The 285,261-nt window shown below is 44.3% G+C and overlaps 2 protein-coding genes across 2 annotated transcripts; one reads left to right on the forward strand and one right to left on the reverse strand.

Moving 5' to 3' along the window:
• Window positions 1-105,137: 105,137 nt before the first annotated feature.
• Window positions 105,138-224,200, reverse strand: LOC115136205 (gamma-aminobutyric acid receptor subunit beta-2-like). The gene is made up of 10 exons (XM_029671768.2): window positions 224,118-224,200; window positions 223,906-223,997; window positions 223,093-223,160; window positions 155,340-155,560; window positions 138,839-138,921; window positions 117,500-117,637; window positions 112,178-112,330; window positions 110,744-110,988; window positions 109,296-109,436; window positions 105,138-105,488 (listed from the first exon to the last, which is right to left on the reverse strand). Exons 1-10 carry the CDS (start codon window positions 224,198-224,200, stop codon window positions 105,138-105,140), a joined length of 1,575 nt encoding a protein of 524 aa, XP_029527628.1.
• Window positions 224,201-237,095: 12,895 nt separating this feature from the next.
• LOC115136207 (gamma-aminobutyric acid receptor subunit alpha-6-like) lies at window positions 237,096-266,845 on the forward strand. Its single transcript, XM_029671771.2, has 10 exons — window positions 237,096-237,337; window positions 237,479-237,606; window positions 238,071-238,138; window positions 238,950-239,170; window positions 239,642-239,724; window positions 239,822-239,965; window positions 240,328-240,480; window positions 245,810-246,063; window positions 259,424-259,677; window positions 263,179-266,845. The coding sequence occupies exons 1-10, from the start codon at window positions 237,249-237,251 to the stop codon at window positions 263,189-263,191; spliced, it is 1,407 nt and encodes a 468-aa protein (XP_029527631.1). The 5' UTR covers window positions 237,096-237,248; the 3' UTR covers window positions 263,192-266,845.
• Window positions 266,846-285,261: the final 18,416 nt, after the last annotated feature.

The raw sequence follows: 285,261 nt of genomic DNA on the forward strand, positions 1-285,261 counted from the left end.
CAAGTCTTCCACAATACTGTTCTGAATGTGTATATTCTCAGCATGTCAATCACATGTTATAGTGTTGGGGTGAAATAATCACGTGACACAATATCGTATGATTTCAATTAGCATGAGATTGGGGATTCCTGACAGAGCTGACAGTCATTGCTAGAGAAAAAAAAGACAATTGGACGAAGCAGAGTTTTCTTTGGCCAGCGCGCAGGTATCTGTTTCGTTGGCTGTGTTTCGCACTGCAGGCCTTGCACTGTGATTCAAGAGAGTGGGAAATTGAGGGGAATTGTTAGGGATGCGGAAAGAGTTTCACAGCGCCTCTCTCCAGCTAGATAAGTGACCTAGAGCTAGGCAAATCAGTCTTAGGGAGGATTTACCCTCTCTGACTGGCTCGTACCACCACAATCTGCTGCCTGTTACCACAACTTACTGCCTGTTACTACCTCTCTGGCTGCGTGTTACCATTACTGGCTGACTGTTACCACTACTGGCTGCTACTTACCACCACTGGCTGCCTGTTACCACTACTGGCTGACTGTTACCACTACTGGCTGCCTGTGACCACCACTGGCTGCCTGTTACTACCTCTCTGGCTGCGTGTTACCATTACTGGCTGACTGTTACCACTACTGGCTGCTAGTTACCACTACTGGCTGCCAGTTACCACCACTGGCTGCCTGTTACCACTACTGGCTGCCTGTTACCAATACTGGCTGCCTAGTCCCACCACTGGCTGCCTGCCACTACTTCTCTCTCTAGCTGTTACCACTACTGGCTGCATGTTACCACTACTGTCTGACTGTTGCCACTACTGGCTGCTTGTTATCACCTATCTGGCTGCCTGTTACCACCTCTCTGGCTGCCTATTACCACCACTGGCTGCCTATTACCACTACTGGCTGCCTGTTACCACCACTGGCTGCCTGTTACCACCACTGGCTGCCTGTTACCACCACTGGCTGCCTGTCACCACTACTAGCTGCTAGTTACCACCACTGGCTGCCTGGTACCACCACTGGCTGCCTATTGCCACCGCTGGCTGCATGTTTCTACCAATCTGGCTGCCTGTTACCACAACTGTCTGCCCTTCACCACCACTGAATGCATGTTTCTACCAATCTGGCTGCCTGTTACCACAACTGTCTGCCCTTCACCACCACTGAATGCCTGCTACTACCTCTCTGGTTGCCTGTTACCACTACTGGCTGCCTGTTACCACCACTGGATGCCTGCCACTACCTCTCTGTCTGCCTGTTACCACTACTGGCTGCATGTTACCACTACTGACTGCCTGTTGCCACTACTGGCTGCTTGTTATCACCTCTCTGGCTGCCTGTTACCACTACTGGCTGCCTGTTACCACCTCTCTGGCTGCCTGTTACCACTACTGGCTGCCTGTCACCACCTCTCCGGCTGCCTGTTATCACTACTGGCTGCCTGTTGCCACAATTGTCTTCCTGTTATCACCTCTCTGGCTGCCTGTTACCACAACTGGCTGTCTGTTACCACGACTGACTGCCTGTTACCACCACTGTGGCTGCCTGTTACCACTACTGGCTGCCTGTCACCACCTCTCCGGCTGCCTGTTATCACTACTGGCTGCCTGTTGCCACAACTGTCTTCCTGTTATCACCACTGGCTGCCTGTTATCACCACTGGCTGATCTGTTACCACGACTGACTGCCTGTTACCACCACTGTCTGCCTGTTACCACTACTGGCTGCCTGTTACAACTACTGGCTGCCTGTTACCACTAATGGCAGCCTGTTACCACTACTGGCTGCCTGTTACCACCACTGGCTGCTTGTTACCACTACTGACTGCCTGTTACCACCACTGGCTGCCTGTTACCACCACTGGCTGCCTGTTACCACCACTGACTGATTGTTACAACCACTACTGGCTGCCTGTTACCACCACTGGCTGCCTTTAACCACCACTGGCTGCCTTTTACAACCACTGGCTGACTGTTTCTACCACCACTGGCTGCCTTTTACCACCACTGGTTGCCTGTTACAACCACTGGCTGCCTGTTACCACCACTGGCTGCCTGTTACCACCACTGGCTGCCTGTTACCACTACTGGCTGCCTGTTACAACCACTACTGGCTGCCTGTTACCACCACTGGCTGCCTTTAACCACCACTGGCTGCCTTTTACAACCACTGGCTGACTGTTTCTACCACCACTGGCTGCCTTTTACCACCACTGGTTGCCTGTTACAACCACTGGCTGCCTGTTTCTAACACCACTGGCTGCATGTTACCACTACTGACTGCCTGTTGCCACTACTGGCTGCTTGTTACCACCTCTCTGGCTGCCTGTTACCACTACTGGCTGCCTGTCACCACCTCTCCGGCTGCCTGTTACCACTACTGGCTGCCTGTTGCCACAATTGTCTTCCTGTTATCACCTCTCTGGCTGCCTGTTACCACAACTGGCTGTCTGTTACCATGACTGACTGCCTGTTACCACTACTGGCAGCCTGTTACCACTACTGACTGCCTGTTACCACCACTGGCTGCCTGTTACCACCACTGGCTGCCTGTTACCACCACTGTCTGCCTGTTACCACCACTGGCTGCCTTTTACAACCACTGGCTGCCTGTTTCTACCACCACTGGCTGCCTTTTACCACCACTGGCTGCCTGTTACAACCACTGGCTGCCTGTTTCTAACACCACTGGCTGCATTTTACCACCACTGGCTGCCTGTTACCACTACTGGCTGCCTGTTACAACCACTACTGGCTGCCTGTTACCACCACTGGCTGCCTTTAACCACCACTGGCTGCCTGTTACCACCACTGGCTGCCTTTTACAAACACTGGTTGCCTGTTACAACCACTGGCTGCCTGTTTCTAACACCACTGGCTGCCTGTTACCACTACTGGCTGCCTGTTACAACCACTACTGGCTGCCTGTTACAACCACTGACTGCCTGTTACCACCACTGGCTGCTTGTTACTACTTCTGGCTGCCTGTTATCACCTATCTGGCTGCCTCTTACCAATGCTGGCTGCCTGTCACCACTACTGGCTGATAGTTACCACTACTGGCTGCCAGCTACCACCACTGGCTGCCTGTTACCACCTCTCTGGCTGCCTGTTACAAATGCTGGCTGCCTGTCACCACTACTGGCTGCTAGTTACCACTACTGGCGGCTAGTTACCACCACTGGCTGCCTGTTATCACTACTGGCTGCCTGTTACCACCACTGGCTGCCTGTTATCACCTCTCTGGCTGCCTGTTACCAGTACTGGTTGACTGTTATCAATGCTGGCTGCCTGTCACCACTACTGGCTGCCAGTTATCACCACTGGCTACCTGTTACCACCACTGGCTGCCTGTTACCACCACTGGCTGCCTTTTACAACCACTGGCTGCCTGTTTCTACCACCACTGGCTGCCTTTTACCACCACTGGCTGCCTGTTACCACTACTGGCTGCCTGTTACAACCACTACTGGCTGCCTGTTACAACCACTGGCTGCCTATTACAACCACTGGCTCCCGGTTTCTACCACCACTAGCTCCCTGTTTCTACCACCACTGGCTGCCTGTTACCACCACTGGCTGCATGTTACCACCTCCCTGGCTGCCTGTTACAAATGCTGGCTGCCTGTCACCACTACTGGCTGCTAGTTACCACTACTGGCTGCCTGTTACCACCACTGGCTGCCTGTTACCACCACTGGCTGCCTGTTACCACCTCTCTGGGTGCCTGTTACAAATGATGGCTGCCAGTTACCACCATTGGCTGCCTGTTACCACTACTGGCTGCCTGTCACCACCACTGGCTGCCTGCTACTACCTCTCTGGTTGCCTGTTACCACTACTGGCTGCCTGTTACCACCTCTCTGGCTGCCTGTTACCACCACTGACTGCCTGTCATCTTTACTGGCTGCCTGTTACCCCCACTGGCTGCCTGTTACCACCACTGGCTGTCTGTTACCCCCACTGGCTGCCTGTTACCACCACTGGCTGCCTGTTACAACCACTGGCTGCCTGTTTCTACCACCACTGGCTGCCTTTTACCACCACTGGCTGCCTGTTACCACTACTGGCTGCCTGTTACAACAACTACTGGCTGCCTGTTACAACCACTGGTTCCCTCTTTCTACCACGACCTGCTGCCTGTTACCACCACTGGCTGCCTGTTACCACTGCTGGCTGCCTGTTACAACCACTGGCTGTCTGTTACAACCACTGGCTGCCTGTTACCACCACTGGCTGTCTGTTACCACCACTGGCTGTCTGTTACCCCCACTGGCTGTCTGTTACCACTACTGGCTGCCTGTTACCACCACTGGCTGTCTGTTACCCCCACTGGCTGCCTGTTACCACCACTGGCTGTCTGTTACCCCCACTGGCTGTCTGTTACCACCACTGGCTGTCTGTTACCCCCACTGGCTGACTGTTACCACCACTGGCTGTCTGTTACCCCCACTGGCTGTCTGTTACCACCACTGGCTGCCTGTTACCACTACTGGCTGCCTGTTACAACCACTGATTGCCTGTTTCTACCACCACTGGCTGCCTGTTACCACCACTGGCTGCCTGTTACCACCACTGGCTGTCTGTTACCACCACTGGCTGTCTGTTACCACCACTGGCTGTCTGTTACAGCTGCTGGCTGTCTGTTACCCCCACTGGCTGCCTGTTACCACCACTGGCTGTCTGTTACCCCCACTGGCTGCCTGTTACCACCACTGGCTGCAGCAGAGTGGATATGGACCCAGTGAGTGAAGCCATGGTTTGTGGTATAGGCGGAGAGCAGATGCTCACAGATATTACATCAAAAGCCAGAAGCATGTATTATTTCACATCAGATATTCTCACATCTCACTACTTCACATATGGACTTGTATCCTTACATGTTTATAAATAGCCTTCTGTTGCTGTTTTTTTGTTCAGCTGTGAAAGTGGTCAGAGCAATCTGTGTAATTGTTGTATATCTGTCATCTAGTGTTTGACATAGAGGATAATTATTTACTGTGGGAGGATGCAATGAAAATGAACAGAAAAACATCTCACTAAAACATGGAGACGACATGCTGTGAGCTGGGACAGGAGATAAACATACTGAATAGTAATACTCTGGTCTATCCTTTATAACACCAGACTAACATTTCATTGTCTACAAAATGACCACAACCTTACTCTGACATAAGTACATAAAACCCTTCTTGTCAGTTGAATTTAAATGGGGGGAAAATGGCGCATGTCCGAATGCAAAAGTGCACTTTTTGTCCATGTTCCAAATGCATGTTTCGGGGAAGCGTTCTGGGACATCATGCAATCTCAGTCTCCCCAGGCATCGAGGTGACAGACATAATCACACACCTGAAACCCATTGTGGCAGAAAGCCAGCTCTAGAGAAATGTGTTTTCACTATGATTAAGGCCATAAAGCAAGTGCAGCGTATTCCAAGTCGGTATGGATATCCAGTCAGTGAGGCCACTAAATCCAAATCAAATCAAATCAAATATATTACTACATACAGGAAGCGCTAGAGTGCTTGTTCGTGATACATTGGTCTGAGCAGATGTTGCTGCGGCGTAGAGGAAACAGAACTTTACCCGACTGACAGGGCACTGTGTAGCACGGGGCATACATACACATCACTGTCAGTTGAGGCTGCTGAGGGGAGGACGGATCATAATAATGGCTGGAACCGAGCGAATGGAATCATCAAACATATGAAAACCATGAGTTTGATACCTTTCCACTTATTCCGCTCCAGACATTACCATGAGCCAGTTCTCCTCAATTAAGGTGCCACCAAACTCCTATGATCACTGTGCTGTATGGGGTATATATACATCACTGTGCAGTATGGGGTATCTATACATCACTGTGCAGTATGGGGTATCTATACATCACTGTGCAGTATGGGGTATATATACATCACTGTGCAGTATGGGGTATCAATACATCACTGTATATATATATCACTGTGCAGTATGGGGTATCTATACATCACTGTGCAGTATGGGGTATCTATACATCACTGTGCAGTATGGGGTATCTATACATCACTGTATATACATCACTGTGCAGTATGGGGTATCTATACATCACTGTGCAGTATGGGGTATATATACATCACTGTGCAGTATGGGGTATATATACATCACTGTGCAGTATGGGGTATCTATACATCACTGTGCAGTATGGGGTATATATACATCACTGTGCAGTATGGGGTATCTATACATCACTGTGCAGTATGGGGTATATATACATCACTGTGCAGTATGGGGTATATATACATCACTGTGCAGTATGGGGTATATATACATCACTGTGCAGTATGGGGTATCTATACATCACTGTGCAGTATGGGGTATCTATACATCACTGTGCAGTATGGGGTATATATACATCACTGTGCAGTATGGGGTATATATACATCACTGTGCAGTATGGGGTATGGGGTATATATACATCACTGTGCAGTATGGGGTGCATATATATACATCACTGTGCAGTATGGGGTATCTATACATCACTGTGCAGTATGGGGTATATATACATCACTGTGCAGTATGGGGTATATACATCACTGTGCAGTATATCTATACATCACTGTGCAGTATGGGGTATATATACATCACTGTGCAGTATGGGGTATATATACATCACTGTGCAGTATGGGGTATCTATACATCACTGTGCAGTATGGGGTATATATACATCACTGTGCAGTATGGGGTATATATACATCACTGTGCAGTATGGGGTATATATACATCACTGTGCAGTATGGGGTATCTATACATCACTGTGCAGTATGGGGTATATATACATCACTGTGCAGTATGGGGTGTATATACATCACTGTAGTATGGGGTATCTATACATCACTGTGCAGTATGGGTGTATATACATCACTGTGCAGTATGGGGTATCTATACATCACTGTGCACATCACTGTGCAGTATGGGGTATATATACATCACTGTGCAGTATGGGGTATATATACATCACTGTGCAGTATGGGGTGTATATACATCACTGTGCAGTATGGGGTATATACATCACTGTGCAGTCACTGTGCAGTATGGGGTATATATACATCACTGTGCAGTATGGGGTATATATACATCACTGTGCAGTATGGAGTATATATACATCACTGTGCAGTATGGGGTATATATACATCGCTGTGCAGTATGGGGTATCTATACATCACTATGCAGTACGGAGTATATATACATCACTGTGCAGTATGGGGTATCTATACATCACTGTGCAGGATGGGGTATCTATACATCACTGTGCAGTATGGGGTATCTATACATCACTGTGCAGAATGGGGTGTATATACATCACTGTGCAGTATGGGGTATATATACATCACTGTGCAGTATGGGGTGTATATACATCACTGTGCAGTATGGAGTATATATACATCACTGTGCAGTATGGGGTATATATACATCACTGTGCAGTATGGGGTATATACATCACTGTGCAGTATGGGGTATCTATACATCACTGTGCAGTACGGAGTATATATACATCACTGTGCAGTATGGGGTATATATACATCACTGTGCAGTATGGGGTATCTATACATCACTGTGCAGTATGGGGTATCTATACATCACTGTGCAGTATGGGGTATATATACATCACTGTGCAGTATGGGGTATATATACATCACTGTGCAGTATGGGGTATATATACATCACTGTGCAGTATGGGGTGTATATACATCACTGTGCAGTATGGGGTATCTATACATCACTGTGCAGTATGGGGTGTATATACATCACTGTGCAGTATGGGGTATCTATACATCACTGTGCAGTACGGAGTATATATACATCACTGTGCAGTATGGGGTATATATACATCACTGTGCAGTATGGGGTATCTATACATCACTGTGCAGTATGGGGTATCTATACATCACTGTACAGTACATCACTGTGCAGTATGGGGCATATACATCACTGTGCAGTATATATACATCACTGGCAGTATGGGGTATCTATACATCACTGTGCAGTGGGGTGTATATACATCACTGTGCAGTATGGGGTGTATATACATCACTGTGCAGTATGGGGTATATATACATCACTGTGCAGTATGGGTATATATACATCACTGTGCAGTATGGGGTATATATACATCACTGTGCAGTACGGGGTATCTATATACATCACTGTGCAGTATGGGGTGTATAACATCACTGTGCAGTATGGGGTATATATACATCACTGTGCAGTATGGGGTATATATACATCACTGTGCAGTACGGAGTATATATACATCACTGTGCAGTACGGAGTATATATACATCACTGTGCAGTATGGGGTATATATACATCACTGTGCAGTACGGAGTATATATACATCACTGTGCAGTACGGAGTATATATACATCACTGTGCAGTATGGGGTATATATACATTACTGTGCAGTATGGGGTGTATATACATCACTGTGCAGTATGGGGTATATATACATCACTGTGCAGTATGGGGTATATATACATCACTGTGCAGTATGGGGTGTATATACATCACTGTGCAGTATGGGGTATCTATACATCACTGTGCAGTACGGAGTATATATATATCACTGTGCAGTATGGAGTATATATACATCACTGTGCAGTATGGGGTATCTATACATCACTGTGCAGTATGGGGTATATATACATCACTGTGCAGTATGGGGTATATATACAGCACTGTGCAGTATGGGGTATATATACATCACTGTGCAGTATGGGGTATATATACATCACTGTGCAGTATGGGGTATATATACAGCACTGTGCAGTATGGGGTATATATACATCACTGTGGTATGTATATATACATCACTGTGCAGTATGGGGTATATATACATCACTGTGCAGTATGGGGTATATATACATCACTGTGCAGTATGTGCAGTATGGGGTATATATACATCACTGTGCAGTATGGGGTATATATACAGCACTGTGCAGTATGGGGTATATATACAGCACTGTGCAGTATGGGGTATATATACATCACTGTGCAGTATGGGGTATATATACATCACTGTGCAGTATGGGGTATATATACAGTACTGTGCAGTACGTTGCATGCAGTATATACATCCCTCTGCACATCACTGTGCAGTATATATATACATCACTGTGCATACTGCATCACTGTGCATATATATACATCACTGTGCATACTGCACAGTGCTGTATATATACCCCATCACTGTGCAGTATGGGGTATATATACAGCACTGTGCAGTATGGGGTATATATACATCACTGTGCAGTACGAAGTATATATACATCACTGTGCAGTACGGAGTATATATATATATCACTGTGCAGTATAGGTGTATATATACAGTACTGTGCAGTACTTTGCATGCAGTATATACATCACTGTGTAGTATGGCAGATATATACACCACTGTCCAGTATGGAGTATGTATACATCACTGTACAGTATGGAGTATATATACATCACTGTGCAGTACGGAGTATATATATATCACTGTGCAGTATAGGTGTATATATACATCACTGTGCAGTACGTTGCATGCTGTATATACATCACTGTACAGTATGGGGTATATGTACATCACTGTGCAGTATGGGGTGTATATACATCACAGTGCAGTATGGAGTATATATAGAGCACTGTGCAGTATGGGGTATATACATCACTGTGCAATATGTGGCATGCTGTATATACATCACTGTACAGTACAGGTATATATACAGCTCTGTACAGTATGGGTATATATACATCACTGTGCAGTACGGAGTATATATACATCACTGTGCAGTATGGAGTATATATACATCACTGTGCAGTATGGGGTATATATACATCACTGTGCAGTATGGGGTATATATACATCACTGTGCAGTATTGGGTATAAATACATCACTGTACAGTATGGGTATATATACATGTCACTGTACAGTATGTGGTATATGTACATCACAGTGCAGTTTGTGGAAATGTGAATTGAATGTAGGAGAATGTAACACAATAGATCTGATAGAAGAAAATACAAAGAAAGAACCAACCGTTTTGCTTTTCTTTTTTCTACCATCATCTTTGATGTGCAACAGAAAGGTCCCAAATCTAGCCATCACTCTGGTTGTAATTCCCATGGTGTGCACAAGAGCAGCACTGTATGTACAAAGTTTCAGACGATTAACTTGAAGTATGACATTTAGTGTGAAGGCACCCAGGTACATTTGGGCAAATTGTGAAGGAGAAATTTACATTCACATGGCATTTTTCTGCAAGAATATCGTCAAATCTGTATACTTGGACTTATTTAGCTTTTCCAGTATTAGTAGCCATATATTAAGTTCAACATTTGCAAAACACCCAGTTTTCATAACTTCATAACTCTCCACATTCTTATAATTGTTGTTCAAAAGGAAAAGGCTTGATGTTGCACAAGGTTAAAATGGCGCCGGAAGAAATGGCAGCAGTTTTATGGGCGCCCAACCAATTGTGCTACTATGTGCTTTTTTCGCGTTATTTGTAACTTATTTTGTACATAATGTTTCTGCAACCAAAAAAGAGCTTCTGGACATCAGGACAGTGATCACTAAACTCGGATTAGACAAATATTTTTTCCACAACAAAGACGACGCACAAGACATTCTCCAAACACCCCAGAGGACCGACATCCCCGTTATTTGCAAGAGGAAGCGACGCAGGTACAGAGGACAAAGAGCCGGATGCCTGGTCAGGTCCCTGCGAAGGCGACTGGGAAAGCTGCCGTTACTGTCAATACAACTCGCCAACGTGCAATTATTGGACAATAAATTAGACAAGGTGAATACTTGTAAACAACAGCTGGTGCACAAAATCTAAGGAAGTTTCTAGATTTTGCTCGCCTGAAGTAGAGTATGTTGTGATAAATTGCAGGCCACACAACTTGCCTAGAGAGTTTCAGGCTGTACTGTTCGTGGCTGTTTACATACCACCACAGACAGATGCTGGCACTAAGACCGCACTCAGGCAGCTGTATAAGGAAATAATCAAACAGGAAACCACTCACCCAGAGGCGGCGCTCCTAGTGGCCGGAGACTTTAATGCAGGGAAACTTAAATCAGTTCTACCAAATTTCTATCAACATGTTAAATGTGCAACCAGAGGGAACAAAATTCTAGATCACCTGTACTCCACACACAGAGACGCGTACAAAGCTCTCCCTCGCCCTCCATTTGGTAAATCCGACCACAACTCTATCCTCCTGATTCCTGCTTACAAGCAAAAATTAAAGCAGGAAGCACCAGTGACTCGGCCTATAAAAAAGTTGTCAGATGAAGCAGATTCTAAACTACAGGACTGTTTTGTTATCACAGACTGGAACATGTTCCGGGATTCTTACGATGGCATTGAGGAGTACACCACATCAGTCACTGGCTTTATCAATAAGTGCATCGAGGACTTCGTCCCCAGACTGTACGAGTCTGTAATATCAACATGTTTCAAGCAGACCACCATAGACCCTGTGCCCAAGAACACAAAGGCAACCTGCCTAAATGACTACAGACGCGTAGCACTCAGGTCCGTAGCCATGAAGTACTTTGAAAGGTTGGTAATGGCTCACATCAACATCATTATCCAAGAAACCCTAGACTCACTCCAATTCGCATACCACCCTAACAGATCCACAGATGATGCAATCTCTATTGCACTCCACACTGCCCTTTCCCACCTGGAAAAAAGGAAAACTTATGTGAGAATGCTATTCATTGACTACAGCTCAGCGTTCAACACCATAGTGCCCTCAAAGCTCATCACTAAGCTGAGGATCCTGGGACTAAACACCTCCCTCTGCAACTGGATCCTGGACTTCCTGACTGGCCACCCCCAGGTGGTGAGGGTAGGTAGCAACACATCTGCCACGCTTATCCTCAACACTGGAGCTCCATAGGAGTGCGTGCTCAGTCCCCTCCTGTACTCCCTGTTCACCCACGACTGCATGCACAGGCACGACTCCACCACCATCATTAAGTTTGCAGACGACACAACAGTGGCAGGGCTGATCACAGACAACGACGAGACAGTCTATAGGGAGGAGGTTAGAGACCTGTCTGGGTGGTGCCAGAATAACAACCTATCCCCAACGTAGCCAAGAATAAGGAGATGATTTTGAACTACAGGAAAAGGAGGACCGAGCACGCCCCCAGTCTCATCGACGGGGCAGTAGTGGAGCAGGTTGAGAGCTTCAAGTTCCTCGGTGTCCACATCAACAACAAACTAGAATGGTCCAAACACACCGAGACAGTCGTGAAGAGGGCATGACAAAGTCTATTCCCCATCAGGACACTAAAAAGTTTTGTCATTGGTCCTGAGATCCTCAAAAGGTTCTACAGTTGCAACATCGTGAGCATCCTGGCTGGTTGCATCACTGCCTGGTACGGCAATTGCTCGGCCTGCGACCGCAAGGCACTACAGAGGGTGGTGCGTACTGCCCAGTACATCACTGGGGCTAAGGATCCCTACACCAGGTGGTGTCAGAGGAAGGCACTAAAATTTGTCAAAGACCCCAGCCACCCCAGCCATAGACTCCAGCGGTACCGGAGTGTCAAGTCTAGGAGAAAAAGGCTTCACAACAGTTTTTACCCCAAAGCCATAAGACTCCTGAACGGGTAATCAAATGGCTAAATTGCATTTGTTTTGGCCCTGATTGGTGCTTATTCAAGTCAATCAAGTGAAGACTGCCCGCGTCATCGGTGTGCCATGAAGGCGTCGCTCTCTGAACAAATATGGTATCCTATAGGATATACTACACTCCTAATGATATAGTGAAGTCTGGTTACATTCTAGGATCTCTGAGGAATAAATACGAATGTGATTTTACCGGTTGAAACAATGTTGAGGGTGAGATTTTCACAGATTCCTTTCTTGCAAATTGAATGATTGGAAATACAAAATCGATCGTGCATGCTATATGGACCTTTTTAGGATATGAAAAAGGATTTTATCTAACAAAACAACACTTCATGTTATCTCTGGGACCCTTTGGATGATAAATAGAGCAATATTTCCGAATGTAAGTACACATTTCACCTTCAGAGGTGAATTTATCAAACCTAATAACAAGAATTTAAGCTTTCAGCCGATATAAGACACTTATATGTACCGACATTAGTTGTTTCTCTAAAATCTGCATTGTGACACACGGCGCAGCATGAATTACAACTGTCCCATTGACGGGATGCCTATCCCTAAGAAGTTGTCTAGTTAAATAAAGGTTCAAATAATCAAATACATTGATATCAATTTGGAGTCATCAGGTAGGTGATATTTATTAGTCTCAGTTTTCACAAACAAAGAGAGGCAATGAGCCTGTGTATTAGTGATTGATCTGTTTTATGTGCTAAGTAAACATGGTCTACTGAACTAGCTTTCATCTGGTTTCATGGCTGGTTTCTTCACCTACACGCTAAAATACTAACATGTACATATTCACTCACTCTTTCTGCTCATATTGACATCCAAAAATGTGTAACAGGCATAAACCAAACATGGCTATTCAAACAGTAGGCCTACCCCATTTGGAATGTTCCTGTTTAATGGCTTTTGGAAAAACTTCAAAATGGAATCTCTGTATCAAAAGGCCTTTTCAGTCATTTCAAGCTATTATTCTTTTTACTGAATGCAATTTCTCTTGGACTTACTACACTTGACATTACTCTGCTCAGTAATAGCGCTTTCCAGCCAACTACACACGTTACATTTCCCTTTAACAATAGGAACTCTCTTCAAAAGCAATGAGAACCCAGTGTTTTTTATGTATTTAATTTTTGTACATTTCCCTTGATTTAGAGTTAAAAACTCCATGTTCACTACTACACCTCTCTGTGACACATACAATTACTTTCTAAACCAAGCAAGGGGAGTGGATGCACTTATACAGTATCACACACTGCACTACATTACATGGTGTTGAAACAAGATCCCTGCTTTTTAAACTGTAAAGATATTAGACATCCACCATCACCATCCTCTCGAATACTAATGCATCTGCCTAATAGCAGGTGAAATGGCTTCTGGCATGGATGCCAGTTCCTGTACCCATTGCAAGCAGTGGGGGAAAAGCAATAATTCACACTACTGATTGGTTCATGTAAACAGGTCGACCTCAGGGAGACCACTCACTGCAGACTTCCTGGAAACCTGATAGCCAATGTGAGGGCAACAATGGAACATTAAAACAATAAAGAATAACTCAGAGTTGTCTGCAGCAGTGTGCCATGCATATTGCATCTGCCCAGAAAACTGGCCATGACATTTCATGTGTCACATCCAATCTAATTCAAAGTTGAAACTCTACGGCTTCACTTCTTGGAACGACTGGCCACGGTGAAGCCGTATCTCACTCGTTTTGACACAAATGAATTGCTTTCAGTTCTACCATAGCAGTTGAAAAATAGGATTGGTATTTTGGTTACTCACCAGCCAATGACAATGAATAAGTATATTTTACAGAACAATATGAAATAGATTGGTACAGTATTTCACATTAGACCCGTCGGTGTACGCACAAGAGGAGAAGAAAGCTTAATATCTAACGAAGATAGAACTGTTATCCCCACTTCATATAAAGGTATTGGAATAGCATTCATCCTTTGAAAGTGCTGGTTCATTCATCTCCATCTATGAAAGCGGACAGCTGATGGCATTGACACCTCCATTTACCGTGTGGCCTGAGCCGACAAGTTGGAGGACGATGACCTCAATGGTAAAATGGAGGTGTAGCGTGGATGCTGTTTGATGGTCAGTAGATTACTCATGTAAGCACACATACTTCTCTCTCTCTCTCACACACGTGCTCTGTTTCTCTCTCTCTCTCTCTCACTCACTCACTCACTCACTCACTCACTCACTCACTCACTCACTCACTCACTCACTCACTCACTCACTCACTCACTCACTCACTCAACTCACTCTCTCACTCACACTCTCTGTTTCTCTCTCACTCACACTCTCTGTTTCTCTCTCTTCCTCTCACTCTGTCTAACTCACTCAAAAACACTTCTAAGCATACTAGCAGGAATCATATATAAAGCTTTTCATGTGATAGAACCCTCAATCCCTCATTGCCTTAAAAGACATGTAACTGTCCCAATAAATAGCCATTTCTCTGAGGCGGGATAAAACTCTGCATGAAAGTATTTTAAAAACAAAATCTATAAATTGACTCTAGACAGACAGAAATAAATAATTTAATTTTAAAAAAAAATGACAGAGACACAGTAACAACAAAATATTGCTGAACACACACATGTACCTGAGTGTGTTGGTGCTAGAGATCATGGGGACAACCTGTCAATAGATCATGAGGCCAACCTGTGTCAATAGATTATGGGGCCAACCTGTCAAGAGACCATGAGCCCAACCTGTGTCAATAGATCATGGGGCCACCCTGTCAAGAGATCAATGGGCCAACCTGTCATGAGATCATGGTGCCCACCAGTCAAGAGATCATGGGGCCAAACTGTCAAGAGACCATGAGCCCAACCTGTGTCAATAGATCATGGGGCCATCCTGTCAAGAGATCAAGGGGCCAACCTGTCATGAGATCATGGGGCCAAACTGTCAAAAGAAAAAAGGGGCCGACATGTCAAGAGATCATGACGTCAACCTGTCAAGAGATCATGGGGCCAACCTGCCAATAGATCAAGAGGCCAACCTGTCAAGAGATCATGGCGCCAACCTGTCAAGAGATAAAGGGGCCAACCTGTCAAGAGATAAAGGGGCCAACCTGTCAAGAGATAATGAGGTCAACCTGTCAAGAGATCATGGGGCCAACCTGTCAATAGATAATGAGGTCAACATGTCAATAGATCAAGGTGCCAACCTGTCAAGAGATCAAGGGGCCAACTTGTCAAGAGATCAAGGGGCCAACCTGTCAAGAGATAAAGGGGCCAACCTGTCAAGAGATCAAGGGGCCAACTTGTCAAGAGATCAAGGGGCCAACATGTCAAGAGATCAAGGGGCCAACTTGTCAAGAGATCATGGGGCCAAACTGTCAAGAGATAAAGGGGCCAACCTGCCAATCGATCAAGGGGCCAACCTGTCAAGAGATCAAGGGGCCATCCTGTCAAAAGATCATGGGGCCAAACTGTCAAGAGATAAAGGGATCAACCTATCAAGAGATCATGGGGCCAACCTGTCAAGAGATCAAGGGGGCAACTTGCCAAGAGATAAAGGGGCCAACCTGACAAGAGAGCATGAGATCAACCTGTCAAGCGATCATGGGGCCAACCTGTCAATAGATCATGGGGCCAACCTGTCAAGCGATCATGGGGCCAACCTGTCAAGCGATCATGGGGCCAACCTGTCAATAGATCATGGGGCCAACCTGTCAAGAGAACAAGGTGCCAACCTGTCAAGAGATCATGGGGCCAACTTGTGTCAATGGATCATGAGGCCAACCTGTGTCACAAGATCATGAGGACAACCTAGGTCAATAGATCATGATGCCAACCTGTGTTAATAGATCATTGTGCCAACCTGTGTCAATGGATAATGAGGCCAACCTGTCAATAGATTATGGGACAAACCTGTGTCAATGAATAATGAGGCCAACCTGTGTCAATAGATCATGGGGCCAACCTGTGTCAATAGATCATAATGGCAACCTGTGTCAGTTGATCAAGGGGCCAACTTGTGTCACAAGATCATGGGGCCAACCTGTGGCAATAGATCATAATGGCGACCTATGTCAATAGATCATGGGGCCAACCTGTGTCAATAGATCATAATGGCAACCTGTGTCAATAGATCATGAGGCCAACCTGTCAATACATCTGGCCAACCAGTGTCAACAGATCATGGGGCCAACCTGTCAATACATCTGGCCAACCAGTGTCAACAGATCATGGGGCCAACCTGTGGCAATAGATCATAATGGCAACCTATGTCAATAGATCATGGGGCCAACCTGTGTCAATAGATCATAATGGCAACCTGTGTCAATAGATCATGAGGCCAACCTGTGTCAAGAGATCAAGAGGCCAACTTGTGTCAACAGATCATGAGGCCAACCTGTGTCAAGAGATCAAGAGGCCAACCTGTGTCAACAGATCAATGGGCCAACCTGTATCAATAGATAATGAGGCCAACCTGTGTCAAGAGAGGTGCGCATAATTTATCAGCTCATCAACTCCTCCAGCCTTTAGGCAAAGCAGGCATGATGAATACTGTACATCGGTTTCTCTCATCTTTGAGCCGGTAATTATAACTGTATAATGTGTCCCCTGAGACCCTTTGAAATGACTGTCCAGGACACTGAGTGTCAGGAAAACAATCATCCACAATAGATCACTTCTGCAACTTCAGGCTGAGTAAAACCTGACGCAGCATCCCAAAGTCACAAGGAACCTACTGGACTGTACGGCCCAGTGTGAAGCCATCTACTGGAGGAGACCCTTCTCTTCTGTTTTAGCCGTGGGTGGTTGATACATGTGCTGGGATATGGACATATTAAAGGTGAACAAGGCCAGGCCCTCCCCCACACATCCTGTGCTAAATGTATTCATTTAATACGTTTACAGTACATATATAATATGCCATATAGAATGTATTGCACAGCATTCCTTACTTGCAGCACTGTCACTGTAAGAATCCATTAACAAAGTTCAAGAAAAAGTTCAGAGGTCAGGGTTGCACAGAATGTTCGATACTGATGCCTGCGTGCTTGCAAGAATGCACGTGTGTGTGTGTGTGTGTTGTTGAACCTGCCGAGGGGAGGGTGTTTTTGTACAGCAACCAGATAGAGGAATGACCCAGGATATAGTGTGATCGTGGTTTAATCAATCTCCATATAAAGATCCAGCTCTTAATTCAAATAAAATCACATTTTATTTGTCACATACACATGCAGTATTTAGCAATGAACTCTACATTTGACAATGTGAGCGAGCGTTGCGCCTTTCCTTTCCAGTGAACTCTACAATTAGCACCCGTTGAATATTAGGTGGTGTTACTTTTCAGAATTTCAGATTGTGATGATATCGCTAATGCCATATTCCCTTACAAAACACTTTGGTAGCCTAATACAGAGGACGTGTAATGAATTGACTTAGTTATATTGGTGAAATTGCCATAAGGCTTGAACAGAGTGTGTCCCTCATTTAACCAGGAAATCAGATGGTGAAGACAAAACTCAGTGGAGAGTGTAGGCTAACATTAACAGGTGTCACGGTGGCTCTCCAGAATACCCCACGTTCTCTCCTCTACTCTATTTTCCCATCTCTCTTTCTCAGTGTAGAATATAACCTACCCCCTCACCATCTCTCTTTCTCAGTGTAGAATATAGCCTACCTCTCTCCCCATCTTTCTTTCTCAGTGTAGAATATAGCCTACCCCTCTCCCCATCTATCTTTCTCAGTGTAGAATATAACCTACCCCTCTCCCCATCTCTCTTTCTCAGTGTAGAATATTGCCTACCCCTCTCCCCATCTCTCTTTCTCAGTGTAGAATATAACCTACCCCTCTCCCCATCTCTCTTTCTCAGTGTAGAATATAGCTTACCCCTCTCCCCATCTCTCTTTCTCAGTGTAGAATATAGCCTACCCCTCTCCCCATCTCTCTTTCTCAGTGTAGAATATAGCCTACCCCTCTCCCCATCTCTCTTTCTCAGTGTAGAATATAGCTTACCCCTCTCCCCATCTCTCTTTCTCAGTGTAGAATATAGCTTACCACTCTCCCCATCTCTCTTTCTCAGTGTAGAATATAGCTTACCCCTCTCCCCATCTCTCTTTCTCAGTGTAGAATATAGCTTACCCCTCTCCCCATCTCTCTTTCTCAGTGTAGAATATAGCCTACCCCTCTCCCCATCTCTCTTCTCAGTGTAGAATATAGCCTACCACTCTCCCCATCTCTCTTTCTCAGTGTAGAATATAGCTTACCACTCTCCCCATCTCTCTTTCTCAGTGTAGAATATAGCTTACCCCTATCCCCATCTCTCTTTCTCAGTGTAGAATATAGCTTACCCCTCTCCCCATCTCTCTTTCTCAGTGTAGAATATAGCCTACCCCTCTCCCCATCTCTCTTTCTCAGTGTAGAATATAGCTTACCCCTCTCCCCATCTCTCTTTCTCAGTGTAGAATATAGCTTACCCCTCTCCCCATCTCTCTTTCTCAGTGTAGAATATAGCTTACCCCTCTCCCCATCTCTCTTTCTCAGTGTAGAATATAGCTTACCCCTCTCCCCATCTCTCTTTCTCAGTGTAGAATATAGCTTACCCCTCTCCACACTCCTCCTTTCACGTATTTCCCTCCATTTTTCTCTTCCTCCTCTTTCCTCTCCCACAGTGGGATGTGCTTCTCTTGGATGAGTCCAGAAACAGATGGTGTTCAAGGCTTATAGGTTCTGACTGGCGCTGCTTCTGAGGGCTTATCGCACTGTGACCTGATCAGCGTGGTTCTGGAAACATTGGGCCAATGGTTCATGCCTGTTTATATAGAGCAGGCGAACCTCGGGCTTCCAGCCCATCACACAGAGACTGGGCGACCATTGCCTTGGTCCACATGGGAGGTTCCAATATCGCCCACACAATCCCGAGTCCCGACTCAACCCCATCAAGGGACCACTGAAATGTGCAATTTAATACTGTATGATGCTCTGTAACTCTTAACATTGGTCTCTCATATCTATCTGCTCATGCAAGGAGCTGTAGGTGTGCTGAACGGTATGGAGATAACAAGAGAGGCTGGATGGAAGAACTGGAAAGAGAACATCATGTCATAGAGATAGTCTCCCAAGGATGGTTGGCTAATTCTGAACACTTTTTAGGGTATAAGAGAGACAGAAGTCACTCAAAGCAATGTTGATATAACTCTGAAGAAAACGCACTGCCTAGTTTGAAACTGGTTGAAGCGTTACCATAGTGACTGTGTTTGACTTGGAACCAGCCACCTGTTTCATCCAACTTGGGCTGCCACGGACTCTTAAAGACGGGTAGTGCTGTATAAACTCAATGTGATTGTGATACCATCTTTCCACCAGTCAGACCAAGGCCAGGATTCAGTGCACCATTAAAAGGTCATTTCCGATAGAGCTGACATATGCATAGTTTACGTGAATACCAGTCTTCTTGTATTTTCAGAGCAGTGAGGTGAATGTCTCTCCTTCTCTCTCTCATCAGATGCCACAGGGCACTGCTCAACCACAGCTGGTCTGTTTTCAAGACAAATGCACCGTGGAGAAATAGTTGGGATCTATCATCATCCAAACAGGTTGAGAAAATAGATTCATTATTTGTACAAAGATTTGTACCCATTTTATACATATTTAATCAAACATTCAATTATACTGTCTATTTATGATTCATCTGAATATTTTAATGTATGCCTGAAAAATGTGTAAAAAACACGAACATCATTACAATTGAGCTGTTAAGTTCTTTTCACTAGTTTTTCCTTGAGAATTTGTACCATGAGGTGTTTTTTGGCAGTTGATATTCATTAGCTATTGAAACCTCTTAATTAGCTAAATTGATAATGCATTAACTTTAAACCGGAATTTAAGTTGGTTGCCCAGTTGCTCTGACAACAAGTTTGATCATTTTCGAGAGGTAGCTTTATGCCTGTGGCTTAAGTGGATTGTTTGGGCATCAGAGTCCGCATCATCCTGGAATCCAAGGTGTTTCAAAGTAGACCAGTAGGTGACACTGTTCCCATTAGACAACAGAGAACCTCACTGACTTTCAAATGTGATTGTCTTCAATGATTTTCCATAAAGAATAAACCGGAGAAGGGACCCGGGGCAGATGTTTTCGAAGGTACTTAATTAATAGTCAGTTAACATGATTGATTTCTGCTTAAGAAACTTAACTCTCATCCAACGGCAAATAATGCTGGCCTATCAACTCTTAATAACTGTGTTCCAACGCAGGGGTTACCTACATTTCATTCTGCCCTGGTAACCTCCAGTGCTTGTGTTTCTACGGCCATACGTCACAGCACATTTCATCCAGGCTCTTTTAGCATAGGTACAATGGACTACCCCTTCTATTACAATAAAATACCTCTTTGCCAGAGACCGGGCCGAGGGACAGATGAGGGGAGAGGAGGTGGAGGTGAGGAACTGGTTAACTTGGAGCAGGCAGGAGACGGGTTCCACATCACCCCTGTCTTCACAGTCTGGTTGGCCCCTCTCTCTCTCTCTCCAGGCTTCCCCCTCTCCCCAGGCTTCCCCCTCTCTCCCTCTCTCCAAGCTTCCCCTCTCTCCCTTTCTCCAGGCTTCCCCCTCTCCCCCTCTTTCCCCCTCTCCCAGGCCTCTGGACATGTAAAAGTTGCCCGTGTCCAATTCCATTCTGTTTTGAAGGTCAGGTCATCCCATTGTGGTCACTCACCGATGAAATGTCAATGGCACACTTTCTGAACATTCTCACCCACACTTTCTGAACATTCTCACTCACTCTTTCTGAACATTCTCATTCTATGTGGTTCATGAGCAGCATGTCATCACAAACTCTGTCACTTTGGAAAGAATCAGCAACAAAAAGGGGAAATATTGTGTTTAACAATAATACATTGCTCTTCTGTGGAGTGGAGCCACATACAACTGTATTTCACTTTATTACCATTGAGGTGTATTGGCAGTCATTCTGTCACACCCTGATCTGTTTCACCTGTCTTTGTGATTGTCTCCACCCACCTCCAGGTATTTATTTCTGTTTCCTGTCTCTCTGTGCCAGTTTGTCTTGTTTTGCCAAGTCAACCGGTGTTTCTCCTGGCTCCTATTTTTCCCAGTCTCTGTTTTTTCCTAGCCCTCCTGGTTTTGATCCACTCTGCCTGTCCTGACCTCAAGCCTGCCTATCCTCTGGTATTGTTTGGACTCTGACCTGTTCACTGAACCCCTGCCTGTCCTGACCTCAAGCCTGCCTATCCTCTGGTATTGTTTGGACTCTGACCTGTTCACTGAACCCCTGCCAGTCCTGACCTCAAGCCTGCCTATCCTCTGGTACTGTTTGGACTCTGACCTGGTATATGAACTCTAGCCTGTCCTGACCTCGAGCCTGCCTATCCTCTGGTATTGTTTGGACTCCAACCTGTTCACTGAACCCCTGCCTGTCCTGACCTCGAGCCTGCCTATCCTCTGGTATTGTTTGGACTCTGACCTGTTCACTGAACCCCTGCCTGTCCTGACCTCAAGCCTGCCTATCCTCTGGTACTGTTTGGACTCTGACCTGGTATATGAACTCTAGCCTGTCCTGACCTCAAGCCTGCCTATCCTCTGGTACTGTTTGGACTCTGACCTGTTCACTGAACCCCTGCCTGTCCTGACCTCAAGCCTGCCTATCCTCTGGTACTGTTTGGACTCTGACCTGTTCACTGAACCCCTGCCTGTCCTGACCTCGAGCCTGCCTACCCTCTGGTACTGTTTGGACTCTGACCTGGTATATGAACTCTAGCCTGTCCTGACCTCGAGCCTGTCTATCCTCTGGTACTGTTTGGACTCTGACCTGGTATATGAACTCTAGCCTGTCCTGACCTCGAGCCTGTCTATCCTTTGGTACTGTTTGGAATCTGACCTGGTATATGAACTCTCGCCTGTCCTGACCTCGAGCCTGTCTACCCTCTGGTACTGTTTGGACTCTGACCTGGTATATGAACTCTCGCCTGTCCTGACCTCGAGCCTGCCTATCCTCTGGTACTGTTTGGACCCTGACCTGGTATATGAACTCTCGCCTGTCCTGACCTCGAGCCTGCCTACCCTCTGGTACTGTTTGGACTCTGACCTGGTATATGAACTCTCGCCTCTCCTGACCTCGAGCCTGTCTATCCTCTGGTACTGTTTGGACTCTGACCTGGTATATGAACTCTCGCCTGTCCTGACCTCGAGCCTGCCTACCCTCTGGTACTGTTTGGACTCTGACCTGGTATATGAACTCTCGCCTGTCCTGACCTCGAGCCTGCCTATCCTCTGGTACTGTTTGGACCCTGACCTGGTATATGAACTCTCGCCTGTCCTGACCTTGAGCCTGCCTACCCTCTGGTACTGTTTGGACTCTGACCTGGTATATGAACTCTCGCCTGTCCCGACCTTCCTTTTGCCTACCCCTTTTTGGTATAATAAATATCGGAGCTCAACCATCTGCCTCCTGTGTCTGCATTTGGATCTCACCTTTTGCTCTTATACAGTCAGTATATTCCTCAAAGCTTTTTCATGTAATTGAGTCCAGCCAATGGATATAGCCTCTATGTGTAAGATTTGAATGAATACTTATATACGGGTAGTGTTTGGTTATCTGTTTGGTAATATGCGGAATGAAAACTGTGATTTTCGTTGATACGTTCCACAGGGCAGTTAACATCACAATACAATTGTTAACTTGCTAATTTCCATTGTAGAACAAAAATATTTTAGTGAATGCGTACACAAGTAACAAGACTGTAGCATAGCACAAAGTACATACATAACTAAATGCAAAGTAAGAACCTGAGACACAAGTCAACTACATTAGTTAATGTTTTGCTTTTAGTCACCTCATGCTTTATTCAAAACACACACCATGGCAATGCAAGCCCCCCTAAGCAAACGGCACAATTCCAATGTTTTTAAGGTCAAATGCAGCCTCATCCTAAGTAGTTTGTATCTCCACTGATGGGGAAGGGGAGACCTGTGCATAGATTACAGTGGTCCCATTTGGGAGGTAAACTCCGCAGGGTAACACTCATCTTGGAATTGGAGTAGCAGGCAATTATGTGTCTCCGGAAGCTCCATCCCACTCCAACACGGATGCTTGGAATGCTTTCACACGGAGCAAGGTGTCGAGGGAGTGCCAGGGACTGGCACTTACACAGCCAGCTGATGAATAGTTTAGAGACTATCATTCCGTCTCATTTAAAGGCGTAACATGTCTCCCCTAGATCCGGCTTCCTTATCTCATTAGGCTGTCGGAAATGCTTCATAAGAATCATCAAGGAGAGACGCCATTGAGAAGTTACATCCATCCGTCACAGGAGAGGATAACCAGCCAGTGGGTTTTGTTTTTGTCATTATGGTTGGGTTTTGTGTGTGTGTCTGTGTGTGTGTGTTTGTTTGTTTGCAACATTAACTGTAGATGTGGATCTCTTTTAGTGTCGTAACCCTAACCTGTCACAAATCTGAGATTGAATAAGCTGCCCATAGGTACGTCTTTCATCAGTGACTCATTTTCATCAGTGACTCATTTTCATGCACTCCATTTGAAAAACCACCTAATGATGGTGAATCATTGTCAAATTTCACATTCTACTCCAGCAAGAAAGAAAATGGAGGAAGAGAAGAGTAATTTATCGTCTGCTATCAACCACCAAGTGCTAACAGTCAGTATCTGGATAATATGTGTGAAATGCTTGATAATGCATGTGATATCAACAGAGAAGTATATTTTCTGGGTGATTTAAATATTGACTGGCTATCATCAAGCTGCCCACTCAGGAAAAAAACGTCAAACTGTAACCAGTGCCTGCAACCTGGATCAGGTTGTCAGTCAGCCTACCAGGGTAGTTGCAAACAGCACAATAATTAAATCATCAACATGTATTGATCACATTTTTACTAACACTGCAGATATTTGCTTTAAAGCGGTATCCAAATCCATAGGTTATAGTGATCACAATATAATAGCGATATCTAGGAAAACCAAAGTTCCAAAGGCTGGACCTAATATAGTGTATAAGAGGTCATACAAGAAGTTTTGTAGTAATTCATATGTTGATGATGTAAAGAATATTTGCTGGTCTGTGGTATGTAATGAGGAGCAACCAGACGCTGCACTTGACACATTTATGAAACTACGTATTCCAGTTACTAATAAGCACGAACCCATTAAGAAAATGACTGTAAAAACTGATCAATCCAAGGGGATTTAAGAGGAATTGAAAAGGTATGAGGCAAAAGGTATGACAATTAAGTTTTGCAGCCCAACTGATTGGCAAACGTTTTGCCAATTAAGAAATCATGTGACTAAACTAAATAAAAAGAAACTGCACTATGAAACAAAGATAAATTATGTAAAGAATGATAGTAAAAAGCTTTGGGGCACCTTAAATGACGACCAATAGCCGACCAATCAGCCTGTTACCATCCCTTAGTAAACTTCTGGAAAAAAATGTTTTTGAACAGATACAATGCTATTTTACAGTAAACAAATTGACAACATAATTTCAGCATGCTTATAGGGAAGGACACTAAACAAGCACAGCACTTACACAAATGACTGATGATTGGCTGAGAGAAATTGATGATAAAATGATTGTGGGGCTGTCTTGTTAGACTTCAGTGCAGCTTTTGACATTATTGATCATAGTCTACTGCTGGAAAAACATATGTGTTATGGCTTTACACTCCCTGCTATAATGTGGATAAAGAGTTACATGTCTAACAGAACACAGAGGGTGTTTTTTAATGGAAGACTATCAAATATAATCCAGTTAGAATCAGGAATTCCCCAGGGTAGCTGTTTAGGCCCCTTGCTTTTTCCAATTTTTACTAATGACATGCCATTGACTTTGAGTAAAGCCAAAGTTTCTATGTATGGGGATGACTCAACACTATACACGTCAGCTACTACAGTGACTGAAATAACTGCAGCACTCAACAAAGAGCTGCAGTTAGTTTCAGAGCGAGTGGCAAGGAATAAGTTAGCCTTAAATATTTATAAAACTAAAAGCATTGTATTTGGAAAAAAACACTCACTAAACCCTAAACATCAACTAAATCTTGTAATAAATAACGTGGAAATTGAGCAGGTTGAGATGACTAAACTGCTTGGAGTAACACTAGATTGTAAACTGTCATGGTCAAAACATATTGCTGCAAAGTAGCTAAGATGGGGAGAAGTCTGTCCATAACAAAGCGATGCTCTGCCTTCTTAACAACACTATCAACAAGGCAAGTCCTACAGGCCCTAGTTTTGTCACACCTTGACTACTGTGCAGTCATGTGCCACAAAAAAAGGACTTTGAATTGCAATTGAAAATTGCAATTGGCTCAGAACAGGGAAGCATGGCTGGCCATTGGATGTACATTTACATTTACATTTAAGTCATTTAGCAGACACTCTTATCCAGAGCGACTTACAAATACACAGAGAGCTAATATTAATAATATGCATGTCAATCTCTCCTGGCTGAAAGTGGAGGAGAGATTGACTTCATCACTGCTTTTATTTATGAGAGGTATTGACATGTTGAATGCACCAAGCTGTCTGTCTAAACTACTGGCACACAGCTCGGACACACATGCATACCCCACAAGACATGCCACAAGAGGTCTCCTCACAGTCCCCAAGTCCAGAACAGACTATGGGAGGCACATGACTACATGGAACTCTATTCCACATCAAGTGACTGACGCAGGCAGTAGAATCAGATTTTAAAAACAGATAAAAAAAACACCTTATGGAACAGTGGGGACTGTGAAGCAACACAAACATTGGCACAGACACACACGCGCAGTATACATACACATGGATTTAGTAATTTAGATATGTGGTAGTGGTGGAGTAGGGGCCTGAGGGCCCTCAGTGTGTTGTGAAATCTGTGAATGTATTGTAATGTTTAAAAATTGTATAAACTGCTTTAATTGTGCTGGACCCCAGGAAGAGTAGCTGCTGCTTTGGGAGCAATGGGGATCCATAATAAATACAAATACAAGCTTGACCAGTTGAAAACCGATAGATAATGTACCTCCCTAAAGGTTGAAGTTACTACAGCATTCTTTACCACACCAATTTTTAAAGAACATAATTGATTAAATGTCTATCCTGCATGACTTAATTTCTGAGTGAAGCGAGTATGGGTCTGCATTTTATGCTAATTCGAAGAAATGCCTTAGGCTGAATACCAACTTTGTGATCTGTGTGCATTACCTCCGAGTTCTTATTTGGATCATGCATTGATATCAAATGGAGATTTCTGCCGAAATGCACATCAGGGCCTCTCGGGTGGCGCAATGCATCGCAGTGCTAGCTGTGCCACCAGAGGTTTTGGGTTCGAGTCCAGGCTCTGTCACAGCCGGCTGCGACTAGGAGGCCCATGGGGTGGGGCACAATTGGCCCAGCGTCGTCCGGTTTAGGGAGGGTTTGGCCGGCAGGGATAGTGTGCACTAGCAACTCCTGTGGGAGGCGCAGTGCACGGTGACCAGGTCGCCAGGAGTTTGGTGTTTCCTCCGACACATTGGTGTGGCTGGCTTCCGGGTTGGATGAGCATTGTGTCAAGAAGAAGTGCGGCTTGGTTGGTTTGTGTTTCAGAGGACGCATGTTTCTCGACCTTCGCCTCTCCCGAGTCCGTACGGGAGTTGCAGCGATGAGACAAGACTGTAACTACTACCAATTGGATACCACGAAATTGGGGAGAAAAAATAAAGAAATGCACATCAGGATGTCTGCCCTTATTAATTGCCGATTCTACGCCACCCCAGAGCGTGAGGAGCTCTGCCTAACCATACGACACAGTTTCTGGTGGGAGCTCACACTGTTCACCCATTACTCACTATAAAAACATGTAGTATGCTGTTGAATACTATACATTTAGTTTGACATTTTTCCCTCCAATTTCGTGATATCCAATTGGTAGTTACAGTCTTTTCCCATTGCTGCCATTCCCGTATGGACTCGGAAGAGGCGAAGGTCGAGAGTCATGCGTCATCCAAAACACGACCCTGTCAAGCCGCGCTGTTTCTTGATACAATGCTCGTTTTAACCCGGAAGCAGGCCGTACCAATGTGTCGGAGGAAACAGTGTCCAACTGGCGACTGTGTCAGCGTGCATGTGCCCGGCCCGCCACAGGAATTGCTAGAGCGCAGTGGGTCAAGGACATCCCGGCCGGCCAAACCCTCCCCTAATGACACTGGGCCAATTGTGTGCCGCCTTATTGGTCTCCCGATCACGGCCGGCTGCCACACAACCCGGGATCGAACCCAGATCTGTATCAATAGCATGAAATTGACACAGTATCTCTCTTTTGCAACATATGGCATTTTGATTCAAACATTTTCATGTATCTCTATCCGTGTCTAATGACATGTATAGTATCTTCATCCATACTTTCAGTTGAGATCTTCATTAACTCCGTATGATAACTGAGCCTGGCTATATATTGTATAATGAGCAATGAATTACCCATATATGCCAGCATATGTGGAGCAGGCTGGGCCAAGGCACCGGAGCAAAAATCAATGGTGTTGTTTTTCACTCTGCAAGCCCATCAGGTCCTGCCACACAGTAATGGCTTTCATTTCGTTCTTGGCTCATGGAAGGGAATTAGTTGTGAATTAGACAGCTGTAGAATGGGGTCTGATCACAGTGAGGAACTCTGCTTGAGGGAACAAACAGATGCTTTCCATTCCCATGATCAGGAATCACACTTGTTGTAAATCGATGTCCAGCAATTGTAATCACTCACTATTTATCAGGGTCACTGTGAACAGACCTGGGACACCACAGAATCCCCTTTGTCTGCGGGGTTTTGGTTAACATACAAGTCTCTATAGGATGTGTACCTATACTTCTCTTGTTTTGCAGCAATGTATTGCATCTTGTTGACTGACAACAGGTTAGAGTCATACGTCATCTGTACTTCCAAGAGATCGAAGCTACTATATATATTAAACAGTAATATTAGATTTACCTCACACACTCGGTGTTGAGAAGCTGAAATAATTTCTGTACGGTCACATGACATGTTTATGGTTCACAAAGTGATACGAGTTCAGAGTTAAATGTTACCATGGTGATGCAAAACGACCTCAGCAAAATGACATGTTATCTTTAGATCTGCTGTGACAGTGAGTCTGACTATATGTTACAGTGTTTATTTTCAATCTCTCTTTGTTGTCATTCCTCATCTATTCACATCTTTTCCTCCTTCCGTCTGTTTTTCTCTGACTTCTTTTGAAAGGTGAGAAGTTTTGTCATTTGAGCAGAACCCATGGATAAATATGTCTGTCTCTCTCGCTTTGTGCATAACCTACAGGTAAATTACCTCCCCGGTCACTGTCTACCTCTTCATACACAAACATGCATCTTTGTAGCATATATTTTATGGTGATGCCTTTCCTGGATGACAGTAAATCGATACGTCCATACAATTGCGTGCTACTCCACATTAACTTCCACCAATGCGTATATATCGAAACAATGGGAATAGGAAAATTAACACACTTCAATTATGCTCTAATTCAAAGATGCCATATAATGTAAATGACCTCACTTTAATCACAGCTGGAACATGTTTTTACCCATTTAAACAGCTGTTGGAACAGCGTCGGCATACAATGCACAAGTGCCAGGCTTTTCAAATCAAATCAAATTATATTTAACACGCAACGAATACAACAGGTGTTCCATTACTGTGAAATGCTTACTTAAAAACCCTTAATCAACAAAACAGTTAAGAAAATAAGAGTTAAGAAAATATTTACTAAATAAAGTTTTAAAAAATAACACAATAAAACAACAATAACAAGGCTATATACAGGGGGTACCTGTACCGAGTCAATGTGCGGGGGTTTGGGAACATTTCAGGGTAATTTAAATACACAAGGTTACTGAGAATAGTGATCTCTCAACACTCTGCTGGAGTCTCAAGAACGTATGGTTCTATTCTAGAATCGAGGGGCAAACGTCATGGCAACCCAAGAATGAGAGAATGGGAATAAGGCCAGTTGACTTAAGGTTTACGAGAACTTCTGCAATGATGAAGACTGAGAGAAATCAATATCATTTTGTTAGAGTTGTTACTTGTTTCGAACAAGTTCAACAATTACAAGCTATTAATAAGCAGCTGCTCTGTGATCACGCACTGTTTTCACAATGCACAATTCACCCAAAGACTACTTGGAATTACTGTTACAGTTGAGTTAGAGTCCACCGCTCACGGTGTATAAGGGCTCAGGGCCAGACCCAGATGCAGACACAGGAGGCAGATGGTTTAGGTGTTTGATATGTATTAGTTCCAAAAGGGGTAGGCATTAGAATAGTCGTGGACAGGCAAAAGGCCAAAACCAGATCAGAGTCCAGGAGGTACAGAGAGGCAGGCAGGCTCGAGGTCAGGGCAGGCAGACTGGTCCGGCAGGCGGGTACAGAGTCCAGAAAACAGGCAAGGGTCAAAACCGGGAGGACTAGCAAAAGAGAGAATAGCAAAAGCAGGAGCACGGGAAAAACAAGCTGGTTGACTTGAAAAGGACAAGACGAACTGGCACAGAGAGACAGGAAACACAGGGATAAATACACTGGGGAAAATAAGCAACACCTGGAGGGGGTGGAGACAATCACAAGGACAGGTGAAACAGATCAGGGCGTGACAGTGTACACATTGCCTCTGGAAGAAATGAAAGCAAAGCAGGAATGTGCTAAATATTAGGCATAGAGCTGATAACCCAACCTGAAAAGTCCAATTTGCAATTTTACCCCAAGTGTTATCTGATTTGACTGCTCATAATAAATGTCAATCATGTTCACAATGGTAAATAGAGTTGCTTTTCCTATTCACCATAGACACACTATTAACTATGGAGGAGAAATAAAGTGAGAGAGAGACAGATAGAGAGAGAGAGAGAGACTAGTGTACAGCTGCACAGTACACTACTCTCACTCAATAAATCAACTGCAATATCAGAGGCAAAATGTATGGGTTGCAGGTGGATGAAGTCCTTCGGGGGCCCAGCGTAACGCTTTTTTCCCCCTAAATGACTGACGTTTTCTCAGTCGTGTAGCCTGCAAACTGTGTGATGGCATCATGTGCCTCGACTTGAGAGGAACAGATTGAAGACAGATGAAGAATAATTACTCCCACAGAATACTTCAGTGCTTTAATGTTTACAGAACCCATCAAGCTCAAATAGTAAAAATGACTATTCTCACCACCCAGGACACCTATAAATTACTTTTGTACCTTTTTATAGCAGCAAAGCCAGTGGTTCTTCCCTGTTGTATTGGTCAGGGAAATTGAATTTACACCGTGAGTCCCAGGCTTCATGGGCAACAGTAATGTGTTTTCAGGTCCTGCTATGCAAGTGACGAAAACAGGAGTGATTTTCCAGGTCTTCCGTCTGTTTGTCAGTTGTGATTGTATTAGCATCTCTGGCCCAGCTTTTAGATGAGAATCAACCCACTGGTTGATTCAATGTCTATTCCAAGTTGGTTCAACGTCATTTCATTGAAATGACGTCGAAACAACGTTGATTTAACCAGTGTGTGGCCAGGGGAAAGGCTTGATTTTGATGTTTAAACTATACAATTCTGCTTTTCTGAAAAATTCAGTGATGCTATGGCAACCTGTTGTAAGAATCAGACTCAGAATATAGATCATGTGCATTGGACTTAAACCAGGGAATTGTTCACATTTACAGGCAGTATGTTTCCACAGTGCCCACATAGACCTACAGTTGAAGTCGGAAGTTAACATACACCTTAGAAATACAAAATACATTTAAACTCAGTTTTTCACAATTCCTGATATTTAATCCTCGTAAACATTCCCTGTTTTAGGTCAGTTAGGATCACCACTTTATTTTAAGAATATGAAATGTCAGAATAATAGTAGAGAGAATGATTTATTTCAGCTTTTATTTATTTCATCACATTTCCAGTGGGTCAGAAGTTTACATACACTCAATTAGTATTTGGTAGCTTTGCCTTTAAATTGTTTAACTTGGGTCAAACGTTTCAGATAGCCTTCCACAAGCTTCCCACAATAGGTTGGGTGCATTTTGGCCCATTCCTCCTGACAGAGCTGGTGTAACTGAGTCAGGTTTGTGAGCCTCCTTGCTCGCACACGCTTTTTCAGTTCTGCCCACAAATTGTCTATGGGATTGAGGTCAGGGCTTTGTGATGGCCACTCCAATACCTTGACTCTATTGTCCTTGTGCCATTTTGCCACAACTTTGAAAGTATGCTTGGGGTCATTGTCCATTTGGAAGACCCATTTGCAACCAAGTTTTAACTTCCTGACTGATGTCTTGAGATGTTGCTTCAATATATCCACATAATTTTCCCGCCTCATGATGCCATCTATTTTGTGAAGTGCACCAGTCTCTCCTGCAGCAAAGCACCCCCACAACATGATTCTGCCACACCCGTGCTTCAAAGCTGGGGTGGTGTTCTTCGGCTTGCAAGCGTCCCCCTTTTTCCTCCAAACATAACGATGGTCATTATGGCCAAACAGTTCTATTTTTGTTTCATCAAACCAAAGGACATTTCTCCAAAAAGTATAATCTTTGTCCCCGTGTGCAGTTGCAAACTGTAGTCTGGCTTAATTATGGCCGTTTTGGAGCAGTGGCTTCTTCCTTGCAGAGCGGTCTTTCAGGTTATGTCGATATAGGACTCGTTTTACTGTGGATATAGCTACTTTTGTACCTGTTTCCTCCAGCATCTTCACAGGGTCCTTTGCTGATGTTCTGGGATTGATTTGCACTTTTCGCACCAAAGTATGTTCATCTCTAGGAGACAGACCGCATCTCCTTCCTGAGCGGTATGACGGCTGCGTGGTCCCATGGTGTTTATACTTGCTTACTATTGTTCATACAGATGAACGTGGTACCTTCATGTGAAAAAAAGTATTTCTGTCATGCACAAAGTAGATGTCCTAATCAACTTGCCAAAACTATAGTTTGTTAACAAGAAATGTGTGGAGTGGTTGAAAAATGAGTTTAAACTTCCGACTTGAACTGTACATTTACTAAGATGTAAGATTTACTAAGTTCAAATGTAACACATGCCTGTCCAATATTTATCATCATTGCCCATGAGCATGTTTTTGTAAGCATTCTAGAGTCATGGGGGTGCAATTATACAAGAGACCCCACTTAAAAAAAATATGCATTTGAAATAGAAAGTTATACATATCAAAAGCTACTTTATATGCTCCCGAGTTGCGCAGCGGCTTAAGGCACTGCATCTCAGTGCAAGAGACGTCACTATAGTACCTGGTTCGAATCCAGGCTGTATCACATCTGGCTGTAATTGGGAGTCCCATAGGGCACCGCACAATTGGCCCAGCGTCGTCCGGGTTTAGCCGTCATTGTAAATAAGAATTTGTTCTTAATTGACTTGCCTAGTTAAATAAAAAATATGGTTCAGATAAAAAAAAATTTTTATCAAGGGAGGTGAGGCAGATGCTTACACACACACAAGTTAAGCAATGCAAATTCTAGCTCCGTGGACGTCTGAGGAAAAACAAATCAAAATTAACGTTACAATCCACTCACAGAACGTCCTGTTTCCACAGTAACAATTATCATCTTCATCATCATCGTCACCACCCTTGTTACACCCCCCCCCCCCCCCCCCCGCTTCTCATCATCTTCCTCATCCCTATCATCGTGTCCAGAGTGATGTTTGCTGCAGTAGGACAGAGAGGAAAAATACCAGAACAAGCAGAGAGACCTTCAGAGCACAGCAGCTGCCAGGTTTGTAGCAGCAATAAAGGGAACCCACTAGTCATCTATCTCAATGCAGGTCAGATGTGAGATAAAAAGTACCTCTGCCAGGAATCACTGTCCTGTTCAACCAACAGACATGCAGTCCTGAAGCTTGAGGTTACTCAACATGGACAGCTCTCTCTTTCTGTAGAAAGAACTGTGTAGAAGACAGTTGGGCATGTACAGCACAAGACATTTAGGGGATGAAAGACTCTGTGTCTGTGATATGTGTTTGTGATGATTAGAGGATAACAATATACTAACCCACAGACACATTAGATGGGAAATAATGCAATAACTTTTTACCAAAATGACCCCTCCTTTATGAGCTTACTTTAGTATTCTTTATGGCCTTTGAGGTGGTTATTACTATTCACTATGAGACTGTGGTCATAAAAAGATCTATCATGACAAATTTATGGGATGCTCTGAAGATCTGCCAGTGCTAGTCTCAGTTCTTCATGCTGTTCTACATTCTTTGAATTGTCTTTTCATTGTTTTTATTCTGATTGTTGTGGGTCTCTGTCGCTTTCTGAGTCTTCAGAGAGTTGTAATTGGTTTGGTTTCTCCAACGCCTGACTGACTATGATTGACGTCTGACAAACTTCACTTCTGATGAATTATGCGGTGTAGAGTATGAAGTTAAATAGGCCTGTCTATCTCTCAAAAAGTTTGGTAAAACTGCAAAAGTGCATTGTGCAGAAAGCGATTGGTGATAGATACGTACATGCAGTTCACATAGCACATAAGTGCTACAGTGAATCCAATACTTTTCTAGGCTAAATCTTCCAACACCAGAACTTTGAAACTGCAGGAGCTGTCTGTGTCTTTTGAGGTCACTCCAAGAGAAATGTAACCAAACAACATAAATTCTACCAATGTGCTTGCCCTAACAGCTTCACGATTAGTGATAATCAGGGGGCCCATTTATCAAACAGCATGGTGGGGCCGGTGGGAGAGACGCTGGGTCTTATTGATTTGCCCCTACTTTGAATGGAACTGGGTTTCTTTTTTTTTTTATAAATGTTTTTCTAAAACTCCACTCTAATCACATTATTCAATCATTTCACCATAACTCCTTGCAAATACAGATAAATATACCTACAGTAGCTCCAAGGTTTGCGTTTTCAGTTTGCCCTTGTTCTAAACATGATGCTTTTGCAGCCTTGAATTTATAACAATTGTCTCTCCAGTTTCCCATTATCCCTTCTTATTGAATTTGTGCAATACACTTGGTATTTAATGCTGGTGCTCCATAAATTGGAATGCCAATAGGGTCTCTAATATACCTTGACCTGCTCTTCATGCATATAAAGGGCTTGTTGGATGGTCAGGATCATCCTGTGGTGTAGGGGAGGGTAAACGCAAGTAAATGCTTTTTACCAAACTATTTTTTTACCACTTCATCACTGGGAGCATCCCATTGCATGGCAGCACAGAGACCCTCAGACAAGCATGTATGTTTGGCAGGCAGGGGAGCTGGCCTCTGGAGCTCTGAGTCACAGCATACAAATGAAGAGCTGTCAGAAGGACTGGAGGTCTGGCCTCTCCAAGCAGTGGTGCTGGCAACATCATACACTCACACGCACACACATATATTCACATACACACACACATGCGCGCACACAAACACAAACATACACACACACACACAAACATACACGCACACGTGCGCACACACACTCGCACTCAAACGTACGCACACACTCACACACACACTCACACACACTCACATACACGCAAGCAGATCAGACGCACCTGGCTAGTGGCATCCATGGTATAATTGTAGGTCTCACTCTACCAAAAAAAATGTCTTTAGATGCCAACAATTTTGTATGATTTTGAAAATGGTGAAGACAATAAATATGCGAGAGCAACCAGACACTGACCAAAATGTCACCTTTCATTTGGCTGCGAACAGAGACTTTCCTTTTCAACAGTCAGGTATGAGAGCAAGTCAGAGGATAATTGGATCTCATGCCCAGCTGTCGCCTTTCAACACACGAGTCACGACCACAAGTCCCAGAGGAACGGCATGCCTGAAATAGAAACATGCTTCATCTCCATGGCTATTTACTGCACATTATATCCACATAGTTGGTGTCCCTCTCTTAAATAATTTCATTGACTATACATGTGAAGAATCATATATGCACCCACATAGAATGTGCTATAAATTTATGGAAGTGAATTACATGTGATGATTTCCCCAGCTGTATTGCAGTTGGTGCAGAGCCTGAACATTTTGTTTTAATTATGGTCATAACAACTGAGTTGACAGTGACAGCACATATTTAAAAGCATGTCAGAACATTGCATTCCATTTAAAATACACGTAGATTCAAATGAACCTGCGCATCACACAGAAACACCTGAATAGAATATTTGAGTGCACTTAACCTTTTGTTTAAAAGTTTAAATGTTTGAAGAGGGACCTCCTTTATAGTTCTTGTTGAAATAGTACTTGTGATTTGATTTCTGTCACTTTGATGATATTATTGGTGGTATTAGAACAGAGTTTTGAACACCACCTGCAACATTTTCCCAGTACTTTGTCAGGGTAGACATTCTATATTTTGATATATTACATCAATACTGGCCCCCAGACTAATTCGCATAATGTATGACACTGAATGGCAAAATCCCACATGTTCTAAAACGGTTTGCTCGTATGTGAATAATTGTATGTAGTGTAGCATACATTCTGACATTGGCCATTCAGGATTAAAGGTATGGGTTGCTAATTAGTCAAAGATCGCTACTTGATTATTGATGAATTTCCACCACATTTATCTTAATTAAAAATAGCATCTAAGGCATATTTTTTTACCAACGTTTCCTTGTCTCTGTTGACCGTCTCCGGCCTACTAGGTTATATGTTATAATTACCTTGTAGATTGGCTTTTATTTTTCATGGGTAATGTAGTTTTGCTAAAACCCTCATGTTGTGCCTTACTGTAGACACACATTCAAATATTATGATGCATTTCAAATGCTATTTTGAACACTGTACATATCCAGCAAATTTGCATTGATTCAATTATTACAGTTTTTCATTTTTGCTTATTTAAACACAAAAACTGGTACCTGTAGCACAAAAACCCACACACATTCCCCTTAACCGTAAACACTATTCACCTGTTTCCACACATGTTTCAATATTCAAAACTCTTTCTGAAAAACCTAACACAAAAGTGGCCAAATATATCATTCATTTCACTATATATTCATTCAGCAAACACATGCTCTCAATATAAATAACTCAAGTCATCACAACCTAAACTCAAAGAGCACACCTTTCTCCAGGTGCAATCACTAAGCCTCAAAATTGTTAACACACCAATCAGAATTCCAGGATCAATAAATAGGGCCTAGAGGCGGGCCTAGAGGCATACCCATGTGCTTTGGAACAATGGATCCTAACAATGCCCAAGTTGCAAGACAACAGAAGAGGGACGAGGACAAAGACGACAACGACAACAACAAAGAGAAGTAATCTCAGATGAAATCGGTGTCACCCTAGTTTATCATGTGCTCATACATGGGAGGATTATGAGAGAAGCTGGATAGCTAGTACAACCAAACCTAAGCCATTACACGGTTGCATCCATTGTCCGTACTTTCAGAAGGGAAAACAGGTAATTTGCCGTGTTGTTACTGTGATACATGTAATGTTGCAGTGCATATAGACTGAATCTCTACTTTGTTCTCAGTGTAGTTTTTACCACAGTAATGGATGACCATAGGTCAGTAATGGTCAAATTTATTTTTTGCAGAACTGAGAGGCGGCCGTCTATTGGAGGTAGGCGGAGACTTCTCACAGCTGAGCAGGAGACTGCCCTGGTGAATATGGTGATTGACAGTAATGCCAACTGTTTGAGGGACATTCAAACCCAGAACGTTGAAAACCAGGTAGTCTTCCAAGGAATTGACAGCATCAGTATTTCCACCATTGACCGGATCGTTCAGAAGAACCACATAAGAACAGAGTTAAGGAGCAACGATTCCAATATGTGCAGGTAATTGCTATATTGTACAGAATTTTTTTGTGTGTAGAGTATGGCCCATCTCTCCAGCATATCAATACAGTACTGTATAGTAATGTGTTACAGTAACTGCAGGACACAATCTTTCATTCCAGTACAGTAGTACACTACAGTACTATATTTGTAGTACAGTAAAATTGATGTTTTTGGACTTCTGTAGAGAATCTTTTAGCTGGATGCCATGGCTGACCCACAGGAGTACATCTTCATCGACGAGGCAGGTTCAACCTAACAAAAAGGTGCAAAAGGGGACGCAACCTCATTGGTCACCGTGCCATAATACAAGTTCCTGGCCGTTGGGTAGACAACGTCACCCTATGCTGATGCTGAGTAACATGCTGACCAGACCGGACACGTCGCGTGCGCGAGCGCCACAAAATACATTTAGAAATCCATGTTATTCAATTATTGTGCCAACGATCGTCTGCGTTGCCAAGGGCTAAAATAGAAGTCCGTTCTACTTCTGATGCAGATCGCGCTGAAAGTCCTGCCTCTCCCATCTCCTCATTGGTTTATAGAAGCAGGTACCCAGGTTCCTTCTCCTCATTGGTTATAACCACGTGGGTGATTGAAAGACAAATGTTTTGCCGGCTGTCGTGGTAATACTATAACAGTGTAGATGCCAATCACCATATAAGTTCAAAGATGAAAAAGCCTGGAAGGAGGAGAGATGACTAGAATCGATTTGGTTGGTCGTTTTATGTGTGGATTAATTGTCGGAGTAGAGGACTTTGTGCATTTCAGGTAAATTAACAACTCAATGTTTATATTCCAGGACAAATTAGCTATTAACAGCAAGCTAGCTAAATATAACAAATTAGCTAGCACGTGCAATCTAACTAGCTAAATTGCAATACATGTTTAATGCTTTTTGAGCTGTCGCCAAATTAATGTCATTGGTTCAGAGTTTGATTTGATATTTTAACCTGCGTGTCCTGATTGCGTTTGGTGTAGGGGGACACAATACATTTATGCACTATGGCGCACGCGTGCAGCCGGTTTGGGTTCTGTGTAACCTGTGCATTTGGAAATAAAGCTTTTGGAAATTGGGTATTTTATTGTGCATGGACTCTTCCTTACATGTTTTGTCAGTGTGATGTTTCAAAGGTCAGGTTTTTGACAAAAACAGCATATACAGTAGTATTCCCTTATCCACTAATGTAAGAGATATTTATTAGTACTGTTTTGAGTTTCTCTCTCCAGGGTGTTCCTGAAAGGGTTTTCTGTATAGTCAGTGCTGTGATTTTACAAAGTTCCAAATATTATCTGAAAAGCTATTCTAAACATTTTGGAAGCCAGTGTTTTGAATGAACCCCTCCAGTGTGTAACAAACAGTCATGTAGTCTGTGCTTTTGACAGCTTGTATGTGTTGTCTGAGGGAAACGTTTGAAAAGGGACCCAGAAGTTAGATGTTTGTACCGTTGGGTGTGGGTTTTTAAAATTGTGTGATTTGAGAATGTTGAGTTGTTCCAGGAATTGTGTCGAAGCAATTGAGAGAAACTGTAATGTAGTATTTTCCCCTCTTAAACCAATGTTAAATGTGCAACCAGAGGGGGAAAAACTCTAGATCACCTGTACTCCACACACAGAGACATGTACAAAGCTCTCTCTCGCCGTCCATTTGGTAAATCCGACCACAACTCTATCCTCCTGATTCCTGCTGACAAGGAAAAATTAAAGCAGGAAGCACCAGTGACTCGGGCTATATAAAAGTGGTCAGATAAAGCAGATGCTAAACTACCGGACTGTTTTGCTATCACAGACTGGAACATGTTCTGGGATTCTTCTGATGTCATTGAGGAGTACACCACATCAGTCACTGGCTTTGTCAATAAGTGCATCGAGGACGTCGTCCCCACAGTGACTGTACGTACATACCCCAACCAGAAGCCATGGATTACAGGCAACATTCGCACTGAGCTAAAGGGAAGGGCCTCCGCTTTCAAGGTGCGGGACTCTAACCCGGAAGCTTACAAGAAATCCTGCTATGCCCTGCAACGAACCATCAAACAGGCAAAGCGTCAATACTGTGCAACGATTGAATCATACCTCACCGGCTCCGACGCTCGTCTTATGTGGCAGGGCTTGCAAACTATTACAGACTACAAAGGGCCTTGAGCTGCTGTGAGCTGCCCAGTGACACGAGCCTACCAGATGAGCTAAATCACTTCTATGCTCACTTCGAGGAAAGCAACACTGAGGCATGCATGAGAGCATCAGCTGTTCCGGACGACTGTGTGATCACGCTCTCCGTAGCCGACGTGAGTAAGACCTTTAAACAGGTCAACGTACACAAGGCTGCGGGGCCAGACGGATTACTAGGACGTGTGCTCCGGGCATGTGCTGACCAACTGACAGGTGTCTTCACTGACATTTTCAAAATGTCCCTGATTGAGTCTGTGATACCAACATGTTTCAAGCAGACCACCATAGTCCCTGTGCCCAAGAACACGAAGGCGACCTGCCTAAATGACTACCGACCCGTAGCACTCACATCCGTAGCCATGAAGTGCTTTGAAAGGTTGGTAATGGCTCACATCAACACCATTATCCCAGAAACCCTAGACCCACTCCAATTTGCATACCGCCCTAACAGATCCACAGATGATGCAATCTCTATTGCACGCCACACTGCCCTTTCCCACCTGGAAAAAAGGAACACTTATGTGAGAATGCTATTCATTGACTACAGCTCAGCATTCAACACCATAGTGCCCTCAAAGCTCATCACTAAGCTAAGGATCCTTGGACTAAACACCTCCCTCTGCAATTGGATCCTGGACTTCCTGACGGGCCGCCCCAAGGTGGTGAGGGTAGGTAGCAAAACATCTTCCACGCTGATCCTCAACACTGGAGCCCCCAGGGTGTGTGCTCAGTCCCCTCCTGTACTCCCTGTTCACCCACGACTGCATGTCCAGGCACAACTCCAACACCATCATTAAGATTGCAGATAACACAACAGTGGCAGGCCTGATCACCGACAACAACGAGACAGCCTATAGGGGGGAGGTCAGAGACCTGGCCCGGGTGGTGCCAGAATAACAACCTATCCCTCAACATAACCAAGACTAAGGAGATGATTGTGAACTACAGGAAAAGGAGGACTGAGTACGCCCCCAGTCTCATCGATGTGGCTGTAGTGGAGCAGGTTGAGAGCTTCAAGTTCCTTGGTGTTTTTCATTCTTGCAAAACAGTTTGCTGATGAGTGTGACATGCATCGTATTTTTCTGCAGAAACCAACTTCCATGTGACCAGAAGGAATTAGTCTAGTCACAAAAGGCTGTGGTTCTCTCTCGGCACAGATGCTAGTTTTTTTCCCAATTGCTAACAAGCATCGGTCAATAGTGAAGCCACTTTTTCAAAACTCTTCACACAGTCTGCATTACCAACATGCATCCTGGCCAAACAGTTAAACTCATCTCCAAAACTCACTCAAACCACTTCATACATGTCTCAAAATAAGCTTTTTCGACCGTATTACTGGCAACAATTCTCAATCAAAAAGCATACATTGTCACTCATAACACACTGACCTAAAAAACACTAACAAGGAGCATTATATAAACACCTTTTCACTTTATTGATTGTACTAAGGTATATGTAACAAGAATGAATCAGAAAAGCAGCAATTTGCTTCAATAGCCTTTATTTTTCTATATCTTTGCATATAGTAATTTACTTGTGAAAAATAAAAAGTTGAAACAAAAACAAAAATTCCTAGGCTGCAATAATAATTATCGGAAAAAAACATGCATAGTATAATCACTCATACTGTACAGTACTGTGAGGGTTCTAGTTCTCCCTGTCTTGCATTTGGCCACAAGTTCTCATCAACATCACATCTTAGGTCTTCTCTGGTGGTGCATCTTGGAAAGTTTCTCCTGGAATGTCTAATCCAACCCTGGCAGTCTTCAGAATAAGTGTCTCCACACCCCGGCAGTCTTCAGGAGAAGTGTCTCCACACCCTGGCAGTCTTCAGGAGAAGTGACTCCACACACTGGCAATTTTCAGGAGAAGTGTCTCCACACCCTGGCAGTCTTCAGGAGAAGTGTCTCCACACCCCACATTCATGGCATCCAGTAAGGACATCTGGTCATGATGGTGGTCATTAACCTTCCACCTCCAGGCAGAGAAAAACTCCTCTATGGGGTTTAGGAAGGGGAGTACTGACATCCTGGGATGTGCAGCAAACCAGTCTGACTGCAGCATCCCACACATCAACGAAGGTTGATGCCCCTCTTTCCTCCGCTGGCACAAGTCGATTATGCAGGTCATCCAGAAAAGAAATGAGCCTCTGCATTGCAGGGGCCAATGAATGTTTTGTGTAACAGCAAATCATCATTGGACAGTGCTACACACATTGATGTTAGCTCCTCTCTGGCCTGGGGCATCCACAGTTGCGCTCTGTCCAATCACATTTCTTCCCCTGCGGTGTGTTTTTGCCAGGTTGAATCTAGCTTCATCCATAAAGATGAATGTATGTGCAGTTTGCCTGGCTTCCTTCTCCATTACTCTAAAATACAGTAAATCCACAGTTGTACAGTATTTTACATTATGCATAGCTGTGTATGTACCCTGTTTGGTTATTGAACAGACATCTTACCTGGACATGTTGATTACGGAGTACTTTCACACGTTCACCGTTTCTCTCAAAGGGTACAGTGTACAACTGCTTCATCCTTATTTTATGTTTCTCTAGGACTCTGGCAACTGTCGTTGTTCTGACCGTATTCACATTCCCAACAGTGATATTGTCTGCCAGCACTCTGTCCTGAATTTCCCGCAGTTTTATTGCATTGGTGCCAATTACCATGTCAACAATGGCAATTTCTGGCGCATCTGATAATATTCTGCCTCTCCCTCCTGTGGGAGCCAACCTTTGGACCCTACTGAAAAACACAAAACAATCAATATATTTCAAAATGTCAGTACATGTAAAAACGTGAACATACTGTATTGTACTGTAATATGTAGTTAAATTATCATTGAAGGATGCACATCTCCCCTGTTGTTTCTCTGGAAAATTCGTACTATTGATGCAACTGTTGAACGCTGCAGATTTGGTTGCACCCTTAAACTGGCCTCTCAGAGAGAGACCATGGTTTACAACATGGTCAATAATTGGGGCCCTTATCTCATCAGAGACCACCGCTCTTGGGCTTCCACTCCTTTGTCCTCCACACGTTCTCCCTCTCCCTGCCACTCTTCTTTCCCCACCAACCTGTCTTCCTTGATTCATGTTTCCAAACTAAATCATTCCGAAGCCTTCCTCTTTTGTCTGTTTCGTAATGAGACTAAAAACAGGACACTTGGGCAGGGTTTCAGCTGAAATTGCAATCAGCTGTGTTTGGAATGATAAATATTCTGCTGAGATTTTCTATATGTTTCCATCTGGTTACTGCAGAAATGCACAACATTTGCCATTATTCTGTTTTGAATGTGTTTTTAACAGTTTTGGAAACAGTGTGTTAGCATTTGAAAACATGTGGTGCAAATCTATAGTTTTGCAGGTGATGAAGTATGAATGAAAAGAGTTCATGGATTTTGGAGAATGTGGTCACTGAATGTGGTCATTGTGTAAAAGCAATGAAAAATTATTCACAGTTTGGTCCACTTACACTTCTGTTTCCCTGACTATGTGAAGAGTTTGACAATGTGACTTCAGTTTTAACCAACGCATGTTAGCAATTGAAAAAAACTGTAAGAGCACTGAGGCTGCGATTACACAGGCAGCACAATTCTGATTTTTTGATCAATTATGGGAAAAAGATCTAATCTGATTGGTCAAAAGACTAATTGGTGGCAAAAAAATCAGTATTGGGCTGACTGTGTAAACACAGCCAATGAGAGCCCTTAGTGGAACGCTGAAGGTCACCATTGTCTCATAAAGGATTGTGACAAGAGGAAAATAGGTTTGGCCTGATCTATTCAAAAGTAATGTTCATTCCATTAGTGCTAGTCAGAAAAAATCTGAAAAGGCGCCACATCAAATGATGAGATGTACTTTTCAATAAATTAAGGATTTCTCCACACCATCAATCATTGATTTGAACATTTGTTCATGCTCTCTTTTATACAGTTTGCTTTCAGAGGCCAAATAATTATATAATAATTTTATACAATCCTCCGCTAGTACAATCATTGTAACTTAATTGTTGAAATTATGCTGGCTATTAACTGTTCTCTGTGTTATTGATAAGGATAACTATAATACACACTACTGTTCAAAAGTTTGGGGTCACTTAGAGATGTCTTTGTTTTTGAAAGAAAAGCATTTTTTTTGTCCATTAAAACAACATCAAATTGATCAGAAATACAGTGTAGACATTAATGTTGCAAATGACTATTATAGCTGGAAACGGATAATTTTTTATGGAATATCTACATAGGCATACAGAGGCCCATTATCAGCAACCATCACTCCTATGTTCCAATGGCACGTTGTGTTAGCTAATCCAAGTTTATAATTTTAAAAGGCTAATTGATCATCTTTGTTTCTGGCCATTTTGAGCCTGTAATCGAAACCACAAATGCTGATGCTCCAAATAGTCAATTAGTCTAAAGGAGGCCAGTTTTATTGCTTCTTTAATCAATTAAATATTGGACAGGCATGTGAGTTACATTTGAACTTAGTAAATCTTACATCTTAGTAAATGTACAGTTGAAGTCCGAAGTTTACATACACTTAGGTTTTAGTCATTAAAACTCATTTTTCTACCACTCCACACATTTCTTGTTAACAAACTATAGTTTTGGCAAGTCGGTTTGGACATCTACTTTGTGCATGACACAAGTCATTTTTGCAACAATTGTTTAAAGACAGATTATCTCACTTATCATTCACTGTATCACAATTCCAGTGGGTCAGAAGTTTACATACATTTAGTTGACTGTGCCAGAAAATATATCATGGCTTTTGAAGCTTCTTTAATTTACATGATTTGAGTCAATTAGAGGTGTACCTGTGGATGTATTTCAAGACCTACCTTCAAACTCAGTGCCTCTTTGCTTGACATCATGGAAAATCAAAAGAAATCAGCCAAGACCTTCGAAAATAATTGTAGACCTCCACAAGTCTGGTTCATCCTTGGGAGAAATTTCCAAATGCCTGAAGGTACCACATTCATCTGTACAAACAATAGTATGCAAGTATAAACACAATGGGACCACGCAGCCGTCGTACTGCTCAGGAAGGAGACGTGGTCTGTCTCCTAGAGATTAACGTACTTTGGTGCAAAAAGTGAAAATCAATCCCAGAACAACAGCAAAGGACCTTTTGAAGATGCTGGAGGAAACGGGTACAAAAGTATCTATATCCACAGTAAAACGAGTCCTATATCGACATAACCTGAAAGGCCGCTCAGCAAGGAAGAAGCCACTGCTCCAAAACCACCATAAAATAAGCCAGACTACAGTTTGCAACTACACATGGGGACAAAGATTGTACTTTTTGGAGAAATGTCCTCTGGTCTGATGAAACAAAAATAGAACTGTTTGGCCATAATGATCATCAATATGTTTGGAGGAAGAAGGTGGAGGCTTGCAAGCCGAAGAACACCATCCAAACCGTGAAGCACGCTGGTGGCAGCATCATGTTGTGGGGTGCTTTGTTGCAGGAGGGCCTGGTGCACTTCTCAAACTAGATGGCATCATGAGGGAAGAAAAATATGTGGATATATTGAAGCAACATCTCAAGACATCAGTCAGAAAGTTAAAGCTTGGGCGCAAATGGACAATGACCCCAAGCATACTTCCCAAGTTGTGGCAAAATGGCTTAAGGACAACAAAGTCAAGGTACTGGATTGGCCATCACAAAGCCCTGACCTCAATCCTATAGATTTTTGGGCAGAACTGAAAAAGTGTGTGCGAGCAAGTAGGCCTGCAATCCCGAGTCAGTTACACCAGATCTGTCAGGAGGAATGGGCCAAAATTCACCCAAATTATTGTGGGAAGCTTAGGGAAGGCTACCCAAAACCTTTGACCAAAGGTAAACAATTTAAAGGCAATGCTATCAAATACTAATTGAGTGTATGTAAACTTCTGACCCACTGGGAATGTGATGAAAGAAAGAAAAGCTAAATAACTATTATTCTGACATTTCACATTCTTAAAATAAGGTGATGATCCTAACTGACCTAAGACAGGGAATTTTTACTAGGATTAAATGTCATGAATTGTGAAAAACTGAGTTTAAATGTATTTGGCTAAGGTGTATGTAAACTTCTGACTTCAACTGTATATACATACACAACACACAAGAGGCTAGGCAAAATAAAACAAACAGGGATTGATTTGACAGATCAAAAGAAATATGTAGACTCTAAAAGCCTCTCCATCTCTTCCCTATGACTGTGTTCCAGCTCAGTATAATTACTCTTAGAACAAATGTTGAGAAACATTTCAATAAAGTCATCCCATAAAAGCGTGCTTCAATAAAATAAATTGACAATCCCGAGAGGGACTTGCTCTGTGCCAGACGTCTTAGTGAAAACCTTTGCTCCAGACTTCCATTTCCAATCCCACAACACCCTAAGCGTATTACTGAAAACATTATTTCACTTTCAGACTTAGACTAAAATTGGGATGGGAGAGGGACTGTTGTGTTTTGACAAGCTTCTCTGGGTCTATCCGGACTGCCTTGCCAGTTATCTAAGGTCAAGGAATGGCACAGTGCAGTGTTATATGCGGTATATTGCAACCATGGCAGACTGATTCCCCAAAGTGACAGGCTAATTAGGTATAACGTGTCTAAAAGCATTCTGAACACTCTTGGCTCCGTGGAGAGTAAAGGCCAGGTTTAAAAGAGGATCTCCCGATCACAGACCTCCAGAGGGAACACAATCTTTAAATAGGACTTCAGATACTTTTCTCAGAGTATAGCTTGGCTGCTGCAGATTTTCAGAGACATTGTTATAGTCAGGTCGTACCAGGTCATGGAAACTCCTTTAGCCCTAGTAGCTCAAATGCTTTAGCTACAGTGTGGCCCTGGTAGTGAACATTGTCGTTTAAGCCATGCCCTGAAACCACATTCTACACAGGCCTAATTGTTTCCTCTATAATCTATCGGGATAGCAAGTCATGGAGAGCGTTATCAGATCAACCCCAATGCCATGCCATTCTCCTACATACAGATCTATACAGCGGGTCAATGTCTAGAGCACTTGCTATTTGCTACTCTCAAACAGAGAGAAGATGGAATGTACTGTATTGTGCTGTACATGGCATATCCAGTTATCCCGGAGTCATCTCTTCACTGTTGACGTTGAGACGTGTTTTACGTGTTTTATTTAATGAAGCTGTCAGTTGAGGACCTGCGAGGCATCTGTTTCTTCAACTAGATACGCTAATGTACTTGTCCTCTTGCTCAGTTGTGCACCGGGGCCTCCCACTCCTCTTTCTATTCTGGTTAGGGCCAGTTTGCTCTGTTCTGTGAAGGGAGTAGTACACAGCGTTGTATGAGATCTTCAGTTTCTTGGCCATTTCTCACATGGAATATCCTTAATTTCTCAAAACAAGAAGAGACTGACGAGTTTCAGAAGAAAGGTATTTGATTCTGGCCATTTTGAGGCTGTAATCGAACCCACAAATGGTGATGCTCCAGATACTCAACTAGTCTAAAAAAGGTCAGTTTTATTGCTTCCTTAGCAGGACAACAGCTTCCAGCTGTGCTAACATACAGTAATTCCAAAACGGTTTTCTAATGATCAATTAGCCTTTTAAAATGATAAACTTGGATTAGCTAACACAACGTGCCATTGGAAGGAGTGATGGTTGCTGATAATGGGCCTCTGGATGCCAATGTATAGTTGAAGTCAGAAGTTTACATACACCTCAGACAAATTTAAACTCAGTTTTTCACAATTCCTGACATTTAATCCTAGTAAAAATTCCCTGTCTTCACCACCTTATTTTAAGAATGTGAAGTGTCAGAATAAAATGTGCTTTTCTTTCAAAAACAAGAACATTTCTAAGTGACCCCAAACTTTTGAACGGTATTGTGTATACATATATATATTATTTTGGGGGGGTTTGTATTTTAGAGATAGTTGTTCAACTTACTGGCACCCCTAACAATTCTTATATATAAAATCAAACAAAATTACATCTGCATTAACATTGTACTTTTTAACGTTAATGTAATGGGTTTGTGTTGGTGGCAGGGAAGTCAGGTGCAGGAGAACAAACTTGGTAAAAACTGAGTTGTTTAATAAATGCTGATAAAACTTTTTTTTTTAAAGTACAAAATAACAAAAGTGGGTTCAAAGCCTGTCGCACACCAACATAGTATATACACAACCACATAAAATCAAACAATCTCCGACAAGGACATGAGGGGAAACAGAGGGTTAAATACACCAGATGTAATTGATGGGATTGGAACCAGTTTTGAAGGAAGACAAGACAAAACCAATGGAAAATGAAAAATGGATCAGTGATGGCTAGAAGGCCGGTGACGTCGACCGCCGAACACCGCATGAACAAGGAAAGGGACCGACTTTGGAGGAAGTCGTGACAGTTAATCGCTGCTTTATAAGGAACTATGTTGTGAATTTCCATGGTTACCTGTTTCATTGGGGTATTGAAATTAGGTAGCACACCTGTAAAATCCCTTTGTAATCAATCACCATGGGAAAAGCCAAAGAGCTCAAAAAACAAAAAGAGATAAATGGTTGTTGACCTTCATAAATCAGGCAATGGGTACAAAAAAAATTGCACAAAAAAGGAAATATGTATACAACTTACCACTGTTAAGGCATTAAATAAGAAGTAAAACAAAATAAGAAAAACCAAGAAGAAGAAGTTTAAAACCACTGGAACAGTGGTAAACTTGCCTGGTAATGGACGCAAGTCTATGTTTTCCCTACGTACAGTGAGAAAGATGGTTCGGGAGGCAAAGAAAAATCCAAGGGCCAAATCTATTCTGAGAAACATGGTTCCATAAAAGTTCTGTCCCAATAGAATAACCATTTTTGGTTCCATGTAGAACCCTTTTTGGTTCCAGGTATAACCTTTTTGGGTTCCATGTAGAACATGGGGTTATAGCTAGATAGCTAACGTTAGCTTGCTGGCTCGCTAGCTAATGCTATGTTTACGATCTGTGTAGTAGTATTATTCGTATCTCAGAGCAATTTTCATTGCTAGTTATAGCCTTCTTGGGGATCGGCATCTTGGGACAGTTGTAAATCATGCAGCGCCTTGTGTCACCATCGTAGATTTTAGAGAAACAACAAATGTTGTTACATATAAGTGTCTTATACCGGCTGAAAGCTTAAATTCTTGTTAATATAACTGCACTCTCCAATTTACAGTAGCTATTACTCCGAAAAAAGATACCATGCATTTGAGGACAGCGCCTAACAACAAAAAACGTTTTCACCGTTATAGGTTTGATAAATTCCCTCTGAAGGTGACATGTGTACTTACATTCTGAAATCTTGCTCTGATTTATCATCCAAAGGGTCCCAGAGATAACATGAAGTGTCGTTTTCTTAGATAAAATTCTTGTTCAAATCTTAAAAAGGTCCCTATAGCATGCACGATCGATTTTGTATTTCCACTCGTTCAATTTCAAAGAAAGGAATCTGTGACAATCTCACCCTAAACGTTGCTTCAACCAGTCAAATCACATTCATATATATTCCTCAGAGATCCTAGAACGTAATGAGACTTCACTATATCATTAGGGGTGTAGTATATCCTATAGGACACCCTATTTGATCAGAGAGCGATGCCTTCATGGCGCGGGCAGTCTTCACTTGAACGACTCTTAACTTTGTCAAATAAGCACCAATTGCGGTCAATCAAAGCTAGCTAGATAGCCAATGATCTGGGCTTTACGGGAGTATCTGTATCTGTCGTAAAATGTAGCTACTTTGTAGCTTTACATTTTGGACAAAAATTATAAGAATATTCAGTCATGAAGTTATGAAAACTGGTTGTTTTGCAAATATTGACCTTATAATATGGCTACTAATACTGGAAAAGCTCAATCAAAGTCCAAGTATACAGATTTGACGATATTCTTGCAGGAAAAGTATAGCCTAATGTTAGTTAGCTAGCTAACATTGAACCTACCTACAGGGTAGTAACAGTATGAGTTCGGACTATGATTAATTGTTTAGCTACATGTCTAAACAAAATACTCCATAATGCAAGTAACCATTTTACTGTACTGTACACCTTCTGTATCCTCTGCATGTGACAAATACACTTAGATTTTATTTGACGTTGTGTGTGTTTACCAGAGACGGTAATGTGAAGGACAACATGATCTGCAGCATAGTCAAATTAGGATATAATTTAGAATGGGATCAGAGTAGAATGGGATCAGAGTCTATGGTGATCTCCTTATCAGAAGAGACTGTGGTAATGGTTTCATCCTTGTTTCTCTTTGAAGATGAGGACTGGTCTTCTGCCTCCAGAAGATATATACAGAGTCCAAGTTCTAATATTCTCCGGTAGAATTCATCACACTCACAACCATATTTTCTGTAATTAGCTCGCCATTAACTTGTAAATAATTATCTAATGACAACTGTATACAGACATGTCGATTAAAGAGATGGGTGGGGGTTAAGGCTTAAGAGGGTGTGAACGATGATGAATGGGTGTATACAAAGAAGAGCTCTCCAGTAAGTGTACCAAAACATTCAAGGACCATTTTCTCAAAAGGAGACGTAGTATGAACCAGCCTTTAGTCTTGAACTATTTGGTGCTTTAGTACATGAGCATACTCACTGTTTGGTGCTTTAGTACACAAGCATACTCACTATTTGGTGCTTTAGTACACGAGCATACTCGCTGTTTGGCACTTTGCCTCACATAGGAATCCTTAAAGAGATGGGTGGGGTTAAGGCTTAAGAGGGTGTGAACGATGATGAATGGGTGTATACAAAGAAGAGCTCTCCAGTAAGTGTACCAAAACATTCAAGGACCATTTTCTCAAAAGTGGAGTTACAAGTTTATCAACATTCAAAGTAGGATCACTTTCCCATTGTTCCTTAACTGTAGTCTATGATATACCATTTTCTAGCAGTGAGTCTCTACTTTTATCCAACATAAAAAAACGCTTTCACATTTTCCTACAACCTCCGTCCCAGTCTCAAAACTCTGGAAGACTGAAACAGGTTTCCCTCAAGAATTTCCCTGTATTTAGCGCCATTTGTCATTCCTTCAATTACATTTACATTACATTTAAGAGAAGAGAAGGGACTTACAAATTGAGGAGGGAGCATCCAGTGGATTGTCATTCCTTCAATTCTGACCAGTTTCCCAATCCCTGCTGATGAAAAACATCCACAGCATGATGCTGCCACCACCATGCTTCACTGTGGGGATGTTGTTCTCGGGGTGATGAAAGGTGTTGGATTATGGATAATGTTTTCCTTGATGGCCAAAAAGCTCAATTTTAGTCTCATCTGAGCAGAGTGCCTTCTTCGATATGTTTGGGGAGTCTCCCACATGCCTTTTGGCGAACACCAAACGTGTTTACTGATTTTTTTATTTAAGCAATGGCTTTTTTTCTGGACACTCTTGTTGTGGTGCCATGTTCTTTCCATTTTTTAATAATGGATTAAATGGTGCTCCGTGGGATATTCAAAGTTTCTGATATTTTTTATAACTCGACCCTGATCTTTACTTCTCCACAACTTTGTCCCTGATCTGTTTGGAGAACTCCTTGGTATTCATGGACCCGCTTGCTTGGGGGTGCCCCTTGCTTAGTGGTGTTGCAGACTGGGGCCTTTCAGAAAATATGTATATATACTGAGATCATGTGACAGATCATGTGACACTTAGATTGCACAAAGGTGGACTTTATTTAACTAATTCTGTGACTTCTGAAGGTAATTGGTTGCACCAGATCTTATTTAGGGGCTTCATAACAAAGGCGGTGAATATATACACACGACACCACTTTTCCATTTGACATTTTTTAAATAATTTTTTTAAACAAGTAATTTTTTTCATTTCACTTCAACAATTTGGACTATTTTGTGTATGTCCATTACATTAAATCCAAATTAAAATCATTTTAAATTACAGGTTGTGATGCAACAAAATATGAGAAACGCCAAGGGGGATGAATAGTTTTGCAGGGCACTGTATACTGTAGATATGATTGGTTATGGTGCACCGGTCTGCGTAGACTCCGATCCTGGACCAGACAGATGTATTCGGTTTTAATTTCTTGCAGTGTCTATTAATTGTCCAAATGCGCGGCAGCTTTCCCACTCTATATTGCTAAAGATTTTTCCCAAATGCCTTTGTGTACCTGATTCCCAAACATGCTAAGAATTTATGAAGATAAGACCATTTCTTAGTGCTCGATTGTCAGATTTAAAAAATGTAAGTGTCATATTCTTCCTGGGGGTATATATGAACATATTTCAATAAGATTTCATGTTGCTAAAATGCTGTCAGTTCCACTTTAAAGACATGGAAGCAACCATTCCTTTTATGGATGTAGATTGCGTGGGTCTCTCTTTCTCTGGTGTCTTTGGTAAGCCTGGAGGTCTGGGAGGTCCAGGAGGTCTGGGAGATCTGGGAGTCTGACCAATACCGTCGCCCACCGAGCAGAGGGTCTAGCCACCCAGCTTGCAGCACACGCTCAACGGGAACAGAGGGATGAGTACTACTTGAAAAAAGTTACATTTGGCATCCCACTCACTCAGAAATAGGACTCGGAATCGACCGTTCCTTTTACAAATGGTGGAAAGCTTAGAACTTCCCTGGCTCCAATTACGTCCTGCGTAGCCCCAATGAGATCAGCAGCAGCTTCTGAGTGGTACTTCGACACGATCAACCTCGATCTTCAGTTACGGACCCTGTACAACTGAACTTGGATGCTTTTTATCCAAGCCATAGTCCAGCCCCGACTACCGGCTGGAACCTCGCCTTGTCCATGGAGGCCGACAGACGGGTGTGGCTCCTAATCAACACGAAGCTTAACTACAACACTGCTAGCTATGCTCCTGCCGGTACACTCTTACACTGAACAAAAATATAAATGCAACATGCAACAATTTTATTGACTGAAATAAATTAGTAATACATTTAATCTATGGATTTCACATGACTGGGCAGGGGCACTCCCACTGGGGAGCCAGGCCCAGGGAATCAGAATCAGTTTTTCCACACAAAATTGCTTTATTACAGGCAGAAATACTCAGTTTCATCACCTGTCTTGGTGGCTGGTCTCTGATGACCCCGCAGGTGAAGAAGCTGGATGTGGAGGTCCTGGGCCAGCGTGGTTACATTGGTCTGAGGCTTGTTGAACGTACTGCCAAATTCTCTGGTGGATATTCCTGCAGTCCCCATGCCAATTGCACGCTCCCTCAAAACATGAGACATCTACGGCATTGTGTTGTGTGAAAAGACAGCATATTTTAGAGTGGCCTTTTATTGTCCCCAGCACAAGGTGCACCTGTCTAATGATCATGCTGTTCAATCAGCTTCTTGATATGCCACACCTGTTAGGTGGATGGATTATCTTGGCGAAGGAGACATGCTCACTAACAGGGATGTAAACATATTTGTGCACAGAATTATAGAGAAATAAGCTTTTTGTGGATGTGAACCATTTCTGGGATATTTTATTTCAGCTCATGAACCATGGGACCAACACTTTACATGCTGCAATTTTTTTTTGTCTGTCCCCATAGGAACCCAATAGGGTTTTATCTGGATCTAAAAAGGGTTCTTCAAAGGGTTCTCCTATGGGGACAGCCGAAGAACCCTTTTAGGTTCTTGAGAGGACCTTTTTTTCTAAGAGTGCAGGTCCATCGAAGTCTTTGGGGAAGTGAGCTCTGAGTCTCTGGGGAACAGTTATCAATGACATTTCAATAAGATTCCATTACATTGTCCAGGCTCCACGTGAATGTGTACAAGTCTATTTAATGTTTGTTCGTGTGACATAGTGTCATAAATCATAAATTAATCAGCATGTGGAGAGTGAACAACATAGGGGTCATGATGTGTGGAGAGAGAGCCTGCTGCTGCTAAGAGCACATGCTCCATGGGAAGCATCCAACATGGTCAGGCCCCACCACCAATATGGCCTTTAGTAAGAGCCAACAGGGTCTGACTCATCGCTAAAGGTTTAATCAGAGGAGACAAATATGGGTAGAAAACATGTCCGATTAACATTTACATCAGTCAAAGTCCCCATGCATGGAATGGACACATCACCACAGTAACATGAATAATGTCATAGGTCTGGTATCAGCAGAGGATCACTGATATAATCCACTGATGTGATCCACTGATGTGATCCACTGATGTGATTCACTGATGTGATCCACTAATGTGATCCTCTGATGTAATCCAAGAGGTAAACGATTATTTTAGGGCCTGTAGTAAAGCAATGTAATCTGTTTTAACAATTAGAAAGAAAACAGATATAGAAGAGCCTAAGATTGTAAGGGCTCAATAAGTATAGTTATTAACATGTGGTAACATCTGAGGCTTTCAGACAGGTCCAACCCGGATTGTAAAATGTAACAGTAACTGTTTACATGCACCTCTGTGCTAATAGCACACATGGGTTGTATCAACAATCAGTCTGTGCATGGAACTCTGCATTGTTGTGCATTATCCTCGCTTCTCATTCTCCCAATGCTCAAACTATGAATAGTTGTTTAAATTCAATCTACATGATTGCTCCATGATTGGCTGGAGGAGACAGTGCAAACCAAATCAAACAGTGCAATGATTTGCAGGAATTCAATGTGTGTGTTTTATGCTGCAACGCAACATCAGTCATTTTCTAGACACTATTTTCATACATGTCAACCCTATCAAAAAACAGCTAGCTTGTTCCTGTTTTGAATAATTGCTTAAATCTGTCAAGAAAACAATGGTAAAATATAGTATCTTAATATTGAATGACTTGCAAAGTGCAGTAGGAAGCATGTGCATGCTTAAGCTTGTGCATGTGCACATGCATGTGTGTGTGCGTGCATGTGGATACCCTGGTAAAGCAAAGAGATTGCAGAGATTTCCTCCCACTCACTTCTGTTATAATGGATCTGTTCTCTTCTCCTCTCTTGAAAATGAAAATAGGCTAACCATATAAATCAAATCAAATCAAATTATATTGGTCACATACTGTACACGTGACTAGCAGATGTTATTGCGGGTGCAGTGAAATGCTTGTGCTTCTAGCTTTGACAGTGCATAAAAGGAAGCTTCCTTTCAAAACATCCTTCAATCGGTTTTGATTCATTATAGAAAGACCCAATCAGGCCACATCCATATCATTCTGTATGTGATGGGACTTTAGGAGGGTGAATATGTCACTTGTCAAGATTTTTATTGTGTTTACTGTAAATGAACATGGTCGGACACCCAGCATCTCCCAGCAAAACCAGCCACATGGAACAATTCCATGCATGACATCAGTTTTGTAAACATGAGTAACTGCTGCCGTATTAAGAAGGGCAGATGGCTATTCTTAGTCATTTTCACATATCAGGAGTCGTGGTATATTGCCCCCCCCAAGATGTTCCCACCTGTTCCCATCAGTTGTTCCCACCTGTAAATGCTGTCCATACAGGGTCTGTGTGGTACCCACCTGATAAATGCTGTCCATACAGGGGCTGTGTGGTACCCACCTGATAAATGCTGTCCATACAGGAGCTTCACAGCATCCCTCTTCCTTCCACATGCTCACGACAGGATATGGACTCCACGTCTCAGAGTGACCTCATCCTCCCCCCAGTGCACCATGGGAGTTTAAAGCTCTGGGATGAGGTCACACTTGGCTGCTTTTACACTGTAAAACTTTTCACAGGCAGTTTGAACTCTGTAACATCATGACTTGGAGTTGATGATGATGATAATACTAATTTTGGGGGTGCTTGTATTTGTCCTGTTCCACAAAAGTGTCTAATGGAAATTTGTTTTTGTTTTTTTTGTTTTTTTGCATCCCAACTCCCCCTGAGACACACGGCAGGGAGTGGCAAGATTATTGCGTGTTCACATGTTTACGACAGAATGTTCTGTAAAATGTACAGTGTGTACATAGAGCATTCCAGGGATAGAGAGCATAACCAACATCAAACACTACCAACAATTCATTAAGAATCTATCCTTGGGACATCTTTGTCTTTATATCTTGTTTTATGAGCTGAAAGAGGCCCTATCATCCATCTTGTTCCTCCTCATGGGGAAGTTCTTATGGTAACTAGACAAAATAATTTTCCTCAAGGACATGTGCTCAGAGAGGAATACTTTCTTACCACTGTCTTTACATTGTCGTCCAATCTCCTCTTTGATTCATACTCTTCACAACTTAATAGTACAATTTCCAACAATTGCTGCATGCAATTGAAACCTCTTTCCGTATGTTCTCTATATTTTGTTACCATCTCAAATTCAGCTGGAGAGAACTGCTATAGAAATAGTATTTCATAAGACTGGAGCTGTTCAATTATCCCAGTAGCTACCAGTGCCTCCACTCCTCAAGCCTCAGTGACCCAGCACCTGGCGGAGTTGGCGAGGAAAAGGGTGCAGTGATCCTGTAGGAGTGAGGCGGACTTGCCCGCATATGGTGAGGGATCACAGTGTGAGAAATAATGGATTGACAGCCATGCCTGGGGAATAAAACACACAGGGGAGAGGTGTGAGTGTGTCGGCCCATGACACGCTCACAGTCCTTTAGCCCTGGTGGCCATGGAGAAATATCTCTGTTGGCTTTGTGCTCGCTTCCTCTATTAAAGCACCATGACTCATTTTCATAAACCGTGTGTGTGTGTGTGTGTGTGTGTGTGTGTGTGTGTGCGCTACCATCCACCATCGCTGCCATGGATGGAAGCACATACGTAAAGTACACCGACACACATTAGTGTGCATAGACATTCACATTTAACATAAAAGGACACATGGTTCACATGCATGATGTTGACCAGAAAGAGGCCGAAGATTTGCGCACAGGAGGTATTTGCAAAGATACCATGCTGCTGCCACACGGCCTCCTGGTCTTTCTAGTCCTCTGTGGAGATTTTAGAGTATTTTGCATCAACTATAGCCCTGTATCCCATAAATGGATTTGGCAAAAATGGCTATTAGTCAATCTAAGAAGTAATTTAGTATGATCAACACATTAAATGTCCTCTTGGCCTTTGGTGATATCAAGATTAAAGTATCAGTGGCCTACAGTACGAACCCCTAGTAAAATAAAACCTACTTGAGGTTTATGAGGTTTCTTCTGTGCCATACACACATGGCAGGAAAGATGGAGACCTGTGGGGTGGAGAAGAAGACATGGTATGTGAGCTCACATCAAAAGCATGCGGCTGCTTAATGACAGCAAGACGTTCTGCATCAGCCCCTGTCTCTAGAGTGGAAGGAACAATTGTCTGATATGTGGGGAGAATTCTGGGAGGTGATTATGATGAGAGAAGATCCAGCAGGGGATCCCTACCTCCCCAGGTCCCCTGAGGAACAAGCCCACAGGCAGGGTAGGATCAGTGTCCTCACAGTCTCTCTCTCCCACACCAAGTCCTGACTTTCATGGCTTTGAGGTGGATCCCATTTAACTTCAAACGTACAGACGAAAGGCTCTATTTCCATATTGGGTGTAATGTTTTAGTGACTAAAATGTCTGGTTGTTAGAAATGTTCTGTACATGCATTGAAGTGTGCTGTAAATGCAAATATACAGGTTGTTTAAATAAACCTGTTTTTCTCTTGTGTTCATCATTCTTCATAATCAATGCTGTTACCGATGGTTAATGATGTCAGATGTATAGTAATATGCTCTTAGAAAAAATGTGCTATCTAGAACCTTAAGGGTTCTTCGGCTATCCCCATAGGATAACCCTTTGAAGAAGCCTTTTTGGATCCAGGTGGATTCCTTTTGAGTTCCATGTAGAATCCGTTACACAGAGGGTTCTACATGGAACCAAAACGAGTTCTACCTGGAACCAAAAAGGGTTCTCCTTTAGGGACAGCCAAAAGAACCCTTCTGGAACCCTTTTTTTTAAGGGTGTAGAAATACCAATTGAGATCTGAATTGACACTTTGTTCACAGGTGAGTCAAGTGCTGTATGTGCAGAGGAGGACAACACATCTCCTTTCCTATCCACCAGAACAAGCCCATACCTCAGACAACAATCATTTACAGAATCACTAATTCAAAGCACCACTATCTATCCTGGGTTTCCAACGGGATGTGAAGCTCCATTGGTTCTCTTGTTCTTCAGTCATAAGGAGTATTCCCTGGGTTTGCAGTGGTTTACAAAGTCCCCTCAGCCTTGGAAGGAAGAGAAATTAACATTAAATTATCTGGCAACAGCTCTGGTGGACATTCCTGTAGTCAGCATGTCAATTCCACACTCCCTCAAAACTTGAGACATCTGTGGCATTGTGTTGTGTGACAAAACCACAATAGTGAAGACATTCAAACTATGAAATAACACATATGGAATCATGTAGTAACCAAAAAAGTATAAAACAATTCAAAATATATTTTATATTTGAGATTCTTCAAAGTAGCCACAGCTTTGCACACTCTTGGCATTTTCTCAACCAGCTTCATGAAGTTTAAAGTTAAGTGACCGTTAAATGTCCCCAGCACAAGGTGCACCTGTGTAATGATCATGATGTTTAATCAGCTTCTTGATATGCTACATCTGTCAGGTGGATAGATTATCTTGGTAAATGATAAATCCTCACTAACAGGGATGTAAACAAATTAGTGCATACAATTATAGAGAAATAAGCTTTTTGTGCATTTGGAATATTTTTGGGATCTTTTATTTCATGAAAACAGAAAGCAAAATGCAGCACACTGCTGCTCAGGTGATATTTATTTACAACAACATTTTGATCCTTAGGTCTTCATCAGGCATCCAGATCCTAGGTATATCCCATATCTCCAGGGTTCGAAGGTCCTATATATAGGGACAGTACTCAGTGACATCACTTTCTGAAACAGGAGGTAAAAAATATATAACATAGGTTCACAATATTAACATTCAATATTAACCTTCAATGTATCCAAATATATGATCATACACAAGGAATGTGATCAATATTGACAGTAATATATATATATATATATATATATCAGTACAAAGTATGGACACACCTATTCATTCAAGGTTTTTTTTATTCACTTTACTATTTTCTACAATGTAGAATAATAGTGAAGACATTCAAACTATGAAATAACACATATGGAATCATGTAGTAACCAAAAAAGTGTAAAACAATTCAAAATATATTTTATATTTGAGATTCTTCAAAGTAGCCACAGCTTTGCACACTCTTGGCATTTTCTCAACCAGCTTCATGAAGTTTAAAGTTCATTTGTGGAATTTCTTACCTTCTTAATGCATTTGAGCCAATCAGTTGTGTTTGAGCCAATCAGTTGTGTTGTGACAAGGTAGAGGTGGTACACAGAAGATATCCATATTTGGTAAAAGACCAAGTCTATATTATGGCAAGAACAGCTCAAATAAGCAAAGAGAAATAACAGTCCATCATTGCTTTAAGACATGAAGGTCAGTCAATACGGAACATTTCAAGAACATTGAACATTTCTTCAAGTGCAGTTGCAAAAACCATCAAGGCTATGATGAAACTGACTCTTCTGAAGACCACCACAGGAAAGGAAGAACCAGAGCTACCTCTGCTCTAGTGGATAAGTTCATTAGAGTTACCAGCCTCAGAAATTGCTGCCCAAATAAAGTAAAGTAACAGACAAATCTCAACATCAACTGTTCAGAGGAGACTGCATGAATCAGACCTTCATGGTCAAATTGCGGCAAAGAAACCACTACTAAAAGGACACCAATAAGAAGAATACTTGCTTGGGCCAAGAAACACGAGCAATGGACATTAGACCGGTGGAAATCTATTCTTTGGTCTGATGAGTGCAGATTTGAGATTTGAACGGATGATCTCGGCATGTGTGGTTCCCACCGTGAAGCATGGAGGAGGATGTGTGATGGTGTGGGGGTGCTTGTTGGTGACTGTCTGTGATTTATTTAGAATTCAAGGCACACTTAACCAGCATGGCAACCACAGCATTCTGCAGTGGTATGCAATCCATCTGGTTTACACTTCTTGGGAGTATAATTTGTTTTTTAAAAGGACAATGACACAACACAACTCCAGACTGTGTAAGGGCTATTTGACCAAGAAGGCGAGTGATGGAGTACTGCAGCAGATGACCTGGCCTACACAATCACCCAACCTCATCCCAATTAAGATGGTTGGGGATGAGTTGGACTGCAAAGTGAAGGAAAAGCAGCCAACAAGAGCTCAGCATATATGGGAACTCCTTCAAGACTGTTGGAAAAGCATTCCAGGTGAACCTGGTTGAGAGAATGCCAAGACAGCGCAAGGCTGTCATCAAGGCAAATGGTGGCTACTTTGAAGAATCTAAAATGTAAAATATATTTTGGATTTATTTAAAACTTTTTGGGTTACTACATGATTCCATGTGTGTTATTTCATAGCTTTGATGTCTTCACTATAATTCCACGATTTAGAAAATAGTACAAATGAATAAAAACCCTTGAATGAGTAGGTGTGTCCAAACCTTTGACTGGTACTGTACATATGCACATACAATATTCAATTAGTATAAAAAAAACTATAATTTTGAAACTATAAAAACGGTTTCAAATCGAACTCCTCGTTAAGGCCAAGAGGAGGCAGTGTGTTTAGCCTTCGGATCCAGAACGAATCCCTTTGAACAAGTTTCCTGGTAATGTACCCTTCCCTGCATGACATCTGGACCATTTTTATTCCAATGTATCTCAGAGAACTAATTTGTATTTATTTTTTCACCTTTATTTAACCAGGTAGGCAAGTTGAGAACACGTTCTCATTTACAATTGCGACCTGGCCAAGATAAAGCAAAGCAGTTCGACACATACGACAGCACAGAGTTACACATGGAGTAAAACTAACATACAGTCAATAATACAGTAGAAAAATAAGTCTATATACAATGTGAGCAAATGAGGTGAGATAAGGGAGGTGGCGAAGTAAATACAATATAGTAAGTAAAACACTGGAATGGTAGATTTGCAGTGGAAGAATGTGCAAAGTAGAGATAGAAATAATGGGGTGCAAAGGAGCAAAATAAATAAATAAATACAGTAGGGGGAGAGGAAGTTGTTTGGGCTAAATTATAGATGGGCTATGTACAGGTGCAGTAATCTGTGAGCTGCTCTGACAGCTGGTGCTTAAAGTTAGTGAGGGAGATAAGTGTTTCCAGTTTCAGAGATTGTTGTAGTTCGTTCCAGTCATTGGCAGCAGAGAACTGGAAGGAGAGGCGGTCAAAGGAAGAATTGGTTTTGGAGGTGACCAGAGAAACATACCTGCTGGAGCACGTGCTACAGGTGGGTGCTGCTATGGTGACCAGCGAGCTGAGATAAGGGGGACTTTACCTAGCAGGGTCTTGTAGATGACCTGGAGCCAGTGGGTTTGGTGACGAGTATGAAGCGAGGGCCAGCCAACGAGAGCGTACAGGTCGCAGTGGTGGGTAGTACTGTATATGGGGCTTTGGTGACAAAATAGATGGCACTGTGATAGACTGCATCCAATTTATTGAGTAGGGTATTGGAGGCTATTTTGTAAATGACATCGCCGAAGTCAAGGATCGGTAGGATGGTCAGTTTTACAAGGGTATGTTTGGCAGCATGAGTGAAGGATGCTTTGTTGCGAAATAGAAATCCAATTCTAGATGTAACTTTGGATTGGAGATGTTTGATGTGAGTCTGGAAGGAGAGTTTACAGTCTAACCAGAGACCTAGGTATTTGTAGTTGTCCACATATTCTAAGTCAGAACCGTCCAGAGTAGTGATGTTGGACGGGCGGGCAGGTGCAGGCAGCGATCGGTTGAAGAGCATGCATTTAGTTTTACTTGTATTTAAGAGCAATTGGAGGCCACGGAAGGAGAGTTGTATGGCATTGAAGCTCATCTGGAGGGTTGTTAACACAGTGTCCAAAGAAGGGCCAGAATTATACAGAATGGTGTCGTCTGGAGGGTTGTTAACACAGTGTCCAAAGAAGGGCCAGAAGTATACAGAGTGGTGTAATTGGATGTCCAGCTTGTACAAAATGAATGCAACCAAATTTTTTTGTCTCACCTGTCCATCTTTTATTTCATCTCATGAAACATTGGACCAACACTTTACATTTTGCATTAAACATTTTGTTCAGTATAATAAATATATTCTATTTGCATAGTGGCATAGAGCAGTAGAGTATAGGAACTTACAGAAGTTGCACACATGGGGATCATTTTTTGAATCCTAGGGTCTGTGAAAATGTTTTCCTTTTATAAATGCATTTCATGCAATTCTGTTTCATTTTACATGTCTGTAGACTTAGGTGAATCTTTTTTAATACTGCACAAATAATCAAAATGACAGGCTACTTTGACAATGATAAACTGAGAATATGAGATCAATACAAACAAACTTGTCTTATATCCATCAATAGCCCAGGCCTAGGTGTGTGGAGACACACATATTGTAGACTAGAATATAAATTATATTCCTAAAAATGCTTTCCAGTTCACTGATTCAGTTCACTCGCTGCTGATGGTTGTTAAACAACATTTGGAAGTTGATCAAATATTTTGGTGGCCTACAGCAGACAGATTAGACTATTCTCTTTACAGCAGGAGTCACTTGCTTTCCAACCTGTGTTTTCCCATGACTGTATTTGAAATATTGCGAAAGGCCTGTTTGTCTGCATGCTGTTCACTGACATTTGCTGCGCGTTCCAGACTGTTGGCTATGTCTTATCATTATATTTTTTTAAAAAGAAGTTATCTCACCTCTGTGGCTAAATTGTAGGCCTTCTCATGGTATGCTATTCTGAATTATTCCATTTATTTCTGAACAGACAGCAGTAATTTCATAACTTTGGCAAATGTATTTCAGTGTATCAGGGGTGCTGAAGCACCTCCAGAACCCGCCGTGCAGCTATGATTCTATAAAGAAATAAATGATGAAGGTGCAACACTGGAGAGCAGAGAGAGGGAGAGAAATGATAGAAAGTGAATCTCATTCTTCTTCTCTTAGATAGACAGATGTGCGTCTCGCACAGCCACTGCCACATGTTGGACTCAAACATAGTTTGCCATGTTGTGCAAACTATCATTCCGGGCCGGCCCAACCGCAGTGGTGGAAAAAGTCAACTAAAAGTAAGTTACGCAGTCAAATTCTACTTGAGTAAAAGTATAAAAGTAGTTGGTTTAAAATATACTTAAGTATCAAAAGTAAAAGTATAAATCATTTTGAATTCCTTATATTAAGCAAACCAGATTGCACCATTTTATAGTTTTTTTTATTTATGGAAAGCCACGGGCACACTCCAACATTCAGACATCATTACAAATGAAGCATGTGTGTGTAGTGAGTCCGGCAGATCAGAGTAGGGATGACCAGAGATGTTCGGTTAATAAGTGTGTGAATTTGACCATTTTCCTGTCCTACTAAGCATTCAAAATGTAATGAGTACTTTTGGGTGTCAAGGAAAATGTATGGGAGAAAAAGTACAATATTTTCTTTTAAGGAATGTAGTGAAAAGTAAAAGTAGTGAAAAATATAAATAGTAAAGGTAAGTACAGATACCAAAAAATAACTGCTTAAGTAGTACTTTAAAGTATTTTTACTTAAGTACTTTACACCAGTGCCACACCCAAATCAACTCTTAGAATATCAGTCCCGGGCTGACAATCTACTCTTTCACATAACTTTTTTGGAGAAGAATTAACAAATGGTGAACTAGAATGAACTTTTAAAAACGGTTAAAACGGAGAGGTGCCGGATCCTCAAATTAAGAACTGGTAATACTACTGTACATACAGTGCCTTCGGAAAGTATTCAGACCCTTTCACTTATTCCACATTTTATTACGGTACAGCTTTATTCTAAAATTGATTAAATCGTTTTTTCCCCCTCACAAATCTACACACAATATCCTGTAACGTTAAAAAAACTGAAATTTCACATTTACTTAAGTATTCCTTTACTCGGTACTTTGTTGAAGCACCTTTGGCAGCGATTACAGCCTCAAGTATTCTTGGGTATGATGCTACAAGCTTCACACACCTGTATTTGGGGAGTTTCTCCCATTTTTCTCTGCAGATCCTCTCAAGTTCTGTCTGGTTTGATGAGGAGCGTCGCTGCACAGCTATTTTCAGGTCTCTCCAGAGATGTTTGATCGGGTTCAAGTCCAGGCCATGGCTGGGCCACTCAAGGAAATTCAGTGACTTGTCCCGAAGCCACTCCTGCGTTGTCTTGGCTGTGTGCTTAGGGTCGTTGTCCTGTTGGAAGGTGAACCGTCGCCCCAGTCTGAGGTCCTGAGCGTTCTGGAGCAGGATTTGATCAAGGATCTCTCTGTACTTTGCTCCGTTCATCTTTCCCTCGATCCTGACTAGTCTCCCAGTCCCTGCCACTGAAAAACATCCCCACAGCATGATGCTGCCACCACCATGCTTCACACTAGGGATGGTGCTAGGTGTCCTCCAGACATGACTCTTGGCATTTAGGCCGATGAGTTCAATCTTGGTTTTTATCAGATCAGAGAATCTTGTTTCTCATGGTCTGAGAGTTCTTCCTTTCGACAAACTCCAAGCGGGCCTTTTGGCAAACTCCAAGGTGCCTTTTACTGAGGAGTGGCTTCCATCTGGCCACTCTACCTTAAAGGCCTAACTGGTGGAGTTCTGCAGAGATGGTTGTCCTTCTGGAATGTTCTCCCATCTCTACAGAGGAACTCTGGAGCTATGTCAGTGTGACCATCAGGTTCTTGATCACCTCCCTGACCAATGCCCTTCTCCCCTGATTGCTGGGCAGATTTTTTTTTAAATTATGACAAATTACATGGTAGCCTACTCTTCTCACACTGACTAACATATCATTAAAAACAACATTGTCCATATAGTTGGCCTACGAGAAGGGGAAACACAAATAGATGACTTTTAAGTGGCACTGACCCAATGATGATAAGGAGTGAATATGGCGCAGTGTGCACTCACTGGGGATATGGCCGATGTTCTCCGCTTTTGCCAATAAGATAGGCTATATGTCTACTTTTGTTCGCTCAAATAAGTTAAAGAAATTTGATAGCTAAAAGACAGATGACTGAATTCTACAGGGACTTCAGGTTACACTATGAAGTGGATATGAACACACACGTACTCAACTCTTCTCTTCTCTCCCACTCTCTCTGTTGTTGAGAACTGTTTTATAATTTAATATGTTTATTGTTTGTCTATCTTTTTTATGTATTTGTCTACAAGTTTATATATGTTTACAACAAGCAAGGGGAAGATATCAGAATAGGGGCATTGGGGAATAATAACATATTGTACGGAATACATTTGTACTGTAGCGAAGCCGTCTCTAGAGTAATGCAAGGTCTCTTTCATGATCATGTGAAACGTCAATTGCTATGGAAATGCTGGGATGTGTTTTTCAATGATATTAAAGGTAATTATGATGCAACTATGACGGTAATACGATATGGATTACAATTATCATCATGAATATTAAGGCTATACCCACAACATGTCTACCTTTGACTCATTCCTCTCTGCCTCCTTCTTTCCACTCCTCTCCTCTTTTGACCTCACCCTCTCACCTTCCCCCTCTACTCACAAGGCAGGCAATACGCTCGACCTCATCTTTACTAGATGCTGTTCTTCCACTAACCTCACTGCAACTCCCCTCCAAGTCTCCGACCACTACCTTGTATCCTTTTCCCTCTTGCTCTCATCCAACACTTCCCACACTGCCCCTACTCGGATGGTATCGCGCCGTCCCAATCTTCGCTCTCTCTCCCCCGCTACTCTCTCCTCTTCCATCCTATCATCTCTTCCCTCTGCTCAAACCTTCTCCAACCTATCTCCTGATTCTGCCTCCTCAACCCTCCTCTCCTCCCTTTCTGCATCCCTTGATTCTCTATGTCCCCTATCCTCCAGGCCGGCTCGGTCCTCCCCTCCTGCTCCGTGGCTCGACGACTCATTGCGAGCTCACAGAACAGGGCTCCGGGCAGCCGAGCGGAAATGGAGGAAAACTCGCCTCCCTGCGGACCTGGCATCCTTTCACTCCCTCCTCTCTACATTTTCCTCTTCTGTCTCTGCTGCTAAAGCCACTTTCTACCACTCTAAAGTCCAAGCATCTGCCTCTAACCCTAGGAAGCTCTTTGCCACCTTCTCCTCCCTCCTGAATCCTCCTCCCCCTCCCCCCTCCCTCTCTGCAGATGACTTCGTCAACCATTTTGAAAAGAAGGTCGACGACACCCGATCCTCGTTTGCTAAGTCAAATGACACCGCTGGTTCTGCTCACACTGCCCTACCCTGTGCTCTGACCTCTTTCTCCCCTCTCTCTCCAGATGAAATCTCGTGTCTTGTGACGGCCGGCCGCCCAACAACCTGCCCGCTTGACCCTATTCCCTCCTCTCTTCTCCAGACCATTTCCGGAGACCTTCTCCCTTACCTCACCTCGCTCATCAACTCATCCCTGACCGCTGGCTACGTCCCTTCTGTCTTCAAGAGAGCGAGAGTTGCACCCCTTCTGAAAAAACCTACACTCGATCCCTCCGATGTCAACAACTACAGACCAGTATCCCTTCTTTCTTTTCTCTCCAAAACTCTTGAACGTGCCGTCCTTGGCCAGCTCTCCCGCTATCTCTCTCAGAATGACCTTCTTGATCCAAATCAGTCAGGTTTCAAGACTAGTCATTCAACTGAGACTGCTCTTCTCTGTATCACGGAGGCCCTCCGCACTGCCTTCGATACTGTGAACCATCAGATCCTCCTCTCCACCCTCTCCGAGTTGGGCATCTCCGGCGCGGCCCACGCTTGGATTGCGTCCTACCTGACAGGTCGCTCCTACCAGGTGGCGTGGCGAGAATCTGTCTCCTCACCACGCGCTCTCACCACTGGCGTCCCCCAGGGCTCTGTTCTAGGCCCTCTCCTATTCTCGCTATACACCAAGTCACTTGGCTCTGTCATAACCTCACATGGTCTCTCCTATCATTGCTATGCAGACGACACACAATTAATCTTCTCCTTTCCCCCTTCTGATGACCAGGTGGCGAATCGCATCTCTGCATGTCTGGCAGACATATCAGTGTGGATGACGGATCACCACCTCAAGCTGAACCTCGGCAAGACGGAGCTGCTCTTCCTCCCGGGGAAGGACTGCCCGTTCCATGATCTCGCCATCACGGTTGACAACTCCATTGTGTCCTCCTCCCAGAGCGCTAAGAACCTTGGCGTGATCCTGGACAACACCCTGTCGTTCTCAACTAACATCAAGGCGGTGGCCCGTTCTTGTAGGTTCATGCTCTACAACATCCGCAGAGTACGACCCTGCCTCACACATGAAGCAGCGCAGGTCCTAATCCAGGAACTTGTCATCTCCCGTCTGGATTACTGCAACTCGCTGTTGGCTGGGCTCCCTGCCTGTGCCATTAAACCCCTACAACTCATCCAGAACGCCGCAGCCCGTCTGGTGTTCAACCTTCCCAAGTTCTCTCACGTCACCCCGCTCCTCCGCTCTCTCCACTGGCTTCCAGTTGAAGCTCGCATCCGCTACAAGACCATGGTGCTTGCCTACGGAGCTGTGAGGGGAACGGCACCTCAGTACCTCCAGGCTCTGATCAGGCCCTACACCCAAACAAGGGCACTGCGTTCATCCACCTCTGGCCTGCTCGCCTCCCTACCACTGAGGAAGTACAGTTCCCGCGCAGCCCAGTCAAAACTGTTCGCTGCTCTGGCCCCCCAATGGTGGAACAAACTCCCTCACGACGTCAGGACAGCGGAGTCAATCACCACCTTCCGGAGACACCTGAAACCCCACCTCTTTCAGGAATACCTAGGATAGGATAAAGTAATCCTTCTCACCCCCTCCCCCCTTAAAAGATTTAGATGCACTATTGTAAAGTGGCTGTTCCACTGGATGTCTTAAGGTGAACGCACCAATTTGTAAGTCGCTCTGGATAAGAGCGTCTGCTAAATGACTTAAATGTAAATGTAATGTTACACACGTAGACATTCAAACATGCAAATTGGCGGAGTTATTATTTATTTGGACATCAACATTATAGTCTTACTCTTATACAGACATCGTACACACTCTTACTAAATCACATCCAATATCAAACACATCAACCTACTCAGATTTACTACACACATAATATCTTGTCTCAATTGTCTAACAATACAGGCAAACAGGCAAACAGGCAAACAGGCAAGGGTATAAAACAAATATTGCTAGAACCTATTTCTTGAATTCAAAATATCTGATATTTGAAAGGTCCTTTTTAAGACTGTCATAATAACTCTGATGGCAGTAACCTTACAATCACTAATTATGGTCCATTTAGACGGAATAGTATCTAGTTATGGTACGGGGTGAAATAAGTATAATCAGTTATAATTGTAACGGTTTAGCAGATTATAAAAAAAGAAGATCAGTCTTTACATGGCTATAAGAAAAGGAATATAACATGTACTGTTTACAGGAAACTCACTCGACATCCTTAGATGAAGTTGCATGGAAAAGGAATGGGGTAGGGAAATAATTTGATGTCATGGACAAAGGAACTCAGAAGTTGTGATGATATTAATGAACAAAAACATTGATCTGAATGTGCAAATAGTCAGGAATGATTCGCAAAGAAGGTTGATGTTTTGAATATGAAAGTGGATGAAAAATACATTTGGCTCATTAATCTATACGTCCAAATCAGGATGATCCATACTTCTTCGAAAACATTTATACTATAACTATAGACTATAACACAGTGTTAAGTACCTCAATGGACAACAAAGGTAATCACTCTACAAACTATCATCACCGTGCACTTAAGGAAATCACAAATATTATGGACCCATTAGAAATAGTGGATATTTGGATGCAGAGGAATTTGAAGCTTTTCACCTTCTCCACTGCAGCCCCGTTGATGTGGATGGGGCCGTGACCACTCTGCTGTCTCCTGAAGTCCACGAAGAGCTCCTTCATTTGTTGACATTGAGGGATTGGTTATTTTCCTGGCACCACTCCACCAGGACCCTCAACTCCCTGTAGGCTGTCTCGTCGTCTTTGGTAATGAGGCTTACCATTGTTGTGTTGTCTGCAAACATAGAAAGGGAGGAGCAGGATGGATCTGGATCTGATTTGCCAAAGGGTGGGGAGGGCCTTGCAGCTGTCCCGGAAGGGAGAGTAGCAATGGTCGAGAGTTTTTGATGCGCGAGTGGCGCAGGCAATGTTTTGATATACCTTCAGTAGAGTTTTCCTAGGATTTGCTTTATTAAAGTCCCCAGCTAAAACAAATGTGGACTCAGGATATGCAGTTTCCAGTTTGTACAAAGGCCAGTGTAGTTCCTTAAGAGCCATTGTGGTATCGGCTGAGGGGAACCATACACGGCTGTGACGATGACCAATGATAATTCTCTCGGGATGTAATGCGGTCGGCTTTTGATTGTGAGGTATTCTAGGTCAGACGAACAAAGGAGTTGAGTTCCTGTATGTTACCACAATCACACCATGAATCAGGAAACATATACCTCCACCTTTATTTTTCTCAGAGAGTTCTTTATTCCTGTCTTCGCGATGTACTGAGAACCCAGCTGGCTGTATGGACGGGGACAGCACATACGGAGAGAGCCATGATTCTGTGAAGCAGAGAATGTTAACGAGTAATATACTCGGAAGCAATGGATGATATGCACGGCTCCTGAGTTGGACTAAAAGTCCACTCCGAATACCTCTTCTCCGCCGGTGGCGCCTTGGAGCAGTCTCTGGAATAACCGAATCTGCCTTGGGGGGAACGAACAAAGCGACCGATTCAGGAAAATTGTATTTCTGGTCAAAATGCTGGTGAGTTCTAATATAAAAAATATATTAAAAAATACTTCAAAGTTGCTTAGGAGCCATGAATAGGGCCACCAGGTCTATGTAACAGCTGACATCTACGTAGCAGTTGATGTTGTTACTTCCTACAAGCCTCTCGGGCTGGTGTTTACAGAACATTAGGTGCTGTGGGATTAATATATAAGTGCCTTCTCAAAGAAGGACAAGGAGTCATTTGCTCTGCTTCTCTCTGCTTCTCTCTGCTTCTCTCTGCTTCTCTCTTGGATCTAGTCTCCCTGTTGCAACATGTATTAAACCAGACACATTTTTATTGACTCTTTAATTATCCTGTCTCTTTAATTCACCTGAAAAATGACATATGCCCAACATTCGCTACTTTACATCCTCTACCTTGCAACGCAGGCTCATACATCAAGGCACAATGGCCATTCAAGCATAAATAAGATTTATTTGAATGATTATAGAGGCAGAGATTGAACCCTGCCTCTTAGTGCATCTCTGTAGCATTGTTCTGGATCTTCAGTGTGCAGATGAGAAGCTTAAGGGGGAGGAGTGGCTGCCGCTGTAGACCACTGAAGACTAACTCCAAGCAGCACAGACACGTGTCACTACTTGTTGCAACTTTATTGTTGGATTTAAGATTGGTGTGACTGTTCTTGTCTATCAGTGTATCAATGTTTTGTTACTTGTCGTGTTTTATGTTTTTGTGTGGACCCCAGGAAGAAAAGCTGCTGCTTTGGCAAGAGCTAATGGGGATCCAAATAAACCAATACTTCTGCTGCTGAATTTCCACGGAAGGTAGGAAATAGGAGAAGTCCGTCAGACTGTGAAAAACATGATGAAACAAACTAAACCTGAAGGCGCAAAGAGAGAGAGAGAGAGAGAGAGAGAGAGAGAGAATCTGAGACAGCAGCTTTTTTTTCTACTGTTGCTATGCTGGCTTTATCAGGGAGAATTCTTTGAATTTCTCATTAGTGGGAGGAAACGTGGTCTGCCTGCACATTGCAGCCTTCTCTACCCAATGTGACACCCTCCCTCCACAGCAATGTGACTAAGGTAGCTCCACATCTCATTAGGAAGCAGTACAGGGCTACTGTTTCCAAGATGCACTGATGATCACTTAAATAATATCATCTGGTTGTTTGAACAAGCTTTACCCAGGGTGCCACACACACACTCACTCATAATCACTTCGATACTGATCAATTCCATTTCCCCTGTTCTCACAAATTACATACAGTATATTTATGTATATATCATCTCAATCTAACTAATTAATTCACCAGCTAATGTATTATGTAAGTCAGACTTGAATGCAATTGAGAATTGAGCAAACTGCAATTCACAGAGAAATGTGGAAGAGCCTATGCAGTTGCTGAGTGCATGGACTTTCAATATTGTTGAATCAGAAAGGATGATATACAGTCATATTTTACAATGGCACTTTCTACTGTAAAGGATAACATTACATTTCCACCTACATTTCACCACCAGGTTTGAAACACCTGCTTTTCTATTACATTTAAAATTGTTGATACAACACATGACGGACAAACGATGTGAATCATGTCTCATCTTTTCCCTTTAGTAGAAGCTCTGCCTGTAAGCATCCAGTTGACGTCATGTTTCTGCTGTAAATGTCAGTGTCTGGATGATTACCCCAGCACCAGACATGTTCTGGCAGACAGTATCTGTGCTCTAATCACAATCTGAATTATTCCGCTGGAGGCAGCCCATTAACATGTTTTCTTCTTAATTAGAGAGGTACAGAGGAATTATAAGAAGCTGCTTGATGTTCTTAGTGAAAAATAAGGACATAAATAAACAAGAGCAGGGAAAAAGACAGAACATTTACATTGTTGCCAAAAAACACCCCTTTTTCGGTGCAGTTGCCGTACCAGGCGGTGATACAGCCCGACAGGATGCTCTCGATTGTGCATCTGTAAAAGTTTGTGAGTGTTTTAGGTGACAAGCCACATTTCTTCAGCCTCCTGAGGTTGAAAAGGCGCTGTTGTGTGTTCTTCATCACCCTGTCTGTGTGGGTGGACCATTTCAGTTTGTCCGTGATGTGTACGCCGAGGAACTTGAAACTTTCCACTTTCTCCGCTACTGTCCCGTCGATGTGGATGGGGAGGGTGCTCCCTCTGCTGTTTCCTGGAGTCCACAATAATCTCCTTTGTTTTGTTTGCCATTGCGTGAGAGGTTATTTTCCTGACACCACACTCCCAGGGCCCTCACCTCCTCCCTGTAGGCAGTCTCGCACGCCATCACTCTCCTTGATCAAATAGCCCTTACACAGTCTGGAGGTGTGTTTTGGGTCGTTGTCCCACTAAGTGCAAACCAGATGGGACGGCATATCACTGCAGAATGCTGTGGTAGCCATGCTGGTTAAGTGTGCCTTGAATTCTAAATAAATCACTGACAGTGTCCCCAGCAAAGTACACCCACACCATCACACCACATCCTCCGTGCTTCACGGTGGGAACCACACATGAGGAGATCATCCGTTCACATACTCTGCATCTTACAAAGACATGGCGGTTGGAACCAAAAATGTTTTTTGCGACTGCACTTGAAGAAACATTGACTGAACTTCATGTATTAACTTGGCACCCTGTGTTTTTTGGGTTGTCACGTTGTTGTCCGCACCCTGTATTGTTGGGCTTATCATTTTGTGTGCCGAAGTAAAGAGCACTTTTCCCCAGTGGAACTCTCTGCGTCTGATTCCTTCACCCACCTAGTCCCGCGTGACAAAAACAAATCAAAATATATTTCATATTTGAGATTCTTCAGTAGCCACCCTTTGCCTTCATAACAGCTTTGCACACTCTTGGCATTGTCTTAACCAGCTTCATGATGTAGTCACCTGGAATGCATTTCAATTAACAGGTGTGTCTTATTTATTTATTTTCTTCTTAATGTGTTTGTGCCAATCAGCTGTGTTGTGACAAGGTAGGGGTGGTATACAGAAGATAGCACTATTTGGTCAAAGAAAAAGTCTATATTATTGCAGGAACAGCTAAAATAAGCAAAGAGAAACGACAGTCCATCATTACTTAATAACCTCTTGATTCTAGCCATCCCGGATCCGGGATCGTGAATACAGCCTCAAGCTCATTACCATAACGCAACGTTAACTATTCATGAAAATCGCAAATGAAATGAAATAAATATGCTAGTTCTCAAGCTTAGCCTTTTGTTAACAACACTGTCATCTCAGATTTTCAAAATATGCTTTTCAACCATAGCAAAACAAGCATTTGTGTAAGATTATTGATAGCTAGCGTAGAATTTAGCGTAGCATTTAACGTTTTCACAAAAACAAGAAAAACATTCAAATAAAATAATTTACCTTTGAAGAACTTCAGATGTTTTCAATGAGGAGACTCTCAGTTAGATAGCAAATGTTCAGTTTTTACAAAAATATTATTTGTGTAGGACAAATTGCTCCGTTTTGTTCATCACATTTGGCTACAAAAAAACCTGTATCTAGGAATGTAATTCTCTAGGCAAGCTCATTAGCATAACGCAATGTTAACTATTCATGAAAATCGCAAATGAAATGAAATGAAATAAATATATTTGCTCTCAAGTTTAGCCTTTTGTTAACAACACTGTCATCTACAGATTTTCAAAATATGCTTTTGAACCATAGCTAAACAAGCATTTGTGTAAGAGTATTGATAGCCTAGCATAGCATTTAGCCTAGCATTCAGCATGCAACATTTTCACAAAATTTACCTTTGAAGAACTTCAGATGTTTTCAATGAGGAGACTCTCAGTTAGATAGCAAATGTTCTGTTTTTACAAAAAGATTATTTGTGTAGACAAATCGCTCCGTTTTCTTCATCACGTTTGGGTAAGAAAAAAAACGAAAATTAAGTCATTAAAAAACTTTTTTCTAACTTTTTTGTTTAGAATCAATCCTCAAGGTGTTTTTCACCAAATTAACTCCATAATATTGACTGGCAAACGCTGTTTAGAATCAATCCTCAAGGTGTTTTTCATTGACAGAAACATGGCAAAATGCGTTGTTTAGAATCAAAACTCAAAAGTTCATTAAAATACAAGGTGTTTTTTGTGAATCCAGGCAACAAGTAATTTTTAAAATGCTTTTCGGCGAAAGCCGATTTCTGATGATATTTAACCAGTCATGTTTTCTATCCACACAGACTAAGCAAATGCATATACTATATTCCTGTTAATCCTCAGAATGTTCAAAAAAGAAATGAGAATCCTCTGAAGAAATGGAACGCACATGGACCTGGAGATTACGCAATAATTTCGACGCAGGACACCGGGCGGACACCTGGTAAGTGTAGTCTCTTATGGTCAATCTTCCAATGATATGCCTACAAATACGTCACAATGCTGCAGACACCTTGGGGAAACGACAGAAAGGGCAGGCTCATTCCTGGCGCATTCACAGCCATATAAGGAGACATTGGAACACAGCGCCTTCAGAATCTGGGGCATTTCCTGTATGAAACTTCATCTTGGTTTCGCCTGTAGCATTAGTTCTGGGGCACTCACAGATAATATCTTTGCAGTTTTGGAAACGTCAGAGTTTTTTCTTTCCAAAGCTGTCAATTACATGCATAGTCGAGCATCTTTTCGTGACAAAATATCTTGTTTAAAACGGAACGTTTTTATCCAAAAATTAAAAGAGCGCCCCCTATCTCGAAGAAGTTATTAAGAAAATAAATCCACCTCTACCTAAAACGCACACACGTAACATAAAGACAATCCCGCACAAAACAAGGGCGGGTCCACCTACTAAAAATAGGGAAGCTCATTAAACCAAACAACAGAAACACAGGTGAAAATAATAAGACAAAACAAACAGACAAACGAAAAAGGGATCGGTGGCGGCTAGTAGGATGTTGACAACGACCGCCGAGCACCGCCCAAACAGGCAGGGGAGCCAACTTCGGCGGAAGTCGTGACAGTTTTACACTTTTTTGTTTACAACATGATTGTTATTTCATGGTTTTGATGTCTTCACCATTATTCTACAATGTAGGAAATAGTCAAATAAAGAAAAACTTTTGAATGAGTAGGTGTGTACAAACTTTGATTGGTACTGTATGTGTCATGGGGTGGCATTAGTTAAAACTTAATTGTATCTAGTACTAACAGAGAAGCACTGCTAAAGTGAATTAATCATTCATGTTTTTATCAGTGCAAACTGCCCATATTGTGGAATATTGCAGGAAATGACACACTATATAGTGTACATTTCACATTAACATCTGTGACTCGTTTCAGGAAACGTAGGAGCATGTCGCACATCACTACTTCACAAGAGAGGCATTTGAACTTGACTCTGTTATTTTTTTATCGAAATACATTTTTTGGCAGAAATGCCTTCTGGAGCATGTGAACTTTCATGTGCCTTAATAACAAACTTGTATTCCATCCGATTGGCTGAGATAATGGATGGACATGCCGGGAGATGAGTTTGGATTGGTTTGCCATGTAGCATGCTTCTGTCTATAATGTGAGCTGATTGACAGATCAGTTGGAAAAAGTGATGGGCTACTTTCTGCACACACCACGGTCAGTGTGAACCAAAATGACTTGACACAATGCTGACCAGACAAGATGATGCTACAAACAAAACTGAGTTAAATGGTTCCAGTCTGCCGTGAAGCGTTTATCCACGTATACAGGTAAGAGTCTAGCTACATTTTCACATATTATACATTTAGTCAGAAAGTCGTTTTCATTGCAATTTAAAGTGTACTGTTAGCTAGCTAGCTAACATTACTTATATGATCTGTGTCGTAATATTATTCAAATCAGAACACCATTTGCATTGTTAGTTAACATTGATCCTAGTTGGTTAGCTTTCATTACCTGCAGATTCATACTACAGCTATGACAATGTTTGTATTGGTAGAAGTATGAGTTGGGATTATCCAGGTTCATTGTTTATCAAGCTAGCTAGCTAAATGTCTAAACAAAAGTTAGCCAGGTGTGTCTGGGGGTGGTTACGGCCATCTGTTGTATTTCATGATCATGTGTACATGTCTAGACAATAGTGACACATCCACTTAGCTAGATGTGGATGTGGGATGGTTCTACCATTTTCTTAACACGAGCCATCAATTTAGACAAGTGTGTTGGGTAAATATCATCTAATAATGATCAAATATGAATAATATTTTTTTCTCTGGACACTTTCTGTTTTTGATATTGCTACTATGGAAGTAACCATTTCACTGTACCAATTACACCTTCTGTATCCTGTGCATGTGACAAATAAACTTAGATTTTCTTTGATATAGTGTGTATTTACCAGAGACTGTAAGTGTAGAACAACATGACCTGCACTAAAGTTAGATTAGGATATGGGCCAAGGACGAGATAAAGTGCATTTTTACCTGGAGATTTTCCTTATTGTAGGCTACTACTTTTACCAATTTTAGTCTTGAAATCTTTGGTTATTTACTAAACTGCTCACTCTGTTTAGCACATGGCCTCACATGTGAATCCGGGTGTGAACGATGCTGAATGGGTGTAGACAAAGAAGAGCTCTCCAGTAGTGTACTAAAACATCCAAGGGCCATTTTCTCAAAAGTGGGGTTGCCAGTTTATCAACTTTCAAAGCAGAATTACTTTCCCACTGTTCCTAAACTGTAGTGAATGATATACTGTACCATTTTCTACCTCTGAGTCTATACCTTTATAAAATCTAAAATACACCATTTCAAATTTGACTACATTGAGGTGATCCGTCACATTTGAGTGATTTAGCAGATGCTCGGATCCAGAGCGATTTACATTAGTGCACAACTTTTTACCAGGGCCCATAGGGAATAGACACAGCCATTTCAGATACAGCAACTGTTCCTATTGATAAGCTGTAAGTCCTGGAGGGAGTTTTTATTAAACTTTTTCTGCAGTGGGCTAAATCAGGATCACACAGTGTTTCTTGGTAGTCTTTAACAAATCTACTTTGAAACAAAAGTATACACCTCACACACAAAGTTATGGGCTTACAAAAAATAAGACAGCTGTACAATGTCATATACGTATAGAGTTGAAATTGATACAATTTTGAGTTTGCATCCCAATATTACACTTTATATACATCACAGAATACTGAAATCAAACAAAACCGTTTGACAAAGAAACACTGGATTTTCAAAAGCTTTTTGTTATTTATACATATATGAAAAATATGAATAACATTTCACCCATGAGGTCATTAATTCATTTGACTGCAGGAAAGGGCTACAGTACTAAAGCAGGTTTTGCCCTTGGGTCAGTTGTGGCTACGCAGATCCCCAACCAGACACACTACTAAACAGATGTTTCTTAATTATTTAAAATGTTCATCTAAAATTACATCCTGCTTGACTCGGTCTTTTGTAGCAAAATGTGAAACAGTGTTTTTTACATTGGATAAAAGTAGAGACTCAGAAATATAAAATGTTATATTATACACTACAGTTGAGGAACAGTGGGATAGTTTGATAAACTTGTAACCTCACTTTTGAGAAAATGGCCTTTGAATGTTTTGCTACACCCACTGGAGAGCTCTTCTTTGTCTACACCCATTCAGCATCGTTCACACCTTCTGAAACTATAGCCCCGCCTGTAAATTTCAGAGCTTTGTCAGATTGTCCATTCGTAAATTCAGAGCGTTTCACTCTCGGAGCGTTTCACACTCTTCATGCTCAGGCCGAGGAGTAAGTTTGATCTGAGCGTTCTGTCCTAACAGCAGTCAAGCACCCAAGCTAACTGGCTAATGTTGGCTAGGGTGGTAGCTACTTCCAGATGCAAATGAGAGAACAGCTCACTCTGACAATTTCACTCATCCTAGCAGAGCTGGTTAGGCTGTTTTTATGTTATCCAGAGCGTTGGTGACTTCAAATGTGCTGCTTCCAATTATTTATTAATAAGCTTTTTTACTGACACCGGCCATATTCTACAGGTTGACCGTTCGTAATTTCGTCAGTTATTTTGCGCTCTGGCACACTCAGACGAGAGTGCTCTGAAATCAGAATAGATAGCCAGGGCGACTTTACCAGCTACTTCTATCAACAATTGTCAATTGACATCATTAACATTCTATTGAAATGGTTACTTGCATAGTGGAGTCTTTTGTTAAGACATGTAGCTAGCTAGCTATCTAAACAATGAAGCATAATCCCAAATCATGACGTTACTACCCTGCATGAATCTGCAGGTAGCTAACCAACCAGGTTAGCTAGCTAACATTAGACTATAAGTATCAAAGCAAATGGCTCTGAGATAAAACAAAATAATATTAATACACAGATCATACAAGTAACGTTAGCCAGCGAGCCAGCATGTAGCTAGCTATGAGAGGTAAAATGATTCCTTAAATAATGATATAATAAATCATTTATAAATAGGTAACAACCAGCGAATTGGCGAGTCCATAAGACAGCTATGGGAGCTAGCTAGGCTACTTTTCCTTTGCTAGCTAGCCAACTAAAGCTAACACACAATCATATCAAGCAGCTGAAAAGATAGCAAACTATGTGCATTTTTGTTTGTTTACCTTTGTTTCTATATCCATTATAAACATCCTGATATATGAATTTACCTGTCTCAGTGAAGCTTTCAGTCTCGAAACGTTCATCATATGCATAGCACAGGGAGATCACAAAAAAAGCTGGGCTACTAGCATGGGGAAATATTGTTTTCCAGAGGAGACTAAGTTTATAACATGCCTGGTGGGGTTGTGGGACAGTGGATGCTCAATGATAAAGCAAATGGAACTGTTAGAAGGAATTACCCGTCGATTGTGGTGAATAACTCCCTGCTATCAACCAATCAGCAGCCGGGATCCAAACAACCTGTTTTATAATACAGCATGCCACACACACACACACACACACACACACACACACACACACACACACACACACACACACACACACACACACAACACACACACAAATAATAATAGTTGTCACATGCGCAGAAAACAACAGCTGTTGACTTTACAGTGAAGTGCTTTCTTTTGAGCCTTTTTCCAACTATGCAGAGTTAAAAAGTTTTGAAAAAGTAGCAAATAAAAAGAGAGAGTTTCATATTTCCTTATTAAAACCTGTTGTCTTTTCTCCCCTTGTCCCAGCAGACAGACCTCCCCATCCGCCTCGTGTCATTGGAGGCCAGCCGGCTTATACCGTCCATCGGATACTGGATTCCCGCCGGGTGCAGCGGTCCTGGCAGTATCTGGTGGACTGGGAAGGCTACGGTCCCGAGGAGCGCTCCTGGGTTCCTGCCAAAGACATACTGGACCCTGACCTCATTCGTCAGTTCAGGGCCCTCCACCCCGAGAGAGCTGGTAGGAACGTCAGGAGCCGTTCCTAGGGGGGGGATTCTGTCAGGATTTGGCCAGGGTTGTTCCGGTTTTTGGTCACTAGATGCCCCCATTGTGCTTTTTGACCTTTTGTTTTCCCTTGATCCCCATTATTATTTGCACCTGTGCCTCATTTCCCCTGATTGTATTTAAACCCTTAGTATTCCTCAGTTCTTTGCTCTGTGTTTGTATGTTAGCACCCAGTCCTAGTATTCTGTGAACTCTTGTTGATCCCGGTGGACTCTCTTGTGGAATTCTGTTTTTGTTCTTGTTTATTTATTTTTGAGTATCTTTTGAGGCTTTTTATGCTATACCTACCACCTTGTGGATTTACCTTTTTGTCTTGGAGGATTACCTTTGTTCTTGTGGAATTCCTTTTGAGGTTGTGGAGTTACATGTTTTCCTGAAGGACTTCACTTTTTGCTTCATTAAATACACCGTCTCAAGTACTGCTGTGTCTGCCTCATCTTCTGGGATCTGCCGACTATTCGTGGCTCAGTTGGTTAAGTGACTGTTTCTCACTCCGGAGACCCGGGTTCGTAACCGGGTCCTGACAGAAACACAGAGCCAAAAATGAACCCAGAGGCAGCCAGTTCCCAGGACCTTGTTGCCATACTGTCCCACCACCAGGAGACTGTCCAACGCCACGAAGCCGCCCTGGTTCAGCAAGAGGCCTTAATGGCTAGACATTCTCATCTTCTGTCGGAGATGCTGACTTCCATAAAGCAGATATCTGATCGACTTACCTCGGCAACAGTTCCCGTCCCAGTACCTCAGATTCACGTACCCATGGCAGTTAACCCCCTGGCTGAACCTCGTCTTCCACCTCCCCAACGGTTCACAGGTGATCCAAGTGCTTGTAAAGGGTTTCTCACCCAATGTTCTCTCTCCTTCGAGCCGCAACCCTCGTCGTTCCCCACCGACCGGTCTAAGATCGCATATATCATCACCCTGCTGTCGGAAAAAGCCCTGGCCTGGGCTACTGCTGTGTGGGATGCCCATAGTTCCTGCTGTGCCAGCTACTCTGCCTTTGCTGAGGAATTCAAATGAGTTTTTCAAGGCCCAAGCAGTGGTCCTGACTCAGCCAAACAGCTCCTGACTCTCCACCAAGGTCGGCGCAGCGTGACGGACTATGCCATCCAGTTCCGCACGGTGGCAGCAGCGAGTGGCTGGAACAACGAGGCGCTCACGGTGTGCCTTCTGAAAGGCCTTTCCGACACTATCCAAGATGAACTGGCCACTCGGAAACCACCGGACAATCTCGAGTCCCCGATCAAGTTGGCCTCACGCATTGACCAGCGTCTGAGAGAGAGAGAACTCAACCGTAGACCTCTAGCCCCTATCAGTCCCAGCTCCGAGTCCCCACCTTTATCCTCGCTGGCTCCACCGGAACCCATGCAGATTGGACGCATCTCCCAGGCTGAGAGAGACCGCCGGATGAGGGAGCGACGCTGTCTATATTGCGGCAAACCGGGCCATTTCCGTTCCACGTGTCCCGGGCTCCAGGAAACGCTCTGTCCCGTACAGACCGGGGGAACTGTAACGGGAAACATAACCTCCTCCCATCCGTCCAACTCCCGTCTGCTCATTCCAGTCACCCTTTCCTGGGACAACCACAAGCTTCACCTTCAAGCCTTGGTAGACTCTGGAGCCGCAGGTAACTTCATGGATGGTGTCTGGGCGAAGGAGAATGGCGTTCCTCTGAACCTCTAAGTGACCCCATGAGGGTTACTACATTGGATGGAAGCCCTTTGGGATCTGGACTTGTCACTCATGTCACTACCTCCTTGCGACTTTCAGTTTCACAACACAAGGAATTGATGAACTTTCATTTGATCTCCTGTTCCGAGTTCCCTCTCGTCCTTGGATACCCCTGGCTTCACAGCCATAACCCTCACATCGACTGGTCTGTGGGCACTATCAAGCAGTGGGGTCCTACGTGCCAAGCTACTTGTATTTTCCCGAATTCCCCGAGTTCTACTCCCAAGTCTTTAGAATCCATCGACCTGACCAGAGTTCCCGAGTGTTACCATGACCTCAAACTGGTATTTAGCAAACAGAGGGCCACCATGCTACCACCCCATAGACCTTATGATTGCCCCATCGAACTGTTTCCGGGCACTTGCCCCCCCAGGGGTCGGATCTTTTCCCTATCTCCACCCGAACGAGCTGCTATGGATACCTACATCAAGGACGCTCTGGAAGCAGGCCTCATGCGTCCATCCACCTCCCCCGGCGGGAGCAGGGTTTTTCTTTGTGGCCAAGAAAGACGGTGGATTACGTCCTGCATCGACTACCGGGGACTCAATGCCATAACCGTCCGTAACCGTTACCCGCTACCCCTTATGGCCACAGCCTTCGAGCTGCTCCAGGAAGCAGTTGTTTTCACTAAGCTTGACCTGCATACCATCTTGTGCGGATCAGACCTGGTGACGAGTGGAAGACCGCTTTCAACACGCCTACTGGTCACTATGAATACTTGGTGATGCCCTTCGGCCTGACCAACGCCCCAGCGGTGTTCCAAGCGCTCATAAACGATGTGCTTAGGGATATGCTTGACATATTTGTGTTTGTTTACTTGGATGACATCCTCATCTTTTCGAGCTCTCTTCAATAACACACAAAGCATGTCAGACAAGTACTCAAACGCCTCCTAGACAGCCATCTGTACGTTAAGCCGGAAAAATGTGAATTCCATTCATCCCGAGTACAATTCCTGGGATTTGTAGTGGAACCCCGTCGAGTCCAAATGGACCCCAGGAAGGTAGGGGCGGTAGCAGATTGGCCCACCCCCAAATCCGTTAAGGAAGTTCAGCGTTTCCTGGGCTTCACAAACTTTTACCGCAAGTTCATCAAGAACTTCAGCTTGGTGGCAGCCCCTCTCTCAGCTTTAACCAAGGGTGGCAATGCAAGGTTTTTGTGGGGAAGAGAAGCTGAGACGGCCTTCCAAGGACTCAAGCAGCGCGTCCTCTCTGCTCCCATCCTGATACTACAGACTACGGATGAACCGTTTGTGGTGGAGGTAGACGCCTCAGAGGTTGGTGTTGGAGCTGTCCTGTCTCAGAGGGGTGAAGACAAGAAGCTTCATCCGTGCGCTTTCTTCTCACACCGGCTTACCCCGGCTGAGAGGAACTACGATGTGGGGGATCGTGAACTCCTAGCGGTTAAGATGGCATTGAAGGAATGGAGACACTGGCTCGAGGGGGCTTCTCACCCGTTTCAAGTGCTTACGGACCACAAAAATCTGGAGTATATCCAGCAGGCGAAGCGGTTGAACTCTAGACAAGCTAGATGGTGTCTTTTCTTCAATCGATTCCAGTTTATCCTCACCTATCGGCCCAGGTCGAAGAATCTCAAACCGGATGCCCTGTCCCGAGTCTACGCTCCTGCCATTCGAGATGACACGGACATGCCTGTCCTTCCTGCTGCTAAGATCGTGGCTCCGATCTCGTGGCAAGTTGAGGATACCGTGAGACGAGCTCAAGCTATCGAACCGGACCCGAAAGGGGGTCCTGCCAATCGGTTGTTTGTCCCCAAGGCAGTGAGGACTCAGGTCCTTCTGTGGGGGCACTCCTCTCGCCTCACCTGTCACCCGGGCGTAGGTCGCACCTTGGAGTTCATCCAGCGTAAGTTCTGGTGGCCTACCATAAGAGACGACGTTGCCACTTTTGGCCTGCCCCGTGTGCTGCCAGGGCAAATCTTCTCACCTCCGCCCTCAAGGACTCCTTCACCCTTTACCTATTCCCCACAGACCCTGGTCCCATATCTCGTTGGACTTTATTACTGACCTTCCTCCATCCCATGGCAATACTACTATCCTAGTCATAATCGACAGGTTTTCAAAGGCGGCCAGGTTCGTCCCTCTGACTAAGTTACCTTCTGCCAAGGAAACGGCTGAGTTGGTAATTAATCATGTGTTCGAGTCTTCGGTATTCCTCAAGATATGGTTTCTGACAGAGGTCCCCAGTTCGCCTCAAGGTTTTGGAAGGCCTTCTGCCAACTCATGGGGGCTTCTGCCAGTCTATCTTCAGGGTACCATCCGGAGTCCAACGGCCAAACAGAGAGGATGAATCAAGAGCTGGAAGCCACCCTCCGATGTATGACTCGTAACAACCCGTCCACATGGTCGTCCTTCATTGTTTGGGCCGATTGCGCTCCTCCTCCACTGGTATGTCCCCGCACGAGTGTCAGTTTGGCTATGCCCCTCCATTGTTCCCGGACCAGGAGGCAGAAGTCAGAGTGCCTTCAGCCTTGAAGTTCGTCAGACGCTGTCGGCTTATGTGGAGGAAGACCCGTCTTAATCTTATGCATTCCTCACAGAGGTACCAACAACAAGCCAACAGACGTGTCCCGGGCCTACCCTGCGCCCGGCCAGAGAGTCTGGCTCTCCACAAGAGACTTACCACTACGGGTGGAGTCTCGCAAGCTGTCCTAAAGATACATCGGTCCTTTAAGGTTGCCAGGAGAGTTAACCCAGTTTCTTATCGCCTACACTTACCCAGATCCCTTAAGATTAATCCCACGTTTCACATTTCCTTATTAAAACCTGTTGTCTTTTCTCCCCTTGTCCCGGCAGACAGACTTCCCCATCCGCCTTGTGTCATTGGAGGCCAGCCGGCTTATACCGTCCATCGGATACTGGATTCCCGCCGGGTGCAGCGGTCCTGGCAGTATCTGGTGGACTGGGAAGGCTACGATCCCGAGGAGCGCTCCTGGGTTCCTGCCAAAGACATACTGGACCCTGACCTCATTCATCAGTTCAGGGCCCTCCACCCCGAGAGAGCTGGTAGGAACGCCAGAGCCGTTCCTAGGGGGGATTCTGTCAGGATTTGGCCAGGGTTGTTCCGGTTTTGGTCACTAGATGCCCCCATTGTGCTTTTTGACCTTTTTTTTCCCTTGATCCCCATTATTATTTGCACCTGTGCCTCGTTTCCCCTGATTGTATTTAAACCCTTAGTTTTCCTCAGTTCTTTGCTCTGTGTTTGTATGTTAGCACCCAGCCCTAGTATTCTGTGAACTCTTGTTGATCCCGGTGGACTCTCTTGTGGAATTCTGTTTTTGTTCTTGTTTATTTATTTTTGAGTATCTTTTGAGGCTTTTTATGCTATACCTACCACCTTGTGGATTTACCTTTTTGTCTTGGAGGATTACCTTTGTTCTTGTGGAATTCCTTTTGAGGTTGTGGAGTTACATGTTTTCCTGAAGGACTTCACTTTTTACTTCATTAAATACACCGTCTCAAGTACTGCTGTGTCTGCCTCATCTTCTGGGTTCTGCCGACTATTCGTGGCTCAGTTGGTTAAGTGACTGTTTCTCACTCCGGAGACCCGGGTTCGTAACCGGGTCCTGACAGAGTGTGTGTCAATATATTTGTGTGTGTGTGTCTGTGTGTGGTGGAGTGTCAGTGTATGTATGTGTGAGTGTGTGGGTAGAGTTCAGTGAGTGTGCATAAAGTCAGTGTAAGACAGTCAGTGCAAAAAAAGGGTCAATGTAATAGTCCAGGTAGCTGTTCAGCACTCTTATAGTGTGGGGGTAGAAGCTGTTCAGGTGCCTTTTGGTCCCAGACTTGGCACTCCGATACAGCTTGCCATGCGGTAGCAGAGTATACAGTCTATGGCTTGGGTGGCTGGGGCTGTCCTCTGACACCGTCTGGTATAGAGGTCCTGGATAACAGGGAGCTCGGCCCCAGTGATGTACTGGGCTGTCCAAACCACCCTCTGTAATGCCTTGCGATCGAGGGCGGTGCAGTTGCCATACCAAGCAGCAATGCAGCAAGACAAAATGCTCTCAATAATGCAGCTATAGACATTTTTGAGGATCAGAGAGAGATCCTCGGGGGAAGAGGCGCTGTTGCGCCTTCTTCACCACTGTGCTGGTGTGAAACCCGCTCCAATACAGCCCTGTCAATGTTGATGGGGGCGTGCTCACCACTTTGTTTCCTGTAGTCCATGAACAGCTCCTTTGACTTGCTGATGTTGTCCTGGCACCACGCTGCCAGGTCTCTTATCATTGTCGGTGATCAAGCCTACCACCGTCATGTCGTCAGTAAACTTGATGATGGTGTTGGAGTTTTTCTTTGCCACAGTCATGGGTGAACAGGGAGTACAGGAGGGAACTAATCACAGATCCCTGAAGGGCCTTGTAAGGGCCTTGAAGGGCCTTGTTGTAAGCAAATTGTAGTTGGTCCAGAGTGTCTGTGTTGATGGTGTTGATGTGTGCCATGACCAGTCTTTCAAAGCATTTTAGGGGCGAGCAAAAAATGCAAGCGAGCATAGAAGGCATTCAGCTAATCTGTGAGGTTTCCGTCACTGGGCAACTCACGGATGGGTTTACCTTTGTAATCTGTATTAGTCTGCAAACCCTACGACATCCGACGAGCGTAGGAGCCGGTGTAGTAGGATTCTATCTTAATGCTATATATGGTTGACGGCTCGTCAGATGTCGTAGCAGGCTTTTTTGTAAGTGTACATTTCCATGTCCCATTCCTTGAAAGCGGTAGCTCCAGGATTTAGCCAGGCGTGAATGTTGCCTGTAATCCATGGCTCTTGGTTAGGGTAAGTACGTACAGTCACTGTGGGGACGATGACTCCTCAATGTTATCGGATGAATCCCTGAACATTCTGTATTCCAGCCTGTGATAGTTTAGTTCAGTTTAGTTCATTTTATTTTTACAGGGACAGTGCACATTAATCAACGTTTCAGTAAAAGTGCCGGTTTTAGCCAGCCGGCTAATTTTCAACCGCAGTCCCTGGGCAGGTTATTAAAAACAATTACAATATAGACAATAGCACCATAGACAAGCAAGACATAGCAACATAGGACAAGCAAGACATAGCATACAGACAGAGCAACATAGAACAAAAAGCAGCAAGACAAAATTCATAAAAGCAACAAAGTGTTTCCACACCTCACAAGCTACAGACAACAGACAACATGGAAAGCGGCAACACACAGCTAGGGACCATGTTCACAAATCTGATTGACCTTCAGCCAGGTCTTCAAGCATTTTGTGAAAGTGTGATATGTGGTGCAGTTATGTGTGTCTGATGGCAGTGTATTCCAGACATGGGAAGCTCTCACAGAGAATGCAGATTTACTAAAGGTGCTTTTCCTTAGGGGAACTATACAGTCACCTCTCATGGCAGACCTTGTGGATCTGCTGCCATATGTCTGGGTTTTCTGTTTAACAAAAATATTGAGTGGAGGGGGAGCCAGGCCATTAAGGATCTTGAATACAAGACATGCGTCGGTGTATTGCACAAGATTTTCCCAACTCAAGAGCTCATGCTTTCTAAGGATGTGACAATGATGATGGCTATTGGGCTTCCTATCAAGCACTTTGAGAGCCTGTTTGTAGACAGACTGAATAGGTTTTAATGTTGTACAGCAAGCTTGGGCCCAACTAGTCAAGCAGTATGTTAAGTGGGGGAGTATCATAGATTTGAAGTACAGTTTTGCTACCTCTGTAGTCAAACAATTTCGTATAAATCGGAAATTAGCTAGATTGAATTTAGTTATTTGAATTACCTTTTTCACATGCTTTTTAAAAGAGAGGTTGGAATCAAGTATGATGCCAAGGTACTTAAAATCTGATACCACCTGGAGCTTCTCCCCTGACACATAGACATCTGGCTCAGTAGCATCTGTTGCCCTCTTTGTGAAGAACATGCAAACAGTTTTTTCACATTGAGATGCAAACACGAGTCACTGAGCCACTTTGTAACCTGGACCATTACAGTAGTGAGTTCTTGTGCAGCTTGTTGTTTGCTCTTTGCATGCACATATATCACTGTATCATCTGCATACATTTGAACTTCAGACCCAGTACAGACAGAAGGCAGATCATTAATGTACAGGCTGAACAGGAGGGGCCCCAGTATTGACCCTTGGGGCACGCCCACATCATAGCTACGAGTGGGCGACAGCTCATTGCTCACTCTGACACACTGAGTTCTGCCTTCAAGGTATGATTTCATCCATCTCAAGGCATCAGGGGAAAAGTTGAACTTGGACAATTTTGTGACGAGAATCTCATGGTTAACAGTATCAAAAGCCTTCCTTAGGTCCAGAAACACAGCCCCAACAGCACCCCTTTGTCCATCTTGGACTTCACATTTTCCAGAAGAAAGCAGTTGGCCGTTTCTGTGGAGTGTTTCGCTCTGAAGCCAAACTGCATGGAGTGTAATGTGAAGGGGCTGTTGTTGAGGTGGGCAATCAGTTGTTCTGCTACACACTTTTCAACAACCTTTGACACCACAGGTAGTATACTAATGGGCCTGTAGTTACTCACGTCAGCAGGGTCGCCTGATTTAAAGATGGCCGTTATTATGGCCATAATATAGCATATCAGTCTTGTGGCTTAGTGTCCACTTCGTCGGACCACTTCTGTACTGAGTGCATCACTGGTACTTCCTGTTTGAGTTTTTCTTCCTCAATAGGAAGCAGGAGCATGGAGTCATGGTCTTGTTTTCCAAAGGGAGGGCAAGACAGGGCCTTGTATTCGTTTCTGTGGGTAGAGTAAAAATGGTTCAGAGTGTTAGCACCTCTTTTGGTGCAGGAGATGTGTTGGTAAAAGTGGGGCAAACTACCTGCCCTCCAGGACACCTACAACACTCGATGTCACAGGAAGGCAAAAAAGATCATCAAGGACAATAACCACCTGAGCCACTGCCTGTTCACCCCGCTTCCATCCAGAAGACGAGGTTAGTACAGGTGCATCAAAGCTGGGACAGAGAGATTGAAAGACAGTTTCTATCTCAAGGCCATCAGACTGTTAAACCGCCATCACTAGCACAGAGAGGAGGCTGCCTACCTATAAACTTGATATCATTGGCAACTTTAATAATGCCACTTTAAGAATGTTTACATATCTTGCATTACTTATTTCATATGTACTGTATATACTGTATACTGTATTATACGCTATCTATTATATACTATCTATTGTATCTTAGCCACTCTGTCACTGCTCATCCATATATTTTATATTTATATATTCTTATCCCATTCCTTTACTAGATTGTGTGTATTAGGTTTTGTTGTGGAATTTGTTAGATATTAAGTTTTGTTGTGGAGTTGTTAGATGTTACCTGTTAGATACTGCTTAGAAGCATAAGCATTTCGCTACACTCACAATAACATCTACTAACCATATGTACTGTATGTGACCAATACAATTTGATTTGATCTCCCGCTTTGGTTTTGTAAAGTCTGCTGTCTGGTTGCGATGAAACATTCAATTTTAATGTACATATTGCTTGGTCAGGCTCCAGCTGGTCAGTCTCGAGCTCTAGTCAGCCCTCAGTCCACCACTCCGCTAAGCTATAGGTTCTCTGCCCCACTAGGTCTGATGCATCTGTCTGCAAGCGGTCAGCTACATGCTAAACCTTCTGCCCTAGTTCTAGGCCCTGGGTCTACTGTCCCGCTAGACTCTGAGTTATCTGCTCCTCTATGTGTGCAGTCCCTGCCACTAACCAGTTTGCAGCCCCCAGCCTCAGTCGGTGCCCAATCACCTCTACTAGCATTAGGCTACACGTTTTCTGCTCAGCTAGTTTCGCAGCCTGCCCCCATACCTGGTTTACAGTCTTCAATCTTAGTAGTAGGTTCCAAGTCCCCTACCCTATCAGTCTCTGAGTTTCCTGCCATGCTAGGCCCTCAGTCCCTTAACTGGGGGGACCCACCGTTCCATGACCTGGTGGGCCTGTTGTCTCCAGTTCTGGGGGTCCGCCCGCCTGCTGCACTGGAAGGTCCGTGCACTTGGGGAATCACCTGAACTCGTCTTTGGGGCCCAGCCGGCCCCTGCCTCTGAATCACTGATGAGCCTCGTCTAGGGGTCACCATCCCACTCCACCGTGGAAGCCATCGCTTTTTAGCAGTGGTGAGGGAGTCTTCAAACCTCAGCCGAAGCAGCCGGTAAGGTGCCAATGACAGTTTGTGGCCGGCGTGGGCCCTGCCCTGCTCTGCTCCTCTGCTTTGCATATTGTGTATAGTTCATTGCCTAAGTGCCATTATTGCATTGGTTGCACAACTGCTTACGCGGAATTTGTTATTTGCTCATATTAGTAAATAGTCTGTTGTATGAGCACGTCTACTGCAATGCTTTTCATGGTGTCCTTTGCTAGTGTCTTATTGCGCTGCCATGGCCAAGCTTATGGAATTCTTGGAGCTCAGGCATGCGCAGAGTAATTTCTGACCCTTTGGCGCCAGGCAGATCCAATAAGACCTTCAGCCAGCCATAAATCTTGCCCCCTTGTCAATCTCAGTAATTAGTTTATCTGACTAGATTTATGTTGATGCTGTGTTTATAGTCTTTTATAGACGTGTTATATATGCCATATGCCATTTATGCATGTACATATATGTACATTGTATACTAATACTGTTTACAGATGTGCATATTTTTGCCTTATAGAACCTCAACAATTCCAAGTCATTACAATCAAGATCCATTGTAAAGAACTGAAGTGTGTGTGTGTGTGTGTGTGTGTGTGTGTGTGTGTGTGTGTGTGCCTAATTTGTGGTGTTGTTGAAGAAAAGCAATAAAAACATCAGAAGCATCCGCCTTCTTACCGGACATCCTGTAGAGCACATATGTCAGAGTCAAGGCCCGCGGGCCACATCCGGCCCGCAAGAAGGTTTTTTACGGCCCCTGGGATGATCTTGATTTATTATTAGAACCGGCCCGCAGCAAGCCGGCAGCCCGCAGATCTTTTACACGCACCAATACTACATTTCCCACAATGCAAAGGTGACGCACCGAGCAGTAGGCTGCTTCATTTCAATATTTATTGGCACAGCAGTCGTCAGCATCACAGTAAAATTAACTTTCAGATACCCATCAAAAATGGCAAAACGGAAGGTGGATACTGAGAACCGGGGGTTTCAAACAAGGTGGGAGTCGGAGTATATGTTCACGAAGGTAGCTGGAAAACCTGTGTGTCTTCTGTGTGGAGAAAGTGTGGCGGTACTGAAAGAGTATAATCTGAGACGACATTATGAAACGAAACACACGGACAAAAACAAGAATATGGACATGGAACAAAGGCTACAAAAGGCAGAGGAATTAAAACGAGGCCTCAAATCTCGACAGGCTCTGTTCAAAAAGCCAAATCACAAGGCCAGGCTGCTGTCAAGGCCAGTTTTATTTTGGCAGAAGAGATCGCTAAATCAGCCCGGCCATTTACGGAGGGGGATTTCATCAAAACTGCATGATTAAAGTTTGTGACGAAGTTTGCCCAGAAAAAGGCAACTCTTTTTAAATGTGAGTCTGAGCAGAAACACCATTGCCGAGAGAGTAGACCAGTTGTCCATCAATCTAAAAGAGCAGCTTGTGAAAAAGGGAAAAGATTTTATTGCATATTCCTTGGCTGTGGATGAGAGCACCGACATTTCTGACATTGCCCAGTTGTCAATTTTCATCCGCGGAGTGGACTCCAACCTAAGCGTGACAGAGGAGTTTTTGGCTTTACGTCCTATGCATGGCACAACTACGGGGCATGATTTGTATGAAGAGGTGTCAAGATGTGTAAATGAGATGGAGCTGCCTTGGGAAAACTCGTGGGTTTGACAACCGACGGAGCACCTGCGATGTGGACACAGGAGCGGACTGGTGGCGAAGATACGGGAAAAGATGCAAGAGGAAAACGCGACAGGTGAGCTGACAGCTTATCATTGTATCATACACCAGGAAGCGTTGTGCGGTAAAGCCTTGAAAATGGAGCATGTAATGAGCATCATCACGCGCACAGTTAACTTTATCAGAGCCAAAGGTTTGAATCACCGCCAGTTCAAGGCATTTCTGACGGAGTTAGAAACGGAGCATGGTGATTTGCCTTATCACACAGAGGTGCGATGGCTAAGCCAGGGAAAGGTGCTTCAAAGATGTTTCGAGCTTCGTGAGGAGATTTGTCTGTTCTTGGACAGCAAAGGGAAAGACACAACACAACTCCGAGACGAAATGTTTCTGTGTGAAATGGCTTTTCTGTGTGACATTACGAGTCATCTGAATGCAATAAACTTGCAGCTGCAGGGTCGGGATCGTGTCATCTCTGATATGTACAGTACAGTGAAGGCATTTAAAACCAAACTGACTCTGTGGGAGACGCAGATGCGGAAAGAAAATTTGAGCCACTTTCCCAGCTGCCAGACCATGAAAGAGAAGCTCTCTACCAGTGCGTTCCCGAGCACACAGTTGGCTGATAAAATAGGTATGCTTGCCGCTGACTTTCGACGCCGATTTGCTGACTTTGAAGCACAAAAAAGCAGGTTGGAACTGCTCGGTAACCCATTTGCTGTTGACGTGGAAAGCTCACCACCAAACCTCCAAATGGAGTTGATTGACCTCCAATGCAATGATGCACTGAGGGCAAAATATGCGGCAGTGGGTGCTGCGAGTTCGCCCGTTTCCTCCCCGGCACAATGCCCCAGCTGCGCATCCAGGCTGCTCAAACGTTGTCTATGTTTGGCAGCACATACCTGTGTGAACAACTGTTTTCTTTGATGAACCTGAACAAAACATCACACAGAAGTCGACTTACTGCTGAACACCTCCACTCAATTCTGAGGATTTCTTCAGCTCAGAGCCTTACCCCGAACATTGATGAACTTGTGGAAAAGATGGGACACCACCAAGTATCACCCTCAACCTCAAACAAGTGAACATTACTGTGCAATCACATATTTAGAGTTTTTACTCAGTTCAAGTTTAAAAGTTAAAATTTAATATTTGTTTTCACTGCATGTTACTTCTCCTTAAACAAAGTGTTGTTTTTGATTAATAGATTTTTGCACTTTATTTTTTGTATTTCAATCCAATTATATTTTAAAAATATTTCAGTTGAGTGGATGATAGAAAATTGCTATTATTGTTTTTTCTTTGAAGTAAATTTAGCCCACTTTTGCTAAAATAGAAAATATAGTCTACTGATGGTGCCTTGAATACCGGTTTCTTTCATTTAATGTTCATGTTATGGGGATATTTATATAAAGGAAATTTGTCTTTTGTGTCTGTTGAAAATTAAAGATTACTGACAGAGCCATAAGAAAATATTGCTTTATTTATCTGATCATATTGTAATATATTTGTTAGGTTTTCAGTAGGTTCAATTAGGTTCACTAGACTATATGCGTCATTTAAAAAATTTTCAATGAACATTCGAACAGTCCGGCCCTCGTCTTGTAGCTGATTTTTTTATTTGGCCCTCCGTCCATTTGACTTTGACACCCCTGCTGTAGAGGGTCAGAGCCGAAGTCAGAATCAGCATTAAATTAGCTTTAAGTAGATAGGCTCAAAAGCTAACTGCTCAGAAGAGCTCCAGCTAGCTGTTTTTTCAATTATACTTATTCCATTTACTTTATGTTCGTATTCTTATCTTGTATTATTTCTTATTGTTGTTGCATTGCCGAGAAGGAACCTGCAAGTCAGCATTTCGTTGGACGGTGTATATCATTTGTATCCCGTACATACTGTATGACTAATAAATCTTGAAAAACACACAAACACAGGGGGTGAAGTTGCCTCCTGTTACCAAGCACAGGGGTGTGAAGCTGCCTCCTCATCCGAAACACACGGGGGTGAAGCTCCCTCCTGTTTCTAAAACACAGGGGGGGGTGGCTGCCTCCTCTTCCCAAACACAGGGGGTGAAGTGGCCTCCTCTTTCCAGTGTGGGTCCGTCCTCCAGATAATAAGAAATCTCCATCTGCCTTAGATGAAAATATGAAGTGTTCTTGTTGTGAGTGATTCACCCTGCAACAATATCTTCTCTATGTTATCTGGGCTCAGCAACCCTTCTATGTGTAATCTGAAATGCTCGGTACTGTAATCCAGGACCAGGGGCTGTGGGTGAAGAGCAGCACAGGGAAGAGAGTTCTCTTCATGCCCACATACGGGTGTCATGAGTCATGCCGTTCTTCTTCCAACTCTTTGAGCTGTCTGACAGGAGAGAGCACTACTCTCAGGCATCAGTAGAGCTTCCGTGAGCTTCAGTTTTAATGTAGACTTCACTGGAAAACATAAAGAAACATGAGCCAACAACATCCAAGCTGTCAGTAACCTCTCCTGACATAGCAAGTGATTTTTCTTCGTTTATGGCCTTCATATGAATTGATGAGACAGGATACTATGATTGAAAAAATGCTACACAAGCCATGATTAGATAGAACAAAGTCCTTGATCTGAGCATGTCAAACATTTAATAGAAAATCTCCAAACAAACACTATTTGTATGCACTCCCACATTGGATGCAGGTGTATTTATGCAATCTAAGTCAACAGGAGTTTACTGCCATTTTACAGCAGAATGCTACAGAGTAATGCTCAATTATGAGTGCTGTGCTGAATGCTGCTAACTATGTTGCCTGGGCCTCAGAAGTGGAAGAACACACATGGGTCTCCCCTCACCCGGGAATTGTCTCTACCGTCAGGACCAAAAAGCACTCTTCCAGCAGATCTCCACATCCCCACTCCCCGCTCTTCCTCTCCGGGTCTCCCCTGGGCCACCCCACACTATTATTATGCACTCATCATGTCTTTCCCAGAGACCAAGCTAAAAAATAAAATAAAAAAAATACACAAATCTGTGTATTTTTTTGGGGTGTGAAAACTACTCCAGCTGCAAAGTTTGGATTATCAAATCAAATCACATTTATGAAGTATGTATTATGATTGTGGTGTATTTGTGAATATAAAAGGGCAGGGAGAAGTTATTTGCATAAGGACAAGGGTCTCGGTGTCACGAATATTACCGAAGGTGACTCCCCTTCTTGTTCGGGTGGCGCTCGGCGGTCGTCGTCGCCGGTCTACTAGCTATCGCCGATCCGTTGTTCTGTGTTTGTTTAGTTCTGTCTAATTGGTAGCACCTGTTTCTTGTTTGGTTGTTAGGATAGGGTTATATATAGTCTGTTCAGCCCGCTTCTGTTTCGTGCGGGCTTGTTCTCCTGTTTCTTTGTTTGAGTGTATTTTGGTTGGCATTTGGGTTTCACGCTGTCCGTTTATATTTCTGTTCATTTGTGTTTCCACTTTTGTACATGTTATGTTTCCAGGACATTAAAGCGTGTTGTTTTTCCCACATCCTTTGCTCTCTGCGCCTGACTCCACACCTCTTCACTCATTTACACGTAACACTCGGAGGGTTCTCACACCTCACTGATTGAACCGCTACATTTTTTAGAGTGCCCATTTTACATATTTTACCAAAACCAAATTGCAAATGTTTTGTTGAGTTACATCCCTCAGGACTCTCTCCCATTACATCCAACTGCAGGCAGACAGAATAACTTTAAAACCAATGTCAATTTATCCTCTTTAAAAAAAATGTGACTTGTTTCAGGAAATTAGGCATATGCTGCGCATCACTACTTCAGAGGAGAGGCATTTGAAAGTACACAGCATTTTAGGGGGCTGAAATGCCTTCTGTAACGTGAACTTCCATGTGCCTTAATAACAAATGTGGATGCCATCTGTAAATACGAATCAAATTGTTGAATTACAAGCCTAGTTGGTTTAGCCACAGAAAAAGACTGGAACCTTCCCGCTAGCCATGATTGGCTGAGATAATGGATGGGCTGGACATGCCGAGAGATGAGTTCGGAATGGTTTGCTTTGAAACACGCTTCTGTCTATAACATGAGCTGGTCAGTATGTGTAGGTAATCCTTTCTAAAGGGGCTTTTTTGAAAGATATCACGTGGTAGAACTGCACAATGTTGCTCTCCACCGCCAGGTATGATAGCTAATGAGATGGAGAACAATCTGGTGTTTGATTGCATGTATGCAGAGGGAGTCAAAAAGAGAACACACAGAAGGCAATTGTATGTAATACCTGTCTCCCGATTACATCTTCAAATTAAGGGCAACCATGGCATCTGTGACAGAGAAGGAGAAGCATTCATCCATGTATACAGGTAAGAGTCTAGCTACCTACATTTTGTCAGAAAGTAATTTTCATTGCAAGTTAAAGCGTACTGTTAGCTAGCTAGCTAACGTAAAATGACTGGCTCGCTAGCTAACGTTATATGTATGATGTGTGTAGTAATTTTATTTATATCTCAGAGCCATTTGCATTGCTAGTTATAGCCTAAAGTTAGCTAATTTGCTAACATTGAATCTGGTTGGTTTGCTACCTGCAGATTCATGCAGGGTAGTAACGTTATAAGTTTGGATTCTGGTTCATTGTTTAGCTAGCTAGCTACATGTTTATTTATTTATTTTACCTTTATTTAACCAGGCAAGTCAGTTAAGAACACATTCTTATTTTCAATGACGGCCTGGGAACAGTGCCTGTTCAGGGGCAGAACGACAGATTTGTACCTTGTCAGCTCGGGGGTTTGAACTCGCAACCTTCCAATTACTAGTCCAACGCTCTAACCACTAGGCTACGCTGCCGCCCCAATGTCTAAACAAAAGACTCCACTATGCAAGTAACCATTTCATTGTACCGTGTACACCTTGTGACAAATAAACTGTTCTTCACATCACCGTCTCTGGTAAACACACACTACATCAACTAAAATATAAATGTATTTGTCACATGCACAGGATACAGAAGGTGTAAACGGTACAGTGAAATGGTTTCTTGCATAGTTGCAATATCAAAAACAGAAAGTGTCCAGATAAAAATATTTTATAATTATTAGATGCCACTTACCCGACGCACTAAATTGATGGGTGATGTGAAGGAAATGCTGTAATCACCCCCCAGCCACATCTAGCTAAGTGGATGGGTCACTATTGTCTAGACATGTACACATTGTCATAGCTGTAGTATGAATCTGCAGGTAGCTAAAGACCTAACCAACTAGGTTCAATGTTAGCTAACTAACTAACATTAGGCTTTATCTAGCAATGCGAATGGATTTCTGATTCAAATAATATTATATTATATATATTTAGATGCATTATTGTAAAGTGGCTGTTCCACTGGATGTCATAAGGTGAACGCACCAATTTGTAAGTCGCTCTGGATAAGAGCGTCTGCTAAATGACTTAAATGTAAATGATATTACTACACAGATCATAACGTACACGCAATGTTAGCTAGCCAAGCAAGCTAATGTTCGCTAGCTAACGAACAGTACGCTTTAACTTGCAATGAAAACGACTGTCTGACCAAATTGAAAACGTATAATATCTGAAAATGTATCTCTTACCTGTATACATGGATGAACACATGGATGAACACTTCATGGCAGACTGGAACCATTGAACTCCTGTGCAGAAAGTAGCCCATCACTTTTTCCAACTGATCTGTTGATAGCGCCTGCTAAATTCAGGGCATCAATGTTGTTGAGAAAAGTAGCAAAACTTTTGTAGTTCTTGATGGCTATATATTTTTCAAAAACGGTGCAGTAGGACGGACTATCAACACATACTGAGCAGCTCACGTTATAGACAGAAGCATGCTACAAGGCAGACCAATCCAAACTCATCTCCCGGCATCATGGCTAGCTGGAAGGTCCCTGGCTTTTTCCGTGGCTAAACAAACTAGACTCGTAATTCAACAATTTTACTTGTATTTATGGATGGAATACAAGTTTGTTATTAAAGCACATGAAAGTTCACCTTCCAGAATACTTTTTTGCCCAAAAACACAAAATAGATACTTTTTTTTCAAATGCCTCTCCTGTGAAGTAGTTACATGCGACATACTCCTAGTTTCCTGAAAAGAGTCACATACTGTATGTGTATAAACATGTTAAATCTACATGTGGGGGTGTGGTCATCACCTCTCCAAATGATTCTAACGGTGTTCTATACCACTGATGAGAATGTGACATGGTGGCTGTTGCATCACATGTATAGTTACTTCACCCATTAGAAAGGAGGCTGAATGATCCTCGAAGAAAGGAATAGGTTTTGAGGTTTTTCATGTCGAAGGTTACCCTTCAGTTAGGTTTAAATGTACTGCCAGCACCGGTCTAGCCTTTTCATCACATTCTAACAAAATACTACCAAGTTCCCTTAGGCTTCCGGACCACTGCACCTTCTAGTTCTTCCTGAAAAGTACATACACTCTGTGACTACATCATTTTTTCCATCAGACTGAAATGCTTTCCCCCATTTTCATTAGACATGAATGGGCTCTGTGAGGGATTTCTGGTTCACAAGCTGGGATAGAGCATGTGGATGTAATAATGTAGTTCCCCTGATCAAGCCCTGGAAAAAACAAACAGTGTTACTTTTCCATGTCTGTGTCTGCTTGTCAATCACTTTCATCAAGATCGGTTTGAGATGTATCAAATATGTGTTTCTATTGGGAGGTAATTTGGAATTCAAGCAATAACATGATTGGTTTATTGGTTCTGTATGTTTCCAGTCATTGGGGAACATGTGCAGGTTTTGATCCGTTAAGTGTTTTCAGATAAACATAAATCACACACATCATCAAACTGCTTCTATCGCTCCAATGAATAGGAAGTAACACAAGGTGTCTATACAATATGGCTTCAAACCGTTCGCTTGGGGACACCAAACAAAGCTCTACTGGCTCTGATGCACATCTGGTTTTACAGATGCATCCAAATATAGCTGGCATGTATATTTCTATACTTAAAGCAAATTGTGCATACTTTTCTTTCACAGTACAGAGTCAACCAATACTCAATTACATAAACGAACATTATCATGGCAGCGGACAAGTACTGTAATTCGTACTATGCTCTATCCAGTTTATCTTGAATGGCCTATGTATTGTCATTAGATGTGAGTTAAGAGTAAGGTTAGTGACCTGGACAGGCTGGTACTACTACTGATAGGACTAAAGTCAGAGTTTTATTTAGTTACATCTGAAAACACGAATAAGTGCTGAATTGTAACAAAACCACATTCAGTAATTATATTGTTTATTCATAATGGCATTATTTCAAATTCAAGAACCACACATTAGTCAACAGTTGTTCATATTTACACACAGAGATTGGCTGCAATATATTTATAAATGTGTATACATATATATCATTTCTTTATAAGATTGTATTTGTTTTTTATAGAAAATGTCTTTCATCACACAAATTGTTCACTGTCAACATGTTGCCATGACGCTTTTCTTCAACTCTTATGAATTTAGCCAGTGAGGTGGTTTGTATAGAAGTCATCCACTCCACCCAGTTCGTAAGGGAAAACAGAGAAAAGGTAACAAGGTACCACTCATATTGGATTTTAAACGATCCATTCTTAAATAAGAAAGTTACAAAAACAATTAAAGTTCACAAGAAGACAAAAAAACACTATTCATATTTCTACAGGTAGGAATGTGAGGTGAAAACACTACACTTTGAATACTGATATTAAGCTTTGATTCCAAACTATCCACATGTCTACAGCTGCATCTATACAGAGGCTGAGTATGTTTCGACGTAACATACATTTATCTGTTAAAGGGTGCACTGTTAGAAAACAAAGTGCTATCCAGAACCTTAAAGAGTTATTTGGCTGTCTCCATAGGAGAACCCTTTGAAGAATCCTTTATGGTTGCAGGTAGATCCTTTTTGGTTCCAGGTAGAAACCTTTTGCGTTCCATGTAGAACCTTTAGGGGCTCTATATAAAACCCTTTCTACAGGGGGTTCTACCTGGAACCCAAAAGGGTTATCCAATGGGGACAATCATAGAACCCATTTGGAACCCTTTTTCCTAAGAGTGTGTGTGTGGTGGAGGCAGGTAAAGAACAAAAGGTAGGAATCTCACAGACAGTAAAATGATAAAGGTATGGATAGTGGTTTTACAGGGTTTCAAATAAAGCTTTTCCATCAAACAATCAAGTGGAAAAGCTGAACATCTATGCAGGCCTATGTAATGGAGTGAGAACACTGTGCATTTACCCTCATTTCTCTTTATGCATGTATGCATGACTAAATTGTGCTATACCATATAACATAACTTCATACAGAATGTAACAAAATAGGAAACTAAATAATGATGCAGCAGATTGATAGACTGATGGACAGAAGCTGAATTCTATATTAATGGATGAATAACAGGAAAATGATCAGAAGCCTACAGAGAAGACAAATAAACATCATAGATTAGTCCCAACAGCAGCGGCAATAAACATGTGAATTCATAGATTCTGAACTATATACAATATTTATTGACATTTTTTTTCTCCACAGGTTTTCTTGTAATAAAAACACATTATTCATAGCTTCATAGATTTCAGTATAGATCGTGTTCTGGAGGTGCTCTTTGTGAAGAAGAGGGAGGGGTTGCTGCTCTCTGATGTGACACTAGAGGGACTGCCCAGGGCAGGGCAGGATGCTAAGGCTTCATCTGTGAGTGTGTGCCAACATACACTGTCACCAAGATGGTTCATTCAAAGGAATCTTTTTATAGGACTATAGAAATATAAAAATATATGAAAGAAAAACTGCTGTGAGGTACAAACACATTTTTCAAAGTGAAGCCATTTTATGAAGCCAATATTTTGCCAGTTACAGATGTGCTTTTAAAACATCCCACTGGCTAACATACGTACACGCTCTCACACGCAAACACACACATACATATAATACACTGCAAATATAGAAATCAACAAACAGTTGTATTGTAGCATCACTGGGTAGATGAATACGTCTCTGTAACATTTCAGTAGCGAACTGGTTAGTTGTGCGAACCTGAGATGGGTGACTTAACGCTAGCTATTAGAGTCCCATTAAGCTCCTTTATATTTGACCTGTGTGTGTGTATGTGTGTGTGCATGCATGCAGGTTTATGTGTGTGAGGGTGTGTGTGTGCATGCAGGTTTATGTGTGTGTATGTGCATGCAGGTTTATGTGTGTGTGTGTGCATGCAGGTTTGTATGTGTGTGCGGGTGTGTGTGTGCATGCAGGTTTATGTGTGTGTGTGCATGCAGGTTTATGTGTGTGTGTGTGTGTGTGAATGCAGGTTTATGTGTGTGCGTGTGTGTGCATGCAGGTTTATGTGTGTGTGTGTGTGTGTGTGTGTGTGTGTGTGTGTGTGTGTGTGTGTGAATGCAGGTTTATGTGTGTGTGTGTGTGTGTGTGTGAATGCAGGTTTATGTGTGTGTGTGTGTGTGTGTGTGTGTGCATGCAGGTTTATGTGTGTGTGTGTGTGCATGCAGGTTTATGTGTGTGTGTGTGTGTGCATGCAGGTTTATGTGTGTGTGTGTGTGCATGCAGGTTTATGTGTGTGTGTGTGTGTGCATGCAGGTTTATGTGTGTGTGTGTGTGTGTGCATGCAGGTTTATGTGTGTGTGTGTGTGTGCATGCAGGTTTATGTGTGTGTGTGTGTGCATGCAGGTTTATGTGTGTGTGTGTGTGTGCATGCAGGTTTATGTGTGTGTGTGTGCGTGCACATGTATGTGTATCTTTCCAATCAGTGGAACTAGAAATGCTTATACTCCTGATTACATGTCTCAGCTACCTCAGGCATGTGCTGCAAAATTACATCAACTACATTCTTGCCTTTGATAATACTTGACAATTTGGCAAAAACTGAAGACATTCTGAGTTGAGTCATTAAAACACAATGTTTTACTAAGTGATCGAGTGGTACTCTTCAAAATATTTACATTATCGTTGTCATATCAGCTGAAACCATGAAATTGCTTTGCATTCGTCTTACAGTAAAGTACAAATAAGTAAGTTGAAAATTGATTTTAGTCTTCTATTTACAGGAATATCAGGCTCCAATTGATGTTTACTAACAATATATTATATGCACACCTAGAAACAGGTTTTTGAACACAGCCCAACCCCAAACCCTGTGAAAAATCGTACAACACCGATATCAAGACATTTCTGTAGATCAATGTATGTATTAATCATATTCAAGCTTCTACAAATGTACATGTAGATGATCTGGTAACATCTTAAAATAGAGTGAGTGAACATTAAACAAAATGTAATATAGGGCCATATGAGTATATGTAAATAAATTACACAAACACAATATTGTAATGATACATTAAACATGAGTCAATAGTAAAAAATAGCCCATATAACCAAATCATTATATAGATATAGATTAGGTTAAATAGCCATATTTAGTATGCATGGTTAATAAGGGTGTATTCAATCAAACCTTTACCGCAGAAAACCACATGGGTGGTAAAATCACTTAGGTCATGTCTTGTAAAAATGCACCCTATCCTTACTTTTTCTGCCAGAAAATGTATGTTAAAAAAATGTATCATGTTTTTCTGCTGTGCGGGTTTGACTGAATTCCAGCCGTAGTCTCATGTTTATCCTGTATCACTCATCAACTTTATAATCATTCTCTTAATAATAAGTAGCTAAATTTCTATCACCACTTCAAACCATAATAGAATGTTAACACACACACACACACACACACACACACACACACACACACACACACACACACACACACACACACACACACACACACACAAAATCCTAAACGAACCCTTTACTTTCAACCATTACGTGTTCATCCTTATACTGTACATTTAAATGATGTTCATCACGTCACAACAAGAGTGCGATGGCTACCTTTGTTTGGATTGTGTAAAAGTAAGTGTCAGAAGACTTCATCAAAAGCCCAAAAAAAGAGAAGGAAGTGGACTTTTGTCCATTGATATTATTGAGAAAAGAACATGCAGATGTAAAGAAGTGAGAAGAAAACATGCAATACGAATTGTTTTGGGGTGAATACCACGTATGTTGAAAACATGCAATACGAATTGTTTTGGGGTGAATACCATGTATGTTGAAAACATGCAATACGAATTGTTTTGGGGTGAATACCACGTATGTTGAAAACATATGTTGAAAACATGCAAAACATGCGAATTGTTTTGGGGTGAATACCATGTATGTTGAAAACATGCAATGTTGAAAACATTGTTTGTTTGGGGTGAATACCATGTATGTTGAAAACATGCAATACGAATTGTTTTGGGGTGAATACCACGTATGTTGAAAACATGCAATACGAATTGTTTTGGGGTGAATACCACGTATGTTGAAAACATGCAATACGAATTGTTTTGGGGTGAATACCACGTATGTTGAAAACATGCAATATGAATTGTTTTGGGGTGAATACCACGTATGTTGAAAACATGCAATTGCACTTGAGGTGATGTCACAACATCTGCATGTAATGATAATTCATATGTTCATGGGGTTGTTTTCTATATTTAATTGTTACCGATCATCTAAGGGAGTCACCAAACACTAAAATGATCAGAAATAATCACTAATAAATCATTTATAATATTTGTGCAGTTATCGCTGTGTGTGTTTCCATACATTTTCAAGAAACATAGGAGATGTTGTAATGTTCTAGTCTCTCTCTTCTAACTATATCTCTGTTTTGAGGGAGCAGTCTCAAGAGCACCAAGAAGTGTTGCACCACCTACTATACAGACACTATGGCTTTTGGATCTGTTTGTATGCAAAATGTTGTTTTACAAAGTCAGTGGTCAAACATGGTACACGCAACAGTTGTACGATGTACTACTGTGTGTTTCGGTTTCCAAAATGTTTGACGTTTCTTCATTTCCATTGAATGCTAACTCTACTATTGGCAGTGTTGCCATAAGGTGATCCTTCATGGAGTATTACTAATAAGGTAAACAACCAGACAGGAAAGGAGTCCTTCATTTGGAGTATTGGAATGCATTGAATAATTATTACAGTATACTTATAGTAATCATTTGGCAAAATTAGTATTATTACAGTATACAGAATCAGGAAAGTAGAGTATTATTACAGTATTACTTATAGTACTCATTTGGCAGGAAAGTAGAGTAATGGAATGCATTGACAGGAAATTAGTATTATTACAGTATACTTATAGTAATCATTTGGCAGGAAATTAGTATTATTACAGTATACTTATAGTAATCATTTGGCAGGAAATTAGTATTATTACAGTATACTTATAGTAATCATTTGGCAGGAAAGTAGAGTAATGGAATGCATTGACAGGAAAGGAGTATTATTACAGTATACTTATAGTACTCATTTGGCAGGAAAGTAGAGTAATGGAATGCATTGACAGGAAATTAGTATTATTACAGTATACTTATAGTAATCATTTGGCAGGAAATTAGTATTATTACAGTATACTTATAGTAATCATTTGGCAGGAAAGTAGAGTAATGGAATGCATTGACAGGAAATTAGTATTATTTCAGTATACTTATAGTAATCATTTGGCAGGAATGAGTATTATTACAGTATAAGTATAGTAATCATTTGGCAGGAAAGGAGTATTATTACAGTATACTTATTGTAATCATTTGGCAGGGAAGTAGAGTAATGGAATGCATTGACAGGAAATTAGTATTATTACAGTATACTTATAGTAATCATTTGGCAGGAAAGGAGTATTATTACAGTATACTTATAGTAATCATTTGGCAGGAAAGTAGAGTAAAAATGCATTATCAGGAAATTAGTATTATTACAGTATACGTATAGTAATCATTTGGCAGGAAAGTAGAGTAATGGAATGCATTGACAGGAAATGAGTATTATTACAGTATACTTATAGTAATCATTTGGCAGGAAAGAAGTATTATTACAGTATACTTATAGCAATCATTTGGAAGGAAGGAAGTATTATTACAGTATACTTATAGCAATCATTTGGCAGGAAAGAAGTATTATTACAGTATACTTATAGTAATCATTTGGCAGGAAAGAAGTATTATTACAGTACACTTATAGTAATCATTTGGCAGGAAAGTAGAGTAATGGAATGCATTGACAGGAAATGAGTATTATTACAGTATACTTATAGTAATCATTTGGAAGGAAATACATATTATTAAAGTATACTTATAGTAATCATTTGGCAGGAAATTAGTATTATTACAGTATACTTATAGTAATCATTTGGAAGGAAAGTAGAGAAACTTAATGAACTGATTATCAGAAATAAACATATTATCTTAAGACGACAGTCCATTTTCAATTGAGATTTGGAGCAGCATTGTGCTTTCGTGCATTGTGGTTTCTCTTGCCAGCTTGCAGAGCAGCCTTTTCTCTCTATCATACTCTTTGTTTTGTATAGTTACTGTCAACACCTGGATATTTGATAAAGAAATGGCAGTAATAACAGTGTATCATTTAAGAAGGTGGAGCTGCTCAAAACCTTTGTTTTCAAAACCTTCCAACTTCCTGAAGATAATTATATCATGGACAAATTCTGGATGGATCTTCGCTGGAACTGTGATAGATATCATTACTTTTTAAATAATCATATACAAGAGATATTTACACATCATGGTGATAGGAAAGATTGTCTTTTGATGCATCATGAAATGCCTATCATAGAATCCTTAACTGCTGGCTCAATTCATTAGGAATAGGAATTACAAGATGCCATCTGATGTTTCTTAACAAACTAGAGCCAATGTTTGTTTCTGTATATCCATGTGAAGAACAATTATGAGCAAATACATCATATTATCCTGTAATCTTCCGGATATGTGAACAAAGGACCGAAATGGACAAAGGACAATTTTTCAGAGACACGTTTGTGTATTTTTCTTCAATTGATCTTCTACATGATCTATCACTGTATCACTGACTCTTAAACTGCTTTGAAGACTAATGCAACATTCTCTTTCTCCATTTCTTTCTCAGTTTCTTCTAATTTTTTGCAATATATTCAACTTCTACATTTCAAGTTAATATTCTGTACCTTTTCTGAATGAATATTTTAAGAAAACTAAATCAAATCATGAATCAAAGGCTTTGTGATGCATTTATCTGTTAGCTATGCTAGAGCATTCAATGTCAACGGCCGATAAACTTTACTTTCTAGTTTCTTCTGTCAAGGTTAGGAATGATGTTTGTTTCTGTTGTCTAAAATAGTATCTACTACACTATCAAACACTTTCATAGAATTGAAATAATGCTTCAAAATAAATAATATGATTTATCAACTATATCAAGGTAGAAAAGGTTGGTTAATCGTAAAACCCTTTTACTATGACTTAATATATTAATACTATGAAAACGTGAAACTTCACAATATAAAGACAAAATAAATTCTAGGATAAATAATATTACATCTTTGAAGTAATGAGTCTTAGAAAATATTGACCTGAACATGCTTGTAACTGTTTTAAGGAGTGTCTTTGTGGTCTGAGATATTTAAAAATCAATATATCATTAATATTTCTAACTATGTTTTGGCAACAAATTAGACAGATAGATATATATAAAGATTTTAAAATGTAAAAACATACAAATATATGCAAACAAACGTTTAAAAATGATAAAATACTAAATTCACTAAATATTGTACTTGTAAAATTATAAACAAAAACTCTGGTACAGGCACCATACAGTATATGTTCTGAATTTCTCTCTCTCTCCTCTAAGGTTTTCATGTGTTAGCCAGCAATTAAGGTGTTCCAAGGTAAAATGGAGTCAGTCCTGATTTTGTTTTAGTAATTCAGTCTTGTGTTGCAAGAACAAACAGCAAAATGATAACTATTCAGAGAAAAACTAGCTTTGTTGTTTGTTTAGTTCTGCCCTTGCTGAAGTCCATTTAGTTGACGTAGTAGAGCCAATAGATTATGTTGAACAAAGAAAAGACAGTGGGGAAGATCATTCTCGACCACTTGTCGATAGAGTTTACATCAGTCAAATCGGGAATGTTGATCTTCAGCTGTGAAGCATGCCTCCGTAGCCGGTTCTTCTTCTGAGGCATGTGGCGCTCCAGGGTGTTGCGTCCAAAGTTGTGCCTGGCCTGCAGCCCTGCTTTGCGGTACTGCAGGGTGGAGCTGTCATAAGTCAACATGGTGCTCCTGGGGTCACTGAGACCAAGGGTCAGCTCCGATGCTCCCATCTCATTCTTAATTTCTATGGTGCCCAGTAGAATATTTTCATGCGGGTCCATCTACAAGGTGAGAAGTTAAATGCATTATTAGTTATGCTACATGTAATGGATGGACAAACTTAACGCTTAATGTCTCCACTATCCATACCAAGACATCACTCTTAAAGAGATTATTCTGTACTTTTGTATACTTTTTTAGCCAGTAGTTCTGAAAGGTGCACAATGTCATAGCTCTCTCTCTCTATCATGTGCCTTTTACTAGCTTTCACTCATATGGCAAGGAGATGAAGCTCATTGGTTGAACTCGAATTGCTAGGGGGCTGGCCCACGTGGGGGAACTGTAGGGAAAATGGTGCAAAAAAACAGTCGTTTTCAAACTAGGGATTTCATGGCTAATTGAGGTAAGACAGTAATTCTGTTCATAGATTATACATGTATGAACTACTCATTGACACATCTAGCCCAAAGCGGGCGGTTAAAAAAATACTTAGTATCCGCCAAAGTTGTCTTTTTGTAAGAGCCCCTGAACTCAATTCATGTTAAATCTGGATGACTTACTGTATTTGTTCTAGAAAACAACTAATTTAGTTTTACTCACCCTGTCCTAACCATTACCCCATACATCTTAAAATGACAAATGAATATCAATGGAATATGTCTTAAGTTTATACCCCAGAATGGAATTCATTGACTTTGCAAAAATATTGATAAAATAACCATCATATGGGAGAAAACTGATGGGGAAAACACCATATCATATTTATATTGTAGTGTTAACAGTTTATAATTCAAATACTAATTGTCTTTTAACATAAATATTTTCATAATGTGGGATGGCATGCAAACAAAACTTGAAAAAACAGGTAAACCCATGTTTATGTGGGTAAAAGGGAGCTGTGGGTCCCTAGAATGTGAAAGGCATACTATACTTACTGATTTGCAGTGAGTTATACTCACTGACAATGTCGAGTTGAATGAACAAAATAGCAGGCACAATTGTTAAATCTAGAATTGGATGACTAAAAAAACGGATATAACACAAAGTGTAAACAAAGATGGCGATAACAGATGATAACAACACCAGTGTTGGTCTAAAGGATAATGTATGGTAGAGAGGGGAGGATAGAGAGGGTAAGGTGACTTCATAATCATTCTCAGTGTGAACACAGAACCAACAATAGGGTGACCTTACAGATGTAGGATCTTCATTTGTGCCAGTTTGCTACAGTAGAAAAATAATCCTGCAGCAACAGGAAATGTGAATTATAATTGACGTTCATGTTTGTAGGGTTGATACATTTTTCAGATGGAAAATAACGTGTGAAATTTCAAAGTGAAAATAACAATTTCAGGAGCCTTTTTAAACCTCAAACACACTACAAGTTTGACATTTCCTGGAAAATTCTCCTGCAACAGGGTGATCAAACTAAGATTCTACATCTGTATTACAACCTAATCATCCATATCATAATATACCAGCAATTAATAACACACTAACCAGGTTTCCATCCAATGTTTTTATGCGAGTAAAGTACGTAAGATAAAAAATGCCATGAAAGGCCTGATGGAAAGAGAACATTTACAAATGTCGACAAAACAACATATGCTGGGTAAGGTGGGATCTTTTTGTTTCTGTAAAATGTATTATGTGAGAAATGGCAGTGGAAATGTTTTTATGCACAAATATTGATCAAATAACCATCATATGGAAGAAAACTCACGGGGAAAGCAGTTTATTATGCTACAGATGAAATAAGTTGGGATGAACTTCACAGGCTAGGTAAAAGTGCAAGGTGATGAACTTGATGCTCCTTTCCAATAAATATTGAGCGTCTTATTCTGGTGACATGATCATCGATGCTCGGCTGCCGTTTGACAAATAAACATAATATCGTTCTTTTGTCCATAATATCTCATCATGTAGTGTAGGCTATACAAATATCTCATCATGTAGTGTAGGCTATACATGCACTCTATCTGCGAGCTGTTGGCAAGAGCAAACGTGCAAATACCAGAGTCGCTATATATACAGTATATACAGTGGGGAGAACAAGTGTTTGATACACTGCCGATTTTGCAGGTTTTCCTACTTACAAAGCATGTAGAGGTCTGTAATTTTTTATCATAGGTACACTTCAACTGTGAGAGGCTGAATCTAAAACAAAAATACAGAAAATCACATTGTATGATTTTTACATAATTCATTTGCATTTTATTGCATGACATAAGTATTTGATCACCTACCAACCAGTAAGAATTCTGGCTCTCACAGACCTTTAAGTTTTTTTTAAGAAGCACTCCTGTTCTCCACTCACTACCTGTATTAACTGCACCTGTTTGAACTCGTTACCTGTATAAAAGACACCTGTCCACACACTCAATCCAACAGACTCCAACCTCTCCACAATGGCCAAGACCAGAAAGCTGTGTAAGGACATCAGGGATAAAAATGTAGACCTGCACAAGGCTGGGATGGGCTACAGGACAATAGGCAAGCAGCTTGGTGAAAAGGCAACAACTGTTGGCGCAATTATTAGAAAATGGAAGAAGTTCAAGATGACGGTCAATCACCCTCGGTCTGGGGCTCCATGCAAGATCTCACCTCATGGGGCATCAATGATCATGAGGAAGGTGAGGGATCAGCCCAGGACTATGCGGCAGGACTATACGGCAGGACCTGGTCAATGACCTGAAGAGAGCTGGGACCACAGTCTCAAAGAGAACCATTAGTAACACACTATGCCAGCGCATGTCCAGGCCCGTCTGAAGTTTGCCAATGACCATCTGGATGATCCAGGAGGAATGGGAGAAGGTCATGTGGTCTGATGAGACAAAAATAGAGCTTTTTGGTCTAAACTCCACCGTGTTTGGAGGAAGAAGAAGGATGAGTACAACCCCAAGGACACCATCCCAACCGTGAAGCATGGAGGTGGAAGCATCATTCTTTGGGGATGCTTTTCTGCAAAGGGGACAGGACGACTGCACCGTATTGAGGGGAGGATGGATGGGGCCATGTATCGCGAGATCTTGGCCAACAACCTCCTTCCCTCAGTAAGAGCATTGAAGATGGGTCGTGGCTGGGTCTTCCAGCATGACAAGGACCCGAAACACACAGCCAGGGCAACTAAGGAGTGGCTCCGTAAGAAGCATCTCAAGGTCCTGGAGTGGCCTAGCCAGTCTCCAGACCTGAACCCAATAGAAAATCTTTGGACGGAGCTGAATGTCCGTATTGCCCAGCGACAGCACCGAAAACTGAAGGATCTGGAGAAGGTCTGTATGGAGGAGTGGGCCAAAATAAATAATAATATAACACAAATTTGTTAGTGAGAAAACCATCAGTACAGTTGAAAAACCGATAGAAACCCATTTAACTTGTATCTTCTCTTTGGTACATGGGAATTAAACCGCAAAATGTATTTTTAGGTGCAATACATCATCACGCACAGCCTTTTATCTGTAAACAAGTACATGTAATGCAAATACATCTCTGGTGGGAAAATGTTGTTTTTATGCAGATGTGAGAATATTCGCATGAAAATCTGTCACCAATTGGATGGAAACATAGCTAATGAAACGTATAATGTATTCACCAAAACGGGAAGCTATCCCTCGCTGTTATTTGCTAGATGTTACCATATAGAGCACTGCAGATATGTACATAACATTTACATTTGTTTAGAATGAGCAAACCAGTGTCTAAAAGTGGAGTTCAGGGATAAGGGGAGGACGATGATGATGATAATGATGATGGTGATGGAAACTCTAGGTACAATTTAACAAGTCAAACTATAAAACTGACTCTAGTTGTGTTGTAAATATGTATTGCGTTGTACTGTAAGTTGTCACTCTCAGTTGTTAATCCAGTACCTTATTCTTTTCCTCGCCTAGTCCTATCGCTGCATCGTCCACAAAGATTGGTTCCCACATCGAGTCATGAGCGTCAATATCCCTCTGTTTCATTCTGGCATACAGAGTATCGTCTCTCTGAACTACATTTCCCACCAACCACTGCAAGCATAAAAAATAATTATGCTCACTTGAGTCAGCTGCCGGGAGAGGCAACACAAAATAGACAATGATGTTTTAGGTAACCATGGTCAGTGGCAGTTGCTGTAACTCTTTTTTTAAACTCTGAGTGTGTCTTTTACTCACAGTTGAATACAACAATAAACTACTATTCATCTCTTTATTTAAATGAAATCCACAACATCCAAATCTCTATCCAAAGCAAGTTTTCTGTTGTATGAGTCAACCTGAAAACAGACCCTGATACACCGTGTGTTCATTGAGTTGACCCAGTTACCATGTAGATTAGAGAAATGCTTTTGAAATTCTCCATCCCATTTCGGTACATTACAAAACAGGTCAATGTAATAGGAAGAATACACATCACATTATTCTTCACTTCACATATCTCTAGGCTCTCCCATGGGTTCTAAAGGGTTCCTGGCCTTTCATTCCATTTCATTTGGACAAAAGAACACAGTGACAGATGTGCTCTGTCTGCCTGTGCTTCAGATGGCAAAGCGCCTTATTTGGATTTCTCACAGGACTGATGTAGGCTCATGAAGGCTTGTTCTCCTTGACGGTAAGGCAGAGTAGCATTAATCCAACCCCCCATTTGAAGTGGTGAAACTATTCCTCATCATGATTACCTTGCTTGTCTTCACAATCAGTCCTTTCAATAATTAAATTCACTTTCATAAAGTGAAGACGAAAAGAGAAAACATCAAATTCATATAAGCTAAAGAGTCAAGTCATGGCACTACTTTCATCTGAAAATGTTGGCGTTAAAATGAATGTGTGTGTGTGTTCACAGTGAAATAGTGAAGTTAAGAAAACAGACGGGACAGGAACAACTAGTACAGTGATTCACGATACAGGAAAGACTACACGTGTAATTATTATACCGTTTGTGAATATTTATGATAAGTCATATTTCTATCAAGTATGTAGTCATTTTTTCTAAATGCGCACAAAGATGATTCACTACCTAGAGCAGGGCTCTCCAACCCTGTTCCTGGAGAGCTACCATCCTGTGGGTTTTCACTCCAACCCTGTTCCTGGAGAGCTACCATCCTGTAGGTTTTCAAACTACAGTTGTAACTAACCTGATTCAGCTTACCAAACAGCTAATTAATGAATCAGGTGTGCTAGATTAGGGTTGGAGCAAAAACGTACATGACGGTAGCTCTTCAGGAATAGGGATGGAGAGGCCTGACCTAACTTGTACCATCTATCCAGAGGGCTACTCTTTAAAATACTGGGTATTCTGTACAGGAAAATGCTGTGTAGGTGCCTGGTGTCCACTGTACCTTGTTTGGATCCATTCTCATTTTCTCATTGTTGGCGACAGCTTCTTTCTCAGCCGCTCTCTTCTGGCGCTGGGGTCCTCTGCCGAAGAAGATGTAGTTGACCAAGGCGTACTCTAGCAGGGCCAGGAAGACGAATACGAAGCAACCCATAAGATACATGTCAATGGCCTTGACGTAGGGGATCTTGGGAAGGGTCTCCCGCAGGTGAGTGTTGATGGTGGTCATGGTCAGCACAGTGGTGATTCCTGGGAAAATAACCTGCCCATCATTACCATCACAGATCATCACAGGAGACCAACAATCCACCTCATTAGCAGAGGACTCCCACAGAGAGAGAAATTCAACCTTGACCTCAGATCTGAGTAGGCTGCTGTGACTGACAAGAAAGCCCCTGCTGGCTTTCATTACCATTTCTGTTTAATGAGTCGTGACAGTCAAATTGGAGGTCAACTCACTGTTAAAAGGGACTTTGGTGTTTTCTACTTTTTTGTCGAAGCTTACTAATGTCTTGTTTCAACTCTTTTAATATGACACAGATTATTCTTGCTTTTTTTGGCATTGACTCTGCATGCATTCTGTAAATGACATTCTTCATTGTCCACCTCTGATTCTGATATAAACTAAGCATTGCATCCATACCCAATTGCAATGCACCTCCTACAGCTGTATTTGTTGTAGAGTTAGTGTCTATAATGCCTGAAAGCAGGACAGGGTCAAACGATTCATAAACAGAGGTCTGATCTGGGTTGACCCTGTAACTCCCTGTCCAGCCGACTCCACGATTAAGCATTACTTCTGGTTTTCATTAAATCCCGCACATGCTTCCCTCTTGGATAAATAAATGCAGGCCAGTCTCCAATCAGGGAGAGTACTGCTCTTGTCGAGGGTGCAAGCCAGAGGGAGGGGTGAGAGAGAGGGGATCTTCCTACATCCCACGCACCACAGACCTCATGGTCTAGACTTACGTAATGAAGGATGACAGCGAGAAAATGTTGACTTCCAAAAAAAGGGGAACAAAAAAACGCAGAGGCACTCAAATCAAAGTGGAAACAAATCACTTCAGTCATCCATCACTCTCCTTTAGGAAGCGTCTCGGTTGTTGTGTTCTGCAATGCTGCTACATCAACCCCTTTTCTCCATTGTCGTTGGTAAAAAGCTAAAGTGAAACTCCAACATAAAACAAACAAATATTTTTTCTCCTTCCTGAATTCAAGCGAATATAGTTTGGCAATGTAAGGTGAGACTATTATAGATTAGATTCAAAACCAATATAGATATTCTTTTAAAGACACAGCACAACATCCTGTATTTTTATGACATAGTGTTACACTATGGATTCCCGCTAAGGAAACCATGCCTCAAACTTTTGCTTTGGCTAAGGTTCTCATTAGCTTAGTTGGTCACATGACAAATCCATGACACACAAGTCCCTACCCAAAGCCACTCTGGCAGCGGAAGCGTCATAGTTGATCCAGAAGGAGACCCAGGAAAGGATGGTGATCAGGATAGAGGGCATGTAGGTCTGCAGGATGAAGTAGCCAATGTTCCTCTTCAGCTTGAAGCTGAGGGAGAGTCGGGGGTAGGATCCTACAGGGAGAAAGATCAACATATAGACGTTGTTAACGTAAGATGACACAAGATTAACATACCTGACATACAGGTGGTGTGTCTGCTGGGCTTGTTGCAGAATAACTTTCTATTGATTTCACATTGCTTTACGTTTGCCTCCAGAGGCTATCACTACAGTATATGGTTGACAACCTACAGTATGCCTGACAAAGGCTGCCTGAATGGTCCCACTCCCTGTTGAGGCTGATCCAAAACATCGCCGGCAGGGAGAAGAGATACCCGGAGTGGACTTCTAGTCCGACTCAGGAGGCGCACACAACACCCACCACTTCCGAGTATATTACTCGCTAATGTTCAGTCTCTAGATAATAAAGTTCATTAGCTGAGGGTGAGGATTACCTTCCAGAGAGACATCAAAGATTGTAACAAACTCTGTTTCACAGAAACATGGCTCTCTCAGGATATACTGTCTATGTCCATACAGCCCGTTTGGTTCTCGGGTTCATTGCACAGACAGGAATAAATATCTCTCCGGGAAGAACAAGGGCGGGGGTGTATGTTTCATGATTAACTACTCATGGTTTGATTGTGATAACATACAGGAACTCAAGTCCTTTTGATCACCCGACCAAGAACACCTCACAATCAAATGGCGACCGTATTACCTCCCAAGATAATTGTCTTTGGTTATAGTCACAGCCGTGTATATTCCCCCTCAAGCTGATACCACAACGGCCCTCAAAGAACTTCACTGGACTTTATTCAAACTGGAAACCACACATCCTGAGGCCGCATTTATTGTAGCTGGGGATTTTAACAAAGCATATTTGATGAAAACTCTGCCGAAGTTCTATCAACACCTCAACTGTAGTACTCGCGCTGCTAAAACACTCGACCACAGCTACTCCAACTTCCGGGATGCCTACAAGGCCCTCCCCCGCCCTCCATTCAGAAAATCTTCATTTTGCTCCTCCCTTCCTATAGGCAGAAATTGAAACAGGAGGTACCTGTGCTAAGGACTATTCAATGCTGGTCTGACCAACTGGAATCCACGCTTCAAGATTGTTTTTACCCGGACTGGGATATGTTCCGGGTAGCCTCCGAGAATAACATTGACGAATATACTGATATGGTAACTGAGTTAATAAGGAAGTGTATTGGAGATGTTGTACCCACTGTGACTATTAAAACCTACCCCAACCAGAAACTGTGGATAGATGGCAGCATTCGCGCAACACTGAAAGCGCAAACCACCCCATTTAACCATGGCAAGGTGACTGGGAATATGGCAGAATACATACAGTGTAGTTATTCTCTCAGTAAGACAATCATACAGGCAAAACGTCAGTATAGAGACAAAGTGAAGTCGCAATTCCATGGCTCAGACATGAGACGTATGTGGCAGGGTCTACAGACAATCATGGACTACAAAAGGAAAACCAGCCAAGTCGCAAACCCCAACGTCTTGCTTCCGGACAAGCTAAAATCCGTCTTCGCCCGCTTTGCGGATAACACCGTGCCATCGACGCGGCCTGCTACCATGACTGTGGGCTCTACTTATCATTTAAGCCAGTTAACCCTGCCGGCCCAGACGGCATCTCCAGCCGCGTCCTCAGTACATGCGCAGACCAGCTGGCTGGTGTGTTTACGGACACATTCAATCTCTCCCTATCCAAGTCCGCTGTCCCCACATGCTTCAAGATGACCACCATTGTTCCTGTACCCAAGAAAGCAAAGGTAACTGAACTAAATGACTATCACCCCGTAGCACTCACTTCTGTCATCATGAAGTGCTTTGAGAGACTAGTCAAGGATCATATCACCTCTACCTTACCTGATACCCTAGACCCACTTCAATTTGCTTACTGCCCCAATAGATCCACAGACGATACAATCGCCATTGCACTGCACACTGCCCTATCCCATTTGGACAAGAGGAATACCTATGTAAGAATGCTGTTCATTGACTATAGCTCGGCATTCAATACCATAGTAGCCTCCAAAGTAGGAAACAACACCTCTACTTCGCTGATCCTCAACACTGGGGACCCACAAGGGTGCGTGCTCAGCCCCCTTCTGTACTCCCTGTTCACCCATGACTGCTTGACCACGGACGCCTCCAACTCAATCATCAAGTTTGCAGATGACACAAAAGTAGTAGGGTTGATTACCAACAACAACAAGACAGCCTACAGGGAGAAGGTGAGGACTCAGAGTATGGTGCCAGGACAATAAGCTCTCACTCAACAAAACAAAGTAGATGATCGTGGACTTCAGTAAACAGCAGAGGGAGCACCCCCATATCCACATCGACGGGACCACAGTGGAGAAGGTGGAGAGCTTCAAGTTCCTCAGCGTACACATCACTGACAAACATACAGTGTGGTGAAGAAGGCGCAACAGCGCCTTTTCAACCTCAGGAGGCTGAAGAAATTTGGCTTGGCACCTAAAACCTTTACAAACTTTTACAGATGCACAATTGAGAGCATCCTGTCGGGCTATATCACCGCCTGGTACGTCAACTGCACCGCCCGCAACCGCAGGGCTCTCCAGAGGGGGGTGCGGTCTGCCCAACTCATCACAAACTACAAACTACCTGGCAAACTACCTGCCCTCCAGGACACCTAGGGATCAAATCAAATCAAATGTATTTATATAGCCCTTCTTACATCAGCTGATATATAAGTGCTGTACAGAAACCCAGCCTAAAACCCCAAACAGAAAGCAATGCAGGTGTAGAAGCATGGTGGCTAGGAAAAGCTCCCTAGAAAGGCCAAAACCTAGGAAGAAACCTAGAGAGGAACCAGGCTATGAGGGGATGGCCAGTCCTCTTCTGGCTGTGCCGATATTTACAGAACATGGCCAAGATGTTCAAATGTTCATAAATGACCAGCATTGTCAAATAATAATAATCACAGTAGTTGTAGTAGTAGTAGTACTACCAATAGTAGTAGTACAGCACCCGATGTCACAGGAAGAACAACAACCACCCGAGCCACTGCCTGTTCACCCGGCTATCATCCAGAATGCGAGGTCAGTACAGGTGCATCAAAGCTGCAACCGAGAGGCAGAAAAACAGCTTCTATCTCAAGGCCATCAGACTGTTAAATAGCTATCACTAGCACATTAGAGGCTGTTGCCTATATACACAGACTTGAAATCACTGGACACTAAATAAATGGAACATTAGTCACTTTAATAATGTTTACATATTTTGCATTACTGATCTCATTTGTATATACTGTATTCTATTCTACTGTATCTTAGTCTATGCCATTCTGACATTTCTCGTCCATATATTTATATATTCTTAATTCCATTCCTTTACTTAGATTGGTGTGAATTGTGTGTATTGTTGTGAAATTGTTAGATTGTTAGACTTGTTAGATATTACTGCACTGTTGGAGCTAGAAAAACAAGCATTTTGTCATACCATAACACTTGCTAAACATGTGTATGTGACCAATAACATTTCATTTTATTTTATTTTTTGTTTGCCTCCAGAGGCTATCACTACAGAATTTGATTGACAACCTACAGTATGCCTGACAAAGGCTGCCTGAAGGGTCCCACTACCTGTTGTCATTTCCAAGATATCTGTCGGGGAAATACTCAACAGAAAGAATACTTGTTCTGGGTCTAACTCTGTGGCATCAGCATTCTCGTGCATTATCGGGGTTATGACTATCTCTAAATGTATGAAGAGAGGTCTTCTTTTCCTGCCTAGGAGAGCACTACATTTTTTCTTATCTAGGCTTTATTTGAAATAAACCCAGCAGACTGCTGTATGGCAGCATTGCTTGAACACACTCATATATTGGGTCCTTTGGGATTGGGATGTATTTTGGTTAGGTTGTATTATTACTACAATGGCAGGCGAGGGGACCGTTAGAGCTGACATCAAGAAGGACCCACGGTATAAGGAGCTGAGGAAAAGCTAAACAGAAGGTGCAAGAGGAAGAGAATGTGAATGCATTACAGAGTGGGTATAAAACCGCCTCCGGCACACATCTCCAGTGAGTAGTTCACAGTTAGTTTTGACGTTGCCGTTAGTTAAAGACTTTCAGTGAGTTTAGTGTGCGGCGCACAGCAAATAGAGATGCAGGCAGGGTTTCCTCAAGGACTAATGAAACAGTGGGGGTGTTAAGGTTACAGTCTGGTTAATAAAGCAACAAGAGCATTTGTTGGTCTTCACCACAACATTGGAGGAGGGGGTGGGGGGGTATTTGATAAATGCCAACCATTTCTGCTGATGTGTGCTTCTCCATGTAACCTTCCTGGTCTCAGCAGGCTGCAGTAGAAAATGGTAATCCCCCATCCTAAATGCCTAAGCAGTGCAGTCACAGCCCATAAAGAAAGGGATGAGCTGTAACTACTATACATTCTTTATGCATCAGAAAACATTGGGTTTACCAGTTCATAGGGACACATGAGCATCATAGGGTACAGGACAAGCTGTAATTGTTTGACTCACTCTGTGTAATTGTACTGCTCCCATTCAATAAAGTTGTTTCCCCGAACCTCTACATACACTGCCACTGTCCTATTGCCTGCTTGCATAACAAATTCATGAAAATAAAAATAATGTAGATTATGAATAAATAATTCAATGAAAACATTTTTTTTAATAAGTCATGAGCATGCTCCATTTCTGAGAAGGGGGTGGCCTCCATTTTGCCTGTGGGGCCTGTGCCAGTTCGGCTAAAGCAGGAACATCCCACATCCATTCCGGAACCACCACAGGGTCACCCTTTGCCTCTCTCTCGCAACCCTACATTACTCTTCCACCTTAATAAGAACCTCGCTCTCCCCCTATGGGGGTAATGTCCTGGAAACGGCATGCATGTGCCAGATTGTCAGAGGAGCCCCAATGTCAGAGCATCTAACTGACCTATAAATGGATGCAATTTACCAGCCAGGCCCTTAGTCAGCCCCATGGTCCCTGCACTGCACAGCGAGGGCCTCGAGCTCAGCTTGGGCCATTACAGAAAACCAGCTAGACTGACGTAACACGGCATTTTCTGGAAAACGACAAGACATCCTACTCAGAAACTGGCCAAGGATAACCTTGTAACAGAAGCACTTTTTTGTCTACTCTGCAACCTTTGTATCTGTACTTAGCTATAATGATGAGTAAATGGGAGAGAGAAGCTTAATATAGGGGCCGGTTGGTGCATAAGACATCACCTGTAGAGAAGACGACATTCTTAGAGATGAGTTTGTGGTCCACGATGGAGAACTGGGGTAGTTCTATTCTCTCCACCCCCGTCACAGCGTTATGACCTCCTCGCCAGTAGAACTCTATGTCATCAGTGGTGTACCCATCTGAGGACGAGAGAGGAGGCAGGGCATTTTATGGAGAACACAAGGGCACACAGCCAGTCAGAAATATAATGAACGTGTATGTGTCTCCAAGGATTATTAAATTCAACATATACAATTGTGGGCACATAATCATCATATAAGGCACACAAAGAATGTGTTGATTAAATCAGAAGCATTGTAAATACTGTAGCGTCAACCTAACATGTCTGCTACATGGATCCGAGTGGCAGACAGAATAGAGAAGATTTAAACAAAACACCCACAATATGAAGTCAACTTTTGACCACAATGAGATTATTCTTTTTTTAACTGAGCATAAATACATAAATAAAACAATGTTATTTTCTATGCCTCAGTGCTTACTCAATTAAAATTTGTACAGAAATTAGCAGCCAGGGGACTCTTTACCTTTATTAAACTTGGCAAATCAGTTAAGAACAAATTCTTATTTTCAATGACGGCCTAGGAACAGTGGATTAACTGCCTGTTGAGGGGTAGAACAACAGATGTGTACCATGTCAGCTCGGGGGTTTGAACTTGCAACCTTCTGGTTACTAGTCCAACGCTCTAACCACTAGGCTACCCTACCACCTGGGTGAACTATTGAGTAACATCTTATAAAATCCCAATGATTTGTTTTTCTCAATCAGACCATGAAACTGGTCCTTGCATAATCCACTTCATAATCCAGTGGTCAATTAGGCTGACTCCAGGGAACTGTGTGCATGCATTATAACAGAGACCAGAGACAGAGATGGAGGGTTCTGCAACACTCCAAATCACAGGTTAATGAATGAGAAATAAATAAGGTGTTTTTCTCTTGTCTCTCTCCTAATCAAACAAAAAACTTCCTCCTCATAATGACTGGTAATCAAAATGTGCGTGTGTGTGTTTATGAATTTGTGTGTGTGTATTTGTGTGACTGTGTGTCTGCATGCCTGCATGTGTGTATGTTTGTGTGCGTGCATGTGTGTGTATATATTCACATGAATATGTATGTGTGAGAGCGTGGTGTGTGTGGTGTGCACGTGGACCTCAGGGCTGAGTGATATTTGACAGGACTATTTAGGAACTCTCATTGATTAGTCCCACGCAGGCCTTCCCTTTCTCTTCCTCTGTCCTCTCACCTCTCACCCTCACCCACTCTACAGAATGGACTCTTGGAAAGCCCTCTGTTAACATAGAGAGAGTATGGTAACATCAAAAGGTTGGGGAATGGATCAATATTTCCCTTTCTCAACGAGTTGAAAGTGTCCGTTGGTACTTAAAGAATATGATGTCACATCAGCTGTTGTCTGGGGCATTATATCTGATGATAGGACGACATAAGTTGTATCTTGGAAAGTCTACACATTCTAGTTATCAGATTCACATTGAATTGTTATGCAATTTAAATGTTTAAATATGAAACTATTTGTGAAAATATAATTTCAGCCTCCTAAATGTGATAATTGTTTCTTAGTAAAACGTAGGCCCACTCAGTGGCCATGCCCAAGTGAACAGACAGTGGTTGAGAACTATAAAACACGCCCTTCTCTCCCCCAGTACAAAATCCCTTTGACAGAAGTCAAACTTAGTTCCCGATGACATGAGGACTGGTGTCCATACGTTTAAAAGGGCTCATTTCATCTACAACCAAACGAAATTAACATTTAGTTCCAGAAATGTTAGGACTGCTGTCCTAACGTTTAAAAGGGAGAATTTCAACGTGGAGGTGACGATCACCATCACTGGAATGGTGAACTTCGACTAGACCATCCAGAATACAGCACGAGCTGATTATGTCAACTTGGTATGAACTTTGAACTATTATTCACTAAAGAAGTGATACATCCTAGACGTCGACTTATCAGCTGCAGCTGTAAACGTACGTGGCCTAGGAAAGGACAATCTCAGAAGAGCGACAGGGTACTACAACGTATCCACTCTACAACATTACGACCAGAAAGATTCTTCAAAGGACAATGGCAATCTCTGCTGGGTAAACCAGTCTTCCATCTTCGACCCATCTATCGAAGTTCAGCTCAGAGTAAATATATATATCTTGCATTTTCCTTTTCTGAATGGGCAGTTATTAGAATGCATAACATTCTGTATTTACGGTAGCATAGCTTCTCAAGGTCTGATAGACCCAATCCCTTTGTCCCTCAGTCTTCCCACTCTTTCATTCAAACCCAACCCCCTTCCTTTGTGTAACCAGCTGTCATATCGGGTTAGCCTACTAGGGGCTTTTCATGACATGATTAGTAATCGATGTGTGATCTATCCTGTGTACATATATGTTATCCTGTGTGATTATTTAGGTATTTAGTAAATAAATAATTAAGCCAATTTGTGTGTTGCTGATTCAATTTATTATCAAGGGTTCGTGTAGATAACCAAGTACTTACGACAATCGGAATGAGACTGATTGAGGTGATGATTAATAATGGACTGATATAAAAGATCTTCAGATCTTTAAGAGAGTGGATTCGGGAGATAACCTCTCTATTAATGGTTTAATTGTTACATGATTTAATTCAATCACAAAATCAACTAAACGTTAGGTAATGGATTTGATAGAATAGCATGTCAAATAATTGAATCATAGTCAGACACGACATCATGATGGTACAGTATGTGTTTCATTGAAGCTATTTCGAAGAGGCTGTTAAGAGCTATTTGTTTTTTGTGATAGATCGTTAAGTTAGGTAATACAGTATATACAAGTCAATACGCAGTTTGCAATTCTTAAATCAAAGTTAATTTGCAATAACCAATGCGTTATTATTATAGAGCCTACACAATAAACATCCTTCCAAACCCTGCTATAGAGATGGCGATATCAGGTCGCTGCTTGGTTGGTTGGGCTTCTCTGATCCACTTAACTCCATTGTGCCCGACTTTGCAAATTATATTTTGCCTCCATTTGCTGTCATAGCTTTTTCATCACTGTATTTGGCTTGATTGGATCCCCTTGCAGAATCAGTGATGCACAAGAACTAGAAGGAAGGAGGGAGAGAGGAGAGAGAGTGAAGAGAACTGAGGAGAAAAAGCCCTGCCTTTCTACATAGGCTGGGTCTCCCTTGTCCCTGGTTGACTTTAATTTGAAGTCTTATTAAGGCAGGGTGGGCAACTCCAGTCCTCGAGGGCCTGATTGGTGTCACACTTCTTCCCTATCCCTACCAAACACTGCTGATTAATCAACTTGCATTCTAAACTGAAGATCATGATTAGGTGATTATTGGAGTCAGGTGTGTTAGCTGGGGCAAAACTGTGACACCAATCAGGCCCTCGAGGACTGGAATTGCCCACCCCTGTCTTAAAGGATAGATGGCTATGCTAAGCTAACACAAAGTATCTTCCCATAGACTCACGGGTTTGGGAGCTTTGTCAGTAAAAATACATCAAATGTATCTTGATAACATTGTTAGAGGTAGCATAATAGGCCATCTGACTAGAGGCATTTTATAAAGCTATAAAATAAATTCAGAATTGATTTGTTTTATTTTGCTAAGGGAGACCTTTTAAGGAGTGTGGTGGGAGACTTCACTCATCATAATATACTGTAACTTGACTTCAAACAACATTTGGGCTGAAACCAGACATTCAAATATGTCTCTGACTGGAGCTGACTGGATTAGAATTGAACAACACAATCTCACACTAAATATGTACAGAAAGTATTTCATCAGACATTGTGCGTTTTTGTGTGGCTTAACTCATGTGAAAATACACACATTTTTCTCCTACTTAAATCTTAGGAAAAGACACATTTTTGTGTGACTTCATTCATAGGAAAATTCATTTTTGGGGGGCAAACTTCGGAACAATCATTTGAAAGTTATTGGAGCAATGCATGATGGACAATGGTGTTCTACACTACCTTTTTTGTGTCCCACATATATCTATATAAAAACAAAAACATGTTAACATCACAATACTGTTAATCAACCAGGTTGTCACCGAAATACTTATAATATAATAGTATCCTTAAGTTTTTAAAGTTTTTTATTATTGCCAATGCTCTCCTATGCTTGTTTTTCTTCAATATTTTGGGATACTGGTGCAATGTCGGATTTTATGAGGGTTGCCAGATTGGAGTTAAAAGCCATATTTGTCTGTACGTTACGTTGGTATAAATGATTCGGAAGACAGGTGCAGGAATGCGTAATAGGGCTTTTTATACAGCCTCAAATTATGGCGTGCTGTGTAAAGGCACAGGGATGAAGATCAAACAAACCCCATAACAAAAACACAGGGTTGAAACCCAAACAAAAGAGCGAGGAGTACCTCGAATAAATAACACAAGTGCACAATGATTAACACATGGGACGAGACCCGCAATCATCTGCGCAATCCACAAAGGCACGAAAGCCCAAAATATACAGCACAGGTACTCATACGCACCAACGGATATAGTAACATTCCTGCTTACAAGCAAAAATTAAAGCAGGAAGCACCAGTGACTCGGTCTATAAAAAAGTGGTCAGATGAAGCAGATGCTAAACTACAGGACTGTTTTGCTATCACAGACTGGAACATGTTCCGGGATTCTACCGATGGCATTGAGGAGTACACCACATCAGTCACTGGCTTTATCAATAATTGCATCGAGGACGTCGTCCCCACAGTGACTGTACTAGAGGTCGACCGATTAATCGGAATGGCCGATTAATTAGGGCCGATTTCAAGTTTTCATAACAATCGGAAATTGGTATTTTTGGGCGCCGATGTTTCCGTTTTTTATTTATACCTTTATTTAAGTAGGCAAGTCAGTTAAGAACACATTCTTATTTTCAATGACGGCCTAGGAACGGTGGGTTAACTGCCTTGTTCAGGGGCAGAATGACAGATTTTCACCTTGTCAGCTCGGGTGATCCAATCTTGCAGCCTTACAGTTAACTAGTCCAATGCTCTAACCACCTGCCTCTCATTGCACTCCACGAGGAGCCTGCCTGTTACGCGAATGCAGTAGAAGCCAAGGTAAATTGCCAGCTAGCATTAAACTTATCTCATAAAAAACAATCAATCAATCATAATCACTAGTTATAACTACACATGGTTGATGATATTACTAGTTTATCTAGCGTGTCCTGCGTTGCATATAATCGATGCAACGCTGGGGGATGATTTAATAAAAGTGCATTTGTGAAAAAAGCACAATCGTTGGACGACTGTACCTAACCATAAACACCAATGCCTTTCTTAAAATCAATACACAGAAGTATATATTTTTAAACCTGCATATTTAGCTAGAATTAATCCAGGTTAGCAGGCAATATTAACCAGGTGAAATTGTGTCATTTCTCTTGCGTTCATTGCACGCAGAGTCAGGGTATATGCAACAATTTCAGGCAGCCTGGCTCATTGCGAACTAATTTGCCAGAATTGTACGGAATTATGACATAACATTGAAGGTTGTGCAATGTAACAAGAATATTTAGACTTAGGGATGCCACCCGTTAGATAAAATACCGAATGGTTCCGTATTTCACTGAAATAATAAACTTTTGTTTTTGAAATTATAGTTTCTGGATTCGACCATATTAATGACCAAAGGCTCATATTTCTGTGTGTTATTATGTCTATAATTAAGTCTATGATTTGATAGAGCAGTCTGACTGAGCAATGGTAGGCAGCAGCAGGCTCGTAAGCATTATTTCAAACAGCACTTTCGTGCGTTTTGCCAGCAGCTCTTCGCAAGCACAGCACTGTTTATGACTTCAAGCCTATCAGCCTAATGGCTGGCGTGACTGATGTGAAATTGCTAGCTAGTTACCTGGGTGTGCGCTAATAGCGTTTCAAACGTCACTCGCTCTGAGACTTGGAGTAGTTATTCCCGGCTTTTGTGGAGTGATGGGTAACGCTGCTTCGAGTGTGGCTGTTGTCGATGTGTTCCTGGTTCGAGCCCAGGTAGGGGCGAGGAAAGGGACGGAAGCTATTCTGTTACACTGGCAATACTATAGTGCCTATAAGAACATCCAATAGTCAAAGGTATATGAAATACAAATGGTATAGAGAGAAATAGTCCTATAAATACTATATTAACTACAACCTAAATTCTCTTACCTTGGAATATTGAAGTCTCATATTAAAAGGAACCACCAACTTTCAAATGTTCTCATGTTCTGAGCCAGAAACTCAAACGTTAGCTTTTTTACATGGCACATATTGCACTTTCACTTTCACTATTTAAAACTAATTGAACATGTTTCATTATTTATGAGGCTAAATGGATTTTTATTGATGTATTATATTAAGTTAAAATAAGTGTTTATTCAGTATTGTTGTTATTGTCATTATTACAAATAAATAAATAAATAAATTGTCCGATTAATCGGTATCGGCTTTTTTGCCCCTCCAAAAATCGGTATCGGTAACGGCGTTGAAAAATCATAATCGGTTGACCTCTAGACTGTACGTACATACTCCAACCAGAAGCCATGGATTACAGGCAACATTCGCACTGAGCTAAAGGGTAGAGCTGACGCTTTCAAGGTGTGGGAAACTAACCCGGAAGCTTACAAGAAATCCTGCTATGCCCTGCGACGAACCATCAAACAGGCAAAGCTTCAATACTGGGCTAAGATTGAATCATACTACACAGGCTCCGATGCTCGTCTTATGTGGCAGGGCTTGCAAACTATTACAGACTACAAAGGGAAGCACAGCCGCGAGCTGCCCAGTGACACGAGCCTACCAGATGAGCTAAATCATTTTTGTGCTCGCTTCGAGGCAAGCAACACTGAGGAATGCATGAGAGCATCAGCTGTTCTGGACGACTGTGTGATCACGCTCTCCATAGCTGACGTGAGTAAAACCTTTAAACAGGTCAACATACACAAGGCTGCGGGGCCAGACGGATTACCAGGATGTGTGCTCCGGGCATGTGCTGACCAACTGGCAGGTGTCTTCACTGACATTTTCAACATGTCCTTGATTGAGTCTGTAATACCAACATGTTTCAAGCAGACCACCATAGTCCCTGCGCCATGAACACAAAGGCAACCTGCCTAAATGACTACAGACCCGTGGCACTCAGATCTGTAGCCATGAAGTGCTTTGAAAGGTCGGTATTGGCTCACATTAACACCATTATCCCAGAAACCCTAGACCCACTCCAATTTGCATACTGCCCAAACAGATCCACAGATGATGCAATCTCTATTGCACTCCACACTGCCCTTTCCAACCTGGACAAAAGGAACACTTATGTGAGAATGCTATTCATTGACTACAGCTCAGCGTTTAACACCATAGTACCCTCAAGCTTATCACTAAGCTAAGGATCCTGGGACTAAACACCTTCTTCTGAAGCTGGATCCTGGACTTTCTGACAGGCCGCCCCCAGATGGTGAGGGTAGGTAGCAACACATCTGCCACACTGATCCTCAACACTGGAGCTCCCCAGGGGTGCTTGCTCAGTCCCCTCCTGTACACCCAGTTCACCCACGACTGCATGGCCAGGCACGACTCCAACATCATCATTAAGTTTGCAGACAACATAACAGTAGGCCTGATCACAGACAACGACGAGACAGCCTATAGGGAGGAGGTCAGAGACCTGGCTGGGTGGTGCCAGAATAACAACCTATCCCTCAACATAACCAAGACTAAGGAGATGATTGTGGACTACAGGAAAAGGAGGATCGAGCACGCCCCCATTCTCATCGACGGGGCTGTGGTGGAGCAGGTTGAGAGCGTCAAGTTCCTTGGTGTCCACATCAACAACAAACTAGAATGGTCCAAACACACCAAGACAGACGTGAAGAGGGCACGAAAAAAGCCTATTCCACCTCAGGAAACTAAAAAGATTTGTCATTGGTCCTGAGATCCTCAGAAGGTTCTACAGCTGCAACATTGAGAGCATCCTGACTGGTTGCGTCACTGCCTGGTAAGGCAATTGCTTGGTCTCTGACTGCAGGGCACTACAGAGGGTAGTGTGTACGACCCAGTACATCACTGGGGCTAAGCTGCCTGCCATCCAGGACCTCTACACCAGGCGGTGTCAGAGAAAGGCCCTAACAATTGTCAAAGACCCCAGCCACCCCAGTCATAGACTGTTCTCTCTACTACCGCATGGCAAGTGGTACCGAAGTGCCAAGTCTAGGACAAAAAGGCTTCTAAACAGCTTCTACCCCCAAGCCATAAGACTCCTGAACAGGTAATCAAATGGCTACCCGGACTATTTGCATTGTGTGTGTCCCCCAACCCCTCTTTTTACTCTGCTGCTACTCTCTGTTTACCATACATGCATAGTCACTTTAACTATACATTCATGTACATACTACCTCAATTGGGCCGACCAACCAGTGCTCCCGCACATTGGCTAACCGGGGTATCTGCAATGTGTCCCACCCACCACCTGCCAACCCCTCTTTTACGCTACTTCTACTATCTGTTCATCATACAGTGGGGCAAAAAAGTATTTAGTCAGCCACCAATTGTGCAAGTTCTCCCACTTAAAAAGATGACCGAGGCCTGTAATTTTCATCATAGGTACACTTCAACTATGACAGACAAAATGAGAAAAAAAATCCAGAAAATCACATTGTACGATTGTTAATGAATTTATTTGCAAATTATGGTGGAAAATAAGTATTTGGTCACCTACAAACAATCAAGATTTCTGGCTCTCACAGACCTGTAACTTCTTCTTTAAGAGGCTCCTCTGTCCTCCACTCGTTACCTGTATTAATGGCACCTGTTTGAACTTGTTATCAGTATAAAAGACACCTGTCCACAACCTCAAACAGTCACACTCCAAACTCCACTATGTGCAAGACCAAAGAGCTGTCAAAGGAAACCAGAAACAAAATTGTAGACCTGCACCAGGCTGGGAAGACTGAATCTGCAATAGGTAAGCAGCTTGGTTTGAAGAAATCAACTGTGGGAGCAATTATTAGGAAATGGAAGACAGACAAGACCACTGATAATCTCCCCCGATCTGGGGCTCCACACAAGATCTCACCCCGTGGGGTCAAAATGATCACAAGAACGGTGAGCAAAAATCCCAGAACCACACGGGGGGACCTAGCGAATGACCTGCAGAGAGCTAGGACCAAAGTAACAAAGCCTACCATCAGTAACACACTACGCCGCCAGGGACTCAAATCCTGCAGTGCCAGATATGTCCCCCTGCTTAAGCCAGTACATGTCCAGGCCCATCTGAAGTTTGCTAGAGAGCATTTGGATGATCCAGAAGACGATTGGGAGAATGTCATATGGTTAGATGAAACCAAAATATAACTTTTTGGTAAAAACTTAACTCGTTGTGTTTGGAGGACAAAGATTGCTGAGTTGCATCCAAAGAACACCATACCTACTGTGATGCATGGGGGTGGAAACATCATGCTTTGGGGCTGTTTTTCTGCAAAGGGACCAGGACGACTGATCCGTGTAAAGGAAAGAATGAATGGGGCCATATATTGTGAGATTTTGAGTGAAAACCTCCTTCTATCAGCAAGGGCATTGAAGATGAAACGTGGCTGGGTCTTTCAGCATGACAATGATCCCAAACACACCGCCCGGGCAACGAAGGAGTGGCTTCGTTAGAAGCATTTCAGTCACCAGATCTCAACCCCATAGAAAATCTTTGGAGGGAGTTGAAAGTCCGTGTCGCCCAGCAACAGCCCCAAAAAATCACTGCTCTAGAGGAGATATGCATGGAGGAATGGGCCAAAATACCAGCAACAGTGTGTGAAAACCTTGTGAAGACTTACAGAAAACGTTTGACCTCTGTCATTGCCAACAGAGGGTATATAACAAAGTATTGAGATTAAGTATTTGTTCATTTTCCACCATAATTTGCAAATAAATTCATAAAAAATCCTACAATGTGATTTTCAGGATTTTTTTTCTCATTTTGTCTATCATAGTTGAAGCGTACCTATAATGAAAATTACAGGCCTCTCTCATCTTTTTAAGTGGGAGAACTTGCACAATTGGTGGCTGACTAAATACTTTTTTGCCCCACTGCATATGCATAGTCACTTTAACCGCATCTACATGTACATACTACCTCAACCAGCCTGACTAACCGGTGTCTGTATGTAGCCTCACTACTTTTAAAGCCTCGCTACTGTATATAGCCTGTCTTTTTACTGTTGTTTTATTTCTTTACCTACCTATTGTTCACCGAATACATTTTTTGCACTATTGGTTAGAGCCTGTAAGTAAGCATTTCACTATAAGGTCCACACCTGTTGTCACGACTCCTACCGAAGGTGGCTCCCCTTCCTGTTCGGGTGGCGCTCGGCGGTCGTCGTCACCGGCCTACTAGCTGCCACTGATTTTTTTCCTCCCCCACCTTGTCTGTTTATTGGTTACACCTGTTGTTAATTTGGTTATTAGTTGGGCTTTATTAGCCAGCCGGCCCGCCTGCTGGGTGTGCGGGATTGTTCTATGTGTACTTGTCGTGCACGCATGTATGTCACGGCTATTTCATGTACGTGAGCCGTTTTTTGGATACAGTTTAGTTCCCCTGTGGTTCGGGGTATTGGTGTTGAGAGGCGTCTGCTTTTTCACCTGGTCGGTGTATTAAAGACGTGCCTACTCTGAACTCTCTGTCTCCTGCGTCTGACCCCTTCCTCCACTACACCCCGGGCATTACACCTGTTGTATTCAGCACCCATGACTTTGATTTTAACAACAATCGACAAAACCATGGTGAACAAAGGGCACGTATACAGTTGAAGTCGGAAGTTTACATACACTTAGGTTGGAGTCATTAAAACTTGTGTTTTAACCACTCCACAAATTTCTTGTTAACAAACTATAGTTTTGGCAAGTCGGTTAGGACATCTACTTTGTGCATGACACAAGTCATTTTTCCAACAATTGTTTAATGACATATTATTTAATTTGTATCACAATTCCAGTGCGTCAGAAGTTTACATACCCCAAGTTGACTATGCCTTTAAACAGCTTGGGAAATTCCAGAAAATGATGTCATGGCTTTAGAAGCTGCTGATAGGCTAACTGACATCATTTGAGTCAATTGGAGGTGTACCTGTGGATGTATTTCAAGGCCTACCTTCAAACTCAGTGCCTCTTTGCTTGACATCATGGAATTATCAAAATAAATCAGCCAAGACCTCAGAAATAAATTGTAGACGTCCACAAGTCTGGTTCATCCTTTGGAGCAATTTCCAAACGCCTGAAGGGACCACGTTTATCTGTACAAACAATAGTACGCAAGTATAAACACCATGGGACCACGCAGCCATCATACCGCTCAAGAAGGACACGTGTTCTGTCTCCTAGAGATGAATGTACTTTGGTGCGAAAAGTGCAAATCAATCCCAGGAAAACAGCAAGGGACCTTGTGAAGATGCTGGAGAAAACAGGTACAAAAGTATCTATATCCACAGTAAAACAAGTCCTATATCGACATGAGCTAAAAGGCCTCTCAGCAAGGAAGAAGCCACTGCTACAAAAACCGCCATAAAAAGCCAGACTACGTTTTGCAACTGCACATGGGGACAAAGATCGTACTTTTTGGAGAAATGTCCTCTGGTCTGATGAAACAAAAAAATAACTTTTTGGCCATAATGACCATCGTTATGTTTGGAGGAAAAAGGGGGAGGCTTGCAAGCCGGAGAACACCATCCCAACCGTGAAGCATGGTGGTGGCAGCATCATGTTGTGGGGGTGCTTTGTTGCAGGAGGGACTGGCGCACTTCACAAAATAGATGGCATCATGAGGAAGGAAAATCATGTGGAAATATTGAAGCAACATCTCAAGACATCAGTCAGGAAGTTAAAGCTTGGTCGAAAATGGGTCTTCCAAATGGACACTGACCCCAAGCATACTTCCAAAGTTGTGTCAAAATGGCTTAAGGACAACAAAGTCAAGGTATTAGAGTGGCCCTGACCCCAAGCCCTGACCTCAATCCTATTGAATATATGTGGGCAGAAATGAAAAAGCATGTGTGAGCAAGGAGGCCTATGAACCTGACTCAGTTACACCAGCTCTGTCAGGAGGAATGGGCCAACATTCACCCAACTTATTGCGGGAAGCTTGTCGAAGGCTATCTGAAACGTTTGACCCAAGTTAAACAATTTAAAGGCAATGCCACCAAATACTAATTGAGTGTATGTAAACTTCTGGCCCACTGGGAATGTGGTGACAGAAATAAAAGCTTAAATAAATCACTCTCTTCTATTATTCTGACATTTCACATTCTTAAAATAAAGTGATGATCCTAACTGACCTAAAACAAGGATTTTTTACTAGGATTAAATGTCAGAAATTGTGAAAAACTTTGTTTAAATGTATTTGGCTAAGGTAACTTCCGACTTCAACTGTATACAAATACAAATAGTGGGAATTGGGGCTAGGTTTGCGCAAGTTCCAGAGGGATCCGTGACACTGTATTATTTGTGTGTGTGTGGTATCAATGAAGGTATTTGATTGGGGAATGGGACACCTTTTCATGATGGGAAATTAATTAATCAATACATGTAGGGAAACAGAAGACCTGTAGAAAAAAATCTGTTTGGTTTAAATTCCCCTGGTTCAACTGCATGGTATTTGCCACTATAACGAGTCTGGACTCTGACCAATTAATCCATATCAATGCCGTTAAACAGGATTAATGTAAAATAATGAATTACGCTGGCCTACACTTATGGCACTACCAAGGCCGTTTCATGATGATTATTATGGTCGTGTCAATCATGCTATATACTTAGGCTGTTGTAACAAGGCATATGCCAGCATTGTATACCTACTGTCTCTGCCCAGAGGCCTACTGGGCTTTCATGACAACAGCTATTACAGCTCACTTTGCCACGTATGAGCCCTGGTTAGAGTCCCTGTTGCAGCTTTCACTTTCTTCTGCTACATTGGTGGCAGCGTTGGGACCACCTCCAGCTCACGTCTAGTTATGATATCTAGTGGTTGAAAGCATTCTGTTTTTCAACATTGTGTTGGGTGTAGATACATTGATATATCTAGTGAACAATGGATAAGCAACAATGGGTGTGACAGATAGAAGTAGTCACTACAGGTGGGATCAAGCCTTACATCAAAGTTACCTGAAGCTGAATGGAAAGTGCTATGCTCTGACCAGTTATTCAGAAGAAAATCCTCTGTGACTATCTAATTTGCATAAGTTAACTTACCAGTGTGGACCCACAACAAACACATTCTACAGATTTAGAAACTACCTGTTTAAAGTGTTATTACAACCATGGTGTTATGTTGTTGCGGAAGCTTATACATCTAATGACCTGACAATGATCCACATCATATGGGTAGACAAATAATGGAAGTGTATTAAGCAGCAAAACACAACTATCCTTTTTTTAGGATGCAAACCAGTAATATGATCTGTTGATCCATCCTGTTCTGATCTAATGAGATGGATGGAGGATTTTCTATGGCCTAGAATTGAGGCATTTCACAGTCATGAAGGACGAAGCTAGGCCCCTCTTGTTTCTCATTGGCGAAGGCTGAACTCAAGTTAGGGGTTGTATGTCAGATTCTCTTAAACCACTTTGCCCAACATGTTATACCCCAGAGATTGTAAATAAACCCTTTGTAAGGTGATATAACTTGTATCATTATTATAGGGCTGTGAAACCCATAGCCGAATGGCTTCAGACTGAGCCTGTCTCATTGGAAATTGCTGCTGACATTGAACAAAGCTTAGGTTTAGGGTATTTCATTAATTTCACACTCTCCCATGCCACTATTACCAATATCTTATACCCCCATATGTTGTAAATAAACTATTTTTAAGGTGATATAACTTGTATTGTTTTTACAGGGCTGTAAAACACATGGTTTCAGACTGAACATGTCTCACCATTTATTTACAGAGATATTTCCATTTTATAACAGGTAGTGTCCATTTATTTACAGAGATATTTCCATTTTATAACAGGTAGTGTCCATTTATTTACGGAGAGCAATTTCCATTTTATAACAGGTAGTGTCCATTTATTTACAGAGATATTTCCATTTTATAACAGGTAGTGTCCATTTATTTACAGAGAGCAATTTCCATTTTATAACAGGTAGTGTCCATTTATTTACAGAGATATTTCCATTTTATAACAGGTAGTGTCCATTTATTTACGGAGAGCAATTTCCATTTTATAACAGGTAGTGTGCATTTATTTACGGAGAGCAATTTCCATTTTATAACAGGTAGTGTCCATTTATTTACAGAGATATTTCCATTTTATAACAGGTAGTGTCCATTTATTTACAGAGATATTTCCATTTTATAACAGGTAGTGTCCATTTATTTACGGAGAGCAATTTCCATTTTATAACAGGTAGTGTCCGTTTATTTACAGAGATATTTCCATTTTATAACAGGTAGTGTCCATTTATTTACGGAGAGCAATTTCCATTTTATAACAGGTAGTGTCCATTTATTTACAGAGATATTTCCATTTTATAACAGGTAGTGTGCATTTATTTACGGAGAGCAATTTCCATTTTATAACAGGTAGTGTCCATTTATTTACAGAGATATTTCCATTTTATAACAGGTAGTGTCCATTTATTTACAGAGATATTTCCATTTTATAACAGGTAGTGTCCATTTATTTACAGAGATATTTCCATTTTATAACAGGTAGTGTGCATTTATTTACGGAGAGCAATTTCCATTTTTATAACAGGTAGTGTCCATTTATTTACGGAGAGCAATTTCCATTTTATAACAGGTAGTGTCCATTTATTTACGGAGAGCAATTTCCATTTTTATAACAGGTAGTGTCCATTTATTTACGGAGAGCAATTCCATTTTATAACAGGTAGTGTCCATTTATTTACGGAGAGCAATTTCCATTTTATAACAGGTAGTGTCCATTTATTTACGGAGAGCAATTTCCATTTTATAACAGGTAGTGTCCATTTATTTACGGAGAGCAATTTTATAACAGGTAGTGTCCATTTATTTATAACATTTTATAACAGGTAGTGTCCATTTATTTACGGAGAGCAATTTCCATTTTATAACAGGTAGTGTCCATTTATTTACCGAGAGCAATTTCCATTTTATAACAGGTAGTGTCCATTTATTTAAGGAGAGCAATTTCCATTTTATAACAGGTATTGTCCATTTATTTACGGAGAGCAATTTCCATTTTATAACAGGTTTTTTATTTATATTTTATAACAGGTATTGTCCATTTATTTACGGAGAGCAATTTCCATTTTATAACAGGTATTGTCCATTTATTTACGGAGAGCAATTTCCATTTTATAACAGGTAGTGTCCATTTATTTACAATAGTGGGTTGATTAATTATTGCTTTCTTCAGTGGAAATACAGAATATGTATAAAAATGCCAAATATACCAAAAGCTAAATTAAGCAGAGATGTATGACTATTTAACCATGCTAATCACTACTGAAACATGCAAACTACAAACATTTAACCAGTTAAAGATAATGAATACATAACACATATTTTATTAAAAATAATTCATACAAAAGAGTTGGCTATAATATGAGATCAAACAAAGTGAGTGTGTGTATATGTGTGTAAGTGTTTGTGTATTATGGTGTGTATTATAATTTTGCATCATAAAAATGCATTCCCATTCCCCAATAAAATACCTTCATCAATACCAACAAAACAAATCTGGCATCCCTCATAAAATTTGTCATTGCCTTGTATTAAATGCATTATGCATTATGAAGAAAATGTTGTAATGTAGGCTCCATGAAATATGAAATGCGTTATGAAGAAAATCGTGTAGGCCTATTGTTGCCTACATGAAAAATGGGCCTTTCTGACTACAAGTGACCCAGTATCCCAAAGTAGTAAGTGAAAACAAGCATAGAAAACAGTATTGGCATTAATAAAATACAAAAAAATGTAAGGCTACTATTATATTATAATTATATTCGGTGACAACCTGGTGGATTAACAATATTAGGTTGTTAAAACGTTTGTTTTTTATATGAATAAATGTGGGACACAAAAAAGGCAGTGTAGAACACCATTGCCCATCATGCATTGTTCTAATAACTTTCAAAAGATTGTTCCGAAGATTGTCTCCCCAAAAAGTATGTTCCTATGAATTAAGTCACACCAAAAATGTTGTCATTTCCTACTAATTAAGCCACACACAAAATGAGCAAAAACACACTAAATCTGCTGAAATACTTTTTGTACATATTTGCACGAATTGAGTGTTAGATTGTGTTGAATTTGAGCAAATTGACAAGTGAATCCTGGAGGTTTACTCTCTTAGGGCCAAATACTAACTTGAGAGGTGCGCTTCACTTGGAAACTGTGTAAATAATATATTCCTATCGAGTTACACAGATGGATTTCCAGTAAGGATACATGGGAAACCTGTGGCCTCCAACAAATTAAAACTTGCTTTATGCTAGGAGTTACACACATCCCTTGGTTTATAGATGAATACACCATCATCAAACTTAAATGAAAAGTAAACCAAAAGCAAAGGCTAAGCCTAATTGAAGTCTGTAAAGTATACATTGAGTCAGAGAGAGTCTCAGAAATGCCATCAAAGGGCTACACCGGGTGATTTAAGAGCCACGTTTCAGACTTAATGCATGGGAAGGTCTGATGCTCTTTTCAAATTTAACTGGAGAGAGCACAGGAAAATCAGTCAGAGTCTCAAACAACTGACGCTTTTTCCCCTGCATGTGCTTGAGAGGTTCCTCTAAAATATAACTAAAATTAATGTTTGATACCCAAGGTTCAAAGTTACTTTAATCGTATTCCTGGTGTCCAATTAAAAGTGTCTCTAAAGTCCGACAGCGCGCAGCGAGCTGTCTTCAGTTCAGCTGGTTGGCAAACCTGCAGGAGCTGTGATGGGAAGATCTAAGGCGCAGAAAAAAACTGCAGTGTACCAACTGCTCAGACCCCAGAGGACATTTGTGGTTTCTAAAATAGGATCTGATAGCAGTGACGCTCCCTACGTTGTGCACTGCTGGTGCAGAAAATCTAACTATTACTTGGTGGAATTTTGAGCTTAGATGAGAGTTTCATTGTGACAACAGCATAAAAAAAAGGCCTGTTTATATTTTTGCTGAGTGTATTACAGAAGGTGTGAATTAAGTATATTCTATACATCTGGCAGCACGATTTATACAGTGGACTAGTCCATACAGTATGCTTTACTAATGTAGTACTGGATGCGTGTGAAATTCATGAGCATGTACTATACTACGTAACTACTATAACATTTTGAGTTTGACATGGTTGAATAATGCAGTCCAAGGTTTTCACTTCCTAGATACAGGTTATGTGGCCTATTGTACTACAGCCCAGATTTGCAAACATTATAGAGAAGCTGGGAAGAAACAACACAACAAATGTAGCTTGACAGGAGGTGTTTTTTAAGGTCATAAACTAACCCTCATGCAATATTGCTGAAAGTCACCCAGCACTGTGCAGTGACATGGGTCAGTTGTTCTTTAATATAAAGTAGCCACACACGGCCACTCTGCTAGACATACTGTGTTGTTGTGTTGACCTAAAAACAGCAGTGAGACAACAAAAGTCACTTAACACATGATTCCATGAAAAAGGCATTTCACATTAGTGTCCCTGGCCAGCAATGAGCCACATAGAGGAGAGGCAGACTATCCAAAATAACTGCTTCCACTGTCCACCTTGAGGGCACAAGTCTCATCTCATCACACTCCTATTCCCAGGAGGGAACAAGTCCGCTCAAAAGATGTATTTCATTACAACCATATTAGTATGAAGACAGAGGGGCTTATAACTGGAACAATTTATAGAAGGGGAGACTAAATAACTGCATCACACTAATTGTATCGTGCATATTAAGTGCTCACACTAATGATTAAAGTCATTTACACAGAAGTGTTGAATAGTTATTTTTGCTTGAAGGCTTATACTCTATCTAGGGGACTCCTTTTATCCTGCCAAACTTTCTGAGGCTTTATCCTCTCTTCCCTCCTTCCTTCTGAACCTGACAAGGCTTTCATCTGACACTTTGTGATATTGTCAGAAGGCGTCTGAACTAGCAACACATCAGCTCTGACAGGGATAAAGAAAAATACACATCTACATGGAGCTGAAAGACTATATTCCAAACACATGCATGCCTAAAACAGACAGATAAGACAATAACGTTATTATCCCCACGAGGACATGTTGTTTGCGGCTCTGTGTACAATAAATACAACCAGTGTGATTCTTACAGTAGGTGATTCAATGGTACACTACTAAACACATTGTACACATCAGAACATTGTCAACTACATTGTCAAGTGTAGGCCAGCCCACTGGACCTGCTAGTGATTGTCATTCAGCAGCCTTATTGGCACTAGGATAAAGGACTGTTTCACCTCATATAAAAATGAAAAATAAACACTTAACCAGCCCCCCCTCCCTCTAGCTCTGACTCTACTGATAACTACGTTATTGGGAAAAATGTACTTTCTATGCCTGTGATATGTGGTTGTCCCACCGAGCTTTCTTAAGATGAACACACTAACTGTAAGTTGCTCTGGATGACAGTCTCTGCTAAATGACAAAAATGGAAACGTTTGACTATATTTATTTTATTCCTTGGTGCCCTGGTATAGAGCAAAGATTCCCACACTTTTTCACTAGGGCCCCCCCCTTCCAGCATTGGGGAACATACCGCTCGCCCCCTGCCCCCTTGGCACGCGCCAAGTCCATTTCTATGGGCACAAGCACTGTTCATGACACAAACTGTTCACACCCCTCTTGTTGGTGGAGAACATTTTGCAGGTTTAAAGATAATTTCCTGCAATTTTACACATTTTGTCATGGGATGCAAAGAAAATGTTGCAGTTTTAAAGCTCATTCTATACATTCTATACATCTAAAGTGTATTCATGTGATATTTGAGGGACAAAAAAATTACAACAAAATCTACGGACTAAAAAACTGACATGGGCTAGTTTATCTGGACATTTCCAACAAGTTAGAAATACTGTAGGTCTCTAAGGTATGCAAGGACTAACATGACAAGAGGAACTGATGATGCACTACCCAATTTCTTGTCCATTCTACTATTACAACTTTCAAGAGTAATTTTAAAGCCGAACTGAATTATAAAATACTACTTAATCAGCATCTTATTTCCCATTTCAACACCCACTTCCTAGGGGACTTTTAATTGGGATTTACAACATGCCCTTTGAGTATGTTTCTTCCCTCCTATTCTGTTTTATTCAATAGGCAGCAGACCTTTACAAGTTACAAAACAAGAACATTATGATTCATGTTATATCAATGCTTCTTTGTATGGTAATTGAATAATTATAATAAATGGTGGGGTTTTGTTTGCAGCACGATGCGGCAACAATAACCTTTACTGGAAAACGTCATATTCTGCATTTAAAGGATGCTAATGAAATCAGGTTCAGCTATTTCGTTTTAGTCCAAAACAATTACACAACTAATTTGAATTTGATGAAAATCTGACATAAAATAAAAAACACTTGAAAGTTCTGCTTCTACTGTCAAAGCTGGTTAAGGGAGATAGGTGCAATCAACCTGTCATGCTCCCTAGAAAAAACACCAGAGAGAGAGAGAGAGAGAGAGAGAGAGAGAAATATGGGGGGAGATAAAGAGAAATATGTGGGGAGATAAAGAGAAATATGGGGGGAGATAAAGAGAAGAGGGGAATAAGGACAAGATAGACCAGGACGGCTGCCAAGTTGGAAAGGCAGCACATCAGATCACAAAGGGGTCTACAGAGCCAGAGCCCACGTCACATTGCAGCTTCACAAACTCTGAATCCAGCAGCACAGATGAAACAGGAGAGGCCTCAGGTGTTTTTAAAAACAGGGAGAGATGCATTAGATATTCGCTTCACACTGTCACTGTTGTGCCCGGCAATAAGTCAGCCACTAAAATGAAGGGGAAGGCTATGTGTTATAGAGCTCAAAGTTGAATAACTAAGTGTCCTGTGAGGCTCTCTGTCCCTGGCTGTAATGCCTTCAGTCACTGAGCCATGTCCAGGATCACACTGGAACTAGCGTTTGCCTCCCCAAAATCTATACCTGATAAAGTCAAAACAGGTCACAATTAGATTTGACTAGGCCATTTGTGTTCACAATGGTTGTACAATGTTCTTGGGTTCTGTCAAGATGAAGGTGAACATATTAGGATAATGCAAACGTAGTGCTGTTACCTCATGCTTTTGTGTTGCGTGACCTCTCAAATTGTAGATACATTGAAGAGGAGAAGATGATAACAGATATTTTTTATTAAAACATTTGTTTTCTATTTATATTTATTCAAGTGATTAATGTTAATGTCAATGACTAAATTAGACGTATTAAAACCCCATGCAGTCTTTGTAATTGTATTTTTAAATCACTGTATGTCTAATAAAACACTGTGTTTATTTAATGAAAATAACTCCAAAGTATTTGTTCTTGTTCATTTCCCTGAGATATTTACATATCCAGATTGGCTGATAGGATGGTCTAGAGCCCACCCCTTTACCCAGATGCACAGTCATTTGTCTTTTGTAATCAGATCACATAGTGATGTCGTGACGTAGGCCAAAGGTTCCATGCCACCTGAACAGGCTGAAATTCCAGGCATTTCTTTCAAACAGCTCTTACACAAAAGGGCATTATTATCATTTTCATAATTCCAGTGTTATTTCGACCTCATAGTGCGAAAATGTCATCAAAATATAAAACACGTTTTTAACTGCACTGCCCCTTAAAGGTTAATGAAAGCCCTTAAAGCATTTACCAAGCTGTTGAGAAAGGAGTACACTTTTCAAAAAGCAGCATATAAAGTAGACCTTGGCAGCTTTTTGTCTTAATATCTATACATCATTGTAATGCAGAAATCCCTGAATTTCTGAAGTGATGCAACATAGTATTCTTTAATTGGGTGCTTTAGGTTTCACTGACAAATCTACCGACAGGAAACACTATTCATTTCCCCTCATTTACTGTACATGTCCATGAGTAGTTTTCAATGCTTGAGATATTATTGTGTTATAGTAACTGGTTGAAGTTGTGTCTTCAACTTTGTGGATTCCTTATACATACAGTACTACTACAGACCATTGGTTTGGCACAGGTTGTTTCCCATTCATATCAATTCAAATAAAATTGAAGTGAGTTGAATTGAATTGAAAGCGAGAAAGATAGATCAACTGAAATGTAATTGAGTTGAATTTAAAGTGAGGAAGATAGATCAAATGAAATGTAATTGAGTTGAAATGAAAGCGAGAAAGATAGACACTCACAGCTCTCTATCTCCAGTGTGCAGTTTTGTTCGTCCAGCGGATATCGTCTCAGGTCCATCATACAAGCTGCTGTAGTGGTAATCCTGAAGGGGAAAAAGACATTGTCAAGAGTCAGTACAGACCAAGGATGTCATTTTGAAGGTTCAGGTGGTACTGCCGATGGGATCCCAACTTCACGCTGTCATTTCTTAAGTGGAGCTTTAGGACCAAGGAACCTGGGCCGAGTAGCATGAAGACATTAATTATTAGCTACAATCAAAATCTCAATCAGTATCTGGTGCCTGTGTCTAAGATAACTACATCCTTGAAGCAAAGGCACATATGGCTACTTAATGGCTTTTTATAGCAGCGTCAGGAGGTTCTTCATAATCTATTTCTCTCATATCTTGTCAGTGCACAGATAAAGTTAATAGTGTGATGAAGTCGACAATAACCATGAGCTGATATCGATCCCCAGTTAAATCAACGTTGGGTAAATTTCTAGATTATCTCCACCTTGTTTAGCAGCTACAGTATATCACTGCCGCAGCAGCACTTCCAGCAAGATATTAGACAATTCAAATAAAGAGCTAACTCATTTTCAATGTTTCCCAGACACGTGGCAAAGAAAGAAAACACGAACAACCTGGGATTTAACAGCAATGGACTTCGCGGAACTAACCGGTCTACAGTGGTGTTGCTGTAAATAGAACAGGTGAGTAAGCCTACAGCTGCACGCCTCAATATTAACTTTTCCTCTAGCCAACTCTCATTATGCAGTAGCCTGTGATGTCAGATAAATAAGCACTACACGACTATAGAACCACTAAACAAGCCCTACATGATTCTGCATCAGTGGGTGCAGCCCATGGATTTAAGGATTAAAAGGCCAAACCTAATCCTCGTCCTAGATTCTTAAAATAATCCAACTGTACAAGTTCCCTTTACCTGGGAGGTGAATCACACACTAGCTCACTACAGGGATTCCCAGGCCAGCTACTGATAATAGCCCCACACTATCTATATTCCAGAAAGATTTGTCATTGAAGCAAATGCTCTAATCAAGAATGAGTTACAGAAGTGATTGCATACATTTTTCATACTTTTTCATATTTTTCATAATCATGGTCTTCAGTCAACTGATTAGCTGAATCAGGTGTGTTACTGAAGGCCTGGAATGAAGCCCAGATAACCAGTAGTTCTCCAGGACCAGTTGGAGAGCTCTGATGTAGTCGGATCATAAGCGACCTTGTGGTCTAACTTATAAAAGCAATGCTGAAAGGGAATATATTATTCAAAATAACCTTAGCACATCAAATACGTTAATATGAAAGTAGAATTGCCTTGAGGTCATATGTGAAAGCATACTCTATGTATGTCAAAGGGTAGGCCTAAGCGTTCATGCTAGTAATTGTAAAAACTCTGGCTTACAGTCCATCTCTCATATTCTCACTGACAGAGCCCACTAACAAGACATTGATATCCCAGGGAGGCAAGAGATGAGGGTGATGGTGAGAGGACAAACTCTTTTCATCTTGTAAAGATCTCAACTGCCAGAATCGGTTGAGTGGGAAGAGTGCCTTAGGTGGAAGTCTACTGGCACAACTCAACGAGAACAAAGAAAATGGATGCCGTGAATACCTTGTGAAGAACATGTTGAGATCTCGAAGTCAACTTCTCGTGCCCTCTAGTCAGTGTTGTGAAGATAACTTAATGACTGGAAATTAACTTGAAAAACAGAGCTGTATCGTACAGTAGAAAGTATTGAAAATATGCAAAATATGCAAATGTGTAGCCTCCTGCAAAAACTGTCTGATGTGTGTTTTAAATATTTACTGCCTTAATATCCAGATCATTAACATAAATGTCAATTTCTTCTCTTGCAGTGTTCTTTATCACCAGCATTAAAGCTCACTCAGGGAAGTCCTTCAAATGACAAATGGAAATCATATAACCATGGAAAGGTGTGGAATGGATCTAGTTATAGGCCCCAGCTGCCAAACCACCATTAAACCTGAGCACTAATTCTTTTAGAGGCCAAATACTGGTAGGCATAAAGAAGGTTGTCCAATCAAAAATGCATATTTTGGCCAATGGGTAAAATAATATGTTAATTGTGTAGATAATCCTCTAAGAAAACCGATGGTCCAAACGTCATGTCTCATAATCGGTCTTAAAATTGATTGGGGTTTTTACCCTTGCAGGATGGCAAAAATGAGGGTGACTGAAGTAAGCAAGTTGTACAGCATCACGTCAGCTAGGCTGGATGCTGTGCGAGAATAAATGTTTTTTGACTCACTTTCCCGTTGAACTCATCTTCCTTCTTGAATCCACAGGACATAAAACAATAAAAAGTTACGATAGATTTTGAGACATGACATTTTAGTATACTCTTCATATTAATGAGAATTTCCTGTTCCTTTAAGAAGGCTTCTCACAAAAACAAGGGTATCTGTCACGCCCTGAAATTAGAGAGCCGTTTTATTTCTCTATTTGGTTAGGTCAGGGTGTGATTTGGGTGGCATTCTATGTTTTCTATTTCTTTGTCTTTGGCCGCGTGTGATTCCCAATCAGAGGCAGCTGTCTATCGTTGTCTCTGATTCGGAATCATACTTAAGCAGCCTTTTTTCCACCTATGTTGTGGGTAATTATTTATTTTCTCTGTGTGTTTATGTGCGCCACGGTCGCGTCACGATCGCGTCGGTTTCTGTTTACCTGTTTTTTTGGTGAAAGTTTCACTTTATTAAAAGATGTGGAATTACATGCACACTGCTCTTTGGCTCATCTATGACAGGGAGTTTGAAGACAGTGAACGTGACAGTATCTCTGTGAAATTTTAATGGAGCACTGTGCATACAGCAAGCCTTTTATTTTCAAAGCCTTTTACATTCAATTCAGCTCATGTCATGCTAATTTAGCTTTTTGCGACATGCGGAAATAATTTTGAACACCTCACGTGAAATCCTCAAAAGTTGCTGCGAAAAAGCGGCACCGTTCTGTCAACAGAGCCCGGTGCTTACTAACGGATGTATTAGGTCACGAAATCTGACATTTTGGATATGCTTTTGAACAATTCAGAACATGAATAATCCTATTTGTCTTGGAAAATATATTTTATAACATAAGGTAGTGAAATTTCATCACCAAAGCTGGTTTTCACCCACACTGAGCAGAGTAGGTGGACACCCTACATAAAGATCTATAAGTGTATAGATTAAAATCTTCAGTCCATCTGGGGTGACCTGTCATTTCAACTAGTTTCTTGTTATGAGGTCATTTTTCAACCAGTTTTGCCCGCTGAGATGTTAAGCACACTAGTCTGCTGACTCTGATCACATTAAAAACTCACATTTTCCACAGTCTGTGTATGTGTTTGTACACACTCCTATTTGTAAGCCAAATGTCTGACCTACTGTGATGTTCTTTTAGAAAACACAATGGACTCTGAACGCATATTTAATTGGCTTTTAGGGTTGTGAATACTTGGCCGCCTTAGTTTACCCAGACTGAGTAGAATACTTTGAGAAATGTATTCAAACGGTAACTTTGGAGACTTATCGAACATTTATGCAAGGTCTTGTGTGACCCAAGGGGGACAGGGCACCTTAAAAGCAAATGACTCTGTCTCTGTATACTGGGGGGCTTAAAGGGGAACACTCTGCCCTGTTGCAACTGGTTCAGAAACCTTGGGAGAGCTCTAGTTTGTGAAATTCAGACTCAAATACTGAATATATTGCATGTTTAAATTAACATTTGGTTGTTTTCAAAATTAGTTATTTAGTGCCAACACAGGGGACTTTTTATATTTGTACAGGGGGCCTGCCAGAGATTGCGCCAATACCATTTCCATCAGCAACAGGAGCATGATTCTACACTCTGTAAGTAAGACAGAATGGTTACTTTTCTTATAACTAGGGACCAGAGTTGTTCTTGATCAGGTTGGTGGTCAGGAGAAATCTCTGGCCGGAACAAAGTCAATCATCCACAGAGGGCAGGGCAGTCTTTATCATACTGGAACTGGTCCGAGTCCTACACTGTAATACCAGACATGAGTGAATAGATAAGGTCAGTGTATTCATCAGGCAGAAGCAGGAACAGAAGGAGTTGATAGATGGTGAGTTATAGGGAGTCACTCTCTCTGGCTGTGGTCTTGCGTGAGAAGGTGGATGCCCACAGTGGGTGCTGCCAGCCAGCCACGGATCTGCACGGCACCATGGGTAATCGTCTAAGCACACCTGACGACACTGATACATCCCGGCCAGCGGAGAGGCTCAACTTGGAGCCCAATCCTCTGTGGTACAGCGGAGAGATAATCCCATCCTCCCTGCCTCCTTCACACTTGTCCCTCTATATCACCCACCATCGTCCCTAGACTGCAGCCGAGCTGAGGCAAGGTCGATGCATCCTTCAGCTCTGCTCCACCACAGGAGTGAGCACAGGGTACAACACCCTCCATCTCTAGACACAGTCTGGAGATCTGGGCCAAGAATCACAGTCTGGAGAGCTGGGCCAAGAATCTACTATAAGTTAGTATCTTGGTCAACCACTAGTTGATTTCAAGTACCAGTAACTGGGCCATCTGGGTGCGCTTGGGCCTTTTCTTCATATTTCCCATTAATCAGAATGACGGGTGTTCTCTCATACCCTATTTCAGGTAGCTACATAGTTGGCGTTAGCGAGCAGGTCATTATTAGCTAATTTGCCACAAATTAAATATGTATTACCATTGAAAAATGTGGTGTTCTTGCACACATTCAGGGGGCACACTTATAGTCGTGTTCTTTAGAATAGCACATTTTAGTGAACACATTGTTCCTCATCACCGTCCTTCTCTACCAGAGAGATAACAGGCAACTTATTTGAGATCATGAAAGCAGACCAAAGAATGGTTGATTGATGCTCTCACAGTGGTAGCAAAGCGAAAATACTTTTGCATGAGTAAGCGGCTGTCAAACCAACATCATCACATGATGAAGGGTTTCAAGTGTAACATTTACATGCCGCAGAACGTCCCTTTATGGTACCTGTAATGAGAAAACATCTCATTTCAATACACTGAACACCTACTGTACTCTATTGTACCTATGTCCCCACTGGACTACACAGTGAGAGGTATTGGGGTTCTGTGAAATAGACCATCAGACAGTGGAGTGTCCCATCAGATAATCTCCCACCAGGAAAACAGAAAACTAGGCCTGCAGATTCCCCATCTGATGTCACTTCGCCTGTCAATTGCCTTTGTTTATTTCTCTCAGATAATGTAGCACTGATCTACAACACTAGAGAAAAGGTTCCAGATGTCAATCACAACTCGATACCTTGACCTATCATTAGTCTAATATAAGCACCTTCCTGCCAAAATAGATATGGTAAACAGAAGCGTACAGAGTATGGCAGTGATTTGAGGCCACACAGATTGGGGTTGTATTTCTGTGTTTAATTTTTTATTTTTTTAAATGTTTTATTGAACCTTTATTGAACTAGACAAGTCAGTTAGGAACAAATTCATATTACCAATGGTGGCCTACCAAAAAGCAAAAGGCCTCCTGCGAGGACGGGGGCTGGGATTTAAAATTAAAAAATGAATAAAATATAAATATAGGACAAGACACACATCACGACAAGAGAGACCTAAGACAACAACATAGCAAGACAGCAACACATGAAAACACAGCATGGTAGCAACATAACATAGTAGCAGCACAAAACATGGTACAAACATTATTAGGCACAGACAACAGCACAACGGGCAAGAAGATAGAGACAACAATACATGAAAGCAGCCTCAACTGTCATTAAGAGTGTCCATGATTGAGTCTTTGAATAAAAGAGATTGAGATAAAACTGTCCAATTTGAGTGTTTGTTGCAGCTCTTCCAGTCGCTAGCAGCAGCAAACTGAAAAGAGGAGCGACCCAGGGATGTGTGTGCCTTGGGGACCTTTAACAGAATGTGACTGGCAGAACGGGTGGATGTGGAGGATGAGGGCTGCAGTAGATATCTCAGATAGGGGGGAGTAAGGCCTAAGAGGGTTTTATAAATAAGCATCAACAGTGGGTCTTGCGACGGGTATACAGAGATGACCAGTTTACAGAGTGTTACTCTTATATCGCCTCAAGGGGCTAAGTAAAAGCAGAAAGGTGATGTACAGTACATCGTAGCTCTGTTTCTGTAGGGGCAGTAGAAGGTAAAGTCCCAGTGCAGTCAAAAACATGATTTCCTGTGTTTTATATATACTGTATTTCCAACATTATGGAATAATACTATGAAATTGTGAAAATTATGATAATGCTGTTTCAGCCTGTTTTGGTGGGATGGAGTATTTTTGGTAGGATGGAGTTTAAATGAGATAATAGACCAATAACCAAGAGAGTTCCAAACCTCTCTGACAATAACAATTTCCTCCTCTCCACTCAGACCACTCCCAGACAGTCCCAGCTAAAAATTCTTGCTTAAGAAATTAATTTTTGCTAAGAAGCTATTTTTGTTACTTTCTTGCAATTTTAATTGAAAACAATCACTGCAAGGTACTTACTTAATTCATACCAAGAGATATTGAGATAAAAACAGCTACATTGGACCTGTAACAAGCCAAACTCTCGCATAACACAGAGAGTCTTGTCACAAAGCCAGTTAATATCAATGAAGAAATGAAAAAATATATATATTGCTCGCTGTTTCAAATTACACACTCCAGACGTTTTGCACCCAGGAGTGTGCATGTTCCTTAAAGCCTCCAAGGTTGAGATGGATGTTCTCTTTCCGCCTGCGGTCACCCTGTCTTTGTCAGCAGTAATTTCCCTTTGATGCATCTTTTGAAGGTTTCTGACTTCCAAGTGTTTAACCAAGGAGCAAATTGCCGGTTACTTGCCAGAAACTTTCTGATCTCTGTGTCAAAATGGATTCAATGGGGTAGAACTTAAGCAAGCGCCTCTGGCACAATCTACAAAGGAATGTGTACACATACAGTACAGTGGTAGGCCAGTGGTAGGCCAGTGGTAGGCCAGTGGTGTGCGTGTGTGTGCGCGCGCGTGCGTGCGTGCACACGTGAATGTTTTGTGTGTCTCTGTGAATATTTGTTTTAAGTATTCATTTTAAGTATCATTTTCACGTTTCCAACATAACCATCGGTTGCTTGGTTACTGACTTGCTTATGGTAGTCCATCGTATTCGATGATGACTTCCACTTCTGAGTTAACGATGAATCCTTTGGTGACTGTAGAGTCCAATCATAGCCCTGTGCAGCTGGCTTGTAAGGGTCTGATTAAGGGCTCCCGGTGCATTCACTCCTGCCCCATCACCAGACACCCCAACTCGGACTTTAGTCCGGTTTCCGGTTGATGGCTGGTTGATGGCTTCACCGAGGTCAGAAGTGGATAACCGTGCAAAATAAGTTATTTAAAGTGCCGCTGAGGGTGCGCAATCCCCAACAGCACTACTTCACTGCAGGAAGGTGAAATTCCAGTGGCAAGGACGACCAGTATCTTCCACAGCTGAAGGAGGCTGCCGGAACACCAGTCTGTCGGCGTCTGCCCACCGCGCGTCGGCAGCACGCTGCTTTTTTCTCAGGGTGTGCTCCCCTAGCCTTTGTTGTACCAGACTAGCGCACAAGGCAGCGGGATGGTGGTTGATGGCTACTAGGACATGTCCACACAGATGCATCTCTGGGGCCAACTGCTGCTCCGAGATCCCCTGCCAGTTAGCCTGGAGTTTCAAGACAACCAGTTAACGTGTGGCGCTGCGAGGAGGCCCGACAGGAGTCTTGGTCATTAAGAGGCTTTGTACCAACAAGGGCAGACTTGTGCATGAAGCTGCTCCCCAATTCACCACAAGGGCTAGCAGGCGGCAGCGAGCTGTAAGCAAGAGTACCCAAGCAACTGGTAAGCGGGCATACAACTAACCTCTACATAGGCACTACTGCACTAGACACGTCACATGCACCCTGCGGTTGCTGGCTGGTTACTGACTACAAGTGGTGCCAACTGAGCCCCATATGGCTGTCCACCTACTGTGACCTCAAATGCCAGATGGCGCGATGGGACACTGGCACAGGCTCAGTGTACTCTGTGTACAGTGTGGGATCTCACTAGGATCCAGAACCCCACTGGAGCTTCAGAAGTTTGAGGTCAGAGCAGAGGCCTCAAGGAGGAAGAGGGACCAGGGCCGTAGGGGAAGGAAAGAGAGAACAAACAGAACAAACAGATTCCACACGTCCCATCAGCTCACTTCTACTGCTGTCTGTTCTAGTTTCACACACAGGTATCAGCACGTCTCCCCTGGACATATTTTCACACCATATTGAGGTCATTGTGTGTGGTCACCTTGGGTTTCCTACTGCTGGTCTGTTCTGATGACTGTTTGTGACATGGGTTAATGTTATTTCTCATGGATAGACAACACAAACCTGTCCAATGCTAAAGCGTCATTCCCCATTCTATGAGAGCAAATACATCATTATTACAGATGTAGGATCTTAATTTGAGCCAAAATCCTGCAGCAATAGGACATGTGAATTATTATGTGGAATATAATTAATGAACATTTTTGTAGTCTGAAATTTCAAATTTCAAAATACAACAGGTTCACCTTACAGGGAAATGCTTACTTACAAGCTCTTAACCTGTTAGGGATGATGCGAATTTTCGCAGCTTTTCGCAGCTTTTTGTTAAAAATCGCGCAACATTTCAAAGTCCTGCTACTCATGCCAGGAATATAGTATATGCATATGATAAGTATGTGTGTATAGAAAACACCCTGAAGTCTCTAAAACTGGTTAAATCATGTCTGTGGCTATAACAGAACGTGTTTAGGAGTAAAAACTGTTCACCAAAAACACACAAAAAATATTCATCCGCAGAGTCAATGTGGAGGCTATATACAGGGGGTACTGGTACAGAGTCAATGTAGAGGCTATATACAGGGGGTACCGGTACAGAGTCAATGTGGAGGCTATATACAGGGGGTACCGGTACAGAGTCAATGTGGAGGCTATATACAGGGGGTACCGGTACAGAGTCAATGTGGAGGCTATATACAGGGGGTACCGGTACAGAGTCAATGTGGAGGCTATATACAGGGGGTACCGGTACAGAGTCAATGTGGAGGCTATATACAGGGGTACCGGTACAGAGTCAATGTGGAGGCTATATACAGGGGGTACTGGTACAGAGTCAATGTGGAGGCTATATACAGGGGTACTGGTACAGAGTCAATGTGGAGGCTATATACAGGGGTACTGGTACAGAGTCAATGTGGAGGCTATATACAGGGGGTACTGGTACAGAGGCAATGTGGAGGCTATATACAGGGGGTACTGGTACAGAGTCAATGTGGAGGCTATATACAGGGGGTACTGGTACAGAGTCAATGTGGAGGCTATATACAGGGGTACTGGTACAGAGGCAATGTGGAGGCTATATACAGGGGGTACTGGTACAGAGTCAATGTGGAGGCTATATACAGGGGTACTGGTACAGAGTCAATGTGGAGGCGATATACAGGGGTACTGGTACAGAGTCAATGTGGAGACGATATACAGGGGGTACTGGTACAGAGTCAATGTAGAGGCTATATACAGGGGGTACTGGTACAGAGTCAATGTGGAGGCTATATACAGGGGGTACCGGTACAGAGTCAATGTGGAGGCTATATACAGGGGGTACTGGTACAGAGTCAATGTGGAGGCTATATACAGGGGGTACCGGTACAGAGTCAATGTGGAGGCTATATACAGGGGGTACCGGTACAGAGTCAATGTGGAGGCTATATACAGGGGGTACCGGTACAGAGTCAATGTGGAGGCTATATACAGGGGGTACCGGTACAGAGTCAATGTGGAGGCTATATACAGGGGGTACCGGTATAGAGTCAATGTGGAGGCTATATACAGGGGGTACCGGTACAGAGTCAATGTGGAGGCTATATACAGGGGGTACCGGTACAGAGTCAATGTGGAGGCTATATACAGGGGGTACTGGTACAGAGTCAATGTGGAGGCTATATACAGGGGTTCCGGTACAGAGTCAATGTGGAGGCTATATACAGGGGGTACCGGTACAGAGTCAATGTGGAGGCTATATACAGGGGGTACCGGTACAGAGTCAATGTGGAGGCTATATACAGGGGGTACCGGTACAGAGTCAATGTGGAGGCTATATACAGGGGGTACTGGTACAGAGTCAATGTGGAGGCTATATACAGGGGGTACTGGTACAGAGTCAATGTGGAGGCTATATACAGGGGTACTGGTACAGAGTCAATGTGGAGGCTATATACAGGGGGTACTGGTACAGAGTCAATGTGGAGGCTATATACAGGGGGTACTGGTACAGAGTCAATGTGATGGGGGCACCGGTTAGTCAGGGTAATTGAGGTAATATGTACATGTAGGTTGAGGTATTCAAGTGGCTATGAATAGAAAATAACAGAGAGTAGCAGCAACATAAAATAGGGGGGGGGGTGGCAATGCAAATAGTCTGGGTAGCCATTTGATTAGATGTTCACGAGTCATATAGATTGGGGATAGAAGCTGGATTGGGGATTGGGGATAGAAGCTGCTTAGAAGCCTGTTGGACCTAGACTTCGCACCGCTTGCCGCACGAGTGCTACAGGTCGGTAGTCATTTAGGCAGGTTACCTTAGTGTTCTTGGGCACAGGGACTATGGTGGTCTGCTTGAAACATGTTGGTATTACAGACAGGGAGAGGTTGAAAATGTCAGTGAAGACACTTGCCAGTTGGTCAGCGCATGCTTGGAGTACATGTCCTAGTAATCCGTCTGGCCCTGCGGCCTTGTGAATGTGGCCCTGTTTAAAGGTCTTACTCACATTGGCTGTGGAGAGCGTGATGTCCGGAACAGCTGATGCTCTCATGCATGTTTCAGTGTTACTTGCCTCGAAGCAAGTATAGAAGTAATTTATCTCGACTGGTTTGCTCGTGTCACTGGGCAGCTCTCGGCTGTGCTTCCTTTGTAGTCTATAATAGTTTGCAAGCCGAGCTGCTCTTGCTGCTGGTGATTCTCTGGTCCACCTCTACACAGACGACACCATTCTGTATGCTTCTGGCCCTTCTTTGGATACTGTGCAAGTGTGGCCTCCAACTGCTCTTAAAGGCAAGTAAAACTAAATGCATGCTCTTCAACCGATCGCTGCCCGCACTTGCCCACCCGTCCAGCATCACTACTCTGAATATGTGGACAACTACAAATACCTAGGTGTCTGGTTAGACTCTAAACTCTCCTTCCAGACCCACATTAAGCATCTCCAATCCAAAATTAAATCTAGAATTGGCTTCCTATTTTGCAACAAAGCATCCTTCACTCATGCTGCCAAACACACCCTCATAAAACGGACTATCCTACCGTTCCTCGACTTCGGCGATGTCATTTATAAAATAGCCTCCAATACCCTACTCAGCAAATTGGATGCAGTCTATCATAGTGCCATCTGTTTTGTCACCAAAGCCCCATATACTACCCACCACTGCGACTTGTATGCTCTCGTTGGCTGGCCCTCACTTCATATTCGTTGCCAAACCCACTGGCTCCAGGTCATCTACAAGACTTTGCTATGTAAAACCCACCTTATCTCAGTTCACTGGTCACCATAGCAGCACCCACCCCCAGCAGGTATATTTCACTGGTCATCCCCAAAGCCAATTCTTTCTTTGGCCGCCTTTCCTTCCAGTTCTCTGCTGCCAATGACTGGAACAAACTGCAAAATTCACTGAAGCTGGAGACGTATATCTCCCTCTCTAAATTTAAGCATCAGCTGTCAGAGCAGCTTACTGTACCTGTAAATAGCTGTACCTGTACCCAGCCCATCTGTAAATAGCACACCCAACTACCTCATCCTCATATTGTTATTTTTTACTCTTTTGCACCCCAGTATCTCTACTTGCACATCATCATCTGCACATCTATCACTCCAGTGTTAATGCTAAATTGTAATTATTTCGGCCTCTATGGCCTATTTATTGCCTTACCTGTCACACCCTGACCATAGTTTGCTTTGTATGTTCTATGTTTTGTTTGGTCAGGGTGTGATCTGAGTGGGCATTCTATGTTGGATGTCTGTTTCTGTGTTTGGGCCTGATATGGTTCTCAATCAGAGGCAGGTGTTAGTCATTGTCTCTGATTGGGAGCCATATTTAGGTAGCCTGTTTTGTGTTGGGTTTTGTGGGTGATTGTTCCTGTCTTTATGTTTGTTACACCAGATAGGGCTGTTTTTGTTTTTTTCACATTTCAATGTTTCACATTGTTCATTTATCATCTTCATTAAAGATGTATCACAATAACAACGCTGCGTTTTGGTCCGCCTCTCCTTTAACAGAAGAATCCCGTGACATTACCTCCCTAATCTTACAACATTTGCGCACACTGTGCATAAATTTTTCTATTGTGTTATTGACTGTATGTTTGTTTATCGCATGTGTAACTCTGTGTTGTTGTTTTTGTCTCACTGCTTTGCTTTATCTTGGCCAGGTCGCAGTTGTAAATGCGAACTTGTTCTTAACTGGTCTACCTGGTTAAATAAAGGTGAAATAAAGTTTAAATAAATAAAAAATCCAGGAACATATTCCAGTCTGTGATAGCAAAACAGTCCTGTAGCTTAGCATCTGCTTCATATGACCACTTATTTATTGACCGAGTCACTGGTGTTTCCTGCTTAAATATTTGCTTGTAAGCAGGAATCAGTAGAATAGAATTATGGTAAAATGTTCCAAATGAAGGGCAAGGGAGAGCTTTGTAAGTGTCTCTGTGAGTGGAGTGAAGGTGGTCTAGAGTTGTTTTCCCTCTGGTTGCATATTTAACATGCTGGTAGAAATGAGGTAAAATGGATTTAAGTTGCCCTGCACTAGTCCCGGGCCACTAGAAGCACCGCCTCTAGATGAGCGTTTTCCTGATTGCTTATGGCTCATTGAGTTCGGTCTTAGTGCCAGCATCAGTTTGTGGTGATAAATAGACAGCTACGAAGAATATAGATGAAAACTCTAACATTTTCACTGTGCATTCTGTCATCTTCTAAGGAGCGAGAGAGACTTCTATTTTACCTCAAGTCACCCCCGGTGCTGGGCACATGCAGTGCTAGCAGTACTATCAATTCTCCATATTTTCTCTCTGTACTTCTTTTGTTTTTCTTGGACTAGTGTGCTTTGTGCTCCTCTGCAGTAACTCAGACAACAGCTACTTGAACAAAGAGTAATCATGTTCAAAACCACAGACTGTACTGTAGCCGATCGAAGCTTGTACAAACTTACCTTCCTTAACTTCGCAAATTCTGTTGTTTTCTCTTTTCAATGACTTTCGTTTGAAAAGTCAATGAGCATCTTTATTGTTGAGTTGGAGCTATATACATTCCTTTGATGGAGTGAATTTCAATTTTCAATATTGTGCACGGATCTGAGAACGCATGCCAAATCTTTTCAGTCTCCTGAGGGGGAATAGGCTTTGTCGTGACCTCTTCAAACCATGATAGTTGGTTGGTGATGTGGACACTGTCTCTCAATGTCACTACAGCCCCATTGATGAGAATGGGGACGTGCACAATCATAAAACACTGTCTCTGAATGTCAACAAAAGGTGCCTCATGAAAACACATTGGAGCACAAAAGCCTGTGGTGTTCTCTCTGTAATCACTCTGCAGGCGAATTGGCGGCTCAATAGCGAATAAATTAGTTTGGCCAATTTGAAAATGTAGAATATTTGTGCACAATGGCTGCTTCAGCGATCAGGAAACACTAGACTTACTGAATCCAATTAAGATTCCAATTAAAGAGGCAGTGAGCAGTTGAAACAATGACAAAGCATGCTCCCCACCCCTGTTTTGGTAAAAAGCTGAGGGATGGGGCTGGGCTGTCTTGGCTGGAGACAGCCTAGCTCGGCAGGGCTAGGCTATCTCAAGCCGAACGCATACGCAGACTTGAAACCCAGAGTTGTCTGTATTGCGGTATGGCCAGTCATTTTGTGTCTACCTGTCCCTTCAAGGGACCTAGCTCATTCGTTGGAGTGATGGGTCTTAAAGATAATTGTTCTTTTCCCCTTACTCGCCCCCCTCTCCATGCCACCCTGCTGTGGGGCAACCAGTCCAAGTCTCTCTAGGTACTCATTGACTCGGGGGCTGATGTAAGTCTCACGGATGTTACCCTGGTGTCCGAGCTGGGCATCCCCATTCAACCCCTCTCCATTCCCATAGGTGTTAGTGCATTGGACGGGCGCTCTATAGGCCGGGTCACCCACCAGACCACCCCCGTCAACCTACGAGTATCAGTGAACCACAGCGAGATGATTTCCTGCTTGTTGAGTCTCCGCAGCTTCCCGTGATATTGGGATTGTCTTGGCTCCAGCGACACAATCCCTCCAATGACTGGGCTATTTGTGCCATCATGGGCTGAAGCCCGTCCTGTCACACTCATTGCCTGAAGTCAGCTCTGTCTGCCCCGGGTCGTCTTCCTGGGGACTTGCCCCAGACCTGTCTGCCTGCTCTGCAGAGAATCAGGACCTCCAGGAAGGTTTCAGTAAGGCCTGAGCCACTTCGCTTCCGCAGCACCGACCGGTATCCAAGAAGGTCAAGACTGAGGCACTGGTACGCCGCTATAGTGCGGCAGCTACACCCCCGGAAGACAAAACCTCCCCCCCCCGCTCCAAGATCATTAGCCCCTGCTCTTTGTCCTCTGTTGCTCCGTACCCTCCGTATTTTTCCTACCTTTTCTGTGTCTACAATCAAAACCATGTCCGACTGCCCCTTGTCTTCTGTTTCTAGGCCCATCCCTCCCCCCGTGTCATCGATGGCCAGCCACCATACATGGTGAGAAGCCTCCTGAGGGTTCGACCACGGGGCAGGGGTTTCCAGTACCTGGTTGACTGGGAGGGTTATGGCCCGGAGGAGAGGTGCTGGGTTCCCGCTAAATACATTTTGAAGCCAGCCCTCATCGCGGCTTTCACCACGGCACCCCAGTCAACCAGGTATCCACCCAGGTAGAGGGGGAATACTGTCATGCCCTGATCTGTTTCACCTGTCCTCGTGCTTGTCTCCACCCCCACAGGTGTCGCCCATCTTCCCCATTTATCCTCTGGGTTTTTATACCTGTGTTTTCTGTCTGTCTGTGTCAGTTCGCCAAGCTTACCAATGTTTGTCCTGTCCGCTCCTGTCTTTCCCCAGCCTCTCTTTTCTCGTCCTCCTGGTTTTTGACCCTTGCCTGTGCTGACCCTGTACCGGCTCGCCTGACCACTCTGCCTGAGCCTGCCTGCCGTCCTGTGTCTTTGCTCCACCTCTGGATTACTGAACTTTGCCTGTCAATGACCCTGAGCCTAACTGTCGTCCTGTACCTTTGCTCCTACTCTGGATTATCAACCCCTGCCTGCCTTGACCTGTCGTTTGCCTGCCCCTGTTTCAATAAACATTTTTAATTCACACAGTCTGTACTTGAGTCTTAACTTGATAACTGATAGCTTTAATAGTAGTGCTGCATGTATTCAGGAAGTAAGATAGGTTATAGGATAGTAGAGGACAAGGTTTGCAGTTCCCTCTTGTCTGATAGGACAAGGACCTCGAAAGGCTAATAACTTGAAGCTATCTAGCCTCAGCAATAATGTGGCTTCTATGGTCGACGCATGTAATAATCAATTAATCACTCCATGAAACAATCGTCTAATTGCTCTTTGTTGCAGAGGAATTACATAATGTTGCGTGTGGAACGCTAAGCCAACAACACATAGTGATCATAGTGCGGGGGGTGGGAGTACGTATAGATGTGTGTTGTGTGTGGAACGCTAAGCCAACAACACATAGTGATCATAGTGCGGGGGGTGGGAGTACGTATAGATGTGTGTTGTGTGTGTTTGTGTGTGTGTAGGGCAGGGCAGGGCAGGGCAGGGTAGGGCAGGGCAGGGTAGGGCAGGGCAGGGCAGGGCAGGGCAGGGTAGGGCAGGGCAGGGCAGGGCAGGGCAGGGCAGGGCAGGGCAGGGTAGGGCAGGGCAGGGCAGGGTAGGGCAGGGCAGGGTAGGGCAGGGTAGGGTAGGGCAGGGCAGGGCAGGGCAGGGCAGGGCAGGGCAGGGCAGGGCAGGGTAGGGAGGGCAGGGCAGGGTAGGGCAGGGCAGGGCAGGGCAGGGCAGGGCAGGGCAGGGCAGGGCAGGGCAGGGCAGGACAGGACAGGGCAGGGCAGGGCAGGGGGAAGATGGAAGCTAGAGATACAGCGGACCACCCAACAATCTGACATCCACATCCAACCTGACCAATCCTCAAACAGGCTTTTCAGTTGACAGATGCTATTGTCTAGAGAATCCTGTCATTTGTTAAGATGAATCTGGGGAAAATTCAAGGATATGGACCATACACTCTCATACGGTTGGCTAGTTAGACGGATGACTATGAACGATGACTAAGTCAACCAGCTCACTAGGTTGCCTTCATTGGTTAGAGTTAGGGATAAGCCATATCCCTAAATTCATTTCAGATATCTGCGTAATTCTCCTAAGTAATGCCAAGTCATTTAAAAAAAGATGTATTATGAAACATTACAAACATTACCTCAGGCTATAGAGCACGGTTCCATCTGGATGGAGTCGAATCATTCTGTTTTTCACTGTGACACCATGGACAAAAGACTTCTTGTCATTTAGGAAGTAGGTGTCTGGTACCCACAGCTGATCCGCTACTCGGTTATCCAGGGTGAGATTGAGGGGAATCTCTGAGTAGGATAACCGCTTGTCTCGCCAAGCTTGCTGGAAATACATAGTCAATGTATAGTCCTGGGGGTGAGAGAGAGAGAGAGAGAGAGAGAGAGAGAGAGAGAGAGAGAGACAAAGAGAGAGAGAGACAAAGAGAGAGAGAGACAAAGAGAGAGAGAGAGAGAGAGAGAGAGAGAGAGAGAGAGAGAGAGAGAGAGAGACAGAGAGACAGAGAGACAGAGAGAGAGAGATACAGAGAGAGAGAGAGAGAGAGAGAGAGAGAGAGAGAGAGAGAATATTATATTATATAATATTATATACATATAGATTACTGGGGCCCAGGGATCAGGATGTTGGCCCCTTGTGTTCAAAGATTGTCCCACTACATTTCAGATCACTTTCAATATTAGATGATGTTAACTTGAAAGCAGAGGGATCATGTCAGGTAAAGGGTGACTAAGTGGTTCAGGGAGGAGAAAGAGGGAGGAGTGAGAGGGAGAGAGAGAGGAGAGGGGAAAGAGAGAGGAAGAAGAGAGTGGGAGGCGAGAGTGTGTATGAACCAGGGGAGAATCATTCAAGTTAACTCGACATGAGTTGTGTCTTTTGTGACCTGTGACCATGACTCTTTGACATAATTCTAGACCTCTCTGTGACCCTCAAAACATTTATTTTAGCAATAAATGAATATTGGTTTTCAATGTTGTCTGCAACGGCATAATACTACTGCAAACCTGCATAACAAATTCCACCATGCCCAAATAAAAAAAGCATGTTTTGATTTCAGTAGCAAGAGCCTAAAGTTTCAGACCATCCCTTGGCATTATACATTCTCATAAAATTTTGTCAAATAGATGGCTTTGCCTAAAAGCTGTCTGCACTGCATTGTAAAACAAGGTTTAAGCAAAAAATGTGTGTAAACACATTATATATACAAAAGTATGTGGACACCCCTTCAAATTCGTAGATTCGGCTGTTTTAGCCACACGCGTTGCTGACTGGTGTATAAAATCGAGCACACAGCCATGCAATCTCCATAGACAAACTTTGGCAGTAGAATGACCTTACTGAAGAGCTCAGTAACTTTCAACGCAGCACCGTCATTGTATGGCACCGTTCCAACAAGTCAGTTCGTCAAATTTCTGCCCTGCTAGAGCTGCCCCAGTCAACTGTAACAGCCGAGTGCTGAAGCGTGTAGCGCGTCAAAAATCACATGTCCTCGGTTGCAACATTCACTACCGAGTTTCATACGGCCTCTAGAAGCAACGTCAGCACTATGGTATGTGTGTGTATTGTACATCTGTGTACTGTAGATATATAGCATCATCAACAAGTTTAATAGAAAAACAAGCTAAAAAATATATATACTGACTACTTCAGGTTTTTAACATCCTCAGTAACTTAGCCTGGTCCTGACTCCTCATAAGCAAGTTTATTGACTTGAGTTAATGCAAATGATTAACAATATTCTCCATTAAAACAACATTTGACACAATTAGAGCTGAAGAGCCCTTTGCATTTCAGCTGAACAATCATGTGGGGTTAGTCAAGGAGCATTGCAAAATTGTCCGAGTGAATTTGGAAAAAAAAACACCCTGCTCCTGTCACGCTAACAATAAGAAGCACAGCAATCCATCCATCCATGCAAAATAAACTTGGGGAGACTTGCTGTCTCGGGGCACTTTTCTCACAACTGGCTCATCTTCTCCCAACACAGGATCTCAGGCCGAGCATTCATTTTCCATATGCCTGTGAGTTGCGAATATGATGACATCTCTATATCTACTGGGCTAAACGGACTGACAGGGAAGGGGGGTTTGAAAGCAAAGATTGTGCCAGTGAGCTATCGTCACGTGACTCACGCCCAGCATTTCCCTCCATTTCTCCCCACATTAATTCAGTGTGTTGCTGCAAAGTTTATTCCTAACATGTTTGCTGCCATAACTATGTTATCGCTAGTCCTGTAAAACATTGTGTATTGTAACATTGAAAGAACAAATGAGTCTGGTTATCATTATCATAGTTTTTTATGTTTGTCATTCCTTTTCCGGTTAATGTATTCATTGTTTATCGTAAATACCCTATTTATATTGAGTAACGTGTTCATTGTTGGTCATTATTATGTCAATTGAGCAATAGTATTGCATTTGAGGTGTGTTAACACTGTCTATTAAAAGTACTAAAACGGGGCCAAACTAACCAGTCAGCCTGGTCCTATATTAACAAGGGGCCAAAATAACCAGTCTGCCCGGTCCTATATTAACAAGGGGCCAAACTAACCAGTCTGCCCGGTCATGGGCCAAAGGTATGTAAGGGCACAGGAAATGGAGACACTGGTGTGTCTGCTAATGGCTGGTGGCGGTTGAGGATAACATACAATACTGTACTAAACAGGCCACTGCACGTGCAGCCTCCCAACACTTGATATAAATCCCAGTTGATCAGACATTATGTAGTTTGTGAAGACTCCATGGCAGCAAAGCCCAGCACATGTTGTTAGGCACGCGAGTGAACGCAGCGAGCGAACGCAGCGAGCGATATTACATGTCCCTCTCCACTCATCAATACACACTAGCATCTAATCAAATCAAATCAAATGTTATTTGTCACATGCGCCGAATACAACAGTGAAATGCTTACTTACAAGCTTTTAACCAACAATGCAGTTTTAAGAAAGATAAGTGTTAATAAAAAATTACAAATAACAAAAAATGAAAGGGCAGCAGTAAAATAAAGGTGTGGCTATATACAGGGGGTACCGGTACAGAGTCAATGTGAGGGGCAAAGGTCAGTCAAGGTACTGGAGGTAATATGTACGTAGGTAGAGTTAAAGTGACTATGCATAGATAATAAACAGAGAGTAGCAGCAGCATAAAAGAGGGGGTGTGGGGGGACAATGCAGGTAGCCATTTGATTAGCAGTTCAGGAGTCTTATGGCTTGGGGATTGAAGCTGTTAAGCTGTTAAGAAGGCTTTTGCACACTGACTGGTAGCAGAGAAAACAGTCTATGACTAGCGTGGCTGGAGTCTTTGCCAATTTTTAGGGCCTTCCTCTGATACTGCCTGGTATAGAGGTCCTGGATGGCAGGAAGCTTGGCCCCAGTGATGTACTGGGCCGTATGCACTACCCTCTGTAGTGCCTTGCGGTCGGAGGCCGAGCTGTTGCCATACCAAGCAGTGATGCAACCAGTCGATGGTGCAGCTGTAGAACTTTTTGAGGATCTGAGAACGCATGCCAAATCTTTTCAGTCTCCTGAGGGGGAATAGGCTTTGTCGTGACCTCTTCACGACTGTCTTGGTTTGGACCATGTGTTTGATGTGGACACATAGGAACTTGAAGCTCTCACTCATGATGAGAATGGGGACGGTTGTCTTGATTGAGGGAGAGGTTGTTGTCCTGGCACCACTCTGACCTCCTCCCCTGTAGGCTGTCAACATTGTCTGTGATCAGGTTGTGTCATCGGCAAACTTAATGATGGTGTTTGACCTGCTCCTATTAAATATCAGGCATGGGGTACTCACTAGCCCCATTGATGAGAATGGGGATATTGTGAGCACAATCTCTCCTTTTCCTGTTGCAATATTAGTCCACAATCACTGTGAAGACCCTGCAATAGAAGTGATAGAAAATGGAATGAACAGGCATTTGTCTTGATCACATCTTCTGAGGGAGAGGTTTTCCTGTTGTCCTGGCACAAAACTTTGGACACTGTGGCTTGTTAGGCTGAGGGATAAAGAGTCCCCCTTGTCATCCCATTGCTGACCTCCTCCCTGTAGGCTGTCACATCATTGTCTGTGATCAGGTTGTGTCATCGGCAAACTTAATGATGGTGTTTGAGTCGTGCTCTTTGCTATGATCTATTAAATATCAGGCATGGGGTGTTATAGCCTCCATCTCTCTGAGTTATAGCCTCCATCTCTCTAGAAGAGGAGTGTTATAGCCTCCATCTCTCTAGAGGAGAGAGACTCCATCTCTCTAGGAGGATGTTATAGCCTCCATCTCATGTTATAGCTCCATTGGGAGAGACTGTTATAGCCTCCATCTCTCTAATCAGTCTGTGGTCCATGTACTCTACAGACAACACATCATTATAGATATCTGTGAGAGGGCTAGTGTTATAGGCCTCCATCTCTGCACTGGATACCACAGTACCATGTTCATAGTTCCATCTCTCTAGAAAAAGTGTTATAGCCTCCATCTATTAGAGGACTTTATAGCCTCCATCTCTCTGGGGGAGTGAAGACCCATCTCTCTAGAGGAGTGATAGAAAATCTCTCTGTAAGAGGCATTGTTATAGTTTGTGTGGAGAGGAGGTTGATTACTCCATCTCTCTGAGGACATCATTTATAGCCTCATCTTCTGCAATATGATGGAGGCTGGTGTGTTATAGCCTCCATCTCTCTGTAGGAGAGGAGTGTTATAGCCTCCATCTCTCTAGAGGAGAAAACTGTTATAGCCTCCATCTCTCTGAATAGGAAGAGTGTTATAGCCTCCATCTCTCTAGAGGAGAGGAGTGTTATAGCCTCCATCTCTCTGATTGAGGTTTATTGTATAGCCTCCAGTGGTACTCTGTCTCTGGAGGGGAGTGTTATAGCCTCCATCTCTCTGATGAACCTGTCTATAGATGTCTCTCTGTAGGAGAGGAGTGTTATAGCCTCCATCTCTCTGGGGGAGAGGAGTGTTATAGCCTCCATCTCTCTGGGGGAGAGGAGTGTTATAGCCTCCATCTCTCTAGGGGAGAGGAGTGTTATAGCCTCCATCTCTCTAGAGGAGAGGAGTGTTATAGCCTCCATCTCTCTGGGGGAGAGGAGTGTTATAGCCTCCATCTCTCTGGAGGAGTGTTATAGCCTCCATCTCTCTGGAGGAGAGGAGTGTTATAGCCTCCATCTCTCTGTAGGAGAGGAGTGTTATAGCCTCCATCTCTCTGGGGGAGAGGAGTGTTATAGCCTCCATCTCTCTGGAGGAGAGGAGTGTTATAGCCTCCATCTCTCTGTAGGAGAGGAGTGTTATAGCCTCCATCTCTCTGGGGAGAGGAGTGTTATAGCCTCCATCTCTCTAGAGGAGAGGAGTGTTATAGCCTCCATCTCTCTGAGGAGAGGAGTGTTATAGCCTCCATCTCTCTGGGGAGAGAGGAGTGTTATAGCCTCCATCTCTCTAGAGGAGAGGAGTGTTATAGCCTCCATCTCTCTAGAGGAGAGGAGTGTTATAGCCTCCATCTCTCTGTAGGAGAGGAGTGTTATAGCCTCCATCTCTCTGGGGAGAGGAGTGTTATAGCCTCCATCTCTCTAGAGGAGAGTAGTGTTATAGCCTCCATCTCTCTGTAGGAGAGGAGTGTTATAGCCTCCATCTCTCTGGGGGAGAGGAGTGTTATAGCCTCCATCTCTCTAGAGGAGAGTAGTGTTATAGCCTCCATCTCTCTGTAGGAGAGGAGTGTTATAGCCTCCATCTCTCTAGAGGAGAGGAGTGTTATAGCCTCCATCTCTCTGTAGGAGAGGAGTGTTATAGCCTCCATCTCTCTAGAGGAGAGGAGTGTTATAGCCTCCATCTCTCTGAGGAGAGGAGTGTTAGTCCATCTCTCTAGTTATAGCCTCCATCTCTCTAGAGGAGAGGAGTGTTATAGCCTCCATCTCTCTAGAGGAGATAGCCTCCATCTCTCTAGAGTGTGTTATAGCCTCCATCTCTCTGGAGGAGAGGAGTGTTATAGCCTCCATCTCTCTGGAGGAGAGGAGTGTTATAGCCTCCATCTCTCTAGAGGAGAGTAGTGTTATAGCCTCCATCTCTCTGTAGGAGAGGAGTGTTATAGCCTCCATCTCTCTGGGGGAGAGGAGTGTTATAGCCTCCATCTCTCTGGGGGAGAGGAGTGTTATAGCCTCCATCTCTCTAGAGGAGAGGAGTGTTATAGCCTCCATCTCTCTGGGGAGAGGAGTGTTATAGCCTCCATCTCTCTGGGGAGAGGAGTGTTATAGCCTCCATCTCTCTGAGGAGAGGAGTGTTATAGCCTCCATCTCTCTGGAGGAGTGTTATAGCCTCCATCTCTCTGGGGAGAGAGAGTGTTATAGCCTCCATCTCTCTGGGGAGAGGAGTGTTATAGCCTCCATCTCTCTGTAGGAGAGGAGTGTTATAGCCTCCATCTCTCTGGGGAGAGGAGTGTTATAGCCTCCATCTCTCTGGGGAGAGGAGTGTTATAGCCTCCATCTCTCTGGGGGAGAGGAGTGTTATAGCCTCCATCTCTCTGTAGAGAGGAGTGTTATAGCCTCCATCTCTCTGGGGAGAGGAGTGTTATAGCCTCCATCTCTCTGGGGGAGAGGAGTGTTATAGCCTCCATCTCTCTGGGGAGAGGAGTGTTATAGCCTCCATCTCTCTGGGGAGAGGAGTGTTATAGCCTCCATCTCTCTGGGGAGAGTAGTGTTAGGAGGAGTGTTATAGCCTCCATCTCTCTGGGGGAGAGGAGTGTTATAGCCTCCATCTCTCTGGGGGAGAGGAGTGTTATAGCCTCCATCTCTCTGGGGAGAGGAGTGTTATAGCCTCCATCTCTCTGTAGGAGAGGAGTGTTATAGCCTCCATCTCTCTGTAGGAGAGGAGTGTTATAGCCTCCATCTCTCTGGGGGAGAGGAGTGTTATAGCCTCCATCTCTCTGGGGGAGAGGAGTGTTATAGCCTCCATCTCTCTAGAGGAGAGTAGTGTTATAGCCTCCATCTCTCTGGAGGAGTGTTATAGCCTCCATCTCTCTGTAGGAGAGGAGTGTTATAGCCTCCATCTCTCTGGGGGAGAGGAGTGTTATAGCCTCCATCTCTCTGGGGGAGAGGAGTGTTATAGCCTCCATCTCTCTGGGGGAGAGGAGTGTTATAGCCTCCATCTCTCTGTAGGAGAGGAGTGTTATAGCCTCCATCTCTCTGTAAGAGAGGAGTGTTATAGCCTCCATCTCTCTGGGGGAGAGGAGTGTTATAGCCTCCATCTCTCTGGGGGAGAGGAGTGTTATAGCCTCCATCTCTCTGGAGGAGAGTAGTGTTATACCTCTCTGGAGGAGTGTTATAGCCTCCATCTCTCTGTAGGAGAGGAGTGTTATAGCCTCCATCTCTCTGGGGGAGAGGAGTGTTATAGCCTCCATCTCTCTGGGGGAGAGGAGTGTTATAGCCTCCATCTCTCTGGAGGAGAGGAGTGTTATAGCCTCCATCTCTCTAGAGGAGAGGAGTGTTATAGCCTCCATCTCTCTGGGGGAGAGGAGTGTTATAGCCTCCATCTCTCTGGGGGAGAGGAGTGTTATAGCCTCCATCTCTCTGTAGGAGAGGAGTGTTATAGCCTCCATCTCTCTGGGAGAGGAGTGTTATAGCCTCCATCTCTCTGTAGGAGAGGAGTGTTATAGCCTCCATCTCTCTGGAGGAGTGTTATAGCCTCCATCTATCTAGAGGAGAGGAGTGTTATAGCCTCCATCTCTCTTGAGGAGAGGAGTGTTATAGCCTCCATCTCTCTGGAGGAGTGTTATAGCCTCCATCTATCTAGAGGAGAGGAGTGTTATAGCCTCCATCCCTCTGGAGGAGAGGAGTGTTATAGCCTCCATCTCTCTGGAGGAGTGTTATAGCCTCCATCTCTCTGGAGGAGTGTTATAGCCTCCATCTCTCTGGATGAGTGTTATAGCCTCCATCCCTCTAGAGGAAAAGAGTGTTATAGCCTCCATCCCTCTACAGGAGAGGAGTGTTATAGCCTCCATCCCTCTAGAGGAAAGGAGTGTTATAGCCTCCATCTCTCTGGAGGAGTGTTATAGCCTCCATCCCTCTAGAGGAAAGGAGTGTTATAGCCTCCATCCCTCTAGAGGAGAGGAGTGTTATAGCCTCCATCCCTCTAGAGGAAAGGAGTGTTATAGCCTCCATCCCTCTAGAGGAGAGGAGTGTTATAGCCTCCATCCCTCTAGAGGAGAGGAGTGTTATAGCCTCCATCCCTCTAGAGGAAAGGAGTTTTATAGCCTCCATCTCTCCTGAGGAGACGAGTGTTATAGCTTCCATCTCTCTGGAGGAGAGGAGGAGGTGATGGGGAATTGCTGCTGAGAATCACCAGAAGAGCGGTGCTAGCCAGTATCAGTGTGGAGGATGCTGTCATAACAGCATTGGTAATGAGCATCACTAAGTTAGAAGAGAGAAACTGAGAGCTAGATTTATGTGAGCTGGGCTTCCTGTGAGGAAGACAATTATAGTCTCCAGACTCCCTCGCAGCTGTTGGTTTTGTATTAAACAAGCTCTTTAACAGATGTCCAATGGTTCAGTGTGGCCCTTACCGCGGTCTTAAAACCAAACTTCCTCACCTTCAAGAGTATGAGTATGCAATATGAAGTTTGAAACCTGAAGATCTTTTTCATTTCTACCTTTTTAAAGTTTCCCCAAAAATGTATTGCTCCTCTCAGACTCAGGGCAAGTGCTTCAGGCATGCCCTACCTCGGTAAGTGGCCACTGCAGCCTAACATGCTGACCACAATGCTCACGTCACGTGCGCCTGCATTGCCAGGTGCTAAAATAGAACTTGTTTGACACGCTGCATGTCCCGCCTCTCCCATCTCCTCATTGGTTTTTAGGAGCATATACCCACCTGGGTGATTGAAAGATGAACTGAGGTCCACACTCCAGTCCAGTTGATGGTGGTAATGCACCTTAAAGTTGGTTGCCAACCGCCATATAAAGTCCAAAGAAGAAGAAGAAGCCTGAAGGAGGAGAGATTACTAGAAACAAACTCTGTTTACCCTTTTATCTGTGGATTAATTGTAGAGGACCTTGTGCATTTCAGGTAAAATAACAACCCAATGTTTATATACCAGGACAAATTAGCTAGCAACAGCATGCTAGCTAGCTAAATTGCCATACATGTTTAATGCTTTTCGACCTGTCCCCAAATGAATATAGTTGGTTCGGAGTTCGTTAAGAAATTTCAATTTGCATGTCCTGATCGCGTCAGTTGTAGGTGAACAAAATCAACACGCAAGCGAAATGCTGTCTGCGGGCGGTCTTCACAGAGTGCTAACTGAAGAGACACGTAGGGACACGGGCCAGAACCCAATACCTACAGACTGCTGTGCAATTAGAAATGTTCACTCAGCTGCTGACAGGAAAGTTTTCATTACAAATACTATTATAGTTGTGCCGGTTGGCGCGACTATGGCATCTATTGGTTGAAGCTCAATGTTAAATAATTATCTCCTTACCATCATGTCTAAACCAATATAACACCAACGACAATGGAAATGTGCAAATCATCTTGATTGGAGGCTCACAACACACTCCCCAGCTCTTGTGATGATCAGTCCTTGACTTGGGCCGGGGCTGTCTGGAGCGCCATACCGGCATCTCATCTCCTTTATAAAACAAAGTGGCCTATCACCTGCCCAGATTCACACACAGCAAAAAAGGTTGATCGAATTGGATTTAAGGCCAGATCTGCATTGAATAGCAATGGAGAATGTGCATTCATATCCTGATTATGCTTTGTTCAAGATTATTTGACACTAGTCTGTGAATTCAGTGTATCCATGGCAGTAGACTGTTGGAGTTTGAGATTGCGCAGATAAGAATGCGCCAGCCTGAATGCGCAGAATGCGCCGTTCCAAGTTGTCAAATGAGGGTTCTTATGGTCATGAAAATCGTGGAAAAGTCATGGAATTGTATTATTGTGTTTTCCTTTTTAAATATATTATCAATCACATAAAAATCTACATATGAGCCATGATCAGAATTAGGTCTACCCTTCATTGAGAGATATTTCAGCATTAGGTAGCCTGTACAATAATGATAGACTAACTAAGTATACAATTTAAACCATAACTAGCCATGCTACAAGCTATCTTGGATAGTTAACCTTTTAGCTACAGGCCTAAGAATGAAAGTTATTGACTCGTTTTTGCCTTTCCACCAGCACTGTTGAGAAATTACATCTGACACCGTTAAAGCAGGTATTCCACTTATTAAACTGTAGACTATGTAATTCCGATAACTTTCTTCTAGGAATAGCCTAATTGCATGAATATTTTGCCTTGTAAGTTTATAGATAAACATGCCTTAGTTAGCTGCCTTGCTTTAAAGTAGCTTACCTTATCAAATGTATCCCTGATTCATTGAATGAAGGAATAATTATATAAAGACAAAAGTATTTGGTTGTGATGTTGCAATATTTTATATCAAGGGTGGCCAACGATTCTCCAGGAGACCTATTGGGAGTGCAGGCTTTTGTTCCAGCTCCACTCTATTACACAACATTGTAGCCTAAACATCAGCTGCTCAGCAGGACTTTGATAGGCAGACTCGGGTGTGGTTCAGGGCTGGATCAAATGCTTTGGTTTTTGCCCAAGCACTTCACGGCTGATTAAAATCATCAAAGTTTGATGATGAGTTGGTTATTTGAATCAGCTGTGGTTATTTGAATCAGCTAGGGCAACAACCAAATCATGCACCCCGGGGGACGGGACAGAATTTGGGAAACCCTGGTCTAATGAATCTCCTGCACCTCTTTCATCCCAAATCAAGCACTGAGTACGCTTCCTCCTCTGTCAACACATCAACTGTTTAAAAGAAGTAAACCTTCAATCAATGAATGAACCAAAAATGGCCATTTTGACCATTCTCTTTCATGTATAGTTTTTGACACCCCCTCCCTTTCCCGACATACACCCCCTCCCTTTCCCGACATACACCCCCTCCCTTTCCCGACATATACCCCTCCCTTACCCTACATACAACCCCTCCCTTTCCCGACATACACCCCTCCCTTTCCCGACATACACCCCCTCCCTTTCCCGACATACACCCCTCCCTTTCCCGACATACACCCCCTCCCTTTCCCGACATACACCCCTCCCTTTCCCGACATACACACCCTCCCTTTCCCGACATACACCCCCTCCCTTTCCCGACATATACCCCCTCCCTTTCCCGACATACACCCCCTCCCTTTCCCGACATACACACCCTCCCTTTCCCGACATACACACCCTCCCTTTCCCGACATACACACCCTCCCTTTCCCGACATACACACCCTCCCTTTCCCGACATACACACAAACATTGGAGTGCACAAGCACGGTGTGTGCTTATTTAATTTATTAGGTTTCTCTTAAAAGAGACTTTGGGTTGGTTGGGCATTGTTGTGTGGCAATGGACAGCGAGTGTGACATGTAATAATACTAGTCCGCGTGTCTTTCTACTACAGAGGAGAGAACGGTAGAGGGACCCACTCTTAAACTCTCCATTAAGATGTCGTTGCCCTCATCTGTTAGATGCATGCCATCCCTACGGTATCCCTGCAGGCTTTTTTGTTCAAGCCCAGAGCTACCTCACCTGATTCTACTACTCAGCTGTTCATCGAGACCTCAGCTGTTCATCGAGACCATGAATAGTACAATCAGGTGTGGTAGAACTGGGCTTGAACAAGAAAGCATTCATAACCCTGTAGCTCTTCAAGAGCAATTGTGGTCATCCCTGAATTGTATTTACAACGTTTACTATGTCTGATGAATGTACGTTTGATTGTAAATTGTATATTTAAGCAATAAGTTCCAAAGGGATGTGGTACATGGCTTTGGTCTGAAGGTGAAAAAGAAAGGAAATTCATGCACCACATTGCGTACTTCACCCATGCCCTACCAAGGTTTTCCAGCACCACATTGCGTACTTCACCCATGCTCTACCAAGGTTTTCCAGCACCACATTGCGTACTTCACCCATGCTCTACCAAGGTTTTCCAGCACCACATTGCGTACTTCACCCATGCTCTACCAAGGTTTTCCAGCACCACATTGCGTAATTCACCCATGCTCTACCAAGGTTTTCCAGCACCACATTGCGTACTTCACCCATGCTCTACCAAGGTTTTCCAGCACCACATTGCGTACTTCACCCATGCTCTACCAAGGTTTTCCAGCACCACATTGCGTACTTCACCCATGCTCTACCAAGGTTTTCCAGCACCACATTGCGTACTTCACCCATGCTCTACCAAGGTTTTCCAGCACCACATTGCGTACTTCACCCATGCTCTACCAAGGTTTTCCAGCACCACATTGCGTACTTCACCCATGCTCTACCAAGGTTTTCCAGCACCACATTGTGTACTTCACCCATGCTCTACCAAGGTTTTCCAGCACCACATTGCGTACTTCACCCATGCTCTACCAAGGTTTTCCAGCACCACATTGCGTACTTCACCCATGCTCTACCAAGGTTTTCCAGCACCACATTGCGTACTCCACCCATGCTCTACCAAGGTTTTCCAGCGCACAGATTTGACCTACTACAGTACCTATGTTGGTCTATTGCACTTCCAACAATGTGTAGGCTGTATTAGGCCGTATGTATTTATAGACATAGGCCTATTTTAAATGTGTATTATTGTAGCATAATTCTTATTGCCACAAAAAAATACAAATACACACAACTTTAAGCTACACAGTCATTTGTCAGTGGTAATGGACTGTCAATTGATAAAACAGGACCATTTTTGAAAAATAAGTGGTTCTGAGCTTATGTCAATTTTCCGCAGGTAAGCTAACGGTTACAGAAATCAGCAATGCAGACAGGCTCTATAGACCTCTATATATATATGAGTGACTGTGTCCAACACACCCCCTACTGATGTAAAAATAGGTTATTAAAAATATGAATGTATTGTTAAAATAAAGATTTATGGAAATACAGGTAAGGCACTACAACAAGACAAAACAACTCACTCAATCAAGCCTGGTAGTCTTGTAAGTATAAAAACCAAGCTTGCTTTCACATCATATAAAAGCTTGAAAAGGTAGTGGAATGGGGTAATGTCTGAGTGTGGGGTGCAAAGACTGCAATACTTTACCTTGTTTGCGGTACAAATCACATCATTGTGGGAGCACATCCTCTAAGAGCAAGAATTAGGCTGTTTGAGGAGGTTTGAATCCTAAGCAACCTGCATGCACATTGTTTGAAGTACAATAGACCAACATAGCTCCTGTACTTGGTCAAAGCTGTGTGCTAAAAACCCTTGGTAGAGCATGGGTGAAGTAGGTATTGTGGTAAATCGTGTGAATTACCTTTCTTTTTAAGCTTCAGACCAATGCCTACTTCTCAATTAAAATTACGTTTTTTTGTATTAATATTCAACAGGGATTAATCAAGTCTCCACATGTATCATTATATAACCCTGTTCCATATCGCTGCAAATTGTATTTCAGATACAGTAAGTCCTCTTTCCATGCTATTGCTGTGTTTTGTTTCTGTTGGACACGGAGATTGAAAACAACAATGACAACAACAAAAAATATTGTTGAGTAGGCCTGGCACGACTGTCCTCGTTGGGCCAAAAACGCTGCAGGCACAATGGGTTTATTAGACACAGCCTCGGGGGAGAGATGATGTCACTGTCTCCCCCCTTCCTTCATTTCTGTGTATCTCTCTATCTCCTTCCCTCTCTCCTTTTATTTCTTCCTCATTTCTGTGACTTTCCAAATCTATCTCAGTAGAGAAACCTCTTGTGTCAATCCACGTGCCTATGCTGAAGAAAATGAATCTTCTGACAATTTCACAGCAAGTATGTGAAGTCTGATCATTATTTCTTAATAAATAGGGAGTCACTGGAGCTACACTATCCATAAACTAGCTGGTGTTGGATCATGTTGGAAAGTGATAGAAGGTTTTAAATGGTTTATGATAAAAGCTGAATTGGAATATCTCACACTGCATGGCAACCAAAGCCTGGTGGTATGTAAGACAGGAGGATTTTAATATAATGGTATGTAAGACAGGAGGATTTTAATATAATGGTATGTAAGACAGGAGGATTTTAATATAATGGTATGTAAGACAGGAGGATTTTAATATAATGGTATGTAAGACAGGAGGATTTTAATATGCTGGTATGTAAGACAGGAGGATTTTAATATAATGGTATGTAAGACAGGAGGATTTTAATATAATGGTTTTAATGTAAGACAAGGGAGGATTTTAATATAATGGTATGTAAGACAGGAGGATTTTAATATAATGGTATGTAAGACAGGAGGATTTTAATATAATGGTAATATAATGGTATGTAAGACAGGAGGATTTTAATATAATGGTATGTAAGACAGGAGGATTTTAATATAATGGTATGTAAGACAGGAGGATTTTAATATAATGGTATGTAAGACAGGAGGATTTTAATATAATGGTATGTAAGACAGGAGGATTTTAATATAATGGTATGTAAGACAGGAGGATTTTAATATAATGGTATGTAAGACAGGAGGATTTTAATATAATGGTATGTAAGACAGGAGGATTTTAATATAATGGTATGTAAGACAGGAGGATTTTAATATAATGGTATGTAAGACAGGAGGATTTTAATATGCTGGTATGTAAGACAGGAGGATTTTAATATAATGGTATGTAAGACAGGAGGATTTTAATATAATGGTATGTAAGACAGGAGGATTTTAATATAATGGTATGTAAGACAGGGGATTTTAATATAATGGTAATATAATGGTAAGACAGGAGGATTTTAATATAATGGTATGTAAGACAGGAGGATTTTAATATAATGGTATGTAAGACAGGAGGATTTTAATATAATGGTATGTTAGACAGGAGGATTTTAATATAATGGTATGTAAGACAGGGGGATTTTAATATTATGGTATGTAAAACAGGAGGATTTTAATATAATGGTATGTAAGACAGGAGGATTTTAATATAATGGTATGTTAGACAGGAGGATTTTAATATAATGGTATGTAAGACAGGAGGATTTTAATATAATGGTATGTAAGACAGGAGGATTTTAATATGCTGGTATGTAAGACAGGAGGATTTTAATATAATGGTATGTAAGACAGGAGGATTTTAATATAATGGTATGTAAGACAGGAGGATTTTAATATAATGGTATGTAAGACAGGAGGATTTTAATATGCTGGTATGTAAGACAGGAGGATTTTAATATGCTGGTATGTAAGACAGGAGGATTTTAATATAATGGTATGGTAAGACAGGAGGATTTTAATATAATGGTAAAGACAGGAGGATTTTAATATAATGGTATGTAAGACAGGAGGATTTTAATATAATGGTATGTAAGACAGGAGGATTTTAATATAATGGTATGTAAGACAGGAGGATTTTAATATAATGGTATGTAAGACAGGAGGATTTTAATATAATGGTATGTAAGACAGGAGGATTTTAATATAATGGTATGTAAGACAGGAGGATTTTAATATAATGGTATGTAAGACAGGAGGATTTTAATATAATGGTATGTAAGACAGGAGGATTTTAATATAATGGTATGTAAGACAGGAGGATTTTAATATAATGGTATGTTTTAAGACAGGAGGATTTTAATATAATGGTATGTAAGACAGGAGGATTTTAATATAATGGTATGTAAGACAGGAGTAAGATTTTAATATAATGGTATGTAAGACAGGAGGATTTTAATATGCTGGTAGTAAGATTTTAATATAATGGTATGTAAGACAGGAGGATTTTAATATAATGGTATGTAAGACAGGAGGATTTTAATATTTTAATGGTATGTTAGACAGGAGGTATTTTTTATAATGGTATGTAAGACAGGGGTATGTAAGACAGGAGGATTTTAATATAATGGTATGTAAGATTTTAATATTATGGTATGTAAAACAGGATTTTAATATAATGGATTTTAATATAATGGTATGTAAGACAGGAGGATTTTAATATAATGGTATGTTAGACAGGAGGATTTTAATATAATGGTATGTAAGACAGGAGGATTTTAATATAATGGTATGTAAGACAGGAGGATTTTAATATGCTGGTATGTAAGACAGGAGGATTTTAATATAATGGTATGTAAGACAGGAGGATTTTAATATAATGGTATGTAAGACAGGAGGATTTTAATATAATGGTATGTAAGACAGGAGGATTTTAATATGCTGGTATGTAAGACAGGAGGATTTTAATATGCTGGTATGTAAGACAGGAGGATTTTAATATAATGGTATGTAAGACAGGAGGATTTTAATATAATGGTATGTTAGACAGGGGGATTTTAATATCCTGGTATGTAAGACAGGAGGATTTTAATATAATGGTATGTAAGACAGGAGGATTTTAATATAATGGTATGTAAGACAGGAGGATTTTAATATGCTGGTATGTAAGACAGGAGGATTTTAATATAATGGTATGTAAGACAGGAGGATTTTAATATGCTGGTATGTTAGACAGGGGGATTTTAATATAATGGTATGTAAGACAGGGGGATTTTAATATAATGGTATGTTAGACAGGGGGATTTTAATATAATGGTATGTAAGACAGGAGGATTTTAATATAATGGTATGTAAGACAGGAGGATTTTAATATAATGGTATGTAAGACAGGATGATTTTAATATGCTGGTATGTAAGACAGGAGGATTTTAATATAATGGTATGTAAGACAGGGGTATTTTAATATGCTGGTATGTAAGACAGGGGGATTTTAATATCCTGGTATGTAAGACAGGAGGATTTTAATATCCTGATATGTAAGACAGGAGGATTTTAATATGCTGGTTGTAACACATTAAATGATATGTCTCTTTAAAGGATTTCCATAGGGGTTGACCAAGACGACTGAATCATAAAGTAACTTCACACTCTTCTCCTGACTATGGGATATACAGTGGGGAGAACAAGTATTTGACAAGTACACTGCCGATTGTGCAGGTTTTCCTACTTACAAAGCAAAAATCCAGAAAATCACATCGTATGATTTTTTTTTTTTTAATTTAAAGTTTTATTAAGTTTTCTTGTTTTTCAATCAACCAACAAAACACATTCCACATTCACAGATGTGACAGGTTTAAAAAAAAGAAAAGGTCAAAAAATAAAAATACAATTAAAATGAATGATAAAGTCAAATAAAAGCATTTATTTTTCTTAATCTATTTTTTTTCCTTGGTGCATATATATATATACCTACACACATACATACGTACATACATACACACATATACACACACACACACACGCACACGTACTCACTAAACTAAATTAAAATAAAAACACACACAAAAAAAAAAAAAAAAACATACCACTTGCAGCATTCGCTGAGACGACGGTTTTACAGTACCTTACACAACATGTATCTGCGCATTTCCCTAGTCACCCCGTTCACTCTGTCCAGTTTGAAATATAGTTGAATAGTGGAGACCAGAGTCTATCAAACTTGGGCTGTCTCTTGTGGAGGTCATAAGTGAGCTTTTCAAGAGGAAGAAAGTCAACAATCTGGTCAATCCACATTTTAAATGTAGGAGGGGTATTAGAGGCCCACAATAGAAGAATAATTTTCTTAGCAAAGTATGTAATAGTCATGAGCAAATTTTCTCTGTCGGGATCAAGAACAAAGTCCTGCTGGGCATTAAGAAGATAGATACACGGGGTCATATCAAACTGTACCTCTAGTATTTTCTGTGCAGCAGTATGTACAAATTGCCAGAATCTGGCAATCTCTCTACAGCTCCAAAATACATGCATATAGGTTCCACATTCAGAGGTACATCTTTTACAGTTAGGAGACATATCTGTTTTCATTCTATGGAGTCTCAAAGGAGTATAATAAAATTTGTACAAAAATTTGTAATTAGATTCTTTCATTTTTACACTGGTAGAGGAGCAGTATACCCTGTCGCAAACCTCCGCCCATAACTCATCACTGATAGTCAGACCAAGGTCCTTTTCCCAGATTATTTTCAAAGGAGTAAAGGAGGAGCTTCCTTTCTCAGACAGGAGTCTATAGATGTAAGATATTTTGCCTTTAATGGATTGTGCTGTGACAAGAAGGGTTTCAACTTCATTCAACTGAGTTCTAAACCTCCTCTTGGAGGTAAATGAGGAAATTACATGTCTAATTTGAAGATATTTAAAAAAAAAATGGGATCTTGGCACATCGAATTCACTGCAGAGCTCTTGAAAGGATTTCAGTGTAGTGGTTTTCTGATGAAATAGGTCTGAAAAGGTCCTGATTCCTAGAGTATGCCAAAGATTAAAGTTGGCATCCCTCAGGGCTTTTGGCAAGTCTGGGTTGCCTACTATAGGCGAGTGAGAACATATTTGGGAGGAAATGCCCAGGTATTTCTTACAGTCCCTCCACGCTAGTAGGGTGCTGTAAATCACAAAGGTTTTGGCTATGTTGCCCACTTCACTAAAGTTATTAATGAATATAATTGAGCTTAAGGGCAATGAACCACAGGATTGGGCTTCTATCTGAATCCACGTTGACTCTTGTCTGTTTGTGATCCATGTTAGCATGTTGCGGATTTGGGCAGACCAGTAGTACAATTGAAGGGAGGGAAGGGCAAAACCACCCTTAGATTCAGGTTTCGATAGAGTGGAAAACTTCATTCTAGGTTTTTTATTGCCCCATATAAATTTGGTGATGCTTTGGTTAGTTGTTTTGAAGAAGGAAACTGGGAGATAGCATGGGAGCATCTGAAATAAGTAGTTCAGTCTAGGGAGGACGTTCATACGGATTACATTAATTCTTCCTACTAAGCTAATTGGGAGGGAGATCCAGGTTTGGAGATCGTTCTTGATTCGATCCAGGAGTGGAAGATAATTTTCCTTAAAAAGGCTATTCAGATCTGGTGTTATGAAGATCCCAAGGTATTGAAACCCCTGTGTTTTCCATTGGAAAGGACAAAGTGTCTTCATAGAGCTGGTGAGTGTAATATTGAGAGGGCAGACAGTGGATTTGTTAAAATTGATCTTATAACCTGAAAACTTGCCATACTGAGCAATTGTGTCTAAAATGAGAGGGAGGGATTTCTCAGGGTTGGATATGTAGAGCAAGACATCATCCGCGTAAAGTGAAATCTTGTGCTGCAGGCCGCCTGCAGAAACACCCATAATACTTGGATTGCTCCTTATCAGCTCTGCCAGAGGCTCCGCCCCCAACAAGTAGAGCAGCGGGGACAGCGAGCACCCTTGTCTTGTGCCCCGCTCCAGAGGGAATCTGTCAGAGTTCAGTCCATTAGTAGTCACCATGGCATTTGGATGGGAGTATAGTGATTTAATCCATTTAATAAAATGTGGGCCCATATTGAACTTTTCTAAGACTGAAAACAGAAAGCTCCACTCCATCCTGTCAAACGCCTTCTCGGCATCCAGTGAAGCCAGCAGGACAGGGGTCCTCTGTGCGTTTACTTGATCAATAATATCAAAAAGACGGCGAATGTTATCTATCTCTAATAAATCCAGTTTGGTCCGCTTTTATTATTTTGGGAAGAAGAGTGTTTAGTCTTTTGGCGAGCAATTTGGTAATTATTTTATAGTCGAAATCCAACAAGCTTATGGGCCGGAAGGACGAGCAGGATAGGGGGTCCTTGTCCTTTTTTAGCAACACTGTAATGCGAGCTGTGTGCATTGAGTCTGGGAGAACTCCGTTTTTGCAAACATCCTCCAGCATTGGCATGAAGATAGGGCTGAGCTGGGGCCAAAAAGCTTTGTAGAACTCTCTGGGGAATCCATCTGGGCCTGGGGACTTATTAGGTGGCATGGAGGTAATTGCCTCCAGGATCTCCTCAGGAGTGAAGGGGGAGTTGAGATCTTCTTGGTCGGTCTCTGATAGTTTAGGTAGCGAGATTCCCTCTAGGAAAGAGTGGAGTTCTGCCTCCGTGTGTTTTCTCTCAGAGGTATACAGTTTGCAGTAAAAATCATGAAAAGTTAAATTGATCTTTTTTGGGTCATATGTGACCTCGTCCTCTGCTGTTCGGATAGCCATGATTGTACGCTCTGACTGCTCCTTTTTTAATTGGTAAGCAAGCAATCTACTGGGCCTATTGCTATACTCATGGTATTTCTGTTTAGTAAAGAAAACTTGTAGTCCAAATTCAGTTTGGCTTTGGCTGCTTTAAGATGACTCCAGGAGGTGCTGTCTAGGGATTGTTTATGTATTTTTTCACAGCATTCCAGCTCCCTCTCAAGATCTAGCCTGTGTGCTTCCATTGCTTTTTTCTTAGAGGAAGCATATGCAATTAGATGACCTCTTAGTGTGGCTTTAGCAGCGTCCCACATTGTGGCCGGAGAAACAGGAGAATCTTTATTGTCTTGTGTGTAGTTCTCTATCCATGTAGTTACCAATATATGGAACACGTCATTTGATAGCATGGAGGTGTTGAATTTCCAGCTCTTTGACCTCGGGATGTTTTTGCAGAGGTCAAAGCGGAGGTGGACAAAGGCGTGATCTGAAAGTGCTATGGGTCCGATTGTACAAGTGGCTGAATTTATGAAACTCTTTGGGATAAAAATGTAATCTATACGGGAGTAGGTGTTATGGACATTAGAGTAGTATGTATAGTCCATAGATGAGCTATTAGTCTCTCTCCAGATATCTATCAGTCCCATCTCTTTAGTAAGAGAGTTCAACATCTTTGCAGATCTAGGATTTGTGGTGGGGACCTGAGATGATTTGTCTAGGGTTGGGTTAAGGGTACAATTAAAATCTCTGGCCATCACACCAAAGGAGACACAATGCTCATTGAACAGGGTTATAATTTTTGACATGAAGGCAGGAGTATCTGTGTTAGGGGCATATATGTTTAATATAGTAATTGGTTGACCATATAGTGACCCAGTTATCAAAATAAATCTCCCCTCCGGATCAGATATGTTTTTGTCAATTATGAATGGAACATTTTTATGGATAAGTATGGCTGTGCCTCTACTGTTTGATTTGAAAGATGAGAAATACACCTGTCTCACCCAAGCTCTGCGGAGTTTGGCATGTTCAGCATCACAGAGGTGTGTCTCTTGTAATAGCGCGATGTCTGCTTTTTCCTTCTTTAGAGCACATAGTATCTTTTTTCGTTTTATTGCATGCCCTAGACCATGGCAGTTCCATGTCAATAGATTTAAGGTACTAGTCATCGTCATCGAGCAGTAATCAAACTTTAGTGCAAGTCATCGCTGGGTAAAAGTGGATAGTAATTACAGCTGCGTTCACATAAAAGGAAAATAAATGGTGTACATAAAATAATAATCTCTGAACACCCCAGCCGAGTTCCCAAACAACTCAACACATCCCGTTGGATCTATTAACCCCCCGCTCAGTCTCAATTCTGTGTTCCGAATAAAACAAAAACCGGGAACAGTTAGCAACGCACAACATCTCCCTCTCCCCACCAAAGAAATTCCTCATCCTCTCCACCCCGCGTTGAGTAAATAACACAGTTGCCCTCGTCCAGACCACAGTAAAAGAGGGGAGAAAAATAAAATCAATAGCCCAGCCTACATATACCTCCCCCAAGGGACATAGGGAACCCCAAGTAATAATAGCAACAACAAAAACAGGGAAATAAAAGTAGGCTGAAACATTAGTAGGCCTAGGTTAGGCTATACAGCTCATCCCTCTCAGTTAAAGGAAAATAAATATAAATTGGACGGCTATAATGACATTTAGGGGGTGGGTTTCTGGATATCGGCTATATGTCGTCTTACCTCCTTTAGTAATAGCATTAATCGCATTTAGTCATTGGTCTGTTTCTCATTGGCCAGGATTGTCTTTCAAAAAAACGTTTTGCCTCTTCGGGAATTTTGCAGTGTCGCAAGGCTCCTTGGTGAAGAATCCTGAGCTCGTTTGGGTATTTGAATCCCCTGAAGATGTCTCGGTCAATGGAGTATTTCTTCACTTCGTCAAATTCTCGGCGCTTTCGGCGTATTCCAGCTGACAGGTCCTGGTGTAAAGCGAGTTTGGCGTTTTTCACTGTGATGGTGTTGTTTTTCGCCGCCTGTAGGACTCGTTCCTTGTCAGTGATTGGGCGCGGTGGTTGTCTGGCTGCTGCTGGGGGCCTCAGTGCTCGGTGAGCTCTCTCGAGTTCTATGGGCCTGTCGGTGGGCAGGTGGAGCCACTCGGGAAGTTTGTCTTGCAGGTAGCGGATCAGTGGCATGTTTCCCTCTTCTTTTTCGCCCAGATTGAATAGAACACAATTATTCCTTCGCCCCCTGTTTTTCCAGGTCCTCTGTTTTCTCTTCCAGATGCTCGATTTTCTTTTTAGCATATGCTAATGTTTCCATGGCATCTGTCAATAAGTTTTCCATGGATAAGATTCGCCCCTCTGCCTCGTCCAGGCGCCCCGCGTTTATGGTTATCTTGTTGTTGATGTCAGGCAAAGCGTTTTCCAGGATTGTCACCTTGCCCCCTATCGCACTGAGCTGAGAGTTAATGGCATCTAATTTAGTGTTTAGTTCTGTACTTTGGGATCTCAACTCAGAAAGGATGTCTTCGACAGAGTGCGAGGTTGGCATTCGTTGTGCCTCGTGGGGGAGCGGGTTCTCTTGCTCCTGGCTAATGGCGCTAGTTTTTTCTGAGGCTAGCTTCTTCTTGGAGGCTTTTTCCGTCGCTAATACTCGAGTCCGGGTAAAAATGTCACCTGTAGTGTCGCCTTTTGTAGCTGCCATGACTTTTTCTTACTAAAGCTAAATGAGTTTGAACTTGGAGTGGAGGTAAGATTAGGAATTGGAAACTACTTGTGCGGAGCTCTTAGTTCATGCGGCCATCTCGTTCAAGGGTCACGTGATCCCTCCATTGTATGATTTTTAAGTAATTAATTAGCATTTTATTGCATGACATAAGTATTTGATCACCTACCAACCAGTAAGAATTCTGTCTCTCACAGACCTGTTAGTTTTTTTAAGAAGCCCTCCTGTTCTCCACTCATTACCTGTATTAACTGCACCTGTTTGAACTCATTACCTGTATAAAAGACACCTGTCCACACACTCAATCAAACAGACTCCATCCTCTCCACAACCAAGACCAGAGAGCTGTGTAAGGACATCAGGGATAAAATTGTAGACCTGCACAAGGCTGGGATGGGCTACAGGACAATAGGCATGCAGCTTGGTGAGAAGGCAACAACTGTTGGCGCAATTATTAGAAAATGGAAGAAGTTCAAGATGACGGTCAATCACCCTCGGTATGGGACTCCATACAAGATCTCACCTCGTGGGGCATCAATGATCATGAGGAAGGTGAGGGATCAGCCCAGAACTACACGGCAGGACCTGGTCAATGACCTGAACAGAGCTGGGACCACAGTCTCAAAGAAAACCATTAGTAACACACTACGCCGTCATGGGTTAAAATCCTGCAGCGCACTCAAGGTCCCCCTGCTCAAGCCAGCGCATGTCCAGGCCCGTCTGAAGTTTGCCAATGACCATCTGGATGATCCAGAGTAGGAATGGGAGGTCATGTGGTCTGATGAGAAAAAATGAGCTTTTTGGTCTAAACTCCACTCGCCGTGTTTGGAGGAAGAAGAAGGATGAGTACAACCCCAAGGACACCATCCCAACCGTGAAGTATGGAGGTGGAAACATCATTATTTTCTGCAAAGGGGACAGGACGACTGCACCATATTGAGGGGAGGATGGATGGGGCCATATATCGCGAGATCTTGGCCAACAACCTCCTTCCCTCAGTAAGAGCATTGAAGATTGGTCGTAGTTGGGTCTTCCAACATGACAACGACCCGAAACACACAGCCAGGGCAACTAAGGAGTGGCTCCGTAAGAAGCATCTCAAGGTCCTGAAGTGGCCTAGCCAGTCTCCAGACCTGAACCCAATAGAAAATCTTTGGAGGGAGCTGAAAGTCCGTATTGCCCAGCGACAGCCCCGAAACCTGAAGGATCTGGAGAAGGTCTTTATGGAGGAGTGGGCCAAAATCCCTGCTGCAGTGTGTGCAAACCTTGTCAAGAACTACAGGAAACGTATGATCTCTGTAATTGCAAACAAAGGTTTCTGTACCAAATATTAAGTTCTGCTTTTCTGATGTATCAAATACTTATGTCATGCAATAAAATGCAAATTAATTACTTAAAAATCATACAATGGGATTTTCTGGATTTTTGTTGAAGTTGAAGTGTACCTATGATAAAAAATTACAGACCTCTACATGCTAGTAGGAAAACCTGCACAATCTGCAGTGTATCAAATACGTGTTCTCCCCACTGTAGTTAGTGAGAAGACCCATCCTTCAATCAGATGTCCACAGAACGGTCTAATGTTAACTCACTTCAGTCAATGGAAAAGCTTTTAAAACAGGCACATCCCTTCACTACCTTACTCCATTCACACAGCCTAGCGTATACAGCAGCACTGCTGACTATCCTAAAAATAGACGACAGATTTATAACCATAGCTGTATACCGTATGTCCACCCAGTCCCCTGGGATACTTGTGTCTGGGTATGTGTGGGATTCAGACTGTCTTTGAACAACAGCTTGTCCACACTGCACAGAATATCTGCCATATCTGCTATTTGTTGCCCCAATGCCCTGTGAAAAGAAACAGTAAAAATGCTGCAGGGTGAAGTGGCGAACCAACCATAACCAATCTCAACGTATAGAAATGTCAGTCTCAATGCAGCGCCATATATGTGTGTGTGTGTGTCATGTTCATTTGCAGGATGTTTCACTCTTCAGTTACTGAGAAGCCGAGCAACAAAAGAGCATGTTCTGGTTGGATGATTGGATTTCCAGAGGGCATTATTCATCACTGAGCACTAAACCTCTTATAGGGGTCTGTCAGTTTTTTGTCTTTCACAGATGATTTCCTAAGTATAGCCTGTTGGAGAGTAGATGGCATTTCAGTAAAGCACTATCTCTCTAGGGCCTTTCTACTCCTTCATTATTTAGACATACACTGAGGGTACAAAACATTAAGAACACCTTTCTAATATTGAGCTCCACCCCCTTTTGTCTTCAGAACAGCCTCCATTCGTCGCAGGCATGGACTCTACAAGGTGTCGAATGCGTTCCACAGGGATGATGGCTCATGTTGACTCAAATGCTTCCCACAGTTGTGTCAAGTTGGCTGCATGACATTTGGGTGGTGGACCATTCTTGATACACACGGGAAACTGTTGAGTGTGAAAAACCCAGCCGCGTTGCAGTTCTTGACACAAACCGGTATTCCTAGCACCTAGTACCATACCCCGTTCAAAAGCATTTAAATATTTTCTCTTGCCCATTCACCCTCTGAATAGAAAGGCTTAAAAATCCTTCTTTAACCATCTACACTGATTGAATTAATGTTTTGTGCACTCAGTGTAACATTCAGGGCTTTTAAAGGTGAATTTGACTGTTTGTGATTCCAGAGCACAAGCCAATAGCTCTGCGGTTGGCACCAGCGCAGTTAACTGACTGTATGCAATTGATTTGATATGATTTGTGCATCTGCAGACCTTTTTTGTTTCCCAGAATGATGTTGACTTGAGTGGCAATTTATGTGAACAGGGAGGAATGAGAAGGGGGTAAAATGATTAGGGCTCTTTACACCAAGGGGAAGAGGGGAAGTTGTCATTTATGGACATCAGAATGTTAGCCAGCCTAACATTAGAGATGAGCCTTTCTCTCCATGCTATTTCTCACACTAATTTGCCTCTCATCATCCTCGCTCACTCTGTGTGTGTGTGTGTATATATGTGTGTGTGTGTGTGTGTGTGTGTAGCCTAAGTATCAGTGCAGCTGTGTGTATGGCTGAGTGTGCGTCTGTGTTGTGCGTTTCAGAGGGTTGTTCTGCCAAGCTTCTGCCTTTCCATAGCCTCCAAAGCTACAGACAGCTGTCCTCTGACTCCCACACACAGAAAATAATCCCCTTAAGGAAACATAGCTGGGAGGCTATGGAGGTCTGAGGAGCAACCTTATTGCTATTCCAGTAGCGTAGCGAAAGCAAAACCCAATCTCATATTGTCAACAACAACATAATGCAATACATTGACATTTATGGATCGATGTCAGGAGGCGAGTTATCATCATGGAAAAGGCCATCCTGCTGTTTCTGACCCACATTTCTCAGTCAGCATGGATCGGCCACACTTGAGGCTTGCACATACATCCCTGAACAGGAACACCCTTGAAGAAGCAATAACTCCTCTCAGTTGGCGTGACTTACATGAGAGGGTAGGAGGCTTCGCGTCAGGGGGGGCAATGACAAGTACAAGGATAACCAAGGAATCAGGTTATTTCTGAGAGATTGAATCTTTCCTCACAAGCACATTTCAAACCCACCTGGGACAAATGTAAATCTAAAATCTAAAATCAGCTAATGATTAGGGACAAACTGCTGGTCTAGGTTTGCTGTCAAACCTACATCTCATAAATGCTGCAAACAGTGTTCAAATGAAACTCAAAGTAAGCTTTGTAATTACATTTACCCTAAAGATCCAACTTTCAATAATTGCATTATTTTAAACATTGCATTCTTCTCATATTATTCACCAGTGTGTGTGTGTGTGTGTGTGTGTGTGTATGTGTGTGTGTGTGTGTGTGTGCTGGGCAGAGAATGACATCTGTCTGTCTTGATACTTTGGAGGGGATACACTTCAAAGTATGTGGTAGAGCAGAACTGGTGATTGGCAACATTTGACTCTGACTGAGATTATTTCAGAGGAAATAAAACTCAATTTATGCTCGCTTTTTACTGGCAAACTGTACTACAGAGAGGATATCAAATTGACTACCCCTCTCAAAACATCCAGTTCCCCGAATTCAATCCATGAGATAAACCCTGTTGTTCTCTTCCCATTTCTCTGTTTATCCCACTGAATTCAATCTGGGATTGTACAGTGGGTATTTAAGATATGAGAGAGAGACACAGAGACAGAAAGAGAGAGACAGAGAGAGAGAGAGAGAGAGACAGAGTAAGAGAGAGAAAGAGGGAGAAAGGCTATCTGTCCTTTCCCATATGGAACAGCCCACATCCTCCTAGGAATAAAGTAGGTTAGCGGCAGGGTAGCCTAGTGGTTAGAGCGTTGGACTAGTAACCGGAAGGTTGCAAGTTCAAACCCCTGAGCTGACAAGGTACAAATCTGTCGTTCTGCCCCTGAACAGGTAGTTAACCCACTGTTCATTGAAAATAAGAATTTGTTCTTAACTGGTAAAAAAAGTAAATGGAATAATGACAGGTGGATGATACGGGTGGGCATTGGGCAACCCTGACACACACCCACTAAACCTCCCGTTTCCACTACCTTTTAGTTAGCTCCCTTAGCTGCTGTTTTCAACTTGCATAATTAAAACAAGAGAATTGTTTTGGGGATCAGCTTGGCGTTTTTCGTATTTTGCTGCATTACAACCTGTAATTTAAATGGATTTTATTTGAATTTCATGTAATGGACATACACAAAATAGTCGAAATTGCTGAAGTGAAATGAAAAAAATACTAAAAAATAAAAAAAGTAAAAGGTGTCCGTGCATATGTATTCACCCCCTTTGCTAAGAAGTCCCTAAATACGATCTGAAGCAACCAATTACCTTCAGAAGTCACATACTGTAATTAGTTAAATAAAGTCCAAATGTGTGCAATCTAAGTGTCACATGATCTGTCACATGATCTCAGTATATATACACCTGTTCTGAAAGAACCCAGAGTCTGCAACACCACTAAACAAGGGGCACCACCAAGCAAGCGGCACCATGAAGACCAAGGAGCTCTCCAAACAGGTCAGGGACAAATTGGAGAAGTACAGATCAGGGTTGGGTAAAAAAAAAACTTTGAACATCCCACAGAGCACCATTAAATCCATTATTACATTTTTTTTGGAAAGAATATGGCACCAAAACAAACCTGCCAAGAGAGGGCCACCCACCAAAACTCACGGACTAGGCAAGGAGGGCATTAATCAGAGAGGCAACAAAGAGACCAAAGATAACCCTGAAGGAGCTGCAAAGCTCCACAGCAGAGTTTGTAGTATCTGTCCATAGAATCACTTTAAGCCGTACACTCCACAGTGTCCAGAAAAAAAGCCATTGCTTAAAGAAAAAAATAAGCAAAGACAGTTGGTGTTCGTCAAAAGGCATGGGGGAGACTCGGCAGGGTAGCTTAGTGGTTAGAGCGTTGGACTAGTAACCGGAAGGTTGCAAGTTTAAACCCCCGAGCTGACAAGGTACGAATCTGTCGTTCTGCCCCTGAACAGGCAGTTAACCCACTATTCCTAGGCCGTCATTGAAAATAAGAATTTGTTCTTAACTGACTTGCCTAGTTAAATAAAGGTTAAAAACATTTTTTTAAACATATGGAAGAAGGTACTCTGGTCAGATGAGACTAAAATGTAGCTTTTTGCCCATCAAGGAAAACGCTATGTCTGGCGCAAACCCAACCATAATCCCACGGGGATGTTTTTCATTGGCAGGGACTGGGAAACTGGTCAGAATTTAAGGAATGATGGATGGAGCTAAACACAGGGAAATTCTTGGGGGAAACCTGTTTCATTCTTCCACAGATTTGAGACTGGAATGGAGGTTCTCCTTCCAGCAGGACAATGACCCTAAGCATACTGCTAAAGCAACACTTGAGTAGTTTAAGGGGAAATATTTAAATGTCTTGGAATGGCCTAGTCAAAGCCCAGACCTCAATCCAATTGAGAATCTGTGGTATGACTTAAAGATTGCTGTAAACCAGCGGAACCAATCCAACTTGAAGGAGCTGGAGCAGTTTTGCCTTGAAGAATGGGCAAGAATTTGAGTGGCTAGATGTGCCAAGCTTATAGAGAAGACTACAGACTTGCAGCTGTAATTGCTGAAAAGGGTGTCTCTACAAAGTATTGACTTTGGGGGGGGTGAATAGTTATCCACGCTCCAATTTTCTCTTTTTTGTCTTATTTCTTGTTTGCTTCATAATAAAACATATTTTGCATCTTCAAAGTGGTAGGCATGTTGTGTAAATCAAATGATACAAACCCCACAAAAATGAATTTTAATTCAAGGTTGTCAGGGAACAAAATAGGAAAAATGTCAAGGAGGGTGAATACTTTCGCAAGCCACTGTAGCTACAGAGAGCACCTAACTTATTATTTGGTTCATTTTCCTGTCTGCTTCCTCTTGAGGAAGAAAAAGACAAAATCAGGAACTTGTACAGTAAATCAAATCAAATTATATTGGTCACATAGACGTGGTTAGCAGATGTTAATGCGGGTGTAGCGAAATGCTTATGCTTCTAGATCTGACAGTGCAGTCATATCTAACAGTTTCACAACATATACCCAAAAAACATGTACATCTAAGTAAGGAATGAATTAAGAATATATACACATATATGTCAGAGCAACATTGGACATTGGAAGATACAGTGACATAGAATAGTCCTCTCACTGTCAACTGCTTTTATTTTCAGCAATGTTTAAATATACATGTTTAAATATTTGTATGAACATAACAAGATTCAACAACTGAGACATAAACTGAACAAGTTCCATAGACATGTGACTAGCATAAATGGAATAATGTGTCCCTGAACAAAGGGGGGGTCAAAATCAAAAGCAACAGTCAGTATCTGGTGTGGCCACCAGCTGCATTAAGTACTGCAGTGCATCTCCTCCTCATGTACTGCACCGGATTTGCCAGTTCTTACTGTGAGATGTTACCCCACTCTTCTACCAAGGCACCTGCAAGTTCCCGGACATTTCTGGGGGGAATGGCCCTAGCCCTCACCCTCTGATCCAACAGGTCCCAGACATGCTCAATGGGATTGAGATCCGGACTCTTCGCTGGCCATGGCAGAACACTGACATTCCTGTCTTGCAGGAAATCACGCACAGAACGAGCAGTACGGCTGGTGGCATTGTCATGCTGGAGGGTCATGTCAGGATGAGCCTGCAGGAAGGGTACCACATGAGGGAGGAGGATGTCTTCCCTGTAACGCACAGCATTGAGATTGCCTGCAATGACAACAAGATCAGTCCGATGATGCTGTGACACACCACCCCAGACCATGACGGACCCTCCACCTCCAAATCGAGTACAGGCCTCGGTGTAACACTCATTCCTTTGACGATAAATGCGATTCTGACCATCACCCCTAGTGAGACAAAACCGTGACCCATCAGTGAGCGAAGGTGTTCAGCCTGTTCGGAAGCCAGACGTGGCTGGTTTTCCTTTTATAATCCGTAATTGTTTGTAGACCCTGCCACATACGTCTCGTGTCTGAGCCGTTGAACTGGGACTCAACGTTGTCCCTATACCAACGTTTAGCCTGATTGATTGCTTGAGGGGGGAATAACTATACTGGTTTTATTCTTCCATTGTATGTAAGACAGCAAGCTAATGTTTTACCAACATTTTTGGGGCAATTGTCTAAGAGCAACATGGTTACAGGTTTACTCATTAAATGCAATCATCCCCTCTGAAGAGAAATACAGTGACAAGTCTCTTTAGATACAGTGCATTTGATCGTTGACAACAGTCAATTCTTTAAAAAAAATGTTTACCGAGCTAAACTCAGTGTGGGAAAAACAACCAACAGATTCAACTTGTTCAAAGGTGGCTCTGAGAATAGCCAATCAGAGTCCTTGATGACATAACGCATTGGAACAGCAGAAGGATGACACTCCATCTCTTGTCAGCGTGAGCAGCAACACCTCATCTCACCTCTGTACATAACATTGTGTCTGACTGGTATGACTACTACTACAGTCACAGGCACAGCGCTAACACTCCATACGAAATAACTGTGTGCCGCAGCTACTTCACACTCAAGCCTGCAAACATACTGTAGCTTGATTCATCTTCTAATAATGCACAGTAACACTGGAGTGGTTATCTTTGCTTTCCACAACACACGCAGAGAGGCCAGTAGCTCAGGGTAGAGCATGTCTCATTCCAGCTATAGTATTTTTACTGTTACAGTCTTTTGTGGTCTCTCAAGAGTCAGAGTCGATTGGCAAATTAGTATCTGATAGTGGGGGTATTGATATTGAATCCCTACAGTGCTATATAATTATGAATTAGGTTTTACTTATTGTTTCTACACATTCATAGGTAAGAAATACTGGACTTCCTTTCCAATCTTTACCTTCCATCCTAGTCCCACAGTCTATTGAAAACCCCATGAGAAATATCTGAAGAGAAATACATCAGTCAGATGTGTCAGCTACTTATCCAACAGACAAATCTAGGTTTGTGTGTTCATTCACCCCAGTACAATATTCGCCCCAGCACTCAGTGACAGAGAGAAAGTCACATGTTAGAGGATACATACCGACAAGCAGTGTTACTATTAAAGAGAAAGAAATAGAGCGCATTTAGTTTGTGCTGCCTCACGAACAGCACAGAGAGAGTGGCACTGGCGGCGATTAACCCACTTTCATTTGTCACTCCGTCTAATCTATTCCGTAGTGCCGGCCTTGGCCATTATCAAACGCTGCTAGAGGACAGGTGGGGAGATTATCGTTCCACAATGAGCGGCACAAGACAATATGTTCTCAATTGCCAACGCTACTGTGTGACAAGCAAATATGAAGCAGCAGCAGCCGAAGTGCTAAACATCCCAGCTCATCGTTCACTGACAACAGCACCTCTGAATCAGTTTATTACCACTGTAGTCTAACCACAGGGAATCGATTACATGCCTGCCTTCCCTTGACATTTGGAGCACACTCCCTAATTGCATGATAAGCCATCTCTGCTGCATCATTAATAATAATGTAAGCAGCATATCATTAGTGTTTGTCACTGTGCGTGTGATTGCTGCTAGAGGAGCATGAGGGTATAGCTAGACTACAGTCCCCCTAGCCGTTCGATGCTAGGCTACGTAAGAGGCTCATCCAGCAGCATTCTGTCAGACTGTCTATGTTCCTTCAAGGCTAAACACCCTCCTCTGCTGCCCCCAGCTATCCCAATCTCACACTCACCATGGGTACCATAATTTAGGCCCCATAGGAATCCCTTCGTCATCCTAACACATCTCTTAGCTACAAAATGCTGAGTTTCAAAACTTTTTCCAATACTTTCAAGGGTTTTCCAATCCTTTCCTTGATTCCTGAAATGAGTTCTAGGGCCAGCTGTCTTTCACAGCTGTGAATCCAAGTGTTTTCAGCTGCCACCCATCAGCATTAGAGAGAGATGTAGCATGAGAGGTGGAGTGGGAAGGAGAGATGTAGCATGAGAGGTGGAGTGGGAAGGAGAGATGTAGCATGAGAGGTGGAGTGGGAAGGAGAGATGTAGCATGAGAGGTGGAGTGGGAAGGAGAGATGTAGCATGAGAGGTGGAGTGGGAAGGAGAGATGTAGCATGAGAGTGGGTCTGAAACTAAACGGTGGAGTGGGAAGGAGAGATGTAGCATGAGAGTGGGTCTGAAACTAAACGGTGGAGTGGGAAGGAGAGATGTAGCATGAGAGTGGGTCTGAAACTAAAAGGTGGAGTGGGAAGGAGAGATGTATTATGAGAGTGGGTCTGAAACTAAAAGGTGGAGTGGGAAGGAGAGATGTAGCATGAGAGTGGGTCTGAAACTAAACGGTGGAGTGGGAAGGAGAGATGTAGCATGAGAGGTGGAGTGGGAAGGAGAGATGTAGCATGAGAGGTGGAGTGGAAGGAGAGATGTAGCATGAGAGTGGGTCTGAAACTAAACGGTGGAGTGGGAAGGAGAGATGTAGCATGAGAGTGGGTCTGAAACTAAACGGTGGAGTGGGAAGGAGAGATGTAGCATGAGAGGTGGAGTGGGAAGGAGAGATGTAGCATGAGAGGTGGAGTGGGAAGGAGAGATGTAGCATGAGAGGTGGAGTGGGAAGGAGAGATGTAGCATGAGAGTGGGTCTGAAACTAAACGGTGGAGTGGAAAGGAGAGATGTAGCATGAGAGTGGGTCTGAAACTAAAAGGTGGAGTGGGAAGGAGAGATGTAGCATGAGAGTGGGTCTGAAACTAAAAGGTGGAGTGGGAAGGAGAGATGTAGCATGAGAGTGGGTCTGAAACTAAACGGTGGAGTGGGAAGGAGAGATGTAGCATGAGAGTGGGTCTGAAACTAAACGGTGGAGTGGGAAGGAGAGATGTAGCATGAGAGTGGGTCTGAAACTAAACGGTGGAGTGGGAAGGAGAGATGTAGCATGAGAGTGGGTCTGAAACTAAACGGTGGAGTGGGAAGGAGAGATGTAGCATGAAAGTGGGTCTGAAACTAAAAGGTGGAGTGGGAAGGAGAGATGTAGCATGAGAGTGGGTCTGAAACTAAAAGGTGGAGTGGGAAGGAGAGATGTAGCATGAGAGTGGGTCTGAAACTAAAAGGTGGAGTGGGAAGGAGAGATGTAGCATGAGAGTGGGTCTGAAACTAAAAGGTGGAGTGGGAAGGAGAGATGTAGCATGAGAGTGGGTCTGAAACTAAACGGTGGAGTGGGAAGGAAGATGAGAGATGGAGTGGGAAGGAGAGATGTAGCATGAGAGGTGGAGTGGGAAGGAGAGATGTAGCATGAGAGTGGGTCTGAAACTAAACGGTGGAGTGGGAAGGAGAGATGTAGCATGAGAGTGGGTCTGAAACTAAACGGTGGAGGTGGGAAGGAGAGATGTAGCATGAGAGGTGGAGGGGAAGGAGAGATGTAGCATGAGAGGTGGAGTGGGAAGGAGAGATGTAGCATGAGAGGAGAGATGGCATGAGAGGTGGGAAGGAGAGATGTAGCATGAGAGGTGGAGTGGGAAGGAGAGATGTAGCATGAGAGGTGGAGTGGGAAGGAGAGATGTAGCATGAGAGTGGGTCTGAAACTAAACGGAGTGGGAAGGAGAGATGGAGAGTGGGTCTGAAGGAGAAGATGTAGCATGAGAGGTGGGTCTGGGAAGAAGATGTACCATGAGAGGTGGAGTGGGAAGGAGATGTAGCATGAGAGTGGGTCTGAAACTAAACGGTGGAGTGGGAAGGAAGATGAGAGAGGTGATGAGAGGTGGAGCATGAGAGGTGGAGTGGGAAGGAGAGATGTAGGAGAGTGGGTCTGAAACTAAACGGTGGAGTGGAAGGAGAGATGTAGCATGAGAGTGGGTCTGAAACTAAACGGTGGAGTGGGAAGGAGAGATGTAGCATGAGAGGGGTCTGAAACTAAACGGTGGAGTGGGAAGGAGAGATGTAGCATGAAAGTGGGTCTGAAACTAAAAGGTGGGAAGGAGAGATGTAGCATGAGAGTGGGTCTGAAACTAAAAGGTGGAGTGGGAAGGAGAGATGTAGCATGAGAGTGGGTCTGAAACTAAAAGGTGGAGTGGGAAGGAGAGATGTAGCATGAGAGTGGGTCTGAAACTAAAAGGTGGAGTGGGAAAGGAGAGATGTAGCATGAGAGTGGGTCTGAAACTAAACGGAAAGGAGAGATGTAGCATGAGAGGTGGAGTGGGAAGGAGAGATGTAGCATGAGAGTGGGTCTGAAACTAAACGGTGGAGTGGGAAGGAGAGATGTAGCATGAGAGTGGGTCTGAAACTAAACGGTGGAGTGGAAGGAGAGATGTAGCATGAGAGGTGGAGGGGAGGGGAAGGAGAGATGTAGCATGAGAGGTGGAGTGGGAAGGAGAGATGTAGCATGAGAGGTGGAGTGGGAAGGAGAGATGTAGCATGAGAGGTGGGAAGGAGAGATGTAGCATGAGAGGTGGAGTGGGAAGGAGAGATGTAGCATGAGAGTGGGTCTGAAACTAAACGGTGGAGTGGAAAGGAGAGATGTAGCATGAGAGTGGGTCTGAAACTAAAAGGTGGAGTGGGAAGGAGAGATGTAGCATGAGAGTGGGTCTGAAACTAAAAGGTGGAGTGGGAAGGAGAGATGTAGCATGAGAGTGGGTCTGAAACTAAAAGGTGGAGTGGGAAGGAGAGATGTAGCATGAGAGTGGGTCTGAAACTAAACGGTGGGAAGGGAAGAGATGTAGCATGAGAGGTGGAGTGGGAAGGAGAGATGTAGCATGAGAGGTGGGTCTGAAGAGATGTAGCATGAGAGTGGGTCTGAAACTAAACGGGGAGTGGGAAGGAGAGATGTAGCATGAGAGTGGGTCTGAAACTAAACGGTGGGAAGGAGAGATGTAGCATGAGAGGTGGAGTGGGAAGGAGAGATGTAGCATGAGAGGTGGAGTGGGAAGGAGAGATGTAGCATGAGAGGTGGAGTGGAAGGAGAGATGTAGCATGAGAGTGGGTCTGAAACTAAACGGTGGAGTGGAAGGAGAGATGTAGCATGAGAGTGGGTCTGAAACTAAAAGGTGGAGTGGGAAGGAGAGATGTAGCATGAGAGTGGGTCTGAAACTAAAAGGTGGAGTGGGAAGGAGAGATGTAGCATGAGAGTGGGTCTGAAACTAAACGGTGGAGTGGGAAGGAGAGATGTAGCATGAGAGTGGGTCTGAAACTAAACGGTGGGAGTGGGAAGGAGAGATGTAGCATGAGAGTGGGTCTGAAACTAAACGGTGGAGTGGGAAGGAGAGATGTAGCATGAAAGTGGGTCTGAAACTAAACGGTGGAGTGGGAAGGAGAGATGTAGCATGAAAGTGGGTCTGAAACTAAAAGGTGGAGTGGGAAGGAGAGATGTAGCATGAGAGTGGGTCTGAAACTAAAAGGTGGAGTGGGAAGGAGAGATGTAGCATGAGAGTGGGTCTGAAACTAAAAGGTGGAGTGGGAAGGAGAGATGTAGCATGAGAGTGGGTCTGAAAAACTAAAAAGGTGGAGTGGGAAGGAGAGATGTAGCATGAGAGTGGGTCTGAAACTAAACGGTGGAGTGGGAAGGAGAGATGTAGCATGAGAGGTGGAGTGGGAAGAGAGATGGCATGAGAGTGGGTCTGAAACTAAACGGTGGAGTGGGAAGGAGAGATGTAGCATGAGAGTGGGTCTGAAACTAAACGGGTGGGAAGGAGAGATGTAGCATGAGAGGTGGAGTGGGAAGGAGAGATGTAGCATGAGAGGTGGAAGTGGGAAGGAGAGATGTAGCATGAGAGGTGGAGTGGGAAGGAGAGATGTAGCATGAGAGTGGGTCTGAAACTAAACGTGGAGTGAAGGAGAGATGTAGCATGAGAGGTGGAGTGGGAAGGAGAGATGTAGTGAGGTGGAGTGGGAAGGAGAGATGTAGCATGAGAGGTGGAGTGGGAAGGAGAGATGTAGCATGAGAGGTGGAGTGGGAAGGAGAGATGTAGCATGAGAGGTGGAGTGGGAAGGAGAGATGTAGCATGAGAGGTGGAGGAAGGAAGGAGAGATGTAGCATGAGAGTGGGTCTGAAACTAAACGGTGGAGTGGAAGGAGAGATGTAGCATGAGAGTGGGTCTGAAACTAAACGGTGGAGTGGGAAGGAGAGATGTAGCATGAGAGGTGGAGTGGGAAGGAGAGATGTACCATGAGAGGTGGAGTGGGAAGGAGAGATGTAGCATGAGAGTGGGTCTGAAACTAAACGGTGGAGTGGGAAGGAGAGATGTAGCATGAGAGGTGGAGTGGGAAGGAGAGATGTAGCATGAGAGGTGGGAAAGGAGAGATGTAGCATGAGAGGTGGAGTGGGAAGGAGAGATGTAGCATGAGAGTGGGTCTGAAACTAAACGGTGGAGTGGGAAGGAGAGATGTAGCATGAGAGTGGGTCTGAAACTAAACGGTGGAGTGGGAAGGAGAGATGTAGCATGAGAGTGGGTCTGAAACTAAACGGTGGAGTGGGAAGGAGAGATGTAGCATGAAAGTGGGTCTGAAACTAAAAGGTGGAGTGGGAAGGAGAGATGTAGCATGAGAGTGGGTCTGAAACTAAAAGGTGGAGTGGGAAGGAGAGATGTAGCATGAGAGTGGGTCTGAAACTAAAAGGTGGAGTGGGAAGGAGAGATGTAGCATGAGAGTGGGTCTGAAACTAAAAGGTGGAGTGGGAAGGAGAGATGTAGCATGAGAGTGGGTCTGAAACTAAACGGTGGAGTGGGAAGGAGAGATGTAGCATGAGAGGTGGAGTGGGAAGGAGAGATGTAGCATGAGAGTGGGTCTGAAACTAAACGGTGGAGTGGGAAGGAGAGATGTAGCATGAGAGTGGGTCTGAAACTAAACGGTGGAGTGGGAAGGAGAGATGTAGCATGAGAGGTGGAGTGGGAAGGAGAGATGTAGCATGAGAGGTGGAGTGGGAAGGAGAGATGTAGCATGAGAGGTGGAGTGGGAAGGAGAGATGTAGCATGAGAGGTGGAGTGGGAAGGAGAGATGTAGCATGAGAGGTGGAGTGGGAAGGAGAGATGTAGCATGAGAGTGGGTCTGAAACTAAACGGTGGAGTGGGAAGGAGAGATGTAGCATGAGAGTGGGTCTGAAACTAAAAGGTGGAGTGGGAAGGAGAGATGTAGCATGAGAGTGGGTCTGAAACTAAAAGGTGGAGTGGGAAGGAGAGATGTAGCATGAGAGTGGGTCTGAAACTAAACGGTGGAGTGGGAAGGAGAGATGTAGCATGAGAGGTCTGGAGTGGGAAGGAGAGATGTAGCATGAGAGTGTGTCTGAAACTAAACGGTGGAGTGGGAAGGAGAGATGTAGCATGAGAGTGGGTCTGAAACTAAACGGTGGAGTGGGAAGGAGAGATGTAGCATGAGAAACTAAAAGGTGGAGTGGGAAGGAGAGATGTAGCATGAGAGTGGGTCTGAAACTAAAAGGTGGAGTGGGAAGGAGAGATGTAGCATGAGAGTGGGTCTGAAACTAAAAGGTGGAGTGGGAAGGAGAGATGTAGCATGAGAGTGGGTCTGAAACTAAAGGTGGAGTGGGAAGGAGAGATGTAGGTCTGAGAGGTGGAGTGGGAAGGAGAGATGTAGCATGAGAGGTGGAGTGGGAAGGAGAGATGTAGCATGAGAGTGGGTCTGAAACTAAACGGTGGAGTGGGAAGGAGAGATGTAGCATGAGAGTGGGTCTGAAACTAAACGGTGGAAGGAGAGATGAAGGAGAGGTGGAGTGGGAAGGAGAGATGTAGCATGAGAGTGGAGTGGGAATGGAGCATGAGAGGTGGAGTGGGAAGGAGAGATGTAGCATGAGAGTGTGGAGTGGGAAGGAGAGATGTAGCATGAGAGGTGGAGTGGGAAGGAGAGATGTAGCATGAGAGTGGGTCTGAAACTAAACGGTGGAGTGGGAAGGAGATGTAGCATGAGAGGTGGAGTGGGAAGGAGAGATGTAGCATGAGAGGTGGAAGGAAGGAGAGATGTAGCATGAGAGGTGGAGTGGGAAGGAGAGATGTAGCATGAGAGGTGGAGTGGGAAGGAGAGATGTAGCATGAGAGGTGGAGTGGGAGGAGAGATGTAGCATGAGAGGTGGAGTGGGAAGGAGAGATGTAGCATGAGAGTGGGTCTGAAACTAAACGGTGGAGTGGGAAGGAGAGATGTAGCATGAGAGTGGGTCTGAAACTAAACGGTGGAGTGGGAAGGAGAGATGTAGCATGAGAGGTGGAGTGGGAAGGAGAGATGTACCATGAGAGGTGGAGTGGGAAGGAGAGATGTAGCATGAGAGTGGGTCTGAAACTAAACGGTGGAGTGGGAAGGAGAGATGTAGCATGAGAGGTGGAGTGGGAAGGAGAGATGTAGCATGAGAGGTGGAGTGGGAAGGAGAGATGTAGCATGAGAGGTGGAGTGGGAAGGAGAGATGTAGCATGAGAGTGGGTCTGAAACTAAACGGTGGAGTGGGAAGGAGAGATGTAGCATGAGAGTGGGTCTGAAACTAAAAGGTGGAGTGGGAAGGAGAGATGTAGCATGAGAGTGGGTCTGAAACTAAACGGTGGAGTCTGGAGAGATGTAGCATGAGAGTGGGTCTGAAACTAAACGGGGAAGGAGAGATGTAGCATGAGAGTGGGTCTGAAACTAAACGGTGGGAGTGGGAAGGAGAGATGTAGCATGAGAGTGGGTCTGAAACTAAACGGTGGAGTGGGAAGGAGAGATGTAGCATGAAAGTGGGTCTGAAACTAAAAGGTGGAGTGGGAAGGAGAGATGTAGCATGAGAGTGGGTCTGAAACTAAAAGGTGGAGTGGGAAGGAGAGATGTAGCATGAGAGTGGGTCTGAAACTAAAAGGTGGAGTGGGAAGGAGAGATGTAGCATGAGAGTGGGTCTGAAACTAAAAGGTGGAGTGGGAAGGAGAGATGTAGCATGAGAGTGGGTCTGAAACTAAACGGTGGAGTGGGAAGGAGAGATGTAGCATGAGAGGTGGAGTGGGAAGGAGAGATGTAGCATGAGAGTGGGTCTGAAACTAAACGGTGGAGTGGGAAGGAGAGATGTAGCATGAGAGTGGGTCTGAAACTAAACGGTGGAGTGGGAAGGAGAGATGTAGCATGAGAGGTGGAGTGGGAAGGAGAGATGTAGCATGAGAGGTGGAGTGGGAAGGAGAGATGTAGCATGAGAGGTGGAGTGGGAAGGAGAGATGTAGCATGAGAGGTGGAGTGGGAAGGAGAGATGTAGCATGAGAGGTGGAGTGGGAAGGAGAGATGTAGCATGAGAGTGGGTCTGAAACTAAACGGTGGAGTGGGAAGGAGAGATGTAGCATGAGAGGTGGAGTGGGAAGGAGAGATGTAGCATGAGAGGTGGAGGGGAAGGAGAGATGTAGCATGAGAGGTGGAGTGGGAAGGAGAGATGTAGCATGAGAGGTGGAGTGGGAAGGAGAGATGTAGCATGAGAGGTGGAGTGGGAAGGAGAGATGTAGCATGAGAGGTGGAGTGGGAAGGAGAGATGTAGCATGAGAGTGGGTCTGAAACTAAACGGTGGAGTGGGAAGGAGAGATGTAGCATGAGAGTGGGTCTGAAACTAAACGGTGGAGTGGGAAGGAGAGATGTAGCATGAGAGGTGGAGTGGGAAGGAGAGATGTACCATGAGAGGTGGAGTGGGAAGGAGAGATGTAGCATGAGAGTGGGCCTGAAACTAAACGGTGGAGTGGGAAGGAGAGATGTAGCATGAGAGGTGGAGTGGGAAGGAGAGATGTAGCATGAGAGGTGGAGTGGAAGGAGAGATGTAGCATGAGAGGTGGAGGGGAAGGAGAGATGTAGCATGAGAGTGGGTCTGAAACTAAACGGTGGAGTGGGAAGGAGAGATGTAGCATGAGAGTGGGTCTGAAACTAAACGGTGGAGTGGGAAGGAGAGATGTAGCATGAGAGGTGGAGGGAAGGAGAGATGTACCATGAGAGGTGGAGTGGGAAGGAGAGATGTAGCATGAGAGGTGGAGTCTGAAGGAGAGATGTAGCATGAGAGGTGGAGTGGGAAGGAGAGATGTAGCATGAGAGTGGTGGGAAGGAGAGATGTAATGAGAGGTGGAGTGGGAAGGAGAGATGTAGCATGAGAGGTGGAGGGAAGGAGAGATGTAGCATGAGAGGTGGAGTGGGAAGGAGAGATGTAGCATGAGAGGTGGAGTGGGAAGGAGAGATGTAGCATGAGAGTGGGTCTGAAACTAAACGGTGGAGTGGGAAGGAGAGATGTAGCATGAGAGTGGGTCTGAAACTAAACGGAGTGGGAAGGAGAAATGTAGCATGAGAGTGGGTCTGAAACTAAACGGTGGAGGGGAAGGAGAGATGTAGCATGAGAGGTGGAGTGGGAAGGAGAGATGTAGCATGAGAGGTGGAGTGGGAAGGAGAGATGTAGCATGAGAGTGGGTCTGAAACTAAACGGTGGAGTGGGAAGGAGAGATGTAGCATGAGAGTGGGTCTGAAACTAAACGGTGGAGTGGGAAGGAGAGATGTAGCATGAGAGTGGGTCTGAAACTAAACGATGGAGTGGGAAGGAGAGATGTAGCATGAGAGGTGGAGTGGAAGGAGAGATGTAGCATGAGAGGTGGAGGGAAGGAGAGATGTAGCATGAGAGTGGGTCTGAAACTAAACGGTGGAGTGGGAAGGAGAGATGTAGCATGAGAGTGGGTCTGAAACTAAACGGTGGAGTGGGAAGGAGAGATGTAGCATGAGAGTGGGTCTGAAACTAAAAGGTGGAGTGGGAAGGAGAGATGTAGCATGAGAGGGGTCTGAAACTAAACGGTGGAGTGGGAAGGAGAGATGTAGCATGAGAGTGGGTCTGAAACTAAAAGGTGGAGTGGGAAGGAGAGATGTAGCATGAGATTGGGTCTGAAACTAAAAGGTGGAGTGGGAAGGAGAGATGTAGCATGAGAGTGGGTCTGAAACTAAACGGTGGAGTGGGAAGGAGAGATGTAGCATGAGAGGTGGAGTGGGAAGGAGAGATGTAGCATGAGAGGTGGAGTGGGAAGGAGAGATGTAGCATGAGAGGTGGAGTCTGGAGAGATGTAGCATGAGAGGTGGAGTGGGAAGGAGAGATGTAGCATGAGGTGGGTGGGAAGGAGAGATGTAGCATGAGAGGTGGAGTGGGAAGGAGAGATGTAGCATGAGAGGTGGAGTGGGAAGGAGAGATGTAGCATGAGAGGTGGAGTGGGAAGGAGAGATGTAGCATGAGAGGTGGGTGGGAAGGAGAGATGTAGCATGAGAGGTGGAGTGGGAAGGAGAGATGTAGCATGAGAGGTGGTGGGAAGGAGAGATGTAGCATGAGAGGTGGAGTGGGAAGGAGAGATGTAGCATGAGAGGTGGAGTGGGAAGGAGAGATGTAGCATGAGAGGTGGAGTGGGAAGGAGAGATGTAGCATGAGAGGTGGAGTGGGAAGGAGAGATGTAGCATGAGAGTGGGTCTGAAACTAAACGGTGGAGTGGGAAGGAGAGATGTAGCATGAGAGTGGGTCTGAAACTAAACGGTGGAGTGGGAAGGAGAAATGTAGCATGAGAGTGGGTCTGAAACTAAAAGGTGGAGTGGGAAGGAGAGATGTAGCATGAGAGTGGGTCTGAAACTAAACGGTGGAGTGGGAAGGAGAGATGTAGCATGAGAGGTGGAGTGGGAAGGAGAGATGTAGCATGAGAGGTGGAGTGGGAAGGAGAGATGTAGCATGAGAGTGGGTCTGAAACTAAACGGTGGAGTGGGAAGGAGAGATGTAGCATGAGAGTGGGTCTGAAACTAAACGGTGGAGTGGGAAGGAGAGATGTAGCATGAGAGTGGGTCTGAAACTAAACGATGGAGTGGGAAGGAGAGATGTAGCATGAGAGGTGGAGTGGGAAGGAGAGATGTAGCATGAGAGGTGGAGTGGGAAGGAGAGATGTAGCATGAGAGTGGGTCTGAAACTAAACGGTGGAGTGGGAAGGAGAGATGTAGCATGAGAGTGGGTCTGAAACTAAACGGTGGAGTGGGAAGGAGAGATGTAGCATGAGAGTGGGTCTGAAACTAAAAGGTGGAGTGGGAAGGAGAGATGTAGCATGAGAGTGGGTCTGAAACTAAACGGTGGAGTGGGAAGGAGAGATGTAGCATGAGAGTGGGTCTGAAACTAAAAGGTGGAGTGGGAAGGAGAGATGTAGCATGAGAGTGGGTCTGAAACTAAACGGTGGAGTGGGAAGGAGAGATGTAGCATGAGAGGTGGAGTGGGAAGGAGAGATGTAGCATGAGAGGTGGAGTGGGAAGGAGAGATGTAGCATGAGAGTGGGTCTGAAACTAAAAGGTGGAGTGGGAAGGAGAGATGTAGCATGAGAGTGGGTCTGAAACTAAAAGGTGGAGTGGGAAGGAGAGATGTAGCATGAGAGGTGGAGTGGGAAGGAGAGATGTAGCATGAGAGTGGGTCTGAAACTAAAAGGTGGAGTGGGAAGGAGAGATGTAGCATGAGAGTGGGTCTGAAACTAAACGGTGGAGTGGGAAGGAGAGATGTAGCATGAGAGTGGGTCTGAAACTAAAAGGTGGAGTGGGAAGGAGAGATGTACCATGAGAGGTGGAGTGGGAAGGAGAGATGTAGCATGAGAGGTGGAGTGGGAAGGAGAGATGTAGCATGAGAGTGGGTCTGAAACTAAAAGGTGGAGTGGGAAGGAGAGATGTAGCATGAGAGTGGGTCTGAAACTAAACGATGGAGTGGGAAGGAGAGATGTAGCATGAGAGGTGGAGTGGGAAGGAGAGATGTAGCATGAGAGGTGGAGTGGGAAGGAGAGATGTAGCATGAGAGTGGGTCTGAAACTAAACGGTGGAGTGGGAAGGAGAGATGTAGCATGAGAGTGGGTCTGAAACTAAACGGTGGAGTGGGAAGGAGAGATGTAGCATGAGAGTGGGTCTGAAACTAAAAGGTGGAGTGGGAAGGAGAGATGTAGCATGAGAGTGGGTCTGAAACTAAACGGTGGAGTGGGAAGGAGAGATGTAGCATGAGAGTGGGTCTGAAACTAAAAAGGTGGAGTGGGAAGGAGAGATGTAGCATGAGAGTGGGTCTGAAACTAAACGGTGGAGTGGGAAGGAGAGATGTAGCATGAGAGGTGGAGTGGGAAGGAGAGATGTAGCATGAGAGGTGGAGTGGGAAGGAGAGATGTAGCATGAGAGTGGGTCTGAAACTAAAAGGTGGAGTGGGAAGGAGAGATGTAGCATGAGAGTGGGTCTGAAACTAAAAGGTGGAGTGGGAAGGAGAGATGTAGCATGAGAGGTGGAGTGGGAAGGAGAGATGTAGCATGAGAGTGGGTCTGAAACTAAAAGGTGGAGTGGGAAGGAGAGATGTAGCATGAGAGTGGGTCTGAAACTAAACGGTGGAGTGGGAAGGAGAGATGTAGCATGAGAGTGGGTCTGAAACTAAAAGGTGGAGTGGGAAGGAGAGATGTACCATGAGAGATGGAGTGGGAAGGAGAGATGTAGCATGAGAGGTGGAGTGGGAAGGAGAGATGTAGCATGAGAGGTGGAGTGGGAAGGAGAGATGTAGCATGAGAGGTGGTGGGAAGGAGATGTAGCATGAGAGGTGGAGTGGGAGAGATGCATGAGGGTGGAGTGGAAGGAGAGATGTAGCATGAGAGGTGGAGTGGGAAGGAGAGATGTAGCATGAGAGGTGGAGTGGGAAGGAGAGATGTAGCATGAGAGTGGGTCTGAAACTAAACGGTGGAGTGGGAAGGAGAGATGTAGCATGAGAGTGGGTCTGAAACTAAATGGTGGAGTGGGAAGGAGAAATGTAGCATGAGAGTGGGTCTGAAACTAAAAGGTGGAGTGGGAAGGAGAGATGTAGCATGAGAGTGGGTCTGAAACTAAACGGTGGAGTGGGAAGGAGAGATGTAGCATGAGAGGTGGAGTGGGAAGGAGAGATGTAGCATGAGAGGTGGAGTGGGAAGGAGAGATGTAGCATGAGAGTGGGTCTGAAACTAAACGGTGGAGTGGGAAGGAGAGATGTAGCATGAGAGTGGGTCTGAAACTAAACGGTGGAGTGGGAAGGAGAGATGTAGCATGAGAGTGGGTCTGAAACTAAACGATGGAGTGGGAAGGAGAGATGTAGCATGAGAGGTGGAGTGGCAAGGAGAGATGTAGCATGAGAGGTGGAGTGGGAAGGAGAGATGTAGCATGAGAGTGGGTCTGAAACTAAACGGTGGAGTGGGAAGGAGAGATGTAGCATGAGAGTGGGTCTGAAACTAAAAGGTGGAGTGGGAAGGAGAGATGTAGCATGAGAGTGGTTCTGAAACTAAACGGTGGAGTGGGAAGGAGAGATGTAGCATGAGAGGTGGAGTGGGAAGGAGAGATGTAGCATGAGAGGTGGAGTGGGAAGGAGAGATGTAGCATGAGAGTGGGTCTGAAACTAAACGGTGGAGTGGGAAGGAGAGATGTAGCATGAGAGGTGGAGTGGGAAGGAGAGATGTAGCATGAGAGTGGGTCTGAAACTAAACGGTGGAGTGGGAAGGAGAGATGTAGCATGAGAGTGGGTCTGAAACTAAACGGTGGAGTGGGAAGGAGAGATGTAGCATGAGAGGTGGAGTGGGAAGGAGAGATGTAGCATGAGAGGTGGAGTGGGAAGGAGAGATGTAGCATGAGAGTGGGTCTGAAACTAAACGGTGGAGTGGGAAGGAGAGATGTAGCATGAGAGTGGGTCTGAAACTAAATGGTGGAGTGGGAAGGAGAAATGTAGCATGAGAGTGGGTCTGAAACTAAAAAAGGTGGAGTGGGAAGGAGAGATGTAGCATGAGAGTGGGTCTGAAACTAAACGGTGGAGTGGGAAGGAGAGATGTAGCATGAGAGGTGGAGTGGGAAGGAGAGATGTAGCATGAGAGGTGGAGTGGGAAGGAGAGATGTAGCATGAGAGTGGGTCTGAAACTAAACGGTGGAGTGGGAAGGAGAGATGTAGCATGAGAGTGGGTCTGAAACTAAACGGTGGAGTGGGAAGGAGAGATGTAGCATGAGAGTGGGTCTGAAACTAAACGATGGAGTGGGAAGGAGAGATGTAGCATGAGAGGTGGAGTGGGAAGGAGAGATGTAGCATGAGAGGTGGAGTGGGAAGGAGAGATGTAGCATGAGAGTGGGTCTGAAACTAAACGGTGGAGTGGGAAGGAGAGATGTAGCATGAGAGTGGGTCTGAAACTAAAAGGTGGAGTGGGAAGGAGAGATGTAGCATGAGAGTGGTTCTGAAACTAAACGGTGGAGTGGGAAGGAGAGATGTAGCATGAGAGGTGGAGTGGGAAGGAGAGATGTAGCATGAGAGGTGGAGTGGGAAGGAGAGATGTAGCATGAGAGTGGGTCTGAAACTAAACGGTGGAGTGGGAAGGAGAGATGTAGCATGAGAGGTGGAGTGGGAAGGAGAGATGTAGCATGAGAGTGGGTCTGAAACTAAACGGTGGAGTGGGAAGGAGAGATGTAGCATGAGAGTGGGTCTGAAACTAAACGGTGGAGTGGGAAGGAGAGATGTAGCATGAGAGTGGGTCTGAAACTAAAAGGTGGAGGGGGAAGGAGAGATGTAGCATGAGAGTGGGTCTGAAACTAAACGGTGGAGTGGGAAGGAGAGATGTAGCATGAGAGTGGGTCTGAAACTAAACGGTGGAGTGGGAAGGAGAGATGTAGCATGAGAGTGGGTCTGAAACTAAAGGTGGAGTGGGAAGGAGAGATGTAGCATGAGAGTGGGTCTGAAACTAAACGGTGGAGTGGGAAGGAGAGATGTAGCATGAGAGTGGGTCTGAAACTAAAAGGTGGAGTGGGAAGGAGAGATGTAGCATGAGAGTGGGTCTGAAACTAAACGGTGGAGTGGGAAGGAGAGATGTAGCATGAGAGTGGGTCTGAAACTAAACGGTGGAGTGGGAAGGAGAGATGTAGCATGAGAGTGGGTCTGAAACTAAACGGTGGAGTGGGAAGGAGAGATGTAGCATGAGAGGTGGAGTGGGAAGGAGAGATGTAGCATGAGAGGTGGAGTGGGAAGGAGAGATGTAGCATGAGAGTGGGTCTGAAACTAAAGGGAGATGTAGCATGAGAGGTGGAGTGGGAAGGAGAGATGTAGCATGAGAGTGGGTCTGAAACTAAACGGTGGAGTGGGAAGGAGAGATGTAGCATGAGAGTGGGTCTGAAACTAAACGGTGGGAAGGAGAGATGTAGCATGAGAGTGGGTCAAGGAGAGATGTAGCATGAGGTGGAGTGGGAAGGAGAGATGTAGCATGAGAGTGGGTCTGAAACTAAACGGTGGAGTGGGAAGGAGAGATGTAGCATGAGAGGTGGGTCTGAGAGATGTGAGTGAGAGGTGGAGTGGGAAGGAGAGAAGGAGAGATGTAGCATGAGAGTGGTCTGAAACTAAACGGTGGAGTGGGAAGGAGAGATGTAGCATGAGAGGTGGAGTCTGGGAAGGAGAGATGTAGCATGAAGGTGGAGTGGGAAGGAGAGATGTAGCATGAGAGTGGGTCTGAAACTAAACGGTGGAAGGAGAGATGGCATGAAGGAAGAGATGTAGCATGAGAGGGTCTGAAACTAAACGGTGGGAAAGGAGAGATGTAGCATGAGAGTGGGTCTGAAACTAAAAGGTGGAGTGGGAAGGAGAGATGTAGCATGAGAGTGGGTCTGAAACTAAAAGGTGGAGATGAGAGGTGGAGAAGGAGAGATGTAGCATGAGAGGTGGAGTGGGAAGGAGAGATGTAGCATGAGAGTGGGTCTGAAACTAAACGGTGGAGTGGGAAGGAGAGATGTAGCATGAGAGTGGGTCTGAAACTAAACGGTGGAGTGGGAAGGAGAGATGTAGCATGAGAGTGGATCTGAAACTAAACGGTGGAGTGGGAAGGAGAGATGTAGCATGAGAGTGGGTCTGAAACTAAACGGTGGAGTGGGAAGGAGAGATGTAGCATGAGAGTGGGTCTGAAACTAAACGGTGGAGTGGGAAGGAGAGATGTAGCATGAGAGTGGGTCTGAAACTAAACGGTGGAGTGGGAAGGAGAGATGTAGCATGAGAGGTGGAGTGGGAAGGAGAGATGTAGCAAGAGAGGTGGAGTGGGAAGGAGAGATTTAGCATGAGAGTGGGTCTGAAACTAAACGGTGGAGTGGGAAGGAGGGATGTAGCATGAGAGTGGGTCTGAAACTAAACGGTGGAGTGGGAAGGAGAGATGTAGCATGAGAGGTGGAGTGGGAAGGAGAGATGTAGCATGAGAGTGGGTCTGAAACTAAACGGTGGAGTGGGAAGGAGAGATGTAGCATGAGAGTGGGTCTGAAACTAAACGGTGGAGTGGGAAGGAGAGATGTAGCATGAGAGTGGGTCTGAAACTAAACGGTGGAGTGGGAAGGAGAGATGTAGCATGAGAGTGGGTCTGAAACTAAAATGTGGAGTGGGAAGGAGAGATGTAGCATGAGAGTGGGTCTGAAACTAAACGGTGGAGTGGGAAGGAGAGATGTAGCATGAGAGTGGGTCTGAAACTAAACGGTGGAGTGGGAAGGAGAGATGTAGCATGAGAGTGGGTCTGAAACTAAAAGGTGGAGTGGGAAGGAGAGATGTAGCATGAGAGTGGGTCTGAAACTAAAAGGTGGAGTGGGAAGGAGAGATGTAGCATGAGAGGTGGAGTGGGAAGGAGAGATGTAGCATGAGAGGTGGAGTGGGAAGGAGAGATGTAGCATGAGAGTGGGTCTGAAACTAAACGGTGGAGTGGGAAGGAGAGATGTAGCATGAGAGTGGGTCTGAAACTAAACGGTGGAGTGGGAAGGAGAGATTTAGCATGAGAGTGGGTCTCAAACTAAACGGTGGAGTGGGAAGGAGAGATGTAGCATGAGAGTGGGTCTGAAACTAAAAGGTGGAGTGGGAAGGAGAGATGTAGCATGAGAGTGGGTCTGAAACTAAACGGTGGAGTGGGAAGGAGAGATGTAGCATGAGAGTGGGTCTGAAACTAAAAGGTGGAGTGGGAAGGAGAGATGTAGCATGAGAGTGGGTCTGAAACTAAACGGTGGAGTGGGAAGGAGAGATGTAGCATGAGAGTGGGTCTGAAACTAAAAGGTGGAGTGGGAAGGAGAGATGTAGCATGAGAGTGGGTCTGAAACTAAACGGTGGAGTGGGAAGGAGAGATGTAGCATGAGAGTGGGTCTGAAACTAAACGGTGGAGTGAGAAGGAGAGATGTAGCATGAGAGTGGGTCTGAAACTAAACGGTGGAGTGGGAAGGAGAGATGTAGCATGAGAGTGGGTCTGAAACTAAACGGTGGAGTGGGAAGGAGAGATGTAGCATGAGAGTGGGTCTGAAACTAAACGGTGGAGTGGGAAGGAGAGATGTAGCATGAGAGTGGGTCTGAAACTAAACGGTGGAGTGGGAAGGAGAGATGTAGCATGAGAGTGGGTCTGAAACTAAAAGGTGGAGTGGGAAGGAGAGATGTAGCATGAGAGTGGGTCTGAAACTAAAAGGTGGAGTGGGAAGGAGAGATGTAGCATGAGAGTGGGTCTGAAACTAAAAGGTGGAGTGGGAAGGAGAGATGTAGCATGAGAGGTGGAGTGGGAAGGAGAGATGTAGCATGAGAGTGGATCTGAAACTAAACGGTGGAGTGGGAAGGAGAGATGTAGCATGAGAGTGGGTCTGAAACTAAACGGTGGAGTGGGAAGGAGAGATGTAGCATGAGAGTGGGTCTGAAACTAAACGGTGGAGTGGGAAGGAGAGATGTAGCATGAGAGTGGGTCTGAAACTAAACGGTGGAGTGGGAAGGAGAGATGGCAGGGGAGGAACAGCAAGCAACACATGATACACAAGAGAGGATATGGGCTATGTATATGAAGAGTGGATGAAGGGGAGAGAGGATATGGGCTATGTATATGAAGAGTGGATGAAGGGGAGAGAGGATATGGGCTATGTATATGAAGAGTGGATGAAGGGGAGAGAGGATATGGGATATGTATATGAAGAGTGGATGAAGGGGAGAGAGGAAGCAGTCAGGGTGTGCAGACTGTTGTGGACGAGTGACGCATAACAGAGTATTTGAGAAAGCGAAACAACATGACAAAAGAACTTGACCAGACAGTATAGAAACTTGGCATAGAGGGTCAGGGTCAGCAGATGTGGGCCTTACTGACGATGAGCAGGTATAATTCTGGTACTATAAAGCCTCTCCCAACTTCAGCCCAGCTAACTCCGCACACAGGCATAGTGAATTGACAACTAAGAGTGGCTGTAGCCAGGGCCAATCAACAGTGATTCTAGAGCAAGTTGAAGCTCTAGGAACAAATGTTAAATGAGTGACAGACATTCTCTTTGTCACTCCCTCTGTCTCAATGCAATTCCTGCTAGAGAATTCCCCGGTTCACATGCCTGATAATAATGACTGACAATGACAGATAATGGTTGGTAATGACAGTCATTATCATCTCCAGCCTGTGATAGGAGCACAGTTAAGTCAGACTTATGACACATGCTAGCTAACTAGGCCTACTGGCTGTTCAAATTCACCAGCCTCGTCAGTGTTCCAAAAATGGCCAACAAGAGGATAACCAACAGTTCTAGGGGGCCCCACAACCTACAGTGTGTGTGAACCTGGTCACATGATTGTAATGGGCAAGCAGGTGGCCCATTGAACTATATAATGGCTGAACTATATAATGACACTAATACTATATAGACTGGACTTTCCAGCCTGTATGTATAATGAGCCATGAGAAGCATCCCTTAGCAGAGCAGACAAGTGGGTGCCTCCAACAATTAGAAGTCAAGTTGATAATTATAGTCTTGTTGAATCTGCAGTGTGAACTTCCTGCCATGAGTGTTCGAGACAGTTTAATTTGGGAGTGTTCATCTTGTTGCAGCAGAATGTCATTGTTTAATTGTGTGGAAATAATGTGGCCACTTACATACACCAAGACCATCGAAAAAAATTATCCATGTTTGATGATTACGATTTGACATTTGACAATGTACTAGATACTACTGTATTGTTCTGCAAGCACAATACACAACAACCGCATGTGTCTGTATATCCAGACGACTCAGAAGACCTTTTCCTATAATGAATAATAATACCCTATCACGTCCTGTAAGGTGAGGACGAAGCTCAACATACAGTAGGACCACAGTCTACCATTAGAAAGACCTCTTAGCTTTCAAACATCATTTTTAAATGGTGCATGATGGAAGCCTGCATGCTGGAATCTCCAACGTAATAAATCCACTAAGGCAAATGATTCACAAGGAAACATTAACATTTCCTATCCGAATCGCAATTGCCTCTTAACTGTAACAAGCTGCCATTTCTTTCATTAACTATAATAATAAAGGCTGGTGTGCTGCATATACAGTGAAGAGGTTTATAGCTTTTCAGATATTCATTTCAGTAAAGCTGGTGAAATGAAAGAGGGACATATCAAAGCTCAGAGGCAGCCATTATGACAATTAATGGCATGTGTTATGTTAAGTCAGCCATTAATTGTCATATAGCTCGCCTTAGCTTGTGACTCATATGTGTAATGGAGGAGATGGTCATGTGACATGGCCCTCCACACATCTCTTCGCTGGTAAAAAAAAATCTACATAGCAACTTCATGGGTAATAATGATATAATAATAATGAACAGGAACTCCCCACCTACTCACTTAAAACTACCAAATAAAGTATAGAAAATAACTAATAAACTTTCCTTTCAAACTTTCCTCAAGATTCCTAAATCTACAGGTTTCATATTACAAAATAATTATCAATGATGTAAAGTGCAGAGGGCAATCTTCAACATTCTCATTCCTATCACGCAATAGCCTCACCATGTAAACGGTGACATACCAATATTAGGAAGGTAATATAGCCATAAAGAGGCTGTGTAGTATTGCAGGAAATTAGCTTAAATGTTTTTAGTTTTTTTTTAAAATCTCAGCCCCCATGGCAAAATGTGTGGAATTGCAGGAAATTAGCTATTGAACAGCAACATTTTTGGTCAGAGCACGCCCACTACCACTACGACGCCTCTCCGCAGAGTTCCACAGAAGGAAGAGGTCAACAAACTGGTTTCAATTTCACTTTTCAATTAGTGTCTTTTCGATACAATCAGCAAAATAGTTCTCTCTGAGACAAACACAGACTATGCAAAACAAAAGTTCCCCTGAGAACCCTGTTCTGTAACACACAGAGGGAGTGGGACATTCTGGTTCTATCATCACCAAGGCTCCCAATAACTCAAACTCCAGAGAGTATAGACATCAAGACCAACAACAGTTCCCCTGAGAACCCTGTTCTGTAACACACAGAGGGAGTGGGACATTCTGGTTCTATCATCACCAAGGCTCCCAATAACTCAAACTCCAGAGAGTATAGACATCAAGACCAACAACAGTTCCCCTGAGAACCCTGTTCTGTAACACACAGAGGGAGTGGGACATTCTGGTTCTATCATCACCAAGGCTCCCAATAACTCAAACTCCAGAGAGTATAGACATCAAGACCAACAAAAGTTCCCCTGAGAACCCTGTTCTGTAACACACAGAGGAGTGGGACATTCTGGTTCTATCATCACCAAGGCTCCCAATAACTCAAACTCCAGAGAGTATAGACATCAAGACCAACAAAAGTTCCCCTGAGAACCCTGTTCTGTAACACACAGAGGGAGTGGGACATTCTGGTTCTATCATCACCAAGGCTCCCAATAACTCAAACTCCAGAGAGTATAGACATCAAGACCAACAACAGTTCCCCTGAGAACCCTGTTCTGTAACACACAGAGGGAGTGGGACATTCTGGTTCTATCATCACCAAGGCTCCCAATAACTCAAACTCCAGAGAGTATAGACATCAAGACCAACAAAAGTTCCCCTGAGAACCCTGTTCTGTAACACACAGAGGGAGTGGGACATGCTGGTTCTATCATCACCAAGGCTCCCAATAACTCAAACTCCAGAGAGTATAGACATCAAGACCAACAACAGTTCCCCTGAGAACCCTGTTCTGTAACACACAGAGGGAGTGGGACATTCTGGTTCTAACATCACCAAGGCTCCCAATAACTCAAACTCCAGAGAGTATAGACATCAAGACCAACAACAGTTCCCCTGAGAACCCTGTTCTGTAACACACAGAGGGAGTGGGACATTCTGGTTCTATCATCACCAAGGCTCCCAATAACTCAAACTCCAGAGAGTATAGACATCAAGACCAACAACAGTTCCCCTGAGAACCCTGTTCTGTAACACACAGAGGGAGTGGGACATTCTGGTTCTATCATCACCAAGGCTCCCAATAACTCAAACTCCAGAGAGTATAGACATCAAGACCAACAACAGTTCCCCTGAGAACCCTGTTCTGTAACACACAGAGGGAGTGGGACATTCTGGTTCTATCATCACCAAGGCTCCCAATAACTCAAACTCCAGAGAGTATAGACATCAAGAACAACAACAGTTTCATCTGTTGACCAACTCATTAGTAGTTTTATACAGTGCCCGTCAGAGGTTTGGACAAACCTATAGTACTCATTGAATGGTTTCTCATGTAGTAACCAAAAAAGGTGTCAAACAAATCAAAATATATTTTATATTTGAGATTCTTCAAAGTAGCCACCCTTTTCCTTGATGACAGCTTTGCACACTCTTGGAATTCTCTAAACCAGCTCCATGAGGAATGCTTTTCCAACAGTCTTGAAGGAGTTCCCACATATCCTAAGCACTTCTTGGCTGCTTTTCCTACACTCTGCGGTTCAACTCATCCCGAACCATCTCAATTGGGATGAGGAGGCCAGGTCATCTGATGCAGCCCAATCACTCTCCTTATTGGTCAAATAGCCCTTACACAGTCTGAAGGTGTGTTTTGGGTCATTGTCTTGTTGAAAAACAAATGAAAGTCCCACTAAAGTGAAAACCAGATGGGATGGCGTATCACTGCCGAATGCTGTAGTAGCCATGCTGGTGAAGTGTGCCTTGAATTCTAAATAAATCACAGACAGTGTCACCAGCAAAGCACCCCCTTACCATCACACCTCATCCTCCCTGCTTCACGGTGCGAACCACACATGTGGAGATAATCCGTTCACCTACTCTGCGTCTCACAAAGACATGGCGATTGGAACCAAAAATCTCAAATTTGGACTCATCAGACCAAAGGACAGATTTCCACCTGTCTAATGTCCATTGCTTGTGCTTCTTGGCCCAAGCAAGTCTCTTCTTATTATTGCTGTCCTTTAGTAGTGGTACCAGTCAAAAGCAATTTGACCATGAAGGTCTGATTCACGCCGTCTCCTCTGAACAGTTGATGTTGAGATGTGTCTGTAACTTGAAAACTGTGAAGCATTTATTTGGGATCTGCAGCAGAGAGAACTCTGCATTTTCCTTTCCTGTAGAAAATAGTCCAAATAAAGAAAAACCCTTCAATGAGTAGGTGTGTCCAAACTTTTGACTGGTACTGTGTGTGTAAACCTTATGTCATCACTATGAAAACTGTCTTTTGTCTGTCTCTCTGAATAAGAGTGAACACTCCTCTATGTTGTCTGGCTGACCATTCACTGAGCATGACCTCCGGCCAAATTGACGTTTCTTCCATCAATAGAGTAGAGTAATTAAATGCAGGGTGAGTCATCAGGGAACCTCTATGAGGATCCCCTTGAAAGAAGTGGAAGCCCTTGAGAAAGCCTACAGTGTGGTAAAGGGAGGGGGTGGAGATGGTGAGGGAGAGTGGGATGTAAGAACGTAAAGCCATCATCATCATAATGAATCAATGTGCTGTGCATTTGCATTGATAGTGAACTCATTATTAGCATACATATGAACAATCCACTTGATATTATACTTTCTTAATGTACTATCGAGCGAACGAGTGGATATACAATTGATCCCAAATTCTACAGGGACGTATCCAAACAAAAGCTAATGAATTATGTAAAATGCAGTATGTGCTGATGTTGCTCTCCTCTCCTTACCCACATAAACCCACTCTCTCTTGTGAATTCCCTCAGCATATACTTTTCCCTGAATGATACATGCATATGCAATATATAGAAAGCCAGTGGGCCTGCCTGTGACAGTGCTATTTGTTGATGGGCCCAGCAGTGGTTATCTCCCCTGGCTGTCAGGTGGAAGAGGCCTGAGGTAAAAGGCCTTTGAGTGAAAGGGAGCCAAGAAACCATTACAGGGCAAGTGAACTGAAAATGAAACCATTTGCCATGTAACAGGCAATATGTCAAAGCGTTTTTAAAAAGAATAGAAAACAAAGTGATAACTGGCTCAGGCCACAGTGTACTGTGCATCCGCTAGAAAGTGAATTGTTCCATTTCAATCTTCAGGCCACTGCTTATATCGAGTGCAGCGCAAAACTGAAATTATTTTCTCCTCTACTGATGAAAAAAACTATAAAAACTAAAACGGAATATTTTTTATTAGTTAAAATTTTTTCAGGAAATGTAATTCATGGCAGTTTAGTATTTTTCCTAAAAGGGATTATGCAGTATTATTAGGACCTTTAACTGTTAAAAAGACATGTAATGTCTCAGGCAGGATTACAGGCTAATCACATGAATCACATGAAGAATGAGAATCGAGTAGATCGGGGGGGGGGGACAAATTTATTAGCCTTCCCTGTGAAACTCCTCTTCCACTTGTTCCTTTCTAAAAGGCTTTGGTTGACAAACAGTTAGCTTTACACTAGTCTCTGAAGCCCAGGCTTCGCTCGCTTAGTCAGCGAGACAAGATTTGGAAGGATGGCTTCTCGATACTGTACATGTCATTGAGCATGTCATTGAGTACAGAAGACTAGCCCAGCCAAGATAGATGATTCACTATCAACATGTATCATAACCCACAGTAAAGATCATCCCTAATGTTGTTGAATAACCCACAGTAAAGATCATCCCTAATGTTGTTGAATAACCCACAGTAAAGATCATCCCTAATGTTGTTGAATAACCCACAGTAAAGATCATCCCTAATGTTGTTGAATAACCCACAGTAAAGATCATCCCTAATGTTGTTGAATAACCCACAGTAAAGATCATCCCTAATGTTGTTGAATAACCCACAGTAAAGATCATCCCTAATGTTGTTGAATAACCCACAGTAAAGATCATCCCTAATGTTGTTGAATAAGCCACAGTAAGGATCACCTCTAATGTCATTGTATAACCCACAGTAAGGATCATCTCTAATGTCATTGTATAACCCGCAGTAAGGATCATCTGTAATGTCATTGTATAACCCACAGTAAAGCAAGGCATGAGCTTCTGTTTCAATGGAACCATCATTGCAGAAAGTACATACACGTTTATATAAGGGAGTGTTTGTGTGTCGAACAGTGTCAATAGAGAGACTGTAGCACATATGCATGTGCTTAATCTCGGTTAACCCAGAACTGAAGTCTTGTGTAATTGGTCAGATGCTCGATTACGTTTTGGGTTCATACAGCGTGTGTTAAGAGAAGAGATCACAACCTGAACGAACAGTTCCGTCCTCTCTCTTTGCACGTAACTGGCAAGTCTATGGCCCAACTGTCCTCTCCCCTTCTGAAATGCGAAAGATGCTAGCACCTGCCAAATCGTGATTCATCCAAAGCACCAGAACTAATACTGCCTGTTATCTCACGCATCTCATTGTATCATGACAGATATTTGGTACCATTTATGTTAGCAATCTGCACACGAGAGATAAGTATGTGCCATACGTAGCACTCTACAGTAGCATCTAGTCTGAAATATCTTCTACATCCCTTACGGAGATAACCTCTATTGCATTTTGTCCATTACGTAACGCAACAGTCATTTCACATTACAACTTGATGAGTAATCATGACTGGAGACCAGCAACATATTAGGGGGGCAGGGATGAGCCAGTCAGACCAACCCTATGACCAGTCCTACAAAACTGATACATCCCCAAGCACAGGCTCTATTGTAGACTTTATCCAAAGGCTTTTTGAAAGGCTTATGCTATTGGCTAGCCTAGTCCCATATAGCAGCCAATATGTATATCCTTGCCATGGTTAAAGCACAAACAGACTGGACCATTAGGCTAGCAGTATGCTAACTAAACGTCATAATGCTAAAGGGTCAATGTGACAGAAATTACTGCTGCGCTCAGCTAGCTGATATATGCTAACTAACAATATCACCTTCATGAGTCATGTCAGACACATTGTAAGTGATGACAGCACAGTAATAAATTGAAGTTCCTTTGTTTATTTCAATATATCTTCTGGAGTTTCTCTTATCATCCATCCACAGATTAAATCAGGTCATTTATGATTCAATGATTTATGATTTATGATGGGTAAATATCTCATCAACCCACGGTGATGGGTCTGTGATGCAAGCCTATTTCACTCCTATTCCAAACATATTGAACAACCACTCACTAGTCACTGCAGTTCTGCCCACAGTCGCCATTCCATGGGAACGCTGAGAAACAGATTCAGACTGCATTAGATGAAGAGAGAATGTTGTTTTAAACCTCTCCTGACTGAATGAGAGATGATGAATCTTCTTTCTGTATACACTTCCTCTCTTGATTCAAAAGCCCATCAATAAACCATCATAACACAGACAAGTTCAGACTCAATGAAAGATTTGCCATAGCACTCAGACTACAATATATGAAACGTATTACAATAAATGTGTCCAGCTATGCCAACATAAACACGCCTTGGGCAAATGTTACTCCACATTATAAACTGGGTGGTTTGAGCCCTGAATGCTGATTGGCTGAAAGCTGTGTTATATGAGACCATGTAGATAGGGTATGACAAAACATTTATTTTTACTGTTCTAATGACTGTTTCCTGTTATTTTTACTGTTTATAATAGCAATAAGGCACCGAAGAAGTTTGTGGTACAGTATAGGGCTAATATACCATGGCTATGGGCTGTGTGTCTGCTTTGTGTCACGAATAAGAATATCCCTTAGCCATGGTGCCTTAATGCTTAGTTATATCTCTCAATCACTAAAATCATACAGTATAGTCATCCTTTGATACAGCACAGTCTGTTCTGAACCGTGATTTCTGGATCTCGTCAGATGCCATGAGTTGAATGTGTTGTGCTCCGAAATGGAGGCCTCTGCACTCTGAACACCTTCTCAAGTGATCAATAAGCTCCTCTTAGCCTTTATCTACATCAATAATGGTATTTCTGTTGTTTGGCTCATCCTCATCAGTGTGTATTTCTTTCCCTGTGGATACTGTTGGAATAGTCTTCAACAATAAAACGACTCCGTCAACAGTAATATGGCTCAACGTGGAAGAAAAGAAGAAAAGAAGAAAGAAATGACACTATAAAATACAGTGGAGGGCACTATACACTGTAGGGCAGCACTGCACTAGACACTGTAGGGCAACACTGCACTAGATACTGTAGGGCAACACTGCACTAGACACTGTAGGGTAACACTGCACTAGACACTGTAGGGCAACACTGCACTAGATACTGTAGGGCAACACTGCACTAGATACTGTAGGGCAACACTGCACTAGATACTGTAGGGCAACACTGCACTAGATACTGTAGGGCAACACTGCACTAGATACTGTAGGGCAACACTGCACTAGACACTGTAGGGCAACACTGCACTAGATACTGTAGGGCAACACTGCACTAGATATTGTAGGGCAACACTGCACTAGATACTGTACGGCAACACTGCACTAGATACTGTAGGGAAACACTGCACTAGATACTGTAGGGCAACACTGCACTAGATACTGTAGGGCAACACTGCACTAGATACTGTAGGGCAACACTGCACTAGACACTGTAGGGCAACACTGCACTAGACACTGTAGGGCAACACTGCACTAGATACTGTAGGACAACACTGCACTAGATACTGTAGGGCAACACTGCACTAGATACTGTAGGGCAACACTGCACTAGATACTGTAGGGCAACACTGCACTAGATACTGTAGGGCAACATTGCACTAGACACTGTAGGGCAACACTGCACTAGACACTGTAGGGCAACACTGCACGAGACACTGTAGGGCAACACTGCACTAGATACTGTAGGGCAACACTGCACTAGATACTGTAGGGCAACACTGCACTAGATACTGTAGGGCAACACTGCACTAGATACTGTAGGGCAACACTGCACTAGATACTGTAGGGCAACACTGCACTAGATACTGTAGGGCAACACTGCACTAGATACTGTAGGGCAACACTGCACTAGATACTGTAGGGCAACACTGCACTAGACACTGTAGGGCAACACTGCACTAGACACTGTAGGGCAACACTGCACTAGATACTGTAGGGCAACACTGCACTAGATACTGTAGGGCAACACTGCACTAGATACTGTAGGGCAACACTGCACTAGACACTGTAGGGCAACACTGCACTAGATACTGTAGGGCAACACTGCACTAGATACTGTAGGGCAACACTGCACTAGATACTGTAGGGCAACACTGCACTAGATACTGTAGGGCAACACTGCACTAGACACTGTAGGGCAACAGAGTACGGTAGAGATGAGAGAACTGGAAGTTTTCTTTCAACCAACTATGTGTTCTGAGTTGATAGAGAAGAAGAAAGCATCTGAATCCCACATGTGATCTTAAGAGGACATGAAAGAGGGGCCACCAGAGAGTCAGATTTGGACCTTTGCTGCAGGAATGGGGAAACACCTTGCGATCTGGCCTAAATGGGCTGGAGTAGGGAAACACCTTGCGATCTGGCCTAGATGGGCTTGAGTGTGGAAACACCTTGCGATCTGGCCTAAATGGGCTGGAGTGTGGAAACACCTTGCGATCTGGCCTAAATGGGCTGGAGTGGGGAAACACTTTGCGATCTGGCCTAAATGGGCTGGAGTATGGAAACACCTTGCGATCTGGCCTAAATGGGCTGGAGTGTGGAAACACCTTGCGATCTGGCCTAAATGGGCTGGAGTGGGGAAACACTTTGCGATCTGGCCTAAATGGGCTGGAGTATGGAAACACCTTGCGATCTGGCCTAAATGGGCTGGAGTGTGGAAACACCTTGCGATCTGGCCTAAATGGGCTGGAGTGGGGAAACACTTTGCGATCTGGCCTCGATGGGCTGGAGTAGGGAAACACCTTGCGATCTGGCCTAAATGGGCTGGAGTAGGGAAACACCTTGCGATCTGGCCTCGATGGGCTGGAGTGTGGAAACACCTTGCAATCTGGCCTAAATGGGCTGGAGTGGGGAAACACTTTGCGATCTGGCCTCGATGGGCTGGAGTAGGGAAACACCTTGCGATCTGGCCTAAATGGGCTGGAGTAGGGAAACACCTTGCGATCTGGCCTCGATGGGCTGGAGTAGGGAAACACCTTGCGATCTGGCCTAAATGGGCTGGAGTATGGAAACACCTTGCGATCTGGCCTAGATGGGCTGGAGTAGGGAAACACCTTGCGATCTGGCCTCGAAGGGCTGGAGTAGGGAAACCCATTGCGATCTGGCCTATATGGGCTGGAGTGTGGAAACACCTTGCGATCTGGCCTAAATGCGCTGGAGTAGGGAAACACCTTGCGATCTGGCCTCGATGGGCTGGAGTAGGGAAACACCTTGCGATCTGGCCTAAATGGGCTGGAGTAGGGAAACACCTTGCGATCTGGCCTCGATTGGCTGGAGTGTGGAAACACCTTGCGATCTGGCCTCGATGGGCTGGAGTAGGGAAACACCTTGCAATCTGGCCTAAATGGGCTGGAGTAGGGAAACACCTTGCGATCTGACCTAGATGGGCTGGAGTATGGAAACACCTTGCGATCTGGCCTCGATGGGCTGGAGTAGGGAAACACCTTGCAATCTGGCCTAAATGGGCTGGAGTATGGAAACACCTTGCGATCTGGCCTAAATGGGCTGGAGTGTGGAAACACCTTGCGATCTGGCCTAAATGGGCTGGAGTGGGGAAACACTTTGCGATCTGGCCTCGATGGGCTGGAGTAGGGAAACACCTTGCGATCTGGCCTAAATGGGCTGGAGTAGGGAAACACCTTGCGATCTGGCCTCGATGGGCTGGAGTAGGGAAACACCTTGCGACCTGGCCTAGATGGGTTGGAGTAGGGAAACACCTTGCGATCTGGCCTCGATGGGCTGGAGTGTGGAAACACCTTGCGATCTGGCCTCGATGGGCTGGAGTGGGGAAATACCTTGCGATCTGGCCTCGATGGGCTGGAGTGGGGAAATACCTTGCGATCTGGCCTCGATGCGCTGGAGTAGGGAAACACCTTGCGATCTGGCCTAAATGGGCTGGAGTAGGGAAACACCTTGCGATCTGGCCTCGATGGGCTGGAGTAGGGAAACACCTTGCGATCTGGCCTAGATGGGCTGGAGTAAGGAAACACCTTGCGATCTGGCCTCGATGGGCTGGAGTAGGGAAACACCTTGCGATCTGGCCTAGATGGTCTGGAGTAGGGAAACACCTTGCGATCTGGCCTAGATGGGCTGGAGTGTGGAAACACCTTGCGATCTGGCCTCGATGGGCTGGAGTAGGGAAACACCTTGCGATTTGGCCTCGATGCGCTGGAGTAGGGAAACACCTTGCGATCTGGCCTAGATGGGCTGGAGAAGGGAAACACCTTGCGATCTGGCCTAAATGGGCTGGAGTAGGGAAACACCTTGCGATCTGGCCTCGATGGGCTGGAGTAGGGAAACACCTTGCGATCTGGCCTCGATGCGCTGGAGTAGGGAAACACCTTGCGATCTGGCCTCGATTGGCTGGAGTGTGGAAACACCTTGCGATCTGGCCTCGATGGGCTGAAGTAGGGAAACACCTTGCAATCTGGCCTAAATGGGCTGGAGTAGGGAAACACCTTGCGATCTGACCTAGATGGGCTGGAGTATGGAAACACCTTGCGATCTGGCCTCGATGGGCTGGAGTAGGGAAACACCTTGCAATCTGGCCTAAATGGGCTGGAGTATGGAAACACCTTGCGATCTGGCCTAAATGGGCTGGAGTGTGGAAACACCTTGCGATCTGGCCTAAATGGGCTGGAGTGGGGAAACACTTTGCGATCTGGCCTCGATGGGCTGGAGTAGGGAAACACCTTGCGATCTGGCCTAAATGGGCTGGAGTAGGGAAACACCTTGCGATCTGGCCTCGATGGGCTGGAGTGTGGAAACACCTTGCAATCTGGCCTAAATGGGCTGGAGTATGGAAACACCTTGCGATCTGGCCTAAATGGGCTGGAGTGGGGAAACACCTTGCGATCTGGCCTCGATGGGCTGGAGTAGGGAAACACCTTGCGATCTGGCCTAAATGGGCTGGAGTAGGGAAACACCTTGCGATCTGGCCTCGATGGGCTGGAGTAGGGAAACACCTTGCGATCTGGCCTAGATGGGCTGGAGTAGGGAAACAGCTTGCGATCTGGCCTCGATGGGCTGGAGTAGGGAAACACCTTGCGATCTGGCCTAGATGGGCTGGAGTAGGGAAACACCTTGCGATCTGGCCTAAATGGGCTGGAGTAGGGAAACACCTTGCGATCTGGCCTCGATGGGCTGGAGTAGGGAAACACCTTGCGATCTGGCCTAAATGGGCTGGAGTAGGGAAACACCTTGCGATCTGGCCTAGATGGGCTGGAGTAGGGAAACACCTTGCGATCTGGCCTCGAAGGGCTGGAGTAGAAACCCATTGCGATCTGGCCTATATGGGCTGGAGTGTGGAAACACCTTGCGATCTGGCCTAAATGCGCTGGAGTAGGGAAACACCTTGCGATCTGGCCTCGATGGGCTGGGTAGGGAAACACCTTGCGATCTGGCCTAAATGGGCTGGAGTAGGGAAACACCTTGCGATCTGGCCTCGATTGGCTGGAGTGTGGAAACACCTTGCGATCTGGCCTCGATGGGCTGGAGTAGGGAAACACCTTGCAATCTGGCCTAAATGGGCTGGAGTAGGGAAACACCTTGCGATCTGACCTAGATGGGCTGGAGTATGGAAACACCTTGCGATCTGGCCTCGATGGGCTGGAGTAGGGAAACACCTTGCAATCTGGCCTAAATGGGCTGGAGTATGGAAACACCTTGCGATCTGGCCTAAATGGGCTGGAGTGTGGAAACACCTTGCGATCTGGCCTAAATGGGCTGGAGTGGGGAAACACTTTGCGATCTGGCCTCGATGGGCTGGAGTAGGGAAACACCTTGCGATCTGGCCTAAATGGGCTGGAGTAGGGAAACACCTTGCGATCTGGCCTCGATGGGCTGGAGTGTGGAAACACCTTGCAATCTGGCCTAAATGGGCTGGAGTATGGAAACACCTTGCGATCTGGCCTAAATGGGCTGGAGTGGGGAAACACCTTGCGATCTGGCCTCGATGGGCTGGAGTAGGGAAACACCTTGCGATCTGGCCTAAATGGGCTGGAGTAGGGAAACACCTTGCGATCTGGCCTCGATGGGCTGGAGTAGGGAAACACCTTGCGATCTGGCCTAGATGGGCTGGAGTAGGGAAACAGCTTGCGATCTGGCCTCGATGGGCTGGAGTAGGGAAACACCTTGCGATCTGGCCTAGATGGGCTGGAGTAGGGAAACACCTTGCGATCTGGCCTAAATGGGCTGGAGTAGGGAAACACCTTGCGATCTGGCCTCGATGGGCTGGAGTAGGGAAACACCTTGCGATCTGGCCTAAATGGGCTGGAGTAGGGAAACACCTTGCGATCTGGCCTAGATGGGCTGGAGTAGGGAAACACCTTGCGATCTGGCCTCGAAGGGCTGGAGTAGGGAAACCCATTGCGATCTGGCCTATATGGGCTGGAGTGTGGAAACACCTTGCGATCTGGCCTAAATGCGCTGGAGTAGGGAAACACCTTGCGATCTGGCCTCGATGGGCTGGAGTAGGGAAACACCTTGCGATCTGGCCTAAATGGGCTGGAGTAGGGAAACACCTTGCGATCTGGCCTCGATGGGCTGGAGTAGGGAAACACCTTGCGACCTGGCCTAGATGGGTTGGAGTAGGGAAACACCTTGCGATCTGGCCTCGATGGGCTGGAGTGTGGAAACACCTTGCGATCTGGCCTCGATGGGCTGGAGTGGGGAAATACCTTGCGATCTGGCCTCGATGGGCTGGAGTGGGGAAATACCTTGCGATCTGGCCTCGATGCGCTGGAGTAGGGAAACACCTTGCGATCTGGCCTAAATGGGCTGGAGTAGGGAAACACCTTGCGATCTGGCCTCGATGGGCTGGAGTAGGGAAACACCTTGCGATCTGGCCTAGATGGGCTGGAGTAAGGAAACACCTTGCGATCTGGCCTCCATGGGCTGGAGTAGGGAAACACCTTGCGATCTGGCCTAGATGGTCTGGAGTAGGGAAACACCTTGCGATCTGGCCTAGATGGGCTGGAGTGTGGAAACACCTTGCGATCTGGCCTCGATGGGCTGGAGTAGGGAAACACCTTGCGATCTGGCCTCGATGCGCTGGAGTAGGGAAACACCTTGCGATCTGGCCTAGATGGGCTGGAGAAGGGAAACACCTTGCGATCTGGCCTAAATGGGCTGGAGTAGGGAAACACCTTGCGATCTGGCCTCGATGGGCTGGAGTAGGGAAACACCTTGCGATCTGGCCTCGATGCGCTGGAGTAGGGAAACACCTTGCGATCTGGCCTCGATTGGCTGGAGTGTGGAAACACCTTGCGATCTGGCCTCGATGGGCTGGAGTAGGGAAACACCTTGCAATCTGGCCTAAATGGGCTGGAGTAGGGAAACACCTTGCGATCTGACCTAGATGGGCTGGAGTATGGAAACACCTTGCGATCTGGCCTCGATGGGCTGGAGTAGGGAAACACCTTGCGATCTGGCCTAAATGGGCTGGAGTATGGAAACACCTTGCGATCTGGCCTAAATGGGCTGGAGTGTGGAAACACCTTGCGATCTGGCCTAAATGGGCTGGAGTGGGAAACACTTTGATCTGGCCTAAATCTGGCCTCGGCCTCGATGGGCTGGAGTAGGGAAACACTGGCCTTGGGAAACAATCTGGGCCTAAATGGGCTGGAGTATGGAAACACCTTGCGATCTGGCCTAAATGGGCTGGAGTGGGGAAACACCTTGCGATCTGGCCTCGATGGGCTGGAGTAGGGAAACACCTTGCGATCTGGCCTAAATGGGCTGGAGTAGGGAAACACCTTGCGATCTGGCCTCGATGGGCTGGAGTAGGGAAACACCTTGCGATCTGGCCTAGATGGGCTGGAGTAGGGAAACACCGATCTGGCCTCGATCTGGCCTAAGATGGGCTGGAGTAGGGAAACACCTTGCGATCTGGCCTAAATGGGCTGGATAGGGATCTGGCCTCGATGGGCTGGAGTAGGGAAACACCTTGCGATCTGGCCTAAATGGGCTGGAGTAGGGAAACACCTTGCGATCTGGCCTAGATGGGCTGGAGTAGGGAAACACCTTGCGATCTGGCCTCGAAGGGCTGGAGTAGGGAAACCCATTGCGATCTGGCCTATATGGGCTGGAGTGTGGAAACACCTTGCGATCTGGCCTAAATGCGCTGGAGTAGGGAAACACCTTGCGATCTGGCCTCGATGGGCTGGGTAGGGAAACACCTTGCGATCTGGCCTAAATGGGCTGGAGTAGGGAAACACCTTGCGATCTGGCCTCGATGGGCTGGAGTAGGGAAACACCTTGCGACCTGGCCTAGATGGGTTGGAGTAGGGAAACACCTTGCGATCTGGCCTCGATGGGCTGGAGTGTGGAAACACCTTGCGATCTGGCCTAAATGGGCTGGAGTAGGGAAACACCTTGCGATCTGGCCTCGATGGGCTGGAGTAGGGAAACACCTTGCGATCTGGCCTAAATGGGCTGGAGTAGGGAAACACCTTGCGATCTGGCCTCGATGGGCTGGAGTAGGGAAACACCTTGCGACCTGGCCTAGATGGGTTGGAGTAGGGAAACACCTTGCGATCTGGCCTCGATGGGCTGGAGTGTGGAAACACCTTGCGATCTGGCCTCGATGGGCTGGAGTGGGGAAATACCTTGCGATCTGGCCTCGATGGGCTGGAGTGGGGAAATACCTTGCGATCTGGCCTCGATGCGCTGGAGTAGGGAAACACCTTGCGATCTGGCCTAAATGGGCTGGAGTAGGGAAACACCTTGCGATCTGGCCTCGATGGGCTGGAGTAGGGAAACACCTTGCGATCTGGCCTAGATGGGCTGGAGTAAGGAAACACCTTGCGATCTGGCCTCCATGGGCTGGGTAGGGAAACACCTTGCGATCTGGCCTAGATGGTCTGGAGTAGGGAAACACCTTGCGATCTGGCCTAGATGGGCTGGAGTGTGGAAACACCTTGCGATCTGGCCTCGATGGGCTGGAGTAGGGAAACACCTTGCGATCTGGCCTCGATGCGCTGGAGTAGGGAAACACCTTGCGATCTGGCCTAGATGGGCTGGAGAAGGGAAACACCTTGCGATCTGGCCTAAATGGGCTGGAGTAGGGAAACACCTTGCGATCTGGCCTCGATGGGCTGGAGTAGGGAAACACCTTGCGATCTGGCCTCGATGCGCTGGAGTAGGGAAACACCTTGCGATCTGGCCTCGATTGGCTGGAGTGTGGAAACACCTTGCGATCTGGCCTCGATGGGCTGGAGTAGGGAAACACCTTGCAATCTGGCCTAAATGGGCTGGAGTAGGGAAACACCTTGCGATCTGACCTAGATGGGCTGGAGTATGGAAACACCTTGCGATCTGGCCTCGATGGGCTGGAGTAGGGAAACACCTTGCAATCTGGCCTAAATGGGCTGGAGTAGGGAAACACCTTGCGATCTGACCTAGATGGGCTGGAGTATGGAAACACCTTGCGATCTGGCCTCGATGGGCTGGAGTGTGGAAACACCTTGCGATCTGGCCTCGATGGGCTGGAGTGGGGAAATACCTTGCGATCTGGCCTAAATGGGCTGGAGTATGGAAACACCTCCAGTCGATCTGACCTAAATGGGCTATAGGGCCAAAGCTCTTGAGCAGATATTGATAAAAGAAACAGGCTTTTCTTGTCCATTGATAGAATGGACTCTACGTGGCCCTGCTCGAGATGACGTATGATTTGGTGCTGCCTGTATTGCTGCCTGTTTCCCCTGGTTGACTGGCCAGCTGGCTGGCTAGCTGACTGGCTGGCTGTGAGTGGTACATCTATGGAGAATGTGTAGTGAGATCTATCACTAATCCTGTTCCTTTAGGTGCAGTGTGAAAGTCCTAACCCAGAGATAAGAGTGTGATGGGCCAACCACAGAGGACCTAGAAGAGCACAATCCCTTTCCTGTGTTGACTTCCAGCCTGGCTTTGTGGATTAGCACAACGCTGTAATAGTCGCTGAGCATATTTGTTGAAAGCATTAAAGGTAAAATCATTACCTAAAACAATAACCCAGCTGCTTCATTCAGGGGTTCAGCCAACCAGGAGCCATGGATTAGGCCGTTTATTAGGAGATTAAACATAACCAAGGCCAGCTTTTTGCCATCACACAGGGGTCGTCACATAAAGGGAGTGTTTCCCATGAAATGCCATGAATGACGAGAGTCCACATTGCCACAGGGAGGTGCCTACCATAACAAAACCTTCAGTTCATGGTGCGTTGGTCACTCACTTTGGTTACACAGTGAAAATCTGTGTTTAATCCAGATGAATGCATGCAGAAGTCAGAGCCAGACTAATAAAATGTAGATGGCACTAGACCAGTGATCTATGATAAATGGAGGACAAGGGCAACTTCCACCATTAAAGACTGTTTGTGAGCAATCATACATCTTGTTAATCATACATCTCATTTTATACAATAAATCCAACTGGAATTGCATTTGGTCTGGGGGACGAATACAATGACAACAGTTTAAACTAAGACCTTTGGGTATTTGTGCCAAAAATAGCCAGTTGGGTGCTCTTAACTTCATACTATGATGAGCCCCATTTCAACTGGAAAAAATACTTTTAACAACCAGTAGAGTAGAAATGTACCTGAGCAAAGACATTTCCCACTGGACACACTGGTTGAATCAACGTTGAAGTGACGTCCGTGACCAGTGCCTGCTATTTCATCCCAAATACAGTCATTGCAATCCTACTCAACAGAAATCTAAATATATGTATTCATAACATTATTTATATGCACAGAGATAATAATCATGTCCATTTCAGTGTCATTAAATGGGGCCTTATCCGTCTTCTACAATGGAGGCATACCTTTTCCCACAACACTCAAAATGTACAAATGACAAAACAACCAAAAACACGCTAATAGCACAGATTAGCAGAGAGATTGGCATGGTGACAGGAAGCATAACCATGGATTTTGTCAAAAACATTCTCAAAGGATTGGTGTAGGGACCATTCCTCTCAGGCAGTGCCTGAAACCCTGTCTCTCTCGACTGACGTGCAGTTCTGACTAATAGCACTAGGGGATGCTCTTGCATGAAGCAAAACTTTTGCCTTCACTTCAGTATGCACTTCATAAATTCCTTAAAACGTTAGTAAATACTTCCACTACATGTGAACACATTACAAAGACTCAAACCACAGGTATGCAAGATGTTGTGTTCAATCAACTGCCATAAATTGATATGCAGGTTACAACCTGAAACGTGTGTTAGGAAACATTCACAGACGTGAAACTCTGTTATGGGTGAATTAGCAACAGCATGCACCTAATGGCTAGGCGTATCGGTGTGAATTTAAAAAGGTCGATTGTCATAGCTCTGAGAAGACTACATATTTTAGCATTGGTTTGACTGGTAACCTACTCCATGCAGTGCACTGGGTTTCCTTTAGGAAAGACAATGTATATAATATTAGGGCAATGCCCACAAACCATTGGGAGAGTGATAATCGAGTACTTACCATATTGACTTCAGATACCATGTCTATGCTGGCTATGTCTATATTCATCCCCACTCCCACAGGGGGACCTAGAACAAACCAACAAAACGGGCCGTAATGTTAACCATTTCATGATTTTTGGTTTATAACATTAATATCATAAACCACAAATGTAACCCTTTGCATAGCAACTGCCTAGCAGCAGCACACGAGCAATTAGTCATTCATTTATTGTCAGCCAGATAACACGATACAATATGGGATTTCAAAAAGCAGGTGCGCACGGTGTCTCTGATGTTTCTTCGCAAAACACAGTGCATGGTGTTCATTACGTCTAAATGCTTCCGATTAAATTGAAATTGTATACCAATGTCGACAGCTTGTATTTGTATGAGCACCCAGCTAAATGTCAAGGGTTTTACACCTGGATAAAGATATAGCAACGTTCGTAAGGTAGACACCAATCGCCAACATAACAATGGGTTAGGGAATTTATCATCTCATTCCATGACACTACAGTCAAAAGGTGTATCATTGATTGAGCCTACAACTTCTAATACCCTTCTAGTATTGTGTTAAAAAGTGATCCTAATCCGTGTCGTTAGCACACGTGGAACTAGGTGGCCCTATGGATGTATAGGCTACCTGGACAAACTGAAGGGTCGATGTATGTATAGGCTACCTGGACAAACTGAAGGGTAGGCTACGTGCGTTTAACTTTTAAAAAATAAGACGAGGGATTTGGACGATCCACACAATTAGAGCAACAACTGAGTGTTATAGGGCTGACAACAGAAAAATAAATTACAGTTTGTATTAAATTAATTTCATTACCTCCAAAATCTGGCCTCAAGCGAATGTCATATCCTTTCAACAGTCTATCCACAGTTTCTTTTACGATTGACATATTGCTAGGGTCATTGACCCTAGAGAAGGAGAAGGAATACATTCTTAGATGTGCAAGCTTCCAAAGGCATTATTGAAGTGTTTTCTACAGTGTATAACGTATTCATTCGAAGTGAAGAGCATCTAAGCCGACCACTTACCTTTGCGCACAGACCACAGCCACTATTACGAGGAAGGTCCAAACCCCAAAGTATCTCATTGTTCTTATTCTCAACACCGCCATAGTTTTGATATGATTTTGGATTTCAGTGAAGACAGACGTGATCCAACTTATTCTGGCCAGTGCAGTAATTCCAATGTGTGGCGCATGCGCATTCTTTACCACAACATCAAGGAGCAGTGGCTGCTGATGCTGGTAGCAGAGCAATTTCCAGGACAGATATTTTTTTATTTAAGGGGAAAGTGAAGCCAACAAGTAAGTGAGGCAAACGGATGCTTCTCCCTCGCCATTCAATATTTAATACAACTGTGAAATAAACGTAATATAGATTAACCTTTACTTTCTTTATTTTCTTATATTCCGTTAATACACATGGTTTATTCCAATAAAGAACATGTTTTAAAACTACAACATGCTGAACGAAGTGGGAACATGAGAAAGAGGACTAGGAGAAATTAGGATGAGGTGTTGCATATGGTACTTTGTCTAACATCAATGCACGCATTTACAGATTCGTGGTTGTTGCACCCTGAAAATGTTGGAGGTGAGCTATGTGTAGCCACAGTTCCGAGAGCGCGCGTGAGGGCTTTTAGGTAATGTTAGGTAATCATCGGATTATTTGTTAGTTGTTTGTTCAAAGGAGAGGGAGCAACATTTTTTATAGTACCTTCAAACACTACATGTATAGCCTAAACAAACCTATAATGGCATTATTGAAAACCTCTTGGTCAATCAGGAAATGGTCAACTCCCGTTTGGAACTGTCCATGGTTCTGAAATTAGAGTTAAGGATGTTGCGTGGTCAATCTGACCTCTGCATTGGCCGTGCAACATTTCAAATCAAATTTTATTTGTCACATACACATGGTTAGCAGATGTTAATGCGAGTGTAGCGAAATAATTGTGCTTCTAGTTCCGACAATGCAGTAATAACCAACTAGTAATATAACCTAACAATTCCACAACTACTACCTTATACACACAAGTGTAAAGGGATAAAGAATATGTACATAAAGATATATGAATGAGTGATGGTACAGAACGGCATAGGCAAGATGCAGTAGATGGTATCGAGTACAGTATATACATATGAGATGAGTAATGTAGGGTATGTAAACATAAAAGTGGCTAGTGATACATGTATTACATAAAGATGGCAAGATGCAGTCGATGATATAGAGTACAGTATATACATATGAGATGAGTAATGTAGGGTATGTAAACATTATATTAAGTGGCATTGTTTAAAGTGGCTAGTGATATATTTTACATCAATTCCCATCCATTTCCATTATTAAAGTGGCTGGAGTTGAGTCAGTATGTTGGCAGCAGCCACTCAATGTTAGTGATGGCTGTTTAACAGTCTTATGGCCTTGAGATAGAAGCTGTTTTTCAGTCTCTCGGTCCCTGCTTTGATGCACCTGTACTGACCTCTCCTTCTGGATGATAGCGGGGTGAACAGGCAGTGGCTCGGGTGGTTGTTGTCCTGGAGGGCAGGTAGTTTGCCCCCGGTGATGCGTTGTGCAGACCTCACTACCCTCTTGGAGAGCCTTACGGTTGTCGTACCAGGCAGTGATACAGCCCGACAGGATGCGCTCGATCGTGCATCTGTAGAAGTTTGTGAGGGCTTTTGGTGACAAGCCGAATTTCTTCAGCCTCATGAGGTTGAAGAGGCGCTACTTCGCCTTTTTCACAACGCTGTCTGTGTGGACCAATTCAGTTTGTCTGTGATGTGTACGCCGAGGATCTTAAAACTTACTACCCTCTCCACTACTGTCCCGTCGATGTGGATAGGGGGATGCTCCCTCTGCTGTTTCCTGAAGTCCAAAATCATCTCCTTTGTTTTGTTGACGTTGAGTGTGAGGTTATTTTCCTGACACCACCCTCCGAGGGCCCTCACCTCCTCCCTGTCGGCTGTCTTGTCGTTTTTGGTAATCAAGCCTACCACTGTAGTGTCATCCACAAACTTGACGATTGAGTTGGTGGCGTGCATGGCCACGCAGTCGTGGGTGAACAGGGAGTACAGGAGAGGGGTGAGAACGCACCCTTGTGGGGCCCCAGTGTTGAGGATCAGCGGGGTGGAGATGTTGTTACCTACCCTCACCACCTGGGGGCGGCCCGTCAGGAAGTCCAGTACCCAGTTGCACAGGGCGGGGTCGAGACCCAGGGTCTCGAGCTTGATGACGAGTTTGTAGGGTACTATGGTGTTAAATGCTGAGCTGTAGTCAATGAACAGCATTCTCACATAGGTATTCCTCTTGTCCAGATGGGTTAGGGCAGTGTGCAGTGTGGTTGCGATTGCGTCGTCTGTGGACCTATTGGAGCGGTATGCAAATTGGAGTGGGTCTAGGGTGTCAGGTAGGTTGGAGGTGATATGGCCCTTGACTCGTCTCTCAAAGCACTTCATGATGACGGAAGTGAGTGCTACGGGGCGGTAGTCGTTTAGCTCAGTTAGCTTTCTTGGGAACAGGAACAATGGTGGCCCTCTTGAAGCATGTGGGAACAGCAGACTGGGATAAGGATTGATTGAATATGTCCGTAAACACACCAGCCAGCTGGTCTGCGCATGCTCTGAGTACGCGGCTGGGATGATATTTACTGTGATATGGCCTCTGCAGAAGTTAGGGCATTCATAATTCTGAGCTGTTGCTGTTGTAAAGGAAGTTGTCAAGAAAGTGAGTTTGTGTTTATACAGGACCTCCCGCCCTCACCTACCATTAACCAACCATGTCAATGGGGAGCTATAGGCTACGGAAAACGTTGAGAGGCTCACGGAGAAGCTCAATTTGGCTTCTGTGTGCCTCCAGAGGCTCCGCGTTTGCATCACACTATCCATACGGCGCCGACACCCTCATTTTCAGATCAAGCATAAATCGGCTTTTAGGCTACCCATGCATGCACTGTGCTGGATGTGTTCTCTCTCTCTCTCTCTCTCTCTCTCTTTCTCTCTCTCTCTCTCTCTCTCTCTCTCTCTCTCTCTCAGTCTCTCTCTCTCTTTCTCTCTTTCTCTCTTCTCTCTCTCTCTCTCTCTCTCTCTCTCTCTCTCTCTTTCTCTCTCTCTCTCTCTCTCTCTCTCTCTCTCTCTCTCTCTCTCCCTCTCTCTCTCTCTCTCTCTTTTTCTCTCTCTCTCTCTCTCTCTCTCTCTCTCTCTCTCTTTATTTCGATGAGAGATGCTCGTCAAAGTTATTATGACATGACTCAATACTTCCCAATCAATTTCACCAACCGATCCGCTCCTACGCGTTCGTGCTTTTGATGCAAACGTGCACAGGCGTGCTCAAATGGAGAGCGACTACATTACCACGAGCTATTGCTCACGTCAATATCGCGCCTCGAGGCTGAGATAATACATGAACACTAGCAAGTACGCTATACATTTCAAAGTAAGCGCTACCAACATCCGATCCGGACAGACACCTCTGCTTTCAAGTGGTCATGCTTTGATGGAATCCGGTGCATTGCTGCATGACACTGGGCGGGGAGCGTACTAAACCCCTGGACGATGGTGACAATTAATCATCGGCTCACTCCCTCTCATCTGTCATTTCTTAACAACCCACAATTAAGATGTGTATCATTAAGCTACTGTAGCTGGCCCATGTGTACATCAAATTTATATTAGTAGACATTATGGCACATGTTGAAGTCCCCTCTTGCGGTATGTATAGGCTACTTTATGTTTTCTTTAGGTTTACTTGTAGCCTAATTGGTTGCTATAAGCTTCTAGAAGTGAGATGTGTATTTGCAAGGTACTGTAGTATAACCTGGCTTTTCTGAGAATGATGGCACCATTGTAATTAGGCCATGTAGAGAAAAACCCTGTCCTCAGTTGGATACAATAACCAGTAGAACATATGTCATTAAAACCATGGGCCTTAGTGGCCAAATAGGAATAAATAACGAGGTCAAGGTCAAAAGCTTTGTCTACAGTGTATTTGCAAAAACATTGACATTTGTATTTGGCATCGAGGCTTACAGCAGATACATAAAAAAACACATGCACAATCCAAAAACACATGCACAATACAAAAACACATGCACAATACAAAAACACATGCACAATACAAAAACACATGCACAATACAAAAACACATGCACAATACAAAAACACATGCACAATCCAAAAACACATGCACAATACAAAAACACATGCACAATACAAAAACACATGCACAATACAAAAACACATGCACAATACAAAAACACATGCACAATACAAAAACAACAGCAATGTTATGGGCTTTTAAATGTTTCTACTTCATTCATACACACACACAACACACACACACACCCCTTCTGGTACTCTGTCTTCACTCATTTGATTACCATTCATTTGTTGTGCACCTTTAAAGAACAGACCTCAAATATTCAGTTCTTGATTGAGTTGCTTCCAGAGTGGATTTGAATGTATTTCACTCAGCACTGAGAGTGAAGGGCAACGAGATGATAATCACCAGACCTGCATTCAAATACTGCATGAAATATCTCAAATACTTTCACATTCATTCAGAGTAAGTATTCAGATATATATACATATATATATATATATATATTTTTACAACTAACCATTCAAATACCCAAATAAAAGTACTTGTTTTGGGCTGTGTATTTGAAAACACAAAAATACACCCCCCAAGAAGTATTTTAAATATCAGACACTCACATACACATGCATTTGAACCCAGGCCTGATAATGTCTGATGGATTCCTGAGTCATTATAATCAAACACGAGTCATATTTTCTCCCTCATGTCCGGTCAAACTACATCACACCATGTATTGGAACAGGACGTTGGTGGCTGTGTTTTAGTAAACAGGGTTTGTTTGCTGGCATCCAGGGTATTGATAGAGAGGCCTTTCTGGCCTGTATGTGCACGGAGCTGGTGTACACAGATAGCACCCCACAGATCATCGTCTGCCATGACTTTGGGTTGAACTGTCACCACAAGCAGTGAAAAGAGGGGGGGTAGTAAGCATTAGCAGTCATCACACTATGGTACCCACTCACTCAGGGATGGGTTATGTTTGCCGGTTACAACAACAACAAACTTGAAAGGTCATAACTCAAATTCTGAATGTTTTACAGCTAACTTACAGGCACACATAAACACTCACAGAAACATTCCTCAAATGCTAAGAGACAACGACTCATTTCATAATGATCAACTCTTGAAAACACCAAAGTTGCATGATGTTTGAGATCACTTTTTACTTGATTGTGGACAAGTAATACAATCTCCTCACTGAAGACAATGTCCTTTTTGTCTCTGCACGTGTCTGATTTCATTTTACGTTTCAGATCAAAGGAAACGTATACAAGTGTAGGATCTTAACTTAACCAGTATTGTTGCAGCAAAATAATCCTGTAGTAACAGGACATTTAGTCGATAAGGTTCCTTGATCAATAGGCTATTAGCTGGCCAAAATTAGACTACATGAAAAGTGCAATACTGTTGATATAATTGTGTGTTCAGTGAATTTATGTAAATCAAGAAGCTCATCAGCATTTGCTGCAGCGCAGGAAAATTCTCAGCAACAAAATGGTGATCAAATTAAGATCCCACATCTGGGCCTCCCGGGTGGCACAGTGGTTAAGGGCGCTGTACTGCAGCGCCAGCTGTGCCATCAGAGACTCTGGGTTTGCGCCCAGGCTCTGTCGTAACCGGCCGCGACTGGGATGTCCGTGGGGCGATGCACAATAGGCCTAGCGTCGTCCAGGTAAGGGAGGGCTTGGCCGGTAGGTATATCCTTGTCTCATTGCCGGGCACAGTGCGCGCTAATCAAGGTTTCCAGGTGCACGGTGTTTCCTCCGACACATTGGTGCGGCTGGCTTCCGGGTTGGATGCATGCTGTGTTACGAAGCAGTACGGCTTCATCTCTCCCGAGCCCGTACAGGAGTTATAGCGATGAGACAAGATAGTAGCTACTAAAAACAATTGGATACCACAAAATTGGAGAGAAAAAAGGGGTACTTTACACACACACACACACTGTACATAAAGTATAATACTTAACAATAATATCATCACTTGATTATTGATTCCGTGGATAGCAGTGAACGTGTGGACAGACTGGATTATTATGTTAAGCCTAATGAAGCTCTTTGGCTTGGAAAGTTTGTGGGGAGTTTGCACCTGGTCACAGATCAGTGTATAGACCCCCTGTGGAAGTCTGACATGTCCAGGGACAAAAGGGAGATGGAGATGTGATAGGATGCCAGGATGGTACAATGAGGCTAGATGGTACTCATATCTTTTGAGACAAATCATTTATCAAACCCCATCCTCTGAATGATCATTTGGTTGTTTGGTATCTCTACCTGTTGTATGTACAGTGTGTCATGTAAAAAGAATTCCGCCACAATTAAAAAGGTTTTGTGTATTTAACATGCAGTGAAATGATGACAGGGCTTACATTGCTGATTAAGAATTCTTAACTCAATGGGGGGGGGGGGGGGGGTAAAGGTACATTTGAATGATGCTTCTCTATTGACAAGATGTTTAGTCAAAGGAGTCTTATGGCGATGAAATCACAGAGGTTGGCCAATTAAACACATAATCAGAGCATAACAACTCAAAAGGACATCTGGTGCTCTTAGGACTGATCATAGCTGACTCATTGAATAAAGTCTGATTTCCAAAGCAAGCTGTATTTTAGTATGAACTTGACATTTCCAGATCTGTTTCTCATGGCAAAAGATGCGCTGAATAGAGTAGTATACAGTGTAGTATAGAGTATAGAGTATACAGTGTAGTATAGAGTATAGAGTGTAGTATAGAGTACACAGTGTAGTATAGAGTATAGAGTGTAGTATAGAGTATAGAGTACACAGTGTAGTATAGAGTATAGAGTGTAGTATAGAGTATAGAGTACACAGTGTAGTATAGAGTATACAGTGTAGTATAGAGTGTAGTATACAGGGCTGTGAAAAACGTTTTGCCCCCTTTCTAATTTTCTCTACTTGTACATATTTGTCATATTAAATGTTATCAGATCTTCAACCAAAACCTAATATTAGATAAAGGGAACCTGAGTGAACAAATAACAAAACAACTACATATTTATTTTATTTACTTCAGAAACAAAGTTATGCAACACCCAATGCCCCCGTGTGAAAGAGTAATTGCCCCCTTACACTCAATAACTGGTTGTGCCATCCCACCAAATTCTTCCTGTAGTTGTTGATCAGTCTCACATCGCTGTGGAGGGATTTTGGTCCCCTCTTCCATGCAGAACTGCTGCAACTCAGTGACATTGTGGGTTTTTAAGCATGAACTGCTCGTTTCAAGTCCTGCTACAACATCTCAATTGGGATTAGGTCTGCACTTTAACTTGGCCATTCCAAAACTTCAAATGTGTTGCTTTTTAGCAATTTTCATGTAGACTTGATTGTGTGTTTTGGATCGTTGTCTTGCTGCATGACCCAGCTACGCTTCAGCCTCAGCTCACAGACACATGGCCTGACATTATCCTGTAGAATTCTCTGATACAGAGCAGAATTCATGGTTCCTTCTATTAAGGCAAGTCGTCCAGGTCCTGAGGCAGCAAAGCCTCCCCAAACCATCACACTACCACCACCATGCTTGACTGTTGGTATAAGGTTCTTACTATGGAATACAGTGTTTGGTTTTCGCCAGGCAAAATGGGACCATTGTCATCCAAAAAGTATCCCATTTGTAAACTCAGGTTCCCTTTAGCTAATATTAGGTTTTGGTTGAAGATCTGATAACAGTCAGTATCAAAAATATGCAAAAATAGAGAAAATCAGAAAAGGGGACAATACTTTTACACAGTATTGTATTGACACATTAATAAGGTGCTGCTTCCGAAGTTGTTTTCAAACCATTTGTAGATCTTAAGTCATTGACATCAGAGGCAGCTGATATCCATATTTGCTCCAAAAAGGGAATTATGATACCAATCGTTACATTTAATTCCATCTCACAATGCATTACATTGCCTCTCTCTTAACCTCTTATCTGTTAATGTTGTTCAGCAGCCATGTGGTTTTCCTCCACTGTGAAAGACACCAGGGTGCTTTGACAAAACTATCAATAGTGTCCCTGCCAATGCCAGGAGTGAGCTCAACCTTGAAAGTGTAGATAACCAGTAAAACGGAGACCATCGGCCATCCTCCATGCCATCCTCCACCAACCAGAGGAGGCGCCACACACTGTTTCTCAAAGTCACCACGCCCTTCACACTACACGACAATGGACACCATCGCCAAATCTGGGGTGAGAGTCAGCTTCAGCCACAGTTGGGAGGAATATCTGAGCGACCTTGGCAAACAGTGCCTTTTCATGTCCTGGCTTCAGAGATGGAGATTCCAACAGAGGGACTGGAGCTCTTCCACCGGCAGACCTCCCACATGAGACCCTCAAGGCAACATCTGCTCATCACCCCCCCCTCTGGCCACTTCATTACACTACAAACATTTCACTGCACTACAAGCATTTCACTACACTACAAGCATTTCACTACTCTACAAGCATTTCACTACACTACAAGCATTTCGCCACACTCTCAATAACATCTGCTAAACACGTATATGTGACCAATAAAATTTGGCCCCCTCACAGAAGAGACCTGCTAGGCTTACCTCAGAACAGCCACTGCCCAGCCAACCTCAGAACAGCCACTGCCCAGCCAACCTCAGAACAGCCACTACCCACCCAACCTCAGAACAACCACTGCCCACCCAAGCTCAGACCAACCACTGCCCACCCAACCTCAGAACAACCACTGCCCACCCAACCTCAGAACAACCACTACCCACCCAACATCAGAACAACCACTGCCCACCCAACCTCAGAACAACCACTGCCACCTACACCACCTCTGCAGGCTCTCTGACTTTGACTCACTGAGTTTATTTTTCTCTAAGAGCGAACCGTTACCATAGATACTGTATAATAAAGGAGAATTGCCACATCTACTGTAGGCGGTATATGATATACAACACACCACTACAGAACTGATGAAGTTAAGTCGCCTACTACACTCAAACACGTTATACAAGTCATTAATTTAAAAATGTTGATTAGAAGTAGACATTTATCTAATTGAATTAGTGAAATGATGGGATCTGGTGTTTATCCAGAGCTGTTGTAAATAATTAAAGAGGTGATGCAGTAAGCAGGGGATATAATTAGGATTGAAAGAGACTGACACTCAAGCACAACAACATGCCCCAGATTAGGATGGCTGTAAAAGAGGACATTCACTGGGTCACAATCTAGGTATTGTAGTTTAGAGGAGGGCCTGCTCCTTAGCTTGTGCTGTTACTAACTTTTATAACATTAAATGCATTGACTGCCATCACAGCTCCACGCAACCTTCTATTGCTGTCCAGGGTGCTGACATTTCCACTGTTGAGGTTTTTAGACTGCCTTAAAAAGGTCTGGTAGGGTGATGCCGCTGTCCAGGGTGCTGACATTTCCACTGCTGAGGTTTTTAGACCGCCTTAAAAAGGTCTGGTAGGGTGATGCCGCTGTCCAGGGTGCTGACATTTCCACTGCTGAGGTTTTTAGACCGCCTAAAAAAGGTCTGGTAGGGTGATGCCGCTGTCCAGTGCTGAAGTGTACACTGCTGAAGTTTATGGGGTGAAGAAAGTTAACTTTAATTTACTGCATTTCAGTGCACAATTATGAACGATAACATTTCAGTTAATAAATAATACATCTTTTTTTTTTTGGGATGCCCAAAACAAAATGTATTAAACATAACAAAACAACATTTCAAACATTCTATTTCAACTGAACAGAACATTTCAAACATGCTATATTCCCAGGAAATTTGGCAAAGGTCAGGGAGTTATAAAACAAGTTTTCTGTGAAGCAAGAAACAGCAAGGCACTGAGAAAGCAGCTTGATTGAAGAACTATAAAACTAAGAGTTGTGCGCCAACACTCAGACGTTGTCGTAGGTTTAGTCAAGGTCAGTTTGTTTTCTATGGAGATGACTCAGTTATGACACAGTTCACAAAAAAAGCTAAGTTATTTATTCTTCAAAATCTTTTGAGGAATGGAAAACCTACACCTCTCCAATGTTGAATCTGTGTGATATCACACAAATTGTAATATTGTATTATTTTAGTATTGTCCATTATATATTGTAAATGTGTAATAATACAGTAATATTGTAATACTGTATTGTATGATGTATTGTTATATGATGTAAACTGTTGTTGTGTTATGATGTAACTGTTTTTATTCCTGTTTTGCACCCCAGAGTAGGTGCTGCCTTGGCTGATTCTAATAAATACTAAATACTAAAATCCTGGTTCAAAATGGCAACAGTGCAGAAATAAACATTGGTGTTGGATGAGGTTACCCCTCAAGTTACCTGTGCAATATAAAGTGTTTTTAGAGCTGTTTAGTCCTCAATCTGAATGTAATCCATTATTATCATTAATATGTATACAGTTCAACTCTTAAGATTCCAGTGATCTGTTGTATCTTGGCAAATAGCAATAAGGCTACACTTGTGGGCCAACAAGCCTTCAGTGGCACTATCTGTGACCATTTGACACTTTGCGACAGAAACAATGCTCCATATATATCTCTGCATCAGTGCACTCTGGGACACTCATCATGTGTGTGTGTGTGTGTGTGTGTGTGTGTGTGTGTGTGTGTGTGTGTGTGTGTGTGTGTGTGTGTGTGTGTGTGTGTGTGTGTGTGTGTGTGCGTGCATGTGTGTTTGTGTGCTGGCAGAGATACGATGACCATGGTCCTCACTCTCCTTAATGATCTGTGGTTGAAGCCTCTGCTGAATTGACCATGGTCCTCACTCTCCTTAATGATCTGTGGTTGAAACCTCTGCTTTATTGACCATGGTCCTCACTCTCCTTAATGGTCTGTGGTTGAAACCTCTGCTGAATTCCTAATGGTCTGTGGTTGAAACCTGACCATGGTCCCTACTCTCCTTAATGGTCTGTGGTTGAAACCTCTGCTGAATTGACCATGGTCCTCACTCTCCTTAATGGTCTGTGGTTGAAACCTCTGCTGAATTGACCATGGTCCCTACTCTCCTTAATGGTCTGTGGTTGAAACCTCTGCTGAATTGACCATGGTCCTCACTCTCCTTAATGGTCTGTGGTTGAAACCTCTGCTGAATTGACCATGGTCCTCACGCTCCTTAATTAATAATGCTGTGCCCATTTCATGGTGCTTAAACTTTATTGTCATGGATGTGGATTATGGCCATGTGTCATTTCAATGGTGGCAGTACATAGCATGACAAGCAGATTCACACCAATGAAATCAGAAATAAGCTCCCTTCCTAAGAGGCACCTTGGCTCAGAGAATGGCTTCCATTAATGCTAAGTGAATCATATTATGCAGTAATGTTTAATACAATGTTGATTCAACCGCTGCCCTTGCTTATGTTACTATCACTATGGCCTCTACAACTATCAGTGCTGCTTGTAGTATTATCAGGGCCAGGAGATTTAGCTGACCATGTGACCCATGCCATATATTTACAGAAACATTGTTTTGATTCTAGACATTCAGTTACATAGCATTGTTTAAATGTCACCCATGTAATGTTAATGTGGAGTTAACATGGCTGCCATAGAATGTCGTAGTGTCATGTAAATGCATCATAATGCAGAAATCACATTGACCCAACTCTCTACATACTGGACTCGGGCCCAAGCTTTTACTATGATTAGTGTGCTGCTGTAAGTGACTGGGGTCAAACACAGATCTCCTGCCCCCCCCCAACACTGTTTTAGCCCGCAAGACTTAAACCAAGGCATTAGCTTAGGGAGCTAATATAAGTCTCCAGGCCTCTTACTATAAATAAAACAACTATATCATTGTCCTACATACAAACACATATCTTATCATGCCTATTCTCTTGACTGCCGTGGTTTAACACGTTTTTCCAATGTCCACATAGACACAGCATTACACACTGCACCACATCTTAAAGGAGGTGGGTGTACACCGTTCAAAGTGCATCAACAACATTATATAAGTTACATATTGACTACAATGAGACCAGGATAGTGGGATTTCATTGCATAACTCGTGTATAACTCTTTTAAGGCTTTTAAAGAAAACATGCTTTAGATAAATTATACATATGTGGAATGTTATACCCTTAATGGATAAGTCGAGTTTAACAATAAAATATAGTCTGCCATGTTCTGTACAGATTAACAAGATAGAAGATAAGATTAATCAAACGCTTGAACCAAAAATCAGAGTAGATATTGTGGCAGAGAATGTACCTGAACTAAACAGCATATAATATTTAACTGCACTAATCACTTTGCCTTTGTGCTGTATTAAGTAGTACTTTACTTCTCATTTAGAACGAGACCTACAGTTACTGTACTTATCAGAAAAGATCTGTCCATACAACTGTGATTATATCTTAGTGGTGTAACACAAGCAATACTTTTGTGGTAACAGTCACATTTGTGCCAAATCGAAAATGAACTGACTTTGACAATGTCACTCCAGGTCAGTGAAAGCTTGGAGCAAGGCAGCAAACCCCCTCCCACTCCTGCCTTGCCAACACCACCACCACCACCACCAACAGCACAATCACATACACCATCCAAGGTTTATCTGTTTGATTTGTTTTCTATTTGTTAACCCACATGCTGATGTGCAGGAGATGTGAAGGACAGCACGTGTAAACAGACTGTAATGGACACAGCTAATGGAAACAGCTAAGTTGGACATGACCAAGTCCAACATGCAATAATGGAGTGATGCTGTTATCTCCTCAACTTTATTAGGAATTATGATCTGTAAAATGCTCTCCACCTCAGAAATTGAAACCATCTCTGGTGCAATCTCTTCCAGGAGGATATTTGAGCCTTTTCCAAATATCCAAACGGGTCCAAACTGATTCCCTGCCAAAACTATCAGTGGATTTCTTCGTTCTTATCTCCCATAATGCCTTATTCGATTATTGTCAATGCCCTCCGTGCCTGCTCTTCTTCAGTCTCTTAAAACTCTTTAGTTTTTCTACTGAGCGAGTCGGATGAGGCGCAGCCGCACTGGGGAAGTCGAGTAGGACTGGCGCAAAAGCCTTCTCGTTTTTAGACTAAGCCGTGTGATCAGCGTTTTGTTCGATTTTAAATGATGGAATATGGAAATTATAACAGTTGACCACGGCTTTGTGGCTGTGGAGTGTTTACGAGGCATGGCTTTCGTTTTCAATTGTTTTTTTCTGTCCTGGTGAGTACAAGTGAACTAATTTCCCCCCGACTTTACGAGTGCTAGAATGTTGATAAATGTACACTATGCAACTTTGATGCAGTAACAAGTTGTATTGAGTAGAATAAGCAACCAGATAATTAATATGCACTTTGTCTACAGTGTGAGCAATGTTTGGGGAAATCATGTGAAATCAACGCAAACTGAGAATATCTATTTGGATAACATCACGCGTGTATTGGATAGATTACTAGATGGATATGACAACAGACTGCGACCTGGATTTGGAGGTACAGTAATACATATTTAATACTTCTAACAGGTTGTTTGATAATGTGTGAAATTTAAGTCTACTCACGTAGTTAATAAAGTTTTCCTTTCCACAGTAGTGAGGCGACTATGTTCCAGATAGAGCTTAATTCTTGGTCACTGTCCCATCGTTGGAAGCTGCTTTTAGTGTCATTAATATAACTGTCGAATTTGTGACATCGAGTGTCCAGGAAATTCATATAACCCATTGACCACAGGGTTTCTTTCTCACAAATTGCTAATTTCCAATCCTACTAAGGGATGTTATTGTGCTGACTTGTAATAGCCAACAACTACAGGTCAAGTAACTGTAAACTAGAAAAGTGATATAATTAACAACAACATCGTTTTTATCCTGTCAATATCTCACCAGCGTCCATTTGTTTTTAGAGTGAAGAGCTGTGTTTATTTATGTCTTATGTCAAAACAACATTTATCTTTGTAGGTCCAGTTACTGAGGTCAAAACAGACATCTTTGTCACAAGCTTTGGTCCAGTGTCAGATGTTGAGATGGTATGTGGCCTCATTACTACTTTATCCAGTCCACTTATATAACACAAAACTCCAGAGTGTTGGCATTTATTTATATTTCAATAACACATACTTGTGTTAGTGCAGACAGGACAGAATAATTGCTTGGTGCACCCAGTCCTAGCATGTCCGTCCACAGCCTCAAGTCATATTCCTACCAGCCTTCATTATTCTAGGCAGGATGTCATTAGTGCAGCTTAGGGATTTTAATCTGGTTGACAATCCCTGTCAGTGAGGGTCCCGAGCCGGCTGAGCGTTTGATTTCCATTACACACTATATTATATTTCACAGCATCTAAAACCCACTTCTGGTACCATGTGATCCACTAGTAGCCACCCCATAGGCAGTATAGATAAGACTAGAGCTGTAAAGAAATCCATTTGAGCTAAAAGTATTCCTGGATTGAAAAAGCCATTATCCATTGAGGTTTGTTTCATTATATATGGCAGCTAAAAGCTGAACACATCAAGAAATTCAAGAAAACAAAGTAAATCAATACTGTTGGGTTAGAATTTGGATAATTCTTGGAACCTGTAATGAAATACAGTCAGTTTTTCTTAGTGGAGAAGTTGAGAAATATGGACCTGCACAGTACTTCAACAGATCAAAAACAACATGTAAGGAAGACTTTAAAATATTTAATATAATAATCGTACTCATTATCGACATTTCATTCACGTAAATGAGGTCACTGATGTACTGTAGGCTATGTACTGTACTGTACTGTACAGCAATGTCATTATTAGCATACGAGTTGATTGCTGATTTGATTTCCAAACTGCGATGTTGTAGGAGTACACCATGGATGTATTCTTCCGTCAAACGTGGATTGACGAGAGGTTGAAATTCGAGGGCCCCATCGAGATTCTGCGTCTCAACAACCTCATGGTCAGCAAGATCTGGACGCCAGACACATTCTTCCGGAACGGCAAGAGGTCCATCTCTCACAACATGACCACTCCCAACAAGCTGTTCCGCATCATGCAGAACGGAACTATCCTCTACACTATGAGGTACTACTGAGTCACAGCCATCCAGGTCCAAAACAGACCTGTGTAGGACAGTAGTCTGTGTTCTACCGGACATCTACCGGAGTATCATACAAACACAGTCATGGCTATGGTTTAGTGCCCGGTATTCTCCAACCACGTTCCTGGAGAGCTACCGTCCTGTAGGTTTTCGCTCCAAACCTAATCTAGCGCACCTGATTCTAATAATTAGCTGGTTGATAAACTGAATCAGGTTAGTTACAGCTGGTGTTGGAGCGAAACATACAGGTCGGTAGCTCTCCAGGAACAGGGTTGGAGAGCCCTGGTTAAGATATTTGTGCGATACACGTCAACTTACCCAGGCATATCTCTATCAGTATTGCTTTGTTTTCAGAAGACGGTTTGGCCTGGTACGTGATCAGTAGTAGATGATCATAGGTGACCATTACTACTGTACATAAGGTTTGTCCAATACTCTTTGCCATTCCATTGCAGATTGACGATAAATGCAGAGTGTCCCATGAGACTGATGAACTTCCCCATGGATGGCCATGCCTGTCCTCTCAAGTTTGGTAGCTGTAAGTTGTCTTTCATAAACCTCAGTCAGACAGATGGTTCCACTAGGCTAGCTGGTGATTACAGAGTGACTACGTTATCTTTATTTTTGCTGTCCAGATGCCTACCCTATGAGTGAAATTGTGTACACATGGAAAAAAGGACCACTGTTCTCTGTGGAAGTCCCAGAGGAGTCCTCCAGCTTGCTACAGTACGATCTAATAGGACAGACAGTGTCCAGTGAGAGGTTAAAATCCAACACTGGTAAGAATAGATTCATTCACTTAACGCTTTAGTAATGCTTAAAGAAATAAGCTTAAAAAATAACCATGCTAACAGTATGCATACCGTATGCATACGGCTTTGAATGAAGATTTCAATCTAAGTCTTTTTTTTTTTTCTAAATGAAATTTTCATTTGAATCTATGCTTGTTTAGTACACATTCAAAATGCAGCATTGGACATGTGCTAGAGTATGCATGTACAAGGTCTCCCTGAGAAGTTCACTGTCTCATCTGTTTTCTGTAGCAAAAATCAGTTTTGTGCTCTGTGAAATGCTGATTTACCAACGTGTCTGATGGAAACTCTCTGTGCCCACATACAGTATTCCATTTGTTTTCTGACAGGTGAATATGTAGTCATGACTGTTCACTTCCACCTGCAAAGGAAGATGGGCTTCTTCTTGATTCAGACATACATCCCCTGTATCATGACCGTGATCCTGGCTCAGGTCTCTTTTTGGATCAATAAGGAATCGGTTCCTGCACGAACTGTATTCGGTAGGCCTCCTCCTGATCTCCACCATTAACTCCATTGTCTTGTCCACCATGCTTACGTTACAAGGTAACCCCTACAAGTCCCAATATAAGTTGTTCCCTTAAATATCCCTTAAAGTGATATTTACATTTACATTGTACATTTGAGTCATTTAGCTAGGTTGGACAACCACATAGCACTATCATAGGAACATAACAAAACAACTAACCTTGGATAACACAGTTTCATCACTCATAACATGATCTATTCTGTATCCTTTTCTGTACATTTGGTGAAGATGTTGTACTGCAGTATTTGAATGTGTTTCCTTGGCAGGACATGGTAATGGTTTGCATTATGTAGAGTGGTACTAGAGGACATAGGTAGCACACTCACATGGTATATCTTATGTCTTCTACCTCTTATCTCTATTCCCTCCCAATTGGATCTGAATTAATAGTCAAAACTCCTTTTCTGAAATCATTCCATCCGGGCAGAGAGCGGGGGGATGTTGTTTACTTGAACTTGTTCTGAGGAGTTGCAGGTTCCGGTTGTTCCCATTACATCATGCTACACTTGCTTCAGCCTCTAGCCTCAGGAGCAGAGCGCTCTTAACTTTCATTTGCCATCCTTTTGATTTTCAATTTAAATTTCCTCAGCTACATTTTTGTGTGCAGGAGCGGCTGCTGGCCTTTGTAGATTATGGCTCTGTTTGGGAGCTTGTCAGCATTTTGACAAGCCCACACTGAGGAAAAGATACCAATCATTAGTACATGTTCAAGTTAGGCCCAATGTGAGACGCACATATGCAGAAAGTCATTAACCTCCCACATCCCGCTGCTTTCATTTGGCATGGTAGCGGGAGTAAAACGCTGTGGAGATATTGGAGTGTTTTCAGTGTGAGCATTGTGTGTCCTTTATGAGGCTGTTGCATTCAACATATTGGATTTTCCCCAAACCCATGAATGACAGGCTTTATCTTCACAGTTTACACGTTTTTTTAAAAACAATTTTTAAAGAAATTCTATGATTAAGAGATTGTAAATTGCTTCTGTAAATACAATGTATTTTAATGCTTTGCTGGTGACACAACAGTAATATGGGGCACAGCGAGAAGCCAGTAGCTAAATAAGTTGTGGTAATGCACTGATGTGTGCAGACGGAGAAAGAGAGAGACAGAGAGCTATGTAGAAGCACTCCATCAGGGTTCAAGCACATTAGGCATTGTTGTTGTGTGCAGCTTCGCATGCTGGCTTTCTAAGAGCTGAAAGTCTCCAGAGCTGAAGTCTCACAGACTTAATTGAGTGGGCCTAATTTGTACCTTGCTTTTTGCCTTTAAAAGCACACAGATGCCTCAAGCTCTTCGTTTCTTTCTCCTGTCTTTATCCTTCATTTCCTCCTCCTCCTCATCCTCCTCCCTCTCTCTCTTTCTCTCGCCTCCTCTGCTTTTTTTCCTGACACGATTTCTCCCATACCCTTCTTTCCCAGTGTGTGATCATTTAACAAGTGCTTGAGTTTGACGATTGTTGGCAATTGTGGGGTTTTTATGGAGAGTTGGTACTGTAGCTAGATTTATGGAGAGTTGGTACTGTAGCTAGATTTATGGAGAGTTGGTACTGTATCTAGATTTATGGAGAGCTTGTAACTGTAGCTAGCTTTGTGGAGAGTTGGTAACTGTAGCTAGCTTAATGGAGAGTTGGTACTGTATCTAGCTTCATGGAGAGTTGGTACTGTATCTAGCTTCATGGAGAGTTGGTACTGTATCTAGCTTCATGGAGAGTTGGTACTGTATCTAGCTTCATGGAGAGTTGGTACTGTATCTAGCTTCATGGAGAGTTGGTACTGTATCTAGCTTCATGGAGAGTTGGTACTGTATCTAGCTTCATGGAGAGTTGGTACTGTATCTAGCTTCATGGAGAGTTGGTACTGTATCTAGCTTCATGGAGAGTTGGTACTGTATCTAGCTTCATGGAGAGTTGGTACTGTATCTAGCTTCATGGAGAGTTGGTACTGTATCTAGCTTCATGGAGAGTTGGTAACTGTCTTTCAGAGCTGAAGCAGCACTTAAATGCATTGAAACATTATTACATTATCCACTTAAATTATCTACATGTCCCCCTGTGCAAATTAACTGTGTAAATATCAAATTGACAAGAGCATAGCAGACCAGTGGTCAATGACCCTTTTCTTTCCAACTGTTTTAGCTTGATGAAAACGATCTCAGTGAAATGATATCTGTACCTTGTTAATGGACCATAATAGAGCATGTCCCTTTTGTAAATGAATCATGTCTTGTAAGGGTCTTTAGTGTGAGCCCAGAGATTAAAACATACTTTGAATACATGTGAGAGATGTATTACCGTGGTTGTATGTAACACACCTTGTATCCATGGATCTGTTTGCATTTTGAATCTCCACAATGTTATTCATTGCTTAGATAACTGTTGTCACGCTAACTGTAACAGATTCAGGCTCAACTACATTGCCTGTTGTTGTTATTGTTGTTGTTATGCAGCCAATCAATGTCCGTAGTAGCCCTGCCTCAGATGAACCTGACCATAGTATTACTTAACACTCTCAATCAATGTCCGTAGTAGCCCTGCCTCAGATGAACCTGACCATAGTATTACTTAACACTCTCAATCAATGTCCGTAGTAGCCCTGCCTCAGATGAACCTGACCATAGTATTACTTAACACTCTCAATCAATGGCAATTTATTTGTACTCCCTCGAAACATAACTTGCAGTGATCCACTTGAAATAAGCATCTCCATTGTGGAAAAGGTTGTGCAGATTGAGGTTCCCTATCGATTTATATCAATATACTGTACAGGTGCAGTAGTTTATGAAAACATTTGCTATTCTAACAATATTTGCAGTCTCTTCCCTGTGTTATGATGAGATAGAATGGTCGTGGAATTGTGAAATCTTGTACGTCTGGAGATTCCTGTCTGTATAGTCACTTGGCAGTCCAATGAGCCTTATACCAGTAGAAAGTGTTTCAGAAATGTACATTATATCAGCTGTATAGCACACTAAATTGCTTCATATAATCAGTGAACAGGACAGCTTTTCTACGTACTCTCTTCATTATCCAGGATTGGGATTTATATTGCTCTATTTCCCTGTAAACTTGTCCCGTGGAAGCCTTTGTCAATTTCATCTGTGTCCCTCCTCATCATCATCATTACTGGCCGCTCCTGCTCATTCCAGGCCTGCTCTCAGCCCAGCCATTATTGTCTCCCTGAGAGGAAACTACACTACCCGGGCAACTCATTCCAACCCATATCCCATTCATCACCATGTGTCTAACTCTAACCCATGCAAGTTGTGCTGCTCTGAAACCATTATCATCATCATCATCACTAAAAACAGCCCATCCCATGACCAGTAAACATGGTGAATGGTATGACAAACTTTATCTCCTCCTCTAACCTTCCTTGGCTTGTAAGGAAGTCAGAAATTCAAATGGATTTGTGTCCAAGATGTAACAGGAACAGTAAAAGTTGACCCAAAAGAAAAGTTGACCTCATTTAGATGGATAACTAGCAAATAATCTATTGATCTTGAGAGTCGGCAACCAAAAGCATGGCTTAGTTTCCTCAGCTAAAGCTTAGTATTAGCATAGTTGCATGCACAAATCAAGAAAAATGCTAGGATGTTTCCAAATAGCATGCCTAAGTGACCTGACTTTTAGTTGTTTTAGGCAAGCTTGTTAGGAACATACTTCATTACCACAGGCCCTTCAGATGTTGGATCTTAATTTGCTCACGCTGTTACAAGATAACTTTTCTGCAATGCAGGAAATGTAACATTTGTAGTGTATTTGAGGTTTAAAAAGGCTTCTGACGTTGGATCAGAAATCTCTGACTTGATTTTCCCTTACGAAAAATGTGTCAATCACATTAAAAATGTCCATTAATTACAATCCACATAATAATTCACATTTCCTGTTGTGGCAGGATTATTTTCCTGCTGTAGCAACCTGGTTCAAATTAAGATCCTACAGCTGTACCGCTCTTATGTTTGCACTCAATGATGCTAAGGCTAAGCTGTGAGAGAGTAAACTAAGCCATGCTTTTGGTTGCTGCCTCTCAGGATCAATAGATTATTTTGGGTGTACACTGTGCTACTTTCATTACACTGTATGATTCACTATTGATAAAGTGAATACACTTCAAATATGGCTGAACTATTGATTTGGACTTTATAACATTTCACTGGCCATTTATTTGAATGCCATACAGGTCTCATGACTTATCAATAATGCCAGAACACATTGGTTTGGTTTCCGAGAGATAGACATTATAATCAACTTGGTATATAAACAATGGTGACCCTCCATCCAAAGGTGTGGGCAGAAGGTATCCTAGCGGTTAGAGAGGCAAGCCAGTAACTAGAGGGTTGCCAGTTCAAATCCCGGGTCTGACAGAAAACATCTGTCAAGAAATGAGCTGTCAACAGGAGGGTTGCTGTTATATAATTCTAGATTCCATTTCCTGCTGTTGTGCCCTTGAGCAAGGTACTTAACCGCCCTCAACAACTGTTCCAGAGTAGTCACATTTCGGTTGGACCTTGTGTACAAATCACGAATAAAGTGATCTTACAAGGACAGTGTGTGTGATACAAAGTGCTTAGCATTGTACTTGGACTCAAATTAATTTCTGAATGGAAGAGCAAGTGTATTGGTTGAGTAGTGCATGTCTAGACGTGTGAACTTGTTGCCGAAGGCTAGAGATTAAACATCATGCCCACAAATTCACCTTCTGGCGAAGTATGGCATCAATTACCATCTAAATGATCAATGGGCCCTGAGGATTTTGTGTAATGCAATACTAATCTTCATTTTGTAGGTTGGTATTGATTGAGTTGTTACAGTATCCTCAGTTACATATTAACAGGACAGTCTAATCCGATGAACTAAACACATAAATGTTGCTCAATGTTCAGTAATGTTAGATCTCAGTCATGAGAATTACAACAGAAATAATATTAATAAATGTATGATAAGGTTTAAACTACTGGGTTCATAGAAATAACAATTTTCAGGCCAAATGACATGCTTGAATAGACCGTTAACTATTTCCCCTTAAGCTATTCCTTTGCATGTAAGCTCGTGTGTCCACATTACACTGCCCGCACAACAGCTCTAACGCAAACCATTGGATGGTTGACCCTCCAACCCCCTCCACTTCACTCCACACCCTGACAATCACCACTCAACAAGATGATGGGCTGGTACCCTGGAAACCCAGCCAGTCAACCCTGGGGCTCTGGGATGCAGAAAACAAAATGTCTGCCATGTCCAGTATCTCTGTCTAACATTTCTCTATGTGCCCTGTGTATGCTAGGCATTACCACAGTGCTTACCATGACCACACTCAGCATCAGTGCCCGCCACTCTTTGCCCAAAGTCTCTTACGCCACGGCCATGGACTGGTTCATCGCTGTGTGTTTCGCCTTCGTCTTCTCAGCCCTCATTGAGTTTGCAGCAGTCAACTACTTCTCCACGCTGCAGGCCAACCGGGAGCTCCGCAAGGCGGCCTCCATTAAGGCAGCCCAGGAGGCAGCAGAGGCCGGGAGGACCGACGGGGAGTCCTCTTCGGTAATCCACCTCCTCCCTCTCTCCTCGTTTTACACTCCTCCCCCCTTCCCTTTCCTCTCATCTCTGTGTCCCTCTCACCCCCCACTCCTAGTCTGTGACAACAAGAAGATTTGGCGAGAAGAGACAGCCAGTGGCTTCCTGAGCACAGATTATGTGAAAGGAATAGATTAAGGGAATATCCAGGCAGATCATTACAGGCTCACAAGAAGCCTAGAGGGGACAGGCAAGCCCAATGCTTTGTGCTTCTGTGGGAAAGAGACTATTATTAGGTGGCTGCACCAAATATATGAACTAAATAGTCCAATTGAGAGGAGTTCTATCTCTCCATCTGCACCATTTTGAATTACTATCTATTTAAAATGCAGACAAATCTTAATGACCTGGATAATATGTTGTTGACTCATTATGACTGGTTGACTGGTTGTAGACTGGATAAGATGTTGACTGGTTGACTGATTGTAGACTGGATAAGATGTTGACTGGTTGACTGGTTGTAGACTGGATAAGATGTTGACTGGTTGCCTGGTTGTAGACTGGATAAGATGTTGACTGGTTGACTGGTTGTAGACAGGTTAAGATGTTGACTGGTTGTAGACTAGATAAGATGTTGACTGGTTGTAGACTGGATACGATGTTGATTGGTTGACTGGTTGTAGACTAGATAAGATGTTGACTGGTTATGACTGGTTGTAGACTGGATAAGATGTTGTTAACTGGTTGACTGGTTGTAGACTAGATAAGATGTTGACTGGTTATGACTGGTTGTAGACTGGATAAGATGTTGTTAACTGGTTGACTGGTTGTTGACTGGATTGGATGTTGTTAACTGGTTGACTGGTTGTTGACTGGATAAGATGTTGTTAACTGGTTGACTGGTTGTTGACTGGATAAGATTTTGTTAACTGGTTGACTGGTTGTTGACTGGATAAGATGTTGAATGGTTGACTGGTTGTTGACTGGATAAGATGTTGTTAACTGGTTGACTGGTTGTTGACTGGATAAGATGTTGTTAACTGGTTGACTGGTTGTTGACTGGATAAGATGTTGAATGGTTGACTGGTTGTTGACTGGATAAGATGTTGTTGACTGAATAAAATATTGCTTAGTGGTTGTCTGGTTGCTGACTGGATAAAATGTAGTTAATTGAGTCTATCAGCTCTTCCCTGCTCAATGTTTATATTATACACTTATGTCAACATGCTAAAATTCCATTGTTAAAATTGGATTAAAGAGAGGACACAAGCCACATTGATAGGATAACCTGTGTATTATAACAATGTCACACCATTAATCCTGCATGTTCAATCTCACCAAAACAATGGCACCGGTATTGACACTTTATGATCTCTAGATATATTATGGCAGCATGCAAAACAATGTAATACGCACTGCATAAGAATCTGCTCTGATTCTGAGAGCCAGCAGAGAATTTGAGCCTGCTGTCGTTTCAGAAATAGCTGCAGTATTAAAGCCACATGCTCCCTGCATGATTTCTCACCTCCGTCAGACGCGCACAGCATTCAGCAGCTGACATTTTCAGCTCCAACCTGATGGAAGCCAGTCAAATTATGGCCCCCGCTCCACCCCACCCTTACCAACCCTCACTCTGTCCCTGCTACCCACACCACCCCTACCAACCCTCCCTCTGTCCCTGTTACCCACACCACCCCTACCAACCCTCACTCTGTCCCTGCTACCCACACCACCCCTACCAACCCTCCCTCTGTCCCTGTTACCCACACCACCCCTACCAACCCTCCCTCTGTCCCTGTTACCCATACCACCCATACCAACCCTCACTCTGTCCCTGCTACCCACATCACCCCTACCAACCCTCCTCTGTCCCTGCTACCCACACCACCCCTACCAACCCTCCCTCTGTCCCTGCTACCCACACCACCCCCACCAACCCTCCCTCTGTCGCTGCTACCCACACCACCCCTACCAACCCTCATTCTGTCCCTGCTACCCATACCACGCCTACCAAACCTCACTCTGTCCCTGCTACCCATACCACCCCTACCAATCCTTCCTCTGTCCCTGCTACCCACACCACCCCTACCAACCTCACTCTGTCCCTGCTACCCACACCACCCCTACCAATCCTTCCTCTGTCCCTGCTACCCACACCACCCCTACCAACCCTCACTCTGTCCCTGCTACCCACACCACCCCTACCAACCCTCACTCTGTCCCTGCTACCCACACCACCCCTACCAACCCTCACTCTGTCCCTGCTACCCATACCACCCCTACCAACCCTCACTCTGTCCCTGCTACCCACACCACTCCTACCAACCCTCACTCTGTCCCTGCTACCCACACCACCCCTACCAACCCTCACTCTGTCCCTGCTACCCACACCACCCCTACCAACCCCTCACTCTGTCCCTGCTACCCACACCACCCCTCCCAATCCTTCCTCTGTCCCTGCTACCCACACCACCCCTACCAATCCTTCCTCTGTCCCTGCTACCCACACCACCCCTACCAACCCTCACTCTGTCCCTGCTACCCACACCACCCCTACCAACCCTCACTCTGTCCCTGCTACCCACACCACCCCTACCAACCCTCACTCTGTCCCTGCTACCCATACCACCCCTACCAATCCTTCCTCTGTCCCTGCTACCCACACCACCCCTACCAATCCTTCCTCTGTCCCTGCTACCCACACCACCCCTACCAACCCTCACTCTGTCCCTGCTACCCATACCACCCCTACCAACCCTCACTCTGTCCCTGCTACCCACACCACCCCTACCAGCCCTCACTCTGTCCCTGCTACCCATACCACCCCTACCAATCCTTCCTCTGTCCCTGCTACCCACACCACCCCTACCAATCCTTCCTCTGTCCCTGCTACCCACACCACCCCTACCAACCCTCACTCTGTCCCTGCTACCCATACCACCCCTACCAACCCTCCCTCTGTCCCTGTTACCCACACCCCCCTACCAACCCTCCCTCTGTCCCTGTTACCCACCCCCCCTACCAACCCTCCCTCTGTCCCTGCTACCCATACCACCCCTACCAATCCTTCCTCTGTCCCTGCTACCCACACCACCCCTACCAACCCTCACTCTGTCCCTGCTACCCACACCACCCCTACCAACCCTCACTCTGTCCCTGCTACCCATACCACCCCTACCAACCCTCACTCTGTCCCTGCTACCCACACCACCCCTACCAACCCTCACTCTGTCCCTGCTACCCACACCACCCCTACCAACCCTCACTCTGTCCCTGCTACCCACACCACCCCTACCAACCCTCATTCTGTCCCTGCTACCCATACCACCCCTACCAACCCTCCCCCAGTCCCTGCTACCCACACCACCACTACCAACCCTCCCTCTGTCCCTGCTACCCATACCACCCTACCAACCCTCCCTCTGTCCCTACTACCCACCCACCCCTACCAACCCTCATTCTGTCCCTGCTACCCACACCACTCCTACCAACCCTCACTCTGTCCCTGCTACCCACACCACCCCTACCAACCCTCACTCTGTCCCTGCTACCCACACCACCCCTACCAACCCTCACTCTATCCCTGCTACCCACACCACCCCTACCAACCCTCACTCTGTCCCTGCTACCCACACCACCCCTACCAACCCTCACTCTGTCCCTGCTACCCATACCACCCCTACCAACCCTCACTCTGTCCCTGCTACCCACACCACCCCTACCAACCCTCACTCTGTCCCTGCTACCCACACCACCCCTACCAACCCTCACTCTGTCCCTGCTACCCACACCACCCCTACCAAACCTCACTCTGTCCCTGCTACCCATACCACCCCTACCAATCCTTCCTCTGTCCCTGTTACCCACACCACCCCTACCAACCCTCCTCTGTCCCTGCTACCCATACCACCCCTACCAACCCTCACTCTGTCCCTGCTACCCACACCACCCCTACCAACCCTCCCTCTGTCCCTGCTACCCACACCACCCCTACCAACCCTCCTCTGTCCCTGCTACCCACACCACCCCTACCAATCCTCACTCTGTCCCTGCTACCCACACCACCCCTACCAACCCTCACTCTGTCCCTGCTACCCACACCACCCCTACCAACCCTCACTCTGTCCCTGCTACCCATACCACCCCTACCAATCCTTCCTCTGTCCCTGCTACCCACACCACCCCTACCAATCCTTCCTCTGTCCCTGCTACCCACACCACCCCTACCAACCCTCACTCTGTCCCTGCTACCCATACCACCCCTACCAACCCCCACTCTGTCCCTGCTACCCACACCACCCCTACCAGCCCTCACTCTGTCCCTGCTACCCATACCACCCCTACCAATCCTTCCTCTGTCCCTGCTACCCACACCACCCCTACCAACCCTCACTCTGTCCCTGCTACCCATACCACCCCTACCAACCCTCCCTCTGTCCCTGTTACCCACACCCCCCTACCAACCCTCCCTCTGTCCCTGTTACCGACACCCCCTACCAACCCTCCCTCTGTCCCTGCTACCCATACCACCCCTACCAATCCTTCCTCTGTCCCTGCTACCCACACCACCCCTACCAACCCTCACTCTGTCCCTGCTACCCACACCACCCCTACCAACCCTCACTCTGTCCCTGCTACCCATACCACCCCTACCAACCCTCACTCTGTCCCTGCTACCCACACCACCCCTACCAACCCTCACTCTGTCCCTGCTACCCACACCACCCCTACCAACCCTCACTCTGTCCCTGCTACCCACACCACCCCTACCAACCCTCATTCTGTCCCTGCTACCCATACCACCCCTACCAACCCTCCCCCAGTCCCTGCTACCCACACCACCCCTACCAACCCTCCCTCTGTCCCTGCTACCCATACCACCCCTACCAACCCTCCCTCTGTCCCTACTACCCACACCACCCCTACCAACCCTCATTCTGTCCCTGCTACCCACACCACTCCTACCAACCCTCACTCTGTCCCTGCTACCCACACCACCCCTACCAACCCTCACTCTGTCCCTGCTACCCACACCACCCCTACCAACCCTCACTCTGTCCCTGCTACCCACACCACCCCTACCAACCCTCACTCTGTCCCTGCTACCCACACCACCCCTACCAACCCTCACTCTGTCCCTGCTACCCATACCACCCCTACCAACCCTCACTCTGTCCCTGCTACCCACACCACCCCTACCAACCCTCACTCTGTCCCTGCTACCCACACCACCCCTACCAACCCTCCTCTGTCCCTGCTACCCATACCACCCCTACCAATCCTTCCTCTGTCCCTGTTACCCACACCACCCCTACCAACCCTCCCTCTGTCCCTGCTACCCATACCACCCCTACCAACCCTCACTCTGTCCCTGCTACCCACACCACCCCTACCAACCCTCCTCTGTCCCTGCTACCCACACCCCTACCAAACCCTCTGTCCCTGCTACCCACCCCCCCCAATCCTCACTCTGTCCCTGCTACCCACACCACCCAACCCTCACTACCCTGCTACCCACACACCTACCAAACCTCCTGTCCCTGCTACCCATACCCCCTACCAACCCTCCTCTGTCCCTGCTACCCACACCACCCCTACCAACCCTCACTCTGTCCCTGCTACCCACACCACCCCTACCAACCCTCACTCTGTCCCTGCTACCCATACCACCCCTACCAACCCTCACTCTGTCCCTGCTACCCACACCACCCCTACCAACCCTCACTCTGTCCCTGCTACCCACCACCCCTACCAACCCTCACTCTGTCCCTGCTACCAAACCTCACTCTGTCCCCTACCCATACCACCCCTACCAATCCTCCTCTGTCCCTGCTACCCATACCACCCCTACCAACCCTCACTCTGTCCCTGCTACCCACACCACCCCTACCAACCCTCACTCTGTCCCTGCTACCCACACCACCCCTACCAACCCTCACTCTGTCCCTGCTACCCATACCACCCCTACCAACCCTCACTCTGTCCCTGCTACCCACACCACCCCTACCAACCCTCACTCTGTCCCTGCTACCCACACCACCCCTACCAACCCTCACTCTGTCCCTGCTACCCACACCACCCCTACCAAACCTCACTCTGTCCCTGCTACCCATACCACCCCTACCAATCCTTCCTCTGTCCCTGTTACCCACACCACCCCTACCAACCCTCCCTCTGTCCCTGCTACCCATACCACCCCTACCAACCCTCACTCTGTCCCTGCTACCCACACCACCCCTACCAACCCTCCCTCTGTCCCTGCTACCCACACCACCCCTACCAACCCTCCCTCTGTCGCTGCTACCCACACAACCCCTACCAATCCTCACTCTGTCCCTGCTACCCACACCACCCCTACCAACCCTCACTCTGTCCCTGCTACCCACACCACACCACCCCTACCAACCCTCACTCTGTCCCTGCTACCCATACCACCCCTACCAATCCTTCCTCTGTCCCTGTTACCCACACCACCCCTACCAACCCTCCCTCTGTCCCTGCTACCCATACCACCCCTACCAACCCTCACTCTATCCCTGCTACCCACACCACCCCTACCAACCCTCACTCTGTCCCTGCTACCCACACCACCCCTACCAACCCTCACTCTGTCCCTGCTACCCATACCACCCCTACCAACCCTCACTCTGTCCCTGCTACCCACACCACCCCTACCAACCCTCACTCTGTCCCTGCTACCCACACCACCCCTACCAACCTCACTCTGTCCCTGCTACCCATACCACCCCTACCAATCCTTCCTCTGTCCCTGTTACCCACACCACCCCTACCAACCCTCCCTCTGTCCCTGCTACCCATACCACCCCTACCAACCCTCACTCTGTCCCTGCTACCCACACCACCCCTACCAACCCTCCCTCTGTCCCTGCTACCCACACCACCCCTACCAACCCTCCTCTGTCCCTGCTACCCACACCACCCCTACCAATCCTCACTCTGTCCCTGCTACCCACACCACCCCTACCAACCCTCACTCTGTCCCTGCTACCCACACCACCCCCCCTACCAAACCTCACTCTGTCCCTGCTACCCATACCACCCCTACCAATCCTTCCTCTGTCCCTGTTACCCACACCACCCCTACCAACCCTCCTCTGTCCCTGCTACCCATACCACCCCTACCAACCCTCACTCTGTCCCTGCTACCCACACCACCCCTACCAACCCTCCCTCTGTCCCTGCTACCCACACCACCCCTACCAACCCTCCCTCTGTCCCTGCTACCCACACCACCCCTACCAACCCTCCCTCTGTCGCTGCTACCCACACCACCCCTACCAACCCTCACTCTGTCCCTGCTACCCATACCACCCCTACCAACCCTCCCTCTGTCCCTGTTACCCACACCACCCCTACCAACCCTCCCTCTGTCCCTGCTACCCATACCACCCCTACCAACCCTCACTCTGTCCCTGTTACCCACACCACCCCTACCAACCCTCACTCTGTCCCTGCTACCCACACCACCCCTACCAACCCTCACTCTGTCCCTGCTACCCACACCACCCCTACCAATCCTTCCTCTGTCCCTGCTACCCACACCACCCCTACCAACCCTCACTCTGTCCCTGCTACCCACACCACCCCTACCAACCCTCACTCTGTCCCTGCTACCCACACCACCCCTACCAATCCTTCCTCTGTCCCTGCTACCCACACCACCCCTACCAACCCTCACTCTGTCCCTGCTACCCACACCACCCCTACCAACCCTCACTCTGTCCCTGCTACCCACACCACCCCTACCAACCCTCCCTCTGTCCCTGCTACCCATACCACCCCTACCAACCCTCCCTCTGTCCCTGCTACCCATACCACCCCTACCAACCCTCACTCTGTCCCTGCTACCCATACCACCCCTACCAACCCTCCCTCTGTCCCTGCTACCCACACCACCCCTACCAACCCTCACTCTGTCCCTGCTACCCATACCACCCCTACCAACCCTCCCTCTGTCCCTGTTACCCACACCACCCCTACCAATCCTTCCTCTGTCCCTGCTACCCATACCACCCCTACCAACCCTCCCTCTGTCCCTGCTACCCATACCACCCCTACCAACCCTCCCTCTGTCCCTGCTACCCACACCACCCCTACCAACCCTCACTCTGTCCCTGCTACCCATACCACCCCTACCAACCTCCCTCTGTCCCTGCTACCCATACCACCCCTACCAATCCTCCTCTGTCCCTGCTACCCACACCACCCCTACCAACCCTCCCTCTGTCCCTGCTACCCACACCACCCCTACCAACCCTCCCTCTGTCCCTGCTACCCATACCACCCCTACCAACCCTCCCTCTGTCCCTGCTACCCATACCACCCCTACCAACCCTCCTCTGTCCCTGCTACCCATACCACCCCTACCAACCCTCCCTCTGTCCCTGCTACCCATACCACCCCTACCAACCCTCCCTCTGTCCCTGCTACCCATACCACCCCTACCAACCCTCACTCTGTCCCTGCTACCCACACCACCCCTACCACCCCTACCCCAACCCCCCTACCAACCTCTCTGTCCCTGCTACCCATACCACCCCTACCAACCCTCACTCTGTCCCTGCTACCCACACCACCCCTACCAACCCTCACTCTGTCCCTGCTACCCACACCACCCCTACCAACCCTCACTCTGTCCCTGCTACCCACACCACCCCTACCAACCCTCCCTCTGTCCCTGCTACCCACACCACCCCTACCAACCCTCACTCTGTCCCTGTTACCCACACCACCCCTACCAACCCTCCTCTGTCCCTGCTACCCACACCACCCCTACCAACCCTCCTCTGTCCCTGCTACCCATACCACCCCTACCAACCCTCACTCTGTCCCTGCTACCCACACCACCCCTACCAACCCTCCTCTGTCCCTGCTACCCATACCACCCCTACCAACCCTCCCTCTGTCCCTGCTACCCATACCACCCCTACCAACCCTCCCTCTGTCCCTGCTACCCACACCACCCCTACCAACCCTCCTCTGTCCCTGCTACCCACCACCCCTACCAACCCTCCTCTGTCCCTGCTACCCACCCCTACCACCCTACCAACCCTCCCTCTGTCCCTGCTACCCACACCACCCCTACCAACCCTCCCTCTGTCCCTGCTACCCACACCACCCCTACCAACCCTCACTCTGTCCCTGCTACCCATACCACCCCTACCAACCCTCCCTCTGTCCCTGCTACCCACCCCCCTACCACCCCTGTCCCTACCAACCCTCCCCTCTGTCCCTGCTACCCATACCACCCCTACCAACCCTCCCTCTGTCCCTGCTACCCACACCACCCCTACCAACCCTCCCTCTGTCCCTGCTACCCATACCACCCCTACCAATCCTCACTCTGTCCCTGCTACCCACACCACCCCTACCAACCCTCCTCTGTCCCTGCTACCCACACCACCCCTACCAACCCTCCCTCTGTCCCTGCTACCCATACCACCCCTACCAACCCTCCTCTGTCCCTGCTACCCACACCACCCCTACCAACCCTCCCTCTGTCCCTGCTACCCACACCACCCCTCTGTCCAACCCCCCTCCCTCTGTCCCTGCTACCCACACCACCCCCTACCAACCCTCACTCTGTCCCTGCTACCCACACCACCCCTACCAACCCTCACTCTCTGTCCCTGCTACCCACACCACCCCTACCAACCCTCCTCTGTCCCTGCTACCCACACCACCCCTACCAACCCTCCTCTGTCCCTGCTACCCACACACCCCTACCAATCCTCACTCTGTCCCTGCTACCCACACCACCCCTACCAACCTCACTCTGTCCCTGCTACCCACACCACCCCTACCAACCTCACTCTGTCCCTGCTACCCACACCACCCCTACCAATCCTCCTCTGTCCCTGCTACCCACACCACCCCTACCAACCCTCCCTCTGTCCCTGCTACCCATACCACCCCTACCAACCCTCACTCTGTCCCTGCTACCCACACCACCCCTACCAACCCTCCCTCTGTCCCTGCTACCCATACCACCCCTACCAACCCTCCCTCTGTCCCTGCTACCCACACCACCCCTACCAACCCTCCCTCTGTCCCTGCTACCCACCACCTGTCCCTGCTACCCCTACCAACCCTCACTCTGTCCCTGCTACCCATACCACCCCCTACCACCCCTACCAACCCTCCCTCTGTCCCTGCCCCATACCACCCCTACCAACCTTCCTCTGTCCTGCTACCCACCCCCCTACCAACCTCCCTGTCCCTGCTACCCACACCACCCCTACCAACCCTCCTCTGTCCCTGCTACCCATACCACCCCTACCAACCCTCCTCTGTCCCTGCTACCCACACCACCCCTACCAACCCTCCTCTGTCCCTGCTACCCATACCACCCCTACCAACCCTCACTCTGTCCCTGCTACCCACACCACCCCTACCAACCCTCCTCTGTCCCTGCTACCCACACCACCCCTACCAACCCTCACTCTGTCCCTGCTACCCACACCACCCCTACCAACCCTCACTCTGTCCCTGCTACCCACCCCCTACCACCACCCCCTGCTACCCAACCCTACCAACCCTCACTCTGTCCCTGCTACCCACACCACCCCTACCAACCCTCACTCTGTCCCTGACCACACCACCCCTACCAACCCTCACTCTGTCCCTGCTACCCACACCACCCCTACCAACCCTCCCTGATACCCACACCACCCCTACCAACTGTCCCTGTTACCCACACCACCCCTACCAACCCTCACTCTGTCCCTGCTACCCACACCACCCCTACCAACCCTCACTCTGTCCTGCTACCCACACCACCCCTACCAACCCTCCCTCTGTCCCTGCTACCCATACCACCCCTACCAACCCTCCCTCTGTCCCTGCTACCCACACCACCCCTACCAACCCTCACTCTGTCCCTGCTACCCATACCACCCCTACCAACCCTCCCTCTGTCCCTGCTACCCATACCACCCCTACCAATCCCTCCTCTGTCCCTGCTACCCATACCACCCCTACCAACCCTCCCTCTGTCCCTGCTACCCACACCACCCCTACCAACCCTCCCTCTGTCCCTGCTACCCATACCACCCCTACCAACCCTCCCTCTGTCCCTGCTACCCATACCACCCCTACCAACCCTCCCTCTGTCCCTGCTACCCATACCACCCCTACCAACCCTCCTCTCTGTCCCTGCTACCCCTACCACCACCCCTACCAACCCCTCACTCTGTCCCTGCTACCCATACCACCCCTACCAACCCTCACTCTGTCCCTGCTACCCACACCACCCCTACCAACCCTCCTCTGTCCCTGCTACCCACACCACCCCTACCAACCCTCCTCTGTCCCTGCTACCCACCACCACCCCTACCAACCCCCTCACTCTGTCCCTGATACCCACACCACCCCTACCAACCCTCACTCTGTCCCTGCTACCCACACCACCCCTACCAACCCTCACTCTGTCCCTGCTACCCATACCACCCCTACCAACCCTCACTCTGTCCCTGCTACCCACACCACCCCTACCAACCCTCACTCTGTCCCTGATACCCACACCACCCCTACCAACCCTCACTCTGTCCCTGCTACCCACACCACCCCTACCAACCCTCCCTCTGTCCCTGTTACCCACACCACCCCTACCAACCCTCACTCTGTCCCTGTTACCCACACCACCCCTACCAATCCTTCCTCTGTCCCTGCTACCCATACCACCCCTACCAACCCTCCCTCTGTCCCTGCTACCCATACCACCCCTACCAACCCTCCCTCTGTCCCTGCTACCCACACCACCCCTACCAACCCTCACTCTGTCCCTGCTACCCATACCACCCCTACCAACCCTCCCTCTGTCCCTGCTACCCATACCACCCCTACCAATCCTTCCTCTGTCCCTGTTACCCACACCACCCCTACCAACCCTCCCTCTGTCCCTGCTACCCACACCACCCCTACCAACCCTCCCTCTGTCCCTGCTACCCATACCACCCCTACCAACCCTCCCTCTGTCCCTGCTACCCATACCACCCCTACCAACCCTCACTCTGTCCCTGCTACCCATACCACCCCTACCAACCCTCCCTCTGTCCCTGCTACCCACACCACCCCTACCAACCCTCACTCTGTCCCTGCTACCCATACCACCCCTACCAACCCTCACTCTGTCCCTGCTACCCACACCACCCCTACCAACCCTCACTCTGTCCCTGCTACCCACACCACCCCTACCAACCCTCACTCTGTCCCTGCTACCCATACCACCCCTACCAACCCTCACTCTGTCCCTGCTACCCACACCACCCCTACCAACCCTCACTCTGTCCCTGATACCCACACCACCCCTACCAACCCTCACTCTGTCCCTGCTACCCACACCACCCCTACCAACCCTCCCTCTGTCCCTGTTACCCACACCACCCCTACCAACCCTCACTCTGTCCCTGCTACCCATACCACCCCTACCAACCCTCACTCTGTCCCTGCTACCCACACCACCCCTACCAACCCTCACTCTGTCCCTGATACCCACACCACCCCTACCAATCCTTCCTCAGTCCCTGCTTCCCACTCCACCCTGTCCAACCCTGCCTCAGTTCCTGCTCCATACACTCTGCTGAACTTAACTTGCCATGCATCTTATATACACTGAGTGTACAAAGCACCTTCCTAATATTGAGTTGCATCCCTATTGCCCTCAGAACAGCCTCAATTAGTCAGGGCATGGACTCCACAAGGCATAAAAAACATTCCACAGAGATGCTGGCCCATTTTGACTCCAATGTTTCAAACAGTTGTGTCAAGTTGGGTGGTGGACCATTCTTGATACACACGTGAAACTGTTGAATGTGAAAAACCCTGCAGCGTTTGCAGTTCTTGACACAAACCGGTGAGCCTGGCACCAACTGCGATACCTCATTCAAAGACACTTAAATATTTTGTCTTGCCCATTCACCCTCTGAATTACACACATACACAATCCATGTCTCAATTGTCTGAAAGCTTAAAAATCCTTCTTTAACCTGTCTCCTCCCCTTCATCTACACTGATTTAAGGTGGATTTAACAAGTAACATCAATAAGGCATCATAGCTGGTCAGGATTAACCTAGTCAGTCTTTCATGGAAAGAGCAGGTGTTCCTAATGTTTTATACACTCAATGTATAATGTTGTATTGATGAATTAATCAATGAATTCATCTTTTATGATTTTTGTGCATATAACATACTGTGTTGTTATGGGAAATGGATTCAATTAAAACTGTGTTTTATCAAAATTAAACAACTCATTTCCTATTTTATTCATCTTAATTTCCAATGACTTACTGACGTTCTGGTCATAGATTTACTTTAGATTCTCTCACTCACCCCCTCCACCGATCTTTGTGTTGGTGTACTATACAGGACGCCAGCAGTATGCTGAAGAAGAGGATGAACTCTACGCCTCACTTTGAGAGGCCAGCGGAGGTGTTCCCTAACCCTCCAGTGAATGCCCAGGCCTTCCTCCAGCAAGGCTCAGCTGTGCCGTCCAACAACTTACTGACAGGCACCAGCATCATAGACAAGTACTCTCGCATCCTCTTCCCTCTGTCGTTCGGGGCCTTCAACCTGGTGTACTGGATCGTCTATCTCACCAAGGACACCATGGAGATGACAAGGTAAAGCATGGCTCTTGCAATGCCAGGGGTGTGGGTTTGATTCCCAAGGGGAACCAGAACTGAGAAAAAAAAGTATGTGTGTGTTGGACTGAGATCAAGTTGGTTGTTCTCATCCTCATAGACGTTCAATAGCCAATGGGAGATCATGAATTATGGAAGAGTGGCAGGTTCAGATCTAATTGATATCTGCAGTTTCTCACAGCTGTTACTCATACACACGGGCACTCCCACTTCTTATGTGACACCTGAATCTATCAGCCACAACACTGTTAACATTCCGTATGGAGTGATATTGGCATCGCATAGAATCCAGCTTCCTCATGGCTTCTGAGAGTGGTTTGTCAAACACAAATTCCTGGGTCAGAGATTGCTTTCCTACTTGAGTAGGAAGCATTAAGACACCTTCCGCTCATCTCTCTTTTCACCTAACAGCATCTGATTGATCATTGAATGCTACACACCACAGGCTGCCAAGGTAGAGGGCTGCTTTAAAGACACAACAGTTGCCTCATGTCAGGGCAAATGGATTGAAATGAATGTGCTTTAGCGTTTATGAATAGTGGGACTACTGTACACTCTGGTAGAGGAAATGGCCCCGGTATTGTACATGTGGAGTGTGTGTTGAGTAAAGATGTGTTGTGCATATCTTTGTTATTCCTAATGCATCAAACATGGGATTCTGAGAGGTTGACACTTGACAGGATGGAGTAGTGTAGCGTGTGCAGCGCTACCGTTACACCACACACACAGAGGGCTTTAGAACAGCAGTGGCTCGACACCAGCCATTAACTTGGATCTTCTTTTGCTTTACTGATAGCCTACCAGGTTGGTATGTGTGTGTTTTCTCACTGAATAAGGTGCCTCAGGCCAATTACATGACAGTGATAAGAGCTGACTACACTCTTAGAAAAAAAGGGTTCTAAAAGGGTTCTTCGGCTGTCTCCATAGGAGAACCCGTTTTTGTTCCATGTAGAATCTCATGTAGAAAGAGTTCAACATGGAACTCAAAATGGTTCTACCTGTAACCAAAAAGGGTTCTTCAAAGGGTTCTCCTATAAGGACAGCCGAAGAAACCTTTAGTGTTCTAGATGGAAAAAAGGTGCTAAGTGTCTAGGGTTTGTTGCTGACTGTTGCTATTCATTGATATGGACTATAAGTGACCAAGCAGTTAGCTACATACGCAGCGGGCAGCATAGTGAAAGCCGAGGCGCTCGAAAGCACTGTGATCAAAAATAGACCCACAACCAGTGGAGGAGCCATTGAAGTGAGGCTCTCAGGATATGTGCATAGTATGTATGGTTCATTCTCCAAGTGCAAGCCATTGTCAGCTTTCAACTTCCTTGTTTATACAAGCGCATTACACTGTATATTTTTCCATGTGCTACCTCCCACCAACCTGACCTCTGGCTCTGGGAGCTGTACATTCATCCTAACCCACATGTCATTCGTATACCTCCCACCAACCTGACCTCTGGCTCTGGGAGCTGTACATTCATCCTAACCCACATGTCATTCGTATACCTCCCACCAACCTGACCTCTGGCTCTGGGAGCTGTACATTCATCCTAACCCACATGTCATTCGTATACCTCCCACCAACCTGACCTCTGGCTCTGGGAGCTGTACATTCATCCTAACCCACATGTCATTCGTATACCTCCCACCAACCTGACCTCTGGCTCTGGGAGCTGTACATTCATCCTAACCCACATGTCATTCGTATACCTCCCACCAACCTGACCTCTGGCTCTGGGAGCTGTACATTCATCCTAACCCACATGTCATTCGTATACCTCCCACCAACCTGACCTCTGGCTCTGGGAGCTGTACATTCATCCTAACCCACATGTCATTCGTATACCTCCCACCAACCTGACCTCTGGCTCTGGGAGCTGTACATTCATCCTAACCCACATGTCATTCGTATACCTCCCACCAACCTGACCTCTGGCTCTGGGAGCTGTACATTCATCCTAACCCACATGTCATTCGTATACCTCCCACCAACCTGACCTCTGGCTCTGGGAGCTGTACATTCATCCTAACCCACATGTCATTCGTATACCTCCCACCAACCTGACCTCTGGCTCTGGGAGCTGTCCTAACATTCATCCTAACCCACATGTCATGTCATTCGTATACCTCCCACCAACCTGACCTCTGGCTCTGGGAGCTGTACATTCATCCTAACCCACATGTCATTCGTATACCTCCCACCAACCTGACCTCTGGCTCTGGGAGCTGTACATTCATCCTAACCCACATGTCATTCGTATACCTCCCACCAACCTGACCTCTGGCTCTGGGAGCTGTACATTCATCCTAACCCACATGTCATTCGTATACCTCCCACCAACCTGACCTCTGGCTCTGGGAGCTGTACATTCATCCTAACCCACATGTCATGCGTATACCTCCCACCAACCTGACCTCTGGCTCTGGGAGCTGTACATTCATCCTAACCCACATGTCATTCGTATCTCTTGAAAGCCCCCTTTTTCATTTATGGGAAATAAATATATTTTTCTGATGACGCCAGCCACTTAATTGAATGCAGTTATCACATTATCAGTGCATTCCTCCTTGTAGCCTCACTTTTGAAGAGACAAGTGCCTCTGAAGAGGAGCAGGGACAAAGGCTCTTTAGAGGAGCAGAGCCACAGGACACGTTGGTATAAATAAATAGGATTGCATCTTGCTATGTGTCCTCTGGTCTTTATTGCCCACTGGAGTACCAGACATGAAAAACAGCTCTCTCCTTGTCTCTCATAAATCAAAACAGTAAATGTCAGTTTTAACTCAATTCCTATTTTCCAGCACAGACCATTGCCATAACTTTGGTGTAATGATCATTCAATCACTGCATTTTAGGCAGAGAATATAGGGGGCCAGTAAAACTGTTGTCCATAAAGAGCAATAGAGTTGTGTTTATGATTACATTTAAGACATCACACCAGCGTCCATGCACACTACCATAGGAAACTGGAAACAGATATTCCTGATGACAATAAATCCAGCACTACACTGTTCAGGAAGGCTGTGCTCACAATAATCCCCTGGTTTGACACATAGACGGAGGAGGCGTAGGTGTGAAATAGCTGGCAGAGTGTCCCAGGGAAAAAATTATAGAGGCGGACTAGTTTCGCAAGGTCTTTGTCGACAGCCCATGAGCAAGGGATTGATTCAAATATACGCAGGCCCCTGCATGCCAACCCTGGGAGGGGAATGAAATTAGAACCCCTTTAGTGTGCCAGTTCACACTGCTGGTTGGCTGCTGGGCCATGTTAATACACACTCCATCTACCTCCTGCGTTAACAAGATGAAAGCAGAGCTTTATTTGTTTTCAAAATGCGTCACATGTTGCCCCCGCACATTCCCAACCCCCTCAGTACACCCTCTACTACACACAGCAGTGTCTCTGTTCACTTGATGTGACTGTAGTTATAACCTCTCCGGGTTTTTTCACATTTTCTTCTTGTCTTTCCTGTTTTTCTGTTACAGGGACAGCGTGTGAGCCACCTGCAGGAGTGAGCCCCCTCACTGATCACATACGCACATGGACACACACACACACACATTTTATTTTTATGCTGCCTCCATACGTAATTTCAGTGTGTGAGGATTTGAAGGGCTTTGCCAACTCTTGACCTGGGAGCTCATGTTCACTCATAGCTTGGTCTCTCAGTCTATTTAAGAAAGGTATTCAATCTCTTTGTCTCTCGCACATCCCTCTGTGTCTTCCCCCCTGAAGAGACAATGTGCATTTGTACTTCTCTTCCATGTCTAATGCCCTTTCCCTGTCGCTGCCTGAATCCCTGGGTCTTTCCAAGAAGTAGCTGAGTGTCTGCCACAGGTCTGGAGGCAGTGGAGGCTCTTTGTCTGTATAAAATGACACACGGCTTGGCACCGTCTACACTGGACAGTACTGGAACACACCTGAGGGGAGTAATGTGTACTGACTGACTGACTCTCTCCTCCCAATTTCGGTTCATTGGTTTATATTCACTCATCTCATGGAACATAGGGTTCTTATTGGTTCCTCAACAATGTTCCCTCAAAAATGTTTAGGCACTGAGCAAATCTCAGGTCTGCTGAGTAGAAAATTGAACATTGTGAGAATTCTGTGCAATTTCCAGCACACGTTTACTGTGAACACTGAGGCTGTACCCACTTTAAGTTACCGTTTTAAATGAACAGTGGCCAAATAGGCTACTGTGGCTATTTGATCATAATGCAGACCTACCAGAGTGGCCTACCATCAAAACCTATGGAGAACATACATCCTATAACATTTTAACATGGAAATAGCTGTTCTATCGTTTAGCCTACGGTAGAAGCCAATTTGTGGTGTTCAATGTAGGCCTACATTCCATGAGACTTTTGAAAAAACATGCAGGGCTTGACATTAACATGTTTATCCACTTGTCCTTCAGATAAGGAGGTGACTGAACATGTTGTTCTGTTGTTTGTGGCAAGAATCCACTTTACAAAATAAAATGCATTATTATTACCATACCATTATTACAGAGAATCAGATAAATTATGATACAATCTGCCTATTGGCTACTTAGCTTATTCAAGCCTGTCTCAAAATACAACACAAAAAAAGCTCTTTACCTGACTCGCTTTTCAAAGATGATCTTTTGTGCTCTTGTTGGAAATAATCATTCCCCTATTGCTGACTACAAATGATCTATAACTGGGCTAATAACTCACTAACTAGTAAAGGATATGAACAAAATGTGCACAAGTGGCTACATGCAGCTCTTGCTTTGATCTCAAAACAAGCTCATCTACTCACGACTGCTCATGCTGTTAACATAGTCCAGTTCAACGTAAATGGCACAGATCCATTTATGGCAATGGTTTATTTGCATATAGGCCAAAAGCAGCTCTGTTTGGTTATGCTGCGCTGGTCTGTGTAGTTCATTTTGTTTCGGCATGTTGCATTGAAAGTGGCTAATGTTGCATTGATTCGATCACAACTGCCACAGTAAAGGGAAACGATAGTGTTCACTAACTGAGAAAACTCTAGAAAGTTGAGTGAAGTTCAATCTCGTGCTTCTCTCTGTGGGCTGATATTTCTTCTTCGTGGCTCCCGGGGGGCTGAGTAGCAGTCTCTGGGCTACTGCTCACCTGCGGGCAGCTTACAATGAACATTGTTTCTCACATACAGTTTAATGTTCACAGTTACAGACACACAATCAGTAGAAATACAACACACACACACACACACACACACAGATACACACATACTCACTCACACACACACAGATACACACATACTCACTCACACACACACACAAAACACACACACTCGCACAACCACACACATACACACTCGCACAACCAAACACACACACTGTCTTAGAAGACAGTAAAATCATTAGCCTCTCCACACAGGTCATAGATCCATCACAGGGCCTGTATTTGTTGGCATCCACCACCTCAAACTAAACCCTGGACTTTAAGGCATTCACAATCTTCTTTCCTTGCTAACTTTCCTTGGCTATATTCGGCGCAACGGATAATACAAATATAGTTCCCTGGCAACAGCCAGCCTCTCAATCAATGGATGTATTCTATAATGTCAGTGCTGTGCTGTTTGTGTTCATGTTTTCTCTTTTTGTACTTTTATGTAATTGCATCAGTCATGATTGAACTGGGAAGGATGCTAAAGTGGTTTGTGGTTGGCAATTATTCATTAAATCTTTACATTTAATTTATAACTGCATCACATCATAAGCAATTATGCAAAATGCATTAATAAATTAGCTACTTTCTGGATTTACATATGATTATGCACCATTTCCAATTAAAATAAAGAAGTAAACCATTAAATCCACACGGTAGCGCCATCTAAATATATCCAACATGGATATGTGTGTGTTTGTTGGTTATTCATGACTGTGTCGTTCCACTGGTTGCCTCCCTCAGCAAAACATGTTGCAGCTTATCAACACACTTCACCATCACAACACTATCAAGCATCTCTTTCACTGTTTCGTAAAGTCTATTAATATTCCTCCAGTTTTTTTTATGTCCCCCTCCCAATATTGTGAGAACTTTTGCTAAGAAAAAGTAGAAGGACTGCCTCTGTAGCTCAGTTGGTAGAGCATGGTGCTTGCAAAGCCAGGATAATGGGCAGACCACTCATACATAAAATGTATGCACGCATGACTGTAAGTCGCTTTGGATAAAAGCGTTTGCTAATTGGCTTATATTATTATTCAATTGAACCCTCCACTTCTTTTGATGTGGAGTCTGGGGAGACAGGACACTTCAGCAGTGACCACACTGGAAGGGCCTGGAAGGGACTCCTTGACATTAGACTGGCTGAATCTTAACAAAGAGGCAAAGAAGCGGCTGATGTAGAGCAGCAACTGAATAGCCCTATTGAAAGGGCTATTCAGTTGAATGAAACAAGAAGGGGGGGGGCTGTATCAATGACCTTATTGATTTCTCTCAACCTGCCTGATCAACTTCAACTCACTGGTCTCTATGGGGGACCAGCACTAGCATGACCTGTGACCCTTTAGTGTCCTCCTTAGGAGTTTGGAGTGTGGGGGTTGTGAGTGTCTAAGACCATGACAACATTATATTTCACTAAAGGCATGGGTTACATTGATGTCTAACCAGTATTATTTGCTCGTTTTTTATTCACAGGCCAAGAAAAGTGTGAATATGAAGCAGTTTTATCGCAAACACTGCTATTTGTTTATATTTGTGAATATTTCATGATCAATGTATTTACAGACTTATATTTTTTATTTCTCGGGAACCCTGCTTGACGGCTATTATCTTAATTATTTGTACTGATCAGGGTTGGGTTTCCCGTAAACATCGTAGCACTAAGATCATCTTTTGTTGATTTAGTTTCAATGGAAGATTAAGATGCTTTTATGAAACACAGCCCTTAAATGTATTGCAGCGTTTGTATATAATGATATTTTAGCAAATGATTTTGTGCACACACATTATATTCTCTATTCTGCACATTGAAATCCATTTGTTTTTCTTTTCCCTTGGAGCCTGAGTTTTTTTTATTGCCATAGAATACAATATTTTGGTGTTTAGACGTTCTGTAGTTTTATTAACAATCTCCACATAAATACTTTCCCTCAGGATTGTGCAAATATTATCATGTTTAATAAATCCAAATGATGTATTATGTGTTTCTTTCCTTGTAAAATGCACAACCCGCAATTGAAAACATGACGTATTCCCTTTGTTTGTGCAGTTGTTGGGTAATATGGCAACCCCTAAATATGTTCCTTCAGCTCTTTTAGTAAGCACTTTACTCCAAAATATAGGACTTTCCATGACCTGACAGAAACATTTTCCCTCCAGGAATTAAAAATAACACAACGCCACACAATGACACCAACTTCATGCCTTCTTATCTGACAAAATAACAATGACATATAGGAGGAGAGATGGGTCAAGACAGAAACTCATGAAAGAGTTGTGATTCACTTGTATGTAACTCCCTTCAATTTGATTTGTTCTCTGAATGGATTTACAACAGACCTGGGCTTACAACATGATGCACTGGCTTCGAGCCAACGTCTAACCTCAAAGTCAGTATCCTGGAGGGGATGAAACAAAGTAACAGAACTAAAGAATGAGAAGGGAGGTCAATATAAACCAGCTACACTACATCTCAGGCATAGGCACTTTTCATTCATGTAGGAAGTGAAGGGGATGTTCCTATAAGAGTATACAGTACATCTCAGGCATAGGCACTTTTCATTCATGTAGGAAGTGAAGGGGATGTTCCTATAAGAGTATACAGTACATCTCAGGCATAGGCACTTTTCATTCATGTAGGAAGTGAAGGGGATGTTCCTATACGAGTATACAGTACATCTCAGGCATAGGCACTTTTCATTCATGTAGGAAGTGAAGGGGATGTTCCTATAAGAGTATACAGTACATCTCAGGCATAGGCACTTTTCATTCATGTAGGAAGTGAGGTGGATGTTCCTATAAGAGTATACAGTACATCTCAGGCATAGGCACTTTTCATTCATGTAGGAAGTGAAGGGGATGTTCCTATAAGAGTATACAGTACATCTCAGGCATAGGCACTTTTCATTCATGTAGGAAGTGAAGGGGATGTTCCTATAAGAGTATACAGTACATCTCAGGCATAGGCACTTTTCATTCATGTAGGAAGTGAAGGGGATGTTCCTATACGAGTATACAGTACATCTCAGGCATAGGCACTTTTCATTCATGTAGGAAGTGAAGGGGATGTTCCTATAAGAGTATACAGTACATCTCAGGCATAGGCACTTTTCATTCATGTAGGACGTGAAGGGGATGTTCCTATAAGAATATACAGTACATGTATTAATATAAGCCATTTGGCAGATGTTTTTTAATCCAAAGCGACTTGCAGTCATGGGTACATCCATTTTAGGTGTGGTTGACGCCAGGGGAAAGGAACTCACGACACTTGGTGATGCTCTACCAACTGAAGCACACAGGACCACAATACAATCCCACCTCTCTTTCTATTCTCTCTGTCATACCATCGTGAAAGCAGCTGCCGGGCAGAGGAGTGTGAGTGAGTACGAGAGAGAGATTTGCTAAGTTCACTTGTCCTCTGGTCTGGACCACGGGACGCCCATGCGCTCCAAAGCCCTGGGTTACCCTCCTCTCTGGTCAAAAAGGGTAGAGTGCCACCTATTGGTGCACAGCCCGTATCCTACTACATCTTGTTTGCTCCGCACAGGCTCATCATATCCCTTGTACACACACACACACACACAGCTCTGCTGTCAGGTGCTACATATGCAGGCGAACGGGGTAATGTTGTTTTTGTGTCTACTTTCTGTTTTTTTTAAGGTGAACTTTTGCTGTAGTGAGTGAACTCTACTTGTAACGAGTGCTGTTGTGCTTTCTGGAGCTAGATTGATAGGTGTAGGTGGATAGAGAGAAGACATTATCATCCCTGACCCCCGACCCCCGAAAGAAGAAAAAAGCCCCACACAGTCAGGCACAGAGGCATAATGAGTGGTGTGGATGGGAAGCAGGCAGACAGTAGCGAATTGCTGTTGTGTCTCAGGCTTCGTCACACTGAGCTTCCTGATGATTTCCACAGGCCTGTCAGAGGACACCATATTAGGCCCATCATATTCACTCAAATGCCAGACTGTCACATGCAGTCTGATTCATCAACTTCCTTGACACTGTCAGAGCCAGAGAGAAAGGGGGAGGACGAGCCAGCGGAGGAATCGAGAGAAAGAGAAGGATGAATATTATGTTTTTAAGCATAGATGCAGAACTCCCACTCTTTCGTGCCTGAAATGCCAAGCTGGTGCTTGAAAAACATGACTGCAAACCTGCTCCATCCAGGGACATCAAGTGTCACACGCACGGTTCCACATAGCTGGCAGTGCTTCCACAATAACAGAGATAAATCAAATAAAAAGACAAGAATGTGTGGTGCCCTTTTTTTGCCAGATTTTGCCAAAATTATATTTCCCTTATATGAAGGAATATATGAAGGAATTACCACTGTATCTTCTGTATGTATGGATCACCAATTCCATGTCTTCTGAGGAGGTACAGTAGCTTCTGGTGATGTGTCTTTGTTGAAACTGAACGTCCACACACTAAGAGTCACACATTGCTATGATCATCAGGCGTAACGGGCAGCAGGAAGCCTAGCGGTTAAGAGCATTGGGCCAGTAACTGAAAGGTTGCTAGATCAAATCCCAGAGTCTACTAGGTGAAAACTCTGCCGACGTGCCATTGAGCAAGGCACTTAACCCTAATTGCTCCTGTTAGTAGCTCTGGATAACAGTGTCTCCTTAAAGACAAACATGTAATACCCTCTCTATAAATATTAACAACGTGTCCCCAAACCAAGATGATTCCTGTACGTGCTAAACTCTCAAAAATGATAGTCGCGCATGCCTTCTGTTTGATTATACAAATAATTCCTGATTTCATTTATTATAGAACAGCATGCTCTGATTAAAACTCTCATGAGGCATGGTTAAAAATAAACTGAAATCAGTGACAAACGACCTCTTTCCATGGGCTCTATCGCTTCACAGTCCCTCACGGTGACGATGCTGGGGAAAGGGGGGAATTAAGATGGGGATTGAAGAGGCCATGGGTTCTGTTACAATTCTGTCTGATTAGGTATGGACCCCCGATAACTTTATAGTGAGGTTACAGTAGATAAGCTCTAGTCATACCCTATGTAAAAGACAGAGGTCCTGTAGAATGAATGGCCTCTGCACATCCACGTGAACCCATTGAATTTCCCTATTTCCTACATTGGCCTTATTCTCATTGACAACTCCTCCCAGTGAGAGAAAAATAACCTGGAGTGTGTGTGTCTGTGTGTGTGCGTGTGCGTGTGCGTGTGTGTGTGTGTGTGTGTGTGTGTGTGTGTGTGTGTGTGTGTGTGTGTGTGTGTGTGTGTGCGTGCGTGTATATGTGTGTGTGTATGTTTGTGTGTGTGTGTGTGTTTGTTTGTGTGTGTATATGTGTGTGTGTGTATCTATGTGTTTGTGTGTGTGTATATGTGTGTTGTGCGTGCGTTTGTGCATGTGTGTATATGTGTGTGTGTCCATGTGTGTCTGTGTGAGTGTGTGTGTCTACGTGTGTGTGTGTGTGTGTGTGTGTGTGTGTGTGTGTGTGTGTGTGTGTGTGTGTGTTGTGTGTGTGTGTGTGTGTGTGTTTGTGTGTGTGTGTTTGTGTGTGTGTGTGTGTGTGTGTGTGCGTGTGTATATGTGTGTATGTTTGTGTGTGTGTGTGTGTGTGTGTGTGTGTTGTGTGTGTATATGTGTGTGTGTGTATCTATGTGTTTGTGTGTGTGTATATGTGTGTTGTGCGTGCGTTTGTGCGTGTGTGTGTGTGTGTGTGTGTGTGTGTGTGTGTGTGTGTGTGTGTGTGTGTGTGTGTGTGTGTATACGTGTGTGTGTGTGTGTGTGTGTGTGTGTGTGTGTGTGTGTGTGTGTGTGTGTGTGTATACGTGTGTGTGTGTGTATACATGTGTGTGTGTGTGTGTGTGTGTGTGTGTGTGTGTGTGTGTGTGTGTGTGTGTGTGTGTGTGTGTGTGTATACATGTGTGTGTGTATCTATGTGTTTGTGTGTGTGTGTGTGTGTGTGTGTGTGTGTGTGTGTATACATGTGTGTGTGTATCTATGTGTTTGTGTGTGTGTATGTGTGTTTTAGCCTATTTGAAAGCCATGAAAGCCCAGATAGAGAGTGTACTGTACTGTATCTGTTCTGTACTGTATTTTACTGTGTCTCCTGCTCTAGGAAGTATTCTCAGATCAATGCTTGTAAATCGACGAATTAGCCTATCAGAGTAGAGGTGAGGTGTCAGGTGACTCTGCCCTGGGATGTGTCTGTTGTCTCTCAGTGAAGTAATGGGGCATTCGCTCTCCTATTAACGTCAATATGTCATTATTAACATGCCCTATTATTGTCTTGTAGTGACTAATTGCCTAGCTCTTAATACTTGGACAACAAGTGACTAACTATATAAGCTAGCCAACTTTTTTTCCGGGATTTATTATATTTTTTAGGAACAATCAAATCCCCATTAGTCACCATGGTCTACCATTGCTCCAGGATCCTGCCCTGCCAGGTAAAGTGTGGCTCGCAGTGGTACCCAGTGGGGACCGGCACCATACAGCCACGCCAGTGTAGATCGTTAGCAGTTCGCTTGGAAGCACTCTTTATGCGTGAGGTACTCGTAAAACACATGGCGTGAGGAGATGCTTTCCAGCATATGATTAAAAGCACTTCTGATTCCATGGCAACCGTTTCTCTTTTCTGGGATCCAGAGAGAGATCCAACCAGACAGCAGCGCGTCGCCACTCCGCTCCGCTCTCCTACGCTGTAGTTAAAGGACAGAGAGGGGGGCGCTTAGTGCATCTAGCCCCCCAGGCTCCCCTAGCATGCAGAGATAATCGAGGTACAGCTTGAAGGGATTGGAACCATTAAGGATGCCTGAAAGGGTATTGTTGACGCACTAGACTCATCGCCAAGCCAGGCATCTTGGCAGGAGGCCCTTGACGAGTGTTGGAGACAACCAGCTTTCTGTAGCAGCGAGGGCTCATTAAAAGCTGATCATTTCATTGATCGTCATAACGATCCGATTTGCTGCTAAATATTCAACAGGCCTAATCTGTTTTAAGGGCTATGTTTTCAGTCTGCAGTTAAATAAATAGTTAGCATAATAGCCTACTGTAGATACCTATGGAGAGCTAGTGAAGAAACTCATTATGTAAAGACCTTCTGCCATACATGCAAAGAGTTCAACCATCCTCGGCCCAGTGAAAATGGTCTAGTTCTGCACCTTGTTGAGATGCACCACGTACAGCCTCAAACCTTTCCGCTTCAGTCTCGCCATCTCTCCGTTGACACAATAACCTGATAGTGAAGTAAAAGCAAGGAGAGCTCTCTCTCTCTTAGATAAAGATATGGCCTGGGGGGTTAGTGGGGGGGGGGGGGGGTAACAGAAACGGCAAACACTTGTGCAATAACTACAAGTAAGCAGCTCACTGCTCCACAAGGGCCAGATTATGACTAATATGGCTGCATTCTACGAGTGAAACATGAAACAAGAACTGACGGAGGAGGCTAGAATCAAGCTAATGATGTACTGTAGGTCCAAACAGTATGGAAAATGGTAGATATTATATTTTAGGTGTAAATTACAGTAAACATTCAATAAATTTGACTATGATGCTGCACACATCCTCACAGCGAAGAGTGTTTGTCTTGCTTGGATTTTCTCTGTTTTTTTTTGTGTTGCTTCACGTTTGCATATCTTAAGTGGAAGATTGAGGACAGCTTGAACAGCATGGACAGAACCTATGCTAATGTGAAGTGCAGGAGCGTCCCCTTGGGTTTAAGGTACAAGTTGGATGCGAAGCAGGGCACAGTTACTCCTCCAAGCAGGCCTGCCAGAGCCTGGAAGGGGAGGGAGGGGAGAGGGAGGAGAGATATTAGACATCAGGTCAACTCCACATTACCATGGAAACACAGCAGAGCGGACTAGCTGCTCCATCTGTTCCAGCTAACTTTGACTTGGAATTCCAACACCTCGTGCCAGCTGTTTGTTCAAGCAATCTTCCTCTTTTTTTATACACCCACCCTGTGCTGTGTAATTAGTGTGAGAGATGCTTCTTGCAATGTTCTCGCTAGCCTTTTCTACTGCGCCATTCTCCCATGGCATCAGAGTGCCAGGGTTCACCATTGCGTAAAATCCCTGTTAAGTGTTTGGCATCTATATGCCAAATGGATGTTTTTATAGGCAATTTCTCGCTGCAAAAGGCACTGATTGCTCTGTGCAGTCCAGTGACGATAATGGAGTGCTTACATAAAGTCTTCCATGTCTCACTGTCAGGATGTCCCAGGAAACTCAGTGGAGCGCATGCATGGAATGACCGTGGTGCAGAGGGGGCCGACTGGAATGACCGTGGTGCAGAGGGGGCCGACTGGAATGACCGTGGTGCAGAGGGGGCCGACTGGAATGACCGTGGTGCAGAGGGGCGGACTGGAATGACCGTGGTGCAGAGGGGGCGGACTGGAATGACCGTGGTGCAGAGGTGGCCGACTGGAATGACCGTGGTGCAGAGGGGGCCGACTGGAATGACCGTGGTGCAGAGGGGGCCGACTGGAATGACCGTGGTGCAGAGGGGGCCGACTGGAATGACCGTGGTGCAGAGAGGGCCGACTGGAATGACCGTGGTGCAGAGGGGGCCGACTGGAATGACCGTGGTGCAGAGGGGGCCGACTGGAATGACCGTGGTGCAGAGGGGGCCGACTAGAATGACCGTGATGCAGAGGGGGCCGACTGGAATGACCGTGGTGCAGAGGGGGCCGACTGGAATGACCGTGGTACAGAGGGGGCCGACTGTAATGACCGTGGTGCAGAGGGGGCCGGCTGGAAGGACCGTGGTGCAGAGGGGGCCGACTGGAATGACCGTGATGCAGAGGGGGCGGACTGGAATGACCGTGGTGCAGAGAGGGTGGACTGGAATGACCGTGGTGCAGAGGGGGCGGACTGGAATGACCGTGGTGCAGAGGGGGCCGACTGGAATGACCGTGGTGCAGAGGGGGCCGACTGGAATGACCGTGGTGCAGAGGGGGCCGACTGGAATGACCGTGGTGCAGAGGGGGCCGACTGGAATGACCGTGGTGCAGAGGGGGCCGACTGGAATGACCGTGGTGCAGAGGGGGCGGACTGGAATGACCGTGGTGCAGAGGGGGCCGACTGGAATGACCGTGGTGCAGAGGGGGCCGACTGGAATGACCGTGGTGCAGAGGGGGCGGACTGGAATGACCGTGGTGCAGAGGGGCGGACTGGAAGGACCGTGGTGCAGAGGGGGCCGACTGGAATGACCGTGATGCAGAGGGGGCGGACTGGAATGACCGTGGTGCAGAGGGGGCGGACTGGAAGGACCGTGGTGCAGAGGGGGCCGTCTGGAATGACCGTGATGCAGAGGGGGCGGACTGGAATGACCGTGGTGCAGAGAGGGCGGACTGGAATGACCGTGGTGCAGAGGGGGCGGACTGGAATGACCGTGGTGCAGAGGGGGCCGACTGGAATGACCGTGGTGCAGAGGGGGCCGACTGGAATGACCGTGGTGCAGAGGGGGCGGACTGGAATGACCGTGGTGCAGAGGGGGCTGACTGGGAGGAAACTGAAAGTCAATCCAGCCCTGCAACCCCTTGTTCCTTGTTATATAAAATACATTAAATCCCCTTCAGTCTGCTTGGCTATTATAGGACATCTCCAAGCCCTTCCACTGTCTTTTGAGAAAGACTGCAACATGATATCATAGGAAAACATCATCCTGGCACGTTTTTTCCCAAAAGGGAAAACTTAATATATTGCATTCAATAGGAAAAGATGCGTGTCACAAGGTTGACATTTGTCTCAATACATAGTGTGTGTGTGTATGATGAACACAGTTATCAGGCCCCTGCTCACATGTCCCAGTCCTACTTCCCCCCCCCCCTTTATTTAACTAGGCAAGTTAGTTAAGAACAAATTCTTATTTTCAATGACAGCCGAGGAACGGTGGGTTAACTGCTTTGTTCAGGGGCAGAACAACAGATTTTTACATTGTCAGCTCGGGGATTCAATCTAGCAACCTTTCAGTTACTGGCCCAATGCTCTAACCACTAGGCTACCTACCACCCCACTTAGATCCAATCATATGACTCTTGAGCAGAGAGCTCCTGTTCTGGCTGATCTGCCATCAATACCTGTCTGTCTCAAATTACATCAGTCCCCAGGTACACACCCACTACTTCATGGGGGCACAGACAGAGAGGTGTGAAAATATGTCTGTTCATTCCTGTCTCAGAAATGTACACTGACTATACAAAACATTAGGAACGCCTGCTCTCTCCTTTACATAGACTGACCAGGTGAATCCAGGTGAAAGCGATGATCCCTTATTTATGTAACTTGTTAAATGTAGATGAAGGGGAGGAGACAGGTTAAAAAAGATGTTTAAGCCTTGAGACAACTGAGATATGGATTGTGTATGTGTGCCACTCAGAAGGTGAATGGGCAATTAAAAAATCTAAGTGCCTTTGAATGGGGTATGGTAGTAGGTGCCAGGCACACTGGTTTGTGTCAAGAACTGCAAGAACTGAGTTTTTCATGCTCAACAGTTTCACGTGTGTATCAAAATAGCATGCTATCCGAAGGACATCCACCTAACTTGACACAACTGTGAGAAGTATTGTATTCAACATGGGCCAGCATTCCTGTGGAACGCTTTCAACACCTTGTGGAGACCATGCCCCGACCAGACCAACTGAGAATGTTCTGAGTGCAAAAGGGGGAGCAACTCAATATTAGGACGGTGTTGCTAATGTTTTGTACGCTCAGTGTATACATGTTGTTGCTAGTGGGTGGAAATCATGAAACGCGTGATGTTCTGAAAACAAAAGATTATCTATGAATGTGAAAATGTGGAAAATTAGTAGGTTCTAGCATCAGCTACTCAAAGAGATTCTTCTGCTGCTTAGTTGTTTGCGACATTCGTCGTTCGCTACATAGTCTGAGACTGCCGTCATTGAAGTCGTTCGCTACATAGTCTGAGACTGCCGTCATTGAAGTCGTTCGCTACATAGTCTGAGACTGCCGTCATTGAAGTCGTTCGCTACATAGTCTGAGACTGCCGTCATTGAAGTCGTTCGCTACATAGTCTGAGACTGCCGTCATTGAAGTCGTTCGCTACATAGTCTGAGACTGCCGTCATTGAAGTCGTTCGCTACATAGTCTGAGACGGCCGTCATTGAAGTCGTTCGCTACATAGTCTGAGACTGCCGTCATTGAAGTCGTTCGCTACATAGTCTGAGACTGTCGTCATTGAAGTCGTTCGCTACATAGTCTGAGACTGCCGTCATTGAAGTCATTCATGGTGGTGAGGGGTCAGAGGGGCGTTGTACAAAACAAAGTCTCTAACCAATCAGAGTATCAAAGCCAATGACACATTTTCAAACTACTGTTTTACCCATGTGTGTCTGGCTCTGGCCCAACCCGTCAGTTTCTGGACCAATCAGACGGCATCGAATGTGTTTGCATTTGGTGAAGGGTCAGGGAGGTACTCAGATCCAGACTCATTGCAGAGGAGAAACTAATGTCTGTGGGCGTGGTGTAGCATCTGACTGAATCAAGGAGTCTGGGTAGCCAGGCAACAAAAGATCAATGCTCTGATTAAAACAGCACATTACCAGAAGGTGCTGGTCTGCTCATCTGTGTCTAACATGAATGCATACAGTGTGTCTCCAATCTGCCGCTGCCTGCAGCCTTGTCATGCTGTCAGTGCTGAAGTCCCAAGTGTTCAGCTCCAACCCTGAGTGAAGGCAGTGTACAGTGCACACTAGAGGGCATGTCACTGTGTATGAGGCAGTCAGACTGGACGGGAGAGGGAGACAGGGGTGAGGTAGAGCTGGGGGAAGGAGGGAGAGGGAGACAAGGGTTTCTCTCTCTCTCTCTCTCTCTCTCTCACTCTCTCTCTCCCCCTCCCTCTCTCTCCCTCCCTCTCTCTCTCTCTCTCTCTCTCTCTCTCTCTCTCTCTCTCTCTCTCTCCACCATGTGGGCTCACTGCCATTCATCATTTTAAACCAGCTCTGTTGGCTTGTGGTAGGAACCACTTTGCAGGGCCCAGGGTGAGGCAGAGCGTTCACAAAATGCAGAGAAGCCCTGTGGCTCATGTCCAGGTGGTAGAGTCCGCCGGTCACCACAAGGTCAGTAAGGTGATGATGATTGATGCCCGCGGCATGTGGACCTGACCAGACACCCACCCAGGTGGTAGTGGTCGGTGATTGTCTGTCTGGATGGTAAGTGATATTTTTGTGCAGTATTTCCACTCTCCAAACTAACTGATTATGAGGCCATTTTCTGAGCTGAAATGTCTGAGCTGAAATGTCTGAGCTGAAAGTCTGAGTTGAAGTGTCTGAGCTGAAATGTCTGAGCTGAAATGTCTGAGCTGAAAGTCTTCCACTCAGGCTCTCTAGTTGTTTTAGATAATTTCTAATAGTATGTTTACTACTCAAATCTATTTGTGCGGAGGAAATAACAGTGTTAAGAATTGATTGTGCTCTCTCATGCTGTTACTGAGAACTTTATATGGTACTTTATGAAAACAAAAACAAGTGCTGATAGACACCCTGCTATCATAAACTCCTCAGCAGCCATGGGAGATGGAGAGAGTTACTTTCAAATGCACCAGTTTACTCAAGCAATGGCCCCTTTCACCTGGAGGAGGATGGAGAGGTTGATGAAGGGGTTGTTGGAGAGGAGGATGGAGAGGAGAATAGAGAGCTTGATGGAGTGGAGGAGAGGAGCAGCAGTGTGGCCAAGGAGTGTTGATAGACTTCAGCACCAAGGACAGCTCTCTCCACATACCGCAACCCAAGTCCTTCAGACACCCTGTGGTCACTGGAGGTACCCACTGCATCAATTAAAATTACTGTGTGTGTGTGTGTGTGTGTGTGTGTGTGTGTGTGTGTGTGTGTGTGTGTGTGTGTGTGTGTGTGTGTGTGTGTGTGTGTGTGTGTGTGTGTGTGTGTGTGTGTGTGTGTGCGCGTGTGCGTATCATAACCCATAGCCATAGCAACTAGCTACGGTAATATATGAGCCACGACACTCTTCATTTTATTACGAAAGCAAAGGCTGAACTTGAGGCCCACACCTGCAGAGAATTCACACACATTATGGTTCATTATTCTGAATGCTAAAGCATGAGATCTGTTTAGAAGCTATAAATGTTCCACTGGGATGCTGGACCATGTTGACTTCAATGCTTCCCACAGTTGTGTAAAATTGGCTGGATGAATGAACAGACATATTTTTCACACGTCTCTGTCTGTGCCCATCAGTCCCCGTGTGGGTGTGTGTCTGGGGACTGATGTAATTTGAGACAGACAGGTATTGATGGCAGATCAGGAGCTCTCTGCTCAAGAGTCATATGATTGGATCTAAGTAGGACTGGGACATGTGAGCAGGGGCCTGATAACTGTGTTGCACTGTGTTCATCACACGCCTTTCGCGTTGATAATGTCACCTTTTCAGTGTTTTATTACAGTGCTAACAACCAAATATGTGCCTCTCTCTCCTCCTCCTCCTCCTCCTCCTCCTCTTCCTACTCCCCCTTTCCTCTCTATTTTTGGGATTGATTTTAATGTCAATATTCTAACCTGTAAAGCCTTCTTATTGAATACATTGGAACCTGAGAGCGGGAAGAGAGAGAGCGGGAAGAGAGATAGAGCAGGAAGAGAGAGAGCGGGAAGAGAGAGAGCGGGAAGAGAGAGAGAGCGGGAAGAGAGAGAGCGGGAAGAGAGAGAGCGGGAAGAGAGATAGAGCGGGAAGAGAGAGAGCGGGAAGAGAGAGAGAGCGGGAAGAGAGATAGAGCGGGAAGAGAGAGAGAGCGGGAGAGATAGAGAAGAGAGAGAGCGGGAAGAAGAGAGAGCGGGAAGAGAGAGAGAGCGGGAAGAGAGATAGAGCGGGAAGAGAGATAGAGCGGGAAGAGAGATAGAGCGGAAGAAGAGAGAGCGGGAAGAGAGAGAGAGCGGGAAGAGAGATAGAGCGGGAAGAGAGAGAGAGCGGGAAGAGAGAGAGCGGGAAGAGAGAGAGAGCGGAAGAGAGATAGAGCGGGAAGAGAGAGAGAGGGAAGAGAGATAGAGCGGGAAGAGAGAGAGAGCGGGAAGAGAGAGAGAGAGAGCGGGAAGAGAGAGAGAGCGGGAAGAGAGAGAGAGCGGGAAGAGAGAGAGCGGGAAGAGAGAGAGAGCGGGAAGAGAGATAGAGCGGGAAGAGAGAGAGAGCGGGAAGAGAGATAGAGCGGGAAGAGAGAGAGAGCGGGAAGAGAGAGAGTGGGAAGAGAGAGAGAGAGAGCGGGAAGAGAGAGAGAGCGGGAAGAGAGAGAGCGGGAAGAGAGATAGAGCGGGAAGAGAGAGAGAGCGGGAAGAGAGAGAGTGGGAAGAGAGAGAGAGAGAGCGGGAAGAGAGAGAGCGGGAAGAGAGAGAGCGGGAAGAGAGAGAGCGGGAAGAGAGAGAGAGCGGGAAGAGAGAGAGCGGGAAGAGAGAGAGAGCGGGAAGAGAGAGAGAGCGGGAAGAGAGAGAGCGGGAAGAGAGAGAGAGCGGGAAGAGAGAGAGCGGGAAGAGAGAGAGAGCGGGAAGAGAGAGAGAGAGAGAGAGAGGGAGCGGGAAGAGAGAGAGCGGGAAGAGAGAGAGAGCGGGAAGAAAGAGAGAGCGGGAAGAGAGAGAGAGCGGGAAGAGAGAGAGCGGGAAGAGAGAGAGCGGGAAGAGAGAGAGCGGGAAGAGAGAGAGAGAGAGCGGGAAGAGAGAGAGCGGGAAGCGAGAGAGAGCGGGAAGAGAGAGAGCGGGAAGAGAGAGAGAGAGAGAGCGGGAAGAGAGAGAGAGCGGGAAGAGAGAGAGAGCGGGAAGAGAGAGAGAGCGGGGAGAGAGAGAGAGTGGGAAGAGAGAGAGCGGGAAGAGAGAGAGCGGGAAGAGAGAGAGAGAGCGGGAAGAGAGAGAGAGCGGGAAGAGAGAGAGAGCGGGAAGAGAGAGAGCGGGAAGAGAGAGAGAGCGGGAAGAGAGAGAGAGCGGGAAGAGAGAGAGCGGGAAGAGAGAGAGCGGGAAGAGAGAGAGCGGGAAGAGAGAGAGAGTGGGAAGAGAGAGAGAGCGGGAAGAGAGAGAGCGGGAAGAGAGAGAGAGAGAGAGCGGGAAGAGAGAGAGCGGGAAGAGAGAGAGAGCGGGAAGAGAGAGAGAGAGAGAGAGAGCGGGAAGAGAGAGAGCGGGAAGAGAGAGAGCGGGAAGAGAGAGAGAGCGGGAAGAGAGAGAGCGGGAAGAGAGAGAGCGGGAAGAGAGATAGAGCGGGAAGAGAGAGAGCGGGAAGAGAGAGAGCGGGAAGAGAGAGAGAGCGGGAAGAGAGAGAGCGGGAAGAGAGAGAGCGGGAAGAGAGATAGAGCGGGAAGAGAGAGAGCGGGAAGAGAGAGAGAGCGGGAAGAGAGATAGAGCGGGAAGAGAGAGAGAGCGGGAAGAGAGATAGAGCGGGAAGAGAGAGAGCGGGAAGAGAGAGAGAGCGGGAAGAGAGAGAGAGCGGGAAGAGAGATAGAGCGGGAAGAGAGATAGAGCGGGAAGAGAGATAGAGCGGGAAGAGAGAGAGCGGGAAGAGAGAGAGAGCGGGAAGAGAGATAGAGCGGGAAGAGAGAGAGAGCGGGAAGAGAGAGAGAGCGGGAAGAGAGATAGAGCGGGAAGAGAGAGAGAGCGGGAAGAGAGATAGAGCGGGAAGAGAGAGAGAGCGGGAAGAGAGAGAGAGAGAGCGGGAAGAGAGAGAGAGCGGGAAGAGAGAGAGAGCGGGAAGAGAGAGAGCGGGAAGAGAGAGAGAGCGGGAAGAGAGATAGAGCGGAAGAGAGAGAGAGAGAGCGGAAGAGAGATAGAGCGGAAGAGAGAGAGAGCGGGAAGAGAGAGAGTGGGAAGAGAGAGAGAGAGAGCGGGAAGAGAGAGAGAGCGGGAAGAGAGAGAGCGGGAAGAGAGATAGAGCGGGAAGAGAGAGAGAGCGGGAAGAGAGAGAGTGGGAAGAGAGAGAGAGAGAGCGGAAGAGAGAGAGCGGGAAGAGAGAGAGCGGGAAGAGAGAGAGCGGAAGAGAGAGAGCGGGAAGAGAGAGAGCGGGAAGAAGAGAGAGAGCGGGAAGAGAGAGAGAGCGGGAAGAGAGAGAGCGGAAGAGAGAGAGAGAGGGAAGAGAGAGAGCGGGAAGAGAGAGAGAGCGGAAGAGAGAGAGAGAGAGAGAGAGGGAGCGGGAAGAGAGAGAGCGGGAAGAGAGAGAGAGCGGGAAGAAAGAGAGAGGGGAAGAGAGAGAGAGCGGGAAGAGAGAGAGCGGGAAGAGAGAGAGCGGGAAGAGAGAGAGCGGAAGAGAGAGAGAGAGAGCGGGAAGAGAGAGAGCGGGAAGCTAGAGAGAGCGGGAAGAGAGAGAGCGGGAAGAGAGAGAGAGAGAGAGCGGAAGAGAGAGAGAGCGGAAGAGAGAGAGAGCGGGAAGAGAGAGAGAGCGGAAGAGAGAGAGAGAGGGGAAGAGAGAGAGCGGGAAGAGAGAGAGCGGAAGAGAGAGAGAGAGAGCGGGAGAGAGAGAGAGCGGGAAGAGAGAGAGAGCGGGAAGAGAGAGAGAGCGGGAAGAGAGAGAGCGAAAGAGAGAGAGAGCGGGAAGAGAGAGAGAGCGGGAAGAGAGAGAGCGGGGAAGAGAGAGAGCGGAAAGAGAGAGAGCGGGAAGAGAGAGAGAGCGGGAAGAGAGAGAGCGGAAGAGAGAGAGAGAGAGAGCGGGAAGAGAGAGAGCGGGAAGAGAGAGAGAGCGGAAGAGAGAGAGAGAGAGAGAGCGGGAAGAGAGAGAGCGGGAAGAGAGAGAGAGCGGGAAGAGAGATAGAGCGGGAAGAGAGAGAGAGCGGGAAGAGAGATAGAGCGGGAAGAGAGAGAGAGCGGGAAGAGAGAGAGGGAAGAGAGAGAGAGAGAGCGAAGAGAGAGAGAGCGGGAAGAGAGAGAGCGGGAAGAGAGATAGAGCGGGAAGAGAGAGAGAGCGGGAAGAGAGAGAGTGGGAAGAGAGAGAGAGAGAGCGGGAAGAGAGAGAGCGGGAAGAGAGAGAGAGCGGGAAGAGAGAGAGAGCGGGAAGAGAGAGAGAGCGGGAAGAGAGAGAGAGCGGGAAGAGAGAGAGAGCGGGAAGAGAGAGAGCGGGAAGAGAGAGAGAGCGGAAGAGAGAGAGCGGGAAGAGAGAGAGAGCGGGAAGAGAGAGAGAGAGAGAGAGAGAGAGAGAGAGAGGGAGCGGGAAGAGAGAGAGAGGGAAGAGAGAGAGAGCGGGAAGAAAGAGAGAGCGGGAAGAGAGAGAGAGCGGGAAGAGAGAGAGCGGGAAGAGAGAGAGCGGGAAGAGAGAGAGCGGGAAGAGAGAGAGAGCGGGAAGAGAGAGAGCGGGAAGAGAGAGAGAGAGGGAAGAGAGAGAGCGGGAAGAGAGAGAGAGCGGGAAGAGAGAGAGCGGGAAGAGAGAGAGAGAGAGAGAGCGGGAAGAGAGAGAGAGCGGGAAGAGAGAGAGAGCGGGAAGAGAGAGAGAGCGGGAAGAGAGAGAGAGTGGGAAGAGAGAGAGCGGGAAGAGAGAGAGAGTGGGAAGAGAGAGAGCGGGAAGAGAGAGAGCGGGAAGAGAGAGAGAGAGCGGGAAGAGAGAGAGAGCGGGAAGAGAGAGAGAGCGGGAAGAGAGAGAGAGCGGGAAGAGAGAGAGCGGGAAGAGAGAGAGCGGGAAGAGAGAGAGAGCGGGAAGAGAGAGAGCGGGAAGAGAGAGAGCGGGAAGAGAGAGAGCGGGAAGAGAGAGAGAGCGGGAAGAGAGAGAGAGCGGGAAGAGAGAGAGCGGGAAGAGAGAGAGAGAGAGAGAGCGGGAAGAGAGAGAGCGGGAAGAGAGAGAGAGCGGGAAGAGAGAGAGAGAGAGAGCGGGAAGAGAGAGAGCGGGAAGAGAGAGAGAGCGGGAAGAGAGAGAGAGAGCGGGAAGAGAGAGAGAGCGGGAAGAGAGAGAGCGGGAAGAGAGAGAGAGCGGGAAGAGAGAGAGAGAGGGAAGAGAGAGAGAGCGGGAAGAGAGAGAGCGGGAAGAGAGAGAGCGGGGAGAGAGAGAGAGAGAGAGAGAGAGAGAGGATAAGGAGGATAAGCAGGATAAGGAGGATAGAGAGAGGGGCTAATCCTTAAAAGCATAGTGTCTTTGAAGGTAGAGTTTTATTGGACTCATGGGATGTCTAAGTAACTGAAATATCTATCTATGACAGTAAATGATTGGCCTTCATCACAGAGAGAAAGGTCAATAACTATGCTGTAAATATTTATCGTAACATCAAATTGACCATATGTAGAATGCAAAGCACATACACAATTAATTACACCAGGTACACAACAGACAAAGTAAGTGTCATGACTCTTAAAGCATTGGATTCAATCTCCCTGTGTTTTCATTTATTTTCATAGTATATTTGATAAAAACAGCATCTAACTGATACTTTTCCATGAGTTCTGAACTAGTGCACATTGTTGTTCCAATAAAAGTTGTTATGGAAGGAAAGTATTTGAAAGAAAGCAAACAAGAGGAGGAACAGATGGCCAGTGGAGGTTTTAATGCCGGAGCCAAACTGTTGCACTTTGGTAAATCTATGGGTTATAATCAGTGTTATGTAAACTGCGGACTGGATACACTGCGCTGTCTGCCTGCACTCCCTACGCACACAACATAAAATCAACCCTACACTATTATTCAGTACAAGCAGCCCTCTTCCTGAATCACCCACTCCAAAAAGACTGCTGGCAGGAGACGTTATCCATCAATGATGCATTATATATGCATTCATATGTTTTGCTAAACTGATTTATTTCCATCTTGCCTCGTGAAGAGGTTTTCTTTTCCCTCAGCGGAATACACCAGATATCAAGATGCTACATTAGAACTTGTATATTTGTAACTGTGAGTAACATGTTCAACAACATAAGTTGTGGAGGCATGGGAATGACACGGAATGTTCAGATAAACTCACTCGAGAACGGACCCACAGACAATCCTCCTGAGGCAGGTGAGGGCAAGCGGACGCTGTTGTTTACCAAGGTGGATGGTTGAGTAACTATCGGTGAATGACCCCTTGCCTATCTTGCACGTGTTTCATAGCTTTGCAGTCGAATGTGTCCACAGTTTGTTGATCATACATTTAGTGCATGAGTCACCAAGATGGAACGTTATACACCTAAATACCCCCACTGAAACTTCTTTCCGCCTCACTGTGGATGAGTCACAGACAGTGTCAGCTTGTGGCTGATTGCTGAGGACCCCCTTCCTTCACCACCAGTGGGAATCTGGTTGCTTCCTAAAACTGAGTGATTGAGTGATTGAGTCCAGACTCAGTTAAGGCTCCCAAGTAGCGCAGCGGTCTCTGTGCTACTACAGACCCTGGTTCGATCCCTGGTTGAATCACAGCCGGCCATGATCGGGAGTCTCATAGGGCAGTGCACAATTGCCCTAGCGTTGTCCAGGTTAGGGGAGGGTTTGGCCGGGGTAGGCCGTCATTGTAAAATAAGATTTTGTTCTTAACTGACTTGCCCAGTTAAATAAAGGGTTTTTACAAAATGCTGCTCATGCAGACAGTGCACGTTTCATCATGGTTGGTACTGGCAGGTAGCTTCATAGAGAAATAGTATGTCCTAAGTGATTCCCTATGCAGTTCAGTACTTTTAAGCAGGGCCCATAGGGAATAGTGTGCCATTTTGGACAGTCCAGTGTGTAAGCTTCATAGCAATAAAGTCTTCCAGTGTGACAGCTATGTAGGTTTTCCTCAACATCCTTTAATAAAGAAGACATGCGCGTGTCTTTGTGCTTTTCAACGATACAATGGTGACCACTTTAGAGGAACAATGTGAGCAGGCGGTTAATATGAATATACACACTCACACACATAGATACAGACACACACGATACAGACAGACACACACACACACACACACACACACACACACACACACACAGGGAAACACACGCAGATACATACAGTGTACACACACACACACACAAGATATATGGATAGTGAATGATAGTGAAAATGCTGTTAGGTGGCCTATATTGTACAAAAGACTTGTGGGGAATGTAGATGATGGAATATAAACAGCAAGGAAAGATGATATAATTCACTGGGCAACTGGCTAGGGCTATTGGGTAGTAGATTATTATACTCATGTACTTTCCATTCAAAACCTTACTTTAGAAGCAGTGATTACATCTCTGTAACCCGCACATCAAACAAGGCACTTACATAAATGCTAGTCATCCATCACATTGATGTTTAGTCCTAATTTATCCCCACACTACACCACTGCTCTTCCTTTATTGAAGGTAACAACATGCAACTCTCAGAGATTGGGGTTTCTCGTTTGGGCGAAAGTCTGTCCTCTCCTCCATGGCCCGAAAACCCATAAGTGGTCGAGTGGTGCAGGATTGTGTCAATTCCTTAGTATGCAAACGAAAAAGGTGTGTCTCTTCCTCTATAGCCTCCTTTTGGCGAGGAAGCGCAAATGTATTTTAACCATAGA

The sequence above is a fragment of the Oncorhynchus nerka genome, linkage group LG10 (assembly GCF_034236695.1).
Source record: "Oncorhynchus nerka isolate Pitt River linkage group LG10, Oner_Uvic_2.0, whole genome shotgun sequence".
In the NCBI taxonomy this organism is placed as follows: Eukaryota; Metazoa; Chordata; class Actinopteri; order Salmoniformes; family Salmonidae; genus Oncorhynchus; species Oncorhynchus nerka.

Bases quoted from the DNA above. Each gene is read 5' to 3' on its own strand.
- LOC115136205 (XM_029671768.2), bottom strand. From the start codon at position 224,200: ATGGCGGTGTTGAGAATAAGAACAATGAGATACTTTGGGGTTTGGACC. The intron at 117,638-138,838 runs GTGAGTGTCTAT...TCTCGTCCTCAG, and splicing joins CACACTGGAGATAGAGAGCT to ATGGGTACACCACTGATGAC. The intron at 110,989-112,177 runs GTAGGGACTTGT...TTATTTTCCCAG, and splicing joins CGCTGCCAGAGTGGCTTTGG to GAATCACCACTGTGCTGACC.
- LOC115136207 (XM_029671771.2), top strand. From the start codon at position 237,249: ATGGAAATTATAACAGTTGACCACGGCTTTGTGGCTGTGGAGTGTTTA. The intron at 238,139-238,949 runs GTATGTGGCCTC...GCGATGTTGTAG, and splicing joins CAGTGTCAGATGTTGAGATG to GAGTACACCATGGATGTATT. The intron at 246,064-259,423 runs GTAATCCACCTC...TGTACTATACAG, and splicing joins CCGACGGGGAGTCCTCTTCG to GACGCCAGCAGTATGCTGAA.